Raw genomic sequence first — 249547 nt, forward strand, 5'->3', positions numbered from 1 at the left:
CGTCTGACCTCAATAAAATACTTCGAGACATAATTAAAAACAAACAAACTGGATAACAGTGTTGAATTGGAAAACTGCAAGAAATCAGCGTTAATATGTAAACACAGTCAAAAGTAGGTTTACAGTTAAGTAGGTACAATAGAGATATGTAAACACAGTCAAAAGTAGGTTTACAGTTAAGTAGGTACAATAGTAATATGTAAACACAATCAAAAGTAGGTTTACAGTTAAGTAGGTACCATAGAAATATGTAAACACAGTCAAAAGTAGGTTTACAGTTAAGTAGGTACAATAGAAATATGTAAACACAGTCAAAAGTAGGTTTACAGTTAAGTAGGTACAATAGTAATATGTAAACACAATCAAAAGTAGGTTTACAGTTAAGTAGGTACCATAGAAATATGTAAACACAGTCAAAAGTAGGTTTACAGTTAAGTAGGTACAATAGAAATATGTAAACACAGTCAAAAGTAGGTTTACAGTTAAGTAGGTACAATAGAAATATGTAAACACAGTCAAAAGTAGGTTTGCAGTTAAGTAGGTACAATAGAAATACTTTTAATATATCTTATGTTTAAAACGTACTTTCAAAGAATATATTTTATAATAGATATGAATAGCATTAAGTAATTAATTTTCAAAATGTATGTATGTCAGCTGTTCTAATAACATCGAAGGCGGATATGTCAATACTTTTTTTATGGTGCTTTGTAAACTAATAACATAGGTTTCTTCAAATTAACTTTTCATGGCATCATTGTGATTGTGGTTCTTTCTTTCTTTTAATGAGAAATATTTTAACTTAGGATTTAGCAGATTAGCGTGCCTTTCGGACCGGTAACTTTAGATTATCTCGCTCTACGATATATATTTAGCAGACACAATAAATGTTCGGGATGGACTACAGAATTGTAACACAAGGCCTAGCTTCGCTTTGATAATGAACAGTGGGTGGGAGATATTAAATAGGATAAAAGAGCTAAGACGAATAATACACTAAGTTGATTAGATCTTCAGCGAGTATATGTGTTTCTTACCACGCACGATTTGATTAAAAAGTCAAATTATATTCCTCGGAGTTATAAATTATAAGCCAAGAAGGAAATGTGTATTAATTCAATATATAAGCGATTGAAGCGCTTCCTATAAGAACTACATGAGGTCTTTAGTAAACACTAAATGGTTTGTGAACTGGAATTAAAATGAGAAATTAATGAAGAACGTGAAAAAACGTTGTTTTTGAAGAAAGCTGGATCAACATTGAAAGTATAATTATTAGGAGTAGTAATAGAGCGATTTCACGTTTAAAGATAGCTATAGAAATGAATATACGTATACGCGGGTACGCGCGCGCGCGTGTGTGTATATATATATGGATTTTGCTTTAATTTAGTTTGAAAGTATTAACAAAATGCTTTGTACAAAATAAAGAAACAGTACACACGATCATGCACTATTTTTCTCTTCGTGTTATTCTATTTTGGCTTTAAAATTAACCTAAATATTAACTAATATGTATATGAATTCTGAGGTAAAAATATTAATAGCATACTGTGTTAATATATAATAAATAATAAATGAAATTGCTACTCCTTTTAACTTGTTCCAATTAAGCTTCAAACGTTATTCGAAAATAATTTATTCTTTATAAACATTCTAAGGTACAGCGCAAGAGATAGCTCTATCTGGGTGTACGGCCAGGTGAGTTAAGGCGTTCCACTCGTAATCTGAGGGTCGCAGGTTCGAATATCGGTCGCACCACACATGCTCGCCCTTTCAGCCGTGGGAGCGTTATACAGTAACGGCCAATCCCACTATTCGTTGGTAAAAGAGTAGCCCAAGCGTTGGCGGTGGGTGGTGATGACTAGCTGCCTTCTCTCTAGTCTTACACTGCTAAATTAGAAACGGCTAGCGCAGATAGCCCTCGAGTAGTTTTGCGCAAAATTCCAAAAAAACAAAGTAATTATCAATAACTCCAAAACAGAACTAGTTTATACAAACAGCCAGGCGTAATGTGTTGTTTTCAACAAATTTTTTAAATAAGTAGTCTTTGTTCGGCGAAAACGACTAATTAACCCCAAATTGTTATTTTGTGATAATAGCGTAAAATTAGTTTTGCGCATGATGAGAATATAGCATATTCAACACATCTTTATCAGCGACATCTAGTGGTGATACTAATTTATCTTGCTTAATACAATTGACAGATCTATTTATAAACAATTAGTGATAAAAAACAAATTCCTCCTAGAAAAATTAGAACCTGCTTTTGAAGACACAACTCAATATAAAATACTTTACTGAAAAGCTGAATTACTCTGCATTGAATAATTTCTCTGATGTTGGAAAGCTCTGGGTTGAAGATAGTTGCTGACAAGATGAAAGTTTCAATTGAAATCGCAGAGTAAAACTTAAAGAAAACGCTGATTCTCCAGTTTAGGTTTTGTTACTGAAACTTCGAACTTCAAAATAGGCCTCTTTATGTCGAATACAAGTGTTATTACTGAAGCATTCGACTCCAATATGACCCTCAATATATTAAATACAAGTGTTCTTACGAAAACGTCGAACATCGAAATCAACTTCGTTACGTTGAATACAAGTGTTCCTACGGAAACATTCAATAGCAAGACCAGCTTCCTTAAGTTGAATACAAGTGTTCCTTTGGATATATCCAACTTCGAAATCAGCGCAGAAAAGTCGAAGTGCAAGACGACTTGCAACTTGTACAATAATGTTTAAGTTATCGCTTTGTTCAAGACAATCCAAAATTCACTTTGTATTTGTTGACTGAGACGAAAACGATAAGGTACGATGTATAATGTACATCGAACTAATATCTAACAGAGAAAAATAGGACAGTTAATGAAAAACGTGTTTGGTTTATATTGAATTTCGCACAAATCTACAAGTTTGTCTGCTCTAACTCTCTTCAATTTAATAATGATAGATTAGAGGAAAAACAGTTAAAACCATCCATCATCAACTCTTGGGCTACTGTTTTGCCCCCGAAAAGTTGGGATGGATTATCATATTTAACACCATTAGAGTCGAAAGGGGGTGCGAACTCGCCAGACTAAAATTGTGAATCGAGCGCCTTAACTACCAGGTTGTGTAAGACTACATATTTACCGTGTATTGTACGTCTTTCTATATTTCTCTTTTATCTTAGATTTTTGAAATATTAACAATATTAGTAATACACACACACACACACACGCATATATAAAAATGTTTATACAAAATAAACAGAGGAAATAACTGTAAATTTTGTTTTTTCTCCTATGAATATATATATATTATGACAATTTTTTGTCCTTACGATTGTTTGTCTTAAATTTGTTTTGAGTTTCGCGCAAAGCTACACGAGAACTATCTGCGCTAGCCGTCCCTAATTCATGAGCTTAAGACTAAAGGGAAGGCAGTTATCACCACCCACCGTCAACTCTTGGGCTACTCTTTTACCAACTAATAATGGGATTAACCGTCACATTATAAGGTCCTCACGGATGAGAGTACGAGCATGTTTGGTGTGACTGGGATTCGAACCCGCTGATCTGCCGATCCTAAGTGTCAATTTATAGTCTGTACTCACTGATTGCGAATTTTAACCATTACGTTGGTTATCTTGTTACTGTATTTCTTATAATTCCTAATCCGTTTTTTAAATTAACAATTTTTAATAGTCTAGTATAAATCTAATTTCTACATTAATAGAAATCTTTAGACATGTTTAATAAACATTGAGAATAAATTAAGTTTTAACTTATATTTATGTCAACATAAGAAAGTCACACATTGAGTAAATGTAATAAGAACAGTTCATTCACCAGCTATTGTAAGAAATCTGACTCAGTTCTGTAATATTAATATTCTACAATGTAATATGTGAGAAAGTTAACAATTAGCCCATTGACTGCCCAGTATTTCAGCTGCTACAATACAACTCTAATGCTTCTTTATTTTGTAATTATTTTCGTGACGCCATTTTGGATCTAAAGTGAAACAATTTGTAAGTAGGTCAAATGTATGTATGGTGCTGACATCTAGCGTTGAAGTTAGGTATTATTGAGAACGAATTAACTCGTCCGTGGCACTGTGTTATCGATCGGTTTGGAAGAGTTATCTCGTCTACGACATTGAACAGGTTAAACAATGGAAAGTATGGAAACCTGAAAATGTTTACTTGAACGATAATATTGAAACTACAACTAGTACGGTTGATTTAATAAAAACCTTGCATAACTTTTACACATTTCTATCTAACGATTAGAATAATTCATAGAACATAAATATTGAACTGTAAATATTAGAAAAAACTTAAATCTAAAGTGATTTTAAGACTAATTTATATTGTAGTCTTATTTTAATTTAGTTTTTGTGTATTATACTAATGTTGAATTTGTCTTAAAGCAAATCTATACAAACTGCGCCACATTCGCAGTGGGATCGATTGTTTGTTTGTTTGTTTGTTTTGGAATTTCGCACAAAGCTACTCGAGGGCTATCTGTGCTAGCCGTCCCTAATTTAGCAATGTAAGACTAGAGAGAAGGCAGCTAGTCATCACCACCCACCGCCAACTCTTGGGCTACTCTTTTACCAACGAATAGTGGGATTGGCTGTTATATTATAACGTCCCCACTGGCTGAAAGGGTGAGCATGTTTGGTGTGACGAGGATTCGAACCCGCGACCCTCGGATTACGAGTCGCACGCCTTACGCGCTCGGCCATGCCAGGCCTAGTGGGATCGAACCTGAAATTTTCTAAGGAAAAAAAAACCAAGCTGCGTACTGCGAACTCTTAAAATAACATCCCAGGGCCCGAATGTTCTAAAAATTTTTGTGAGATTTGAAATAGGAGTCGAATAACTCTGATGTAATTCAGCAACTAACATGAATGTCCTGTAATTGTATTCTAGTGCCAATTTGTTGTTTATACACTGAAGATAATTTAAAAAAAAACGCGAAATATATACAGTTTAATTTGTTCATATGGACAAACACACACACACATATGTGTTTCAAGAATTTTCTTAATGACATTACATCTGTTGAAACCGAAAAAAAACGTTTTTTATAGAAACTTTTGTGTTGCAGTGAAATTAACATTTGAAACTTCACCATGTGTTATGAAATACATGAAACTTCACCATGTGTTATGAAATACATGAAACTTATCATGTGTTATTAAATACTTGAAACTTATCATGTGTTATGAAATATATGAAACTTATCATGTGTTATGAAATATATGAAACTTCACCATGTGTTATGAAATACATGAAACTTATCATGTGTTATGAAATATATGAAACTTCACCATGTGTTATGAAATATATGAAACTTCACCATGTGTTATGAAATACATGAAACTTATCATGTGTTATGAAATATATGAAACTTCACCATGTGTTATGAAATATATGAAACTTATCATGTGTTATGAAATATATGAAACTTCACCATGTGTTATGAAAAAATACATGAAACTTATCATGTGTTATGAAATATATGAAACTTATCATGTGTTATGAAATATATGAAACTTATCATGTGTTATGAAATATATGAAACTTCACCATGTGTTATGAAATATATGAAACTTATCATGTGTTATGAAATATATGAAACTTCACCATGTGTTATGAAATATATGAAACTTATCATGTGTTATGAAATATATGAAACTTCACCATGTGTTATGAAATATATGAAACTTATCATGTGTTATGAAATATATGAAACTTATCATGTGTTATGAAATATATGAAACTTCACCATGTGTTATGAAATATATGAAACTTATCATGTGTTATGAAATATATGAAACTTATCATGTGTTATGAAATATATGAAACTTCACCATGTGTTATGAAATATATGAAACTTATCATGTGTTATGAAATATATGAAACTTATCATGTGTTATGAAATATATGAAACTTATCATGTGTTATGAAATTTATGAAACTTATCATGTGTTATGAAATATGAAATATGAAACTTATCATGTGTTATGAAATATATGAAACTTATCATGTGTTATGAAATATATGAAACTTCACCATGTGTTATGAAATATATGAAACTTATCATGTGTTATGAAATATATGAAACTTCACCATGTGTTATGAAATATATGAAACTTATCATGTGTTATGAAATATATGAAACTTATCATGTGTTATGAAATACATGAAACTTATCATGTGTTATGAAATTTATGAAACTTATCATGTGTTATGAAATACATGAAACTTATCATGTGTTATGAAATATATGAAACTTATCATGTGTTATGAAATATATGAAACTTATCATGTGTTATGAAATATATGAAACTTATCATGTGTTATGAAATACATGAAACTCCCTGAAGTTGCAACTCAGTTAATTTATTTTTTTCAACAGCAACCACAAAATCGTAAGGCTTTCTCATATGGAAAAGTAATAACGTTCTAAACACATCAACGTATTCAGTATTATATAAACCTTATTGTACAATAATAACGTTCTAAACACATCAATGTATTCAGTATTATATAAACCTTATTGTACAAATTTATAACTGACTTTCACACACCATTGAAAAACAGTGAAAATATGGATAAGATAATATCGAGCTACAAAACAGCCAATTAACTTTTTTTTGTATTTTTTTACAAATATTCAACAGGTAAACTTACACGACAAAAATTTTACGTAAGCTCAAATACAATATAGCTGTTTTACACTAAGGTTAGTTAGTAAAAGGTCTATTGTTATTGTTTGACATTTAACATATCTGCTCTTTGTTCATATAGAAAATATGTATTAACAACAATTACTTTCAAGTTTATAACACTTATAGTATTCGAAAATTTTGAAGATTTTACAAGGATTTCGAAATAACGCGAACGTTTGAATTTGAAATAGTAAGTTATATATTACAACATGTACAGTTTGAACGAAACGAGGCGCGTTTCCAATCGTCTTCTTTAACGTGAAGTTTATACATTTTACGAGACTTTCTGTTAGTTATTTGTAATATAATACATACTGCAGTATTATTCACAATAGATTAAACTACCCTAACTTTTCAAACACATAACAGAACTTTATTGTAGCAATCTAACATTCTGTCTCGTTTTACAAACTAGGACCTTCTTCAAGTAACATTTATAGCAAGTATTGGTAGGAATGATATTACGTAAAAAGACACTCTAGGTCGTGGAAAGACATTAGAAAATATGGTTTAAAGGTTTACTCAAGAAGCAAAACAGACAGAATACGATTAGAGAAAATTCATGTAAGAGGAAAACAAAGTACGGAATTTCCACGCATGTTATCTTGTCGTACTGGTATTGATACGGTATTCATGTTATTTACCACATGAATAATATTTTTTACGGTGAGCGACAATTCTTACTGGTGTATTCGAATAAGAAACACCAACAGATAGAGGGAAGGACTTAGAATTATCACAGTTACTCGTGTTTTCAGGTCAGCAGGTCTCAGTTTGAAGAAATGGATTAATTTTGAGGATAAAAAATCGTAACGTCGTCATTTCCGGTTTATTTAAAAGTATGATTTCGAACATATAGAACATTCTTCATAGAGCATATAGGACATTCTTCATAGAACATATAGAACATTCTTCATAGAAAATACTGGAAAAAATGAAATCAGATTAGAGACCAGACATTTCCTTGAATTACCGGTAACACAGTTTGCGTTAGAGGGTTCTTCATTTCTAAATAAAAAAAGCTTTCACTGATGTCTTCAGAAATACCTTGTCCACGTAATATCGATACATAATATTAGCAGGGCAACCTGACGCATACGTTTCTCATTATGTTCTTTTTAAGTTTTTGTCTTAATAATAAAGGAAAAATGGAAAGAAAAAGTAAGACTTTACGACGTCACTTTGTAATACTGGATAAGACGACTTCGGATCACTCCATTTTACTTCTTCAAAAGGTTATACTTAAGATAATTATTTTGATAAATAGTACAGGGAATAAATATTTATCTTCTCAACTTGCTACCACAGCACCTATAACTTCCTATAACAGCTTTACAGCACCTATAACTTCCTGTAACAGCTTTTCCAGCTCATTAAAAGAAATGCCACAAAACTGTGGAGAGAAGAAAGATGGATTTCCAAAGGTGTTTATGTAATCCACTACTGCCACTTATCCCTGAAATAGTGATGGCAAATAGTTTTCATTAATTTTCCTTTTGCAACTGAACAAAGTATTGTCACGAATTTCAAATCTTACTTTATGAAAGGTAAAATAGAAAATAAAAACAATTTATAAAAACATAACCATGCATTGAATCTACAAAAATACTAGATATCTCGAAGTTTTTAAATTAACTGTAACATAATTAACCATGCACTGAATCTACAAAAAATACTAGATATCTCGAAGTTTTTAAATTAACTGTAACATAATTAACCATGCACTGAATCTACAAAAAATACTAGATATCTCGAAGTTTTTAAATTAACTGTAACATAATTAACCATGCACTGAATCTACAAAAATACTAGATATCTCGAAGTTTTTAAATTAACTGTAACATAATTAACCATGCACTGAATCTACAAAAAATACTAGATATCTCGAAGTTTTTAAATTAACTGTAACATAATTTATTGTAGTAAATTATTCACGGTTTTCCACCATTCTAGTCTAGTTCATGATGACGAAATACAAATTTATCTGACGTAATGATGGCGGTATTTCGTCATTTTTAACTAGAATGGTGGAAAAACCGTAAATAATTTACTAAGTAAATATTATTACAGCTAATTTAAAAACTCAGCGATGTCTCACATGTTTCTTGTTTTTGTGTATGGTTATCGATACAGTATCACAAGTTTCCTATGACCATCTTAAGTATATCAGTCTAAATTTGTTTAGTACGTATTATTTGTGTTTGTGTACGCTGCTACCAATGAACTTCTTTCAATAACAGGATCTAGTGTGGTAGATTAGCGACTTTCAATAACAGGATCTAGTGTGGTAGATTAGCGACTTTCAATAACAGGATCTAGTGTGGTAGATTAGCGACTTTCAATGACAGGATCTAGTGTGGTAGATTAGCGACAACGTCCTAAGCTTTAGTTAGTCAGAAAACAAAATGATTTGTGATGTACAACCACCACAGCTTAGTTGAAAATGCTGTATATATCCTTCTTGTTTGTAACTTAAGTAAGAATTCAACTTACAAAAATATTGGTTTAATTTTTAGTTCATATTATTATATTATTTTTTATACTTCATGTGATAACGTCGACAAGCGTTTCGTCAGTAAATATCTTAAGTCTTATATGGTCATGTGAACAATGTTTCCACTAATGTTCGTGGTGTTTACTGTCATTAGAAAGTTTCTTTTAGGACAATGGGATCAAAACGGGTATCTTCCACGCTTGTCATTTGTTTAAAGAGGTGAATAACAGTCAAACTCGTGCGTTTTGTGTGTGTGGGTTTTCTTATACCAAAGCCACATCGAGCTAACTGGTGCATCCACCGAGGGGAATCGAACCTCTGATTTTAGCGTTGTAAATCCAAAGACTTACTGCTGTTTCAGCGGGAAACTGAAGATAGTGGCTAAGAAGAAAGTGTAGTCTACATTCGGACTTTATTTTCATAACTAAGGACGTTGACAGTGATGTAATACATCTTAAAGCTATAATATGTATAATTTCTGAAGATTAAACAAATATTTAATTATTCAACATTGTAAATTTTTGTTTCTGAATATTTAATGTGCTCTAGCTGTGAATTACGTGAATTACGACCGATGTCGTAGTGATTGGCTGTCTGTATCACCTTCGAGATTTTTCTGTCTGAAATGGTTTGTTCATTTGTCGTCAAACTCAGAGATACACAATAGGCCGTTTTTGTTTTGACCACCGCGTACATAGAAACTAGAATTTTGCGCATGCGCTATGAGCTCAGTGATTTACCGCTGAGTCACCGGAGACTGGGAATTTAACTGTGAAAGAAAATAAAAATAAATTGTGTTAGCTGATATTTCATAACGTAAATGGAATCGTTAAGAGTCACAATTGTATCATAACAAAACTCTTGCGTTTTACAGCTTTAAAATAAAGGCAGTAAATGATGTAATATTTGTTGAGGGCCTGTCATGGCCAAGCGCGTTAAGGCGTTCGACTCGTAATTCGAGGGTAGCGGGTTCGAATCCCAAGCGCACCAAACAGGCTCGTCCTTTCAGCCGTGGAGGCGTTATAATGTGACGGTCAATCCCACTATTCGTTGGTAAAAGAGTAGCCTAAGAGTTGGCGGTGGGTGGTGATGACTAGCTGCCTTCCCTCTAGTCTTACCACTGCTAAACTAGGGACGGTTAGCGCAGATAGACCTCGAGTAGCTTTGCGCGAAATTTAAAACAAACAAACAATATTTGTTGTGTACGTGAATGATAAATGTTTAGAACAGTAAAATTTTCTTTTCTCCTGTATTTGAATCATTTAACGATTAAAGACTTGGCGATGTCTTGTTACTGAATATAAAAACTTATTGTTGGAAAAAATGACTTGTATTATCAAAGTAGCCAAGTAAAATAATATAGAAACTAAGGCTTTAAACATATATATTATTGCTGTCTATTGAGTTTTTCTTCATTTCCACGTAAAGTGTTTCTTACTAAACAGGTCACACATTTTTCAACATTCTCAATCTATCGTTAACATATTTACAGGTAATCAGCAATGTTCTCACAAAAATTAATTTTGTATTCTTTGTTAACCACAGAGGACCTTTTCTGCTAACTAACCCTAACCATTTATTTCTTTCAGTTGCATATATGTTTTTATTGTGTTTTTTTTTATTGAAGTATCTTTTGTAATTTACTTTTGCTGTCCAATGCTAGCTACAAACCAAGAATCTTACAATAATTTTTGTGTATCTGTTACGTATTTGCGTTTTGTGTAACCAGGTGCTCTGGCAAACCAAACAGCAAGTCGTACTAACAGGCGTATCACACGAGTTGGCGATGGGTGTTGTTGACCAGCTGCCTTCGTTCTGGCCTGTCACTTCAGCATTAGGAATTGTTAGAGCTTATAGCCCTTGACTAGCTTTATCCAGACTTAAACAAGTAAACTCTCTGCAAACATCTGCTGTATTTTTACCAAAGATTAAGGTGCTTTCTTTCAGATTCGGGCAATATATAGAGGAATTCTCTGGCAACCAATCACCTCCTCTCTCTCAGCTATTACTGATGTCTTGTGTTCTCTTACTAATGAACGTGCTAACGCGAACTGTCAGATGTGAACGGCTGCTGTGTCGTCTATTAATTTGTTATATGGTAGATACTGTTGTGTTCTGTGTTAAGAGTGTAGTTGTTCTTTATCAGCTGTTTATCGATTTCCTCTCTAAAAGTATTTATTTCTGTCAATTACTGTTGTATTATGTTGAATTACTGTTGTGTTCTGACGAATGAACGAGGCTGTTTGTTTTGAATTTCGAGTAAAGCTACGTGTGGGTTCTTTTTACGAGCTGTACCTAATATAACAGTGTAAGTCTAGAGAGAAGGCAGCTAGTTATCACCACCTACCGTTAACTCTTGTGTTACTCTTTTACCAACGAATAGTGGGATTGACCATTACAACGTCCCCACGGCTGAAAGGGCAATGATGTTTGGTGGGACGGGGATTCCAACCCGCGACCCTCAGATTGCGAGTAGAGCGCTATAACCAGCTGACCATCGCTACTTGTGAGCTATTATTTCATTTGTACCATCACTGCTATTTCTCCTGTAATACAATGTTATACTTTTCCTATACTATTTATATATGCTTTCAAGCTATTTCTCCTGTAATACAATGTTATACTTTTCGTTAGCTGTTTATGTCAAGCTATTTTTCCTGTAGTACAATGTTATACTTTTCCTTAGCTGTTTATGTCAAGCTATTTCTCCTGTAATACAATGTTATAATTTTCCTATGTTGTTTATGTATGCTGTCAATACATTTATGTTATTACGTTCTTAATTTATGACTAATTTCCTGACATCTACAAAAGCGTCTATAGAAATTATTTAACATTCTCCTATCGTCAGTTAGCGTCTCTTTATGTTTCCTACTGATTGTCTCTTGGTACAACAACGGTAAGTGTATGAGCGTAAAATGATAAAATCCAGGGTTCGAGTTCGACCCTCCACGTCGGACACAACAGATTGCCAAATGTGGCTTTCATATAAAACTAATTGTAGTTCTTTCATCTATTGTTCAGTTAATTAACATAATTATCTTTGTTTTCTCTACCAAATGATCAGCTATTAACGTTTTTGCCTGATTTCTCCAAGCCCGTTCCCTTGGCTGTGGTTTCGCTAGATAGTATATACGTACGGCTCTACTCCTGATTAATTAATATTGTGTTTCTTCTGATTTCTAACTCATTTCTTTCACATCTTGGTGCGTATCTGTCAAACACTTGAACGTTATTTTTATCTCCAAATTAAAGTGTTCCTATAAAGTGCTTATGCAGTATCTTTCTTTTTTTATTAAGTTCTAGTTTATAGTCTAAAAATATCCTGGTATTTCTAACCGTTCTTTTTGTTCTCTGATAATTGTAGTCCCGAAGATTGCTGGCCGAGTCCTATTAACGTCTCCGCATCTCTTCTGTCAATGATCACAGAAAACGTAGCTGTACAATTTATTCGCATTTGTTCTTTGCGAAAATGACTTTCCTGAACTGTGAAACGTAGTCCTAACACAGCAGTTTTATATCCGTCCTTATAATCAGCGATTGGATAGAAGAGAAGCTGTTTAGACATGACCTGGAAATAGGGAACATGAAAATTACTCTTATGAGGGTTGTTGAAAGCAATAAAAATAACGGAAAAACACACACCCAACTTTTGTAAGTTTTATAGATCGATAGAAATGGATTACTGGGTGAAGCTATATTGTCTAGCCGTTTCGGGCGATAACTTTCGTCTCCCCTGAAACGTTAATTTATTGAAAGCTCAACATTTTATGTCGCTTTGTGAGCGTAAAAATAAGGTAGCGAATATTAAAGTTCAAAACTGTACACCCTTATTGGCACAGCGTTAACAGCTGAGAGTTAAGGTGTTCTTTCACTAGTGGTTTGTCTACGGTTTTGGGAACAAGGTTATGTTTCATCCTTTAACTCTTTTAAATATGAAACTTATGTCCTTATGTTACATACATAAGTTAAAAGGAAAACAATCGTTGGCAAATACTTTAAAATGTTATAATCATTAGTTCGTTTAAGTGAAAGGTATTCTTAGCTATTAAACTATATGAACGATCAGCTACATGCAGTTTTAATTAAACAAAAGTAGAATCTTTTTTGCTTAAATGTTGCGTTCAAACCTAGAGGTTGTACAAAATAATATCTCCAACCTGCTCTCCGTTTAGGTACCATCTGAGGACAGGAGGACTGGTAAATGTCGAAGAAGAACAGTTGACGTCAACGTTTTCACCAAGTTCGTAACTTGACTTTAAGCCAGATATGTGTATCTCTCCTTTCGCTACGAAACGAAAGAATGTAAGGTATTATCGCGATAAAAATTAACTTCTGATAATTATAGTCAACTAATAATTCCATGTCATCACCTGCCTTATGCAGTATATTACTGTTTTGTAAAATAATTAAACCTGAAAGACACGCAGAAGGGAATTCTTTGCTATTATAGTGGTTGTATCTAATTGTAAAGAATTGTTTTCTTTGTTTGAAAATAACAAATATTCTAAAAGCAATAGAGAAGACAGCTCTATCATGATGACAGCAAATATTTTCTGGACAGAAAGTACAAGTGAAGTAAAGTCTTTCATAAATTTTTGATTCATGTTAAGTGACGTTATAACAAGAAAATAACAAAACAAACCATAAATGTTTGAATTTTGGTTTATAAAAAAAATATAAAATACTCAACCATAAATATTTATATATCAGTAAAAGCATGCTAGGCTCTCTTTCTTACTAAATGCTTTTGTTAGGATCATCTCATGTTTTTTCAACATTTAACTTAGGACTAAAGATTTTTAACAATTCTAAGTTTATTAGAGTAAGGGTTAAACCACAACTTTAGCATCATATATCTACGTATACGGAGTGAACGTTCTCAAACGAGAGTGAAACAAATTAGCTACATCTAGTGTGTGAATTACGAAATACAAATACAAAGTTATTTCCAGCACAACATTGCTTATATACAGATATGAAGGCCCAGCATGGCCAGCTGAGTTAAGGCGTTCGACTCGTAATCTGAGAGTTGCGGGTTCAAATCTTCGTTGCACCAAACATGCTCGCCCTCCCAGCCGTGGGGACGTTATAATGTCACAGTCAATCCCACTATTCGTTGGTAAAAGTGTAGCCCAAGAGTTGGCGGTGGGTGGTGATGACTAGCTGCCTTCCCTCTAGTCTTACACTGCTAAATTAGGGACGGCTATCACAGATAGCCCTCGAGTAATTTTGCGCGAAATTCAAAAACAACAAAATAGTAACCCAAGCGTTGGCGATGGGTGGTGATGACTAGCTGTCTTCCCTCTTTTCTTACACTGCTAAATTAGGGACGGCTAGCGCAGATAGCCCTCGAGTAGCTTTGCTCGAAATTCAAACACAAACAAAGAATACACAAATGAATCTCTTATTCGTTTCTTAGAAGGAATTACATCCATGTTTTTCGATGTCGAAGATTTACCTGATAAACCTTTGAAAACATAAACTGAGACAAAACTTTATTGTAGACATTGATTAACAACAGACTGAAAACGCAGAATTATTGTAAAATATTGATCGCTTTCGATGTCATGTTAGGGAAGGTTAGACACTAAGTACTATGTCGGTTACGTTTTATATAAAACCTTGTTTTTAATGTTCAAATATATCAAGGTTACAATGGAGAATAAAGAAAAATGAAGTGGTTTATATTACTTAACGTAACAGAAAATAGCAACACGTGTAAAATATATTAACAACTTAACTTTAAAATAACGTCTTTTATCTATTTTAACAATTGATATTTAGCCTAAGTGAATTTTGAAGGACGTTCTTTAACCAATGCAAATAAGCTTAAAACAGAAGTAAAGTGAATAATAAAAAAAATTTAAAAACAAAATCAAATAATTGGTTTGTTTGAATTTCGCGCAAAGCTACACGAGGACTATCTGTGCTAGCCGTCCCTAATTTAGCAGTGTAAGACTAGAGGGAAGACAGCTAGTCATCACCACCCACTGCTAATTCTTGAGCTACTTTTTTACCAACGAATAGTGGGATTAACCGTAACATTATAACGTAATGAAGGAACGTATATATTCAACATCATTATATACCTGTGAGAAAATGTTTACAGGTACATTACTAGTAATAGTCACCCCAGTGATACAGCTGTACGTCTGTGAACTTGTACTGCTAAAAGCCGGGTTTCGAGACCCGTGGTGGGCAATGCACAGACAGTCCTTTGTGTAGGTTTGTGCTGAATAACAAAACGTTACAAAAACAAAATAAAGAGAAAAGGCACACACATATTTGTTTGTGAACCATCTGGTCAAAGTATTTAAAAACACCATGACATTACCATGAACACTTTGTTAGGATTTGAACCATAAATAAGTTAAAAACTATAGAATATTTATATTAACACTATGTGAAATTATTATAAATACCCTGAATAACTTTTTTATTGCTTATTAGACAACTATCAGGTTTTACATGAATCTTCACTTGAATAGACAGCATGGATTGGAAAATGATCATAACTTTCAGACCAACAGTTTCTATCTGCAATTTTTATCGATGTATTCCTATCTATACTTTGCTGTTATTGTCATTTATTCCTACAGATAAAGGCTAAACATTATTATGAAAATTATAAGTCTTCATTTTAAAGCACAAAAGAAATCTCTGTATTTCTCGTCAAAATAACACTATGTAACAAAATTTTTACTTTTTCTTGTTCCTGGACAGAAAGTGTTATTTCCCAATTGCTTATGCCTAAAGTAAATGGAAAAAAACCTATTTTTCTCTTCAAACTTTGCTTTTGTGACCAGGGAGTGTATAACAAAAACATGATGGGAGACTATATTTGGGGGCTGATACGTGAAAGTGATTTACATTACAGTCGCAAATCTTGAAAAACTACTCACTTCTAAACATTTTGTATAACTTTAGTATAAATACGTGTAAATCTTGATTCATATGTTGTTTTATTCAAACCTTATGTAAATGAAAATGTGCAAATTTGCCCGTTTTTACACAGAAAATAGGTTAATTTCTAAATTTCATTATCCAGGTCACAAAAGTAACGTTTGAAGGGGATAATAGCCATTTTCTGTACTTTTACAACATAAGCAATTAAAAAATAACACACACTATCCAGTAACAAAATTTGTGTTACATAGTGTAATCTTGGTTCCATTTTATTGGACAGTTATTTAAATTGTATACAACAATTTACAAAAATATCCAGCGTGTTTTTACAATCAATAACATAGCAGTTGTCATCACTGTATAGTATTGAAATTAAACAATAATACACTAATTGTCTTCACTATATTGTATTTAAATTAAACAATAATACACTAATTGTCTTCACTATATTGTATTTAAATTAAACAATAATACGCTAGTTGTCTTCACTATATTGAAGTTAAACAATAATACGCTAGTTGTCTTCACTATATTGTATTAAAGTTAAACAATAATACGCTAGTTGTCTTCACTATATTCTATTGAAGTTAAACAATAATACGCTAGTTGTCATCACTATATTCTATTGAAGTTCTCACGTATTGCTTTATAACTTTATTTTGAATTATAATAAATTTTACAAACCAATTAACAGCCTGGCTAGCGCTGTACGAACATAGAGATGAAAGTTTGAAATGTGGACTGCAGTTTCTTTTGGAATTAGTAAAAATTATAAGTAAGATTCAAAGATCAAACATTTATGTGTAAATAATGTTCTGATGTGTATTTTGTACATTAATACGAATATTCTTTGTAGCATGACTTTGTAGCATGACTGAAAGTTTACTGTTGAATGGCTTGTTCCGCCAAGTTACGTGAAATGTCATTGGCCGCATTTTGCAACATTATTAATCCACACTGCAGATAGCCCTCGTGTAGCTTTGCGCGAAATTGAAAACAAACCAACAAATCGTTATTAAAGGACTTAATCTAACTGTTAGTGTAATAGCATAGAAAACTTATGACCCCTCGTGGTTCACCGGTACCTGTGATTGCTTGTAACGTTAAAAATCAGGTTTTAAGTTTTTTAAATAAAGAACATGAAGCTCATTAGTCCAGTTGCTAGAAAAAAAATTCGGAAAGTTCCTACTTTGACAAATTATCCCGACAACTAAGTTTCTAAGGCGTTTCATCCACTGGATTTTAAATAAATAAAACGTATTTGAGGGATTTACTTTAGAGAAACGCTGTTGCTTGAAGTGTTTATGAACATTCAGCCATCTCCCTATCGTGTAACGACGTTTCAGTTCTATCTCTAATCCTTCTTTTATGTCAGTAGCTAAGGAACGGCGAGTGTGTGAAGCAATCAACGTGTGGAAAACTGGACAACTCTGACTGTGCTGGGATTTCATTTATGTCCAAACGTCGTGCTGGAATGCTAACTTCAGGGGCAGGTTTGTTGTCTTTACTTTGATGTATTCTATTCTATTTTGTTCTTGCTGATGTCTATCATTATTATTTTCGGTAAAGATACGCTAGACCACCCACATCTGCCCAAACTTCTGCCAGTACCTCTTAAACCTGGGAATATTACATAATGACCCACTTATGTTCCACTGTTGGGTGTTATTATTGTGGCTGCAATTTATTGATTTATTTTTGTTTGTTCATTAATTTACATTTAATTATATTATATATATTCAAGAGAATATTAAGTGAAAATATTCAATAATTCCCTTAAGAGAAATCGTTCCAATGCTTGATGCAATTTTTAAGTGTGTTTAACTTAAAATGATTAGAATGTCCAAATTTTGTGAAAATGTCAGATGTATATATATAAAAAGAGATATGCTAGAATGTCTTAGTGAGGCTTACGGATCGTTAACGAGCAATTAATTACCCATTTGTAATAAAGATACAAAACGAGCATCTAAGTGGACTTCATTAGGTACAGTTTATTTGTGAAGTTACGCCTATTGGTAACGCCTATTTTTCTTGTGAGTTTTAGTCTCTTAGATTTTACTGTTGCAGCTACTTCCAATCCTTTTATGTCACAAGCATGTGGCTTGAACAATCACAGGCTCAGAAGTCGCTCCAAAGGAAGTTTAAAAGCCATTAGTTTCAAAGGCTCAGAAGTCGCTCCAGGGGAAGTTTAAAAGCCATTAGTTTCACAGGCTCAGAAGTCGCTCCAGGGGAAGTTTAAAAGCCATTAGTTTCACAGGCTCAGAAGTCGCTCCAAAGGAAGTTTAAAGCCATTAGTTTTACAGGCTCAGAAGTCGCTCCAGGGGAAGTTTAAAAGCCATTAGTTTCACAGGCTCAGAAGTCGCTCCAAAGGAAGTTTAAAAGCCATTAGTTTCACAGGCTCAGAAGTCGCTCCAAAGGAAGTTTAAAAGCCATTAGTTTTACAGGCTCAGAAGTCGCTCCAGGGGAAGTTTAAAAGCCATTAGTTTCACAGGCTCAGAAGTCGCTCCAAAGGAAGTTTAAAGCCATTAGTTCACAGGCTCAGAAGTCGCTCCAGGGGAAGTTTAAAAGCCATTAGTTTCACAGGCTCAGAAGTCGCTCCAAAGGAAGTTTAAAAGCCATTAGTTTCACAGGCTCAGAAGTCGCTCCAGGAGAAGTTTAAAAGCCATTAGTTTCACAGGCTCAGAAGTCGCTCCAGGGGAAGTTTAAAAGCCATTAGTTTCACAGGCTCAGAAGTCGCTCCAGGGGAAGTTTAAAAGCCATTAGTTTCACAGGCTCAGAGTCGCCCAGGGGAAGTTTAAAGCCATTAGTTCACAGGCTCAGAAGTCGCTCCAGGGGAAGTTTAAAAGCCATTAGTTTCACAGGCTCAGAAGTCGCTCCAGGGGAAGTTTAAAAGCCATTAGTTTCACAGGCTCAGAAGTCGCTCCAGGGGAAGTTTAAAAGCCATTAGTTTCACTGGCTCAGAAGTCGCTCCAGGGAAAGTTTAAAAGCCATTAGTTTCACAGGCTCAGAAGTCGCTCCAGGGGAAGTTTAAAAGCCATTCGTTAGATCCGATTATAAACTGCTTGTGTCAATTTAGAGTAAATAAACTATGAGAATAACAACATTTGGTTTCGTGAGAATGTGATTGCATGGTCAGAAATGAACTGAATAATCTAATGAGAAGTTCGCAGAATTTAGGTGAAAACTACGATCCACGAAAGGTTTTACTGTCTTTAAGCTTTCTTTTCGTACCTAAAAATATTTTTGTGTTAAATTATATTTTTGTAAGTTTAAACAGACTTTATCCTTTGCAAATATACCATAAATGTGTGTATTGATTTAATGAATATGATAAAATGTGACAAAATATTCTCATGAGGTAAAATAAACGTGCTAAGATAAAAATAAAATTGAAACTAATTAGATATATGAAATAATTCTTTCTGGCAACAATAACAACCAATAGTAAGAATTTCAAGACAAAAGTAACAACCAATAGTAAGACAAAAGGAAGATTGTTTTGAAACATTATTTCATGTTTGCCCATGAATTTCGCGCAAAGCTGCACGAGACCTATCTACACTAACCGTCCCTAATTTAGCATTTTAAGATGACAGGAAAAGCAGCAAGCTATCACCACCCACCGCCAACTCTGGTGCTACTCTTTTACCAACGAATAGTGGGATTGACCGTCACATTAAAACGTCCTCACAGCAGAAATGGCGAGTATGCTTGGTGTGACGGGGATTCGAACCTGTGACCATCAGATTACGAGTTGTGCGCCTTAGTAATATTTTGGAAAGCTCTTAACGCATAAATAAGAGAAAAAAGCAAACTATATACATTTTTATGTATATATAATGTACATATAATTTTTATGTTTAAAGTATCTGCTATTCAGTAAGTTTGTACTAAGTTGTCGAAGTTTAATAATCTAATCGTACTTGCATTCTACTAGAATATGAACTCTGGAAAAATTCACCAGAGGAAAGAAAGATATTAAATATATTATTTTATTATTATAAAGAAGTATTACTCTCCATTTCTAGGTATAAAGGAAACGGTGATTACAATATTCATATTAGCTGTGAAATACTGAAAAAACAATTTCCTGAACAGAAAATTCTATGCCATTAGGTGATTGTTTTTGAATTTCGCGCAAAGCTACTCGAGAGCTATTGAATCCCCGTCACACCAAACATGCTTGCCCTTTCAGCCATTGGGGACATTAAAATGTTACGACCAATCCCACTATTCGTTGGTAAAAGAGTAGCTCAAGAGTTGGCGGTGGGTGGTGATGACTAGCTGTATTTCCTCTAGTCTTACACTGCTAAATTAGGGACGGCTAGCGCAGATAGCCCTCGATTAGCTTTGCCCGAAATGCAAAAACAAATAAACAGTCTTTAACTTTATAGTTTGTTAAATGTATAAATGTCGGTATTTGATTCATCAGTTCCGAATACAAAATATAGTTAACATAATCAACCAGTACTAATCAAATAGTTAACAGAATCCACCAGTATTAATCAAATAGTTAACAGAATCCACCAGTACTAATCAAATAGTTAACAGAATCCACCAGTATTAATCAAATAGTTAACAGAATCCACCAGTACTAATCAAATAGTTAACAGAATCCACCAGTACAAATCTAATAGTTAACATAATCAACCAGTATTAATCAAATACTTAACAGAATCCACCAGTATTAATCAAATACTTAACAGAATCCACCAGTATTAATCAAATAGTTAACAGAATCCACCAGTACTAATCAAATAGTTAACAGAATCCACCAGTATTAATCAAATAGTTAACATAATCAACCAGTATTAATCAAATAGTTAACAGAATCCACCAGTACTAATCAAATAGTTAACAGAATCTACCAGTACTAATCAAATAGTTAACAGAATCCACCGGTATTAATCAAATAGTTAACAGAATCCACCAGTATTAATCAAATAGTTAACAAAATCCACCAGTACTAATCAAATAGTTAACAGAATCTACCAGTACTAATCAAATAGTTAACAGAATCCACCGGTATTAATCAAATAGTTAACAGAATCCACCAGTATTAATCAAATAGTTAACAGAATCTACCAGTACTAATCAAATAGTTAACAGAATCCACCGGTATTAATCAAATAGTTAACAGAATCTACCAGTACTAATCAAATAGTTAACATAATCCACCAGTATTAATCAAATAGTTAACAGAATCCACCAGTATTAATCAAATAGTTAACATAATCCACCAGTATTAATCAAATAGTTAACAAAATCCACCAGTATTAATCAAATAGTTAACATAATCCACCAGTATTAATCAAATAATTAACAGAATCCACCAGTATTAATCAAATAGTTAACATAATCAACCAGTATTAATCAAATAGTTAACATAATCAACCAGTATTAATCAAATAGTTAACAAAATCCACCAGTATTAATCAAATAATTAACAGAATCTACCAGTATTAATCAAATAGTTAACATAATCCACCAGTATTAATCAAATAGTTAACAGAATCCACCAGTATTAATCAAATAGTTAACATAATCCACCAGTATTAATCAAATAGTTAACAAAATCCACCAGTATTAATCAAATAGTTAACATAATCCACCAGTATTAATCAAATAGTTAACAGAATCCACCAGTACTAATCAAATAGTTAACATAATCAACCAGTATTAATCAAATAGTTAACATAATCAACCAGTATTAATCAAATAGTTAACAAAATCCACCAGTATTAATCAAATAGTTAACATAATCCACCAGTATTAATCAAATAGTTAACAAAATCCACCAGTATTAATCAAATAGTTAACAGAATCCACCAGTATTAATCAAATAGTTAACAGAATCCACCAGTAATAATCAAATAGTTAACAGAATCCACCAGTATTAATCAAATAGTTAACAGAATCCACCAGTAATAATCAAATAGTTAACAGAATCCACCAGTATTAATCAAATAGTTAACAGAATCCACCAGTAATAATCAAATAGTTAACAGAATCCACCAGTACTAATCAAATAGTTAACATAATCCACCAGTATTAATCAAATAGTTAACAAAATCCACCAGTATTAATCAAATAGTTAACAGAATCCACCAGTATTAATCAAATAGTTAACAGAATCCACCAGTAATAATCAAATAGTTAACAGAATCCACCAGTATTAATCAAATAGTTAACAAAATCCACCAGTAATAATCAAATAGTTAACAGAATCCACCAGTACTAATCAAATAGTTAACATAATCCACCAGTATTAATCAAATAGTTAACAAAATTCACCAGTATTAATCAAATAGTTAACAGAATCTACCAGTACTAATTAAATAGTTAACAGAATCCACCAGTATTAATCAAATAGTTAACATAATCCACCAGTATTAATCAAATAGTTAACATAATCAACCAGTATTAATCAAATAGTTAACAGAATCCACCAGTATTAATCAAATAGTTAACAAAATCCACCAGTACTAATCAAATAGTTAACATAATCCACCAGTATTAATCAAATAGTTAACATAATCCACCAGTATTAATCAAATAGTTAACAGAATCCACCAGTATTAATCAAATAGTTAACAAAATCCACCAGTATTAATCAAATAGTTAACATAATCCACCAGTATTAATCAAATAGTTAACAAAATCCACCAGTATTAATCAAATAGTTAACATAATCCACCAGTATTAATCAAATAGTTAACAGAATCCACCAGTACTAATCAAATAGTTAACATAATCAACCAGTATTAATCAAATAGTTAACAGAATCCACCAGTATTAATCAAAGGTATATAGTTATTTTTTAATAATTTCCTGTCTTCTCGTTAGCTTATTATTGTTGCTTAAATGAATCACCTGGATAGAGATTAATTAACTTCACTCCCTTAAGGAAAACTTTCTCCACACTCCTTGAATACTCCTGGATAATCATTGAAGTACAACGAAGACGGGTAGGGCTGTGCCATCCCAGAGTTGGTTTAACAACGAAGTTAAGGACTAGCCTGGACAAAAACAGTCTTCCTTTTTTCAAAGGAGGGATAATCTTTTGATGAGACGTTTGTACCTAGAATAATTAGAAAATTTAGATAATGTACTGAATTCAAGTATATTCTTACCCTAGTATAATTTTACTATACAACAATTATAGATTTGCTCTTGACAAAACTTCTCAAAACTCTAATAATAAAGACTTGAAAATCAAAAATCATCATGTTTATGAGTAAATAAATGAATACTTAAGTCTGAAGTGAGCCACCAAAATGGCTCTGATTTCAGTTATATAAAAACTGGATTCAGTGATGTCGAGGAAACCCACTTGTAGAGAAATATATATGTAAAAACGGCTCGTTTTGGTTGAGAAAAAAATTTACGTAGAGCAGCGAACAACGTTTCGACCTTCTTCGGTCATCGTCAGGTTCACAAAGAAAGGAAGAGGTAACTGACCGGAAGCTGACCACATGTTTGAAAGGGGTTGTGTAACCGAGTGTCGGAATGTAGAGGGCGTGATTAGATGTTTGAATATATAATTTTATATTATTTATTTTATTATTATTATTTATTATATTATTTTTAATGTAGGTATAAAGGTGTTCCTTTGTATTGGTTTATTTTGGGATGAGAAACTGGATTCGTTTAATCTCAATAAAACAAAGCTAAAATTTCCAAGTATTTTGTAAACAAACACGAACTTTCAGCCCTTCTTACAATACTTTTGTCAATATTAGAAAAAAGGAAGTCGAAGTATCAGTTGATCATTTTACGATGGAAATCTGATCACTTAACTAATAAGAATTATCATACATATTGTAATACTTTCAGTGAACAAGCTCTGAGTTTTGAAACGTTTTCCTTTTAAAGATTACTTGAAAACACATTTAAAGTGTTTGATGTTATTAAATAATAGAATACGTAAATAGAATTCAGTAATTTAAACCTGTAACATAAGACAAAGGAATTACAAATAATGAATTATTTTATGTTCTTTGCTGATCTTCAAACATCACTTAACAAGTCTGTACTTTTATTGACATTTCCAACGTGAAACACAGTTTATTTGGAACATGGATTAAAAGAATTCTACCTCTTATCAGATAAATGGTAAATATACCCATCTTTTATCAGATAGATAGCAACTATACCCAGCTCTGTAAGATAGATGGTAAAAAGTCAGTGGTATTAGAAGTTACTCTTAATAATATTGTATATTAAAAGTAAAGAAAAATTTCAAAACAAAGTAGATGCAGGATGGCTAACATCAGTCCTTCCAAAACAAAGAAAACAAGACAGTGTGGATGTCAGTTGACCATCCCTAGGTAACAGCAGAGACACACAGCGAAGCAAAATAATATTAATAAACAAAAACAGGATAAAGTTAGTTGTGATTGAATAGTTATATATATTATTACAAGTTGATTCTTGCTTGTGCTATTATGTACTATTATGTGAGGATGATACAAATGCCATCCCCTCTGTTTTGTTTGCATTGTTTTTGATAGATTGATATTCGCCACCTCTACGTTTACTCCCTTTTTTGAAAACCTTTACTCATTTGCTTGTATTTTTAAGGCAATGTTTCGATAGACGTAGCAGGATTGTTTTTGTATACATATTCCAAATGTAATGTTTAATACCTTCTGTTTTTGGCTGTGATTCTTGTTTCACCGTGAATTTAAGCTTTAAAATGAAAACTAAATTTCTGTAAGAAAACCAACTATAAAGGGTAATGATAACATCGTTTACATTAGGATTATGATATCTTAAAAATATTATTAGTTATCAATAGTACTTATAAACGTGGATACTCTGTTTGAAACTACGTCATCTCAGTGTAATGGTTGACAGCATTGTTTTAGTTTTTGAGTTATCATATAATAACAAAGAAGCAGAACAAAAAGTTAAAACTTGTTGACACTCTCAGAACTTATGACTCAGTCATCACTTAGATAGTGTTGTGAAAAGGAACACTCTATAGGCTTATACATTTCTCATGATGTTTCCAGGAGGTATTTAAAATACCATTTCAATGAACAATCCGAGCCATCTCTACATAGGCAGTGCTGCCACCTGCCAGATAACATCCTCACAGATGAAAGGATGTAACGTGTTCAAGAGCGTATTACACCTCAGGTTTTTGATATTCAGAACAGTTTACTGGTATGCCAAAAACCCGAGGTTCGTCCAGTCTCTCATAATCTTGCAGCTTATCTATTTTCAATTTCATAGCATGCTATTTAATAATCGTAATGTATGTGATTTTCAGTTCAACAACGTAAAACAGTGGATTATCATAGCCTTTGGACTAGGCATTCCCCAATGACTAGCTTGCTCAGAATATGAATTTGAGGGTTAAGGATTAGCTTCCCATGCTCCGTGCTCCGGGGCTCTGAGTATATAACGCGAATGATCACGAAATTCTTCTTTTCAGCGATGTTGAATAACTGTCTTATTCCAGGTGTATCAGTTCAACATTATTGACCATTATATGAAGATAGTTCTTATGTAGCTTTGTGTGAAAATGTCAACATTCTTTCGAATTTATTTTAATTCATAGTTTTATAGAGTTGATATAGGCTCATAATATTAACTTTTGTTAAACATCCTTTTCACTGGATATATCAAATAAATAACTGAACCGAGAGTAGTTGAACTTGGAAAAAAACCCCACTAGGAACATTTTTGAAATACTCTACCTTACACGAAATTAGCCCCCCCCAGTGGCACAGTGGTATGTCTGCGGACTTACACACTAAAAACCGGGTTTCGATACCCGTGGTGGGCAAAGCACAGATAGCCCATTGAGTAGCTTTGTGCTTAATTCTAAAAAAAACATATAAAACATACACGAAATTAACTTTAAACATTATATACAAAAGCATATAAGCATTAGAAGTACGTTAAGATCTTATCTATGTTCAGATATCGCGTACTAATTGTAATTGTGTTTTACGTGCACGTGGTTACGAATATATTCTGAATTGTCGAGCTTTGCAGTTTCTGATTTTAAGTATAACTAAACCATAAAGCAGAAATTGTAGTTTTATAGAAGATTACTTAAACAAAATTGATTACATATGTTAAGAAGTGTACAGATCACAAATTATGTTAAATATATATATATATATATATACACATAAAAAAAATTGTAATATTTTCCTTTATCCAAACTTTATTTAGTATCACATACGAATATTCACGAAGTAGGATATAACAAAAACTTATAATCTATCCTGTTAGACATTTCAAAATTCGAAATGAACTAGGAAATTTCCATATAAGGATAAAATTGGACAACAAAACGAGAAAGTACTAGATATTAAACATTATAAATTAATAAAGCCAACACGAGTTTATTGCAAAGTAAGATTAAAGACTTTTAAATGTAAATAAGGGCCTATACTATACTGAGATAAAGTTAACTTTATGGTTCTGATATGATTTTATGTTTTTAAAGTAATGATAAACAGTATAAGGAAATAACTGTTCTCGATGTCAGTTCTTATATAAAAGGAAAATATAAAAGTTTATATATATATTAGTTTGTTATAACTCAAAAGCAAGCCGAAACAAAAACAAATTAAACAAAGAACGCTACATTTACTGAAAAGATCCCACGGTATAAGCTGTAATGTAAGATTACACATATTAAATTTTGGAAGAAATTAATCCATTTTGAGTCTACATAAGGTGACACATTTTTATGTGATACAACAATAAGAGATATTATCGGATAATTACTTAGAAACAGTAAATCAGAATATATCTTCTTGCTAAAGCTTATATATTTATAAAGTCACAGTATTGTTGAAGTCAAATTATCAAACCACTGAAACATTTATTGGATGTGGTTTCGAAACCTAATATTTCGAGGGAAGGAACAGCAAAGATGTTGCTGTAAGTTAGTTATAAAGTGCACCATTTTAGCCCCCTAGTGGCTCAGCGGTATGTCTGTGGACTTACAACGCTAAAAACCGGGTTTCGATTCCCGTGGTGGGCAGAGCAGAGATAACACATTGTGTATCTTTGTGCTTAATTCGAAACAACAATAAACATTTTATTTTGCTGCTTTTTATCAAAGAATTACACGGGATTTTGGACTGAACCAGTTTTATTCTATGGATTATGGACTATATGGATAAAATAGAGTTAGTAAGATTTTAGTTTAATAGGACTAGACGTGCTTTATTATCTAATTCTGGGTTCATTTCCCTCTCTGTGGACTCAGCAGATAGCCCTATGTAGCTTTGCTATAAGAAAACACATACCTAGTTGTTACGCAACTTTGCAACTTGAGAATCTGATGATCTGTTTCAGAATAATAGTATATCTAATGATACAATGTGAGAAACCAATATCATGTTTCTAATTACAGTGAGAGGAAGTGATAAGCGTTTACGTGAGGGTGGTCAGTTTCACTTCTGTTCTCTCCTTTAAAGAGGCTAAGCTCTTTTAATACTGTCTCTTTGCATGAACTTATTGTTTTTGGTTCATAAAAAAATCGTTTTTTTATCTGCACAACTGAAAGAGAACACTCTTACGTTTTTATGTGAAGCAGGTTTATTTATAGCTTCTGACTGTATAAAAATGTGTGAGGTATTTAATAACATACTATTTCTTGACAACTTGGATTATTTGAAACCTACTTACGTTTCTGCTACGTCTAAAATCATACTTGAATAAGTCTTCAGCAAAACTCCTCCTGGTCATTGAATCGTACTAGCACAAAATACACTAGATATGAAACCTAAATGTGTACACATCTTGAAACTCTAGAAACTGAGTTAAAGTAACAACAACAAATGCATCTTTGGGCTGTTGTGATTTTCATCACACTTGTTAGGGCTAATGAACCATCTTGTGTCCACAACGTAATCGTTTTTAACTTCAATAATGTCTTTTATAACTTTAATCCGATGGTCGTGGGTTCGAATCCCCATCACATCAAACATGCTCGCCCTTTTAGCTGTGGGGTGTTATAATGTGACGATCAATCCCACTATTATGTGGTAAAAGAATAGCCCAAGAGTTGGCCCTCTTGCTTTACATTGCTAAATTAGGGACGGCCAGCGCAGATAGCCCTCGTGTAGCTTTACGTAAATAAAAAACACAACAGAAACAAAATTTCATTATTTACAAAAATAATAAAAAAGAAAATTCTGGCTACCTTATCTTAACGTACGATATTACATTGTTGCATTCAAACGGTAGGTGGCAAGTTTTTATTTTTGTTTACAGAATGATGATTTTATTAACTAACAAACTATTTTTGGTGAGTTTGACAAAAGCATCTATTGCAAAAGGCAATTTTTAGGACATTTATTTCGAGTAAAGAGCAAAGAGTTATATTTATACAAGTTCTACAAATTGCATCTACTAATAAAAGTTAAGATTCTGATACGAAGAGAGCTCATGTCTGTGTGTATTTTGTTTGATTCTGTATTACATGAAACGTGAAATTGTATTGTATCGTATTGTATTGTGTTCTCGGGAAAAACAATAGTTATTTGAAATGAAATACCATTGGATTCAAATTTAATGTTGTTTAGTCGTTTACTTCTCAAATCAATACGTCTTACAGTGCAACAATATTTGAGGAAGGTTTAATATTACCCTTATACAACATTTGAAGAAGGTTTAATATTACCCTTATACAACCAGAGCACGCAAACAATTGTACAAAACGTATGGCATGAAGAAAAATATTAAAACACATGTTAGACGCAGACGTGGAAAAATACACTTGAAAAGAGAAATGATTATGTTATGATATTTTCGTTGGGCGGTCTCCGGTTTCATTAATTTACTAACATATATAGATGTTATCGAAATACATTTATAAGTTTTTTATGAAACAACGTGTGTTTGTGACGATCAAATGTAAATTATACGTTGTGTAAACAAACTCGTGTATATATTAGAGAAAATTAATACTGATAAAGTTAAGTAAACTATAACTATAACTTCATACCAGTATAATTCGTTTACTGGGGCCCCCGCTGTTACAGCGGTAAGTCTACGGACTTACAACGTTAACATCAGGGGTTCGATTCCCCTCGATGGACTCAGTATATAGCCCCATGAGGCCTTACTATAACACAAAAAACAAACAAACACACATTCGTTTAGTGGGCTACCAGGTAATGCCTTTCTACTATAATGGGGGCTGGAATGCTGACTTCAAGAGGTAAGTTTTAATTTCCTTACCCCCAAATGGTAGTATTTGGGAGAGCAGTCACCTTCACACAACTGTTTGTAGACAGTGAAGGGTGATATAGATGTGGGATGCTGTGAGCTTGAACACCCACATTTCGCTCTCTTAATTTCTATTTCTATATCTATTTCTACTCCTTTATTCTTATCTGAGACTGACGAATGTTGGTTAAGACTGATAGACAATGTATCCCCACCGCAAGCGGGTCCTACTTCCACAGTCACCTCCAAAACCTAGGGTACATTTAATACCCAACATTGTGCAAAAACATTTCGAAATATACGTTAAAGTAAGCACGTTATGAAACTGACGTTCATTGTATATGATTAAGAACATCGGTCTGTTTTTAACAACGGATTTTCCATAATTCAGTTTCGCAAATTTCGAAAATAATTTTAGTATTTCCTACCAAGTAAGGTCTTTTCATAAATCGTAAAAAAAATTTTTAGTTTTTCACAAATTAACATTTTTTTTAAACTCATGTTTGTCATGTTTGGGTTCTAGAACGAATCATACGACTTACGTTTTGATTGGTCTATAGAAATCTATAACTAGTGGTTGTCAACAAATTGTAGCATAACAACACGTAAAAAGATTTTGATGTAAAAGTACGTATAACATCTTGCGAAAAATCTATACGTGATAGAAAAAGTGGATATCATTCTCGGATTAAGTGTACAGAATTTACTGTAGAACATTTACAAATTTTAAGACAATAAAACCATTGCAGATTTGCGGTGAAATATATTTATGTATTTAAAGACGAATTTATATTTTAAGTCCACTATATTTGAAAGTTCCTAAGAAATTTAAATGTGTTTTTTTTTATATTTAAGTCTATTTAATAAAATAAAACAACAATTGTTTATACCAAACAAAACGTGTAAGTCAAACATACTAACTAATTTTGAGTGATGTTTTTTTACAATGGTGATATATTTGTATTCCTAGCGAAATTAGGTTAGTAGACACTCTGATTTATTTGCGCCAAACTTATGAATGGAATGATCGTGTACTTTTACGAGGGATCAGTATGACCAGTTGGTTAAGGCGCTCTACTAACAATCTGAGGATTGCAGGTTTGAAACTATGTCACACAAAACATGCTAGCCCTTTCAGCCATGAGGGCGTAATGTGACGGTCAATCCCACTATTAGTTCCTAAAAGAGTAGCCCAAGTGGTAATCAGGCACTTTTTCTCTAGTCTTAACACTGTTAAATTTTGGATGGCAGGCACAAAGAGCCCCTATTTAGCATTGCGCGAAATTAAAAATATGAGCTGAAATCGAATATTTGATCTGTTCTTATGATTTTATCAACATAAAGTAATATTACGATTGTTGTGAAACATTAGATATGAAATAAAACATTAATTAAAAAAAATGTTTTACCATAATGAATTTACAAGGAACAAATCAGTGTTACAGGAAGTAAAGTGTTCTTAGAAAGAACGGACATACAGACATAAATACAATGACTGATAAATGTATTTGTATATCCAAAATGGCGTACTCATGTGATGCATCAGGTCATCACAGAGTTCTAAAATTGTGGATCTTAATTCATACTATGATTCATCTGCGGGGGGGGGGATAATAACAAAGAGTTTGGAGCCTAGTAGTTTTATGTACATCACGACCAAAACTGTCAAAATACATTTTTTCATGGCAGGCTGTTCCAAATACTCTGAAAGTATATTCTCTTAAGAGAATAGTCTTAATTAAAATTATTAATATTTAAATGTGGTTAGTAACCAAGAAACAAATTACGGAAGAAGTGTTTGTAAACGGTGGCAGACGTCAGATCTTTTACCAAGTGGACCGATTTCTTTAACAGTGATGAAAATTTAGCTATTTTGATTGTACAATAAGTTAGGACTTAGAGCTCGAACTCTAGACAATGAATCAATGAATTATTGATACTATTCTACGAGTTACCCATTTTTTAAGGGTATTGGTTTAAAAGTATAGACAATAGGATGTTCATATGAGGTTCCTAATCTTGCATTTGTTTTGTCAGACAAAATATAAGAGCTGGTACAATGGTGTGAAAATAGTTTCATTCATTTAGTTCATTTAGATGGGTAGGTAATATTCTCTGTGTACCTGGACAATTTTGACTGTCATAGTCTTCTCCCAGTGTCTCATTTCCACCATCACCATGAAAGGTTCTTTCAAGATCGTAACAAATCACCAATATCTCGTGAAAGTGACTTTAGTCTCCTTTACAATATCATGGTGAATTTGATTATTACATTTCCCATTTTCACCCTTGGGTAAAAATTGTGAATCACGTGACAAATGTGGTTCTTTGAAGATTTATTTGCAATTAAGCAAGACACTCCACTTGCCTTTGGTTTCCTTTCTGAATTTATGTCACTCTGAGTCTAAACATCTGTTTCGCAGCAAAATATGTACTAACCCACATAAGTTAAAGGGCTGAAGTCTTATTATTGAAAATGTCTTAATGATAAAAACAGATAGTTTCTTTTACTTAAAACACGTCAATATTGGAACCTCACTGATCCTAGTAGAACATAGTAGATTAAAATGAACTAAATAACTAACCACCTCTTTATCATCGATGAACCATTTGAGTAGAGCGGGCGGTTTAGAGGGCGCTGCGGTGCACGTAACATCAACTAGATCTCCCGGACCGTAACCATCATGGATTATTCCTTTCATTACTGGATTTTTGTCGGGTAACACTATAAAAAAAACACAGCAAGTCCACGTAGTTTTAAAATGTCTTTTTAAACATTCATCAGTGATCAGAGAAAATTAAAACATGCAGATATACAACACATAAAATATGATATTAACAAATTGAGTACATTTTGTGTTTCATAAGGCTCAGAGAATGAATATGGACGTTTCACTCAATAATGTTTACTTAGAGACTTAGTAATCATTACAGTCGTAAGTTAGTAGTAAACGTTAATACTGAATTAAACACAATTGTTTATTTTAAGAATATTCCATTTTATCGTCACATAAATAGTAAAATAATTTTAAGCAGATTAGATCATTGTGAGTTGATAAAGTTTCTTGGTAGGAAGAGTTATAGCGAATTGTAGAATTTCTCGATTTTTACGTCATATAATTATTGTCCAATAATCACGCAAGAGTTTAATTCAAAGAGGTTTTACTCTCTTCATACGTCATTTGTTGACTTAAGTAGGGTACCAACAATGTGTCTTCTAGAAACACATCTTAGATATATCACTTAATCTCGAGTTCAAGGGAACGTAATTATTATTAAATTCTAAAATAATACTAATACAACTTAACTGGTTATTACCACAACATTTCGTGAGCAGGAGTTCAAACCTTACATTATTTTGTTATTCAAGTCTTTTAACCAAAGTTTGATATGTTTATTTTACAAAGTTTGTGTTACTTTTCTTTTAAATTTTATTAATAACGTTAAGAGCATAAAGTTAAATTAACACCAATTGTTATCATATAAAGTTAACTTATAGTCAAATATTACAACTGAAATAGGAAGCACCAGTCATAGTAGTGGTGTTGTCACTGGGTGTCTTGAGACGACTTTTCAGCTGTTATTGATTGAAGTAACATTTATTAAAAAAAGTATATGCTGATCTTGTGTAACAGATCTGTGTATTAACAAGTGATTCATTATACTTGGTTGTAATACAAAATAGCTACTTTAAAGGTAACCATGTTATGTAACGATAACTTTGGTTTAACTTAAACCAAATGTTTGCTGTCAGAAGCCCATACACGTTAATATAAAAGAGTAGAAACGAATTTCAATGAGCTTTACGAATCCCAACCTGTTTTGAAGAGGTTTGTTCATGTTTTGGATTTAATAGACTTATTTTTAACCCAGCAAAGAGATGTACCAGATGTTACAGTTTAATTAAATATGTAAGAAATACAGTAAAGTCTGTTCCTCTAGCCTGACCAAAACAAGCAAGACACAATTGGATGTATGGCAGGGTATGAACAGTTATTTAGTACAAAGAAACTGGTCAGTCATATCTTTACGATTGGATCTTTAGAAATGTTTGATAGGACAACATATATTGCTAGGTAGTAAGTTAAGGTTACAAGAATAGAATCCATGAACATAACATTTCTTCCCAATATCTTCAAGTGAAACGAACAGGAAAACCAAGGGTTAGTCAAAATTAAGGTTTCAGGGTACGTAGGATAGCAACAGTATACTATTTAGAAAATGAATACTTTAACAGTTTTGAACTGTATTACACATTTATTTTTAAATAATTGGCTTTTGTTAGTCGTTGATAGGTGATTTTCAAATGAGTTCTTAGAAAAGTCATTAGTGAATCCGTATTAATTTAATAAACATCGTACATTGTGTTATGTTAATTGGCTTATACAACTACAATTCACTTCTTTTACATATCGTTTAGATGTTTAAATAATCATTTCTGATATACAGATAACTTAGACGAATCGTTGTTAGGGGTTTTGCATATTTTACAGATAAAGTTAAACACCGAGAAGATGTAATATTTTCTAAAAATACGCTATAACGTGACTATCGTGAAACAAGTTCGAACATAATTTACTGAGAGAGAAACAAATTATTCAAGTTACTATTTTATATAAAAGAACTGTCGGTTCCACGAAGATTTCTCCATATACTTGTAATTTATCTTTCTTTACGAATTTAAAATCTTTGAACACAGTTTTCGTAGTTTCAGTTTTTCAAGTTGTCTTCGCACTTTGTTAAAACAAGTAATGCATGTTTATGTCGCCAGCAATGAACACAACAGATACGCTCAACACAACAGCATGGTGAAATGGACCGTGTTCTCCACTTTTATAGCTTAGCGTACGTCCTGAACGAGGGTGAATTTCGTCTTATTATATTAAATTAATTTCTTGATGGAGTTTCGCGAAATTCAATAACATATTTTACGATCTGAATGTAAAATGAAAAGCCAGCTTAAATCCTTTAATGTTAATACAGAGTTTTATCAATACCAGGGTTCAAACTTTCATTTTATGAACTGATACACCTACACACACGTACTGTTATAGATGGGAAAGGACTGTTATTGTATGTTGAACTTAGGTGGCGCTACTAGGTGACTTTCTGCGCTCGCCGTTTGTAAAATTGAAGTGATAAAGTAGAGGTTGGGTAGTTAGTTAACATAATTTACCGCTAAGATGTGGCTATTCTAATGAAATGATGAGATTTGACCGTTACTCCTATAACGCAACCACGGCTCAAAAGTGCGAAACGCAAGTTTTTTTTCTTTAGGTGGTAAAGGAACACGAGTCATGGAACTTTGGATCAACAGTCGATTACACCAATCATTGGACCGCTCTCGACTCCATATAGAATAGCCTATAGACAGCAAAGGAAAATCTGGTCCTTCAACATTACACACACATACCTGTGAAAAAGTAGACTGAAGGACCAACCATAGAATAGCCTATAGACAGCAAAGGAAAATCTGGTCCTTCAACATTACACACACATACCTGTGAAAAAGTAAACTGCAGGACCAACCATAGAATAGCCTACAGACAGCAAAGGAAAATCTGGTCCTTCAACATTACACACACATACCTGTGAAAAAGTAAGACTGCAGGACCAACCATAGAATAGCTTATAGACAGGAAGGGAAAATCTGGTCCTTCAACATTACACACACATACCTGTGAAAAAGTAAGACTGCAGGACCAACCATAGAATAGCCTATAGACAGGAAAGGAAAATCTGGTCCTTCAACATTACACACACATACCTGTGAAAAAGTAAACTGCAGGACCAACCATAGAATAGCCTACAGACAGCAATGGAAAATCTGGTCCTTCAACATTACACACACATACCTGTGAAAAAGTAAGACTGTAGGACCAACCATTACTTTACAGGAAATGTTTTATTGTCTTATTTAATTTTTTTCTAATTCATTCCATAATTCAACCACCATATTAGAAAAAAAACAAACTTTAATATGTGTCTTCTCGTTCTATGTTCTACTTAATAAATCAAATAGACCTTCACACTGTTAGTTACCCTAAGAACCACCTTATCAGTCCTCTGAACTGTTTCCTAAGAAGCCAAATAGACCTTTACACTGTTAGTTACCCTAAGAACCACCTTATCAGTCCTCTGAACTGTTTCCTAAGAAGCCAAATAGACCTTTACACTGTTAGTTACCCTAAGAAACACCTTATCAGTCCTCTGAACTGTTTCTTAAGAAGCCAAATAGACCTTTACACAGTTAGTTGCCCTAAGAACCACCTTATCAGTCCTCTGAACTGTTTCTTAAGAAGCCAAATAGACCTTTACACAGTTAGTTGCCCTAAGAACCACCTTATCAGTCCTCTGAACTGTTTCTTAAGAAGCCAAATAGACCTTTACACTGTTAGTTGCCCTAAGAACCACCTTATCAGTCCTCTGAACTGTTTCTTAAGAAGCCAAATAGACCTTTACACTGTTAGTTGCCCTAAGAAACACATTATCAGTCCTCTGAACTGTTTCTTAAGAAGCCAAATAGACCTTTACACTGTTAGTTACCCTAAGAACCATCTTATCAGTCCTCAGAACTGTTTCCTAAGAAGCCAAATCCACCTTCACACTGTTAGTTACCCTGATATCCACCTTATCAGTCCTCTGAAGTGTTTCCTAAGAAGCCAATGTTCTTTCTTAGGAAAGGGGACCAGAACTGTTACAGTATTCTAGCTGAGAAATACAACGACTTGTATAGTGGATAGTTACCTTTTTTGACTTGTGATAACCATGTTCATAAATACACATTGAAATTGTACTGGCTTTACTTCTAATAATACAGCACTGGTTTTTGATGACTCGAGTGATTTATCCACCACTGTTTCAATATTTGTTTCTTCAATCACGGTAAAGAGCAAGTTCACATTTATATTAAACCTGTGGTCCAAATTATGATAACCTATATACACTATCTTTCTTTTAATACAATCATAAGTCGTTTGTTAAACTTACCAATCTATTCAGGTCATTTCGTAATATGTCAACGTCTTCAATACAGATAGAAGAACCCAAGAGTTAGCTAACCCTATTAATTATCCTCCCATCATTATCATTAATATAAAAGAACAAGTCCTGACCCTATGAGATACTCCACCTTAATAACCACTCCTGTGTCTAATTAACCAGTTTTTTTAACCCAGGTCTTAACTTATGTTTTGTATGGTACTTTAACAAAACTCTTTACAAACATTAGTATGCAAAATCCACAATATTTCATTGTCTTTTGGATAACAAGAAGCGTTCTGGAAACGTTATAACAGATTAGCAAGGAGAGAAGATTTTAGTGACTCAACCTTGGCTATTATTTATCATATTTTACCAAAACATTTTGTAAATCATCTTTTATCATATTTTACATAAATAAAGAACTAAGACTATCTTGTCTTTAACTTCTATCAGAAGTTATCAATTTATTTAAAGATAGGAGTAACAGTGTTTTATTGGGGGTGTAAGAAAACTTTCCTGATAGTATTTGGAAATCTTTAAAAAAATGTCCCCCGCTAGTAGATCGGTAAGTCTACGGATTTACAACCCTAAAATCAGGGGTTCGATTCCCTTCAGTCTCAGCAGATAGATCGATGTGGCTTTGCTGAAACACACACACACACCTATAAAAATATTAAAAAATAAAATGAACACCACACTTCAAAACTAGACGACAGTACTAAAGTACTGGACAATATCAAAATACTTCGGTAGCTCTTAAGGCGCTAGTACTCTTCACTCATATTGGACTTATTTCTTTGACCAATCTATTTACTGATATAACATACTCATAAGTCGTTGTTGTTTTTTAACAACCTGTATACGTCAAGGGTACACCACCGGTTCAAAGCTTGAGTGTTGTTGAGAGACATAAAAAGATCAGGAAACATTGACGCAAGCAGATTTCCCATCCTCTGATATTTGAGATCCTTTAAATCTCTACGGAACACCAAACGTAACTATCTCATAAAGTTAAACTTTAATATTACTATCAACATCATGTTAATATTCAATTACCAGTAAAATGTCATGATATCGTCTTCAATAAAATGTCACGATATCGTCCCCTACCTTTGAATAATTGAATGAAGATATCCCACTTGAGTAGCAGTACGCCGTATTTATTGAGTTCTTTATCATTCTTCACCTTCATAGTGTATCATCAATCCGATGATCATACGTACGTATATTATAAATACGATATAACTTTACCTTTTACAATTTTTCATAAACGAATAGATAGGTTTAGTGTTCAATTTATGATCAAAACAATCATTATCATAAGGGACTCATCATTGATTCCTTCATGGATAACTGAACACCTTTCAGTAGAAGAGTGGACATCTGCATATCCTATTTAAAGACTTAAGATAAAATGCAAATTCTAATTTATTTTCAATATTTTACACTCAGAAGTATTTAAGAATGGATATTTTGTCATTATTTATATATTTCAAATTATCATATTGATTTGAAAGGTTTGATATTTTACTTCCCTAAATACATATCTTATAATTATTATAAGATTTAAAGAAGGGAAAGTAATGCGTGACTCACATTCTTGTTTGTATTTTCTTATAGCAAAGAGGGAATCGAACCCCCTACTTTTAGCCTTACAAATCCGTAAACTTACCGCTGTACCAGTGGGGTACTCTTATTTTCTGATATTATTATAAAGTTTATTGAATTCATGTAGCGCATTTAATTAAAAAAAACAACTTATAATCTATTAAGCATTTATATTTATTAGTCATGAATTGAATTCGACCAAGAAATCTGAAGTCATTTTGAAAGTTAAAGTCTTAAGTCAGATATAAATGACTTTAAGGTTGATGTCCATGTTAATGGAAATCAATAAAACTGCTACATACCGAATATATAAAATGAGCTTCTAATCAATAAACAAAAATTGTTTGAAAGTTACACAAGAGGTTATCTGTGCTCTGCCCAACACGGGTATCGAAACTCTGTTTTTTACGTTTTAAGTCTTCAGACATGCCGCTGTGCCACTTAGGGAGGGGAAGGCAAACAAACGAGCCAGTTATTAGACGAAAAGATGTATTTTAACTTTCTAAAACATTCAAAAAAAGGGAAGGAAATTTACGACCTAAGAAATTACAGAAAAAGTAAGTCATGTTGTGCGATTTTTATAAGCTGAAACTGTATAGTAATTAGTAATTTGTTCTACGTTTAACGCAATTTGGTTAACTATTTCTACTATGAGAAAGAAAAATCAATGGATGTCACTATCCTCTCTTGATCCGGAAAGGATTTAAGAGTGCCACTTTATATGGAAAGATTGTATCGATTACATCTAAACTAGAGCCTTTAGATAAAAGTGTAAAACACTAGAACGTTCCGAAGGAACTTAACCTGCTCGTTAAATCAAAGACAGTGTGGTCATTATATGAACTAACTTGAAATATTACATCTTGGAAGTCAAACACGACTGGAGTCTATAAGTTGTGGAAACAGATACTAATACTTAGAAACAACTTCTAAAACTTAGCATTTATGTTTTGAATGATACTTCAAGCCACATTTAGACTACAAATCATTCTCTCTCTGTCTTAGCCGCAGTTTTCATAAGCGTGGTTCACATCCATAGTAATGAAATATCCAATCAAATATCCTTTTATAATATCTTGTTTGGACAGTGGTAAGTCTTTGGTTTTACACCACTAAAATTAGTGGTTCGATTTCCATTAATGTACACAGTAGATAGCCAAATGTGATTTTCTAATAAGAAAAATACACAAACACTTTTATAAGCAGCTACAGATCACCAAAAACTGTTTTTTTCTCCTTAATTGTTAATTTTATGGCGTCAAAAAGAAATTGTTATACTCTGTTGTACAAGCAATATCAAACAACTACGTATGATTCCAACAAGCATCCTTACAAAGAATTTCTTGTATACGTTTTTCACAATTATGTTGATAACCATGTAAATAAAGAGCGTAAAACACACACACATTTATACCATATGTATTTGTTATCAGGTACTCGTGAAACTGAAGGGTAAAGACAGTAAAACACACACACATTTATACCATATGTATTTGTTATCAGGTACTCGTAAAACTGAAGGGTAAAGACAGTAAAACACACACACATTTATACCATATGTATTTGTTATCAGGTATTCGTGAAACTGAAGGGTAAAGACAGTGAATCTATTTTCTTAAAATATTCACAAGTTAGTTTGATTTCAGGTTCATATTGTGTATAATATAATCGTTTACTTCAATAACATATGTCAGTATGGAGTACATAGCAGTTAGCGACGCAAATCGTTCCTGGTTTCATTCGGGAAAGTTTTTAACTTAATTATAGGGTTGTGTTTTTTAACAGCAAAGAAAGATTTAGACATGCAGAGTTACAAAACACGTTATTCCTAACGAACGAGTTAGTCCAGTATGTATTTAACAGTGCTTTCCCTGGCCAGGCGCCTGGGATTAGGATTGTATGATTATATAACGTCGTTCCAGAATGAGCTAAACTATATTTGTAGTGTTTTCAGGTTGAACAAAAATTAACAGGTTTAGTGACGCTGAATCAAGCATTTGACTCCCGTAGTACACAATAGTAAACTCAGAAGATATACGTGTGATGTTGTGTTCTTGACTTACCATCTCAGCCTATTGGCTAAAATCAATCATAATTTGTTCTGTGTTTGGCTATTTGTTCCCGCTCATTGTTTTCAGAGTAGATACAAATGCTTTGACCTTGGCTTTAGTAAGATTATTCTTATCACCTTCATCAATGATAGTCTAACACTTTCAGTGCTGGACAGATCTTACTGTAGGTTCCAGCTGAAACCCAGACTTCAATCGACAAAAGTGCCATCTCGCTGTTTCAAAAGCTGGTTCTCCAATATTCGTTCTTTTTTCCATTTCTTTAAATGCCATCGACTGACACAACTGTGCAAGTATAACTTTTCTCTGACAACATTTATCTGATAACAATGCACAACAAAGCTTGTTGCACTTCGTTGGCAGATGAGAATAGTTTTGGATCATCAGATTTCTTACAAATGTCGGTTCCAGTTACATTCATAAAACCATTTGAATCCTCCAAAAATAACCTGATGTATATAATTCTTAAAACAGTTATGCACAACGCAAGCAACCGAGTGTTCTTGTTAAAAGCACTGAAACCTGATGCTTCTTCATTTGGAATGTTTGGTATTGGTGTGAATTCGATACTAAGGAACTGTCAAATTGAATAGACGTCGTTGCTTTTACACTTGAGTTTTTCTGTGATCTGCATCGTTTCTTCGATGTCACGAAACCCAAGTGACCCCAAAACTGTCGCTAGACATTCTATCTCTATCACTTTCCAATGAAAAAACGTAATCAATATTTATTTCTTCGTGGTTTTAATTTACTCTGTAGTTGTTTCCCACCTGCTTTTCGTTCAATTTTGACCTACGGGTCTTGTTTTGTTTGTTGTTGTTGTTCTTTTAATTTCGAACAAAGCTACTCGAGGACTATCTGTGCTAGCCGTCCATAATTTAGTAGTGTAAGACTAGAGGGAAGGCAGCTAGTTATCACCACCCACAGCCAACTCTTGGGCTACTCTTTTACCAACGAATAGTGGGATTGACCAAGCGTTATAATGTCCCCACAGCTGAAAGGGCGAGCATGTTCGGCGTGATGGGGATGCGAACCCGCGACCCTCAAATTACGAGTCGCACGCCTTAACACGCTTGGACATGTCAGGCCATCTCTGGGTCTAAACCGTTGTATTCACACTGACTTCGGGGGCATTTTTTAGAAGAACCAAACATACGCACGTGGCACTAACAGGCCATTTTTTAGAGTTTCTCTGTTAACGTTCTGTCATCAATACAAGATCAGTACGCTAATATACTGAATGTCGTTAGCATATTGATATTAATTTTGAAGTCAGCCATGAATACGATTTTTGTTTAATCAACTTTTCGTAAAAGTGTTAGCCAATAAACAAATTATCTCGAATGACTTGAAAAAATTAAGTTCTACAAAATCCCGGGTACCTGTCCCGTGGAGGCACAAATACGTAAGTTACAGATGAAGGCGGAGTATCTAGAAAGAGAAATGTGTCCTGCTTTAACGTCATTATTAAGTTCAAACTTGAGCTCGTGCAAATTGAAATATTTTATTTTTATTTGTAATATAAAAATATTTTTTAAATATATGAATATTTCTCGGGAAAACGTTTATTTGTAGTACTTTGTAAATCTGCTGATAACGGCCATACTTTATGGGGAACATCTACTACGATACAGAAAGCCAAATGTCTCCGCTTATTACACGATGATTAACTTTTTCATCATCCTAACAGGTAACATTACAATATAATACCAATTGTATTATATAAATGGTAGCGCTACTGTTACAAGTCAACAAGGGTGTTGATGCTTAGGATGCTTCCCTAAGGAATTATATCCAGGTGATGTACAATAATATCACGTGTCATGATGAGACATTCATTGAGACAAATCGATTTAGATGTAAAAAACTTAAGTTATCCAACCCTCTTATGAAAAAAATCTGTGTATAGAGTAAACATTCCACTAAATAAACATATTAGAAATCAACATGCATCGGAAAAACATTATATTATTACACATGAAAACAGTTTAATATTACAAACTCATATATATTATATTATTATACATGAAAACAGTTTAATATTACAAACTCATATATATTATATTATTATACATGAAAACAGTTTAATACTACAAACTCATATATATTATATTATTATATAGAAAAACAGTTTAATATTACAAACTCATATGTATTATATTATTATACATGAAAACAGTTTAATATTACAAACTCATATATATTATATTATTACACATGAAAACAGTTTAATATTACAAACACATATATATTATATTATTATACATGAAAACAGTTTAATATTACAAACTCATATATATTATATTATTATACATGAAAACAGTTTAATATTACAAACTGATATATATCATATTATTATACATGACAACAATTTAATATTACAAACTGATATATATTATATTATTATACATGAAAACAGTTTAATATTACAAACTCATATATATTATATTATTATACATGACAACAATTTAATATTACAAACTGATATATATTATATTATTATACATGAAAACAGTTTAATATTACAAACTCATATATATTATATTATTATACATAAAAACAGTTTAATATTACAAACTCATATATATTATATTATTATACATGAAAACAGTTTAATATTACAAACTGATATATATTATATTATTATACATGAAAACAGTTTAATATTACAAACTCATATATATTATATTATTATACATGAAAACAGTTTAATATTACAAACTCATATATATTATATTATTATACATAAAAACAGTTTAATATTACAAACTCATATATATTATACTATTATACATGAAAACAGTTTAATATTACAAACTGATATATATTATATTATTATACATGAAAACAGTTTAATATTACAAACTCATATATATTATATTATTATACATGAAAACAGTTTAATATTACAAACTCATATATATTATATTATTATACATAAAAACAGTTTAATATTACAAACTCATATATATTATATTATTATACATGAAAATAATTTGATATTACAAACTCATATATATTATATTATTATACATGAAAATAGTTTAATATTACAAACTGATATATATTATATTATTATACATGAAAATAGTTTAATATTACAAACTCATATATATTATATTATTATACATGAAAACAGTTTAATATTACAAACTCATATATATTATATTATTATACATAAAAAAAAGTTTAATATTACAAACTGATATATATTATATCATTATACATGAAAACAGTTTAATATTACAAACTCATATATATTATATTATTATACATGAAAACAGTTTAATATTACAAACTCATATATATTATATTATTATACATGAAAATAGTTAAATATTACAAACTCATATATATTATATTATTATACATGAAAACAGTTTATTATTACAAACTCATATATATTATACTATTATACATGAAAACAGTTTAATATTACAAACATATATACAAACTGATATATATTATATTATTATACATGAAAACAGTTTAATATTACAAACTGATATATATTATATTATTATACATGAAAACAGTTTAATATTACAAACTGATATATATTATATTATTATACATGAAAATAGTTTAATATTACAAACTCATATATATTATATTATTATATGTAAACAGTTTAATATTACAAACTGATATATATTATATGAACATATAAGGAAACAGTTTAATATTACAAACTGATATATATTATATGAACATATAAGGAAACAGTTTAATATTACAAACTGATATATATTATATTATTATATGTAAAAACAGTTTAATATTAGAAACTGATATATATTATATTATTATATGTAAAAACAGTTTAATATTACAAACTCATATATATTATATTATTATACATGAAAACAGTTTAATATTACAAACTCATATATATTATATTATTATACATAAAAACAGTTTAATATTACAAACTGATATATATTATATCATTATACATGAAAACAGTTTAATATTACAAACTCATATATATTATATTATTATACATGAAAATAGTTTAATATTACAAACTCATATATATTATATAATTATACATGAAAACAGTTTAATATTACAAACTCATATATATTATACTATTATACATGAAAACAGTTTAATATTACAAACTGATATATATTATATTATTATACATGAAAACAGTTTAATATTACAAACTGATATATATTATATTATTATACATGAAAACAGTTTAATATTACAAACTGATATATATTATATTATTATACATGAAAATAGTTTAATATTACAAACTCATATATATTATATTATTATACATGAAAACAGTTTAATATTACAAACTGATATATATTATATTATTATATGTAAAAACAGTTTAATATTAGAAACTGATATATATTATATTATTATATGTAAAAACAGTTTAATATTACAAACTCATATATATTATATTATTATACATGAAAACAGTTTAATATTAGAAACTGATATATATTATATTATTATACATGAAAACACTTTAATATTACCAATTGATATATATTATATAATTATATATGAAAACAGTTTAATATTACCAATTGATATATATTATATAATTATATATGAAAGCAGTTTAATATTATAAAGTGATATATATTATTTTATTATACATGAAAACAGTTTAATATTAGAAACTCATATATATTATATTATTATATATGAAAATGTTTAATATTATAAACTGATATATATTATATCATCGTATGTGAAAACAGTTTAATATTATAAACTGATATATATTATATCATCGTATGTGAAAACAGTTTAATATTAAAAACTGATATGTGTTATATTATTATATATGGAACAGTTTAATATTACAAACTGATCTATGTTATATTATTATATGTAAAACAGTTTAATATTACCAATTGATATATATTATATAATTTTATATGAAAACAGTTTAATATTACCAATTGATATATATTATATAATTATATATGAAAACAGTTTAATATTATAAAGTGATATATATTATTTTATTATACATGAAAACAGTTTAATGTTACAAACTGATGTATATTATATTATTATATATAAAACAGTTTAATAATAAAAACTGATATATATTATATTATTATATATGAAAACAGTTTAATATTACAAACTCATATATATTATATTATACATGAAAACAGTTTAATATTACAAACTCATATATATTATATTATTATACATGAAAAGAGTTTAATATTACAAACTGATATATATTATATTATTATACATGAAAACAGTTTAATAATAAAAACTGATATATATTATATTATTATATGTGAAAACAGTTTAATATTGAAAACTGATATATATTATATTATTATATGTAAACAGTTTAATATTACAAACTGATATATATTATATGAACATATAAGGAAACAGTTTAATATTACAAACTGATATATATTATATGAACATATAAGGAAACAGTTTAATATTACAAACTGATATATATTATATGAACATATAAGGAAACAGTTTAATATTACAAACTGATATATATTATATGAACATATAAAGAAACATATTAATATTACAAATGCTTATCGATACTGCTTTTGTACAGTTTTAAATTACTTGAAACTTTTTCATGTTGTCTCAGTAAGTAAAGGTACTGGCATGGTCAGGTGATTAAGGCACTGGACTCGTAATCCAAGGGTCACGGGTTAGAATCCCCGTCACATTCAAAATGCTCGCCCTTTCAGCCGTGGGGCGTTATAATGTGACGGTCAATCCAACTATTCGTTGGTAAAAGACTACCCAAGAGTTGGCGGTGAGTGGTGATAACTAGCTGCCTTCCTTCTAGTCTTACACTGCTAAATTAGGGATGGCTAGCGCAGATAGCCCTGGTGTAACTTTACGAGAAATGCAAACCAAACCGAACTTTCTTCAAAGAAAGTTATTTGGAGGGCAGGCTGCTAGTAATGTTAATAAGGAATAAAATCGAATCGGAAGCCCCAAGTTTGTTGTTGCTGGGGCACAAAAATATGAATAATTAAATAACGAAAAATAGGTTTCATATGTTAATTTACGATAATTCTGCCTAAAACGGTTTCAAGTGCCATGGCTATTGAATATTTTCTTCTGTTACTAATTATACAATACTTTCCGATAGGATACTTAGTACTAGGATAATATTTGGTGTACTAATTATTCTTTTGTTTAGATAGTTATGAACTATTCTATCAATAACAAAATTGGGTAATTTATTCTTACATAAAAACCGTATATTGTTATTGAGATATTCATGTAACACTTCATATGGACGAGATATTTCATAAACACGTTATTTTTTCTTGTTCCTGGACAGAAAGTGTTATTTCCCAGTTACTTATGCCTAAAGTTAATGGAAAAGACCTATTTTTCTCTTCAAACTTTGCTTTTGTGACCTGGGAGCGTATAATGAAAACATGGTGGGAGATTATATTTGGGGGCTGTACGTGAAAGTGACTTACATTACAGACGCAAATCTCGAAAAACTACTCACTTCTAGACATTTTTGTATAACTTTAGTATAAATACGTGTAAATCTTGATTCATATGTTGTTTTATTCAGACCTTATATAAATGAAAATGTGCATATTTGCCCGTTTTTACATAGAAAATAGGTTAATTTCTGAATTTAATTATCCAGGTCACAAAAGTAAAGTTTGAAGGGAATAATGGCAATTTTCTGTACTTTTACAACATCAGAAATTAAGAAATGACCCATACTATCCAGGAACACAATTTGTGTTACACAATGTTAAGAAATGACACATACTATCCAGGAACACAATTTGTGTTACACAGTGTTAAGAAATGACACATACTATCCAGGAACACAATTTGTGTTACACAGTGTTAAGAAATGACACATACTATCCAGGAACACAATTTGTGTTACACAGTGTTAAGAAATAACACATACTATCCAAGAATACAATTTGTGTTACATAGTGTTATAACACATACTATCCAGTAACACAATTTGTGTTACACAGTGTTATTAAACTCTTTCTTTATAAATTTTACGCAAACCACAAAACTTTCCCGGAACACTATTGGATGTTCTTATGATCAAACACTGTCTTTTATTATTTATCTTCATTTCTTCTATTCACTTTTATAAGTGGGATCATATTGTAATTTCATTAATTTAATAGAATCATTTGAGCTCAGCTGTCTTTTAGCGATCATTATTGTTATTACAAAGATATTTCCAATATCAGACTTAGAGGTTAAAATATGTTATTTTTTATAACTCTTTTTAAAGTTGTAAATTATTTACGACTTACGTTAATGAATTTTTATTATTCATGGCAGTAAAAATACAACTTATAGATTGACCAACTGACGGGGAAGTAAGTTCAAAATCTTTAATGTCTACAGTCTATGCGTCAAAAAATAGTTGGTTCATTTAAATTACTTATCACAGTTGCGAAAAACAAGTGTATAAGGTTAGAGGTAGAAGGGTTGAACCATAGAAAGACTGGGTATACATGAGCCTTCGAAACGTCTCTCTTCCACATGAAATGTGTTCGCAAGTATATATATCATAAGGAAGATATCTGTATCAGAGCTGAGCCTATTTACGAACAGTTAGTGATAGCGTAACACAATAAATTCAGGCCGTATCGACATGAACAATTTGATTAACCATATTGCACTCGTCAATACAAAGTCTCGATCATCTGATTGGGCAGTGCTTCCAATTATAGATTTATGGTTGGGCGGATGAATATGTCATAACCATTCCCGAGAGGGAACAGACTTAGAAAGTGATTGTTTGTTTGTTTGTTTTGGAATTTCGCACAAAGCTACTCAAGGGCTATCTGCGCTAGCCGTCCCTAATTTAGTAGTGTAAGACTAGAGGGAAGGCAGCTAGTCATCACCACCCACCGCCAACTCTTGGGCTACTCTTTTACCAACGAATAGTGGGATTGACCGTCACATTATACGCTCCCACGGCTGGGAGGGCGAGCATGTTTAGCGCGACGCGGGCGCGAACCCGCGACCCTCGGATTACGAGTCACACGCTATACGCACTTGGCCAAGAAAGTGATTGTTTAACAACGAAAATTTAAAAACAAGCACTACTTTCGTGTTCCCAAAGAAAAGTAAACACACACATAATAAAAAACGTAGAATAATAGCAAGAAAACCTGAAGTAAACACATAATCCTGAAGACAATAAATGTTAAATAAACCATAAATAAACACTCGAAGTTTTTGAACAGCTTAGAGAAAACAATTTCAACTTTTCAGCATAAGATCAAAGAATGATGATTTTCCAGTAAATGTGATTTATTTACAATATTTACTGTATACAGTTATTCCTTCTTTGTGAAGAACTATTTTTAGCAGCGTCGTAACACATTCTCGTAACCTTAAAATCATGTCTGTTTTCCTCTATGTTTGACCGTACCATGTGTTTTTCAGACATAAGGATTCTGTACTATCTCTGATACGGTATTATAATTTAGTTGTTTTAATTCTACAGCCACAATAGTCTCACGTAAACACAGCAACATTAAAGGTATTGAGATGACACAGATAATCAATATTTGACACTTTGACTGAATGTTTAATTCACGTTAAAATTGTTTTCTTTGAGATATAAGGTTTTTAAAAAACAAAACCAAAATACAAGTAAGCGAATGGCAACCGTTATACCAACGTGATTTTCATTTTACTTTTTTGTAAGGTAAATTTGTATCTCGTCTTATCTGTATGTTTATGTTTAAAGCGATTTGGTTGAGAGAATTTTATAACTAGTAGGAACGTAAACATAAGATGTGATCTTGTAGGAACTACAGAAGAAAAATAGAAAAAAAATGAGCTTCCTAAAGGTTTTACAACATCTGGTTTGACGAGCTAGTTTGAACTAATGTATATTATAACTTAAGTAACTCACTGAATAAAATTAGTTAATTAATGTATTCTTAAGGAAATGTAAGTAACGCCCTTTAAAACCAAACAAAAATCAGTTACACTGTCTTCTGATCAGACAGGATTATACTGTTTTTATTTATTTTGTTTTTATGTTACGTTTTGCCATTTATAAATACAAACAGTATATTTATATATAAGTACAAACAGTATATTTATATATAAGTACAAACAGTATATTTATATATAAGTACAAACAGTACATTTATATATAAGTACAAACAGTATATTTATATATAATTTTCACATAACGGTTGATTATTTTAACGATAACTGAATAACATCAACCATAATGTCGTAAAATGGTCAAATTAAAACAGATTATTTTTACATTTCTGAACATATTTGTGAAAAGAACACTGTTAACACAGGAAAGTAGCTCTGTTCCTAACAGTATGCAAGAGCAAGGCTCTTTGAAAGAGGCATGATATTTATTGTTTATCTAGCGAGATCGCTGTTCCAAAGACAGTTTACTCAGTTGGCTATTAGGCTATTACTAATTGGCTATTACTCAGTTGGCTATTAGGCTATTACTAATTGGCTATTACTCAGTTGGCTATTACTTATTGGCTATTACTCAGTTGGCTATTAAGCTATTACTAATTGGCTATTAGGCTATTGCTAATTGGCTACTACTCAGTTGGTTATTACTTATTGGCTATTACTCAGTTGGCTATTAGGCTATTACTAATTGGCTATTACTCAGTTGCCTATTAGGCCACTACTAATTGGCTATTACTCAGTTGGCTATTAGGCTATTACTAATTGGCTATTACTCAGTTGTCTATTAGGCTATTACTAATTGGCTATTACTCAGTTGGCTATTAGGCTATTACTAATTGGCTATTACTCAGTTGGCTATTAGGCTATTACTAATTGGCTATTATTCAGTTGGCTATTAGGCTATTACTAATTGGCTATTACTCAGTTAGCTACTAGGCTATGACTAATTGGCTATTACTCAGTTGGCTATTAGGCTATTACTAATTGGCCATTACTCAGTTGGCTATTAGGCTATTACTAATTGGCTACTACTCAGTTGGCTATTAGGCTATTACTAATTGGCTACTACTCAGTTGGCTATTAGGCTATTACTAATTGACTACTACTCAGTTGGCTATTAGGCAATTACTAATTGGCTATTACTCAGTTGGCTATTAGGCTATTACTAATTGGCTATTACTCAGTTGGCTATTAGGCTATTACTAATTGGCTATTAGTCAGTTGGCTATTAGGCTATTACTAATTGGCTATTAGGCTATTACTAATTGGCTATTACTCAGTTGGCTATTAGGCTATTACTAATTGGCTATTAGGCTATTAGTAATTGGTTATTACTCAGTTGGCTATTAGGCTATTACTAATTGGCTATTACTCAGTTGGCTATTAAGCTATTACTAATTGGCTATTACTCAGTTGGCTATTAGGCTATTACTAATTGGCTATTACTCAGTTGGTTATTACTTATTGGCTATTACTCAGTTGGCTATTAGGCTATTACTAATTGGCTATTACTCAGTTGCCTATTAGGCCACTACTAATTGGCTATTACTCAGTTGGCTATTAGGCTATTACTAATTGGCTATTACTCAGTTGGCTATTAGGCTATTACTAATTGGCTATTACTCAGTTGGCTATTAGCCTATTACTAATTGGCTACTACTCAGTTGGCTATTAGGCTATTATTAATTGGCTATTACTCTGTTGGCTATTAGGCTATTGCTAATTGGCTATTACTCAGTTGGCTATTAGGCTATTACTAATTGGCTATTACTCAGTTGGCTATTAGGCTATTACTAATTGACTATTACTCAGTTGGCTATTAGGCAATTACTAATTGGCTATTACTCAGTTGGCTATTAGGCTATTACTTATTGGCTATTACTCAGTTGGCTATTAGGCTATTACTAATTGGCTATTACTCAGTTGGCTATTAGGCTATTACTCAGCTGGCTATTAGTCTATTACTAATTGGCTATTACTCAGTTGGCTATTAGGCTATTACTAATTGGCTATTACTCAGTTGGCTATTAGGCTATTACTAATTGGCTATTAGTCAGTTGGCTATTAGGCTATTACTAATTGACTATTAGGCTATTACTAATTAGCTATTACTCAGTTGGCTATTAGGCTATTACTAATTGGCTATTACTCAGTTGGCTATTAGGCTATTAGTAATTGGTTATTACTCAGTTGGCTATTAGGCTATTACTAATTGGCTATTACTAATTGGCTATTACTCAGTAAGCTATTAGGCTATTACTAACTGGCTATTACTCAGTTGACTATTGGGACTCTTAACATCAACACTTATCAATAGGGTCAAATAGAAAGTGAAAACGACTTTCACTGTTATTATCAATAGGGTCAAATAGAAAGTGAAAACGACTTTCACTGTTAAAAACGGTGTCTACCATCTGCTGGTGAGTGATCGAGAGAAAAAGACGAGGGTAATCCAAGAGGCGTGAGTTCGAATCCCTGTCGCACCAAACATACTCGCCTTTCAGCCGTGGGCGCGTTATAATGTTACGGTCAATCCCAGTATTCGCTGGTGAAAGAGTAGCCCAAGAGTTGGCAGTGAGTTGTGATGACTAGTTGCTTTCCCTCTAGTGTTACACTGCTAAATTAGGGACGGGTAGCGCAGATAGCACTTGTGTAGCTTTGTGCGAAATTAAAAAACAAACAAACAAAATATTAACTTTACATAATGTCGTATTGACCTCTCGAATCATCTGTTGATATCCTTGTTGTATTGCAAACTGTACTCGTAACCGTAACCGGATGTGCTATAATAAAAAAAAGGTTTTCCAGCATCATATTTAGTCTATGTCATTCTTCGTCCAGTGTACAGTATATAATCACGAAATAGTTGTCTGGCCTGATATCAGATAAGGTTGTCTGACCGGATATTAGATAAGGTTGTAATATAGTGACGAACAGAGATAATGAATGAAGCTTCCATTTTCATCCGAAATATAAAAAAGAAACTCAGGCTGTTACATGATATATTACAAATGTTTGTTAGTTTCTAGTTCAGCACATAGTTGCATAAAAAGCTGTCTGTGCTCTGTCTACCACGGTTATCGAAACTCGGTTTCTAGTATCGTTAGTCCGTAAACATACCGCTGTGTCACTGGGGGCGTTCAAGCTGGAAAATCATATTTATATCTTATTTTGTTTATTTCAAAACAGCAAAATTAATGACATAGTATTTTATTTGAAATCGGTACAGTGTTTGTCTATAAATATGTTAAATAATAAAATAATTTTGTTTGTTTGTTTGTTTTAATTTCGCGCAAAGCTACACGAGGGCTATCTGCGCTAGCCGTTTTTCATTTAGCTATATAAGACTAGAGGGAAGGCTGCTAGTCATCACTACCCACCGCCCACTCTTGGGCTACTCTTTTACCAACGAATAGTAGGATTGGCTGTCATATTATAACGTCCCCACTGGCTGAAAGGGTGAGCATGTTTGGTGTGACGAGGATTCGAACCCGCGACCCTCAGATTACGAGTCGAACGCCTTAACCTACCTGGCTATGCAGGGCCCTAAAATATATTTTTTTTAAAGATAGAGAAACATAGCCTCGTTAAAACAACATGGTGTTTACATAACGCAGCATTACGGAATATATCAACACTAACATATCGCTATGCCACTGGAAGTCTATTGCTATTGTAGCGCTACGGATATTTTCACTGAAGCAATTTGTTTTAATTTCAATTTGTTGAACATTTCACTTTGTTATGAAAGTAGGTGTAATAAACATTGATTAGGGTTAAAAGAGGTGAGAAAGCGGCCGCCATTTGTTCAGTCTATAACAAACTAACGAATTGTAAATCTTTAAACAAGTAGAAAGCTATTAGAGGAAGCATCTAACTGTTGCTTCAGCTGCATGATAGACCATACATGACCAGGTGGTTAAGGCATTGAATTTGCATTCTAAGAGTCTCGGGTTCGAATCTCCGTCACACCAAACATATTCACCTTTTCAGCCGTGGAGGCGTTATAATGTGACGGTCAATCTCACTATTCATTGGTAAAAGAGTAGCCCAAGGGTTGGCAGTGAGTTGTGATGACTAGTTGCTTTCCCTCTAGTGTTACACTGCTAAATTATGGACGGCTAGCAAAGATAACCGTTGTGTAGTTTCACGCGAAATTAAAAAAAAAACAAAAAATTATCAGCTGCATTGATATAATAAAAACCCATGTAATTTGAAAACGTTATAATTAAAATAGGTGTAGAAAAATAGAAAGGAACAGAGTTTTACAGCAAGAATTTGGGAAAAATACACATAAGTCAAGAGTTAAACGGAAAAAAACAACAACAGGATACCTGAAGGAGAGATCGAATAAACAGATGGAAAGAGAACGAATATATACAAAATACTTTTGTTTAGAAACAAAACCTTATTCTAAATCTGTATTATATTAATATACATTATTTTAGTTTGTATAACACGATGATTTAATTTGTGATAGAAAATGTAGCACAATATTAAAAATGTGGTCTCAGAGGTGGGTGATACGCAACATCATTTGAAGAGACGCGTGCTTTAAAGACGATGTGTAAGTAACTTTTAATAGTTTTTAATTATTTATATTATCATTAGGGTATTCTGTTATTTCCAAAACGGTGTCTTACCATAAACACTTAGTTTCCTTTCAGCTCGTTCTGTTTGGAAAGATGGCGCTTCGGCTGATATTTCACAACGATAGATTCCTTCCGAGTCCAAGTCTGTGCGAGTTAATGATATGTGATTCTCCCCAGAGTTATTCAGCTGAAAGTGAAATTAATATCGTATTTTAAATGCACATGAAATTAACCCCTTTAAGCCTAAAACAACATAACCGATAGGTTCTTCTTAAAACATTATTATTATCACTACATTACGTCATAGGGACAATATTAACTGTGAACACAATATATATTGTAACATGATTTATCTCTCGCTTTCGGCTTAAGTGTATAGGATAATTTTCTTACATTTCCGTATTTCATAATAGAAAACAGTGTAACATTTAGAACATTTGAACACGAAAAACGTCAAGATAACATGATTAAAACTGCACAACATCCAAACACTGTTTAATAGATATTATTAACTGTACTTGTTATAACGTAATACACTAAATATCATCCTAAGAAAAGTGTGGGGTTTCTTATATCGGGCTATCTGCTGAGTTCATCTAGGGGAATCGACCCCCCCCAAGAACAGCTAAATTTTCAAATCATCAAAAGCTTTTACTGTTTTGCTTTTAAAGGAATTTGTAACTGGATTTTCTTATTACTGTTGATTTCGTAGTTCAAACGAACCTAATGGGCTATCTGCACTCTGTCCATCTAGGGCAGTCGAATCTCCTACTCTAGTATAAATGTCCCCCTCTAGTGCATCGGTAAGTCCACGGATTTACAATGCTAAAATTAGGGGTTTGATTCTCCTCGATGGACTTAGCAGATAGCTCGATGTGGCTTTGCTGTAAGAAAACACACAGACATACTTATTAGTATAAATCTGTAAACTTAATGCTGACCCACAGGGAAGCGCTGCTTTGGTGTGTGCGTGTGTTTTTCGTATAACAAAACCACATCAAGCTATCTGCTGAGCCCACCGAGGGGAATCGAACCCCTGATTTTAGCGTTGTAAATCCGTAGACTTACCGCTGTACTAGCTTAAAAAACAAAAACAACAAGAACAAAAAATATCTGAATCTTTGAACGTTTAGAAATAAGCTAAACGTTTCTGAAACCGGTTTGAGAGTAAGTCTGCAAACAGCTCTAACAGCGAGGGAACTCAAATAATTAAACAGCGCTAATGATTTTAAACAAAAACAGTATATTTAATTAACTATTCTGATTACAAGGTTCATGTTTAACAGTTCTGATCTGATTAGATGTTAATAATACTATTTGGTAGCACGTTTTTTAATTTACAAACAATAATTTCATTTATTTTTTTAGTGAACAAAACGTATGAAATGTTAGCTTTACTTAGTGACTAATTTAGAAATGCAAGTAATTTCATCTAATGCAGATACGTAAACTGATTAGAAGCATGATTTATGTGCACAGAAAATAACAGACGGCAATGAAATATATAGCTGTGGATGTGAAATAACCCCTGTACTACAGTAACGTAAAGTAACAGTCTAAACGTTTCTCTTTATGGAGAGAAAGAGTGTTAAACTTTAATCATGTAGGTCAACAGGTCAAAAGTCGTGAGGTGTTAATATTTTCTAACAAATATAAATAACAACATTGAAAGGTATAAATGACCGAACGGCTTAATAAATTCGAAATACACAAGGTTGTATAAAATAATAAATAACACCGTCTTCCAAGAAAATGTAGAATAATTTATATCATGAAATCCAATCTATTCGTAAAATATTGAATTAAAGTTTTTATAGTGACGTTCTGTTTTGCTTTTAAATTAATATAGCATTCTCTGCAAAGTTAAGCTTTTCGATTATTATAAATTTAGAATTACTTTAATAATATATTTGAGACATATCTTTAACTTTAGCTGATGGAAGATGACTTTAATGCCTCAGTGGTATATCTGGAAGTTTATAACACTGCATATCGGACAAGCACAGCCATCGTGTAGTTTCGCGTTTAAAAACAAACAAACAAAGCAAATACTACCGAGACTGAACGTTAGTTTTGATTTATTATCGCATAGAACACGAATTGCTGAATGATGATATTAGCTACGTTGACGTCATGCTCGCATGCTTAAACGGATGTAAGCGCAGAACTTAATACGAGTTATGCTGCCACATAAATATATGTGTAAATGTTTTAAACGCTTAGTAATTAATGTAATATGAGTTATTGAAAATGTGTAAATAGAGCTCATTTTATTAACGTAAGCAGTTACGTCAAATCAACAACAATTCACGATGAATCAGAGAAAAATCTGTTCCAATTGTCATGATAACGAGATGGAGAAAAGTGGTGGAGAATCTATTGTATGCTTAAAAACACAGTTAAAAGTGGGAAATGTATCTTAGATGTTTTCATCCACTTTCTCCGAATTCTCAAGTATTATTAACTGTTCGTGAACCAGGAATGGTTTGCCAGGAAACAAAGATTCCTAGTTACACATAAAAACAGTAAACTGTATCTTACAAAGCCGATTTTATCGTATTTTCACACAAATTTTTGTAAATAACTAGTAGTTGTATGAAATATGAGCTATATATATTTCTTTTAACGGAACGTAACTTGTATCCTTGTATAATGTACATATCCAGAATCACAGATTAGATGTTGTTCAAATCTCAGACTTCTTGTAAATCAGTCTTCAACAACATGAAAATCGTTAATAGAAATTGTTTGATGCATAAGTAGAATTATTATCTAAGAGTGTTTGTTTCGAATTTCACGCAGAGGAATACGAGGACAATATACGTGTAAGTAGTTCTTAATTTAGTAGTGTAAGACCAGACGGAAGGTAGCTAGTGATCACCACCCACCGCCAATTCTTGGGATGCTCTTTTAACAACGAAAGTGGGATTGCAGTCACATTTTACTGCCCCCACGGCAGAAAGGGCGAGCATGTTTGGTGTGACGAGGATTCGAATTCACGACCGTCAGATTACAAGTCAAGCGCCCTAACCACCTGGCCTTGCCGGTAACGTTGCTTAAGTATTAAATAAAATATTAAGATGCTTCTAAGTTTTTATGAAGATGGACATTCAGGTTTACTGCGTAGGTCAAGATCCTGTCAATAAAACCTATGAAAGCAATATTTTTTATTACAATTTATAACCCGGTAAACTCAAAACAAAACTTAGGCATAATTACCTTAATAATTTAATTAATAACTCTGAAGGATTATATTGTATACTTTTATGGTATTTATACAAGTAAAATTATTATTAAAAACATCATTTATATCTTGAGAACATTTCTCTTTGAAGGTATAACTTACTTATGACGCTGGAAAGCAGTAACTTTTCGAATAACTTATCTATTTTCAGAATTTTCTTGTTTTTTTTTTTGTTTGAATTTCGCGCAAAGCTACACGAAGGCTATCTGCGTTAGCCGTCCCTAGTTTAGCAGTGTAACTCTAAAGAGAAGGCAGCTAGTCATCACCACTCACCGCCAACTCTTGGGCTACTCTTTTATCAACGAATAAAGGGATTGACCGTCACGTTATAACGCCCACACGGCTGAAAGGGCGAGCATGTTTGGTGCAACCGGGATTCGAAGCTGCGACCCTCAGATTACGAGTCAAGTTCCGAATTTTCAGAGGGTATTTATTTTTCTATTTAAGTATACAGATTCGATGATATAAAAATTTGCTTCGACGTCCACGTTTCAATGAACACTTGTTTCAACATTAATTACATAATTTATTTATTTGTCTACCTTTTAATTCTGGTAATCTAATATTGAGTTGGTATCGAATTGAGGGAGTGTTATCCCTCTGTTTGAGCCCTGAGCGTTGGAGACAGAGCGTCAGTCCATGCTATATCACAAAATGTTCCACATACTATAATATATTAGTGGGTTATAATAGGGATAGTCAACTACTTAGGGTGGATGGTGGGTCTTGCTGGGAGTACTTTCTATTGAACAGCACACAGTAATTCACGTATATACTGAAAAATTAAAAAGAAAAAATGGTTCTTAGACTTTAAACCTCGATTTTGATATACAAGTTCACATTGCTGAGACACAACCAGAGATATTTTTGACCTACCAACATGGCTCTAATGTCAAATAACAGAACACTGTCCGACAAAATAAGCGTGACGTTGTGTCCAAACCTCCAGTTTTGTCTGCGGTTTTCTCCATTTTTTTTGGAAAAAATTCTACTTTAGAATACTAGGTCATGTTTCTATTAAATTAATAAAACTAGACTTTAACCAGAATATGAGCGTGTTACCGTTACAGGTTTAAACGTGATAATGTAAAGGAAATTAGAACATGAACTTCGGTATTATATTTTGAACGCAAGGCTACAGAAGCACAAGTGATTATGTGCATCACTGACAATACCTTCATCCTACTTGCCTTGAGCTGTGAGACATATTTTACTGCCACATGTAATGTAGTTTTAGTTTTTAATTGTCCTTAATTTTTCATTATTTAAAAAACTTGCCACGACACACTAGTGTCCACTTGAAACTATTGCAGTATAGATTTGTTACTGATCCATCTTTGTTGGAACTCAAGATTTGTGCTAAGGAAACGTTTATATTCAGAATGTTAGCACATCCGTATAAACACGTTATCTGTTAAACAAAATAATGAATTGTTTTAAAAGATTAGTAATGCATTTGTAACATAATATATGTAATTTGTAGTCAGTTATTTTGGATTTTTTTACATATACACGCGACGTAATACAATATTTCCATATACATGTGACGTAATACAATATTTCCATATACATGTGACGTAATACAATATTTCCATATGCGTCCACTAGATACTTCTACTTAGTATGAACTTTGACAAAAGCTTGAATCCATAATAATCTTTACGAAACATTCCATAAATAACAAACATGTCATAAGTGGTAGAACGGTTTGCAAGTGACTTAAATACAGTAGTAGGTAATGACATATGCAGAAGAGTGCCCCAGTCAAACTGGTATCTAGTAGTTACACTGTCTACAGAAGGTTACTGAAGACCCCAGAGATGTACAGTCAAACTGGTATCTAGTAGTTACGCTGTCTACAGAAGGTTACTGAAGACATCAGAGGTGTACAGTCAAACTGGTATCTAGTGCTTACGCTGTCTACAGAAGGTTACTGAAGACCCCAGAGGTGTACAGTCAAACTGGTATCTAGTAGTTACGCTGGCTACAGAAGGTTACTGAAGGCCCCAGAGATGTACAGTCAAACTGGTATCTAGTAGTTACGCTGTCTACAGAAGGTTACTGAAGACCCCAGAGGTGTACAGTCAAACTGGTATCTAGTAGTTACGCTGGCTACAGAAGGTTACTGAAGGCCCCACAGATGTACAGTCAAACTGGTATCTAATAGTTACACTGGCTACAGAAGGTTACTGAAGGCCCCAGAGATGTACAGTCAAACTGGTATCTAGTAGTTACGCTGGCTACAGAAGGTTACTGAAGACGTTACAATATTCTTTGCACTAATGTTGATCGAAACAAGTAACAATGACTTTTGTTTTATTGTCTCGGAAAAACCATTCTCGTCAGTTTGAGCACATATACACGTAACACTGTGAGGTGGCCTTGGTCCGCAACGTATATAAATATATTCATGTATCCTATACCTCATTTGTTTTTTATAAATAAGTCACAAGACCGCAGCTCTGCTTACGATTTTACAACTTCACACATCGGAAATAATTAACAAAAAAAAAAACTGAGTCTCCACTGTTTGTTCCTAATGTTCTCTCAGTGCAGAAAGTAGTGAAACGGAACTGAAAACCACATCACGGTTTTTCAGATTCTTTGTCCACGGTTTGTGTTCTAAGAAGCACTTAGTTTCTTGTTTGTATCTTTAGGAAGCCGTTTTTGGACTGTTTTTTAACTGACTGTTCACAGCTATTTGTATTTTGTTAATGGAATGTAAAGTTAGAAGCCACTTATGAGAGAATAGCTCAACCGAGATTCTGTCTTCTTTGCTGTGTGTTACATCGTTGTCTATCCGTCTTCTTTTTTTGTCATGTCAGTCATCAATAGTTGACGGATGTTGTTCTTTTCGATTGCAATTGTTCGTCGACTCCAACAGACGCCTTTTAAGAACTGTTTAAAGAAACCGTACTTGGAAATGACATTTTGTCCAAGAGAGATAAGAAGAGATACTTGCTGTTATTTATGGTCTTACAGATTAACCATAACATGAGTTACGTTTCTACATTTATGGGGCTCGTGCGACAACTTGAAAAAAAAATGAGGTGATTAACTCATTTTCCCGTGTAAATTATTATTGATGTTGTTTTAAAAACAAAGCTAAAAATGAGTTATTTATGTTCTGTCTTTCATGGGTAATCGACCCTATGTCTGAAAACATACAACTGATCCACCAAAGGAAATATACAAAAGATAAAAACAGAATACAAACTGGAAATTGGTGTAGAATTATTGCACAGAACGCTACGATGGATAAGGATGGATAAGGTGTGATAAGGATGGATAAGGTGTGATAAGGATGGATAAGGTATTAGTAAAGACTATCAGTTTACAAAATAACAAAGTAGTTACATTAAATAAATCATATCAAATTAAAATTCTTCTTTAAAGGACATTTTTGATAGTGAAAAAAATATTTATTGTGGTAAATCTGTAATTATAGTTAAATTAGTTATATTAATATACATTTGTAAGAGGCATTTTGAATTAACGTTAAAGGTTTTTTTATTTTAAATGTCTTCTAAAATACAGTGTAAACATAGTCAAGAATTTCTTAGTGTTGCTTTACGTGCTTTCCAAGTAAATACCAAGATATGTTTAATATTAAATGATATGTGTGACACTTAATATAATTATGTCTTGTTACTCCGAAATCAATGATCAGAGAGAGATATGAATTGAATTTACGTGACATCAGTCCTTCAATTTATTGCAAGAAACGTAGAAATCCCGTAGTTAATCCCTACACGTTGATTCCATTTTCTAACAACTTACTGGAACTAGCATTTTGTATCCAGTCTTTCAAGTACATCGAATCACTTTTGGGGCTGCGCTCTGTCATTAGAGATCTGTTAAGATGTTTGACACTTCCAAACTCTGATTTGCTGGATTTAAATTTTGGTCATTTCTTTTCCATACGGCCCGGCATGGTTGGGTGGGTTACGGCGGTCGATTCGTAATCTGATGGTCGCGAGTTCGAATCCCCGTCTCACCAAACATGCTCGCCCTTTCAGCCGTGGGGGCGTTATAATATGACGGTCAATCCCACTGTTCGTTGGTAAAAAGAGTAACCCAAGAGTTGGCGGTGGGTGGTGATGACTAGCTGTCTTCACTTTAGCCTTACACTATTAAATTAGGGACGGCTAGTGCAGATAGTCCTCGCGAAATTCAAAACAAACCAAATCAAACTATTCCAGAAATGTACGATTCTCTTATCTTTACGTCAGTTACTTTGTAAAATTATTAGACCCAGTTAAACATCTGAAATTTAAATGAAATTGGATATTGTAACTTGTTAATTATTTTCATATTTCACTGCTGCCTTGTCATTTCTTCTCACATAAAACAATTAAATTGTTCACAGTGTTTTACAGCACAGTTATCTTTTGATCTAATGTAACGACTGATTTAAAGATTCTGGACTTGTTAGATATTCTATTCATCTACTTTCCTTAGCTCAATACTTTTCAAATAAAAGCATCTCGTTAGGAAAGGCGTATTTTTCTCGAACAGAAAAGCCGATTTGACGTATGAAAACACACGATAATAGGATGAACAAAGTTCTCTCTGAAACTGTCATACATTATTTATTTCATTTCATATTAGTAAGTATAACCCCAGGAGACATTCTTGAGGAAAAATCCACAAATTTCTTAAACAGAGTTCTAAGTATGTTTTTGGATTTAAGAAAATTCTATAAGTCTCAGAAACTTCATTAAATATAAAAATCTCAGTTTTCACTACATTTTTCTATCGGCTTACTTATTTTTCGGAGGGCTCATTTCGAATAATTGGTAAAAATAACACTCGAAATTCTAATCCACTTAACTACCTAAACTAATTAATAACCTAACATATACTGCAACGCCCCCTACAATCCCGTACCCTTCTACACTCTCGTCCCTAAGACATGTTCCAGGCAACGATCAGTTGCAAACTCTCTCTGTAAACCAGAAGATGACATACGAAAATCGAAACGTTCTTCTCTACTTTAATTCAGTAAAAGTTTTAATACCCATATCAGCCGTCTTGAGATACAATCCATTTAATGTTAATAAGAAAATATTATTTCTTCGAGAACGTGTTTAACAACTAACGTGAGTACAGGGTGACAACCGGCAAACGTAATTTCCCAAATAAATGTTTCAATAGAAATTCTAATTACTAAATAATTTTCTATTCGGTACAATACTTCACGTATCTCGACAAAATTGTAAACACAAACTCATAATTTGTAGTGACATATTTTTTTTCTTCAAAAATGAATCACACATCTTTTCCAACCTCTTTTTTACTTATGTTTTGTATGGTTCAAATCGATTCTTACGCTTAAAAAAAACCTAAACCTAAGAGCTCGTGACGTAGCGTTTACTATTCTTCTCGACAAGAACTAAATATAAAAAACTGAGTGACGAAAAACATAAACGACAGGTTTCAAAAATAAATTATAATTTTGTTGAATACGTGTTTTTTTTTAATATCATTGCAGGTTTCGTTGTACAAGAAATTAAAATAAATAATTATCAAATATACTACATTGTAGTTCTCTAGGGTGCTAAGGAAACCAATATAATTCTGTATGGTGCTAAGGAAACCAATATAATTCTGTATGGTGCTAAGGAAACCAATAAAATAGTATTTCTATTATTACTTATCATGTGGCACAACACAAATAACGTTTAGATTGTCTAATAAACTTTCAAATAATTTTATTTTCTTATACATTATGAACTCATTTTACTACAGTATTAAAATAAACATCCTCAGTCTAGTGTGGAATCTAGTGTGGTTTTAATTAGCAATATTAGAAGTCTTGTGTGATTTTAATTATTTAATGTTAGGCTGATTTCGTCAGATGGAATTAGTACAATATCTGTCTATCATTGCTTAAATATTATCTAAAACAATCTCAAACTCTTAAGTAATAATCTCATCTAAAAAAGCTCTAAAACTATGTTTGGTTAATTTATCGTTGAATTACGAATTACCAGAATTTGTAATAACTTCGTTGGGTATAATTTGAGTTATTCATCATTCGATTGAATATCTCTATATCTGCATATCTCTTCTATCAATTTGTCTTATAAAATCTATAAAAATCAATAACTTCACTTCACTTTAAAGTACGTTTCCATCCCAGTAGCCCAGACGTATATCTGCAGGATTACACCTCTATAAACCAGGTTTCGATACTCATGGTCGGCAGAGCTCAGATACCCCATTGAGTAGCTTCGTGTTTAATTATAAACAACAACAAAAGTACGTGATCACGAATATAAAAAACAGATAACAACATGTGTTCGACATATATAAATAGTGAAATATTATTTCTTTCTCCTCAGGGACATTTCAAAATTTTCAGTCACTTAGCAAATAAAACTCCTATGAAACTATGTGCTCCTGTAGAGATGACCAAATAACTCAATAGACATAATGTAACTCTACACGACAAAACAACGAACAATGGCAAAGTGTTTTGAAGATGTTTCATAACAATTTTCATTCGTTTCTCTACTTGACAAGCCCAAAACAAGGCAAGAAATTATAGTTAAAATATCAAACCAGAAAGTGACGAACCCACCGTATTGTTGTTGCAGTCAAGATAGGCTATAATTATTTTGTTAATAACGTCAGTTTAAACTTAAATCCACTCTATGTGTTTCTGGGAAGTGACGTCATTTAGTCTTAATAACTAATAGCAATCTAAAAAATCATACTTTCGGTGTAAACACGATATTATTACCTCTTGACGCTAGATTTATTGGAAACATCTGATGTTCCTTTAAAAAGTTTAAGTACAGTAATTACCGGGCAATAACAGATGAACATTAGAAACCTGAGACACATAAATACTCAATGCTTTATACAGGATACAATTCGTGTCTTTATGGAGCCAATCTCTATATTATGTACGAAGTGAAGGAGTGAAAAAATTAACACATAATATTAAATTTTATTATATACATTTATACATTACACTAACTTTCAGTGTGGGAGGAAATTAAAAAAAAACATTTTGTGAATGTATAGTGATTTAGGGATGAAGTACCTAAACTAATGTAAATAAGAATCTAGGAATCATACAGCTATACATAGTGGATTTCTACATGACCTGGCCCGGCATGGCCAAGCGTGTTAAGGTGTGCGACTCGTAATCTGAGGGTCGCGGGTTTGCATCCCCGTCGCGCCAAACATGCTCGCCCTTTCAGCCGTAGGGGCGTTATAAAGTGACGATCAAACCCACTATTCGTTGGTAAAAGAATAGCCCAAGAGTTGGCGGTGGGTGATGATGACTAGCTGCCTTCCCTCTAGTCTTACACTGCTAACTTAGGGACGGCTAGCACAGATAGCCATCGAGTAGTTTGTGCGAAATTCAAAAACAAAAGCAAACAATCTACATTACTTTTAATATTAAAATTTAATGTTACTTTGTAAAATGCATATTTGAAGTTGATATTACTGTTGGTATGCAGTTTGTTTATCACACTATCGTGGTAATGTCAGGGTAGGCATTAATTTAAACGAAAAGCCTAGAACTTATGTACAAGGAAAACCAAGCCGAGTCAAGACATGTCTTTATTGTAACAGACTTACAGATTCGTGATGACGAGAAACCCTCATGAAGTAAAAATGTATCTCAAGTCAGCTGGTATTAGTATTGAAACTTTTATTAAACTAAAGTAGAGAACAACGTTTCGACCTTCTTAGGTTATCTTCAGGTTAACCTTTCTTAAAAGTTTTAATACCAATACCAGCCGTCTTGAGATTCGTTATTAGAGATTCTCGCTACGAGGTCGATCGAATTGACCAACCTAGTAATCATTTTGTACTCGTGCATTTTACAGTGTAACATGGAATTTTGATAGTAAAGTCTGAAATGGATAACCTATGTATAGCTGTATCATCCTTATATTCTTGTTTTCTTTCTTTCGACATTGCCATCAGTACATCATTTTGCATTTACAAAATATTTCTTAATACTTGTGTTACTTAGTTTTGTGCAAGTTAAAAGTTTTCCCAATAAACAGAAGTCAACAAAGAGTGAAGATTTAAAATTCAACAAAACTAACAAAATAAGTTGAAATCTCCTGTATTTACCTGAAGGGTTTGATAAAAATATTATTATATTTGGTTTCTATCGACTAGCTTTAACAAAGATAGTTGATTCTAATTTTCCTGAAAAAACCTTTAAATGAATGACGTAACATTATAAACAATTTGAATTGTGTGCACTGATTAATAGAACTCTAAATCTACATGAAGAACTCTAACAGATAAAAAAGTATTTTTGTCCGAGAGGGTAACGCATTAAAAATTAAGTAACTCTAAAACTCTAATTATAAAAGAAAAGATATAACTTTCTCAGTTTGGAAACATAAATCAGAATTCGAACATATTTAGCATGAAACATCTTTGCATTATAAATGTAATTTTCTGCAAGGGTTTCAACCCTGCATTTTAGATAAATAAAAATTACTGCATGTTTGAGTTAGGAAAGACTGACTAAAAGTACCAGGCAAACCAGTAACTGTTTTTGATCCCATGAGCCATTATATTGCGTTTAAACTAGAAGGGAACGTTATTCTGCAATTATTTTATAGTATGAAACTTCCATCGTTCTGATGTCTTGAAACACGAACCCCTCTGCTAGTACAGCGGTAAGTATACAGATTTACAACGCTAAAATCAGGGTTTCGATTCCCCTCGGTGGGCTCACCAGATAGCCCAATAAGGCTTTGCTGTAAGAAAACACACACACTAGAAACACGAAAACAGTATGCAAATACTAAAAGACGTGTACACCTGTGTGTTGCATCATGAGCACGTGCTTTCAAGCAGCGGTTGTATATGTATTTCAACGTATTGTAGCATGTTCTTTAGTTCTTGTTATCGGGAAAATAAAAATGAGTTTATATCAGGTTGCTCAACAATGACGACTTTTACTGAGTAATTGATGCACTTAAAACTATTTTGAAACTTATCTTCTTACTAAAAGCAAATAATATCACTTACGTCAACGTAAACTCCAGGTAGTTCATACTTGTGTGTCTTAGGATCTTCCTTTGGAAGGTAACGATAAAACTCAACGCTGTTTTTATACCATTTCACCGAATATAAATCCTCATTCTCCAGATCAAATGAACAGTTGAGCCATGCTGGACTGCCCCATTCTACAGCACTGGGGACGTCCAAATCCAAAATACGAAGTCCATGTAAATCTAATATGCAGATGAATGAAAAATTAGATATATGTTCAGAATGCGTACAAGTACTTTTTGTTAGAAATACATTAAAGATGCGCATAACTTATACAGTAACTAAATATTCATTTTAATTTATAATGGCTGTTTATTCTGAAATTTGCACAAAGCTACACGAGGGTTATCTGTATCAGACGTCTCTAATTTAATAGTGAAAGACTAGGAAGAAAGCAGCTAGTTATCAACACTTACAGTCAACTCTTGGACTTCTCTTTTACCAGCTAATAGTGGGATTGACCGTCACATTATAACGCCCTTTATAATACTTACAGTGTGTTTAGCTATATTAAATGCATCGGATATTAAGTTCAAATAGAGTGATATATAGGCTTAGATGGGTAAAATGTTCTGAAACTATAACTATTGAAGATACATTTTATTTAGATTTGTGTTGCGAAATACTTAAAAACACTCGTATGTACGTGCACTGTACATTGCGTATTTATATATTTCAGAGTGGATTCAGTCCTAACTACTTCATAAATAATAGAAATAAGGATCTTTAATTCATTATTGAAAATTGCCAAATTAGAAGCCCCCTCTTCCTTCTCCAATCACAAAAACAGTTTAATACTCAAAGAAAGTATATGGTATACCCCCCGTCACAATAGGCGAGCTACGACTACCTAAACATTATTTACACTGTTCAACCCACCATCTCCAAGAATAACAGAGGATTTTGTTTTGTTAACCTGAAGATGACTAAGGAAGGTCGAAACGTTATTCTCTGCTTATCAATAAAAGTGTAAATATTCATACCAACCATTCTGAGATATAAACAGCGAATTTTGATACCTGTGGTGGGCAAGGCACACATCTACCCCTTGTGTAGCTTTGCGTTTTACAATAAACAAACAAACAATTTTTAACACGAGTCTTATATAATAGTAATAGCTAGTTGTCACCTTCTTGGTTTCTAATTCCTAACAAAAAAATCGTATTAAAAACTGGATGCTATGTAATAAAAGGTACTTAATGAGATATTCACATTGTGCGTCACATCGCTCATTTTTGTATATCATATATATATATATCTAGAAGGATACTCTATGATTGAGATTCATGGTCCCCAAAGTGAATATGGTTTATTTTAAATTAGATTTATAGCAGCTAATGATAAATATAATAACGTACTTTCCCACATGTATGATAGATATGTATATATTATGGTGTGGTACTGTAGTTATGGCCTGGTTAAGTGGTTAGTATTTATCGCGACTCTTGAGAGATTGACGTATTTTTGTTTCTTTTCCCTATATGGATGTGGATTAATAATAAAGACAAAAGTCACTCGACTTGTAATCTGAGGGTCGTGGGTTTGAATCCACTTCGAACTCAAAATGTTTATCTGTTTAGTCGTGGGAGCGTTATAATGTGACGGTCAATCCCACTGTTCATTGATAATAGAGTAGGTGGTGATGACTATACTTATATAACACTATTTTAAGTAATTCGGTTCGTTTTGAAATTTATTTCAAGATTACTCTAGGGCCAACTGCTCTAGCTGTATGCAATTTAACAGTGATAGACTAGAGGAAATACAGCTAGTCAACGCCATCTACCAGATTATTTTCAGTAGAAACTTTAAAAGCTATAATGTGTAATTATAACAATTTGCAAAAAAATATTTTACAGAAGTACATGTGTTATAATATATATAATCTTGCCCTTTAAATAAAACTCACAAATACAAGTAAAATCTAGTTGAGAAACAGAAAATAATACCTGCACAATACCACATTGTATAATTAACTATAAAAAAACATCTATTTTTATAACTCTTTCTGTTCATCTGTTTCCTATGTCAGTCGCTGCTGAAACCGCAGGTCACGGAAAACAATATTAGTAAAGGAGTTATACATGAGTTTATCTGGTTCACTTACAGACACAGGTTTCATTCAAAGAACCTGCAGAGACAATTATTGCTTCTTATAGTTTATCCCATATTAACCAACATTATAACTTTGTATGTATGTTTTAGAGCTTCTAAAACATATACCCTGGGCCATATCTGTCCAGGGTATATCTTTATCTGTATCAAGTATTTATCTTATTGGGGAATTTCCAGGATGGGGGTGGAGTTAGTGTGTCTGATTTTAAAAACATGATACAGTGATGATAGTTGAAGAAAATCCGTGTAGATGCCGCTTATTGTGGATAGAAGACAGAAGGTTTGGCTTGTGTAGAATTTCACGACAAGCTACTCGAGAGCTATTTGCGCTAGCTGTTCCTAATTTAGCAGTGTAAGCCTAGAGGAAAGGCAGTTAGTCATCACTACCTACCGCCAACTTTGGGCTACTCTTTTATTAATGACTACTGGGAATTACCTTCACATCATAACGTCTCCAGGGTTGAAACGACGAGCATGTTTCGTGTGACAGGATTCGAACCCGCGACCCTCGGATTACGAGTCAAGTACTTTAACTACCTGGCCACGTCGGGCCGAAGACAGAAGGAAAAATTGTATATTATATTGAAGAGTTAGGTAATTTCAATAGCTCATAAATTATGACCATCACTGGGAAACACTTGTAGAGTTTCTCAGAAACACTGATTGGAATGGAAAGATAACACCCACTCTGCGCCAGCGCCGCTCATATTCTCTGCATATATTAAGATTAATCGGTCAAAATTTCGTGGAACGTTCATGGATTCACCAATACAATCAATTGTAGGAATATCATTTGTAACATTTCACGGATAAATTTTCAAAATATCTAAAGAAAACTGACAGTACAGTATTGACTAATTTTGTGATTGTATCACAAGACGGAATATTAAGTTAAAGGGTTTTTCATGTTTAGTGGGTAACTTACTGAATTTAATATAAAATATTAGCAGCTATTTTAATGGTTACGGCGTTTCGATGTATGGTGTCAATAGTCATCCGATATCATCGGACGAAACGTAATAATGAATCGAATACAGACAATGTCTCACCCAAATACTTTTCTTGTAATCTAACTTTGTATTTATCATTTATTACTTTTAAAAAACGTCTTAAAAGTTTGTTTGTTTGCAAATTTAGGTTTGGTTGTTTCAAAGAGAGAATCTAATTAGGCAGGGTACTTGATAATTTTAGCTTATATTCTTTCAAGATGGTTTGGTTTGAATTTCGCTCAAAGCTATATGAGGGCTATCTGTGCTAGTCGTCCCTAATTTAGCAGCGCAAGACTAGATGGGAGGCAGCTAGTCGTCACAACCCACCACCAACTCTTGAGCTGCTCTTTTACCAACGAATAGTGGGATTGTCCGCTTGACTATAACGCTCCCACAGCTGAAATGGCAATTATGCTTGATGTGACGGAGATTCGAACCCACGGCCATCAGATTATGAGTCAAGTGCCTTAACCATCTGGCCACGCCAGGCCTTATCAAAATGAGAAATTACACATTGTTGCATAAAACTGGCGTCTTATTAGAAAGAAATGATTCTATTTCAGTAAAACAATTATCAAACACGTTTTTTAAACATACTGAGATTTTTATTTTAACAAATAAACACGGAACGATGGAAGAAATATACTTAAGTAGTAACAAACAAGGAAATAAGAAGAGAGAAATCGAAAAGATAAAATAATTCGATAAGTAAAAACGTTGTATATTGTTCATAATTTCAAGGTTATTCTTTCAACCATTACTGATGGTATTGGCGAATACTTATAGAATCAATATTTTTAAAAGCTGTTGTGTTAAACATTGGAATATTAGTTCAACTTACGTACACGTTAAAACGAAATGAAAGGACCCGGCATGGCCAGGTGGGTTAAGGCGTTCGACTCGTCATCCGAGGGTCGCGGGTTCGAATCTCAGTCGCACCAAACATGCTTGCCCTTTCAGCCGTGGGGGCGTTATAATGTGACGCTCAATCCGACTATTTGTTGGTAAAAGAGTAGCCCAAGAGTTGGTGGTGGGTGGTGATGACTAGCTGCCTTTCCACTGGTGTTACATTGCTAAATTAAACACGGCTAGCGCAGATAGCCCTCGTGTAGCTTTGCGCGAAATTCAAAACAAACAAACGAAATCAAAATGTTAGCACTATAATGTGTAAAAGTGATATAAGGACATAAAATGTAACAGATTCCATATTTCAGTTACACTTTAATTTACTGATGTAATAAGTTCTGATGACACATGTTTTTGTGTTTAAGTGTGTTCGCACATTAGAATAAAAAAAATTCGGTGTATAAGAAAACCTGTACATAATCGGTATAACGTATTAATTATTTATGATTACGAATAATTATTGCATAATTTTTAGGAAACTTTCCACACTATTAAATAACTAACACATGTGATAATATAATTATTTTTTTTAAGTGTTAATGATTATATTTTTACTAAATATCACGTATATTAACACACAATTATGACAAAACGGATCCCTTAATAGCCTCTTATCAGTGGTTCAGCAGCATGTCCACGAATCTACAACGCCAAAAACCAGTTTTCGATACCCGTGATATATAGAACATAAATAGCCCATTGTGTGGCTTTGTGCTAAGTTCTAAGGAAACCAACCAAGCCAAACCATTAAATATAACTGAATGAACATGTTAAGCAGTGGTGTTTTAGGATAAAAAAATTAAAACATTCAATATGTTATTCTTCTTAGTCAGTTTTAATAAAGACGTTTTTGTAATAATTCTTAATAATAGATTTGTACTATTTACTAATTTGTTTTTCACAGAAGTATTTTGGCTTTTCTATTCAAATCCTACGTAGCTTGACGTTATAATGATCTGATGTTATATTACACACGTAAAACCGTATGTGATCTAGTTGCGAAATTTAGGAGCTATTTACGTCTCTGTTAGCGATTAAATCCACGTACAATGTAGAGGGACAATAAAAAATGTTGTATGAGATAAAGGGAAAACTGGTCTAATGTACCTCACTAAATTCGAGCGTGACCGACACTTGGATTATATACATATTGATTTTGGGTACCAGCAACACCAAGCGTAGGGCGCACGTGCACTCGATTCTGTTTTATTATTCACCAGAATATATACCAACCTACTCTCAAATTAAATTCCTTAGAGACATTACTGAAGTAAACTAATCTATGATAATTTGTTTGCGCATAAGTAAATTTTCTTAGCTAACAACATTAAATGATTTATCATAGACAAGACTATTTGTGATGATAGCTAAATAAAGCTTATAGTTGCACGTGTGTTGTTGCTTCGCACAGTTAGAACATATTACCAGGTCTGATTTTAGGTCTGATCATTTTTTCTAATCTCTTCAGTTTTGGTTATTGTTTTCGATTATTGTACAAGATAAAGTTTTGAAAGAAGTTAGGACTACAAGAAATGTCGGAGACAAGAAGAAACAAACTTGGCAGCATGTGGTGACTCATACTGGGTGCACTGGTCTGTACTGTAAACAGGATAGTTTTGTGGGGTTAACATTCCGAAATAACTAAACAAACTTGGCAGCATGTGGTGACTCATACTGGGTGCACTGGTCTGTACTGTAAACAGGATAGTTTTGTGGGGTTAACATTCCGAAATAACTAAACAAACTTGGCAGCATGTGGTGACTCATATTCGGTGCACTGGTCTGTACTGTAAACAGGATAGTTTTGTGGGGTTAACATTCCGAAATAACTATCTACTCAGATGTGGTGACTCATATTCGGTGCACTGGTCTGTACTGTAAACAGGATAGTTTTGTGGGGTTAACATTCCGAAATAACTATCTACTCAGATGTGGTGACTCATATTCGGTGCACTGGTCTGTACTGTAAACAGGATAGTTTTGTGGGGTTAACATTCCGAAATAACTAAACAAACTTGGCAGCATGTGGTGACTCATATTGGGTGCACTGGTCTGTACTGTAAACAGGATAGTTTTGTGGGGTTAACATTCCGAAATAACTAAACAAACTTGGCAGCATGTGGTGACTCATACTGGGTGCATGGTCTGTACTGTAAACAGGATAGTTTTGTGGGGTTAACATTCCGAAATAACTAAACAAACTTGGCAGCATGTGGTGACTCATACTGGGTGCACTGGTCTGTACTGTAAACAGGATAGTTTTGTGGGGTTAACATTCCGAAATAACTAAACAAACTTGGCAGCATGTGGTGACTCATATTCGGTGCACTGGTCTGTACTGTAAACAGGATAGTTTTGTGGGGTTAACATTCCGAAATAACTAAACAAACTTGGCAGCATGTGGTGACTCATATTCGGTGCACTGGTCTGTACTGTAAACAGGATAGTTTTGTGGGGTTAACATTCCGAAATAACTAAACAAACTTGGCAGCATGTGGTGACTCATATTCGGTGCACTGGTCTGTACTGTAAACAGGATAGTTTTGTGGGGTTAACATTCCGAAATAACTAAACAAACTTGGCAGCATGTGGTGACTCATATTGGGTGCACTGGTCTGTACTGTAAACAGGATAGTTTTGTGGGGTTAACATTCCGAAATAACTATCTACTCAGATGTGCAACTAACTACTTGCTATAAATCGCAACTTCATTCACTCAATAATTCAGAATGTAGTCTAACAAACATATGAAGAGATGATAATGTTTAATGATCAGAAAGAGATACCACCAACCCAGTTTTTAATACAAAAATGCCCCAGCCTGCACAATAAATCTCTATGTAATATTTTACGAAATCACAAGGTTTGATGGTCCCAGCATGGCTAGGTGGTTAGGTCGCTTGACTCGCAATTTGAAAGTTGCGTGTTCGAATCCCCGTCTCACGAAAGATGCTCAACCTATCAGCCGTAAGGGCATTATAGTAGTAAAGCCAATCTCACTATTTGTTGGTAAAAAGAGTAGCCTAAGAGTTGGAGGTGAGTGGTGATGACTAGCTGTCTTCCCTCTGGTGTTAAACTGGTAAATTGGGGACAGCTAGCGTAGATAGCCCTCGTGCATCTTTGCGCAAACTTCAAATCAAACCAAACCACAAGGTCTGACATCCAATCCGTTATACCTCTGAACATTTAACCAAGTTCATTACCATGAATACAATTAACTGGATCGTTGTGCCGAGTACAACATGACTGACTGTGATAATTTCGGTGATGGTTTAGTAATATACTGAGGGTTATCATAATGAATGAATGTATGCCTGATATTGTGTATCAGAGATGTAGACTAAGTCGTTCTGTTGTGATGGACTACTTTCATGAAGATACTGTATGAGTCACTGATTGCCCGGAGAAAAGTTCTTATTTGGAACATACAAAACAATACTCTGATTTCATTGGGTGGTTTGAATATCTTGACTTAATTCAACACGAGCCACCATAATGACTGACGTTAGAATAAGCGAGAAGTAAGACATTATAACTCATAAACTCATCAACCGAATAATCGGAAATATGCTTTGCTGATTGTTGTAGTTATTATAACATCGAGATAGAAGCAGATGGCTGCTAAACATTTTACGTTTCTAAATATGATTTTTAATGACGAGATGAAGTCAGTCGTGTCTTAAACCTTACAATATTCAACTCTTATTGTGGTATGTTAAATGTAAAATATTCAACACTTATAACGATGGAAAACAGAACACTTGTTCACCCGCACATAAATATATATTATCGAAACACAAAAGAAGTATATTTATATTAGCTAAAACATGATGTTGAACATTATTTCCAATGCAAAAATATATATCAGTACTTAAGACAGAAATTTCAATATTGAAATCACATAAAATTTTAACTTGATAAAAACGAAAACATGAAACACCTATGGGATGGGTGCAAGTTGGCCCTGTAGTGGAACTCTGAGTTCGAATCCATGCAGTATGACAAAACATTACCCACACGTGTATTATAAGAGTGACAATCAATTCCTTCGCGTGGACAGTGGGCAGAGGCGTATTTAAGTAGCTGTTAGAGGAGGCTCAACCCCAGGGCCCATGGTCTTAATAGGGGCCCATTGATAATTTTAATCTATATAAAATTACATGGGGTGTAAGACACAAAAATTATTAGCCCCTGGACCCACACAACTTTAAATCTGCCCCTGGTATTGGGTGGTAGGCTGTTGCTAACTGGCTGCCTTTCCTCTGGTTAGTTGTTAAAAATTGTAGATAGAAGCAAACTGTTTTATTATTTTTGTCATAAATACAAAATAAAAATAAATTTTAAGATAAAAAAGTCTATGCATCAAACTGCTATCGAGGTTAGGCCCGGCATGGCCAGGTGTGTCAAGGAGTTCGATTCGTAATCCGAGGGTCGCGGGTTCGAATCCCCGTCGCACCAAACATGCTCGTCCTTTTAGTCGTGGGGGTGTTATAATGTGACGCTCAATCCCATTATTCGTTGGTAAAAGAGTAACCCAAGAGCTGGCGGTGGGCGGTGATGATTAGCTGCCTCCCCTCTAGTTTTACACTGCTAAATTAGGGACGAATAGTACACATAACCCTTGAGTATCTTTGCGTGAAATTCAAAATAAACAAACAAAGCTATCGAGGCTAGATAAGATTTGCCTTTCTACGTAAAATAAATCGCAAGAGCAGGAAAATCTCTGTAAAACAATTTAACATCTGCAGATTACCGGTTCCTTCCACAAAAATAAGTCGCCGAAAATGCCTAAATTAGCGAAATGGCATGCACGAGTGCTTCTGAGTGTGTAAGTGTCATGGCCCATTTCACTCGTTTCTCAAATATACCACACTTCTACACATCCACAGCCTGTAATTTCTTTAATCACCATACATAGACAAAAACAAAATCTTTTATCACTAAACGTTGACCCAAGCAAATGTCTACATAAACTAACCTGCACGAAGAAGTCGAATTATGAAGCATATTTGAAACTATAAAAGCAGCAGTGTAGAATGCAAGTTTTAGTTTTGACGACGTAAACGTTATGAGGAAATTAATGGGGTGGAAAACAGAACACAACGAGATATTTGTAAGTAAACGCTCGCGTATAGTTCTGCAATGTATGGTGTAGGTCTGTTCACATCATTACTATTATAATTCACACAAAACACCAACGTTGGGATCTTTTCTAACTGCTCACAGGTACTGATAACTAAAATTCATGATGACCTGTGGAAATGCTAGTACATGTATTATATAACTAAATTTAGGAAAGTTATTTGCAAAAATTGAATAAACACAAAATTATAATTTTGGAGCTGAGCATATGGTTCAAGATGTCACTTTGGTTTTCAGTTGTATTGTCTTGAAAAGATTATAATAATGCAAGATGTATTTCATTCGTGTTTTAGGCTAGACAGTCAGTATGAACTTTCTCATGTCTAATAATGAATTTTAGGCCAGTTTATTCAAGAGTTTTAATGATAATGCTTTAGCCAGTGTATTGAAAATAGTTGTGACCATGATATTATTAAGACATACCCTATATAAAACGAATCGTCTAATAACAAATGTATCTTACATTTTATTTTAACCAGTAGCAGATGTAATGTTGCTCTGAGTATATTGGGTTGTATAAAAAAGAAGTAATTATTATGGTCTAAACGCTGGTGAAACATTAGAATTTGATAGACTTAACCTTTCTTTCCCACCGTCCAGCATAGTTGGTGAGTATTGTTATTAAACGTGAGATGTCTCATGAAGTGTCTCGGTCTGTGTCAAAAGACTGACCTAAAATACTATTTTTAAACACTTCAGATTTTAAACCAAATGGAGAACTTGAGTAGAATCTGGAATACTGGCAGCTAACGTGGTGTTTATCACGCATGTTAAATCTCTTAACCGTATTGGTTGATACACAACTGTCTGTCTACTCTAATCAATTTACAAGCGAATTACCACATTCGTATCTTTAAGTCCGTTTGAAATGCTTGCGTGATTAAACAAAATTAGACCGATAAAAGATACTTACAATGAAATTGAATCAAAATGTAAATATCGTAAACTCAGTTTTGTAAACTAATAATTATGGTGGAAAACTGTTGGATACTACCAAGTGAAATAAGCTACGAGTATCTAGGGCAAAATAAAACATAAATTAATGCTCTAATATTGATAGAGTGATGTTCTTAAGCAGAATGCACTCACGGTTTCAATAATTCCCATCGTGTAACATACAATATTTTTAAAGTTAACTCATCATTCTCAGGTCACTAAAATCTACAGTTTCTTTAACCACACTGACAATATTTTGGTTTAAATACAAAACCTGCAACGTTTCAGTGCAGTAATTTTCTATGTAAAATTACAAAACTTTCAAAAAATAATTTTAAAAATCCTCAAAAACTTATATTGAAGATATTTTAATAGAATGACAAAAACAAGATAAGCTGTTAAAAACCTAAATCAGTTTAACTGTTTTAAACAGTTAATTAATATTTATTCCTATTCTTAATTATTATGGCATGCATTTTTAACAGAAACGGTTATTATTTTATAATTCTCTAAACATTGTATTTGTATTAGAAATCTTATATATAGAGAGAATAGAATATTAAGACGCCAGCACAAGGTTAGTAATGCCAAAATGACTATTAATTCGTAAATGACATTTCTAACGTTTCAAATTATAATACTAGACTTGTGCTAAAATCCGCTAGATAGCAGCGTGTGTTATTTTATCTTGAATGTTGAAAAAAAATCAGTTTTTAAAAAAAGATTTCACACAGATATTCAGTCAATATCATTTTATTTTTAATGGTTTACCTCGGATACTTAGGACACCTAGTGTTCTATTTTATATCATTCGAACCGTTCTTTCAATCCACAGTTTTTATTGATCCAATCTGATTAAACTATTCCAAAGAAATAGGTGTGATTGGTTATTGTGAGAAAGAATCACGATTTTCGTAAATTTTATAAGACATTAACTCACTCAATTTTTTAGAAACTTCTAAATCCTTAGAATATATCCTCCGATATAAAATATCATTTTTAGCACGTATAAAAAGTATCGTTATGTAACTATCTCAAGTTACGTTTTATCATTTATCATCGAAGTATTATGTTACGTATTACGATTTCAAATAGCCTGAAATTGAAATAAGTTCTATTTGAACTTAGAAGGCAAGTAAGTCTCAGTATGTGTGAAATGTATTATATTTTTCAAGAAGACTTATAGACACACAATTTTCATCCTTATCACTCAGTAAGTCTCAGTATGTGTGAAATGTATTATATTTTTCAAGAAGACTTATAGACACACAATTTTCATCCTTATCATTCAGTAAGTCTCAGTATGTGTGAAATGTATTATATTTTTCAAGAAGACTTATAGACACACAATTTTCATCCTTATCACTCAGTAAGTCTCAGTATGTGTGAAACGTATTATATTTTTCAAGAAGACTTATAGACACACAATTTTCATCCTTATCACTCAGTAAGTCTCAGCATGTGTGAAATGTATTATATTTTTCAAGAAGACTTATAGACACACAATTTTTATCCTTATCACTCAGTAAGTCTCAGTATGTGTGAAATGTATTATATTTTTCAAGAAGACTTATAGACACACAAATTTCATCCTTATCACTCAGTAAGTCTCAGTATGTGTGAAAAGTATTATATTTTTCAAGAAGACTTATAGACACACAATTTTCATCCTTATCACTCAGTAAGTCTCAGTATGTGTGAAATGTATTATATTTTTCAAGAAGACTTATAGACACACAATTTTCATCCTTATCACTCAGTAAGTCTCAGTATGTGTGAAATGTATTATATTTTCAAGAAGACTTATAGACACACAAATTTCATCCTTATCACTCAGTAAGTCTCAGTATGTGTGAAACGTATTATATTTTTCAAGAAGACTTATAGACACACAAATTTCATCCTTATCACTCAGTAAGTCTCAGTATGTGTGAAACGTATTATATTTTTCAAGAAGACTTATAGACACACAATTTTCATCCTTATCACTCAGTAAGTCTCAGTATGTGTGAAATGTATTATATTTTTCAAGAAGACTTATAGACACACAATTTTCATCCTTATCACTCAGTAAGTCTCAGTATGTGTGAAATGTATTATATTTTTCAAGAAGACTTATAGACACACAAATTTCATCCTTATCACTCAGTAAGTCTCAGTATGTGTGAAACGTATTATATTTTTCAAGAAGACTTATAGACACACAATTTTCATCCTTATCACTCAGTAAGTCTCAGTATGTGTGAAATGTATTATATTTTTCAAGAAGACTTATAGACACACAATTTTCATCCTTATCACTCAGTAAGTCTCAGTATGTGTGAAACGTATTATATTTTTCAAGAAGACTTATAGACACACAATTTTCATCCTTATCACTCAGTAAGTCTCAGTATGTGTGAAACGTATTATATTTTTCAAGAAGACTTATAGACACACAATTTTCATCCTTATCACTCAGTAAGTCTCAGTATGTGTGAAACGTATTATATTTTTCAAGAAGACTTATAGACACACAATTTTCATCCTTATCACTCAGTAAGTCTCAGTATGTGTGAAATGTATTATATTTTTCAAGAAGACTTATAGACACACAATTTTCATCTTTATCACTCAGTAAGTCTCAGTATGTGTGAAATGTATTATATTTTTCAAGAAGACTTATAGACACACAATTTTCATCCTTATCACTCAGTAAGTCTCAGTATGTGTGAAACGTATTATATTTTTCAAGAAGACTTATAGACACACAATTTTCATCCTTATCACTCAGTAAGTCTCAGTATGTGTGAAATGTATTATATTTTTCAAGAAGACTTATAGACACACAATTTTCATCCTTATCACTCAGTAAGTCTCAGTATGTGTGAAACGTATTATATTTTTCAAGAAGACTTATAGACACACAATTTTCATCCTTATCACTCAGTAAGTCTCAGTATGTGTGAAACGTATTATATTTTTCAAGAAGACTTATAGACACACAATTTTCATCCTTATCACTCAGTAAGTCTCAGTATGTGTGAAATGTATTATATTTTTCAAGAAGACTTATAGACACACAATTTTCATCCTTATCACTCAGTAAGTCTCAGTATGTGTGAAATGTATTATATTTTTCAAGAAGACTTATAGACACACAATTTTCATCCTTATCACTCAGTAAGTCTCAGCATGTGTGAAATGTATTATATTTTTCAAGAAGACTTATAGACACACAAATTTCATCCTTATCACTCAGTAAGTCTCAGTATGTGTGAAAAGTATTATATTTTTCAAGAAGACTTATAGACACACAATTTTCATCCTTATCACTCAGTAAGTCTCAGTATGTGTGAAATGTATTATATTTTTCAAGAAGACTTATAGACACACAATTTTCATCCTTATCACTCAGTAAGTCTCAGTATGTGTGAAACGTATTATATTTTTCAAGAAGACTTATAGACACACAATTTTCATCCTTATCACTCAGTAAGTCTCAGTATGTGTGAAACGTATTATATTTTTCAAGAAGACTTATAGACACACAATTTTCATCCTTATCACTGAGTAAGTCTCAGTATGTGTGAAACGTATTATATTTTTCAAGAAGACTTATAGACACACAATTTTCATCCTTATCACTCAGTAAGTCTCAGTATGTGTGAAATGTATTATATTTTTCAAGAAGACTTATAGACACACAATTTTCATCCTTATCACAAATATATTTTAATATATAAAATAGCACTATAATTTTTAGTAACGGTTATTACAATTAATAATCTATATACAAACGTTTTACAAGTTACAAGCAATACTAAGTCTTCTATGTCGTCTGGAACTGAATATTTTATCGACGGTTCACGATGAGCAAAGTAATTCTATGTTGATACACAAGTACATTTACTTTACAGGAAGCTAGCTATTCCTATTCTTGGTTGGCCTCATGCGGTTTACAAGCTAAATTTTCATCGAAGAAGATATCTAATGTCCTCATAGAAATAGTAACTTTCAAAGTTAATTCTCTGAAGTTGAATGGTTTCTAATGATCGGAATCTATAAACGTTCCACGTCAAATATCTGTAGTTTTCCGATTAATAAGCATTTATCACAGTTATAGCTTTTGAGCTTTATAAAATACTAATTGTAGCAAACAAATAATGTTATGAAAGTGTATTTTGGCGCATAGACTTTAGGCGAGGTTCTCAAAAGTTCGGTGAGGAACAATATTTTTACTTTCGCACATAGTACACCGTTAGTTCTTATACTCGAGAATATTCTGCAAATTTTGAGAGTAGGAGGCAATTTCGTAATACGTATAAGTTACATGCATTTCTAAATATACATTAAAGTGAAACGAATGTAGATGATAAAATAAATAAATAACATTAAACCTGTTACACTCGTTGAATTAATTATTGCTGTTTCGTCATGTTAATAAATTTGTTGGTACACTTTTCTCTAAAATTCGAATTGATAATAAAGCAACATAGCACATAAATTGGCGTATTATGTGCTTAATATAACACCGACTTTTGCACAAAGAAATAGCTTTTTATAATATTTTTATGATTCAACTTTCTCATCAGTTTTATGTTGTCATATACTTCAGTTTCCACCATATTTCACTGTACGCATGAAAGTTAAAACATTGTATACTTGAATTATACAACAAATACATTCTAACTGTACAATAATTATTCGAGTTTTGGGCCTTTTAAAAAATTAATTTCATGATTATTTAATAGCTGTAAGTCAATTAAAAGTATTGTTTGTGGAAATGAAACGCATGATCCAATAAACGTGCAAAACAAAAATATATAAACTTTATGGACTATTTTTCTTCCTTAACATATTTTACGGGAAATAAACACAGTGTTTTTTTTATTATTGTGCTTATAATTGTTAAACTATGAGTGAAGTAAGATCTGATTATCTTAATGTTTTTTCTCCATATGCACATAACGAGGGAGATTTTAGCAAGATATTGTTTTACTTCTTTAACGTATTTCAATTAGGAAAACGATTGGCTTTATCAAATTAAAGTGGATATTGTCAGCCCTAACCCTTTATACATACCCCTATGAAATATTAATATGCTTATTCTAATTATATAAGTTCGTATTTAATCAGTATATTACTAATAACTACCGTAACATTCTAACATATTTAAAATTGTAATATTTTCCTGCATTTTTGTTGTCTTTCTTCACATAACAGTTTAAATACCAGCTATTCTAACAGTTTAAATACCAGCTATTCAGACATCAGTTGTTAATAAACTGACTATACAATCTCTTCTTGACTTTGTGAACTTTTCGGTCAGATAATTGGAATTTTTGTTTTCATTTTTTACATTTTTTTTTCCAAAAATAACAAAACATGTTTGAGATTCTCTTAAGTCTGGAAAGGGAATCAGTGGCTGTTGTTTTTATTGTTCTTCACTTTGGATTTTCTTCAGTATATTTCAAATATTTTTTTTTCCTCACAGAATGAAAATCCATCTAATATTCCTTTTATATTTTGGTTCGTAGTCTAAAGGATGAAGTCTGAAGATGGTAGTAAAATCGTTCACCAAGAATGAATATTTTGGACTCAGAGTTCATTTTCTTTAGCCGTATTATCTTATCGGTAATAGTAATGAAAGTATACTATATATTTTAGGTAATTTAATGGACTTAAAGCTCTATACACTCCACTAGAATATACAAAATAATAAGATTTAACTTTGAAAATATTCTTTAAGTCTTCTTGCTTTATAGAACTGTACATAGCTTGGAATACGTGCATATGTCTATAAGATTTTCGGAGTAGCAGAAGAGAAATGGTTTGTTTATATTAAAGAAAAGCTTATTAGGCCATCTACTGTGTGGACCACGTACTGTGTGGACCATTTACTGTGTGGAACATCCATAGTGTGAACCATGTACTGTGTGGACCATCTACTATGTGGGCCATTAATTGTGGGCCATCTCCTGTAGGGACCATCCATAGTGTGGGCCATGTACTGTGTGGACCATCTACTATGTGGGCCATCAACTGTGCTCAGCGGATTTTAGCTTAAACTCAATGCTGTCCCATCGAGGACAAAATAAGAAATAAATGTAACTAAATCAAGTTCAGAAGGTAGCTTTATGTTATACACTTGTGTGTATATATAGGAAACAAAGTAATCAAGTTCAAAAGGTAACTTCATGTTATACACTTGTATGTATATATAGCAAACAAAGAAATCAAGTTCAGAAGGTAACTTTATGTTATACACTTGTGTGTATATATAGGAAACAAAGTAATCAAGTTCAAAAGGTAACTTCATGTTATACACTTGTATGTATATATAGGAAACAAAGTAATCAAGTTCAGAAGGTAACTTTATGTTATCCACTTGTGTGTACATATAGGAAACAAAGTAACCAAGTTCAAAAGGTAACTTTATGTTATACACTTGTATGTATATATAGAAAACAAAGTAATCAAGCTCAGAAGGTAACTTTATATTATCCACTTGTGTGTATCTATAGGAAACAAAGTAATAAAGTTCAAAAGGTAACTTTATGTTAACCACTTGTGTTTATCTATAGGAAACAAAGTAATCAAGTTCAGAAGGTAACTTTATGTTATCCACTTGTGTTTATCTATAGGAAACAAAGTAATCAAGTTCAGAAGGTAACTTTATGTTATCCACTTGTGTGTATTTATAGGAAACAAAGTAATCAAGTTCAGAAGATAACTTTATGTTAGCCACTTGTATATGTTTATATTTATAGGAAACAAAGTAATAAAGTTCAGAAGATAACTTTATGTTATCCACTTGTGTGTATTTATAGGAAACAAAGTAATCAAGTTCAAAAGATAACATTATGTTATCCACTTGTGTGTATTTATAGGAAACAAAGTAATCAAGTTCAGAAGGTAACTTTATGTTATCCAGTTGTATGTATATATAGGAAACAAAGTAATCAAGTTCAGAAGAGGGTTTTCTCGGGGCACTCCCGTTTCCCCCCCCACATCAAATTCTTCAGGCATTGGATTTCTATATCCCAGCCTAGGCAACCTTTTTGCCAGACCCAGAATCGGGCCGTTTGATTTGATCTGAATTTGAATGAATTACATTCATGTTCACATCTGCCCAACTTTTTCATTTCGGGGCAGGTCCCGGCCTTTCTTTCCTCTGCTGCCTTTGCCTCCACCCAAAAGAACATTTAGTGAGACATTCTCCACCCAAAAAGTCAAGAATAATAACGATAATTAATTTACTAAAATAATAATAATAATAATAAAAACACCACTTAATCTTAATAACAATCCACGAAAGGGGACGAAGAGGAACTACAAAGTTCCTGAACACCCCAGTTGGAGAGAGAACTCTTCTGATTTCTCTCTCTCTAAACTGAACCCCTGCCACGTTAGTTTAGTTTTAGTTAAGTTCAGAAGGTAACTTTATGTTATCCACTTGTGTGTATCTATAGGAAACAAAGTAATGAAGTTTAGAAGGTAACATTATGTTATCCACTTGTGTGTACATATAGGAAACAAAGTAATAAAGTTCAAAAGGTAACTTTATGTTATACACTTGTATGTATGTATAGGAAACAAAGTAATCAAATTCAGAAGGTAACTTTATGTTAACCACTTGTGTTTATCTATAGGAAACAAAGTAATCAAGTTCAGAAGGTAACTTTATGTTATCCACTTGTGTGTATCTGTAGGAAACAAAGTAATCAAGTTCAGAAGGTAACTTTATGTTATCCACTTGTGTTTATCTATAGGAAACAAAGTAATCAAGTTCAGAAGGTAACTTTATGTTATCCACTTGTGTGTATCTATAGGAAACAAAGTAATCAAGTTCAGAAGGTAACTTTATGTTATCCACTTGTGTGTATTTATAGGAAACAAAGTAATAAAGTTCAAAAGGTAACTTTATGTTATCCACTTGTTTTTATCTATAGGAAACAAAGTAATCAAGTTCAGAAGGTAACTTTATGTTATCCACTTGTGTTTATCTATAGGAAACAAAGTAATCAAGTTCAGAAGATAACTTTATGTTATCCACTTGTGTGTATCTATAGGAAACAAAGTAATCAAGTTCAGAAGGTAACTTTATGTTATCCACTTGTGTCTATCTGTAGGAAACAAAGTAATCAAGTTCAGAAGGTAACTTTATGTTATCCAGTTGTATGTATATATAGGAAACAAAGTAATCAAGTTCAGAAGGGGGTTTTCTCGGGGCACTCCCGTTTCCCCCCACATCAAATTCTTCAGGCATTGGATTTCTAGATCCCAACCTAGGCAACCTTTTTGCCAGACCCAGAATCGGGCCGTTTGATTTGATCTGAATTTGAATGAATTACATTCATGTTCACATCTGCCCAACTTTTTCATTTCGGGACAGGTCCCGGCCTTTCTTACCTCTGCTGCCTTTGCCTCCACCCAAAAGAACATTTAGTGAGACATTCTCCACCCAAAAAGTCAAGAATAATAACGATAATTAATTTACTAAAATAATAATAATAAAAAAAACCACCACTTAATCTTAATAACAATCCACGAAAGGGGACGAAGAGGAACTACAAAGTTCCTGAACACCCCAGTTGGAGAGAGAACTCTTCTGATTTCTCTCTCTAAACTGAACCCCTGCCACGTTAGTTTAGTTTTAGTTAAGTTCAGAAGGTAACTTTATGTTATCCACTTGTGTGTATCTATAGGAAACAAAGTAATGAAGTTTAGAAGGTAACATTATGTTATCCACTTGTGTGTACATATAGGAAACAAAGTAATAAAGTTCAAAAGGTAACTTTATGTTATACACTTGTATGTATGTATAGGAAACAAAGTAATCAAATTCAGAAGGTAACTTTATGTTAACCACTTGTGTTTATCTATAGGAAACAAAGTAATCAAGTTCAGAAGGTAACTTTATGTTATCCACTTGTGTGTATCTGTAGGAAACAAAGTAATCAAGTTCAGAAGGTAACTTTATGTTATCCACTTGTGTTTATCTATAGGAAACAAAGTAATCAAGTTCAGAAGGTAACTTTATGTTATCCACTTGTGTGTATCTATAGGAAACAAAGTAATCAAGTTCAGAAGGTAACTTTATGTTATCCACTTGTGTGTATTTATAGGAAACAAAGTAATAAAGTTCAAAAGGTAACTTTATGTTATCCACTTGTTTTTATCTATAGGAAACAAAGTAATCAAGTTCAGAAGGTAACTTTATGTTATCCACTTGTGTTTATCTATAGGAAACAAAGTAATCAAGTTCAGAAGGTAACTTTATGTTATCCACTTGTGTGTATCTATAGGAAACAAAGTAATCAAGTTCAGAAGGTAACTTTATGTTATCCACTTGTGTGTATTTATAGGAAACAAAGTAATCAAGTTCAGAAGGTAACTTTATGTTAACCACTTGTGTTTATCTATAGGAAACAAAGTAATCAAGTTCAGAAGGTAACTTTATGTTATCCACTTGTGTGTATCTGTAGGAAACAAAGTAATCAAGTTCAGAAGGTAACTTTATGTTATCCAGTTGTATGTATATATAGGAAACAAAGTAATCAAGTTCAGAAGGGGGTTTTCTCGGGGCACTCCCGTTTCCCCCCACATCAAATTCTTCAGGCATTGGATTTCTAGATCCCAACCTAGGCAACCTTTTTGCCAGACCCAGAATCGGGCCGTTTGATTTGATCTGAATTTGAATGAATTACATTCATGTTCACATCTGCCCAACTTTTTCATTTCGGGACAGGTCCCGGCCTTTCTTACCTCTGCTGCCTTTGCCTCCACCCAAAAGAACATTTAGTGAGACATTCTCCACCCAAAAAGTCAAGAATAATAACGATAATTAATTTACTAAAATAATAATAATAAAAAAAACCACCACTTAATCTTAATAACAATCCACGAAAGGGGACGAAGAGGAACTACAAAGTTCCTGAACACCCCAGTTGGAGCGAGAACTCTTCTGATTTCTCTCTCTCTAAACTGAACCCCTGCCACGTTAGTTTAGTTTTAGTTAAGTTCAGAAGGTAACTTTATGTTATCCACTTGTGTGTATCTATAGGAAACAAAGTAATGAAGTTTAGAAGGTAACTTTATGTTATCCACTTGTGTGTACATATAGGAAACAAAGTAATAAAGTTCAAAAGGTAACTTTATGTTATACACTTGTATGTATGTATAGGAAACAAAGTAATCAAGTTCAGAAGATAACTTTATGTTATCCACTTGTGTTTATCTATAGGAAACAAAGTAATCAAGTTCAGAAGGTAACTTTATGTTATCCACTTGTGTGTATTTATAGGAAACAAAGTAATCAAGTTCAGAAGATAACTTTATGTTATCCACTTGTGTGTATTTATAGGAAACAAAGTAATCAAGTTCAGAAGATAACTTTATGTTATCCACTTGTGTTTATCTATAGGAAACAAAGTAATCAAGTTCAGAAGGTAACTTTATGTTATCCACTTGTGTTTATCTATAGGAAACAAAGTAATCAAGTTCAGAAGGTAACTTTATGTTATCCAATTGTGTTTATCTATAGGAAACAAAGTAATCAAGTTCAGAAGGTAACATTATGTTATCCACTTGTGTGTATTTATAGGAAACAAAGTAATCAAGTTCAGAAGATAACATTATGTTATCCACTTGTGTGTATTTATAGGAAACAAAGTAATCAAGTTCAGAAGATAACTTTATGTTATCCACTTGTGTGTATTTATAGGAAACAAAGTAAGCAAGTTCAGAAGATAACATTATGTTATCCACTTGTGTGTATTTATAGGAAACAAAGTAATCAAGTTCAGAAGGTAACTTTATGTTATCCACTTGTTTGTATTTATAGGAAACAAAGTAATCAAGTTCAAAAGATAACATTATGTTATCCACTTGTGTGTATTTATAGGAAACAAAGTAATCAAGTTCAGAAGGTAACTTTATGTTATCCAGTTGTATGTATATATAGGAAACAAAGTAATCAAGTTCAGAAGGGGGTTTTCTCGGGGCACTCCCGTTTCCCCCCACATCAAATTCTTCAGGCATTGGATTTCTAGATCCCAGCCTAGGCAACCTTTTTGCCAGACCCAGAATCGGGCCGTTTGATTTGATCTGAATTTGAATGAATTACATTCATGTTCACATCTGCCCAACTTTTTCATTTCGGGACAGGTCCCGGCCTTTCTTACCTCTGCTGCCTTTGCCTCCACCCAAAAGAACATTTAGTGAGACATTCTCCACCCAAAAAGTCAAGAATAATAACGATAATTAATTTACTAAAATAATAATAATAAAAAAAACCACCACTTAATCTTAATAACAATCCACGAAAGGGGACGAAGAGGAACTACAAAGTTCCTGAACACCCCAGTTGGAGAGAGAACTCTTCTGATTTCTCTCTCTCTAAACTGAACCCCTGCCACGTTAGTTTAGTTTTAGTTAAGTTCAGAAGGTAACTTTATGTTATCCACTTGTGTGTATCTATAGGAAACAAAGTAATGAAGTTTAGAAGGTAACTTTATGTTATCCACTTGTGTGTACATATAGGAAACAAAGTAATAAAGTTCAAAAGGTAACTTTATGTTATACACTTGTATGTATGTATAGGAAACAAAGTAATCAAGTTCAGAAGGTAACTTTATGTTATCCACTTGTGTGTATTTATAGGAAACAAAGTAATCAAGTTCAGAAGATAACTTTATGTTATCCACTTGTGTGTATTTATAGGAAACAAAGTAATCAAGTTCAGAAGATAACTTTATGTTATCCACTTGTGTTTATCTATAGGAAACAAAGTAATCAAGTTCAGAAGGTAACTTTATGTTATCCACTTGTGTTTATCTATAGGAAACAAAGTAATCAAGTTCAGAAGGTAACTTTATGTTATCCAATTGTGTTTATCTATAGGAAACAAAGTAATCAAGTTCAGAAGGTAACATTATGTTATCCACTTGTGTGTATTTATAGGAAACAAAGTAATCAAGTTCAGAAGATAACTTTATGTTATCCACTTGTGTTTATCTATAGGAAACAAAGTAATCAAGTTCAGAAGGTAACTTTATGTTATCCAATTGTGTTTATCTATAGGAAACAAAGTAATCAAGTTCAGAAGGTAACATTATGTTATCCACTTGTGTGTATTTATAGGAAACAAAGTAATCAAGTTCAGAAGATAACATTATGTTATCCACTTGTGTGTATTTATAGGAAACAAAGTAATCAAGTTCAGAAGATAACTTTATGTTATCCACTTGTGTGTATTTATAGGAAACAAAGTAAGCAAGTTCAGAAGATAACATTATGTTATCCACTTGTGTGTATTTATAGGAAACAAAGTAATCAAGTTCAGAAGGTAACTTTATGTTATCCACTTGTTTGTATTTATAGGAAACAAAGTAATCAAGTTCAAAAGATAACATTATGTTATCCACTTGTGTGTATTTATAGGAAACAAAGTAATCAAGTTCAGAAGGTAACTTTATGTTATCCAGTTGTATGTATATATAGGAAACAAAGTAATCAAGTTCAGAAGGGGGTTTTCTCGGGGCACTCCCGTTTCCCCCCACATCAAATTCTTCAGGCATTGGATTTCTAGATCCCAGCCTAGGCAACCTTTTTGCCAGACCCAGAATCGGGCCGTTTGATTTGATCTGAATTTGAATGAATTACATTCATGTTCACATCTGCCCAACTTTTTCATTTCGGGACAGGTCCCGGCCTTTCTTTCCTCTGCTGCCTTTGTTTCCACCCAAAAGAACATTTAGTGAGACATTCTTCACCCAAAAAGTCAAGAATAATAACGATAATTAATTTACTAAAATAATAATAATAAAAAAACACACCACTTAATCTTAATAACAATCCACGAAAGGGGACGAAGAGGAACTACAAAGTTCCTGAACACCCCAGTTGGAGAGAGAACTCTTCTGATTTCTCTCTCTCTAAACTGAACCCCTGCCACGTTAGTTTAGTTTTAGTTAAGTTCAGAAGGTAACTTTATGTTATCCACTTGTGTGTATCTATAGGAAACAAAGTAATGAAGTTTAGAAGGTAACATTATGTTATCCACTTGTGTGTACATATAGGAAACAAAGTAATAAAGTTCAAAAGGTAACTTTATGTTATACACTTGTATGTATGTATAGGAAACAAAGTAATCAAGTTCAGAAGGTAACTTTATGTTAACCACTTGTGTTTATCTATAGGAAACAAAGTAATCAAGTTCAGAAGGTAACTTTATGTTATCCACTTGTGTTTATCTATAGGAAACAAAGTAATCAAGTTCAGAAGGTAACTTTATGTTATCCACTTGTGTGTATCTATAGGAAACAAAGTAATCAAGTTCAGAAGATAACTTTATGTTATCCACTTGTGTGTATTTATAGGAAACAAAGTAATCAAGTTCAGAAGATAACTTTATGTTATCCACTTGTGTGTATTTATAGGAAACAAAGTAATCAAGTTCAGAAGATAACTTTATGTTATCCACTTGTGTGTATTTATAGGAAACAAAGTAATCAAGTTCAGAAGATAACTTTATGTTATCCACTTGTGTGTATTTATAGGAAACAAAGTAATCAGTTGTTTTCTTTCTATCTTCATTTTAATGTTTCTTCTATAAGTAGTATTGTCTTGATGTTTTTTTATGATCCACTCTATAGCTGAGGCAATTTGAAATGACTATATGTACATTCATTAATGTAAAGTATTTGAAATGACTATATGTCCATTCATTAATGTAAAGTATTTGAAATGACTATATGTACATTCATTAATGTAAAGTATTTCTCGGAGCAAATAGTCACTGACAACAAAAACAATCTACTTTTGTCTGTATTTTGTGTGGAGTTATATTCCATTCTTTTGTAATTAAAGATAACATAGTTAATAGGTTTGGCTGTAATGCTACCACGGTCATTACTTCATAACCATGACAATCATTTTACAAAGATAGTTTAGTACACGGATTTAGGATTAACTTAAATCTTTTAAGCTCTGTACGAAATTATAACTCTAAAATACGAGGCTTTAAACTACTCAGCAGACAAAGCGTAGATATTTCATTTTTCAGCTTTGCGCTAAAATACCGATGACACTAATGCAAGCTAGTCAAGCCTTATGAGCCATTACCGGAAACACTGTTAAAATATATTAATCAGTAGCGAAAGTACCCACGTGATATAGATGAATTGGTATTGTCCAATGAGATGAGATCTTTGTCTTGTGTTTTCCTGACTTTACATAAACAGTGTTGTAAAGGATTTAGTTATATTATTTGCTAAATTAATTTCTCTTTATAATCGACATGGCTAGCTTATTTTGTTCAGAAGTTATTGATTCTTGATATGTTTGTAATTGTAAAGTTTTGTTAGCCTTTGAAAATGTTGTTTCATTATTGAGCTGCGAGGTTTTAATTGGATTTATATTTCTATCCACCTCTTCCATTGTTAAGAAGATAGAACCTCTAACTTGGAATTTTGTGGTGTAATCCTTCATGTACTTTTATGTGACGTGCTATTCAGAACATGACTCCATGTCCTTGTTTGTGTTTCCATACTTCTGTGAACGACTTCTGTTTTATTATCGTAACAGCTTTTTTCAAAGTTCAGCCACTAATTCAGCTCTCTCGGTTTGCATTATTTGATTCAAATCAGTTACTTATAACTACACTTTTCTTCGTCATAATGAGCAGTATATTTCACTAAATATGTTATATACAAAAACATACTTAAGTTGTTTGTATGGTTTGATCTATCCATATTTAGCCCAACTAAACCTTCGACCCACAATACTGCCAGTGATTCAGCGATAAGTCTCATACCTTACAACCTTAAAATTCACGTTTTGATACTAACGATTGGCATGGTGCGGTTAGCGCATTGTGTTTAGTAATAAAGAAACGAAACTGATGCTCAGTTGTTGATGTGGTAGCTTCCTGTGAATTATTAGTACTATCCAATAATACCACATCTTATTAATATTATCTTTTCCAATTACACCAAGGTTATTACTATACACTTGCAATATATATTTTGGTTTATCCAGTTAACTAGCTAATGTACTTACATTTGCTAATTCAAGGGTTTAATCCCGTTTGGAATTTCTCAAAACTGCGCTAGTTGCATTTTTGTTGTCGCAAGTATCATTACGTGTCATTATGCATGTCAAGTCAGTTAATATACACCTTTCTGACTTTATGTTCGGGTAATGAATATTGTTCTGTTTGTGTTGTATTTTCATATGCTTATAATTTTGTCAGTAATTTAAGTTTTATTATTCTGTTTATGTACTCCTGATGTATAGATACATCATTTTCGTTTATAAGGGTGTTAAAGATAATGTTAGTGTTTTAATAGTACACAATTAGTGTTTAAAACCGAGATTGTATACAATATCCAAATACAATAAAAAGGTTTGTTTTACTTTGCCATTTTATCAATGACACAATACCGTGAAACTAAAAACTCATACATTTTAGAAGTTTCCACGTTTCGCTGCGTCATCATCATAAGTGCAGTATTTTTCACAAATTAAGCCCTATATATACGTATCCGAAAATCACATTCTGAAATTTGCATACAATTTGACAAAACAATATCGCATCATCTGTTAACAATATTTCGATCTGGTCCTTCATTCTTGTATTACAATTATATAAAATTACAATATAGTACAATATGACAAAATATTTTCATGAGCTAAACTAAATATGTTAAAATAAAAATCAAACTGAAACTAACTAGATGTATAAAATAAATCTTTGTGGCGAACAATAACAACGAATAGTAAGAATTTCAAGGCAAAAGGAAGTTTTTCGAAACATTATTTCATGTTTGCTTTTGAATTACGCTCAAAGCTACACGAGAGTTTGTTTGTTTATTTTGTTCGTGTTTTTATTTTCGCGCAAAGCTACACGAGCGCTATCTGCGCTAGTCATCCTTAATCTAGCAGTAAAGACTAGAGGGAAGGCAGCTAATCATCACCACCCACTGCCAACTTTTGGGCTTCTCTGTTACCAACGAATAGTGGGATTGACCGTCACATCATAACGCCCCCACAGCTGAAATGGCGAGCATATTTGGTGCGGCAGGGATTCGAATCCGCGAACTTCGGATTACGATTCAAACGCCTTCATCCACCTGGCCATGCCGGACCTACAAGAGAGCTATCTGTGCTAGCCGCCCCTAATTTAGCAGTGTAAGACTAGAGGGAAGGCAGCTAGTCATCACCACCCACCGATAAGTCTTGGGCTACTTTTTCACCAACCAACAAAGAGTGGTATTGACCGTCACATTGTAATACTCCCACGGCTGAAAAGGCGAGAATATTTGGTGTGACAGGGATTCGAACCCGTGACCCTCAGATAGCGAGTCAAGCGCCCTAACCATAAGCCCATGTCAGCCGTGTATTACATTTGGTTATTTCTAGATTCACGGATGTTATTACTATTCACGTGTTCACATTGTGCTACAAAACAGTTGTTGTCTTTTCCTATTAAAATATGTGTTTAATTTCATTCATGATGTGCTAAAATCACACAAGTCCAAGAAGTCTTGATAAAACTAAAATAAAAACCCTTATAACCCGAGCGCTTTCGAAAGGTGGACCTATTTTCTTCAGGGGTAATCTGAAAATTTTATGTTCAGTTATAAACTTACCCACAAATGCGAATTCGTAATATTATTTCTTAATCTGCGTTTATCCCTAATAGGTCGTAGGTCATAATTCAACTTTACGTATCAACAGCGTTTGTTGTTTTAGAGCAAAGGTTTGTACACTCGAGCCTCGGATTTTTGCGTGTTAAGTCCGTAAACCTACCCCCACCGTAGGATGGACTGGTAGTGACTCTGTTAATAATATATCTCTCAGTAATGATACACAAAACACACTAATGAATTCTATCAACCTTCATTACGCAAGCCATGTGGTCAAGACATATTTCATAAAGAAGAAAAACCTCGTTAGATTACACGCGTTAGACATATTGGATTTCGATGGTTCTCCTATTTTCGGGGTACGTATTTAATTTCGCTAGATAACCTGACAATATGATTCCATAAAACCTGGTAATGTTGTCACATTTTATAATACCACATTGTCATTCATGACTTTAACCTACGTACATCTATAGATGTATCATTATTCCAATTCACTTATAATACTAAAACATTTAGTTTAATCTAATATCTCCAATTAATCTCATGTTTTACAAATGAGAATAGTTTGAATACACGTGCAAACAAACTGTATGTATGAACAATATTATCGTTCATATAGAGTATTTAAATACTTCCATAAATTGCAATAACCTGTATAAATATATGTACTATTCATTCACATTCTCTTTTGTTCTGGGCCCGACATGGCCAGGTAGTTAACCTGTATAAATATATGTATTATTCATTCACGTTCTCTTTTGTTCTGGGCCCAACATGGCCAGGTGGGTTAAGGCATTTGACTTGTAATCTGAGGGTCGCGGGTTCGGGTCCCCGTCACACCACACATGCTCGCCTTTTCAGCTATCAGGGCGTTATAATGTGACGGTCAATCCCACTATTCGTTGGTAAAAGAGTAGTCCAAGAGTTGACTATGGGTGGTGATGACTAGCTGCCTTTTCTCTAGTTATATACACTGCTAAATTAGGGACAGCTAGCGCAGATAGCTCTTGTGTAGCTATCAAATTCAAAACAAACCAAACCTCTTTTGATGTAATTACTCACTTAAAAAGCCCTAGGTTCACACCGAGAACTTGAGGATTAAAATTTTATTGGTAAATTAAAATTTTACTGTTATTCAGAGATTTTGTCAAGTTAATAAACTGATTTTATTGATGTACCTCAGGACGGCTGATGTGGGTATTAACAGTTTTACTAATAAAGCAACGTTTGAACTTTCCTAGGTCATCTTTAGATTAACCGTTGTTCTCTGCATTATTAGTAAATATGTCATTACCCACATCAGCCGTAGTGAGATAGATTTTTACTTCAAGTGGATTTCTCGTCATTATGGATTGAATTCATTGATATACTTACTTAGGTGACTGTAGTCGACGTAGGTTAATATTAGGTTCGTCCACATAGATTGAGATGGTCGATACCAGTTCAGTCGTCACCTTCACTCGTTTGGATCATGGAGACAAAACCGTTTTAGCTTTACGTGACGAGAGAAAATTATGAAATCCTAGTGATTCCGTTTATCAGTAAACCAGTAATAAGTCCAATAACTGAAATATTCCAGTAATCCAAAATCAGAATTTTTTTCTCTCTCTCTGACTTTTCTCACTATACAGTATTTATTTTCTTATCCATTAGTATATTCTTAGGTTATATCAAAGATTGTTATAATGATATTGTTTCACAGTACATGACTAGCTAGGTTAGCTTGATTTCACTTTGATAATGTTTTACAGAACTGACGAAATTCTTACTCTTCACTTCTTTTGGTAATTTATGATAAATTCGTTTCTCGTACGTTGGCGATCGATAGAAAAACGGAAAATTTATTTTTCCAACCTATTTTCAAATCACTAAAAAAAAATAACTGTGAAATTCTTTCGGAAAATTGGTTTGAAGTATTTTTTATTTTCTTTCAGCTGTTCATTCAGATTGTTAATCTTACGTTTCCCAATCATTTTAAGTTAAATATAAGACCATTTATCGCTTTTAGTCATTTATTTCTTTTTTGTTTGTCATCAGACACAGAACTACACAATAGCCCGTTTGTGCTTCAGCCACCACAGATCATGACAAACGAATTTTATCGTTGTAAGTGAATATAGAAATTTCAACGTATCGAAACAAGTTCCTTGTATAAATAAAATGCCACCAAAGCAGCAACTGCCATTTTTAGGTTACTTTTAACAGGTATCTTGGACTGGAGTGTTAAAACATATAAAGAAATTTAACGGTTAACCATCAATTCTTATAAAAAAATACCATTTCTATCAGTTAGAATAATGGCGTCGCTACTTACATTTTTAAAGCTTACTATGTTCAAAAGGACATGACTTTTTAACATAAACTTTCTTCTATTTTACTGACATAAAGGAAAAAACAGCTCAAAGAGCTGATAATGGTCAGAATACTGTATTCCTTCCTATTTTCTACTCATGTATGATATTATTTGAGGTCGAAACACGTGCCATTGGTTAGTTAAGACTCTAATAAGAGTTTTGGAACATGAGTTCCTTGACAGCATTCATTGATCTAAAAAACACACTTAACTGAGATTAGTGACGACCAAACGCTCTAGAGACTTTATTTTGTTTGTTTTATCGTAAATCTTTTACTGGGATATTTTCCGTGTCCACCACGGGAAATCAAACTCCATATATTAGCTATTTAATTCTATAGTTGACCCACTGAGGGACCTCGGGCAATGTTACCTACTAATAAGCGACTGGAGGGAATTAAAGAATTCTAAACCCTATTTTTAGTCTTTTAAGCCTATAGAATTACCGTCGAACCACCGAAAAAGATATTAATATATATTCGGAAATACTAAATTTGTATTTCTTATCTAAAACTATATTCATTAAAACAAATTTGAAAGGATACCCGTCTCGTCACCTCATAACTTGCTGATAAATATTGTCTACTTCATGCTTGTATGTGCCAATCAGGCCGTACCAACTAAATCCGGAAAATTTGAAGAACCATTTTCCTAAATATTTACTCTTCTCATGGTTCATGTATTGGTTAATGTTAAACATTGCAGGTTTAGTACATTTGCAGGGAACAGTATACATACAACAGGATATGTAGTGGCTTTGAACAAATAAAACAACACGGATTTATTAATTTATTCGCAAAGCTGCCCCGTAGTGGCACAGTGGTATTCGCAAAGCTGCCCTCTAGTGGCAGTGTGGTATGTTTGGAGACTTAAAACACTAAAAACCGGCTTTCTATACCTGTGGTGGGAAAAGCACAGATAACCTGTTGTGTAGCTTTTGTTTGATTTAAAAACAGCAGCAACAACAACAACATATTTAAAAACATGTAAATTTTTTTATATCTTGTTGGGCAGAAAGGAATTAGATTTATAAAAACAAGCCAGCGCTTTGTATGATCAGTATTTATCTATACAAACAAGCCAGCGCTTTGTATGATCAGTATTTATTTATACAAACGAGCCAGCGCTTGAATGATCAGTATTTATTTATACAAACAAGCTTTGTATGATCAATATTTATTTATACAAACAAACCAGCGGTTGTATGATCAGTATTTATTTATACAAACAAGCCAGCGCTTGAGTGATCAGTATTTATTAATACAAACAAGCCAGCGCTTTGTGTGATCAGTATTTATTTATACAAACAAACCAGCGCTTGTATGATCAATATTTATTTATACAAACAAGCTTTGTATGATCAGTATTTATTTATACAAACAAACCAGCGGTTGTATGATCAGTATTTATTTATACAAACAAGCCAGCGCTTGTATGATTAATATTTATTTATACAAACAAGCCAGCGCTTTGTATGATCAGTATTTATTTACACAAACAAGCCAGCGCTTTGTATGATCAGTATTTATTTATACAAACAAGCCAGCGCTTGTATGATCAGTATTTATTTATACAAAAAAGCCAGCGGTTGTATGATCAGTATTTATTTATACAAACAAGCCAGCGCTTTGAGTGATCAGTATTTATTTATACAAACAAGCCAGCGCTTTGTATGATCAGTATTTATTTATACAAACAAGCCAGCGCCTGTATGATCAGTATTTATTTATACAAACGAGCCCTCGCTTTGTATGATCAGTATTTATTTATACAAACAAGCCAGCGCCTGTATGATCAGTATTTATTTATACAAACGAACCCTCGCTTTGTATGATCAGTATTTATTTATACAAACAAGCCAGCGCCTGTATGATCAGTATTTATTTATACAAACGAGCCAGCGCTTTGTATGATCAGTATTTATTTATACAAACGAGCCAGCGCTTTGTATGATCAGTATTTATTTATACAAACAAGCCAGTGCTTGTATGATCAGTATTTATTTATACAAACAAGCCAGTGCTTGTATGATCAGTATTTATTTATACAAACAAGCCAGCGCTTTGTATGATCGGTATTTATTTATACAAATGAAATTGTAAGTTATCATATCGAATAACCTCAGAAATTGTGTGAGAAAAGAAAAAAGTGAAGGATTTGTAAGAAAACAGTTTTCAGCTGAATATAAGTAATGATCTTTATTTATGAGATGCACATTCACAAAACAAATGTATTCTCAAACATAAGAAAGAACCATTTCATCTATCAGGTATTGTATTTCTATGTAATATGACATTTGTTTTAAATGCAATATTTCCCGTATAATGTGTGTTTCTCTATAACAAAGCCACTTGGGGCCAATTGTTGATTCCACTGAGTGGAATCGAACCGGAGGTTATATCGTTGAAAATCCGTAGACTTACAGCTTTAGTAGCGGGGGACTTTCCAGTATAATAAACTAAAAATACTAATAACTTGAACAGAATTTTATCAAAGCTTTTATCATAAATATTTGGAAAATAAATTGAATACTATGCAATAGACAGTATTGCGATGTTTTGAATAACGTATGACAAAAAGCATTGAGAAGAGAGGTGATTAGCTGTCAACCATTATAATCGAATATCAGAACTATGCTGGCTATGTATGATCTGTATATCATTAGTTCTTAATAAAATGTTTATGGATTAATCCTTAATCACGTTAACCATTATTATGGAATATCAGAACTATGCTGACTAAGTATGATCTGTATATCATTAGTTCTTAACAAAATATTTCTGGATTAATTCCTAATCATGTTAACCATAATTATGGAATATCAGAACTATGCTGACTAAGTATGATCTGTATATCATTAGTTCTTAATAAAATGTTTATGGATTAATCCTTAATCACGTTAACCATTATTATGGAATATCAGAACTATGCTGACTAAGTATGATCTGTATATCATTAGTTCTTAATAACATGTTTATGGATTAATCCTTAATCACGTCGAAATTGTCTGGTAATGTTTATTTAGAAAATGTTATCTTCGTTTATTTACAGTTTTATTCATATTTACTTGTATAAGATTCCCCACCTAAATTTAATTTGTTTGACTCTCCAACTTCTATAAGATTCCCCACCTAAATTTAATTTGTTTGTCTCTCCACATACGATAGTTTTTATTCTATTTTACTGATTGTTAATAAAATTCTCAAATTTATTAAGTCAACGTAAAATCGAGCACAGTTGTAGTTTACAGTTATTCAGGTAAGGTAGAGTATTGTGGAAAAGTGTTAGAACAAAATAAAAATTGACTTTCAGGCCACTTTAAAAGAACAATGGAAGCTAAATCCTGGGTGAAACGTCAAAAATTTATTAATCTTCGTATTTAGTACGATAGACTCTTAATAGAAGTTCTAGAATTTGGCAAATAGTTATAATATTTTGTTACAAAATGATTAATAAAAGCGTTGTTTGATATATTACTCCAAATGTCTCTAATACACTCCCATAAAGTTTATTTGGAAGTAAATTGTAATTTTTCAAGTTATTGATCTGCCAAATCCCCAATTTTTTTCAATTAGGATTCGATTGGAAGCCTGTTTGTATCATGGTACATTTGAATGACTCCAGCACCTTATTTTTTGACAATGAGCGCTTCAGTTCATTACCTTCTTGGTAGTAGAATTCTTTACTAATAATATGCAAAGCACTGTATTTACCATGAAGAATCAGCATCTGATGGTATTTGCGCTGCTCCATTATTCCAACTATTTTGCAAATATCTCCTGTCGCCTTAGTATAAAAACACCTTCAAACCACCACATTGTCTCTCTCTCTCTCCACTGTATTGAGAATTGGCTATTCTGGTAGGTATCTTTCATCTTTATTTTGCTGGACGTACAACCTACGCTTTGAACGAAATATTCTAAACTTTGATTCATCCCTACATAACAAGCTTTTCCAAATGATCAACATTTCAGTTGTTGTATTTCTTTTAGAAGAAATCAGTTTCTTGACTTTATTCTTCGATTGATTGTTTAGGCAGAGTATTCATGATGAAACTTTGTAGAATTGACGACAACTGCCTGTTGTGGAGACACAAGGGTAGAGGACGATGTTTCGAAAGTCTTCTGCCTTTTGTCTTCAGGTCGCCCCCCGCTAGTACAGCGGTATGTCTCCGGATTTACAACGTTAAAATCAGGGGTTCGATTCCCCTCGGTGGGCTGAGCAGATAGCCCTTTGTGGCTTTGCTGTATGAAAAACACACAGTCTTCAAGTCAATGTGTATGTAGGTGATGACGGTCTTTTATAATAGCCTGGTGGATTGTGGAGTATGTATTTTGATTCGTTGGATTATCACTGTTTATGATTGGAGGAGAGATTTCCTGTAGATTCAACCAATGGCAGCCACAGATTACTCACCTCTAATCCAGAATCTCTGTTTAGTGAAGGTTTAATAATGTTAATATAAATGATTTTTTATTTTTCTTGTCGTCCAGAATTTATCTGTGTCGATGATTCTAGTTTTCTCCCAGTTTATTCTGTATCCAGTTGACGTTTCATGCTCTGTAATGGCTGAATTTTGCGTTTTCATGAGACTTGTACTATATTTATGTTCTTTTATTCTTGTCACAAGTTTTCTTACCATTTCTCCAATGTATGCATCATTGCAGTAACACGGAATTACATAGATGACGTTTTTGAGATTTTCTTTGGTAGGTCGCTGTTTGTGTTTTTTTACCAGAATGGACCTTAAGGTATTGTAGGATTTCCACCGTACTTCTATGTTGAATTTTTTGGTTATGCATTTCAGTGTTTCACTGAAATGTTGTAGTTATGGAAGGTAAATGTTGGTAGTGATGGTAAATTTCTGATCTTTTGTGTCCTGGTCTTCTTCAAGGTGTATTTGATGAAGGAGAAGGTGTAACCATTCTGTTAATAACTCTCTACGATCTTTTGTGTCCTGGTCTTCTTCAAGGTGTTTTTGATGAAGGAAGAGGTGTAACCATTCTGTTAATAACTCTCTACGATCTTTTGGTGTTTTGCTTTGATGGATGTCCTATCGTAAATTTTTTCTGCTCTCTTAATTAGACATTGGATTTATCACACCTTTTATCAAGGTTGGATGATAGGACTGGAAGTGTAGGTATCTGTCCGTGTGGGTGGGTTTTCTGTATACAGTTATGGTTATTTGTGTTGCTTGTTTGCTAATGTCAAGAAACGATAGACTGTTTTGTTCCTCTATTTCCATAGTAAAGTGGATTCTTTTGTCTACGGAATTGGGATGTTCTAAGAAGGTTGGTAAGTTTTCATGGCCATGGGGTCACATAACAAAGGTGTTGTCGACATAACATCTGTAGAAACTTGGTTTTATTGGTGTGGATAAAAGGCTCTTTCTTCAAAGTCTTCCATGAAAATGTCTGCCAGGATTGAAGAGAGTGGTGATCCCATGGCTAGACCATCTGTTTGTTTTAAAATTCCTCGTTGTATTGGAAATAGGTTGATTGTAAACAAATGATTGTTAGTTCCATTATGGCGTCTATTTTCATATCTGTTCTGTGTGGTAGAGAGTTGTCATTCAGCAGTTGTTGTCTGGCTATGTGAAGGGTTTCTGAGGTTGGAACGTTGGTAAATAGACCTGTGACGTCAGAAATGGCCATAATATGCTGGGATTTGATTGTAGCTTTCTGAGTCGTCCTATAAAATCTGTGGAGTTTTGAATGTGATGTTTAGCATTTCCTCGTAGTGGAGATAAGATAGGTACTAGAAAAGTATCCAGTTGATGATAAGGCGAGTTTTGAGCACTGACGAGGTCCTTAGAGTTATATTAGTCAGGCAGTCTATAGAACTGTTATGTTTGGTACATTTGGTACATGGTTGTTCATCTCACGCTTGAGATCAGCGTCAGTCTTCCTTCTATCCTGAAGGCTACTTATTTATATCTCGATCTTACAATCTAGGATGTACTTGACAGTGTTTGTGGAGCATTTTTGTCTGCAGTCATTTGTTGGAGAGTCCAACCAACATTACGTAAACTCTTATGTAAGCTCTCTGTTCTACTGACAATATTCTACGCTTTTCTGGACCGTGGCAATTTGAACCGTGGAAAAACAACAAATCTTAACATGTAATGTTAAACACTGTTTTTATCAAGGTTTATCTCTGGAGTGCTACTAAATTAATTTCTTCTAGTATATAGCAGTACCATATGCTAGCTTCTTGAAAGCTTACTTTGCATAGTTGAGACACCACCTGGTTACCATGACATATAAATTTGATCAGTATGTTCACTTAAGGACGACCCTAATGATTGTTTGTTTGTTTGTTTGTTTTGAGTTTCACGCAAAGCTACTCGATAACTATTTGTGCTAGCAGTCCCTAATTTAGCAGTGTAAGGCTAGAGGGAAGGCAGCTAGTCATCACCACCCACCGCCAACGTTTGGGCTACTCTTTTACCAACGAATAGTGGGATTGACCCTCACATTATAACGCCCCCACGGCTGAAAGGGCGAGCATGTTTGGTGCGGCATGGATACGAACCCGCCACCCTCAGATTACGGGTCGAACGCCTTAACCGACTTGGCCATGCCGGGCTGACCCTAATGATATACCTTTGGTACAAAAGTTCTAGAGAATGATAGTATTCTTACCCTATCTCATTCACTTGTTAACAGGAATCAGTGAAGTGTCACTACAATGTTGAAATCTACATTTGTACCCCACTGGTACAGCGGTAAATCTACAGATTTACAACGCTGTAAACAGGGGTTCGATTCCCGTCGGTGGACTCAGCAGATAGCCCGATGAGGCTTTACTATAAGAAAACAAAGATACATCTACATTGTGTAATGTCGTGGAAGAATCAGCCCCAAAATGTAAAAACGACAAAATATTCTCTTGTCCTAACACCCTTACACATTACTGAAAGATAATCCAGAATATTGCGGTGACGTATTGGGAAGAATTGAACATTGGCTGTGCAAAAAAGTCATCCGTTAAGGGGCATACTGACATCCTGGTTACAGCTTTATAAAGTGGGCAGAATTTTCCATTCAAAATCTTACATTTTGTCTAATACATCCGCTGGAAAAAAAACATGTTTTGTCCCTTTTATTTCTTTTAAATAAATTTACTTTTTTATAGTTGAAGCTTTTTATAAAATGGAAGAACTGTTAACAAGAAATGTATAGTAAGAACTGTTAATAACTGTTAATGTACAGTTTATTCAAATATACAGTTTTGTTAACGTTTGTATTCAGAATAATGTTTTGTATTTTTAGCCACCATTTCCTTCAGAAAACATGGGTAACAATACAGGTTTTCACACTTTTAAAAATCTTTGAAATTTACTTTGATCCCACCACGTTTACTGTGCAATAAAAATCTTTGAAATTTACTTTGATCCCACCACGTTTACTGTGCAATAAAAATCTTTGAAATTTACTTTGATCCCACCACGTTTACTGTGCAATAAAAATCTTTGAAATTTACTTTGATCCCACCACGTTTACTGTGCAATAAAAATCTTTGAAATTTACTTTGATCCCACCACGTTTACTGTGCAATAAAAATCTTTGAAATTTACTTTGATCCCACCACGTTTACTGTGCAATAAAAATCTTTGAAATTTACTTTGATCCCACCACGTTTACTGTGCAATAAAAATCTTTGAAATTTACTTTGATCCCACCACGTTTACTGTGCAATAAAAATCTTTGAAATTTACTTTGATCCCACCACGTTTACTGTGCAATAAAAATTCAAATTTTACCAGAAAAAACCCTTTGAGCTACACATAACTTTGTTTATGTAATTTGTAAAACGGCGTTTTTCTGGTTTAATGTAAAGAAAGATAACATAAAAACAAAGAAAGTATAGAACGAGATACTCAGATAGCCAATGATTTTCTCTTACTTCAACTAACAGCTAATAGTGGAATCATTCATGAGTTATGTGAGCATGCGCTATGGAATATAAAACAGTTTTTACTTTTATTAGACTTTGTATTTCTAAACCTCAGACCTGTGCTCTAGTGCATACGTAAGAGTAAATGTTGTTGTTTTGAATTAAGCACAAAGCTACTCAGTGGGCTATCTGTGCTCTGCCCACCACGGGTATCGAAACCCGTTTTTTAGTGTTGTAAGTCCGCAGACATACCGCTGAGCCACTGGGGGGGCGTAAGGGTAAAGCAATTTCACATAATAAAATGGAAAATATCATTTGATGATTTCAGAGTTGTTGCAAAGCGATTTATAGTTTTTGAAATTACATGGATTGTCAAGTACACGATACGTTTTTTTTTGTTTTATTGAAACTGAAGATGTTACTGGTGTTATGGTTTTAGTATTCAAACTTTAAACCTACAATTTTCTTCAGAACACTTTCAACGTTCAGCTATGGTCGTATTATAAATTGATAGTTAACCTCGCTAATTGGTTTAGAGTATAATTATAGGTGGTAGGTGCTACTGACTTGCTGTACTCTCTCTATTCAGAATACTGAATTGAGGGTTAGCTAGACAGAAATTGAGATTTCTAACGATACTTTTAAACCCACATACTACGTTAAGTGTTACTCATGTCCAAAATACGGCAGAGTCACCATTATTTTCATATGTAAAATACGGAATACTGACCATTATTTTTATATATATAAGATACGGAATACTGACAATTATTTTTATATATATATAAGATACAGAATACTGACCATTATTTATATATATATAAGATACGGAATACTGACCATTATTTTTATATATATAAGATACGAAATATCAACCATTATTTATATATATATAAGATACGGAATAGTGACCGTTATTTATATATATATATATAAGATACAGAATACTGACCATTATTTATATATATATATATATATAAAATACGGAATACTAACCATTATTTATATATATATAAGATACAGAATACTGACCATTATTTTTATATATATATAAGATACAGAATACTGACCATTATATATATATATATATATATAAAATACGGAATGTATATTCGGTTATTTATATATATATTAGATACGGAATACTGACCGTTATTTATATATATATATAAGATACGGAATACTGACTATTATTTTTATATATATAAAATACGGAATACTGACCATTATTTTTATATATATAAGATATGGAATACTGACCATTATTTTTATATATATAAAATACGGAATACTGACTATTATTTTCATATATATATAAGATATGGAATACTGAGTATTATTTTCATATATTTCACATTCAACAATTAAAGTTTGAACTTTGTTTTCTTCTTATCAGTTAAAATTTTACATAAAAGTACATACAATGAGTACAATTGGAACTTGAATAGTAGGATAAATTTACAGCGGAGAATCGTAAATTTCAACATATATTGTTAACATTGCTTTATAAAGCTTACAAAACGTCTTTTTGTAGTATTCCTGAATCATGTGTTTAATTTTAATAAAAATGGCCTCGCGCGGTTGAATGATATACATTCTACTCGAACTTGAAGACTATATCCAATATTTTCAGAAATACCTTCTTTGCATTTGTTATGACTTTACATGGTCTAATGGTTAGGGCGATCGACTCGCAATCTGCGGGATGTGGAATCGAATCCCACATCAAATATGCATACCCTTTTATCCCTGGGGGTGTTAAACACAACAACCAATCCGATTAGAGCAGACCAAGAGTTAGCGGTGAGTGGTTACAACTACAGAATTCCTTCTTGTCTCTTACATCTAGATTATGGAAAATGAACACACATAACTTACAAGCAGCGTTGCGTAAAAACACAGGAAATAAACAACATCGTATATTAAAAAATATTCTAATACCTGTTTTATCCATTGAGCGACAGATAAAGAATGTGACTACTGGTACACGTACATATCTAGGCTTGAAAACAATAAAAATGGTAAATATTTAATATGGAAACAAAGTGATATAATACATAATATAAAGAATAACTTATTTTCGAATCGTCAACAACTAAGATAAACTAACCTGATATCGGTTCTTATATTTTAAGTCTGAGTAAATCAATATCTGACAGTAAGATTATTTTAGCGCAATTCTTTAGACTAATTGAAAGAGAGAATATGGACTGATATTTGTTGTTTATCTTAGTGCAGAAGTGAGAACACACTAAAGGTTTATTGTAAACCATTTTTATATTAGGTGTCGCACTACTTTAGTTTTAACCATAGTTTTTGTTTTAATTTTATGAACTGAATCGCTATTAAGATATACAATATTGGGCTTAAATAATTCTCGGAATATTTTGACAAGTGAAATATATTTTGTTCTTTTATTTTAAACAATTTTTTTTTTAATTTCGTTCAAAGCTACTCGAGTGCTATCTGCGCTAGCCGTTCCTAATTTAGCAGTGTAAGACTGCAGCTAGTCATTACCACACACCGCCAACTTTTACGCTACTCTTTTACCAACGAATAGTGGGATTGACGGACACATTATAACTTCCCAAGGCTGAAAACATATGTTCATACTTATATTTAAAAGTACTTGTGTAAAACCTCCACTATATTTTTGCTTTAGTTATAAAGTTTTTCATTGGACTGGTGCAATATAGATGGGTTTTCACATGCAAACTGCGTGTTAATACGAAATATAGCAATTAAAAACTACACGGAGACCAATCAGCAATCAATGTTTTTAAACATCGAAGTATCATTAATCATGCAAGAGCTCAATACATTCGCCATTTTGGTGTCACAATACACCAATAAAATTAAAGCGACGGTACTGAATGTACCACTAGTCAGTCACAAAGGAAACAGTATAGTATTATACAGTCAGCTGACGGTAAACTATTTTCAGAGATGACTCGGCTGAGAATGCGAATGCCATGATATTCAAAACATTTTCTCAACCCAAACGAGCCGTTTTTGCATATATATTTCTCTACAAGTGGGTTTTCTCGACATCACTGATTATGATATTCACAGTTCGAATCCGTGATGTCATTTACTGAAACGTAAGATATCGTTCTACTTGTTGACGTCGATTCAGTGAAAACAAAGGTCATTCGGTCTGGGTGAGAAAAGACGTGCCAAACGTTCACATGATGAACTTTACAAACATGCACCAACATTTACAAGGAAGAGCCTGGAGCCCGAATCTGGACTTTGTGATCGGTGCCTATCCACAAGCTGCCCTATTTTTTGTCAAATGGTTAATTGGTTCATTCCAAAACGACATAAGAACGTTAGAATACATGGTTCGAAACCCATACTGCAGATAAGTCAATAGCGAAATTTATTATTACTGTTATTATTATATATATATGTAAAGTACAGGGTGTTGGGAAAGTCACTGTGCACTTATATATTTATTAACAGACATGTTTCAATATAGAATACAGGAGGTAAATATGAATGACAATTACAAACAATGTTGAAAGTGATCCCCGTTGGCATCAATACAGGCCTGGATCCTTCTTATTTTGTTTCTAAACACCGCTATCAGTTGCCAGCTTGAAACAGACTGAATAGACACATGATTACAAAACTGCACATTGACTTTCCGAACACCCTGTACCTTGCCATATTATACCGTACAGTTAGCTCGACTAACTCGTCGCCCGCTGGAACAACGTTAACTCTTAGAATTAACAACGCTAAAATCATTCGTTTCATCTTGGTGGACACAGCAGGAAGCCCGATGGGGCGTTGCTACAATAAAAACACACAAATACACATTTAAAACTTGGGATGGCATAAATAGAAGCGATGTATTGAAAGTTAAATCAAATAATAAAATTGGTACAAATGTACGTTTCAAAAGAATTAGACAATATGATGAAATTCGTTAAATTTTATATTTCACATGAACAGACACACATAAGTACATAGCTCTTAAAGCTTAAAATAAGTCATGTGGAATCAGTCTACGTAGAATGTGATCAGCTTATCTGTAAATTTTAAAAGAATAAAACAAAATTTAAAAAGTCCAAATGTTAGTAAAGCTGGTCCGTACTTCAAAGTCACACGAAATATGCTCGCCCTATCAGCCGTGGGGACGTTATACGTGACAGTCAATCCCACCATTCGTTGGTAAAAGAGTAACCCAAGAGTTGGCGGTGGGTGTTGATAACTAGCTGTCTTTCCCTAGTCTTTCACTCTTAAATTAGGGATGTCTAACGCAGATAATCCTCGTGTAGCTTTGAACGAAATTCAAAAACAAATAAACAGAGCGTTCGTACTATTAGATAATATTATTTTACTGTGTTCATTTCGTTATGGAATATTTATTTAATATCATTTTTAAACCTGATTAACGTCACCCGGATTTTAAATCAACCTAAACAAATTGCTGAGTTTAAAACCAACACAGTAACATGTTTATCTTTATTTTACTGGTTTTTAATTTAGAAAAAAAATAATAAAAAGAAAAATACAGATAGTAAAATTCTATGATATGTAGCTTTAGATATTCGCAACCACTAAGTTTCTTACCAGTGTATTTACTATTATAGATATTACAGACCTGGAATAAAACAGTGACATATGTGAAAGCAATGATCAAAATTTAATTATTTTCAATTTTCAGTGATTGGTTTGTTTCGAATTTTGCACAAAGCTACACGAGGGCTATCTGCACTAGCCGTCCCTAATTTAGCAGGGTAAAACTAGAGGAAAGATAGCTAGTCATCACCACCCGCCGCCAACCCTTGGGCTACTCTTTTACCAACGAATAGAGGAATTGACCGTCACTTACAACACTCCCACGGCTGAAAGGGCGAGCAGTTTTGGTGCGAGGGGGATTCGAACCTGCGACCCTCAGATTACAGGTAACAGCTGCATAAACGTTAAAGCTCTAAGCGTGTAAACTGCTCCTCAGATGACGTAACCTCCCTGAAAAGTGTAGTGAATGTTATTAATATAGATCTCTGACAGCTTATATTGTATAGAATGAAACGTCGTATTTGAGTTCCTTGTTTTATTTTAAAATTACACTAGTGCCGTCGCTCATGTTTATAATTGAAGTAACTTTAATGTTCTCGACGTTCTAAGTAATATAATTTTATTTATTAATATATATTATTTATATCCACTAGGTTGCAAATACACGAAAACAGTTATGAGCCATTGGATAAATTTAGAAAACCAGCAAAACTGAGTAAAAAGTTACGACTGAGAGATATAGTTCAGTCATATTACTTAGAGCGTTAGACATTACAATCCAGAAACCTGTGGCGTTATGCAAAATGTCTTTGAACGTTACGTGGTTTTGACTCAGCATTAAACTTTTATTAATCAATACCGAGACATCGGACATCTTGCAAAATCATTTAGAAATTTAGAAAATGACATACGAGTTACAAATACAAAATTTTTAAATAACTGTTGATATTAATTGTTTCATAATTTTAAGAAAAAAAGTAAAGACAGATGTGATAGCTTATTCTTATTGTAGTGTATTGGTAATCCAAACATTTTCGTATGAATTACTTCTCGTTTCGTAATTTAGTAAAAACGTAAGTTCTTAACCAAGTATCCTGAAACTTTTTAGCAACGGTTACGTATTTCGCATTGTTCCATTAGTCACTAGTCAATGAAGCATGATTCGGCTCTCTAGGTAATTACTACATTCTAATGGATATCGAGTGTTAGCGTCTTACTGTCTATTTGACGAAAGACAAGTATAACAATTTAGATTGCACTATGTAGTGTAGAAGATTCTGTGTAAAATTGTAATGAAAAATATAAATTGTCTAAACTAATTCAAGGTTGAATTGGAAAATATAAATTGTTTAGAAATAGATTAAGGTTGTAATGAAAAATATAAATTGACTAAACTAATTCAAGGTTGAAATGGAAAATATAAATTGTTTAGAAATAGATTAAGGTTGTAATGAAAAATATAAATTGACTAAACTAATTCAAGGTTGAAATGGAAAATATAAATTGTTTAGATATAGATTAAGGTTGTAATGAAAAACATAAATTGTCTAAACTAATTCAAGGTTGAAATGGAAAATATAAATTGTTTAGAAATAGATTAAGGTTGTAATGGAAAATGTAAATTGTCTAAACTAATTCAAGGTTGAAATGGAAAATATAAATTGTTTAGAAATAGATTAAGGTTGTAATGAAAAATATAAATTGTCTAAACTAATTCAAGGTTGAAATGGAAAATATAAATTGTTTAGAAATAGATTAAGGTTGTAATGGAAAATGTAAGTTGTTTAAAAATAGTTGAAGGTTGTGATGGAAAATGTAAGTTGTCTAATATAGATGAAGGTTGAAATGGAAAATATAAATTGTCTATAAATATATGAAGTTTATTATAGGAAATATAAATTGTCTAAAAATAGTTGAAGGTTATAATGGAAAATATAAATTGTCAGGGAAAACTCAAGTCCAAGGAAATGCAGCAAGTATTCTTTTCCTTTGTTAAATCCGTAGATTTTTAATGTTATATTGTAATGTAGTAATCGGTACAAAATAAACTGCATGCTCTGCGAGCATCGAAACCTGCATTTTTATCATTATAAACTTATAGACTTACTGTTTAGCCACGTGGAGGTATGTAAACAGCAGGTAGAGAAATGTTAAGAATTATACTATAACTATTAGTTAAAAAGTAAAGTTTTTACTGTTATCTGTGATCACAACACCTTATGTTTTATAGTATTTTGTGTTTTGAGTTAGAGCAAGGGTTATACATGTGTTTTGCCCTATGTGTGTACATCACGCTCTAAGGTAACAAAAAGGTTTTAATAACAAAAATAAACTGCAGTGTTTTGTGTTTTGAGTTAGAGCAAGGGTTATACATGTGTTTTGCCCTATGTGTGTACATCACGCTCTAAGGTAACAAAAAAGTTTTAATAACAAAATAAACTGCAGTGTTTTGTGTTTTGAGTTAGAGCAAGGGTTATACATGTGTTTTGTCCCTATGTGTACATCACGCTCTAAGGTAACAAAAGGTTTTAATAACAAAATAAACTGCAGTGTTTTGTGTTTTGAGTTAGAGCAAGGGTTATACATGTGTTTTGTCCTATGTGTGTACATCACGCTCTAAGGTAACAAAAAAAGTTTTAATAACAAAAATAAACTGCAGTGTTTTGTGTTTTGAGTTAGAGCAAGGGTTATACATGTGTTTTGTCCTATGTGTGTACATCACGCTCTAAGGTAACAAAAGGTTTTAATAACAAAATAAACTGCAGTATTTTGTGTTTTGAGTTAGAGCAAGGGTTATACATGTGTTTTGCCCTATGTGTGTACATCACGCTCTAAGGTAACAAAAGGTTTTAATAACAAAAATAAACTGCAGTGTTTTGTGTTTTGAGTTAGAACAAGGGTTATACATGTGTTTTGTCCTATGTGTGTACATCACGCTCTAAGGTAACAAAAAAGTTTTAATAACAAAATAAACTGCAGTGTTTTGTGTTTTAAGTTAGAGCAAGGGTTATACATGTGTTTTGCCCTATGTGTGTACATCACGCTCTAAGGTAACAAAAGGTTTTAATAACAAAAAATAAACTGCAGTGTTTTGTGTTTTGAGTTAGAGCAAGGGTTATACATGTGTTTTGCCCTATGTGTGTACATCACGCTCTAAGGTAACAAAAGTTTTAATAACAAAATAAACTGCAGTGTTTTGTGTTTTGAGTTAGAGCAAGGGTTATACATGTGTTTTGCCCTATGTGTGTACATCACGCTCTAAGGTAACAAAAAAGTTTTAATAACAAAAATAAACTGCAGTGTTTTGTGTTTTGAGTTAGAGCAAGGGTTATACATGTGTTTTGCCCTATGTGTGTACATCACGCTCTAAGGTAACAAAAAAGTTTTAATAACAAAAATAAACTGCAGTGTTTTGTGTTTTGAGTTAGAGCAAGGGTTATACATGTGTTTTGTCCTATGTGTGTACATCACGCTCTAAGGTAACAAAAAAGTTTTAATAACAAAATAAACTGCAGTGTTTTGTGTTTTGAGTTAGAGCAAGGGTTATACATGTGTTTTGCCCTATGTGTGTACATCACGCTCTAAGGTAACAAAAAGGTTTTAATAACAAAAATAAACTGCAGTGTTTTGTGTTTTGAGTTAGAGCAAGGGTTATACATGTGTTTTGTCCTATGTGTGTACATCACGCTCTAAGGTAACAAAAGGTTTTAATAACAAAATAAACTGCAGTGTTTTGTGTTTTGAGTTAGAGCAAGGGTTATACATGTGTTTTGCCCTATGTGTGTACATCACGCTCTAAGGTAACAAAAAAGTTTTAATAACAAAAATAAACTGCAGTGTTTTGTGTTTTGAGTTAGAGCAAGGGTTATACATGTGTTTTGCCCTATGTGTGTACATCACGCTCTAAGGTAACAAAAAAGTTTTAATAACAAAAATAAACTGCAGTGTTTTGTGTTTTGAGTTAGAGCAAGGGTTATACATGTGTTTTGCCCTATGTGTGTACATCACGCTCTAAGGTAACAAAAAGGTTTTAATAACAAAAATAAACTGCAGTATTTTGTGTTTTGAGTTAGAGCAAGGGTTATACATGTGTTTTGAGTTAGAGCAAGGGTTATACATGTGTTTTGCCCTATGTGTGTACATCACGCTCTAAGGTAACAAAAAGGTTTTAATAACAAAAATAAACTGCAGTGGTGTATTTATGAAGTAGCTTATTATTTATTTATTTTCCGTGAAAAGTATTCTAAAAGAGTTATGTACATATAGTAAGGTGTCGTACTACATTTATAAAATTAAATTGATGCCAATAAATACACACACACATATATATATATATAGTTTTAAATACACACACACTTATATATATATAGTTTTAAATACACACACACTTATATATATATAGTTTTAAATACACACACACTTATATATATATAGTTTTTAAATACACACACATATATATATATATAGTTTTAAATACACACACATATATATATATATAGTTTTAAATACACACACACTATATATATATATAGTTTTTAAACACACACACATATATATATATAGTTTTTAAATACACACACATATATATATATAGTTTTAAATAACACACACACATATATATAGGTTTTAAATACACACACACACACACATATATATAGTTTTAAATACACACACACACATATATAGTTTTGCCGTTAAAACTTCTTTCTATTTTTTATTTTAATTTTAACAACAAGTGGTGATGTGGATTATCACATACACTAGTCTCTTCTCAGTCACTATATATTAAGAATTATATCTGTCTGTGTGAAAGTCGTTTTTTTCCAAAGATTCATTCACGTACATGTGTTTGGCCTAAATATCTGTTTATAGCAAAAACCCAAGACAACGTTTTAGAATCGTTTCAGTATCAATGCACCATTTCTTATGTTGTCTCCATAAAGTACTTTTCTCACATAAGCGGAAGAATTATTCTATTTTATTTCAAATTTCCAACTCTTAATAATTTAAGCAAGCGTTTTTTTTTACACCTAGAATTATTTCACGGATGGGTTGAACTAATAATTCTACAAACTCCCTGATGCTGGCGTTGTAAATCCGCAGACTTACCTCTGCACTAGCGGGGTACATTTACCAATCAGTTTGTATTTCCTATTGCTTTTAATATTATAATTAAAGATCACACAACACGTATTACGTTTAGTTTTATTTTTGCTCTAAAGCTTTTAGTGAGTCGGTCAGTAAAATATTTGGCTTTTCAAAGGGTTATCAGTTTGTTTGTTTGAAATTCCGTTGTTTTCGTAAATATTTTGTGAGCTCGAATACGACCGTTTACTTTCTAAGCAGAATATACTAAAATCCATTAAACTTTCTAACTCCAGTCACAGTAAATCACCAGCTTCTTAATATAAACTTAATGTTAACAAACAGCTGAACAGATTTCACATGTCACTATAAAATGCACGTCTTGTTTCTTAACTTGACACATCCTACAATACAATCTAAAAACAAAGTTTCCAACTGTTACTTAAAGGAATGACGAACACTGAAAGGGATTTTTTTATTCTCAGCTGAATTTGATTTTTTTTTGTTTTAAATGGTAACTAATATAAGAAGTCTTTTTTTTTTCTTTTCCAGCGCATTAGAAACTGCAGAATAAATTAAGTATATGGTAGAGGAAAGCATAACGTACTGAACGTAATGTTTAAACTTTAATCTAATGACAAGAAAAGACAGAAGTTAACTTATCTGTATCTTAGAGAAATAAGCAAGTAACTCACAGAAATTGTTGAGTTTCTTTTGATATGCGCCTCCAGTGGCTCAGTGGTATGTCTGCGGACTTTCAACGCCAAAAACCGGGTTTCGATATCTGTGGTGGGCAGAGCACCGATAGCCCATTGTGTAGCTTTGTGCTTAATTCAAAACGACAACATTCTTTGATATGCTTTTCTTGTATAACATTAAGGTTTGACCCGGCGTGGCCAGGTGGGTTAAGGTACTCGAATCGTAATCTGAAGGTCGCGCCAAACATCTCGTCCTTTCAGCCATGAGGGCGTTATAATTTGACGGTCAATCCCACTATTCTTTGGTAAAAGAGTAGCCCAAGAGTTGGCGGTGAGTGGTGATGACTAGCTGCTTTGCCTCTAGTCTTACACTGCTAAATTAGGGACGGCTAGCACAGATAGCCCTCGTGTAGCTTTGCGCAAAATTCCAAAACAAACAAACGTTTCATGTAAAGAGGACAACAAGTAATCTATATTTCATGTTTTTACACGCTTTTGATGATAACAACCATTTGTTTAGAAAATAAAGTACGTGAAACATAAACAGCAGCTAATAGATGAATATTTGGTGTATTATTGAAAACAATTGTATTTACACAATCTCAGAGGAACAAACCTCAGTTGCACAGTTAACGCCATATATCCATGTAAAAGCGCTTTTCAACTGACTAATTACTTCCGAGTGATTAGCCTAATTAGCTGCTATTGTGCGGTTTGACCTAGAATTTAATTTCATTGGTTAAAATATACCATATGTTCATTGGGAGATGCTACTTGAAACTAAACAAGTCAAATGATTAGTCATAGAGAGAATTATTACTACATTACCCCTCACTTTGCGCGAAATTCAAAACAAACCAAACCAAACATTTTACCCTAACGTAATTCAGAAATTATTACTAGAGATGGATGAATCATACCATTAGAAGTTGGTCGATTTTCATGAGAGATGTTTCAGTAAAATATTTTCCTCTCTTGAAATTCATCTTCTTACGATTTATGTTTAGTAACCGAAGACATCTAAACTAACTGTTGAAATAAGTAACTAGCAGTTATTATTAACAGTTGTGCACGTGATGTTTCGATCTGTAAGTGTTATGCATCAGCTTTCCGAGAGTTACAATTTTACAGACAGCTACGGATTAAGCATAACACGTTATATATATAAGTGGTGTTTCAGAAAACCGTTTTTTTTAATCTACCACTGACACTTTCTAGTATTGTACGAAAAACCTCTTGGAAAGGGATTTTGTGGGAGACAGGAGATATATCTTAAATTATATTCACGAATACTTCTAATATGACATCGATAAATTATTAAGAACGTGGAGATAAAACGTCTGCAGTTTTAAAATGTTGTAAACATTATCATCTTAAGTAAGACATCAGTAATATAAGATATTACTCTAATGATATCTTAACGGAGTGTGCAGGACTAGTAATGATATCTTAATGAAGTGTGCAGGGCTAGTAATGATATCTTAACGAAGTATGCAGGACTAGTAATGATATCCTAGTGAAGTGTACAGGACTAGTAATCATATCTTAACGAAGTGTGCAGGACAAGTAATGATATCTTAGTGAAGTGTACAGGACTAGTAATGATATCTTAACGGAGTGTGCAGGACTAGTAATGATATCTTAATGAAGTGTGCAGGACTAGTAATGATATCTTAGTGAAGTGTGCAGGACGAGTAACGATATCTTAACGATGTATTCAGGGCTAGTAATTGTATCTTAACGAAGTGTGCAGGACTAGTAATGATATCTTAACGAAGTATTCAGGACTAGTAATGATATATTAACGGAGTGTGCAGGACTGGTAATGATATATTAACGGAGTATGCAGGAATAGTAATGATATATGAACGGAGTGTGCAGGACTAGTAATGATATATTAACGGAGTGTGCAGGACTAGTAATGATATATTAACGGAGTGTGCAGGACTAGTAATGATATCGAGGAAAGTAATGATATATTAACAGAGTGTGCAGGAATAGTAATGATATCTTAATGAAGTGTGCAGGACTAGTAATGATATCTTAGTGAAGTGTGCAGGACTAGTAATGATATCTTAGTGAAGTGTGCAGGACTAGTAACGATATCTTAACGAAGTATTCAGGGCTAGTAATTGTATCTTAACGAAGTATTCAGGACTAGTAATGATATATTAACGGAGTGTGCAGGACTGGTAATGATATATTAACGGAGTGTGCAGGAATAGTAATTATATATGAACGGAGTGTGCAGGACTAGTAATGATATATTAACGGAGTGTGCAGGACTAGTAATGATATATTAACGGAGTGTGCAGGACTAGTAATGATATCTTAAAGGAGTGCGAGGAACTAGTAATGATATATTAACAGAGTGTGCAGGAATAGTAATGATATCTTAACGAAGTGTGCAGGACTAGTCTGAATATAATTAACATCGTTCCTGGCCACACTCATTGGACCTTGAGTGCTTTAGTCCGACTAGGTTAATCATCAACCACTGCTTATGGTTACCTGATAGGATTTGTCATAAGAACGATGTAACTACATTATTTATCGGTCTTACATAATGAGTGTTAACGTTTTTGTTCTCTTTTTGTAAAAACGAATTAAACGCCTTGTTCTCAAGAGTTCTTTTCTTATTGTGTTATTAAAAAAATATTGTCCACTTGTGGACACTTTCATAACACTAACAAAAATACCGATAAGTTGTGGTCAAGACCTGAATTTCGCAAATAATCACGAAAATAAAAAAACCAACCAAATAACCTTGTTGAATTATTGGTTATAACACAGGAATTTTAGAAATACGTTACACAATCGTAACATGAGAACAAGATGTTATGTTCTGTGGAAAGTTAATAGATAATATAAAAAATACTGAAAAATTGTGCTGATTATTAGTGTGTTTTTTTGTATATTCTGTGATCATATTTTTTATTGTTAATAAATGCTCGTTTAATTGTCACTTGTTATTTGAGACTGCTGTATAAGTATAGATATCAGGCTTACACAGTTATGGTCATAAACACTTTTATAAAAATATATGAATAACCATTATTGTAAATTTAATATTAAATGAGATTTAGCTATCATATTTAAGCTTGTTTATGTATCCATTGTGTAAAATATTTAATATGAAAAGCATCAATGAACTTGCAAAAGAAACATTATTCTAAACTTAGGTAGTGTTATTCAATATTATTTAAAGTTTTAATAACCTGCTAAAAGTTTATCACTAAAATAATAATTTAAGATTAAGGTTAACATAATTAAACATTTTTTGATCTAATGAAGACCACTTAATCGGTTACTTATTTTTTTGTGTTAAAACACAATAACAATATTTATTAGATACAAAGAAAAAATGCAAACAGTTCCGTTTCTCTTTGTCAAGCGATGTTCGTTTGACAAATCCTCTCAGGCCGGCATGGCCAGGCGGGTTAAGGCGTTCGACTTATAATCCTAGGGTCACGGGTTCGAATCCCCGTCACACCAAACATGCTCGCCCTTTCAGCCGTGGGGGCATTATTATGTGACGGTCAGTCCCACTATTCGTTGGTAAAAGAGTAGCCCAAGAGTCGGCGGTGGGTGGTGATGACTAGCTGCTTTCCCTCTAGTCTTGCACTGCAAAATTAGGGACGGCTAGCGCAGATAACCCATGAGTAGCTTTGCACGAATTTCAAAAACAAACAAAGAAATGCTGTCACATTAGTGCTGTTTGTCGTATCAGTGATAATATATTTTCATGTTATGTTTCACACATTACTCGCTTACAAAAGTAGATTGTACTATCTTTTAAGTTACACTTCAACACATGTTAAAAATAAAACCAAAACCATGTTACCTATGCGTCAGTCTTATGCCATTTTCTAAGGTGTGCTCAAACCTATGTCATTAATTTTAAACAGTTCATTAAAAATATTGTATATTAAATGTTTTTGCTTAATCGTAACTTGAGCTCTGTGATAGTAATTGAATTTTCATGTCTTACTGTCGCTTAAAGATTCCATGAGGTGATGGTTAAAATACTCGTCGTATTCTCTTACAGACGATATAACATGATACTTACCAATGTCATATGTCAAGCTTTTTAGTTAATTTTAATGTTTTGCTCTATTTAGACTTTTCTCTCCAAGTCGCTGTACTTTAGTATTATGTAATAATATTAATGTTTATTATTAGATGTACGTTTAATTGACTTCATGCAATGCTATTGGTCAGATTCTTGTGATGTATTTTCTGTTAAATATTGTGTCATTCTGTTGATTTATTTACCTTCATTTTGTTCTCTTATTTCAATTTATTGTGATATTATTGGAGACAATACAATATTTTTAGTTAGATTTACATTTCTGTCTACAGATTAGACCTCGTGCCATTGTTTAGAATGCTTATTGCCATGTTGTTACGTAAACATCATGTGACTCTATCGCAGTTGAAATGACGTTTTCGGTTAAACTGCTATACAATGCGCATAAGCAAAATAAAGTTCTCTCTTGGTTAAACAACGTAAATTACGCTTTGATAGACATTATGAAGTGTATTCATATAGCCTTGACGAGCGCTTAAGAGACGTTGTGAGTTAAACTTAGTAATTATTAAAACTTTATGTAATGTTTTCGCCTACAGTAATCCGCCATGGTAATATTCAGAAGACATATTTATGTTTTCCACTAAACTATATCCTAGGCTCCGTGTTCTTATGTTGATTGGTACTATGTTGTATTACGTATCACACTTTGTATGATCATATCATGTAAACTTTGTGATACTGTTAATAAACTTAAATCCAGGTCCGGTCTTTAAAACCATGTGTAGCTTGCAATTTTCGTCATGTGGCTATTATTCACATCAAACGTCATGCTATGTTGTTGTTTATACCATTTTCTCTTGTTCGTTAAATACCATACCGTTAAAGCTCTGTGTTGTACATATAGTGTTATATTTTTAGCTAGACGTAATTTTGGTTTCTTGGTGATGCCCGAAGTTGTTGCTGTGTTATCGTCACACTTTGCGACAGATCGTATATTAAACTATAGGATGTGTTGTTATTAAACTGAATTTAATACTGTAATGTGATTCTCGTCTTGTACCTCCTGGGACAGCGGTAAGTCTTTGGATTTACAACGCTAAAATCATGGATTCGATTCCCTTCGGTGAATACAGCTTATAGCCCGATGTGGCTTTGCTATAATGAAACACGCACACACACACTAATTCTCGTTTTACGGTGAGTGTTAAACTCTAGTTAAAATCATAATTCAAACCATACAGTCGGTTAGACTGCTAAAGGGTTGGATTCCATTGTATGCCCTATTCTAACTTAATTGTTACTCAATCATTTCAACAGTACACTTTATATTAGTTGTATGTTATAAACCATGATATGATACACTTAGTAGCACATTATGTTGTCAAACAAACTGCATGTTATGATTTATGTTAAAGTTTTTGTTTTGTATGTCTCTTTGTTGTTTGACCTTTATGTTATGATGAACTTTGTTGCTGCTCTACATGCTAAACCTCACACTACTGGTCAGTAGTTACTATCAAAATCATTCTGTTGGTTGACCTTCATATTATAATGTTATTTTATGTAAAAGTCATTCTGTTGGTTAGATTGTCTGAGATTTCTTACTTTTCAAAGTTGTTTTAAACGTGGTGCACTTATTGAGATTTACTGTCGTATGCGAATGTTTTAGTTACAATTTATGTGATGTTGGTATTTCAGATCCGAGTCATTAAGGCGACATGTCACGCTGTTGTCTTAATTAAATATATTTCTTTATCTGTATATCAGGTATTCGATACTGCTGGTTAAAAGGCAATACAAATCATGCGATCTTGGGTATGGCATATTCTTTGTATGCTATAATTTTACGCCGACATCATGTTTTATCACTGACTTTCTAAGATCTCTTTAATTTGGTTACATTTATTTATGGTGCCTGTTAGATTATGTCATGATGTAAACTTTTTTAGAACGGCTGGTATGGGTGTTAACACTTTTAATGATAATAAGTGAAAAACGTTTTGACCTTCCTAGGTCATCTTGAGGTTAAAAAAGAGAGTTTTTAACTGACTGTTGCCGGACACATGCCTTAAGCACGAGAGTATAAACGGGTACGAGATTGTAGGGGGCGTTGCAGGTGGATGTTAGGTTATTAATTAGTACGCCCCCCCTGTAGTACATCGGTAAGTCTCCGGATTTACAACGCTAAAATCAGGGGTTCGATTTCCCTCAGTGGGCTCAACAGATAGCCCGATGTGGCTGTGCTATAGGAAAACACAATTAATTAGTATAGGTATAGGAAGGTGTTCCTTTATATTGGTTTAATTCTAGTTTTAGTTGCTGTATAAGTAAGGCTTCTTTAATTTTACGTTTGTTTATGTTTGTTTTTTTATTTAGTATTTGAGTGTTTTCTATGGTTATGTTGTGTTTATTTGACTTGCAGTGTTCGAAAACGTGTGAAAGTGTTTTTTCTTTGTTTTTTGAATCTAGTTTTTATTTTCTCTGCTTGTTTCTCCAATATTAAAGTCGTGGCAGTTGTTGCATTGTATTTTATAAATAATGTTGGTGTTGTGCTTGTCAGTGTAGTTTTTACATAGTAAGGACTTTAGTTTTGTTTATGGTTTTGGAATAAATTTGGTATTAACTGGAATGTTGTGTTTTGTCATAAGTTTTTTTCAAATATTGGTTATTTTTTCGCTGATGTCAGGAACATATGGTATAAGGTTTGTAGTTTGTTGTTTTTTGGGATTTAATGTTGTTTATTTGTTGTTGGTCTAGGTGTGTACATATAATTTTTTCCACGGTCTTTTGTGAAAATTTGTTGATGTTGGTGAAGTGTTGTTTTATTTTGTTGATTTCATCATTAATTTTAAATAAACAAACACAAAATTAAAGAGCTCTACTTATGCAGCAACTAAAACCAAAATTAATCAATATAAAGAACACCTTTATACCAATACTAATTAATAACCTAACATCCAGCTGCAACGCCCCCTACAATCCCGTATACATTTATACTCTCGTCCCTAAGACTTGTGTCCGGCAACGGTCAATTGCAAACTTTTTTTTTTACCTGAAGATGACCTAGGAAGGTCGAAACGTTGTTCTCTGCTTATCAGTAAAAGTTGTTACTACCCATATCAGCCGTTCTGAGATACACTTTTAATTCAAGAGGGTTTTCTCGTTGTCAAGAATTCATTACTTTACATGTCCAGTTGTCAAGGAAAGACCATAACATGACAGTAAGTGTCCGTGTATTTACTCTCAGTGCTATGCTAATAGTCAGGTTGTTTACTAAGTGTTTATTAAAGTGTGTACGCATACATTTTATGTTCTTGCTGTAGAGAATTCTCGTTTATGCCCTTATCAAGGTCCTGACATATGAACCATTGACACTGATGACATATGTTATTTTTAAGTATTAGAAATTTGTTTAAAATTAAATCGTAAATACTTTTGTATAGATAAATAACAATATATTTATTAAGTGTATCCAATCATATAACATAGTATGAAGTCATAGCCCTTCATTGCGATATTAGAAGGGAGTTGCTAATATATTGTATAGATGTTGAGCATGTTACATTAAAACTGTTTTTGAGCCTCATTAAGTCGTCACGGTCCATATTGTCACGTTTGGTCACGTTTTATCTGATGAATGTAAATCTTGAGAGTAACATTGTAACGTAGTTCTGTTTGCTCTAGCCTCCAACTTAAGGCTGGCATGTATAAAGCATACCATACTTCCCTCCATACCCTCCATAAGCCATCTAATGTAGGAGAGCAATAGTTTCCCAAACGTTACTTGACCAATCAGGCTTTGTATGGATTAGCATTAATAACCATTTTATTTTTCAGTTGTGAAGTATGCCATTGTCATGCAAATATGTTGTGTAAGTAACGTGTGTGGACTTGACCTGTGTCATTTTCATACAGGGATATTTCTTAATTTTGTTATTGAACATTGTATTTATGGATCCTTTTTTGGTACAAGACACCTCATGTTGTTCAGGAAGTCACGACTTGCTGTAGGTTTGTTTCTGAACTTTCCTGATATCCCAAAGTAACCATTATTTCTTTAGTTTTCAACATGTAAGCTGAAATCCTGGCTTGAAAATTACACTCAATCTGAACACGTTCTTATCGGCTGTGTGTACGTCTATATGTTTCTTTAGGAAGGTATTCGCTTACCAAAATTTATTAATATTGAAGACATTCCACTACCTATGAATGCTAAATAATGTAAAAATGTAGTTGTGATACAATCTGTTTGATCACGACTTTCTATCAGCTGTAGTTGTTACGTTACTTGTTCATTTGTATATTGAAAAAAACGTGTTAATATAATGTGGTAAGCTCTATTTATATATTACACTTACAATCACCTGTCATTAAACATTTGACTTGTAATAGCTACGGTTGTATTAGAAATATCTTTAGTTCTTTCTCAGCTATTAGATATCACCATTGACCTTAACATTGGATATTTATAATTAATATCATTCACGAACAACAGAAAAATATTATGGTCTGAAGAACAAATCAGTGTTGAAATAGTTTTAACTGATAATCATTTATAACTTAACAATTAAAAAAAATAGTTATCTCATTTGTTGTTTTTCGTACGCAAAATAAAAGTTTATTTGTTTAATAATTTCGCACAAACTACACGATGGTTATTTGCTCTAGCTGTCCCTACTTTAGAAGTGTAACACTAGAGGAAAGGCAGCTAGTTATCCCACCCACCGCCAACTCTTGGGCTACTATTTTCCCAACGAATAGTGGGATGGACCGTCACATTATAACGGGAGAAAGGGAGAGCACGTTTAGTGTGACGGGAATTCGAACCTGCGTCCCTCAGATTGCCAGTCGAGTGCCTTAATCTACTGGCCATGCCGCTCCTCAAAATAAAAGTCGACTAGCAATAATGTCATTAAAGGTACGCTACATCAACTGTGGTTTAAAAATCTGTGTTCGTCTAGTCCGGGGGTCAAATTTTTTTATGGTCAAATAAGTGACATTTGTTTGAAAAAAAATTAAGGTTTAACATGATGGGCTGACGAGTGCTAAACAACTTCTAGATAAAGATATGAAGTCTTAACTGATGTCAACTGCTGGATAATTAAAGCACAATATGTAAACCTTTACACATGAAGATATAAAACGTTAATGAGTGGAATTATCCAAGTAATAAAGAGTGAACAGGTTGTACTTTCATAAAGCTTCGATAGCGGCAACCCACCAGACTGTTACTTGTTTTACTGGTTTACTACATTGACTGATGGGTGATATGCTAACTTTACGTATTATAAAACCTGTAAATTGTTATAAAATATACTTTATCAGTAAGTCAACTCGAAACTGAAATTAAAGGTCGTTATGTTGGACATTTATCTCAATTATCATATTTAAGAAATAAAACTAATTATTAGCTATCATGCCAATTATCCATTTAAACATGAAATTATTTCCTTTAGTAAACCATTTGTACTGAATTAACACGCTATGCATACATAAGTACTGAGATCTTACCAAGATGAAAGCTACCGTTACAGGGAGCTTACCGGTGTATGTAATTTGATTGAGTGTATTATGTATCATCCTAGCTTTGTCTTCCAAGATATTTAAAACACGTATTACTGGGCCCTAAAATAAAAACCCTAAATTTAAAATTTCTGAAAAATTTACATTTTTTTAAAGACAAGATCGGACATTTAAAAAGTTTTTTTTTTTTAATTTCGCGTAAAACTACACGAGGGCTATCTGCGTTAGTCGTCCCTAATTTAGCAGTGTAAGACTAGACGGAAGGCAGCTAGTTATCACCACCCACCAATAACACTTTTACCAACGAATAGTGGAATTGATTGATATTATAACGCCCCCACGGGTATGTTTGGTGGGACCGGGATTCGAACGCGCGACCATCGAATTACGACTCGAACGCCTTAACGCTTGGCTATGGCGGGCCCAACCGTATCTTACTCAAACGATATTAGTGTCGGTAGTTAATATTGGAATCTCTGACAATTTTTATCTACTCCAATAATTTGTATAAAAATATTTATTCTAAATTTACTGTACTACCACGAATAATGGCAACATTGAATGGTTGGACTAAACTTACAATACGCTCGATTTATTTTCTATTATAACATGTTTAGACAATGGCATTACTGCTTAGTTGTAAGAAAATATTCCTTTTAAGATCTACCGGGTAAAAGTAGTTATGAAAAATGAATTCGATAAATGGGAAATCTTATGTAACATGAGCTGTTTAGCTTTAACAACTCATAAAAATATATAAAGTGATATACTGATAACTGAAGAGTTTCTAGAGATCTATAACAATAATTTATTATTATCACTCCAATAATTAGATATTTAAGTTAACTTAGTAGAATATCGTCTAGAAGTTTTCGTAGATAAAAGACGGTTTGCGTGATTCTTTATTCAAAACTATCTATTGTATTATATGTATAATGTCACAAATACGAGTCTTAATTTAAAATCATCTTTGGATCCACTGCCCACACTCCTTTCGGGATCTACTAATTTATCTGTATAAAGCTACCCTATCCATACGATTCCTAAGGTAAGCCTGCGTTGTTTTATAATGTCTAAGTATCATTAATATATTCTAAATACAACACTCAATAATATTATCTGTGTAAACAACACAGTATTTTTATATAATCGACTGTTTGTTTCCAGCTCCAAACAACTGTTTCCTGGAAAACACAACATAAACATTCCTCATTATTACATCACACAAAACAATACAGAATAAATCATGGTTCAATAATTTAGTTATTAGTTCAGCACAAAACTCAGACAGTGGCTGTTCGAATAAGCATAACCTTCTTGCATAAAACTCGTTTGATTTAAATTTTCTATGAAATGAAACATGTGTGAGAGGATCACACATAATTATTAAGCATTATTTTAAAATAAACGTGTCTGTAATATATTTTATGATATTTAACAGACAGTTCGATTGTGGAGTTTCTGAGCTGAAATTCGTTATTCTTCTGAGATATTCTCTTAAACGCATGTTATGAGCTGACAACCAAGTGTATAAATGAATTTACGGAGCATATATATATGTAAGTTTAAAATAACGCTTTTCTCTTTTAAAACTCGAAACTTTACACTGAATTACTTGTATTTTTGGGTGTATAATACTTGTATTTTTGAGTGTATAATACTTGTATTTTTGAGTGTATAATACTTGTATTTTTGAGCGTATAATACTTGTATTTTTGGGTGTATAATACTTGTATTTTTGGGTGTATAATACTTGTATATTTGAGTGTATAATACTTGTATTTTTGAGTGTATAATACTTGTATTTTTGGGTGTATAATACTTGTATTTTTGAGTGTATAATACTTGTATTTTTGAGTGTATAATACTTGTATTTTTGAGCGTATAATACTTGTATATTTGAGTGTATAATACTTGTATTTTTGAGTGTATAATACTTGTATTTTTGAGTGTATAATACTTGTATTTTTGGGTGTATAATACTTGTATATTTGAGTGTATAATACTTGTATTTTTGAGTGTATAATACTTGTATTTTTGGGTGTATAATACTTGTATTTTTGAGTGTATAATACTTGTATTTTTGAGTGTATAATACTTGTATTTTTGGGTGTATAATACTTGTATATTTGAGTGTATAATACTTGTATTTTGGAGTGTATAATACTTGTATTTTTGGGTGTATAATACTTGTATTTTTGAGTGTATAATACTTGTATTTTTGGGTGTATAATACTTGTATTTTTGAGTGTATAATACTTGTATTTTTGGGTGTATAATACTAGTATTTTTTAGTGTATAATACTTGTATTTTTGAGTGTATAATACTTGTATTTTTGGGTGTATAATACTTGTATTTTTTAGTGTATAATACTTGTATTTTTGAGTGTATAATAGAGTGTAATAATATTAAAAGATAATTAAAAACTTCTTAACGTACAACTCGATTTGTTTTTAAATGTCAGTCCAAACCAGGGATGCATACTTTCAACATGAACTCATATCAGTGTGAGGAAAGTCTATTAAAATCATTTTGGATATGTGCTACAAACTACTTTCTGACACAGTCGACCCGAGGAAACTGTTTATTGTTTACATCTTGATGAAAGCTATGAGCATGACATTTAAAAACAGCAAAGAATATTAATTATATAATAACGTTTCAATCTGTGAGTTTCTAAATCTTCTATAAATACGTGTGTTTGTAGCTCACTGCTCTACCTTTCATTTACAATGGTAATGGTATGGTTTTGTTTGTTTTGAATTTCGCGCAAAACTACTCAAGGGCTATCTGTGCTAGCCGTCCCTAATTTAGCAGTGTAATCCTAGAGGGAAGGCAGCTAATCGCCATCATACGCTTCCAACTCTTGGGCTACTCTTTTATCAATGAATAGTGGGATTGACAGTCACATGATAATAGCCCCCCACGGCTGAAAGGGCAAGCACGTTTGGTGCGACGGGGATTCGAACTCGCGACCCTCAGATTACGAGTCGAACGCCTTACCCATTCTTCCCATGCCGAGCTTAATGGTAAGAAATACAAAATAAACTGGTTCATAGCACTTGCTTCTAGAGTACATCGGTTCATAGCACTTGCTTCTAGGGTACATCGGTTCATAGCACTTGCTTCTAGAGTACATCACGCAGTTGGAAATAGCATTTGTAAGTAACATAAGATTCACGTACATTTCAACACCAGTGTTGAAATGGCTTCTATTAGTACATGTAAACCAACTGCTGTAACTAAAAAAATGAAGTGTTGTTCCAGTGATTGCTACTCTAACTAGAGCTGTCAGTTTGATAATTAAACTCCATTCGTAACCCTTGGCTTGATGTATAATCGTATTTAATAAGATAAATAGAAAGAGAGGTTATAACAAAAGCCTTTAATAAGGTAAATCTTGTTCTAGTTTAGAGATCACGTTAATTGATATTGGTGAAGCCATACATTAATGACATCAAATAACAATTTCTTGCATGCGCTTGTGTATATTCAACTTTATATATCTAGTACACGAAGTAAGTTCACAACGAGTTTGCTTGACTAGCTAAGTATGTATAATAAAGCGTGAGACAGGTGGCATTAATTTAATTGTGTATGAGTGGATATTGTGAACCAATGTATTTATTGAAACATTTACACTGTAATGCTAAGAAATATTTTAGAACAAAACGACTGAAAAGGTTTAACTAGACGCCATCGTTGAGGTAGACTGAACGTTATGGAAAGATTTGTTAATTCTATGTGTTATCTAAAGAGTTATAAGTGAATGATCTATGGAAATCGTTCTCACGAGTATTGTACGTTTCTATTTACAAACTTTCTTTGAGTACGGAAACAATAATATAAAATCTTTAAAATACACCATGATAGCCGGCATCTTTAATTCGCCATTGAACAGAGATAACCTGACTAAAATTAAAAGAAAAAGGCCATAGGTACCAATGATTAGATTCAAACAACAGTAATCATGATTGTGTTACTTGATATATCTTTTCAATGTGATTTCCGGCCATAGGTACCAATGATTAGATTTAAACAACAGTAATCATGATTGTGTTACTTGATATATCTTTTCAATGTGATTTCCCCAGAAACTCTATCGTTTCACACCTGCACACTGTTCTCTCGGTGTTGATGTTTCGTATCTTAATGTTCAACAGAAGAGGCAGCTGTTGTTATTGTTGCTACAAACAATGAAAGGCAACATAAGGAATTGTGATGAAGACTGAGGACACAGTGAAGGTACCCATCTGATCAATTTTTTTTGTCTGCTCACTGCTGTGGTTGTAAATGTTTTTATTTATATATCTCATGAATGTTTATATATATAGATACTTACTTCATGAATGTTTATATATATAGATACTTACTTCCTGTCTACAAATAACGTTGTTCTGTGAACTTCTCTGATACAAACTGTCACGAACAGCCTATTACGTCATTACACGAGCTTCTGCATATTTTCCTTTTCGAATGCGACATGGTATATTTAAATAATGTTAGCTGGAACTGAAGTGTACTATTCATTATGACGTTTGTATCGCCTAATTTCCTAATACTAAGAAGTTAAGACGTAACATACGATAAAATGTCTGACAACCTCATTTAGCCGAACAGTTAATAGAGCCATTAGTACTAATGAGTTATATTTACTATTTTAAACGAATCATAATGCAAGTAGCATAAAACGTATCTCTTCGTATTATAGAGTTATTTTGTTAGGTAACGCTAACTTATAGTTAATTAAATATCGTACTTAATGTTATTAACATGCATAATGCAATATTAACTTACGTTTTCAAATCCCAGCTGTAAAGGTAATAACAATACAAATTCTTCGCAGCCATAAAGATGAACATAATATGAGTTTTATACAGCAAGTGTATCAAATATTTTATTTGTTAAGTATATATATAATATGATACTTTTCTTTGTATACCAGCTCAAGACATTGGTTGTCGTATTATTATCTGAGCAGTTAGAAGATATTCGTTTACAGTTTCCCGTGTTTCGGTAAGATATAAGCATACACTAGATGCGGCTTAGTTGAATATTTTCATTTCGTAATATCTACGTTTCTTGTGGTTAAGTCGTTTCTAAATGGGTATTATTGTTAGCTGTTACGAATACCGACTTTCGCTCTGTTTAAAAATGTTTGTATATAATTTTTGTCTCATCAAAATACATTCTAAGCTTGAATATGTTTTGTATCTGAGGTTGTTTATAGGGAATATACACTGAAAATAAGTCAAGGTGTAAACCTAATATATAATCTTTATCAATGGTCATAAATTGGTCTAAAGAAAATGAAAAAAAAAAAGCCTAGCAAAGTTGCTACTGTTGTTCGGTTGTCTGTGTTTAAGTCTGAAGGCTTATAAAGCTAAAATTCATGTTTCTGTGCCAGATAGCCCATTATGTAACTTTGAACTTCACAAAAAAGATGTTTTATATTGTCACAAATGTTTGTATTTCTAATCTCGTTTTGTTAAGTAAACAAGAGAGACTTTCAAACATTCTTAATGTTTGTACTTAAATAAATATACATTAATTATTTTAGTTTTGGTGTCGGTAAAGGAGAATTTGTATTTCTTGTTACAATAAATTATTCAGAGAATACTGATTGAATAAAGTCCTAAGATTAAACTGTGAACGAAATTCATCAACACAGGTGGCGTTTTCAATTTCAGTTTTAAATGAGTTGAAACGGCTTTGATAAATAAAAGTTGCATTAAGTTGCGCTTTCTAATGTTTGTAAGTGTCTCTTCAAATGGTATGTTCCGAATTACACCTGAAAAATTACAAAGAAAAATAATAGAATGTTGTTCCCTTAACTAGTACTTCGAGTGCAACGGAAAACGCATTGCTACTACGTAATTGTAAGCCAAAATTGTTAAAACGCAATTTAAAATTGTAAATACATTTTTCTTTAACTGGTATGTTATTTTACGCGTGCACATCAGATATCGTCAGGGAGAATAGTTTGTAATTCTCTTTTATGATTTCTTCTCGGAAAATAAATATTTCTAACTGCGTCCAACTGAGGATAAGAAAATCTTTCGCCAAACAAATTAGGATTCATAGCTTTTAGTTAGATCACAGTTGGCGAAAAGAATTTTGTTTACTAAGGTATTTTGTAGGGGTGAAGAACATTAAATAGATTGCTCTGGTGAGTGTTGGTTGACTTAGTTCGAGTCCGTCTTACAAAGGCTTAAGAATACAACAAGACATACGTGTCAAGCAAAAACACAAATTAAATTCCAGGGTTATAGTAAGTGCAAACTGTTTCATGCCAGAACATTATTAGGTAATAACTTTTGGTAAATTTTCATTATCTAAAGAAGAGAACATTTGCTTTTCAACCCAACACTCGTTTACTAATAAGTTACTTTAACAACACTTGTATTAATTTGTTAGAAGTATGTCCAGAAATGTTTACCACACATGTTTTTTACCGAAATATATGTCATTGTATATATATCATTGTATATATGTCATTGTATATTTCGTTGAGACTTACTAATTAACAATTAAGGTTTAATTGTATCAAAAGTACAAACTTAAAAGACGTTTTTTAGGCACAATAATAGATACCATTGTCATAATATATTTCAGATGACTAGTTTCTGTAGTCACAATAATAGATACAATTGTTATAAGATAATTCAGATGACTAGTTTCTGTAGACACAATAATAGATACCATTGTCATATTTCAGATGACTAGTTTCTGTAATCACAATAATAGATACCATTGTCATATTTCAGATGACTAGTTTCTTTAGTCACGAGTCTGGATGGTGACAGTTGCGTGACCCAAACTAGTCAGTTGAAATATATAATAATAAATTTTGTCTGTTGTTGTGCCAATAAAAATACCAAAAAAACGCTATTTGTGATTTTTTTTGTTTCGTTCCTTGTTACAATAACACAATGTGCAAGAACAATGAATTATGATTGAATATTTCTAGAAATTTAGCTTAAAAAAAACAAAATTTTCATTTAAATGAGCTTGGTCATTTTACTTTATACATTTTACTGCTACAGTACTTGGTCTAAGATAAAAATGAATATTAAATAAAATCCCTAAATTCGAACAAAAGGTATTATCATCTTATTACTAGACCATATTTAAATCTGGTAACATTAAATGGAGAAGATATTTGCTTCAACCGGATTAGCATAATAATTGGTAGGAATATAGACAGCTTCAGACAAAGTTACAACAGAGAAATATTGAACTTATAATGATATATTCTGAAGATATAGGTGATTAGTTTCGCTACCTTAATAGATATGTCTCGTAATATACTTCAGTTTGCGTTAAACAAAGTTAAGAATAATATATAATAGATCGAGATTATTTTAAAACTATTAATCGTTAGGTTATGTGTTGAATATCACGCATGGTCTTTTGAAATGTATGTTTCTTTTCTCTTTCGTTATCCACGACAGTAAAAACTTTCGAGTGTTAGTAATAACAACTAAAGGTCACTCCCATAATGCATCGGGTGTATGTTCATCTTGTAACATTTTACAAGCTAATTAACATGTATGTATGCAGTTGGTGGGCATTGCATAAGCTTTTATTTACAGTTCTATGTGCCAGGTGGTTAGGGCGCTCGACTCGCAATATGAGGGCCGCGAAATAAATTCCCCGTCACACTAAACATGCTCACCCTTTCAGCCGTGGGGGGCATTATAATTTGACGGTGAATCATCCTATTCGCTGGTAAAAGAGTAGCCGAACAGTTGACGGTGAGTGGTGATGACTATCTGCCTTTCCTCTAGTCCTACATTGCTAAATTATGGACGCAGGGTCCTCGTGTTGCTTTGCGCGAAATTAAAAAAACAAACAAAACTATATGCCATAGCACAAAAGCATAACACTTTTCACAAGCAAATTTATAAGCAAATTCTGTAAAAAAATTTACATTAAGTTAGTATAACTCTCGCGTGTCTTTTTTATAATTATGAAACAGGCCACCTCTTTTAGTCACACTTTCTCTGTTTCTAGTGTACTCTAAACGAAAGAGGGTCTCAGCTCTTCTATTATCAGTTCAAACATACTTTGTACCCAATGAAACGAACAACTAAAGATCATTTAGACAAATTAGCCCCTGTATAATGGTTTATGGTTCAAGACACGATAGTGCGAGACCAAAGTTCACAACTGTTGTCATTTGTAGTGTGCGTAATAAAATGAATTAAACTAACTCATTGGCTTACCTGTAGCAAAGAGCAATGTTAGCCAAAGCCACACCATGTTCTTGAGTGTAATCCGGGAATTAGCAGGGTATTATGTCCACACACTCAAGGAGTTGCTTGTCCACTGTGCTATAGAGGTCTATGCTTACTGACAATCGCGGCAGAACCACTCGAGTACAATTGGCCTGGAAATGGTGGCGCCATCTAATTGTAAAGTATCTTATAATATATATGTAAAAACGTCTCGTTTGGGTTGAGAAAATTTTTTATGTAGAGGAGTGAACAACGTTTCGACCTTCTTGTTCACTCCTCTACGTAAAAAAATTTCTCAACCCAAACGAGACGTTTTTACATATATATTTTTCTCTACAAGTGGGTTTTCTCAACATCAAAGTATCTTACAACAGTAAGGGTGAATGTTGCGCCTGTTTGTTGAAAATGATTACGTTCGGACATCACGCAGATTGTAAATGACCAGAAGCGTAGAATCTTGTCAGTGGTCAGTGTAAAAAACAAAGAACGTTAACAAACAACACTTTTCTTTCTATGTCTTTCAAACATGTTATTAATTACAAATTGTTCTATTCTGTTTAATTCTGTGTTACATAAAAACTTCAAGTAACAAAACGAAGAAATATACAAAAAGTTCTAGAAGAATTTTAAGTCTCGTTTTGTAATTCATCTAAATTATTGGCATATTTTACACCTTAAGAACTAGTAAGGTATAGAGAATACTTTACATTATTTAACATTACGCTTTGTTTGTTTATCAAAACCAGGTTTTTAACATTAAAAGTCTTCATAATTTTATACTTTTACTGTTATAACACTTCGGGTAAAACTTTTATCAAAAATAAGTTATCATTGAAATTACGATTGTAATTACGGCAACCTAAGTTGTAAACTTACAAATTACAGACAGAGATATTAAAGTATAGAAAAATGAATGGTATAGTTAAGACACAACAATATTGTCGTCACTGAAAATAATGCTAACAATAAATTTTATAATAGTTTGTTTGTTTGTAATTAAGCACAAAGCTCTACAATGGGCTATCTGTGCTTTGCTCGAAACCCGGTTTTTAGCGTTGTAGGTCCAAAGATATATTACTGTGCTACTAGGGGCCATTCCATAATAGACTAAAGGGGTAAAATTTTAATGAAAATATTTATTTGAGCCCTGCTGTTAACTTATGAATAAATTAATTAAACATTATTATTACATTCATTATACATAAAATAGTTTTAATTATTACACATACATGTTACAGATTTTTTGTTCAGTTTCACTGAAGGTAAACAAGTGACAGGTGAATTTGTGACGTAAAGTCCTAATGTCTCTTTGATTGGCTGTACCCTCTGCCGTTAATAGAAGTTTCATCAATTGGAGGCTTACGAGAGGTATTTTTACGTCATTTTCAATCACCAATAAAGTAACCTAAAACAAATTAAGTATATGAATAATTTTAGGGCCCGTGGCGAAATCATTATTTCACATTAATTATAGGACCTAATATTTAATGATACGACACAGCTTTCTCTTCAGTTTTACTAAAGGTTCCTTTGCAGATATTTGAAAATGACTTAAAAACCCCCCCATCAACGTTTATACAAATTGTAGTTAAAGGAGGCCTATTTTCATTTCTCTGATTTGCCAAGTTGTACTGCTGAGCCTTCAATAGACAAAACTACAGTCCGTAGCAGAAGCTAAAATTAATAATAAATAAAATAAATAGGTTTCTACGTCATAGATTCTCCTTTGGTGAAGAAATGTGATGAAACTTCTATTGTATAATGGACGGCAACTGCCTGTTTTGGAGACACAAGTGTAGAGGACAACGTTTCGAAAGGTGCAATCACGTGCTCTATCTACCAATCTCTTTCGTTCTATTTGTTGTTCGATTAGCCACAAAAAGACCTCTAAAGTCTATGAGTTTATGCAAGCCTCGTTTGTAATGTGTGTTAACATTGGTAAGCATTAATATATGATTGCAAAATCTATGATGGTATTTTTTACTTAATTGACGGCAAGCACAGATAGCCCTCGAGTAGCTTTGCACGAAATACAAAAACAAACAAACAAGCTAGAACATGTTTAGTTACTTGAATAATTAGTTTAGAGTACAAATAATTTAGTTAATTATATTACAAATTATTGTATATTTTTTTTTCTGGTATTAATTCAAGATGGCTCCCAAGACTGAAAAATTGGTTTTTAATAATATGAAAAGCTTGATTAATGACTTGATTTAAAAGCTTGATTATTGGATCCATCAGTTATTAATAACTAAATTGTTATGTTTGCTGTAGTGTTTGTTCAGTATGTCTATTAATACCACAGAACTATTAACCTTAATGAAGAATAATTGTCTTTTCTAGATACCTATATTACGGTTTACATTTAGGTATGATCAATACCACAGTTATATGTTCATATCATCAGAGCTCACTCAACCACATCTGGAGCGAACTACGGTAAACAAAGACTAGTGGGGTTAATTTATTATAAAAGATATTTCAAATTGATTTTAATTTTATGAAAATATTGATCAACGTTCTTTAAAACAACCTATTCCTTACAGTTGTGTTATCGTTACTTAGAAGAATATAATTTTAAAACTAGAAGACAAAATGTTGAGCCAGTGTTAACATGTTAGTTCTTCATAAGCACTCTTATCGAACAGGTTTAGTTTTTACTTTCGTCTTAAGAACTTCTTTGCAATGAAAGACCCCACCTCCATTGCAGCGGCACAAGGGAATGTTTCCAGATTTACAACGACAGAAATCGGGTTTCGATACCACTGGTAAACAAAAGACAGATAACCTTGGTTCAGGCACAGGTATATATTTGGCTCTGTGCGGCCAGGTGATTAAGGTGTTCGACTCGTAATATGAAGGTCGCTGGTTCGAATAACCGTTACATCAAACATGCTCGCCCTTTCAGCGGCGTTATAAAGTGACGGTTAATCACACTATTCGTCGGTAAAAGAGTAGCCCAAGAGTTGGCGATGGATGGTGAAGACTAGCTGTCTTTCCTCTAGTCTTACACTGTTAAATTAGGGACGGCTAGCGCAGATAGCCCTCGTGTAGCTTTGCACAAAGTTCATAATCAAAGAAACAAACAAACTCCTAACTCATATGCGCTGTTATACACTAATTGCTGTAGGTATATAATATATAATAAGATCTATGAAATATTAAACGTTTAATAATTAAAGTGTAGCTTTATAATATCGAAGCTACAAACATTAAGTACGTTTTATGACGCGTGTTATTTGCCTGTAGGGTAGTAACTTAAAGCGTCACCACTCCAGCCAAAATCTTTTCGAAACTATTCCAAGATTTACTAACATAACTAACGATGTAGGGAACCAGTGCAATAGACTTAATTTAAACTCATTGCCAGTATTTCTGATGAATGGTTAAGGTCGGTGATGTGAATCAGCAAAGAATGACAGTCGATTGTGTGTTTACTAAAGGTAGACAAGTAATCGATTCAACTGATTCACTATACTCCAAAAACATAATAAACATTTAGTGCTTTAATCTTTAAGAATAACAGTTGAAATGTCGTTGGCAGAGAGAAATAATTTAATTATCTAATAAGTATAATTTTAACCAGTTTCGATTATGAAAGGTACATTAAAAGTTGAAGTGGAGAAGAAGAGAAACAGGAACTCCGAAGGTAATCAATTAAAATTATCGAGACATTGATTTGGTTTCTTATGAATTTCGCGCAAAGCTACTCGAGGGTTGTCTGCGTTAGCTGTCCCTAATTTAGCAGTGTAAGGCTAGAGGGAAGGCAGCTAGTCATCACCACCCACCGCCAACTCTTGGGCTACTCTTTTATCAACGAATAGTGGGACTGACTGTAACTTATAACGTCCCCACGCCTGAAAAGGCCATCAAGTTTGGTGTGGCGGGGATTCAAACCCTCGACCCTTAGATTACGAGTTGATTGACTTAACCATCTGGCCATGCCGGGCCAGTATCAAGAGAAAGAGTATTTAAGTAATTTATAATTATAGAATAGAAATGTATTGTTTCATAAAAGCTAGAATCCTATTATTGATTAAGAATTTAAGGGTAAAAATTTATGATGGTTAATACAAAAAAAAAAACAGTTAAATATATATACTTATATATATATATTAAAATTTTCTTCTAAAAATGTAATATTACGAAGATATTACAAATTCAACTGAAAATCGTTTGATAATTTTCAAAACCGAATATAGAATATAGAATAGATGATATTTATTGTTTAATAGTATCCCTTGTCACGTCCGTCATAAAATACGGAATTCCAACATAAGAAACGGTAAATAATACCTTAGTGGTATAAATACGTATTTAAAATGTACGAATTACCAAATGAAATGCGAACAATTTAAAAGTAGCATTTATCGCATGCTCCGAGCAGACATAAACATAGGTTATCAGAGCATCGCCGACCCTAATTGATTGATTAGAGGTAAGACAGTTAATTAGTGGCACCCACCTCTAACTTTTGAGCTATTCTTGTACTGTCAAATATAGTTGGATATGGTTTTAACTCCTATACCTCAAGGAAGAAAACATTTTTTCTGGCAATAAGCTGCGGCCTATTTGCCATTCGTTTCGCAGTCCTAGCACGCTAACCTAAAAAGTACTTCCCGTCAAATATCAATAGAAAACTAACTGGGGATTGAAGCCAGGACAGTCAGTTATAAGGACCAATGTCTTTTATCGGGTTTTTCACATACAATAACGAATGTTGGAAAGTGTATTGTCATTGATTTTCAATGTGAATTATGTGTGATCTTTTAAAAACATATTTTACAAATACGTCTGAAACATTTAGTCCATGATTTGTTCACATTCCTGTTAATATATCGTACGAGAACATTATTCAGTTTCCCATTCGTATTGCTAAATTCTTTACAGTGATTTTCATTCGATTAAGTCTAATTCGATTAAGTGGTTCGTGCGATGATGAACTTTAACCTGTAGTAGCTACTTTACAACTATATTTCAGCAATTATTTTATAAGTGGCATTCATGTACTATAAACATCGTTTAGTATGATTTGATTTTAACTAAGTAATTTATCATGGAATGTAATTAGTTAAAGCAAGTAAACTGATAGACATGTTTTCACTATATCATAACAAAACTATTTTAACCAAAACTAAACCTTTTGGTAAACTAAACGTTTTACAATTTTCCTTAAGCGACTATATGGTTACATATTGACTCATAGATAAAGTTAGAAATACAGACAATATACATAGAGTTAGAGCTGTTTATGCAGAAATACAGACAATATACATAGAGTTAGAGCTGTTTATGCAGAAATACAGACAATACACATAAAGTTAGAGCTGTTTATGCAAGGACATTCATTATGATATCTGACAACTCTGGAGTTAAAATATTCGATTTTAGTTTAGTTTCATTAGACTGGTTAGTTTTCTTAAACTACATATTTGCATAGTTTTAAAAAAAATTAATACATGCATTTAGAGCTGATTGGGTTTTGTACTACAGGGTGTTTGGAAAGTCACTGTGCACTTATATATTTATTAACACACATGTTTCATACAGAATACAGAAGGTAAATATGAATGACAATTATAAACAATGTTGAAAGTGACCCCCGTTGGCATCAATACAGGCTTGGATCCTTCTTATATTGTTTCTAAACACCGCTATCAGTTGCTGGCTTGAAATAGACTGAATGGATGTTGTTATCGCTGCTTTCAAAACTGCACAGTGACTTTCCGAACACCCTGTATTTTTAAATATATTATTATATATTAGTAGGCGTAACAAGAACAATATTCATAATACTTACGGGAAACTAAGAAGTGAAATAAAAATAATGAAACATGAGCTCGACCGATGAAAACTGCTAAACAGACCAATATTTTAATAGATAAAACTGACTATTAGTACCCGAAACGTTCAATGTAAACTAATTACTAATCAACATTTAACAAAAAATAGTAAATAGCCCTTTCGCTTAGACTGTGAAATACAATAATACAAAAAAGCGTAGATTTTCTAAGTCTGCATAATAAAGAGAAATAGACCTCAGTTCTATTTTGATGTGAACTTCAAATACTTGTTTATGTAACAAAATAGTTTGTACTTATATTACATGTCCGACTCAGGTACGTCCACTTAATTTTCTGTACTTTAGTTTTATCATTCGAAAGAACTTCGTAAAGTCCGTCGTTTTATAGACAAAATTAATACCATACAAGAAACTCGGAAGGATGCTACTTAGTTTTATTATAATTGATACTGTGCAATGGAACACCTGGGACCGATTTTTACGAATTAATTTTAAAACGAAGTGAAGGAACTTCTATGAGTTTTCCACATGAATCGATTTGGTGAACTTGTGAAAATGATTCTGCTACTCGAAGTTCTCTATAAAGATCGTATCTTCAAATATGCAAAGCAAATAAATTAGCTGCGTTATCACAAACAAGAGTGTTTTTTTAGCTCCATTGTCACAGACAAGGGAGTGTTTTTTTAAGTAATTAGCTTAAAAGCAATCTAAATTCTTTCGCAATAAAAATACTTGAATAATAATGCCGATGTACTCATGAGTATGGTTTATCTTAATAATGTGTGGTTATAGAGTTTACGCAAAGCTGATGTTCCACACAAATAGAAGAAAACCATTTACATATTCCAAATGCTAAAAGAGTCACAACAGGTACATATTTCAGCTAATGAGGTACAATTAGATTATTCCACAAGAGTAACAGAAGATTGAAAGCAAGTAACATAATACAATAATAATTGTGATTATTTATTCTATACGGTAGCTATTTCTGCGCCTGTTAAAGTGTAAATCTTCAAAGAGATATCCAAAGTAAGTTTTATCACTGTATCAGGAAGAGAAATTGGAACGTAGTACGCATGCACGTGACTGTAATATTATCATATCGCGATACTTTACGGACGTTTTAAAGTCTGCTTAGTGTCGTTAACATAAATATACATTTTTACGTTTTTAACAAAGAATGTTGCGTTCAGTAACGACATACGTTATGAAGAAACGCGCGTTCCTGCACTCTGATTGAAACTCGGCTCACTTCAATGTGCCACGTTTCTTGAGAATATATATGTCTGCACTTTACTTGATGTGAGCTTTTTAACAGAAGCTATTAGATCTACGTATCTTATACGCTTACTTTCCAACATTAAGCCCGTAGATATGTAAGCTAAAGTAGTCAACGTATTTCTTCGGTGTACCGCACCGTACAAGTTAGAACAAAAACGATTCGCCTCGTTTCTCAAATGAGAACAAAAGAAACGACAGGACTATAAACAGTGAATAATTTACAAACATTTTTTTTTGCGTCAAATTATATGTCATCTGGATTCTCCGCTAATACAGCGGTAAGTTTATGGATTTACAACGCTAAAATCAGGGGTTCGATTCCTGTCAGTGGATTCAGCAGATAGCCTGATATAGCTTTGCTAAAAGAAAACACACACACATATGTCATCTGGCTTTATTATACTTTTGAACACCCATATACACCAACAACAAAAAATGTGGTTTTGTAAGCTTCTGTGTTCTCTTTCAAATGAAATAAATTAAACATAATTAGGCCATAAACACCTTGAAAAAATATCACTTCGATGGTTTCCTTTTCTTACGATAAATTATATAAAAGTATGTAATGAGTTATTTTTAAAAATTCTATATTTAATGTCACGTCGACGTTCTTTAAGTATTCATACACTAAAGTAGAGATATTTTACGTGTTTCGTACTTTACTCAAGGAAACGAATTATAATGTGACTTATTTCTTTTGTATGATTTAATTGCGCACTAAAGCAGAGGTTTCACTTTGTAGGCTGTTGTTTGCTGCGTTGAACTTTAATAAACGAAAACAGTATACAACTAGGACAAGATTCAGTTAACAATGTGGTAGTTTATAAATGGAATTTATTGTCTTATCATAGGTCATCTTCTTTGTTAACCTGAAGATGACCTAAGAAGGTCGGAACGTTATTCTCTAGTTTATTTTAATAAAAGTTTTAATACCCATACCAGCCGTCATGAGATACATTTTTACTTCAAGTAGATTTCTTGTCATCACGAAGTGCCTTATTTTATTATTGGCTAATTATAAATAAATAGAATGACTTTACTTCAACAGGTTTCTGATTATTATATTATTTTATTACAAATAAAAATAAATACCGTAAGGTTTGTTTTAGGTTCTACTGCGTTTCAAGTTAAAGTGGATTCAGTTATCGCAAATATACATATAACTCATAACTTTATTTACCGTTGTGTTAAAACAAGGACATATTGGTTCATGAACCTGTTTTAGAGACTTTCTTCTGGTGCATAGGAGTTATCAAACTTGACTTTATCCGAAATTAACGAAAACTTAAGTATATCGAGAAATTTTTACACATTTTTCCTAAGTTATTGGAGGCAAAGTATTCTGGGATAGTTTTGGTTGTTATTGTTATATTGCTAGTGTGATTGGTCGTCTTTTCTCGCCTTTAAAGAAATCAATTAATGTACAACAACAGGAACTCATTTATGTTACGAATGTTTTTGCCTTTTTACTAGTGCTATTTATTTTGTTGGCTTAACATGGCCTGGTGGTTAGGGTGCTCGACCAGCAGTCTGAGGGTTCCGTGTTCGAAACATTGTCACTGAATATGCTCGTTCAGTATTGTTTCCTATTAGGCCAGCCAGTCGGGTGTAACAATTTTAGGCTACAGTATACCGTCCAACCCTAAATAAAGTGAGATAAAGGTTGTACATGAAAAACATAACAACAAACCAACTTGTTTGTGTTCAGTTTGAAGTCCAACCCTAAATAAAGTGAGATTAAGGTTGTACATGAAAAACATAACAACAAACCAACTTGTTTGTGTTCAGTTTGAAGTCCAACCCTAAATAAAGTGAGATTAAGGTTGCACATGAAAAACATAACAACAAACCAACTTGTTTGTGTTCAGTTTGAAGTCCAACCCTAAATAAAATGAGATTAAGGTTGTACATGAAAAACATAACAATAAACCAACTTGTTTGTGTTCAGTTTGAAGTCCAACCCTAAATAAAGTGAGATTAAGGTTGCACATGAAAAACATAACAATAAACCAACTTGTTTGTGTTCATCTCGAGGTCCAACCCTAAATAAAGTGAGTTTAAGGTTGTACATGGAAAACATAACAACAAACATCTTGTTTATGTTCAGTTCTAGGTCTAACCTCAAATAAAGTGAGATTAAGGTTGTACATGAAAAAGATAACAACAAACACTCTTGTTTGTGTTCAGTTCTAGGTCTAACCTCAAATAAAGTGAGATTAAGGTTGTACATGAAAAACATAACAACAAACAATCTTGTTTGTGTTCATTTCGAGCAGCTACTAAGCCTAGCAAAATACACTTGTATATTTTCAATCGAATGCCACGTGTCGTAGCTCAAGTCTAGTATTAGCTAATGCAACCAAGATATGCATTTCGACCGTTTAGCCAACCCCACAGACTGTTGTTCTCTCTCTATAAACGTTGCAAATAAATCCTTCTTTAACTGGCTTTTAAAATGAATTTTTTAAAGAAAGAAAACACTTAAATTTCAATATGTTTGAAAGAGAAAAAATTAGAATATATTAAAGAAAACATAAACATTTAGGTTTAACTGTTAATGAATCTTCGTGATTACTTTGTTAGATACGTATAAAAACTCACTTCCAAATCTCTATTAGGATTTTATCGGAAGAAAATTTTAAGACTTAACTGTATTTCCAACAGGAAATGAAGACAAATTACTCAACCTCATTGTTAATTAATAAAACAAAGAAACAAAGAGGAAAAAAGGGAGAATTAGAAAACCTGATTCGATAACTTGAACAGTCATGATAAAAACAAATGTTTGGATGATACTGGCCACTAGGGTTAAGTTCCATAAAACTTAAACAGAGCTGTAAATAGAATTTACACGTGAAAATCTTTAAGATTATAAAATATACATTTTGTTTAAATATTGTATAAACGTTCCATTAACTATTGAAAACAACAACAACACTTATTTAATATTTATCTTATCAAAAGTTAACTTTTGAAACAAGAAAGATGCGAGAAACTTCTTTTCAGATATTGCATTCATATCAACGGGCCTTTTGCACAGTACATTCGTTCTTTTAGTTGTAAAATATTTATAATATAACGAAAAGTCCAACTGTTCGTTGGTAATAGAGTAGCCCAAGAGCTGGCGGGGGTTGGTAGGTGATGACTAGCTGCTTTCCCTCTAGTCTTACACTGCTAAATTAGGAAAGACTAGCGCAGATAGCCCTCGTGTAGCTTTGGCGAAATTCAATAGCACAAAACAATCTACTGAACGATAAGTGAAGTCAACTGAACTAAACGAGTTTCGTCTGGTTACACTCCCCGGGGTCATCAGCTCAAAATGGGGCGTCGACTGTTGTACCGTATTTTTTTCCATAAAAACGAAATAGGCAACTTTTAACAGAAAATGCAAAATTGTTACAAGTGTATTCTCCTCATTCAAACAGTTGTATAAATATAAGTAAACATTCACCAAGGATAATCTAATATGAGAATATCTCCGGTAGTTCAGACATCAGACTTTGATCATCTCTTGTCACTGTATATTTCACTGTTATATTAATGAATGGACAATTAACAAATGTTGCTGTTCTCCGGTTGGTCAGTAGTAAATCCACAGATTTATAACGCAAGTTCGAGGCTCGGCTAACCACGGTGGACAGAGCACAACTAGCTCATTCTGTAGCTTAAAGATAAAACAAAACAAAGCTGTTATATAACTGTGCGTGACCAGTGCTTTATGTCCCTGTTTTGTTTTGTTTTTGGAATTTTGCACAAAGCTACTCGAGAGCTATCTGTGCTAGCCGTCCCTAATTTAGCAGTGTAAGACTAGAGGGAAGGCAGCTAGTCATCACCACCCACCGCCAACTCTTAGGCTACTCTTTTACCAACGAATAGTGGGATTGACCGTCACATTATACGCCCCAACGGCTGGGAGGGCGAAAATGTTTAGCGCGACGCGGGCGCGAACGCGAACCCGGGACCCTCGGATTACGAGTCGCACGCCTTACGCGCTTGGCCATGCCAGGCCTCTTTATGTCCCTACATCTTGAATTTGAGATCTCATGGACTGCGACCCATTAACACAAAAATGCGCCTCGCACATTAAGGCAGTGGTCAGTTTTCACTATTCAGGTTGATAAAAGAAGTCCAAAATCTATCTGCGGATCCAATGTTGTGTCTACTGGTTGTCTTCCCTCAACTGCATCAGTTCAAAATCAAGGTAGTTTTAAAGAAAAACAACTGTGACAGAAACATAATTTTTGTTGAGCGTACGTTGATGGGTTTTTAAATGCTTTTTAATAATAATATGTTTATGTATTATTATTATTAACGCTTAAAGACGTCTTCATTATTTTACATAATTCATCGTGTTTATGGATTTGGAAGAAATCTGAATTTTCGTAATTACTTGAAATTCACAAGACGTTATATGTGCTCGGGGATTAGCAGCGAGAGTACCACGTGGCGAATCAATACGTTCTGATGATTTATATGCTTTAGATTTATGTGCATTAATTGCTGATAGTGTGCTCTTTAAGTCGGCTCGTTTTATACAGTAGACTTCATGAGTGTATACATTACTGAATTTTTCTAGTTTGAACAACTTAATTGTATAAATCTGACTCTTCGTGTTCGAAGGTTTGACCTAAAATTATACACAGTATCTCGGAAATGATTTGTATTGTTTAATTTACTTTCATTTATATAATAAAAAAATGTAATCATTTTTTATACTTTTCTGTGTTTTTATGATGAGATTATTTATCTTGAATTTCTCGCAAAGCTACACGAGGGCTATCTGCGCTGGGAGTCCCTAATTTAGTAGTGTAAGACTAGAAAAAAGTAGCTAGTCATCACCACCCACCGCCAAATTTTGGGCTACTCTTTTACCAACGAATAGTGGGATTGACCGTACCATTATAACGCCCCCACGGCTGAAATGGCAAACATTTGTGGTGTGACGGAGATTCAAACCCGCGACCCTCGGATTACGAGTCGAACGCCTTAACCCACCTGGCCATGCTGGGGCCCTATAGTATACTAACCGCTAAACTTTAACAACATTTTTTCCTTGACAATATTCTTTCCTTCTGAATAAAATACGTTATATAACTACATAATTCAGAGCTTAGGAATAATAATTAATAAAAACACGTCAATTTGTTTATGTAATTCACATATTTGCTTAAACAAGTAAAAATGTTCCATTAGGTGTTTCTTTAATATAAATGAGGCTTTTCTGACAACACTGTTAAATTCTAATGGTTGAATCAGCATGGGTTAATATATGTATTCTTCTAACACTATTTTCATGTTTTGTTGAATAAGTGTATTTCAAAACGATTGAATTTTGTAAAATATAAAGTTTTGTTTTGCCACCTTTTTTATCTGTAAGGCCCCGGCATGGCCAGGTGGGTTAAGGCGTTCAACTTGTAATCTGAGGGTCGCGGGTTCGAATCCCGGTCGCACCAAACATGCTAGCCCTTTCAGCTGTGGGGGCGTTATGATGTTACGGTCAATCCCACTATTTGTTGGTAAAAGAGTAGCTCAAAATTTGGCGGTGGGTGGTGATGACTAGCTGCCTTCCCTCTAGTCTTACACTGCTAAATTAATGACTTCTAGCGCAGATAGCCCTCGGGTAGCTTTGCGCGAAATTCCAAAAAATAAACAAACTTTATCTGTATCATTAGTAAATGTGTCACTTGTATACAAAGAAATAAGAAAGTGGTCGTTCTGCTGTTTTTCACCAAACATGATAACAAGTTTTTTGTGATAACAATATTTTAAACGCTGCTGTTTTGTTGTTTTGAATTAAGCCCAAATCTACACAATGGGCTGTCTGTGCTCTGCCCACCACGGGTATCGAAACCCTGTTTTTAACGTTGCAAGTCCACAGACTGAGCCACTGGGGGGCGATTCTAAAAGAATTACAGTTTCATGTCTGATTACCTCTAACGTGTTATTACTGTTTTATCATAATCAAAGTAGGTTCTACAGAGGGTACTGGAATCATGATGAAGTGCATATGGATCATAACATTGTTTGTTTGGTTTCTTTTGAATTTCGCGAAAAGATACACGACGGCTATCTGCTCTAGCCGTCCCTAATTTAGCAGTGTAAGACTAGAGAAAAGGTAACTAGTTATCATCACTCACCGCCAACTATTGGGCTAACTTTTTTACCAACGAATAGTGGGATTGACCATCACATTGTAACGCCCTCATGGCGGAAAGGGCGAACATGTTTGGTGTGACGGGGGATTAGAACTCGAGACCCTTGGATTACGAGTAGAGTATATTAACCACATGGTCATGCCAGATCATACCCTCATAAGTATATTAACCACCTGGTCATGCCAGATCATACCCTCATAAGTATATTAACCACCTGGTCATGCCAGATCATACCCTCATAAGTATATTAACCACCTGGTCATGCCAGATCATACCATCATGAGTATATTAACCACCTGGTCATGCCAGATCATACCCTCATGAGTATATTAACCACCTGGTCATGCCAGATCATACCCTCATAAGTATATTAACCACCTGGTCATGCCAGATCATACCCTCATAAGTATATTAACCACCTGGTCATGCCAGATCATACCCTCATAAGTATATTAACCACCTGGTCATGCCAGATCATACCCTCATAAGTACATTAACCACCTGGTCATGCCAGATCATACCCTCATATACTCTGTTTTTCAGTACTTTTCGTAAATGTTCTGACCTGAGGCTCATCTACGACAATAATTTATTAAGCACGTAAAATAACTTTAAATAAAACGGAAGATTTGGATCTGGTATTAGGTAACCTGAACTGTTTACTAATGGAAACTTTATATTGTTGCTACAACTTATGTTAAGTATTTTCAAGTTTCTTGCTGAAACTAAAATATAAAGACAAAAACTTATGTGTTGAATCATAAAATGGATAAACCCTTTTCTGTCTCCAGCTAGTACAGCGATAAGTGTCCTGATTTAGAACGCTAAATCAGGGGTTCGAGTTTCCTCGGTGGACTCAGCAGATAGCATTATGTGGTTTTGCTATAAGAAAGCATACCCAAACTCTGAAAGAAAATTAAATGAAATTGATTTGTACTTAAGCTATTTAGTTAGAAAATAGTTTTCAGTTCAGAATGGGTAAAAAAGTACAACAGGAATGACTTTCACGTTTGATAATAAAATGTTTTGTAACCCTAATGTTCCTCCTGTAGAATAAACCATTCTGAATGAGTTACTAGCAGTTTTGAACGTCTGACACCAGAAATGCACTTGTGGTCTAAGCTGTTGTAAATATTAATTTTACAGACTATTTATGTATGGCTAAAAAAATAATACAAAGACGAACAAAAACTATGAAATATTTTATATAAAATGTATGGATCAGCTTTGGAATGAGTGTGGAATATTGACAAAGTTATTGAGTTGTTCCTGGGAATTTATCAATCATGGAATTGTTACGTTTTATTCACAAAGCTTCTCTGATTTTTCTTCTATTGGTGTAAGGCTTATGTTTGAGTAGAGTGACGTTCTGTTAAAACAAATTGTGTTTGTTTTTAGTCAATACGCTCATTGGTCTTGGGAGAGCCTTTTTTTTCGGAGTTCTCTTAACCTGATCTTTAAGCTTCGTCCTGTTTCAATTATATAAAAAGGTGATGACTGTTACAATGTATTTTGTAAATGTTTCCTGGTGAGTCAAATCACTCGACTCGTAATCCGAAGGTCGAAGGTTCAAATCCCCGTCACACCAAACATGCTCACCCTTTCAGCCTTAGAGGCGTTATAATGTGATGGTCAATCCCACTATTCGTTGGTAAAAGAGAAGCCCAAGAGTTGGCGGTGGTTGGTGATGACTAGCTGCCTTCCCTCTAGTGTCACATTGCTAAATTAGCCTTAACCACCTGGTTATGCCGGTACACTTTACTTGTGAACCCATCTCTTTGTTGAATCGAACGAATAGTTTTTCTTTTGTCGACAGCTACATTAATTCAAGTAATGCCTCCATTGGGAGGGGGTCATGGTTACCCCTAATTTATTATTTTTGCTAGTTGACAAGCGTAGCATAGACTGATAATTAGGGCGTTGGACTCGTAATATGGGGGTCGCAGAATCGAATCCCCACATTTTCACACTTTTAGCCGTGCGAGCATTAGCCCAAATAACGCTCGAGTAGCTTTGTGCAAAATTCGAAACAAACAAAGTTATTTATCGGTAGTATACGGTATGTTCTCAAAGTAATCTGAATTTTAAATTTTTTTTATAAATAAAATTCCATTAAAATTCAATCATAAAAATTAACCCTTTGTTACCATAAATAAATAATAATTTGCATGAAAAACGTTCTATTAATGTTTGCGTTTTTCAGAGCCAGATAGATTTGGCAATATCTGTTATTAACGTTTCACTTTTCATCAGGTAATATGGGTTCCAGGATACATCACTGTGTTGTTCAGGTTTTTCTATTTTATCAGAACCCATTTTGGTTTGATTTGATTGAAATTTCGCGCAAAGCTACAATTTGGCAGTGTGTTGTGCTTACTAGTGGCCTTCCCTCTAGTCTTACACTAGACTACAGACAAGAGACGTTTAACATACTCAAATACTTTACACAACAGAGAAAAACCTAATTATTTGCTACATCTCATTAACAAAAAATATTGGTGTACCGCGATTAGAAATAAATAACTTCAATATAACAACTAGATTCATCCTGGAATAAAAAGTACGTATTAAAAAAATCGTGAAACGAACCCACCTCACCAGGTTTGGTCTGGCTTATTTAAAATTTCGCGCACAGCTACACGATGGCTATCTGCGCTAGCTGTCCCTAATTAAGCAGTGTGAGACTAGAGGGAAGGCAACTAGTCGTCACCACCCACCGCCAACTCTTGGGCTACTCTTTTACCAACGAATAGTGGGATTGACCGTCACCTTATAACGCCCCCACGGCGGAAAGGACGAGCATGTTTGATGTGACGGGGATTTGAACCCGCGACCTTCAAATTACGAGTCAAGTACGTTAACCACCTGGCCATGCCGGGCCGAATCTCGAGTTAGTACCTCATAAAAGATGTGTTTTTGTCAAAACGGAATCAATGTATCTGTAAGTACCACGCACACACAATAATGTAAAAATGATCTAATATCTGTGGGTCAAAAATAATATTGTGGATAGACTATCAATTTTTTTCTTTTCTTTCTTTATGAATTGACAAAATTATCCAAAGTTTACATAAAATAAGAAATAAATTGTTTGTTTTTAAATTTGAGAAAAAAGACTGAAATATAATTCGGTCTGATACAAATGGAGTTATTATTTATCTTAAACAGAAAAACATTTTCATAAACCCTCCAGAAAAGATTTTCCTCAAAACTCGCTAGATGCGACATAAGGATTTTCAATCTGGTAATGTTCTAAGTTTGTGTAGAGCTAGATTATACCTTAAGTAATCTTTGCTTGTAGTTCCCAAAAGGCCTCACCACACATGTATGCGGGTACGAGTATCAGATGAAACTCTAACTAAAAGAATAAAACATTCCTTCTGTGCTTCTGTTTCTGTCTATAACGTCAAATGTTATAACAAACGAGTTAATATTTATCTAATCAATTCTAACTCATAGTTGAAATAACTATTAAAATATATTTAATTCAGACGTAATTATTTCTTTTTGTTTTTTATCGTGCCTTTTCCGCATTTGGCTGGTCATATCTGTTCAGCCCGGCATGGCCAGGTGGATAAGGCATGGTTAGTCATATCTGTTCAGTTCGGCATGGCCAGGTGGATAAGGCATGGCTAGTCATATCTGTTCAGTTCGGCATGGCCAGGTGGATAAGGCATGGCTAGTCATATCTGTTCAGCCCGGCATGGCCAGGTGGATAAGGCATGGCTTGTCATATCTGTTCAGCCCGGCATGGCCAGGTGGATAAGGCAATCGACTCATAATCTGAGGGTCGTGAGTTAGAATCCCGATCGCACCAAACATGCTCGCCCTTTCAGCTATGGGAACGTTATAATGTGACGGTCAATCCACTATTCGTTGGTAAAAGAGTAGCCCAAGAGTGTCAAGAGGGTGGTGACGACTAGTTGCCTTCCCTCTAGTCTCACACTGCTTAATTAGGGACAGCTAGCGCAGATAGCCATCGTGTAGCTTTGCGCGAAATTTTAAATAAGCCAGACCAAACCTGGTGAGGTGGGTTCGTTTCACGATTTTCTTAATACGTACTTAATTTTCATTCCAGGATGAATCTAGTTGTTATATTGAGGCCTTTTATTTCTAATAGCGGTACACCAATATTTTTTGTTAATGAGATATTGCAAATAATTCGGTTTTTCTCTGTTGTGTAAAGTATTTGAGAATATTAAACGTCTCTTGTCTGTAGTTGGGAAACTATTAACAGTTTCTGTAACTATTTCAGTAGAAAACTGTTTAATGTTACCGAATCATTCAGCTAAAACGTACGTACTTTATAATGATCGAAACGTTGTACCTGCTCTAAAAACTAACCTAACTTACTATAAAGCTGCAAATATTACTCATGTTTACTTGCAGGTAACATATTATGCATTAGGCTGAAATGTTTTTCCTTCCTGAAGTATATAGACCAAGGCTGACACAACCTTGTTGCTTCTACTAGATAGTGAATAAAAAAACACTTGTTCTTTTCACCTGTAGATAACATAACACTTTTTTGATTTCTTCTTCATTTCTTGTCAGTTTACGTCATGATTTGTACATTTCTCAGCTGGGGGTTGATTGTTCTATTTCACCACAGAAGAAGTGAAGCTTGAAGAAACGCTGAAGTGAATCAGTGCTAAGTTTACAGGCTTATTGTGCGAAGCTTAGGCCTAATACAAAAAACAAAGGTAAAAAAGAAACAGGTTAGTCTTCTAAGATAATCTTAGTTACCTAATGCATTCATGTTTGTGGAAGATTGTATTTGTGTTTTATTTTCTTATAGCAAAGCCACATCGGGCTATCTGCTGAGTCTACCGAAGGGAATCGAACTCCTGATTTTAGCGTTGTAACTCCGTTGACTTATCGCTGTACTAGCGGAAGGACGTTAGTGGAATATTCAATTTGTTTACGGCGCGGCATGGCCAGGTGGGTTAAGGCGTTCGACTTGTAATATGAGGATCGCGGGTTCGAATCCTCGTCGCACCAAACATGCTCGCCCTTTCAGCCATGGGGGTGCTATAATGTGACGGAAAATCTCACTATTCGTTGGTAAAAGAGCAGCCCAAGAGTTGGCGGTGAATGATGATGACTAGCTGCTTTCCCTCTAATCTTACATTGCTAAATAGGGACAACTAACGCAGATAGCCCTCGAGTAGCTTTGTGAGACATTAAAAAAAACAAGACAAAAAAACAACAATTTGTTTAAAATAAAAGAACAAAATACATTTCACTTGTAAAATATTCCGAGAATTATTTAAGGCCAATATTGTACATCATAATGGAAATTCAGTTCTAAAACCATTTCAACAAACAAACAAAGGATACTTTTTACATTATGCTTCTTGGCATAAAGAAACACGTGGAGAAAGTAAACGTCTCTGTATTACTTCCATCCAGCTCTATACGATACCACCAATCTTCCACAACAAGTCATCCAGTCATTTGAGCGTTCCTGCTAAGAGTACCTCCGGATGACGATCCGGAGCACTTATGTTTCATTAGCCACCGAAGCGCAAATAGAATATACTTCTACTTGCGGAGTTTGGTTTGTTTTGTTTTGCATTTCGCGCAAAACTACACGTGCGCTATTTGCGATAGCCGTCCCTAATTTAGCAGTGTAAGATTAAGGGGCGGCTTCTTGGGCTACTCTTTTACCAAAAAATGGTGGAATTGACTGTCACTTTATAACGCCCCCGCGGCTGGAAGGGCGAGCGTGTTTGGTGTGACGAGGATTCGAACCCCCGACCCTCAGATTACGAGTCGAGTGCCTTAACCACCTGGCCATGCCGGGGCTCTACGTGCTCATTCAGATAATTAAATAACCAAATGAAAGTTGAGAAAAACTGCCCATATTTAAATAGCGTTTATATGTCTTAAATAAGAACTAGAAATTTTAGGAAATGTTTGAAAATGTTTCTACTGTGACGCTATAGGAAATTAACCCTAATTATGGAAGAAAAGACGTTACTATTTATTGTGATTTGTTTAAGCTGTTTTGTTTCTGTGTTATTTATTGAGTTAGTTTAAACTTTAAGGTGTATTTTTAAATGCTTATCTACAGCACTGGTGAAAAAAGCATGAATGACTAGAAATGATTTCCAGATATGAACACGGATAAATTAGTAATCGCCTCCCACTGGGACAGAGGCTCGTCTTTAGACTCACACCGCTAAAACCCGGATTTCGATACCTCTGTTGGGAAGACCGCAGATAGCCCATTGTGTAGCTTTGTGCTTAATTCTAAAGACAAAAAACATAGAAAATTAGTAATCGCGTTTGGGAAACAACGCTTGTTTAAGAGTAAGATTGTTTGTTTGTTTTGAATTTCGCGCAAGGCCACAATAGGGCTATTTGCACTAGCCGTCTCTAATTAGCAATGTAAGACGAAAGATTTAGGCAACTAATGATCACCATCCACCATTAACTTTTGGGCTACTCTTTAGACCAACAAATAGTGGGATTGACGGTCCCATTATAACACCACCATGGTTGAAAGGGCGAGCGTGTTTTGTGTGACGGGAATTCGAACCCATGACCCTCAAATTAGGAGTCGAGTGCCTTAACCACCTCACTATGCCTGGCTTCAAAATAAGAATGCAATAAATGTTTATTTAATTATTTGTGTTAATTACCAACTCAGTTTTTAGTTTCGCTCTAAGTAGAGAGTTTGATTTGAACGAAAGTTAAAATTCGATTATGAATACAATTTTAACTGGAAAGAAAACAACAATATTTGGTGAAGAGTACAGAAATATTTCAACATGAACTGATATACATGTATATTTATTTGAAAAATGTATATACATATATGTAACATTAAAATAATTAAGATGTGTGAAGACACGTAACGCTCTAATGTGCTTTAATAATCGCTCTGAGCAGAACACAAATAACCTATTGTGTAAAATCGTTCTTAAGAATTAAGTTTCAGCCTAAACTTTCGTCCTTAAAGTGGCACAGCCGAATACTCATGGACATACCATGTTGGAAACTGGGTTTCGATACCTGTAGTGGGTAGAGTACAGATAGCCTTTAGTTTCTCACTCGCCCCATCTATTAGCACAACCTGCACTTACATAATACTTGGAATATAAGCCTTTAATTTCAAATTGGATATTTTTGTTTTGTTATAACAAATTTTAATATTGAACAAATGTATTGTATTTATAATAAATAGCAGTACAGCCCGTAGTATTTTGATAGATAACATATGCAAGCTATCCCAGACTTGTTTACTGGTTTTTGTGTTTAATTATTGTAATGAGTTTGAGAGCAATGATTTATAATTTTACTCACCAACCTTTTGTACAGACTATTCGATATGGAATATCAAATGATTTGTATCCAAATATATTTGATTATTAATTTTTATCGTTTATAAAATCTCTAAAAATGATTTGGCAAGGATATGAGTATATGATGAAATAACTGATTTAAACAAATCACAGTTATTTATTGGTCTGGTTTTTGAATTTAGCGCAAAGCTACTCGAAGACTATCAGCGTTATCCGTCCTTAATTTAGTAGTGTAAGACTAGAGGGAAGGCAACTAGTCATTACCGTCTACCGCCAACTCTTGGGCTACTCTTTTACCAACGAATAGTGGGATTGATCGTCACATTATACCGCCCCCTCGGCTGAAAGGGCGAGCATATTTGGTGCAACGGTGATTCAAACCAGCGACCCTCGGAGTACGAGTCGAACGCTTTAACCCACCTGGCCTTGTTGGGCCGAGTTATTTATACGACGTAAATAACTGTATTGGTGTTTTCAACTCGAACAACATAATAAATGACATGTGAACTAATCAACTGTGCCAGATACTAACGATTCATTCTCCAAAATATTTCACATGTGTTTCTAATTATTATTTTTTTCAAACTGTTTGTGTCTAATTTTCTGGACAAACGTCTGAAATCTGCGTTTTAAATAATGATCACATAAATATCTTACTAATGCTTAAAATTACAAATGTATTTTGTAATGAAATGAATATTAAACAGATAGAATAGTCCTAAAATATCTCCTGTCGTAACGTAACATCGGAAAAACTTGAAATGACAGACAGAATTGTAGCGCCATCTAATGGGAATAAGCATAATCAAATACATTATTGTGACATTACATTGTTTGATGTGGTTTTCTTTCACTAAATCAACATCTGGCTATCTGCTGTGTCCACCGAGGGGAATCGAGCCCCTAAGTTTAGTGTTGTAAATCTGTAGACTTATCTCTGTCCCAGAGGGGGACATTAGTTTGTAAATAAACTTTTCCTAATTTCAGTCCCCCGCTCGTACATCGATAAGTCTACGGATTTATAGCCCTAAAATTAGGGAGTCAGTTCCCATCAGTAGACTCAGCAGATAGTTCGATGTGGCTTAGTTATAAGAAAACACACACATATAATTTTAATTCAAGATTAGTATAATACACAAAAATAAGGCCAAAGTATAAATTAGACTTAAAATCACTTTAGATTTAAGTTTTTTCTAATATTTACAGTTCAATATTTATGTTCTATGAATTATTCTAATCGTTAGATAGAAATGTGTAAAAGTTATGCGAGATTTTTATCAAATCAACAGTACTAGTTGTAGTATCAATATTATCGTTCAAGTAAACATTTTCAGGTTTCCATACTTTCCATTGTTTAACCTGTTCAGTGCTGTAGACGAGATAATTCGTCCAAGCCAATCGGTAACACAGTGCCACGGACGAATTAATTCGTTCTCAATAATACCTAACTTCAACGCTAGATGTCAGCACCATACATACATTTGACCAACTTACAAATTGTTTCACTTTAGATCCAAAATGGCGTCACGAAAATAGTTACAAAATAAAGAAGCATTAGAGTTGTATTGTAGCAGCTGAAATACTTGGCAGTCAATAGGCTAATTGTTAACTTTCTCACATATTACATTGTAGAATATTAATATTACAGAACTGAGTCAGATTTCTTACAATAGCTGGTGAATGAACTGTTCTTATTACATTTACTCAATGTGTGACTTTCTTATGTTGACATAAATATAAGTTAAAACATAATTTATTCTCAATGTTTATTAAACATGTCTAAAGATTTCTATTAATGTAGAAATTAGATTTATACTAGACTATTAAAAATTGTTAATTTAAAAAAACGGATTAGGAATTATAAGAAATACAGTAACAAGATAACCAACGTAATGGTTAAAATTCGCAATAAGTTAGTACAGACTATAAATTGACACTTAGGATCGGCAGATCAGCGGGTTCGAATCCCAGTCACACCAAACATGCTCGTACTTTTATCCGTGAGGACCTTATAATGTGACGGTTAATCCAACTATTTGTTGGTAAAAGAGTACTTCAAGAGTCGACGGTGGGCGGTGATGACTAGCTGCCTTCCTACTAGTCTTACACTGCTAAATTAGGGACGGCTAGCGCAGATAGCCCTCGAGTAGCTTTGTCCGAAATTAAGAAAAAAGATATTTGTTGTGAAGAGTAGCTTAAGTGAACCATGATGATTTACTGCAGCTAATGACAATTTGATCACTTTAGTTTGAGATTTGAGCTACAGCTGAAGATTACTGTGAAGATTTGCTAGAGAATGGTGTGCGTGTAACAACATTTTTATGTTGTTGTTTTGAATTAAGCACAAAGCTACACAATGGGCTATCTGTGCTTTGCTCACCACGGGTATTGAACCTGGATTTTACCGTTGTAAGTCCGCAGACATATCGCTGAACCACTGGGGCTTAAAGATGTTTTTTTTTTAATTAAGCACAAAGCTACACAATGAGCTATCTGTGCTCTGCCCACCACGGGTATCGAAACCCGGTTTTTAGCGTTGTAAGTCCACAGACATACTGCTGAGCTACTAGGGGGCGATTTTCTATGTATAATAACCTCAATTTGGATGTATATGAATAGACAGTAGACGCAGCCCCCACTAAGCGGTTATAAAATTTTACCAGTACAAAAGCAGCATTTTCAAGTAAAACATAACCACCTAAAATGAGTCAGTGACCACCAATAATATACACTATTACACTTTGTGTTGTCTCTAGGACGTGTTGTTCAGTAAGCACATATAATATACACTATTACACTTTGTGTTGTCTCTGGGACGTGTTGTTCAGTAAGCACATATAATATACACTATTACACTTTCTGTTATCTCTAGGACGTGTTGTTCAGTAAGCACATATAATATACACTATTACACTTTCTGTTATCTCTAGGACGTGTTGTTCAGTAAACACAAATAATATACACTATTACACTTTCTCTTATCTCTAGGACGTGTTGTTCAGTAAGCACCAATAATATACACTATTACACTTTCTGTTATCTCTAGGACGTGTTGTTCAGTAAGCACATATAATATACACTATTACACTTTCTGTTATCTCTAGGACGTGTTGTTCAGTGAGCACCAATAATATACACTATTACACTTTCTGTTATCTCTCGGACGTGTTGTTCAGTAAGCACATATAATATACACTATTACACTTTGTGTTGTCTCTGGGACGTGTTGTTCAGTAAGCACCAATAATATACACTATTACACTTTCTGTTATCTCTAGGACGTGTTGTTCAGTAAGCACATATAATATACACTATTACACTTTGTGTTGTCTCTGGGACGTGTTGTTCAGTAAGCACATATAATATACACTATTACACTTTCTGTTATCTCTAGGACGTGTTGTTCAGTGACCACCAATAATATACACTATTACACTTTCTGTTATCTCTAGGACGTGTTGTTCAGTAAGCACATATAATATACACTATTACACTTTCTGTTGTCTCTAGGACGTGTTGTTCAGTGAGCACATATAATATACACTATTACACTTTCTGTTATCTCTAGGACGTGTTGTTCAGTAAGCACCAATAATATACACTATTACACTTTCTGTTATCTCTAGGACGTGTTGTTCAGTAAGCACATATAATATACACTATTACACTTTCTGTTATCTCTAGGACGTGTTGTTCAGTAAGCACAAATAATATACACTATTACACTTTCTGTTATCTCTAGGACGTGTTGTTCAGTAAGCACATATAATATACACTATTACACTTTCTGTTATCTCTAGGACGTGTTGTTCAGTAAGCACAAATAATATACACTATTACACTTTGTGTTATCTCTAGGACGTGTTGTTCAGTAAGCACCAATAATATACACTATTACACTTTCTGTTATCTCTAGGACGTGTTGTTCAGTAAGCACATATAATATACACTATTACACTTTCTGTTATCTCTAGGACGTGTTGTTCAGTGCACATATAATATACACATATAATATACACTATTACACTTTCTGTTATCTCTAGGACGTGTTGTTCAGTAAGCACATATAATATACACTATTACACTTTCTGTTATCTCTAGGACGTGTTGTTCAGTAAGCACATATAATATACACTATTACACTTTCTGTTATCTCTAGGACGTGTTGTTCAGTAAGCACATATAATATACACTATTACACTTTCTGTTATCTCTAGGACGTGTTGTTCAGTAAGCACATATAATATACACTATTACACTTTCTGTTATCTCTAGGACGTGTTGTTCAGTAAGCACATATAATATACACTATTACACTTTCTGTTATCTCTAGGACGTGTTGTTCAGTAAGCACATATAATATACACTATTACACTTTCTGTTATCTCTAGGACGTGTTGTTCAGTAAGCACATATAATATACACTATTACACTTTCTGTTATCTCTAGGACGTGTTGTTCAGTAAGCACATATAATATACACTATTACACTTTCTGTTATCTCTAGGACGTGTTGTTCAGTAAGCACATATAATATACACTATTACACTTTCTGTTATCTCTAGGACGTGTTGTTCAGTAAGCACATATAATATACACTATTACACTTTCTGTTATCTCTAGGACGTGTTGTTCAGTAAGCACATATAATATACACTATTACACTTTCTGTTATCTCTAGGACGTGTTGTTCAGTAAGCACATATAATATACACTATTACACTTTCTGTTATCTCTAGGACGTGTTGTTCAGTAAGCACATATAATATACACTATTACACTTTCTGTTATCTCTAGGACGTGTTGTTCAGTAAGCACATATAATATACACTATTACACTTTCTGTTATCTCTAGGACGTGTTGTTCAGTAAGCACATATAATATACACTATTACACTTTCTGTTATCTCTAGGACGTGTTGTTCAGTAAGCACATATAATATACACTATTACACTTTCTGTTATCTCTAGGACGTGTTGTTCAGTAAGCACATATAATATACACTATTACACTTTCTGTTATCTCTAGGACGTGTTGTTCAGTAAGCACATATAATATACACTATTACACTTTCTGTTATCTCTAGGACGTGTTGTTCAGTAAGCACATATAATATACACTATTACACTTTCTGTTATCTCTAGGACGTGTTGTTCAGTAAGCACATATAATATACACTATTACACTTTCTGTTATCTCTAGGACGTGTTGTTCAGTAAGCACATATAATATACACTATTACACTTTCTGTTATCTCTAGGACGTGTTGTTCAGTAAGCACATATAATATACACTATTACACTTTCTGTTATCTCTAGGACGTGTTGTTCAGTAAGCACATATAATATACACTATTACACTTTCTGTTATCTCTAGGACGTGTTGTTCAGTAAGCACATATAATATACACTATTACACTTTCTGTTATCTCTAGGACGTGTTGTTCAGTAAGCACATATAATATACACTATTACACTTTCTGTTATCTCTAGGACGTGTTGTTCAGTAAGCACATATAATATACACTATTACACTTTCTGTTATCTCTAGGACGTGTTGTTCAGTAAGCACATATAATATACACTATTACACTTTCTGTTATCTCTAGGACGTGTTGTTCAGTAAGCACGTGTTGTTCAGTATAATATACACTATTACACTTTCTGTTATCTCTAGGACGTGTTGTTCAGTAAGCACCAATAATATACACTATTACACTTTCTGTTATCTCTAGGACGTGTTGTTCAGTAAGCACATATAATATACACTATTACACTTTCTGTTATCTCTAGGACGTGTTGTTCAGTAAGCACATATAATATACACTATTACACTTTCTGTTATCTCTAGGACGTGTTGTTCAGTAAGCACATATAATATACACTATTACACTTTCTGTTATCTCTAGGACGTGTTGTTCAGTAAGCACATATAATATACACTATTACACTTTCTGTTATCTCTAGGACGTGTTGTTCAGTAAGCACCAATAATATACACTATTACACTTTCTGTTATCTCTAGGACGTGTTGTTCAGTAAGCACATATAATATACACTATTACACTTTCTGTTATCTCTAGGACGTGTTGTTCAGTAAGCACATATAATATACACTATTACACTTTCTGTTATCTCTAGGACGTGTTGTTCAGTAAGCACATATAATATACACTATTACACTTTCTGTTATCTCTAGGACGTGTTGTTCAGTAAGCACATATAATATACACTATTACACTTTCTGTTATCTCTAGGACGTGTTGTTCAGTAAGCACATATAATATACACTATTACACTTTCTGTTATCTCTAGGACGTGTTGTTCAGTAAGCACATATAATATACACTATTACACTTTCTGTTATCTCTAGGACGTGTTGTTCAGTAAGCACATATAATATACACTATTACACTTTCTGTTATCTCTAGGACGTGTTGTTCAGTAAGCACATATAATATACACTATTACACTTTCTGTTATCTCTAGGACGTGTTGTTCAGTAAGCACATATAATATACACTATTACACTTTCTGTTATCTCTAGGACGTGTTGTTCAGTAAGCACATATAATATACACTATTACACTTTCTGTTATCTCTAGGACGTGTTGTTCAGTAAGCACATATAATATACACTATTACACTTTCTGTTATCTCTAGGACGTGTTGTTCAGTAAGCACACTTTCTGTTATAATATACACTATTACACTTTCTGTTATCTCTAGGACGTGTTGTTCAGTAAGCACATATAATATACACTATTACACTTTCTGTTATCTCTAGGACGTGTTGTTCAGTAAGCACATATAATATACACTATTACACTTTCTGTTATCTCTAGGACGTGTTGTTCAGTAAGCACATATAATATACACTATTACACTTTCTGTTATCTCTAGGACGTGTTGTTCAGTAAGCACATATAATATACACTATTACACTTTCTGTTATCTCTAGGACGTGTTGTTCAGTAAGCACATATAATATACACTATTACACTTTCTGTTATCTCTAGGACGTGTTGTTCAGTAAGCACATATAATATACACTATTACACTTTCTGTTATCTCTAGGACGTGTTGTTCAGTAAGCACATATAATATACACTATTACACTTTCTGTTATCTCTAGGACGTGTTGTTCAGTAAGCACATATAATATACACTATTACACTTTCTGTTATCTCTAGGACGTGTTGTTCAGTAAGCACATATAATATACACTATTACACTTTCTGTTATCTCTAGGACGTGTTGTTCAGTAAGCACATATAATATACACTATTACACTTTCTGTTATCTCTAGGACGTGTTGTTCAGTAAGCACATATAATATACACTATTACACTTTCTGTTATCTCTAGGACGTGTTGTTCAGTAAGCACATATAATATACACTATTACACTTTCTGTTATCTCTAGGACGTGTTGTTCAGTAAGCACATATAATATACACTATTACACTTTCTGTTATCTCTAGGACGTGTTGTTCAGTAAGCACATATAATATACACTATTACACTTTCTGTTATCTCTAGGACGTGTTGTTCAGTAAGCACATATAATATACACTATTACACTTTCTGTTATCTCTAGGACGTGTTGTTCAGTAAGCACATATAATATACACTATTACACTTTCTGTTATCTCTAGGACGTGTTGTTCAGTAAGCACATATAATATACACTATTACACTTTCTGTTATCTCTAGGACGTGTTGTTCAGTAAGTTGTTACACTTTCTGTTATCTCTAGGACGTGTTGTTCAGTAAGCACATATAATATACACTATTACACTTTCTGTTATCTCTAGGACGTGTTGTTCAGTAAGCACATATAATATACACTATTACACTTTCTGTTATCTCTAGGACGTGTTGTTCAGTAAGCACATATAATATACACTATTACACTTTCTGTTATCTCTAGGACGTGTTGTTCAGTAAGCACATATAATATACACTATTACACGTGTTTTCTGTTATCTCTAGGACGTGTTGTTCAGTAAGCACATATAATATACACTATTACACTTTCTGTTATCTCTAGGACGTGTTGTTCAGTAAGCACATATAATATACACTATTACACTTTCTGTTATCTCTAGGACGTGTTGTTCAGTAAGCACATATAATATACACTATTACACTTTCTGTTATCTCTAGGACGTGTTGTTCAGTAAGCACATATAATATACACTATTACACTTTCTGTTATCTCTAGGACGTGTTGTTCAGTAAGCACATATAATATACACTATTACACTTTCTGTTATCTCTAGGACGTGTTGTTCAGTAAGCACATATAATATACACTATTACACTTTCTGTTATCTCTAGGACGTGTTGTTCAGTAAGCACATATAATATACACTATTACACTTTCTGTTATCTCTAGGACGTGTTGTTCAGTAAGCACATATAATATACACTATTACACTTTCTGTTATCTCTAGGACGTGTTGTTCAGTAAGCACATATAATATACACTATTACACTTTCTGTTATCTCTAGGACGTGTTGTTCAGTAAGCACATATAATATACACTATTACACTTTCTGTTATCTCTAGGACGTGTTGTTCAGTAAGCACATATAATATACACTATTACACTTTCTGTTATCTCTAGGACGTGTTGTTCAGTAAGCACATATAATATACACTATTACACTTTCTGTTATCTCTAGGACGTGTTGTTCAGTAAGCACATATAATATACACTATTACACTTTCTGTTATCTCTAGGACGTGTTGTTCAGTAAGCACATATAATATACACTATTACACTTTCTGTTATCTCTAGGACGTGTTGTTCAGTAAGCACATATAATATACACTATTACACTTTCTGTTATCTCTAGGACGTGTTGTTCAGTAAGCACATATAATATACACTATTACACTTTCTGTTATCTCTAGGACGTGTTGTTCAGTAAGCACATATAATATACACTATTACACTTTCTGTTATCTCTAGGACGTGTTGTTCAGTAAGCACATATAATATACACTATTACACTTTCTGTTATCTCTAGGACGTGTTGTTCAGTAAGCACATATAATATACACTATTACACTTTCTGTTATCTCTAGGACGTGTTGTTCAGTAAGCACATATAATATACACTATTACACTTTCTGTTATCTCTAGGACGTGTTGTTCAGTAAGCACATATAATATACACTATTACACTTTCTGTTATCTCTAGGACGTGTTGTTCAGTAAGCACATATAATATACACTATTACACTTTCTGTTATCTCTAGGACGTGTTGTTCAGTAAGCACATATAATATACACTATTACACTTTCTGTTATCTCTAGGACGTGTTGTTCAGTAAGCACATATAATATACACTATTACACTTTCTGTTATCTCTAGGACGTGTTGTTCAGTAAGCACAAATAATATACACTATTACACTTTCTGTTATCTCTAGGACGTGTTGTTCAGTAAGCACCAATAATATACACTATTACAGCTAGGACGTGTTGTTCAGTAAGCACCAATAATATACACTATTACACTTTCTGTTATCTCTAGGACGTGTTGTTCAGTAAGCACATATAATATACACTATTACACTTTCTGTTATCTCTAGGACGTGTTGTTCAGTAAGCACATATAATATACACTATTACACTTTCTGTTATCTCTAGGACGTGTTGTTCAGTAAGCACATATAATATACACTATTACACTTTCTGTTATCTCTAGGACGTGTTGTTCAGTAAGCACATATAATATACACTATTACACTTTCTGTTATCTCTAGGACGTGTTGTTCAGTAAGCACATATAATATACACTATTACACTTTCTGTTATCTCTAGGACGTGTTGTTCAGTAAGCACATATAATATACACTATTACACTTTCTGTTATCTCTAGGACGTGTTGTTCAGTAAGCACATATAATATACACTATTACACTTTCTGTTATCTCTAGGACGTGTTGTTCAGTAAGCACATATAATATACACTATTACACTTTCTGTTATCTCTAGGACGTGTTGTTCAGTAAGCACATATAATATACACTATTACACTTTCTGTTATCTCTAGGACGTGTTGTTCAGTAAGCACATATAATATACACTATTACACTTTCTGTTATCTCTAGGACGTGTTGTTCAGTAAGCACATATAATATACACTATTACACTTTCTGTTATCTCTAGGACGTGTTGTTCAGTAAGCACATATAATATACACTATTACACTTTCTGTTATCTCTAGGACGTGTTGTTCAGTAAGCACATATAATATACACTATTACACTTTCTGTTATCTCTAGGACGTGTTGTTCAGTAAGCACATATAATATACACTATTACACTTTCTGTTATCTCTAGGACGTGTTGTTCAGTAAGCACATATAATATACACTATTACACTTTCTGTTATCTCTAGGACGTGTTGTTCAGTAAGCACATATAATATACACTATTACACTTTCTGTTATCTCTAGGACGTGTTGTTCAGTAAGCACATATAATATACACTATTACACTTTCTGTTATCTCTAGGACGTGTTGTTCAGTAAGCACATATAATATACACTATTACACTTTCTGTTATCTCTAGGACGTGTTGTTCAGTAAGCACATATAATATACACTATTACACTTTCTGTTATCTCTAGGACGTGTTGTTCAGTAAGCACATATAATATACACTATTACACTTTCTGTTATCTCTCAGGACGTGTTGTTCAGTAAGTTCACATATAATATACACTATTACACTTTCTGTTATCTCTAGGACGTGTTGTTCAGTAAGCACATATAATATACACTATTACACTTTCTGTTATCTCTAGGACGTGTTGTTCAGTAAGCACATATAATATACACTATTACACTTTCTGTTATCTCTAGGACGTGTTGTTCAGTAAGCACATATAATATACACTATTACACTTTCTGTTATCTCTAGGACGTGTTGTTCAGTAAGCACATATAATATACACTATTACACTTTCTGTTATCTCTAGGACGTGTTGTTCAGTAAGCACATATAATATACACTATTACACTTTCTGTTATCTCTAGGACGTGTTGTTCAGTAAGCACATATAATATACACTATTACACTTTCTGTTATCTCTAGGACGTGTTGTTCAGTAAGCACATATAATATACACTATTACACTTTCTGTTATCTCTAGGACGTGTTGTTCAGTAAGCACATATAATATACACTATTACACTTTCTGTTATCTCTAGGACGTGTTGTTCAGTAAGCACATATAATATACACTATTACACTTTCTGTTATCTCTAGGACGTGTTGTTCAGTAAGCACATATAATATACACTATTACACTTTCTGTTATCTCTCTGGACGTGTTGTTCAGTAAGCACATATAATATACACTATTACACTTTCTGTTATCTCTAGGACGTGTTGTTCAGTAAGCACATATAATATACACTATTACACTTTCTGTTATCTCTAGGACGTGTTGTTCAGTAAGCACATATAATATACACTATTACACTTTCTGTTATCTCTAGGACGTGTTGTTCAGTAAGCACATATAATATACACTATTACACTTTCTGTTATCTCTAGGACGTGTTGTTCAGTAAGCACATATAATATACACTATTACACTTTCTGTTATCTCTAGGACGTGTTGTTCAGTAAGCACATATAATATACACTATTACACTTTCTGTTATCTCTAGGACGTGTTGTTCAGTAGGAGCACATATAATATACACTATTACACTTTCTGTTATCTCTAGGACGTGTTGTTCAGTAAGCACATATAATATACACTATTACACTTTCTGTTATCTCTAGGACGTGTTGTTCAGTAAGCACATATAATATACACTATTACACTTTCTGTTATCTCTAGGACGTGTTGTTCAGTAAGCACATATAATATACACTATTACACTTTCTGTTATCTCTAGGACGTGTTGTTCAGTAAGCACATATAATATACACTATTACACTTTCTGTTATCTCTAGGACGTGTTGTTCAGTAAGCACATATAATATACACTATTACACTTTCTGTTACTCAGTTACTGTTATATCTCTGGACGTGTTGTTCAGTAGCACATATAATATACACTATTACACTTTCTGTTATCTCTAGGACGTGTTGTTCAGTAAGCACATATAATATACACTATTACACTTTCTGTTATCTCTAGGACGTGTTGTTCAGTAAGCACATATAATATACACTATTACACTTTCTGTTATCTCTAGGACGTGTTGTTCAGTAAGCACATATAATATACACTATTACACTTTCTGTTATCTCTAGGACGTGTTGTTCAGTAAGCACATATAATATACACTATTACACTTTCTGTTATCTCTACTTTCTGGACGTGTTGTTCAGTAAGCACATATAATATACACTATTACACTTTCTGTTATCTCTAGGACGTGTTGTTCAGTAAGCACATATAATATACACTATTACACTTTCTGTTATCTCTAGGACGTGTTGTTCAGTAAGCACATATAATATACACTATTACACTTTCTGTTATCTCTAGGACGTGTTGTTCAGTAAGCACATATAATATACACTATTACACTTTCTGTTATCTCTAGGACGTGTTGTTCAGTAAGCACATATAATATACACTATTACACTTTCTGTTATCTCTAGGACGTGTTGTTCAGTAAGCACATATAATATACACTATTACACTTTCTGTTATCTCTAGGACGTGTTGTTCAGTAAGCACATATAATATACACTATTACACTTTCTGTTATCTCTAGGACGTGTTGTTCAGTAAGCACATATAATATACACTATTACACTTTCTGTTATCTCTAGGACGTGTTGTTCAGTAAGCACATATAATATACACTATTACACTTTCTGTTATCTCTAGGACGTGTTGTTCAGTAAGCACATATAATATACACTATTACACTTTCTGTTATCTCTAGGACGTGTTGTTCAGTAAGCACATATAATATACACTATATACACTATTATCTCTTGGACGTGTTGTTCAGTGCACATATAATATACACTATTACACTTTCTGTTATCTCTAGGACGTGTTGTTCAGTAAGCACATATAATATACACTATTACACTTTCTGTTATCTCTAGGACGTGTTGTTCAGTAAGCACATATAATATACACTATTACACTTTCTGTTATCTCTAGGACGTGTTGTTCAGTAAGCACATATAATATACACTATTACACTTTCTGTTATCTCTAGGACGTGTTGTTCAGTAAGCACATATAATATACACTATTACACTTTCTGTTATCTCTAGGACGTGTTGTTCAGTAAGCACATATAATATACACTATTACACTTTCTGTTATCTCTAGGACGTGTTGTTCAGTAAGCACATATAATATACACTATTACACTTTCTGTTATCTCTAGGACGTGTTGTTCAGTAAGCACATATAATATACACTATTACACTTTCTGTTATCTCTAGGACGTGTTGTTCAGTAAGCACATATAATATACACTATTACACTTTCTGTTATCTCTTGGACGTGTTGTTCAGTAAGCACATATAATATACACTATTACACTTTCTGTTATCTCTAGGACGTGTTGTTCAGTAAGCACATATAATATACACTATTACACTTTCTGTTATCTCTAGGACGTGTTGTTCAGTAAGCACATATAATATACACTATTACACTTTCTGTTATCTCTAGGACGTGTTGTTCAGTAAGCACATATAATATACACTATTACACTTTCTGTTATCTCTAGGACGTGTTGTTCAGTAAGCACATATAATATACACTATTACACTTTCTGTTATCTCTAGGACGTGTTGTTCAGTACACTTTCTGTTATCTCTTGGACGTGTTGTTCAGTATAATATACACTATTACACTTTCTGTTATCTCTAGGACGTGTTGTTCAGTAAGCACATATAATATACACTATTACACTTTCTGTTATCTCTAGGACGTGTTGTTCAGTAAGCACATATAATATACACTATTACACTTTCTGTTATCTCTAGGACGTGTTGTTCAGTAAGCACATATAATATACACTATTACACTTTCTGTTATCTCTCTGGACGTGTTGTTCAGTAAGCACATATAATATACACTATTACACTTTCTGTTATCTCTAGGACGTGTTGTTCAGTAAGCACATATAATATACACTATTACACTTTCTGTTATCTCTAGGACGTGTTGTTCAGTAAGCACATATAATATACACTATTACACTTTCTGTTATCTCTCTGGACGTGTTGTTCAGTAAGCACATATAATATACACTATTACACTTTCTGTTATCTCTAGGACGTGTTGTTCAGTAAGCACATATAATATACACTATTACACTTTCTGTTATCTCTAGGACGTGTTGTTCAGTAAGCACATATAATATACACTATTACACTTTCTGTTATCTCTAGGACGTGTTGTTCAGTAAGCACATATAATATACACTATTACACTTTCTGTTATCTCTAGGACGTGTTGTTCAGTAAGCACATATAATATACACTATTACACTTTCTGTTATCTCTAGGACGTGTTGTTCAGTAAGCACATATAATATACACTATTACACTTTCTGTTATCTCTAGGACGTGTTGTTCAGTGAGCACTATATAATATACACTATTACACTTTCTGTTATCTCTAGGACGTGTTGTTCTGTTACACTTTCTCTCTAGGACGTGTTGTTCAGTAAGCACATATAATATACACTATTACACTTTCTGTTATCTCTAGGACGTGTTGACGTGTTGTTCAGTATCTCTAGGAGCACATATAATATACACTATTACACTTTCTGTTATCTCTAGGACGTGTTGTTCAGTAAGCACATATAATATACACTATTACACTTTCTGTTATCTCTAGGACGTGTTGTTCAGTAAGCACATATAATATACACTATTACACTTTCTGTTATCTCTAGGACGTGTTGTTCAGTGAGCACATATAATATACACTATTACACTTTCTGTTATCTCTTGGACGTGTTGTTCAGTAAGCACATATAATATACACTATTACACTTTCTGTTATCTCTAGGACGTGTTGTTCAGTAAGCACATATAATATACACTATTACACTTTCTGTTATCTCTTGGACGTGTTGTTCAGTAAGCACATATAATATACACTATTACACTTTCTGTTATCTCTTGGACGTGTTGTTCAGTAAGCACATATAATATACACTATTACACTTTCTGTTATCTCTAGGACGTGTTGTTCAGTAAGCACATATAATATACACTATTACACTTTCTGTTATCTCTTGGACGTGTTGTTCAGTAAGCACATATAATATACACTATTACACTTTCTGTTATCTCTTGGACGTGTTGTTCAGTAAGCACATATAATATACACTATTACACTTTCTGTTATCTCTAGGACGTGTTGTTCAGTAAGCACATATAATATACACTATTACACTTTCTGTTATCTCTAGGACGTGTTGTTCAGTAAGCACATATAATATACACTATTACACTTTCTGTTATCTCTTGGACGTGTTGTTCAGTAAGCACATATAATATACACTATTACACTTTCTGTTATCTCTTGGACGTGTTGTTCAGTAAGCACATATAATATACACTATTACACTTTCTGTTATCTCTAGGACGTGTTGTTCAGTAAGCACATAATAATATACACTATTACACTTTCTGTTATCTCTAGGACGTGTTGTTCAGTAAGCACATATAATATACACTATTACACTTTCTGTTATCTCTTGGACGTGTTGTTCAGTAAGCACATATAATATACACTATTACACTTTCTGTTATCTCTAGGACGTGTTGTTCAGTAAGCACATATAATATACACTATTACACTTTCTGTTATCTCTAGGACGTGTTGTTCAGTAAGCACATATAATATACACTATTACACTTTCTGTTATCTCTAGGACGTGTTGTTCAGTAAGCACATATAATATACACTATTACACTTTCTGTTATCTCTAGGACGTGTTGTTCAGTAAGCACATATAATATACACTATTACACTTTCTGTTATCTCTAGGACGTGTTGTTCAGTAAGCACATATAATATACACTATTACACTTTCTGTTATCTCTAGGACGTGTTGTTCAGTAAGCACATATAATATACACTATTACACTTTCTGTTATCTCTAGGACGTGTTGTTCAGTAAGCACATATAATATACACTATTACACTTTCTGTTATCTCTTGGACGTGTTGTTCAGTAAGCACATATAATATACACTATTACACTTTCTGTTATCTCTTGGACGTGTTGTTCAGTAAGCACATATAATATACACTATTACACTTTCTGTTATCTCTTGGACGTGTTGTTCAGTAAGCACATATAATATACACTATTACACTTTCTGTTATCTCTAGGACGTGTTGTTCAGTAAGCACATATAATATACACTATTACACTTTCTGTTATCTCTAGGACGTGTTGTTCAGTAAGCACATATAATATACACTATTACACTTTCTGTTATCTCTTGGACGTGTTGTTCAGTGAGCACCAATAATATACACTATTACACTTTCTGTTATCTCTAGGACGTGTTGTTCAGTGAGCACCAATAATATACACTATTACACTTTCTGTTATCTCTAGGACGTGTTGTTCAGTGAGCACCAATAATATACACTATTACACTTTCTGTTATCTCTAGGACGTGTTGTTCAGTAAGCACATATAATATACACTATTACACTTTCTGTTATCTCTAGGACGTGTTGTTCAGTAAGCACATATAATATACACTATTACACTTTCTGTTATCTCTAGGACGTGTTGTTCAGTGAGCACCAATAATATACACTATTACACTTTCTGTTATCTCTTGGACGTGTTGTTCAGTGAGCACCAATAATATACACTATTACACTTTCTGTTATCTCTAGGACGTGTTGTTCAGTGAGCACATATAATATACACTATTACACTTTCTGTTATCTCTAGGACGTGTTGTTCAGTAAGCACATATAATATACACTATTACACTTTCTGTTATCTCTAGGACGTGTTGTTCAGTGACCACCAATAATATACACTATTACACTTTCTGTTATCTCTTGGACGTGTTGTTCAGTGAGCACCAATAATATACACTATTACACTTTCTGTTATCTCTCGGACGTGTTGTTCAGTAAGCACCAATAATATACACTATTACACTTTCTGTTATCTCTAGGACGTGTTGTTCAGTGAGCACCAATAATATACACTATTACACTTTCTGTTATCTCTAGGACGTGTTGTTCAGTGAGCACCAATAATATACACTATTACACTTTCTGTTATCTCTAGGACGTGTTGTTCAGTGAGCACCAATAATATACACTATTACACTTTCTGTTATCTCTAGGACGTGTTGTTCAGTGAGCACCAATAATATACACTATTACACTTTCTGTTATCTCTAGGACGTGTTGTTCAGTAAGCACCAATAATATACACTATTACACTTTCTGTTATCTCTAGGACGTGTTGTTCAGTGAGCACCAATAATATACACTATTACACTTTCTGTTATCTCTAGGACGTGTTGTTCAGTAAGCACATATAATATACACTATTACACTTTCTGTTATCTCTTGGACGTGTTGTTCAGTGAGCACATATAATATACACTATTACACTTTCTGTTATCTCTTGGACGTGTTGTTCAGTAAGCACATATAATATACACTATTACACTTTCTGTTATCTCTTGGACGTGTTGTTCAGTGAGCACATATAATATACACTATTACACTTTCTGTTATCTCTTGGACGTGTTGTTCAGTAAGCACATATAATATACACTATTACACTTTCTGTTATCTCTTGGACGTGTTGTTCAGTGAGCACATATAATATACACTATTACACTTTCTGTTATCTCTAGGACGTGTTGTTCAGTAAGCACATATAATATACACTATTACACTTTCTGTTGTCTCTAGGACGTGTTGTTCAGTAAGCACATATAATATACACTATTACACTTTGTGTTGTCTCTTGGACGTGTTGTTCAGTAAGCACATATAATATACACTATTACACTTTCTGTTATCTCTAGGACGTGTTGTTCAGTAAGCACATATAATATACACTATTACACTTTCTGTTATCTCTTGGACGTGTTGTTCAGTAAGCACATATAATATACACTATTACACTTTCTGTTATCTCTTGGACGTGTTGTTCAGTGAGCACATATACATATACACTGTTATTACACGTGTTGTTCAGTGTTGTTATCTCTTGGACGTGTTGTTCAGTAAGCACATATAATATACACTATTACACTTTCTGTTATCTCTAGGACGTGTTGTTCAGTAAGCACATATAATATACACTATTACACTTTCTGTTATCTCTTGGACGTGTTGTTCAGTAAGCACATATAATATACACTATTACACTTTCTGTTATCTCTAGGACGTGTTGTTCAGTAAGCACATATAATATACACTATTACACTTTCTGTTATCTCTAGGACGTGTTGTTCAGTAAGCACATATAATATACACTATTACACTTTCTGTTATCTCTAGGACGTGTTGTTCAGTAAGCACATATAATATACACTATTACACTTTCTGTTATCTCTAGGACGTGTTGTTCAGTAAGCACATATAATATACACTATTACACTTTCTGTTATCTCTAGGACGTGTTGTTCAGTAAGCACATATAATATACACTATTACACTTTCTGTTATCTCTTGGACGTGTTGTTCAGTAAGCACATATAATATACACTATTACACTTTCTGTTATCTCTTGGACGTGTTGTTCAGTGAGCACATATAATATACACTATTACACTTTCTGTTGTCTCTTGGACGTGTTGTTCAGTAAGCACATATAATATACACTATTACACTTTCTGTTATCTCTTGGACGTGTTGTTCAGTAAGCACATATAATATACACTATTACACTTTCTGTTATCTCTTGGACGTGTTGTTCAGTAAGCACATATAATATACACTATTACACTTTCTGTTATCTCTAGGACGTGTTGTTCAGTAAGCACATATAATATACACTATTACACTTTCTGTTATCTCTAGGACGTGTTGTTCAGTAAGCACATATAATATACACTATTACACTTTCTGTTGTCTCTTGGACGTGTTGTTCAGTGAGCACCAATAATATACACTATTACACTTTCTGTTATCTCTCGGACGTGTTGTTCAGTGAGCACCAATAATATACACTATTACACTTTCTGTTATCTCTTGGACGTGTTGTTCAGTGAGCACCAATAATATACACTATTACACTTTCTGTTATCTCTGGGACGTGTTGTTCAGTGAGCACATATAATATACACTATTACACTTTCTGTTATCTCTAGGACGTGTTGTTCAGTAAGCACATATAATATACACTATTACACTTTCTGTTATCTCTAGGACGTGTTGTTCAGTGAGCACCAATAATATACACTATTACACTTTCTGTTATCTCTTGGACGTGTTGTTCAGTGAGCACCAATAATATACACTATTACACTTTCTGTTATCTCTGGGACGTGTTGTTCAGTGAGCACATATAATATACACTATTACACTTTCTGTTATCTCTAGGACGTGTTGTTCAGTAAGCACATATAATATACACTATTACACTTTCTGTTATCTCTCGGACGTGTTGTTCAGTGACCACCAATAATATACACTATTACACTTTCTGTTATCTCTTGGACGTGTTGTTCAGTGAGCACCAATAATATACACTATTACACTTTCTGTTATCTCTTGGACGTGTTGTTCAGTAAGCACCAATAATATACACTATTACACTTTCTGTTATCTCTAGGACGTGTTGTTCAGTGAGCACCAATAATATACACTATTACATTTTCTGTTATCTCTAGGACGTGTTGTTCAGTGACCACCAATAATATACACTATTACACTTTCTGTTATCTCTAGGTCGTGTTGTTCAGTGAGCACCAATAATATACACTATTACACTTTCTGTTATCTCTCGGACGTGTTGTTCAGTGACCACCAATAATATACACTATTACACTTTGTGTTATCTCTAAGACGTGTTGTTCAGTAAGCTCCAATAATATACACTATTACACTTTCTGTTATCTCTAGGACGTGTTGTTCAGTGAGCACCAATAATATACACTATTACATTTTCTGTTATCTCTTGGACGTGTTGTTCAGTAAGCACATATAATATACACTATTACACTTTCTGTTGTCTCTTGGACGTGTTGTTCAGTGAGCACATATAATATACACTATTACACTTTGTGTTGTCTCTTGGACGTGTTGTTCAGTAAGCACATATAATATACACTATTACACTTTCTGTTATCTCTTGGACGTGTTGTTCAGTGAGCACATATAATATACACTATTACACTTTCTGTTATCTCTTGGACGTGTTGTTCAGTGAGCACATATAATATACACTATTACACTTTCTGTTATCTCTTGGACGTGTTGTTCAGTAAGCACATATAATATACACTATTACACTTTCTGTTGTCTCTTGGACGTGTTGTTCAGTGAGCACATATAATATACACTATTACACTTTGTGTTGTCTCTAGGACGTGTTGTTCAGTAAGCACATATAATATACACTATTACACTTTGTGTTGTCTCTAGGACGTGTTGTTCAGTAAGCACATATAATATACACTATTACACTTTCTGTTATCTCTTGGACGTGTTGTTCAGTGAGCACATATAATATACACTATTACACTTTCTGTTATCTCTTGGACGTGTTGTTCAGTAAGCACATATAATATACACTATTACACTTTCTGTTGTCTCTTGGACGTGTTGTTCAGTGAGCACATATAATATACACTATTACACTTTGTGTTGTCTCTTGGACGTGTTGTTCAGTAAGCACATATAATATACACTATTACACTTTCTGTTATCTCTTGGACGTGTTGTTCAGTGAGCACATATAATATACACTATTACACTTTCTGTTATCTCTTGGACGTGTTGTTCAGTAAGCACATATAATATACACTATTACACTTTCTGTTGTCTCTTGGACGTGTTGTTCAGTGAGCACATATAATATACACTATTACACTTTCTGTTGTCTCTAGGACGTGTTGTTCAGTGAGCACATATAATATACACTATTACACTTTCTGTTATCTCTTGGACGTGTTGTTCAGTAAGCACATATAATATACACTATTACACTTTCTGTTATCTCTTGGACGTGTTGTTCAGTGAGCACATATAATATACACTATTACACTTTGTGTTGTCTCTTGGACGTGTTGTTCAGTAAGCACATATAATATACACTATTACACTTTCTGTTGTCTCTAGGACGTGTTGTTCAGTAAGCACATATAATATACACTATTACACTTTGTGTTGTCTCTTGGACGTGTTGTTCAGTAAGCACATATAATATACACTATTACACTTTCTGTTGTCTCTAGGACGTGTTGTTCAGTAAGCACATATAATATACACTATTACACTTTCTGTTATCTCTAGGACGTGTTGTTCAGTAAGCACATATAATATACACTATTACACTTTCTGTTATCTCTAGGACGTGTTGTTCAGTAAGCACATATAATATACACTATTACACTTTCTGTTATCTCTAGGACGTGTTGTTCAGTAAACACATATAATATACACTATTACACTTTCTGTTATCTCTAGGACGTGTTGTTCAGTAAGCACATATAATATACACTATTACACTTTCTGTTATCTCTTGGACGTGTTGTTCAGTAAGCACATATAATATACACTATTACACTTTCTGTTGTCTCTTGGACGTGTTGTTCAGTGAGCACATATAATATACACTATTACACTTTGTGTTGTCTCTTGGACGTGTTGTTCAGTAAGCACATATAATATACACTATTACACTTTCTGTTGTCTCTAGGACGTGTTGTTCAGTAAGCACATATAATATACACTATTACACTTTCTGTTATCTCTGGACGTGTTGTTCAGTAAGCACATATAATATACACTATTACACTTTCTGTTGTCTCTAGGACGTGTTGTTCAGTAAGCACATATAATATACACTATTACACTTTCTGTTATCTCTAGGACGTGTTGTTCAGTAAGCACATATAATATACACTATTACACTTTCTGTTGTCTCTTGGACGTGTTGTTCAGTGAGCACCAATAATATACACTATTACATTTTCTGTTATCTCTCGGACGTGTTGTTCAGTGACCACCAATAATATACACTATTACACTTTCTGTTATCTCTTGGACGTGTTGTTCAGTGAGCACCAATAATATACACTATTACACTTTCTGTTATCTCTGGGACGTGTTGTTCAGTGAGCACATATAATATACACTATTACACTTTCTGTTATCTCTAGGACGTGTTGTTCAGTAAGCACATATAATATACACTATTACACTTTCTGTTATCTCTAGGACGTGTTGTTCAGTGAGCACCAATAATATACACTATTACACTTTCTGTTATCTCTTGGACGTGTTGTTCAGTGAGCACCAATAATATACACTATTACACTTTCTGTTATCTCTGGGACGTGTTGTTCAGTGAGCACATATAATATACACTATTACACTTTCTGTTATCTCTAGGACGTGTTTTTCAGTAAGCACATATAATATACACTATTACACTTTCTGTTATCTCTCGGACGTGTTGTTCAGTGACCACCAATAATATACACTATTACACTTTCTGTTATCTCTTGGACGTGTTGTTCAGTGAGCACCAATAATATACACTATTACACTTTCTGTTATCTCTGGGACGTGTTGTTTAGTAAGCTCCAATAATATACACTATTACACTTTCTGTTATCTCTAGGACGTGTTGTTCAGTGAGCACCAATAATATACACTATTACATTTTCTGTTATCTCTAGGACGTGTTGTTCAGTGACCACCAATAATATACACTATTACACTTTCTGTTATCTCTAGGACGTGTTGTTCAGTGAGCACCAATAATATACACTATTACACTTTCTGTTATCTTTCGGACGTGTTGTTCAGTGACCACCAATAATATACACTATTACACTTTCTGTTATCTCTAAGACGTGTTGTTCAGTAAGCACATATAATATACACTATTACACTTTCTGTTATCTCTTGGACGTGTTGTTCAGTGAGCACCAATAATATACACTATTACACTTTCTGTTATTTCTAGGACGTGTTGTTCAGTGAGCACCAATAATATACACTATTACACTTTCTGTTATCTCTGGGACGTGTTGTTTAGTAAGCTCCAATAATATACACTATTACACTTTCTGTTTTCTCTAGGACGTGTTGTTCAGTGAGCACCAATAATATACACTATTACACTTTCTGTTATCTCTCGGACGTGTTGTTCAGTGACCACCAATAATATACACTATTACACTTTCTGTTTTCTCTAGGACGTGTTGTTCAGTGACCACCAATAATATACACTATTACACTTTCTGTTATCTCTGGAACGTGTTGTTCAGTGAGCACATATAATATACACTATTACACTTTCTGTTATCTCTAGGACGTGTTGTTCAGTAAGCACATATAATATACACTATTACACTTTCTGTTATCTCTCGGACGTGTTGTTCAGTGACCACCAATAATATACACTATTACACTTTCTGTTATCTCTTGGACGTGTTGTTCAGTGAGCACCAATAATATACACTATTACACTTTCTGTTATCTCTGGGACGTGTTGTTTAGTAAGCTCCAATAATATACACTATTACACTTTCTGTTATCTCTAGGACGTGTTGTTCAGTGAGCACCAATAATATACACTATTACATTTTCTGTTATCTCTAGGACGTGTTGTTCAGTGACCACCAATAATATACACTATTACACTTTCTGTTATCTCTAGGACGTGTTGTTCAGTGAGCACCAATAATATACACTATTACACTTTCTGTTATCTCTCGGACGTGTTGTTCAGTGACCACCAATAATATACACTATTACACTTTCTGTTATCTCTAAGACGTGTTGTTCAGTAAGCACATATAATATACACTATTACACTTTCTGTTATCTCTTGGACGTGTTGTTCAGTGAGCACCAATAATATACACTATTACACTTTCTGTTATTTCTAGGACGTGTTGTTCAGTGAGCACCAATAATATACACTATTACACTTTCTGTTATCTCTGGGACGTGTTGTTTAGTAAGCTCCAATAATATACACTATTACACTTTCTGTTATCTCTAGGACGTGTTGTTCAGTGAGCACCAATAATATACACTATTACACTTTCTGTTATCTCTCGGACGTGTTGTTCAGTGACCACCAATAATATACACTATTACACTTTCTGTTATCTCTAGGACGTGTTGTTCAGTGACCACCAATAATATACACTATTACACTTTCTGTTATCTCTAGGACGTGTTGTTCAGTAAGCACCAATAATATACACTATTACACTTTCTGTTATCTCTAGGACGTGTTGTTCAGGAAGCATCAATAATATACACTATTACACTTTCTGTTATCTCTGGGACGTGTTGTTTAGTAAGCTCCAATAATATACACTATTACACTTTCTGTTATCTCTAGGACGTGTTGTTCAGTAAGCACCAATAATATACACTATTACACTTTCTGTTGTCTCTAGGACGTGTTGTTCAGTAAGCACCAATAATATACACTATTACACTTTCTGTTATCTCTAGGACGTGTTGTTCAGTGAGCACATATAATATACACTATTACACTTTCTGTTATCTCTAGGACGTGTTGTTCAGTAAGCACCAATAATATACACTATTACACTTTCTGTTATCTCTAGGACGTGTTGTTCAGTGAGCACCAATAATATACACTATTACACTTTCTGTTATCTCTTGGACGTGTTGTTCAGTGAGCACTAATAATATACACTATTACACTTTCTGTTATTTCTAGGACGTGTTGTTTAGGAAGCATCAATAATATACACTATTACACTTTCTGTTATCTCTGGGACGTGTTGTTTAGTAAGGTCCAATAATATACACTATTACACTTTCTGTTATCTCTAGGACGTGTTGTTCAGTGAGCACCAATAATATACACTATTACACTTTCTGTTATCTCTCGGACGTGTTGTTCAGTGAGCACCAATAATATACACTATTACACTTTCTGTTATCTCTAGGACGTGTTGTTCAGTAAGCACCAATAATATACACTATTACACTTTCTGTTGTCTCTAGGACGTGTTGTTCAGTAAGCACCAATAATATACACTATTACACTTTCTGTTATCTCTAGGACGTGTTGTTCAGTGAGCACCAATAATATACACTATTACACTTTCTGTTGTCTCTGGGACGTGTTGTTCAGTGAGCACCAATAATATACACTATTACACTTTCTGTTATCTCTCGGACGTGTTGTTCAGTAAGCACCAATAATATACACTATTACACTTTCTGTTATCTCTCGGACGTGTTGTTCAGTAAGCACCAATAATATACACTATTACACTTTCTGTTATCTCTAGGACGTGTTGTTCAGTAAGCACCAATAATATACACTATTACACTTTCTGTTGTCTCTAGGACGTGTTGTTCAGTAAGCACCAATAATATACACTATTACACTTTCTGTTTTCTCTCGGACGTGTTGTTCAGTAAGCACCAATGATATACACTATTACACTTTCTGTTATCTCTTGGACGTGTTGTTCAGTGAGCACCAATAATATACACTATTACACTTTCTGTTATCTCTTGGACGTGTTGTTCAGTGAGCACCAATAATATACACTATTACATTTTCTGTTATCTCTAAGACGTGTTGTTCAGTAAGCACCAATAATATACACTATTACACTTTCTGTTATCTCTTGGACGTGTTGTTCAGTAAGCACCAATAATATACACTATTACACTTTCTGTTATCTCTAGGACGTGTTGTTCAGTAAGCACCAATAATATACACTATTACACTTTCTGTTATCTCTAGGACGTGTTGTTCAGTAAGCACCAATAATATACACTATTACACTTTCTGTTATCTCTAGGACGTGTTGTTCAGTGAGCACCAATAATATACACTATTACACTTTCTGTTATCTCTGGGACGTGTTGTTCAGTGAGCACCAATAATATACACTATTACACTTTCTGTTATCTCTCGGACGTGTTGTTCAGTAAGCACCAATAATATACACTATTACACTTTCTGTTATCTCTCGGACGTGTTGTTCAGTAAGCACCAATAATATACACTATTACACTTTCTGTTATCTCTAGGACGTGTTGTTCAGTAAGCACCAATAATATACACTATTACACTTTCTGTTGTCTCTAGGACGTGTTGTTCAGTAAGCACCAATAATATACACTATTACACTTTCTGTTATCTCTCGGACGTGTTGTTCAGTAAGCACCAATGATATACACTATTACACTTTCTGTTATCTCTTGGACGTGTTGTTCAGTGAGCACCAATAATATACACTATTACACTTTCTGTTATCTCTTGGACGTGTTGTTCAGTGAGCACCAATAATATACACTATTACATTTTCTGTTATCTCTAAGACGTGTTGTTCAGTAAGCACCAATAATATACACTATTACACTTTCTGTTATCTCTTGGACGTGTTGTTCAGTGTGCACCAATAATATACACTATTACACTTTCTGTTATCTCTAGGACGTGTTGTTCAGTGAGCACCAATAATATACACTATTACATTTTCTGTTATCTCTAAGACGTGTTGTTATGTTAGTTCATGCAGAAACGCATGAACTTCATGTAATGTATAAGTAAAAAGCATATATTCATTTTCTAAATCCAAACTGCTTTCAAATTAAAGTTATATTCTAAATTTTCCAACACACTATTTGAAACTCTCACATGATATTACATAAAAGTACATTATTGAAAAAAGTCCTTTAATAAGTAACAAAAACAATGAAAAAGATATCATCAGATCCAGTTGGAGTGGGTTATATAGTATGTGATGGTAGAAATATACAGTTGCAAATGTAAGGTTTAAATCTATGTATTTAATTGTACTATATGCAAATTTTTATTTAAAAAAAAAACAACAACTCACCAATCTAATAATATACGGAGTTGAAATTTTAACCCACTGTTATTTTTTCTTTTCAACTCTTCAGTATTATTAAAGTATTCAAAAAAGAAAAAAACATTTCAGGATTTTTTCTCCATTAATTATGTCTCTCGAGTATTTCTTGTTTAGTTACTGTTGTATTAAATCATCTATGTATAGCTTTCGTGAAATTATACCGGTATTAGTGTTGAAACTAGATATAAAAAGTGAACCAAAAATGGAGTGTTCTTAATAACTGGAATATTACTTTACTAAATTAGTTATTCTATCAAACAATAGTGTGCTCAATTTGTTTATTATTCCTCATAGTTTAGGCTTCCCTTGGTGTTGATAGCTTATTCTGTATATTTGACGTGGTTTAATATACGTCATCACAGATACTCTGACTTCTGTTTTTAGTTGCTGTGTGACTGAACGGCTTGAATATCAAATAAATATTCACCGATGATCGCAGGTTAGTTTTTCTAACTTTATCTAGTTTGAGTGACGTCAAATTGAATAACTATTCTGTCTAATCAACTAAATCGATTTTTTTTCTATACTGTTGTCCCACCTTAGCCTAAAGTTTAGACGGCATTACGTTATTTTCTGAGTTTTGCAGTTTGTACACGTAAATGCAGTAAGAACTGCGTAGTGAAAATATTGAATATGCTTGAGTTAGTTGTATCAGTTATAGGGAAAAGTATCATTACTTATATAACATTTAATAATATACACTGCTGGCCAAAATCTTAAGGCCAATGAACGTATAAAAAAATATGCATATTGCGTTATCAGACTCAACCACTTATTTGAGCAGAGCTTCGAAAGGTGAAAACTCATTGTTTGTTTGTTTATGAATTTCGCACAAAGCTACAGGAGGACATACTATCTAATAAGATTTTGTGTTAATCATTTTCACTGACAGGAGTGAGAAACTTTGCTGACGAAAAAAATAAAATGAAACAAATAATAATGCCACTCGACTCGTAATTCGAGGGTCGCAGGTTCGAATCTCCGTCACACCAAATACGCTCGCCCTTTCAGCCGTGGGAGCATTATAAGTTACGGCCAACCCCACTATTCGTTGGTAAAAGAGTAGCCCAAGAATTGACGGTGGGTGGTGACGACTAGCTGCCTTCCCTCTAGTCTTACACTGCTAAATTAGGAACGACTAGCGCAGATAACCCTCGTGTAGCTTTGCGTGAAATTCAAAAACAAACAAAGAAACAAATAAAAAAATATTACTATTAATACTATTTTAATAATAGTAATAAAATTATTACTATTAATACTATTTTACTCTTTAAGTTCTCGTTGTTTGGAATTTCTTCTTTAAAATATGTGTAATTTCTCTTAACTTGCTGGTTTTAAACGACTGTTTTGTTATTATTATTATAAATACTTAAAAGGTGAAAAGCAAAATGCGACGCCTATACCATAGTAAATAAAGTTATAATCCTGACAAATAAAATGTGTAGTTGGCTGAAAGAGATCCGTACATACGTTATTTCGTTTGAAAAATTTTGTTGATGGGTTATCTATCGAAGTGACATGAATTAGAATGCATCATATGCTAAATGTTTTGTAACTCTTCGCCCGTAAAGTTCACACTATTTCTATGTAAATGAATTTAGTTTTATTAAGATTGAACAATGTTACTTCATACAAAGAGTGTGTGTCACTCCAGATAGAAATGTTTCTCACAGGTCTTATCGCATGAAATGCTGAATTGACTTACTGAAAAGATATTTCTATTTTTATTCTTCGCTATATGTACAGCGTAAATATTTGCACGAATGAATTAAAGATAAGGCTTTTCTCTCGCCAACTGACACTTTTCAACATCATTTATTATGTTTTTAAAAATCAGGGAAACCACTGTGCTATTGTTTAAGTAGACAAACGATTATCCCGTCCAAGTAGAAGTTATCAAACTTTATTTGAGAAATTAAAAGACAAAAATTATTTTTGAACTAAATAAATTTTTTTGGAAAAGATTTTGAAACCAAGAAAGAAAATTAAAACCTAAACGATTTAAAAAAAAAAACACTCTTTGATACAAAATTATTATTTAAATATTATTTAAATAGTCATATAGATTATGCTTGTTTTACATCGTTTACTTTGCAGGTTATTGTTTTCTACACGTGCATCTGGTGCACACCAGATAAATAAGTTACAATACATTTAAAAACGCTTAATAATTATATAGATTACACTTGCCTTACAGGGTATACTGGCCTGATATGCCCAGGTGGATAAGGCAGTTCACTCGTAATCTTAGGGTACCGGGTTCGAATTCCTGTTACACCAAACATGTTCGCCTTTTCAGTTATAAAGTGATGGTCAATCCCACTCTTCGTTGGTAAAAGAGTAGCCCAAGAGTTGGTGGTGAGTATTGATGACTATACAACAGTTCACTCGTAACCCTAGGGTCCTGGGTTCGAATTCTTGTTACACCAAACATGTTCGCCTTTTCAGTTATAAAGTGATGGTCAATCCCACTCTTCGTTGGTAAAAGAGTAGCCCAAGAGTTGGTGGTGAGTAATGATGACTATACGGCTGTTCACTCGTAACCCTAGGGTCCCGGGTTCGAATTCCTGTTACACCAAACATGTTCGCCTTTTCAATTATAAAGTTATGGTCAATCCTACTCTTCGTTGGTAAAAGAGTAGCCCAAGAGTTGGTGGTGAGTAATGATGACTATACGGCTGTTCACTCGTAACCCTAGGGTCCCGGGTTCGAATTCCTGTTACACCAAACATGTTCGCCTTTTCAATTATAAAGTTATGGTCAATCCTACTCTTCGTTGGTAAAAGAGTAGCCCAAGAGTTGGTGGTGAGTAATGATGACTATACGGCTGTTCACTCGTAACCCTAGGGTCCCGGGTTCGAATTCCTGTTACACCAAACATGTTCGCCTTTTCAGTTATAAAGTGATGGTCAATCCCACTCTTCGTTGGTAAAAGAGAAGCCCAAGAGTTGATGGTGAGTAATGATGACTATCTGTCTTCCCTTTAGTCTTACATTGGTAAATTAGGGACAGATAGCGTAAATAGCCCTTGTGTAGCTTTGCGCAAAATCCAAAAAGCAAACAAACAAAGTATACTTAAAGTCCTTTGCAGATTATTGTTTTATACACGTACATCTGATGCATACCGAATGAATAAGTTACAATACATTTCAAAACACTTCATGGTTTATCATTTGTTTTTAGTTTAAACCAGTTGATTGAATTAGATTGCAGACAAAATACAACAAAAATATTACTGCAAAAACTAGAACACTACATATATATTACTTAAGGATAACGAATAGTGCCTTCATGTTTTATTCAGTTTTCGTGTAAATAATTGGAAAAAGCTTATAGTATTAATTTTTATGAGAGCAGGTTTCGTTGGGATCATTACTGACGATAGTTTGTACATTTTAATGTCCACAGTAATAAAGGGCAATAAACATGCTAATAAATATACATATTTAGTGCATACATTACTAATGTTCTATGTTTCTTTGATGGGCAAACAACTCTTACTTTTGCCTGAAGGCAAATCGATGAATTATATTTTACATCATTCTCAAGAGATGGCGGTGATAAACTTTATACTCGAGTAGAAGAGTGCTGACACCTGTAATGGTTAGACGAGTACAAAAATACTGAAACGCATGTAACGGTCTAATATTTTTATAATTCTATTTATGTTTCTCGTCGTAGCCATAAATACGACAACATTAATTATTGTATAAAATATTTAAAAAATATGTAGTTGGGACTGTTTTAATACTGAGTGCGGTAAAATCATTTGAATTGTAAAATCATGTGAGCAGAATTGGGCAGGTGTTACTTTCAAGTGGTTCACTTTTAACGCGTTAAAGTATTTGTTTCTACAACAACACAATTAATTTTATCTTTCGCCTTTATTTGAAATATTGACCGCGAAGACTAGCTGATTCCTAGTCTACGGTAACAAACTTACTGTTATTTATGTAACGTACTCACACCTTAAAGAGTGGAGAAAGTTTAAGATAGCGCAGGGATTGGAACCAGGATTTTTAGCTCCCCAAAAAAATTACCCAGGAATTGAACATAAGGTTATTAATTTTAAATGTGAGTGGTAGTGAAAGAAAATATTTAATAAATCTTTCATTAATCACGAAATAATGCGTTATAATCCTTGATTCTTAAGGCTGGCCTATCAAAGCTATCGAGCCCTTACATGGGTTTCTTTTGTTGTTTTTTTTATACCAAAGACACATCGGGCCATCTCCGGAGCTCATGGAGGGAACTCGAACGCCTGACTTTAGGCATTGGAAATCCGTAGACTTACCGCTGTACTAGCGGGATGCAGCTGGTGATGGCTTGTTTCTGAAATATGCGTATAAAGTATAATAGTAATTTTTTCTAAGGTACCTTAGCTTAGAACGTAGTAAATAAATCTTGTAGATTACTGAACTTACATTATAAATAGGTAATATTAACGTCTGTTAAAGTAAAGTACTTATAGACATTAGAAAAACATACCAGCCAAATACTGAATATACCTATTTAATACAGTGTTCTTAGATTCTTACTTTTAATGACAAAGGTGATTTTTTTCAGTTCAGTACCCTCTAACTATCGATCTAAATCAATATAACAATCTAACGATACAAAATAATCACCATATTAACGTGTATAATAACGAAACATAAATCGTTGAACATTTGAATCAATGAAACAACGTTAAGCGATTTGTTTGTTTTTTTGAATTTCGCGCAAAGCTACACAAGCGTTATCTGCGGTAGCCGTCCCTAATTTAATAGTGTAAGACGAGAGGGAAGGCAGTTAATCATCACCATTCACCGCCAACTCTTGGACTACTCTTTTATTAAGGAATAGTGGGATTGACTGTCACGTTATAACGCTCCCTCGGCTGAAAGGGCGAACATGTTTGGTGTGACGAGGATTCGAACTCGCGACCCTCAGGTTACGAGTCGAATGCCTTAACCACCTGGCCATGCCGGGCCTCGTTAAACAAAATCGACTTAATTACAAAACAGATAAACGTTAGTGATTTGTTTGGTTCACTATCGTGGGTTTCATTTTTCACGAGAACTCGATATGAGTATCCACTAAACACAATCTCAACCTCTCCATGTCTTAATCCGCACCTATTAATTCCAAAGCCCAATTCTTTTTGCAATATTCAGATTATTTGAAATCTGGTAACCACGAAAGACATAATCTTCAATTCTCACTCGATTTCTAAATTCAAATGAAGAATTGTGAGTATAGATGTTAGGTCTTCATCTAATAACATTCTCTTTGAACAAGTTTAGCGCGTAATCTATGTAAATCTCATTGACTAAACTTTGTGGTTTGTAGGCGAAAGTGTTAAAAATTGTATTCCCAGGTTAAAATGCTAATAACGAAACTGTAAACATTTATTTCTTCTCTCTAAAATCTATAATAAAATAAACTTTTAATTTTCTAAAATGTTTACACTTACACACACCAAACTACTGTGATTTATAATATCCCAGATTTTACGTGTAATAAATATTTGACCACCAGATAAATTTTAATGGCTTGAAAAAGGATATTGTAAAATGTACCGTAAATATTCGTATGAATGTGTAAAAGAATGTAATAATCTTAAAATCAGAAATGAAATTTATTACTGTCCAAAGTGGCCAGAATATGTTTTAATAGTATTAACCGATGTATATATATAAATATATTAGTTTTCAGGATATGCTACATTGCGAGCTTAACCGAAACAGAATATTATTGTTGACTTTATTAAATACATCATCGCTAGATCCAAAGCTCTTAAAGCTAAACAAGCATATAGTTTTGAGGAAAAATGAATATCATTAGTTACGAGGTTTAACTTCCCTCTAATCCTCTTTCCTGCTTGTTCAGAGCCGTTTCCGCGACTGTCAAGTTCGGAGATTAATTTGATAAAAGAGATGTGACGTGAACTTTATATGTGCCTTGTTTGTGTGCATGGCATGCGCTCTGTTAATTATATAGAAATTATGGTGTGTTTTATCTATTTTTTGTTTTATTTATGTTTTAATGTTCATGCTTTCATGTGCGATATAATGGTATTATGCTCTTAAGTATTTTTTTCTTCCTAACATGTCACTTTGTATTGCTCAGAAAACGAATTCTAGACCAAAGTTTATTGCACAAGTCAGGTTGTTTTTCTAAGAAAACTGCATTTCGTATAACATTTTCATTTAGAAACTATTCGTAGTTCTTGAGCCCCAAAAGTATTTATACGGAAAACGTCTCATAAAAGAACAAATCTGCTTATTTAATCAGAAAATATCTCTTCATGCGAAGACAAAATATCGCGTTTGGTTTTTGATAATAAAGTATGTTATATATATATATTGTTATTAACAAAAACAAGCCGAAACAAAAATAGAAAAATAAACCCTGCACAAGCTGACAAGTGTGCGGGTTTCAATGAGGGATGTGAAATGTACTTTAGGTTTTGGAGGTGGTTGTATATAAATACAGATTAAATAAATTGTTCTGAAAAGTTTATAGACACTGAGTTGAAAAACAAAACCATGTATGTTTTACTTTCATTCAAATTGCTAGAAATCAACCAAATCATTTTCAGAATATAACCAAATGACTTTAAATTATTGATGATGAAGTCAAATTAAGTCAAAATACAGTTGTTAATTTTTTCTTCTGTCACTTACAAAATATTAGGTTGAGGAATAATTCGTGAGCGTTTTTAAATCATTTCATTCAAGCATTACATGCAAGACTATACAATACTTCAATGCATGAACACATTACACCCAAAACATTTATTATGATACTTTATTTCATGTAATACCTAGGTATATAGTATGCATTGTTTGAAACGAAATTGCAAGAAATTAAATGCGAAAAGCAGATGGTGTCGAAAATGCTCGATTTTGTCCACTTGACATTCCATTTAATGAGCTGAAAATGAAAGTAAAAACTAAAGACATATGAAAATCAAACACACCATCTATTAGAGCAAAAAATTATCTACCAAATGACATGAAATATTTTGCGAAAGCGTTTCATTTATGAATATATTTTGTTAACTTGAAAAAACGCTCACGAATTATTCCTCAACCCAATATATTATGAATTCGTTGTCTCTACCGACCTGAATCTAGAAATCTAATTGAAGTTTTTCTGTCAGTTTTAGATTACCAGAGACTAAACATTTAGTATTCTATGTAGAAAGTCACTTGTTTTGGATGTGACGATTATATTAAAACCGAATTACAAATAAAAGAAGACAGCTGTAACATGAAAGAGCACCCCTCTAGCACAGGGTAAGTCTATGGATTTACAACGCTAAAATTAGGGGTTGGATTCCCTTCGGTAGGCTCAGCAGATAGCTCAATGTGGCTTTGCTATAAGAAAAACACAAACACGAAAAAAATCAACACCAAACAAAGCAGTCTGCCATTAAATTTATTTTTAAAGTGCACAGCGAAACATATATATATATATACACTGCTGGCCAAAATCTTAAGGCCAATGAACATAAAGAAAAAAATATGCATTTTGCGTTGTTAGACTCAACCACTTATTTTAGTAGAGCTTCGAAAGATAAAAATAAGAAAAGGGGAAAAAAAAATTAGCATTTAATAGAAAAAATGTGAACACTATGAAATTAGCCTAAATACTAACTGATCAAATGCTCAAGACCCTACCAAAAAGAAATCCTAAACAGTGTAGGAAATGCCCAACGAGAGGTCTCAGTAGTGAGTTGCACGGCCGTCATTGCGAATAACTTCAAACATTTGCATTGGCATAGTCGAAATAAGCGATAAAAGAAGGCTGGCTGGAATGTTATTCCAAGTGGTGAAGATGGCTTTACGAAGATCATTTACTGTTTGAAATTGACGTCCATTTCTATAGACTTTTCTCGCCATCCACCCCTAAACATTTTCAATGGGGCTCAGTTCGGGCGAACACGCTGGATGGTCCAAAAGAATCACATTATTCGTCATGAAAAAAATGTCCTTTGTTCTGCCGGCATAGTGAATTGCAGCATTGTCCTGCTGAAAGATCCAGTCATTTCTACACAAGCGTGGGCTTTCAGTCAATAAGGATGCTCTCTTCAACATACAAATATTGTCATCTGCTGTTTGACGCCCCTGTATAACCTGAAGCTCCATTGTTCCATGGAAGGAGAAAGCACCCCATATCATGATGTAACCTCCTTCACTGTGTCGTGTAGAAAATGTCTCCAGTGGAATATCCTTATCGTGCCAGTAACGTTGGAAGCCATCTGGACCATCCAGATTAAATTTCTTTTCATCAGAGAACAAAACGAAAGAATTCTTTCGCTTTTCTACGTCCCATGTTTGGTGCTTCTCAGCAAAGTTTAACCGAGCTGTTTCGTGGTGTGGAAGGAGGCGTGACCTTTGAAGACGTTTACGGTTTTTAAAGCCTTTCTGTCTCGTCTTATTGTTCTTGAGTTGCATTCTGCGTCGTAAGGGCCTTAATCTGGTTCGACGATCGGCTGGTGTCTTGCCGGAAAACCCGTCGAATCCTTCTGCTCAAGGCTGGCGAAATTTTCTTGGGCCGACTACTTGAAATTCTCGTTCCGTATCCATCAGGGTCTTTTAAGACATTTACAACAATAGTTTTACTACGTCCAATCTCACCAGCGATGACACGTTGAGAGAGACCTTGCTTTTACAGCTCGACAATTCTGCCACGTTCAAACTCTGTCAACTTTTAACCTTTGCCATGTTTTTCCCCAATGCAACACATGAGATGTCAGTGAGAGATGTTGACAACGCTAATGCTTGAACACAAATGACTAAATTTTGTTACGTGTTTACCAATTAAAGCTTCGTTTCACTATTGTCTTAAACTTTTGACCAGCTAGTATTTAGGCTAATTTCATAGTGTTCACATTTTCCCTATTAAATGGTAAAAAAGTTTGTTTTTTTATTTTCCCTTTCCTCATTTTCATATTTCGAAGCTCTACTCAAATAAGTGGTTGAGTCTAACAACGCAAAATGCATTTGTTTTCTTTATGTTCACTGGCCTTAAGATTTTGGCCAGCAATGTATAATGGGAAAAGGTACTGTAGATAAAACAACTGAAAATTATAATTTTCTTTCAACATCCTGTATATTCATACAGGACATTTCACGGGTTGAAAAAAAATCATAAAATTTAATTTGCCATATCGTTAGTTTGTTCTTTTAATTTCGCGCAAAACTACACAAGGGATAACTGCGCTAGCCGTCCCTAATTTAGCAGTGTAAGACTAGAGGGGCTAGTCATCACCACCCACCGCCAGCTCTTTGGTTACTCTTTTACTAACGAATAGTAGGATTGACCGTCACATTATAACGCTCCCACTTGAAAGGGTGAGCATGTTTGGTGCGATGGGGATTCAAACCCGCGACCTTCAGGTTAGGAGTTGAACGCGTCAACCCTTCTGGCCATGCCGGACCTGACGGTTGTTTGCTAAATAGGTTTATAAGGCAATATAAGAATTGTAATTTATATGGCCTAATTAAAAGGGTAACACGTTCGTGTTGTATTTACTCATTATAATGAGTTCTGATGAAAATAAACTTCTTTAGTGTTTGATTTTCAATATACTGTTAACCCTTTTGATTCCAAACCCTATAAAAGATAATAATAGATAACATTTATTGAAGTTGTACATTTTTCATTGAAAATAACGTAAACTGTAATTGCTTATAGTACCTGAAACATTTGTCTCTATGATTCAATGCCACACTTACAAGAAAACTTAGTACTTCCAAAGTAATATCTCAAACCACAGGTTGATTTTACTACGAAATTAGAAGTGGAAAAGTAGCTTCATGTTAAAGAAGGGGTTTAAGTTTGAAAGAGATGCTATATATTGATAACTTTGGATCAGACAAAACATAAATATATTGTTCTGATGATATTAAAATACTTTTATGTTTTTCGAAACAGTTCAAATACGTGGAATAAAGTTTAATGTAAATGTACGTGTTGGAGTTTCTAAAACATTATATGAATAATTTGGATACTTTAAAGAAAATTCACTGACAAAAAATATTTAAAACTGTTTTATTGTGATATTTGCTAATCACGTGATTAGCATGTTCAGATGTTAAACAGTGACGAGCATGTGCGAGAAGGTTTTGGATAAATTGAGTGGAAACAGCGATTTATCCTGTTCTATAATCCACGTGCGGTCCTGCGGTTACTGTGCCTGGACTGTCAGTCTGATGGTTTATAATTCTCGGTCAGTTGTTGCATAAAAACCTTCCGAACTCCAAGGTTGTGGATGCATTATAATAGTGTTGTCGTATCTCATTATTTTTTCAGTTAAGAGTAGTTCACAAATAGCTTTGTGCGAAGGTTATAGAACATAAATAAACGAACCATTTGTCTGTGGGTAGGGAATTTGCTTTTAAATGTTAGAAAGTCCTCCGAACTCGGAATATAGATAAAACTGGTCATTGTGTTGCGTCTTTCTTATGTTAGAAACTTTTTTAATGTCTCGCGTTTTTCTGAAAAAAATATTTTATCTCTCATTTAATGAAAAGGAAATTTCAAGAAAGTTTTCATGTGTAGTAAGCATTTTTATACAAGTTTAAAATACCATTAGAATAGAGTGGTCGAATGAGTTTACAAACAAACACTCACGCCATAGTGAAAAAAAAAAGTATACTTTGATAATATACTACAGCGACATTTTGCTACACGATAGACGTTTGATTTCAAAGTAGCTAGTTGAAGTTTTCACATTCTTATTACACATTTTATGTTCAGTTGACAATGGGATCACAAAATGATTACTTTTAACACTCCTACGAAAAGACGTTTCTAGTCCTGATTTCTCCAAGCCCGTTCCCCTGGCTGTGGTTTCGCTAGATAGTAGATAGGGACAGTGGGAATCTCGTTAATCCATTCATTAATGGATTTAAATGGCAATTTCATTTAAGTACAAAATTATTAGCCTAATATTAATAACCTTTCAAGTTGCTCTGGGGCCTATTAGGCCCCACTTTTCGTAGGAGTGTTAAAATGATAAAAACCAATATCCCTTCATAAGTCTGAATTTGGTTTTTGTGTTTTAAATCTCTGTAGCTTATAATAATGTTTCTTCATTAAATAATGTCGAACATTGATATGCTTAAATAATTACATGTTTAGTGTCCAAGCATTTATGTTTGTTGTACATAAATTCTGTGTTTAGAATATGATTTTATTTTCTGTACTTGTCCCCACCCCTCGTGGGCCATGGATTCAAATTCCCGTCACACCAAACATGCTCGCCTTTTCAGCCGTGGAAACGTTATAATGTCACGGTTAACCTGACTATTTGTTGGTTAACGAGTAGCCCAAGTGTTGGCGGTGGGTGATGATGACTAGCTGCCTTTTCTCTAGTCTTACACTGCTAAATTAGGGACTGCTAGCGGAGATAGCTCTCGTGTAGATTTCTATGTGTGTTTTCTTATAGCAAAGCCAAATCGGGCTATCTGCTGTATCCACCGAGGGGAATGAAATCTCCGATTTTAGAGTTGTAAATCCGAATAGTTACCTCTATTCCAGCGGGGAACACCTTAAAAGAAATAATCGAATATAAGGTCAGTGGTATGAGGGTTTGAGACATTTTGATCACCCAGAACATCAAGAAAAAGTAAATTATTTCTCAATTTTGGAACTTTGAAACGTAACATGCAACGCGATTGTACACCTGACAGTTCTTCACTGGCTCAGCAGAAATTCTGAAAGCTCCAACTTTAGAAATTTGATTTCAGTACCTGTAGTGGTCACAGCAGAGATAGCTTATTGTGTATCTTTTCGCTTAAAAATATAAAAGCAAATACATCATGCACCGAATATATAATTGATGAACTTAATGACAAGCTAGTTCTATGGAGCAACACATTTTAAACTTTCACAGATGTGCCATTGACCTCAGAATATCAGCATATTTTAAGCTGTTGAAGGAAACTGGTAGTACACTTTAACCACATGTTTACCAACAGTCAATGTGAAGTATGGACGGTAAGCAGCATCTTTTAATGTTGTTAATGTTTTTTAATTAAGTACAAAGCTATACAAGGGGCTATCTGTGCTTTGCTCACAACGGGTATCGAAACCCGGATTTTAGCGTTGTAAGTCCGCAGACATACCGCTGAGCCACTTGGGGGCGTTTTAATGTCAAAGGTGGTAAATTCCTTTCAAAAATCAACCATTTCCTGTTTACTATTCTATTAATTTTTAATATGTTCAGTTTGGTATTTTGGTGTTCTTACGATTTCTCAACTCTTTTTAATAAGCAATGTACAGCCATTGTAAAATTACTTATGATGAAATAAACAATAGTTCTACTTTGTCCTACGTTCCATTTTACAATATCACCATATGTGTGTGTGTTTCTCTCTACAACAATAAGACACTACTGATTCTGGTTTAATAATCATATCTTGAGTTTATTTATGACCTAATATAATAATTAGCTATCAATGAAATAGGTAACTATGACCTAATATAATAGATAGCTATCAATGAAATAGGTGACTATGACCTAATATAATAGATAGCTATCAATGAAATAGGTAACTATGACCTTATATAATATATAGCTATCAATGAAATAGATAACTATGACCTAATATAATAGATAGCTATCAAAGAAATTGATAACTATGACCTAATATGATAGATAGCTATCAATGAAATAGATAACTATGAGGATATAAAATAATTATTAGTTATTTACAAAGGCTAATGTAATGTTTACTTCGTCAATAATGTTATCCAAACATGTGTTAGGGATGATTATTCCAACTGTGACTATTATTAATTAATGAGATTTTAGATATAACAAAATATAGATATGTTACATATAAATATAAAAAGACAACAAAAGGCCAGCTGTAGAATTTTTAACATTTCCTGTCACTAATAAATTAGGCCGATTTATTAGAATTCCACCGTTCTCTGTAGTATCTTGATTATGTTCATCTTACGTAATCCATCAGGATAAATGTTAGCACAATGCTTGGTGTCTTTGAAAACCTTCAAAACCAGACTTACAAATAACTGTAGTTAGTTGTTTTTCATATAAAGTAAAACTACTGCAGTTCTTGTTGTATCTTTATATTATTTATTGTAACCTCACTCAGACCGACAAATTCATGAAAATTCTAACGTTATTTTTATTGGTTCTCATGTTCATTTGACCTTTACTTCTATTGAATTTCGATCTTTCAGGCTGGAAGTGACACATGTTGGCAAACTTTACAAAGTTGCATCACTCTGTTTTTGTTACACTTTAAACTAGCTCCAAGTATTCTTCAATCAAAAGGTGTGAAAAAACACGTTCATTTCAAGACATTTCCCACATCTTCAGAAAAACGAACAACATCGTAAATAATTATAGTTACAAATTTAACTACAAAATAATGTTTTACACATCGTTTAGTTACATGTAATTTTTTTTCATTAGTTTCTTGTTGACTGCAAATAGTTCCAAGTTTCAAATAACGCCTATTGTATGTTACTACGTACATGTTACTTGAATGTCAAATAAATGTCTGAATGTGACGCGAAACGTGAGATAATATAATGTTCGAACTCAAGACGTTAGTTTTTTTTTATTTTCCTTTAGTGACAAGTGTGACTTCCAGGAATTTTTAATTCGTACATTCAACGTCGAAGGAAGTTATAGAAAAACCCGAAGGTGTTGTTTATAGCTGCCACGTGTTTGGAAAAATGAGACAACGAAGTGTTCAGTATTGAATTTATATTTTCATTATGTTGTTCGAGATAGCGAAATGGATTGGGTTTGTTTTGAACTATGAGCAAAGCTACTCGAGGACTATCTGCATTAGCCGTCCCTAATTTAGCAGTGGAAGACTAGAGGGAAGGCAGCTAGTCATCATCCACTACAAAGTCTTGGGCTACTCTTTTACCAACGAATAGTGGAATTGATTGTCATATTATAACAACCACACGGCTGAACGGGCGAGCAATTTGGTGTGACGGGGATTCAAACCCGCGACTCTCAGATTAGGAATCAAGTGCTTTAATCACCTGTCCATGCCGGGCCGAGCCGTTTGTAATAGGAATTTCACAAAACTTTAACACAACATGTTGTAAAAAACCAGTAACAAAAGTCAAGGCTCCCTATCTTAAGGCTGCTGTAATATTAATAATGATAATAATGTTAATTTTCCGATTGTTAGACAAATTAATTGTTTTTTCTACTTTCATATTATAATTATAATTCATATTATTCTTGTCTTGGTGGTTATCTAATGTGCATTAATTGGAAAATAACTTGTGCAATAATAGCACATTAATTGCACACTCACGTGTGCACGATTTGCTGCTACTTATTCAGTGATTTTTAACAGTATATAATTACCATAGTAGATTTATCATCCCTTGTGAGTGACGATTTATACCACTGATTGCTATACTTCGCTTTTTAACTGCGTGTTTACACGAAACCACTGACACAAAACAACCTAACTGAGGAAATAATGGTTGTGTGGAAAAAAGTAAATGCAGTAGAAAATTGTTGGAAAACATGTAACTTTTATACACGTCTCCAGCTTAAAACTTGTTCTCCATAAACGGACATAAAACTTGAGAAACAAGAATAGTAGAAACTGAAATAACAATTGTAGAAACTGAAACAAGAATAGTAGAAACTGAAAAAAGAATAGTAGAAACTGAAACAAGAAGAGTAGAAACTGAAACAAGAATAGTAGAAACTGAAAAAAGAATAGTAGAAACTGAAACAAGAAGAGTAGAAACTGAAAAAAGAATAGTAGAAACTGAAACAAGAATACTAGAAACTGAAACAAGAATAGTAGAAACTGCTATTTCATAAAGGGAAATAAAGATCTTCAAAAACATGTAGAATGAAGTGGAATCAAATTGCTAGTCATATTTTGTAAGCCTAAGAAATACTGAGTCTAAAAACACTGAACAAACTAGGCTGGAAATAATGTATACACTAGATGGAAAACATGTAGTCAACACCACCCACCGCTATTCTTAAACTAACCTTGACCAACAAATAGTGGAATTCGCCATCATATTATAATATTTCCAGAATAAAAGAGAAAGAATGTTCAGTAACAGATATGAGCCCATAATCCGTTGATTGATTGTCGAGTGCCCTAACCGCCCGGCCATGCAAGGTTCCTAAGATCGTGGAAAGTTCTACTCACCCTCTGTTATACTGATATTACATTGTTCAGTCAACATTGAATCTATTCTATTATTTCATTATTGAAATTTTCGTTACACTATTTATTATAATTTTGTGATATTTGTAATTTTATTATTTGTAATTTTGGTATCAAATGTTTTGTATTGTTGTTTTTGTATTGTTGTTTTTGTATTGTTGTTTTTTGTATTGTTTTTTGTATTGTTGTTTTTTGTATTGTTGTTTTTTGTATTGTTTTTTGTATTGTTGTTTTTTGTATTGTTGTTTTTGTATTGTTTTTTGCAATGTAGTTTTTGTATTGTTGTTTTTTTATTGTTGTTTTTGTATTGTTTTTGTATTGTTGTTTTTTGTATTGTTTTTGCAATGTTGTTTTTGTATTGTTGTTTTTTGTATTGTTGTTTTTTGTATTGTTTTTGCAATGTTGTTTTTGTATTGTTGTTTTTTGTATTGTTTTTGCATTGTTGTTTTTGTATTGTTTTTTGTATTGTTGTTTTTGTATTGTTATTTTTTGTATTGTTTTTTTTGTATTGTTGCTTTTTGTATTGTTTTTGCATTGTTGTTTTTGTATTGTTGTTTTTTGTATTGTTTTTTGCATTGTTGTTTTATTCGATTTATTTCAAACTGAGTTACTAAGTTGATCGAACCTTTTCATATCTTTGAGGCCTAAGTCTGAAAATAACAGCGAGGATACCCACCTGATTGAACAATACATTATAACCTGTATACGTAAGACTTAAGAAAAGTGTATTCAACATGTTATATTTTTTATTATGCTGATTCTCAGCTTTACTCTAAGTAAATATTTTTCTGTTATCGAGAGTTAAATTTAATTCAAAGAAGGTTTTTCTTTGAAAGATCAACTGTATAGCCAAACACAACCTTTTGTTTGACACAGACCAGAAGAAATATAGTACTGCATATTGTCTTTCAACGTCACTTAATAATGATGTCATTACGCACACCGTGTTAACAGAACGTTCCTAAACCTTCAAAGTTCCTTCAACACACTTTTGTGGATTTGTTAGTTATTTATACTCTGCGGTTCAGTCATTAACATGTCTTAGTCCAATAAACATAAAAATGACCTAAGCAACATAATTTGGGAAACTTTGAAATATACAAATAATGTAATATTATTATGTCGCCTTTGAAGTTTACTTTTCATTTTTGCAAACTATATAATATTTATATTGTTCCTGTTGGATTTGTTATTGTAAACCCTGGAATAAAAATATATAACGAAAAATATCAAAATCTAAAGACAAACCAAATGTCAGTATATAACAAGACAACAAGAGAAATATAAAACCTTAACAACAAATGAAGTGAAACAGATCTAACAAATATATCACCAACAAAAATTAACAGATCGATTCGTAATACACGTGTTTTAGCGTGTCTTAGACAAACTGTCTGTGGTAATAATAGTAATTTGATTACATCCGCGTGGCATTATATTAAGTGTAAAAGTAGGTTCATTTTACTCCTGTAGGAGGAAACGATTTTAAAAAAATACCGATAATATTTTAAAGGTCACCATTATAAGAAGTCTAACGCACGATACCTTGTGTTATTAATTGATGATTCCAAGCAGTACATGATCTAATGATGTCAATATTAACATGAACACATGTATATTTAAACTTCATGGCCTTGAACTGTGTATTGAAATATATCAATGAAATATAAACTACACGTTATTATTTGTAATTGATTAACAAAGGAAAATGTGGAACCAATCATAAGGCTTGTTTATGTTTTCGGAATTTCGCGCAAAACTATACAAGGGAAACCCGGTATCAAGCTGAATACGTCCTCAGACAAGCCACTGTGACACTGGGAGGCAAGATATAAATTCATGTAACAATTAAATTTGTCGTAATTGGTTTTGGTTTTCACTGAGATCGTGGTTTAGAATGGCATGAGTTAGAATATGTTCGTGCAACCCATATTTATTTCGTTATTTAATACGTGGACATGTACATGAATCAGTACACCTTATGAAACCAGTAGTTGTTTAGTTATATAATACATGAATATATGCATGAACTAGCACACCTTACGAAGCCTATTAGTTGTTCAGTTATTTTATACATAGATTGTTTGTTTGTTTTTGAATTTCGTGCAAAGCTACTCAAGAGCTATCTGCGCTAGCCGTCACTAATTTAGCAGTGTAAGACTAGAGGGAAGGCAGGTAGTCATCACCACCCACCGCCAATGCTTAGGTTGCTATTTTACCAACGAATAATGGGAATGACTGTAACATTATAATGCCCCCACGGCTGAAAGTGCGAGCAGGTTTGGTGTGACGGGGAATCGAACCCGTGATCCTTACATTACGAGTCACGAGCTTTAACCACCTAGCCATGCTTGTCCGAAGTGGCCAATAAATACAGTTATTTGTACAATCAGATTTACTAAAACAATAGGTCTTTAGACATAGATTACTAACAGATATTATGATACAAATTAAGATATCATGTTCGCCAGTAAGTCCTAAAACTTCTTAAGATAGACGCTCAATACCACTTGAGAAACTTATGAAATGGGTGTTACTTGTAAGCCTTAATCCTAGGTGACAGTACATGCATGTATATAAATAATATGCTTCCATTTGTCCGTCTGGAACCTTTCTCTCAAATCTCTCGATCAAACACTACAAATCTCATATTGTTTGAAAAGTCTCTGCTCTAGCAATCTAGATTGTGTATTGATTTTGTGTGTCAGAGTTACATTATTCGTTACTTTAGTAAATCTCTTCAGTACGGTATACCATAGCACGACATTGTTGTCTTCACGTTACGCCTGGCTGGTATTTCAACTTTAGTTGTTTTTTTTTTTTATTTGCAAAATCTCTCGCACAAATAACACTTAACCTCGTTTAATTTCCTGAAACAGTTCGACTTATATAAGTCTAAAATACGCATGCGCAGTTCGTTCGAAATCATATGCTTATTATTTTGTGAACACTGATTTAGACGTTTCTGCATATTTAGCTACATTTGCCTTCATTAGAACTTTACGTTTACTTTAATTTAGCTTCGGTTTGTTTCTTAAACTTCTATGTACACCTTTAAGCTTGTTTGTTTTTCTAAAGGTTTTTTTATTCTACAGTTTTATGAATGTTTTATTTCAAGTTGCAAATTCATGTCACACAGGAAACTCTCATAACAGTTTCTTACTATTAAACAATATTATAAACATTATTACTTTTTTATTGTTTACGTATAGTTTCATTAACTAAAGTTACGTCTAGGTGAGTTAGGCTGTCTAACCGTATAAAGTGTTTTCAAATAGAACAGGATTTATTGCTCTGAAACGCAACACTTGAAAGAAAGCGTTGCTTAAAGGGATAAAAATACCGCAAATATTTTGCGTGTCGCAGTTAGTCTATAGACAGATTTTTTTCTTATGGTTAGGTATAACCACAAAAATCTAAGTAAAGTTAATCTATTTATTTCCGCAGATGTAAAGATATACAACACGATAATATGCGAATTTTTAAACAAAAAAGTTCTGCATGAAACACATTAAATTAATTTGAGTGAATCAAAATGTTTTGTTTGATTTGATACACGAAGATTTTATGACAATAATAGGAAAAACAATGAACAAATATCGGATTATTAAAATGCACAATATTAGATTCCTGTTGTATAGAATCAATCTCTAACATACGAATCAATAGTTTCTAACTTTGTATTGTCCGTTGTTATTTAGCGACAAGTATCCGAAATGTATACAATCTGAGCCATTTCAGGTAATGTTAATCTAATGAACATACATTTATATTAAGTAACAATGCTCATTAACTAATAAGAAATGCGATAAACCGTAATTAAATGCGTTCTGTTTTGTATGAACTCCAATGAATGAAGTTCATGTCTTATGGAAATGCTTCTCTTATTTCGCATAATATTACGGCACCAATTCTTTTGGCATCATGATTCCGTGTGTTATTTTATTATTAAGAAAATCCTGTTGTATTTTAATCAAATTTAGCTAGGCTTATCTCGACTATATATTTTTATAACCAACAGCAAGCAGTATTAACTACCTTTCTTTGAAGTTACGGATATAATTAAAAAAAATTCTTATCCTTACTGCGTGTAGTTGTTTTAAAGAAAATCTACCTCAATTTCTCTTTTGACAATAATATTTTTAAGTAAAACCCACGATTTGAGAGATTGAAAAGATCTCCCAGTTAAAATCTACCACGTAAATGGATTAAGATTTTTCTTAACACCGCCCTGCATGCCATTAAGACACTAAATGGTATTTACAACAAAACGAAATTATATCGTAAGCAAGAAAGTCGTTCCTACTAGAGCCACGTAAAACCGAACTTTTCTTATCAGGTTCAACATATATCAAAACAGCTGGAAGAAATCACGACAACTAAAGTTACGAATCTACAGAATATTCCAACAAATAATAATGAATATGATACAAAATATTTAGATGATGTAAAACCAGGACTGTCAAATATGTAAGGTTGATTAAAACGCTTTAAAGCCGTACAATATAATGTTCTTTTTTTCTTATAATGTTGGTCTCTAACATTTTCAATTATAATAAAAAAAGTATACGTAGACTGGTAGCAAATGCTTTAAACCTAGTTTATTAATGAGAATAATTTTAATATATACGGCCACTCATTGTGAGATTTATCTATTTCATTGTGTTTTATTTAATAACAGAAAATTAGTTTGGCTTGTTGTGAATTTCGCGCAAAGTTAGTCAAGGTTATCTGTGCTAGCCGTCCCTAATTTCGAAGTGTAAGACTAGAGGGAAGGCAGCTAGTCATCACCGCCCACCATCAACTTTTGGGCTGCTCTTTTGCCAACAAATAGTGGGATTGACCGTTACATAATAAAGCCCCAACGGCTGAAAGGACGAGCATGTTTAGTGTGACGGGGATATAACACGAGATGAACGATATAGGCATGCACAAACAAATAACAATCGTGCAAAGTTAACCTGTTCTTTTAAGATTTTGAACTTAATAATTCATCGATTATCTACAAGAAGCGTGTGTTATTCTAACTTGTTTACATATGTTTACTATAACAATCCAAACATTTAGTATTTTGTATTTCCAAAGGATGTAAATTTATTGTGTATCAGTTTATATTTTCTTTCTTCAATTCTTCTATAAGACAGGGTCAATGAAGATAATGAACTTTACTCTATGATAAACTATCTGTACATGACAATTCCTCTTTAATTTATGACTTCAGAGAGCAACTGAAGAGTCAAATTGTGTAAAACCTGATTTCGGTTTTCTGGTACCAAAGACGATCGTTTACAAGTAGTTCGAATGTATATGATCGGTTTTTTTTTTTTTCTGGAGACGATATATAGTTGTTGGCTGTAACTTTCACTCGTAGCGAAGTTGTTTCACAACCAAGACTGAATGATGAGATGTCATTTTATTGACCTACAAATCTGTCTTCCAAGGAAAGTAGATGGAATTGTTTTTTGTTCTTTTTTGCCAAAGTGCTACAGTAGCAATCAGTAAAATGTCATATAAACTGAGGATTAGGATATTTACAAGAACAGAAATCATTTTACAAAAACTAAAGCTGTGCACTTTTTGACTTATTTATATTATTCTATAAAGAGTCGTGAGTTGGAAACAAAATAACAATACCACGTGTTAATTGTTTAAATTATTTTATAAAGCGTCGTCACTTGGAAACAAGATAACAACGTCATGTATTAATTGTTTATGTTATTTTATAAAGTCGTAACTTGGAAACAAAATAACAACGCCACGTGTTAATTGTTTATATTATTTTATAAAGCGTCGTCACATGGAAACAAGATAACAACGTCACGTGTTAATTGTTTATATTATTTTATAAAGAGTCGTCACTTGTAAACAAGATAACCACGTCATGTATTAATTGTTTATTTATTTTATAAAGTAGTCACTTGAAAACAAGATAATAATGTCATGTGTTAATTGTTGATGTTATTTTATAAAGTCGTAACTTGGAAACAAAATAACAACGTTACGTGTTAATTGTTTATATTATTTTATAAAGCGTCGTCATTTGGAAACAAAATAACAACGTCACGTGTTAATTGTTTATGTTATTTTATAAAGTCGTAACTTGGAAACAAAATAACAACGTCACGTGTTAATTGTTTATATTATTTTATAAAGCGTCGTCACTTGGAAACAAGATAACAACGTCACGTGTTAATTGTTTATGTTATTTTATAAAGTCGTCACTTGGAAACAAGATAACAACGTCATGTATTAATTGTTTATATTATTTTATAAAGTCGTCACTTGGAAACAAGATAACAACGTCATGTGTTAATTGTTTATATTATTTTATAAAGTCGTCACTTGGAAACAAGATAATAACGTCATGTGTTAATTGTTTATATTGTTCTACAATGAATGCTTGTAAGTATTAGTCTGTAAACATTGTATTTAAATAAATGGTGGTAACGTTAAGAAAATGTAATGCAGAAAAAGTGAAAGGTTTTATTTTGTAAAAAGAAAATTCTGTAAAAATGTAAACTCTTCTTATCTGAAGTTTTATCTAGAAATTTATTACAATTTCTTATGGCTTATTTAGTTATAGAGTGCATAGAAATATGCATTTCTACAAAGAAAGTATTCAAATATCTATAAAGTTCTAAAACCACACTTGAAAAAACAATATCTGTTTATTAAAGTTATATTTCGTTTAACAAATTCCACATATTGTTCCACACATCACGCTTGTCTCGGCCTGGCCAGGTGGGTTAAGGCGTTCGACTCGGAGTATGAGGGTCGCGAGTTCGAATCCCCGTTACAACAAACATGCTCGCCCTTTCAGCCGTGGGGGCGTTATAATGTGACGGTCAGTCCCACTATTCTTTGGTAAAAGAGTAGCCCAAGAGTTGGCGGTGGGTGGTGATGACTAGTTGCCTTCCCTCTAGTCTTGCACTGCTAATTACGGACGGTTAGCCCAATACCTTTACGCGAAATTCAAAGTGAAAAACAATTATCACGATTATTAGAAACATGTATAGTTTTACAGAATTTAATAGTGACTGTATAAAAATCAACAGTTTAGTTTATTATAAATAATATAGGAATATTTTAATCAATTGACCTAAAAGAATTCATAGTGTCTTCTTAACAGTTGGAATTTATTGAAGATGTTGGAAACAACAGACACGAACACAAAGTGTCACTGAAATGGTAATATCACATATATGTTTATCTTTTTGATTGATTCTTTATATTTCTGTCCAGTTAGTATGAAGTGGACATTGAAACATTCAGTAAAATAAATAAATGTGGTAAATTGCATCACAAAATATTTTATGTAAGACACATAACAGAGATTAAAGAATGTGCATTTAAGTTTAAGACAAACATTATTTATTTCATAGGTGATTAACTCCATTTTGCTTGGTTTGTTCAAATTTGTTTTTAACTTCATTGTGCTTGGTTTGTTCAAATTTGTTATTCACTCCATTGTGCTTGGTTTGTTCAAATTTGTTATTCACTTCATTGTGCTTGGTTTGTTCAAATTTGTTATTAACTCCATTGTGCTTGGTTTGTTCAAATTTGTTATTCACTTCATTGTGCTTGGTTTGTTCCAATTTGTTATTCACTTCATTGTGCTTGGTTTGTTCAAATTTGTTATTAACTCCATTGTGCTTGGTTTGTTCCACCTTGTTATTAACTCCATTGTGCTTGGTTTGTTACAATTTGTACAGGTGTGACTTCGGAATTCTTTTACGGCGGATGTCTTAAAGCATAGAGAAATATATATAATTGTGTAGAATATTATTTCTAATTATGCCCTTCGCTAGTACAGTGGTAAGTCTACGGATTTACAATGCTAAAATCAGGGGTTCGATTCCCCTCGGTGTGCTCAGCAGCTAGCCTGATGTGGCTTTCTGTAAGAAAACACATATTTTCAGTTATAGTATTCTATTGAAAATATAATGGGCTCATAATACGAATTAATATTATTTTAAGGTATTAGTTACAAAGCGTGTGCTACAGTACACGTTGAAAATACGCATTGTTCCATTCACGAAACAGTCAAGTAACGTGTGTTATTCTTTTCTGTGAAAGCTACAATATACAAAATATAACATTTATATTTTTCCCATATCATACATTTAACAAATATCCCACTTGCCTGATTCAAAACTTCAGTCCGCCCTTGTTACCATAATTATTTCTAGAAAGATTTTCCTAACTTTAAAACCCTAAGTAAATTTATTCAACTCAGTGACATTTTAAACATTTTTGCAACTTTACCAAATCAATAAACCATCAACTGGTGTTCTAGTTATGGTGAAAGATTGTTAAAACTTTCACACTGACGTACATCAGTAAACGACATAAGAACAGAGTAACCCCGAGATGTGAGGACGACACACTGAAGAATCACGTTTTCCTAGTTTCCACTTCTTGTCTTCTTTTTCCAAGTTCTTAACTTGTTTAGGGTTTGTAACAGTCATAAAAGATTTTTAGCTGTGTGTATAAATTAAAAATGGATTCGAGAGTAAGTGTTTTACAATTTAACTTCGTGGCCTAGAAATACGTTAGTAATAATTGTTTATTACTTCTTAGCTAGTTATCACCATTAGATTCCATCAAGGAACATAGGGCCGCAATCGCTTGCGGATTCTTCAACAGGTATTTAAGTGAGTAGGTTGTTAGCCCACTGCACCGAGCCGTTCCTAATTTAGTAGTGTAAGACCAGAAGGAAGGCAGCTTTGTTTGTTTGTTTGTTTTGGAGTTTCGCACAAAGCTACTCGAGGGCTATCTGTGCTAGCCGTCCCTAATTTAGCAGTGTAAGACTAGAGGGAAGGCAGCTAGTTGTCACCACCCACCGCAAAATCTTGGGCTACTCTTTTACCAAAGAATAGTGGGACTGACCGTCACATTATAACGCCCCACGGCTGAAAGGGCGAGCATGTTTGGCGCGACGCGGACGCGAACCCGCGACCCTCGGATTACGAGTCGCACGCCTTATTCGCTTGACCATGCCAGGCCCATTACTTCTTAGTGGTTTCTACTAATTGCAGATCAGCTCAATTAGTCGTATAGAAAAGTTTTCTTAATTATAACGTACAAATTTGATTTTCAAAACTTTTTTAAGTAAAAAACGTTATAGACAATATAGTAATCTTACAAATTCCTGGTATCACATAGTGATTGAGGCACTCGACTCCCAACCTGATAGTCCCGGGTTCGAATCTCCATCACCAATCATGTTTTTGTTTCAGCCGTGGATATTTTATAAATGACGACTAGTTTCAATATTTGTTGGTTACAAATAGCCCAAGACCTCATAGCTTATGGTGTTCAGTGTTGACTAGCTGCCTTTCTTCTAACGCTGATTTGTGTTGCGAGAAATTGAAATACAGAAAACAATTCCTTATAGCAAAGCTCAAACATAGAAAAATATTACATTTTCATTTGGTTATTTATCATTTATGAGATTACTGTTTTTTTTTTCAAATCAAGTCCCTCTTTGGAAAGAAAATTCTGTGTGCCTACGTTTTTTGTTATCATGCTTTATCTGTTCACATCAGCCAGTTTGAAGTTTGCCAAGAACAAACTTTTAACAAAAACCTTGGCATCTTCTTTACAGGTTTTGGAAAGTGGAAAGCTTTTTTTTGCCATGAGTACAAAGTCTTTAAAATATTGTTAAATTATTAAAATTTACAACCATAACTGTTCAATAAACATCCCAGGTTTGATCTTGAAAGAAAAAAAAACTGGTTTTAAAAGTAACTTTCCAGTGATTAAATCTATGTAAACATAAAAGTATTGTTTGTTGTAGGTCGATACAACTACTTCGCAGGGTGTGGATGGATCTTCATTAAATTTATATGGAAGTTCGTTAGGTCCATGGGGAGTTATATACAAACGTTTCAGTTTTGCATTCTGTGGTTTTTACCATTACTTCTTCCCCAGTAAATAAATATTCACAAATTTGGTGTAGACGTTCAGTTCGCCCACGAAGAAATGGAAGGTTTTGCATTTTGCTGTTTCTTATGGATACGTTCGTATTTTTTACCACTGCCTTACCTCCTTTGAATGAGCCTTATGTTTAACAGTTTTTATAAGCCTTTTTTTTACAATTATATATAAGGGAAGCATTTTTTTATGTCCCGAGATAACTTTTCATGAAGCATGAATATAGAGATATTTCGTCCAGATAATGGGTACTCCAGCTGTTAAGTAATACTGTACAAATACTTGTACCAGACACGACAGACTACAATGAAATGTATGGAAGTATTCATACTTATCTGTAAATACTTGGATATTGCTTTGGTTATCTGTCGTACTCAGATTTAATATTTAGAACTACTGAATTTTAATAACTTCGGGCCAGGAATGGCCAAGCGCGTAAGGCGTGCGACTCGTAATCTGAGGGTCACGGGTTCGCATCCCCGTCGCGCTAAACATGCTCGCCCTCCCAGCCGTGGGGGCGTATAATGTGACGGTCAATCCCACTATTCGTTGGTAAAAGAGTAGCCCAAGAGTTGGCGGTGGGTGGTGACGACTAACTGCCTTCCCTCTAGTCTTACACTGCTAAATTAGGGACGGCTAGCACAGATAGCCCTCGAGTAGCTTTGTGCGACATTCAAAAACAAACAAACAGATTTGGTATCGTTACTAGAAGTGGTTAGTATATTTAATATGTTTATTTTACTAATTGCACTAACAAAACTCATTACAAATATTATGCTAGTTTTATAACTAATCTATTTCACCGTTATGGCTTCTACATAAATTGAGAACACGACGAATTATATGATCCACACATAAACTGTTCTTTTCCGTAGCTCTCTTTGACAATGTAGGTAAGAATAGTTAATATATGTATTGTTGTTACTTTTGATTCATTATTGTACTTTTGCTATTGAGGTACTTTTGCATTGTTAGCCTACTATGTAGATTTAGAACTAACGTAAATCCCCAAAGCTAGATGAACCTCGTATGTTATTATTGATAGTGCAGCCTAAAATACCGTAAAAAGCGAAGTAAACCTAATGATCAAATAATACATTATTATACTTATAAACGGGAAAGGGACAGCTATCCTTGTAATTAGTTTGGTTTTGTAAGTCAAACCGTTCTACAATTATACCTTTGCATTTATAATTAGTGACTACTGAATGCACCTAGAAGTTATCGTGACGGATTACGGCGCTGAAGTTCCGTGGTTTTCTCTCTCCACTCTTTGCTGCTCTAGGTGCATTATAAGAGTAGCAGTCAAATGTTACTGTTTGTTGTGAAATATGTACTCTAGGAAGTTAGTGGTGAAGGATGTTAACGGACTTTTCTCTTCTTTCACCGTGTGTGTTATTTTATAGCGAAGTCATATGGGCTACTGGGTGTGTCCTCCAATGGGAATCGAACCGCTGATTTTAGTGTTGTGAATCTAAAGATTTATCGTCGTTCCTATAGGCTACCACTTAAACATTAGGAACGGCGAGTGTAGATAATCTTTGTTTAACTTTGCACGAATTCCAAACAAATAATTAGATATTTGTCAATCTTTAATAGTCCTAGACTTTAGTTATTTAGTCCTAGACTTTATTTATTAAGCAGTTACTTCAGATACTTAACTATTTTTATAGTCTGGACAGGTAAAACTTTTCTTCTTTGACCAACACCACATTTGTTATTAGGCCTACCATATCAGTTAAACAGTCTTATATTTTTGTAACTTGACATTTGAGAGACAGCTGCTAGATCCATTACACCAACTGTGAGAAGTAGGTCCGATACTTGGGTGTAGGAAGTTTTAGACATGTGATATTTATTGTAACTTTAAACATGTTTTATGACCTAAAGTCGTGAAAATTCGATTGTTTTGACAGTTTGATAGTATTCATCCGCTAAAAATCAAATAAAAGTATATCCATAACAAACAGGAATATAAATGATTAAATATTTTATGTTTTTAGTGGCTGACTGCGTACAAAATTACAGTCTACTGGCTTCCGCGTAGGTTGTGGCAATTGTGTGCCTACATTTATTCTCGTATGGTAACACCAGCTAAGGATGTAACGTATACTACAAGCTGTATTAGTTTTCTATACGTTGTAAATTACCTAGCCATTTCAAATCGATCAAATAAAATTTCAAGATGATTTTTGTATACACATTAATGGAAACTTATGGAAACAAGACATTTCACACAAACTATAGCTGACACGTTAACAAACTAAATATAGCTTGTCTGAAGAGATACGTCAAATGACATGTTAACGAACAACTATAGCTAGTCTGACACAGATAGGTCAAGTGACGTGTAAACAAACTAACTATTACTAGACTGACACAGATACGTCAAATGACGTGTTAACTAACTATAGCTAGACTGACACAGATACGACAAATGACGTGTTAACTAACTGTAGCTAGACTGACACAGATACGTCAAATGACGTGTTAACTAACTGTAGCTAGACTGACACAGATACGACAAATAACGTGTTAATAAACTATAAATAAAAAAAATAATTGTTAGTTTTGAAAACATGATTGTTCAAACTATGTTCATAATTCACTCATTTATGAAACATAGTCTCAAATAACAGCTCATTCAGATTTGGTGCAGAGATGGAAAACAGATGAACAGAATTACAATGACTTAGTCTTGTTGTAATTTTATACTAATAAGAGACTTTATGTATTCAAATTTTTCATCATAAAAAGTTATTATTTTTTTGTATAATTACAAAAGTATAGGATAATTTACTTAGTCACGTGGAATCAGTTGTGTCATTGATCTTATTCATAGTTTCAAAGGAAAACTATTATTTGGTGGTTTTATTTCGGGTATGATAATTTCTTCTATGATGCAACACAGCTGATCAAGCTATTTTACTTATCTTTACCCATATTCTATGATGCAACACAGCTGATCAAGCTATTTTACTTATCTTTACCCATATTCTATGATGCAACACAGATGATCAAGCTATTTTACTTATCTTTACCCATATTCTATGATGCAACACAGCTGATCAAGCTATTTTACTTATCTTTACCCATATTCTATGATATAACACAGTTGATCAAGCTATTTTACTTATCTTTACCCATATTCTATGATGCAACACAGCTGATCAAGCTATTTTACTTATCTTTACCCATATTCTATGATGCAACACAGCTGATCAAGCTATTTTACTTATCTTTACCCATATTCTATGATGCAACACAGCTGATCAAGCTATTTTACTTATCTTTACCCATATTCTATGATGCAACACAGTTGATCTTGTATTTTACTTATCTTTACCCATATTCTATGATGCAACACAGTTGATCTTGTATTTTACTTATCTTTACCCATATTCTATGATGCAACACAGTTGATCAAGCTATTTTACTTATCTTTACCCACATTCTATGATGCAACACAGTTGATCAAACTATTTTACTTATCTTTACCCATATTCTATGATGCAACACAGTTGATCAAGCTATTTTACTTATCTTTACCCATATTCTATGATGCAACACAGATGATCAAGCTATTTTACTTATCTTTACCCATATTCTATGATGCAACACAGCTGATCAAGCTATTTTACTTATCTTTACCCATATTCTATGATGCAACACAGTTGATCAAGCTATTTTACTTATCTTTACCCATATTCTATGATGCAACACAGCTGATCAAGCTATTTTACTTATCTTTACCCATATTCTATGATGCAACACAGCTGATCAAGCTATTTTACTTATCTTTACCCATATTCTATGATGCAACACAGTTGATCAAGCTATTTTACTTATCTTTACCCATATTCTATGATGCAACACAGTTGATCAAGCTATTTTACTTATCTTTACCCATATTCTATGATGCAACACAGTTGATCAAGCTATTTTACTTATCTTTTCCCATATTCTATGATGCAACACAGCTGATCAAGCTATCTTACTTATCTTTACCCATATTCTATGATGCAACACAGCTGATCAAGCTATTTTACTTATCTTTACCCATATTCTATGATGCAACACAGCTGATCAAGCTATTTTACTTATCTTTTCCCATATTCTATGATGCAACACAGTTGATCTTGTATTTTACTTATCTTTACCCATATTCTATGATGCAACACAGTTGATCTTGTATTTTACTTATCTTTACCCATATTCTATGATGCAACACAGTTGATCAAGCTATTTTACTTATCTTTACCCATATTCTATGATGCAACACAGTTGATCAAACTATTTTACTTATCTTTACCCATATTCTATGATGCAACACAGTTGATCAAGCTATTTTACTTATCTTTACCCATATTCTATGATGCAACACAGATGATCAAGCTATTTTACTTATCTTTACCCATATTCTATGATGCAACACAGCTGATCAAGCTATTTTACTTATCTTTACCCATATTCTATGATGCAACACAGTTGATCAAGCTATTTTACTTATCTTTACCCATATTCTATGATGCAACACAGCTGATCAAGCTATTTTACTTATCTTTACCCATATTCTATGATGCAACACAGCTGATCAAGCTATTTTACTTATCTTTACCCATATTCTATGATGCAACACAGTTGATCAAGCTATTTTACTTATCTTTACCCATATTCTATGATGCAACACAGTTGATCAAGCTATTTTACTTATCTTTACCCATATTCTATGATGCAACACAGTTGATCAAGCTATTTTACTTATCTTTACCCATATTCTATGATGCAACACAGTTGATCAAGCTATTTTACTTATCTTTACCCATATTCTATGATGCAACACAGTTGATCAAGCTATTTTACTTATCTTTACCCATATTCTATGATGCAACACAGTTGATCAAGCTATTTTACTTATCTTTACCCATATTCTATGATGCAACACAGTTGATCAAGCTATTTTACTTATCTTTACCCATATTCTATGATGCAACACAGTTGATCAAGCTATTTTACTTATCTTTACCCATATTCTATGATGCAACACAGTTGATCAAGCTATTTTACTTATCTTTACCCATATTCTATGATGCAACACAGTTGATCAAGCTATTTTACTTATCTTTACCCATATTCTATGATGCAACACAGTTGATCAAGCTATTTTACTTATCTTTACCCATATTCTATGATGCAACACAGTTGATCAAGCTATTTTACTTATCTTTACCCATATTCTATGATGCAACACAGTTGATCAAGCTATTTTACTTATCTTTACCCATATTCTATGATGCAACACAGTTGATCAAGCTATTTTACTTATCTTTACCCATATTCTATGATGCAACACAGTTGATCAAGCTATTTTACTTATCTTTACCCATATTCTATGATGCAACACAGTTGATCAAGCTATTTTACTTATCTTTACCCATATTCTATGATGCAACACAGTTGATCAAGCTATTTTACTTATCTTTACCCATATTCTATGATGCAACACAGTTGATCAAGCTATTTTACTTATCTTTACCCATATTCTATGATGCAACACAGCTGATCAAGCTATTTTACTTATCTTTACCCATATTCTATGATGCAACACAGCTGATCAAGCTATTTTACTTATCTTTACCCATATTCTATGATGCAACACAGCTGATCAAGCTATTTTACTTATCTTTACCCATATTCTATGATGCAACACAGCTGATCAAGCTATTTTACTTATCTTTACCCATATTCTATGATGCAACACAGCTGATCAAGCTATTTTACTTATCTTTACCCATATTCTATGATGCAACACAGCTGATCAAGCTATTTTACTTATCTTTACCCATATTCTATGATGCAACACAGCTGATCAAGCTATTTTACTTATCTTTACCCATATTCTATGATGCAACACAGCTGATCAAGCTATTTTACTTATCTTTACCCATATTCTATGATGCAACACAGTTGATCAAGCTATTTTACTTATCTTTACCCATATTCTATGATGCAACACAGTTGATCAAGCTATTTTACTTATCTTTACCCATATTCTATGATGCAACACAGTTGATCAAGCTATTTTACTTATCTTTACCCATATTCTATGATGCAACACAGTTGATCAAGCTATTTTACTTATCTTTACCCATATTCTATGATGCAACACAGTTGATCAAGCTATTTTACTTATCTTTACCCATATTCTATGATGCAACACAGTTGATCAAGCTATTTTACTTATCTTTACCCATATTCTATGATGCAACACAGTTGATCAAGCTATTTTACTTATCTTTACCCATATTCTATGATGCAACACAGTTGATCAAGCTATTTTACTTATCTTTACCCATATTCTATGATGCAACACAGTTGATCAAGCTATTTTACTTATCTTTACCCATATTCTATGATGCAACACAGTTGATCAAGCTATTTTACTTATCTTTACCCATATTCTATGATGCAACACAGTTGATCAAGCTATTTTACTTATCTTTACCCATATTCTATGATGCAACACAGTTGATCAAGCTATTTTACTTATCTTTACCCATATTCTATGATGCAACACAGTTGATCAAGCTATTTTACTTATCTTTACCCATATTCTATGATGCAACACAGCTGATCAAGCTATTTTACTTATCTTTACCCATATTCTATGATGCAACACAGTTGATCAAGCTATTTTACTTATCTTTACCCATATTCTATGATGCAACACAGTTGATCAAGCTATTTTACTTATCTTTACCCATATTCTATGATGCAACACAGTTGATCAAGCTATTTTACTTATCTTTACCCATATTCTATGATGCAACACAGCTGATCAAGCTATTTTACTTATCTTTACCCATATTCTATGATGCAACACAGTTGATCAAGCTATTTTACTTATCTTTACCCATATTCTATGATGCAACACAGTTGATCAAGCTATTTTACTTATCTTTACCCATATTCTATGATGCAACACAGCTGATCAAGCTATTTTACTTATCTTTACCCATATTCTATGATGCAACACAGTTGATCAAGCTATTTTACTTATCTTTACCCATATTCTATGATGCAACACAGTTGATCAAGCTATTTTACTTATCTTTACCCATATTCTATGATGCAACACAGCTGATCAAGCTATTTTACTTATCTTTACCCATATTCTATGATGCAACACAGCTGATCAAGCTATTTTACTTATCTTTACCCATATTCTATGATGCAACACAGCTGATCAAGCTATTTTACTTATCTTTACCCATATTCTATGATGCAACACAGCTGATCAAGCTATTTTACTTATCTTTACCCATATTCTATGATGCAACACAGCTGATCAAGCTATTTTACTTATCTTTACCCATATTCTATGATGCAACACAGTTGATCAAGCTATTTTACTTATCTTTACCCATATTCTATGATGCAACACAGCTGATCAAGCTATTTTACTTATCTTTACCCATATTCTATGATGCAACACAGCTGATCAAGCTATTTTACTTATCTTTACCCATATTCTATGATGCAACACAGCTGATCAAGCTATTTTACTTATCTTTACCCATATTCTATGATGCAACACAGCTGATCAAGCTATTTTACTTATCTTTACCCATATTCTATGATGCAACACAGTTGATCAAGCTATTTTACTTATCTTTTCCCATATTCTATGATGCAACACAGCTGATCAAGCTATTTTACTTATCTTTACCCATATTCTATGATGCAACACAGATGATCAAGCTATTTTACTTATCTTTACCCATATTCTATGATGCAACACAGCTGATCAAGCTATTTTACTTATCTTTACCCATATTCTATGATGCAACACAGTTGATCAAGCTATTTTACTTATCTTTACCCATATTCTATGATGCAACACAGCTGATCAAGCTATTTTACTTATCTTTACCCATATTCTATGATGCAACACAGTTGATCAAGCTATTTTACTTATCTTTACCCATATTCTATGATGCAACACAGCTGATCAAGCTATTTTACTTATCTTTACCCATATTCTATGATGCAACACAGTTGATCAAGCTATTTTACTTATCTTTACCCATATTCTATGATGCAACACAGCTGATCAAGCTATTTTACTTATCTTTACCCATATTCTAAACAAAGAAGGATCTTTGTTTCACTTATTTTGCTATAAAATATTCGAAAACTGTCTCTTGGCACGGGCCCTGCATGGCCAGGTGAGTTAAGGCTTGCGACTCGTAATGTGAGGGTCGTGGGTTCGCATCCCCGTCGCACCAAACATTCTCGTCTTTTTAGCCGTGGGGGCGTTATAATGTTACGGTCAATTCCACTATTCATTGGTAAAAAAAGTAACCCAAGAGTTGGCAGTGGGTGGTGAAGACTAGCTGCCTTCCTTCTAGTCTTACACTGCTAAATTATGGACTACCAGCGCAGATAGTCTTCGAGTAGCTTTGTGGGAAAACAAACAAACTCTTGGCGCGTCGATTTATAAACTTTAGGCGAGGCTTTCGAAAGTTCTGTTGGCAGAAATATAAACGATATATTGTTGATTCTTACATTCGAGGATCTTCTACAAATTTAAAGAAGATAAGAATATAAGTTACATGTATTTTTAAATATATAAACGCCAATGTTTAAATTAGTATATAATAATAAATCCCTTGCAAGTTTTGAACTCTCATTATATAAATTGATATTTCTCTATATTAAAGTAGAGTAGCGTCAGACAACTCTTAACATAACGACCATATTACTCAAAGGCTTTTTATACACGTGTGGCATTATTCTTTGTGATTGACCTCGCAGAGATGAAAAAAATAGTACTGGTCAAGTCTCTACTGTCCAGATGGTCTTGACATAGTAATTTGAGAAACAAAAAATAATGCAAGACGGTTCCTATTGGAGCTATTGAAGCGTCTTCCCTCGTATGAAATTCCTCGTGATCTAATGGCAGAAATAGGTCATAAAATATTATATCTTATAACGCCTATTTACTTGTTATATTCAATGAGTGCCACTTTAAAGTTCGAAATTTACTATTTTCATGACAACCTAGCAAGATACATGGGATAATTGGTTCGAAAAGTGATGTTCATAAGGAATAATTATCAGTACTACATCAGAAGTGTACATATGAAAGCTATTCTGTGGCAAGAACAAGTGTAAAATAGTTCTTATAGAAGTACAAAAACACAAGCCACTAGCTACAGTAGGGCAGTGTTTCTGTTTCAGATTTTAATTTTCTGTGGTTATGTGCCTAACTTGGTATAATATGTTAAATAACCGAATAATCATACGGTATTAGAAATAAAGGCTGCTGGCAGGTCGTGTGCGTCGTGGTTTTTTTCTTGGTTATATTGAAATACTCTTCTAGAGAACTTATAACTTCAATTATAAACTGTCTTATTAATCTACTGCAATAGACACTTGATTTTTTTTGGAGATACGAAATTTTATCTGCAAGAGAACAACCTTATAATATTAAAGTGCAATACCCGTTTTTTTCAATACTCTTAAGATATGAGTCGGTGATGAGCTTATATTAAGAACACTTCGAATTCTTCTAGTTGGTCGAAGTCCTTAACTTACGTATAAAAAAGGAAAGTAGTCGTTTTACTTCTACGTTGGAGGAAGCCAACATTGTGTAAAAATTGTTTTTAAAGAGACTGTTAATCGAGAGGACAAGAAATTGGTGATCAGTAATTTTAGAAAGGTTTATAATCTTTAATTAAGCAGTAATATCTCATTGAAGACGAAATATTTCAAGTAATGAAAGATCAAGTAATTAAAGTTTAATTTTAATTACGACTGTATAATAGAAAGTCAAACACAAAATTAGCGTTCCTATTTTAAACTAATCCAATTTTTCTAACGAGATAAGTATTTAAAAAAAAAACTAACTATTCCACTCATAATTTAGGAAAAGTTTAATCAAAGATGTCTGAGTATGAATAGCAAAAAAAATGCACCTTGATTTAAAAGCTTTTTTTCTTTACGATACGTAATAAGTTTTTTCTTTATTTTTAACTATAAACTTTCAAACTTTACCAAGAGATCATCATCTGGTTTGGGTTTTGAAAGGATCGTTTTCTATTGATTCATAAAATGAACGCTGCTCTTGTATAAAGCGAAGCTACTGTAGGTTGTTAGCACTGTGACAAAGTAATTAAAACGATCTACTGCTAATTACAAAATATAATTCTAAAACGTGTTTCATACTAAAACAAACACACAATAACTGAAGTTTATTTATGTATAACATTATAAATACAGGTTTACTTATTTGAAAATAGAGATGAATAGACGATTTATTAGTGGACGTTTTTCTCTTCTCACAATGTAGTTTTTCTGGTGTTTTCTACACTTTTAGCCTTGTTATTTGCATATATGTGTTTGTGTTTGTGTAATTTAATCTAAGAATGTTGTGGATTGGATTGTAGGCTTTTGGTGATGAAACTTGACTCGCTCTGCCATTGGTCAGTTCTTAGCCGATCAGGTTAACAACATTTATCTGGTTTAGAACTTATTTGTAACTCTCATGTTATTTCAAGGAAACATAAAAAAAACTCAGCTTCAGATTTCCAAAATAAACTTGGAAAGTCCACTAGATTTCAAGCGTGGGTGAGTGTATGTACATCGTAACCACGTGTTTCTTTCCCTTCCAAGTCTAATATTTATATTTCTCTCTTATTTTTTTTCCACTATGTAACCTTTTAGTTACTTTTATAATAAGTTATTGAACATAGTAGTTGTCACTTGAGCTCGGTGCAGTGAAAAGGAAAGATACTGTTAGATGACATAATCCCGACTTGTCATTTTCCGTTAGGAGTTTTTGATTTTTTTTTTTTATGTTTGCTTGGTTGTACGTTGTTTCATTAATACTTTACCACAGTTTCATCAACATTTCATCGAGTCTACAGAAAATATGTTTTTTTAGTAAGCCTCTTTTTTCTTTAATCTTTAAACTTACATCAACTCTTTTATTTCATGTATAAATGTATGGGTGTAATACATAATACGTATTTAAGTACATACTATTTGTTTATCGTATAGATCAAACTTTGAAGAATACTTATATAATACTAAGCTACGTCTGTTTTATTTTTATCTGTGTACAATTCGCACAGTTATTACTATATCAGTGAATGTTATTATGAGTTACAATACTGGAAATTTCAGAGGTCTTGATTTGGTAAACGTATGATTTTCTCTTTTTTATTGAAAACTATGCATTAAAATTAGAAGATCCAACCAAAAGTTCTGGTTCTTTATAAATCAAGCTATATATATACTAACACATTTGTTTTTGATATGATTATATGTAGCAAGCAGAAATCATTTATCGTGTATAAGATACAAAGCGTGCTAACGCTTAGTTATCAGCTGTTGAAACAAAAGTAAAACCTTTGCCTTGTCTTCCAAATATCTGATAAGTTACGTAGACTTTTATAAAGTATATACATTTTTTTTATCTTCAAGAAAACCAAAGGCTTTCGAACTCTGTACTTAGACTCCGAAACGTTGTCTTTCAACTTCACTTTTGTCGTTCTTAAAGGCAAATTATCTCATAAATTATACACCATGAAACCATTATGTTTGTTATTTCGGGTTCTAGAATGATTGATAAAACTCTCAAGTCACGGTTGGTCTAGAGACATGTATAAGTAGTGGTTGTCAACATTATAAAACATAACAAAATGTGACCTGATTTCAATGAAAATGATTCACTTATTTGAAAGTACATATGAAAGTTCCTCAAAAATCTGTATGTGATGGAGAAAAAAAATGAATATATTTTCGGATTCAGTGTACAAGAATTACTGAAGAACACGTAAAGGTTTCAAGACAATAAAACCATCGTCGTCCTGTATTATTAAGTTATGGGTGCGACATTTTGAGGTGGTCAATGAATTAAAACTGAAAAAAAAAAAATGATATACTTCTTTAAAATTCTCTGAACATTAAATAGTTCTCACAGAAGGTGAGAATTTTAGTGTTGGTAAATTAGATGCTATAAATTAGGCTTCAGATATGTTTAAAGGGTAATTCTAATCAGTTATCACATTCCTATCAAGTAACTGTTGCCATAAGTCAACAACTATTTCATCTGAACAGAACGTTTCTAATTTTTAAAGTGTTTTTTGGACAGTGGGTTACACTCGACTAAGTATTGTCATTAATTCACTTATCGACTTTCTACAGTCTTAGTAATACGTAATATTCCGTCCATTATATTACGTAGCTCAATGCACTTGTATATAACTAATTTAACAAGTTAGTTTTTATTTATAACCCTTTGGCCCAATGGCAGTGTGGCTCTTTAGCACTAGTACAAGGGTTTTTTTGAACACTTTCAGTAGAATTTTATAATTTTATTCGAAACCCAAATGTTAAAAATCTGTTTAAAAAGAGCTTACAATTGATAACACTATATATCATTTAATGGTAATAAATTTATTTTACTAAGTCGTTGTAGGTCAGAAAAGGTTGGGTAGGTGGGTTTGGCGTTTCGTGGCGTAAAGTAACTAGACTATCTGCGCCATGCCACAAAAGAAGAAAACGTTTCAAAGTAGCTCATGTAATATTACGTTATTTCATTTTACGTAATATTGGAAGAGTGGCAGATCTGCGGTTCGGATTCTTTTGTTACACATCACACAAATAAAATGGAGTATTAATTACGTAAGCATATTAAGGAATATTTTTTAGCATTCCAATCCAGCTGGCTTGGGTTTTTCATACCGATAAAAGGCACCATCGGAAGTGACTTACAGCAAAAAAACAACTAAAAATTAAATTAATAGCTGTCGAAATACTAAATAGGGATTATATGTTTCGTTTTTTCTTATTACATATAAAAATACTATTTAATTTAAAGTTTCAGTAATAGGATAATTTTTCAACAGTATTAGAAAAAAAAAATAACCATTGTCTCTACTACTAGCACTGGCGAACCTGCAACAATTAAACGTTAGCTGAAATAGATAGTGTTTTTGTTAATGTTATCTGGGACGTATATGATGTTTTTCTTCTAGATTTACTATTGTTGTTAAAATATCTAAATCCCTCATGTATGCACTACAAGTTCTGAGATAAACCACAGTGATAAAATGATAAAACAAAATTAGTGTAAGTTAACTTACCATCCAGTTTTCACATAAATTCATCCCAGTGGTACAACGGCATGTCAGGATTTGCAACGCTAGAAATCGTGATACTCGTGGTAGGCAAAGCACAGATAGCCCATTGTGTAGCTTTGTACGTAACCCTAGACAAACGAAGAATGATACATACACGTAAATATTTACTTATATATATATAAAGGAAATAAATAATAGTTTGGAACTCAGATTTTTATTTTTATTATTGAACAAGAACTATTATAATGGAAGTTTTTGTCATTTTTAATGTGTATTCTTTTAATGAAAACGATACTTAAACATAGGATCTTGTACTAACTTATACATAATTGGATCAGTCTTTAGAAGAGTTGAGTTGTTTACCTGAGACGAGTTTACCACCAGTTGATAAAGTGTTATTCATGTTGTTATGGAGAATCTTTGATGAAACTGAAAGTTCATTACTTAGCCAGGTGACGCTTTCTCATAAACTTAACAAAAATGACGTTAAGTTTTCATGTTCTTTACAAATTGTTAGCTAAGCCTGACGGAAGACTTGGAAAAAAAAAATTCATTTAAGCAGCAACAGCACAAGAGAATGGACCATAGGTCGATTTCCCTGGAGAAAAAATAATAACCACATCATCAGAGTAATTTGCTTACGAAAATTATAATAAATACCTATTAGTCTCTCAATAGTTCAGATTTACGTCTGAGAACTTACATAAACCGAGAAATTTGGGTTCCGATACTCATAACTGGCACAACACAAATAGCCATTCTGCAGTTTTTATGTTGAACAGAACAAATAAACAAAACACATGTCTCCCAATGAAACAGCGGAGTTACATATAATGCCAGAAACAGGATTTTGATATCCGTGGTAGGCAGAGCACAGTTAGACCAGTGTGTAATTCCGTGCTGCCCTCCAGTGGTTCAGCGGTATGTCTGCGGACCTACAACGCTAAAAACCGGGTTTCGATACCCATGGTGGGCAGTTTGTTTGTTTTGTTTGTGTGTTTTTTGAATTTCGCACAAAGCTACTCGAGGGCTATCTGCGCTAGCCGTCCCTAATTTTGCAGTGTAAGACTAGAGGGAAGGCAGCTAGTCATCACCACCCACCGCCAACTTTTGGGCTACTCTTTTACCAACTAATAGTGGGATTGATCGTCACATTATAATGCTCCCACGGCTGAAAGGGCGAGCATGTTTGGCGCGACGGGGATGCGAACCCGCGACCCTCGGATTATGTACATATTGTGTACATACACCAGTATTATTATGTACATATTGTGTACATACATCAGTATTATTATGTACATACACCAGTATTATTATGTACATATTGTGTACATACATCAGTATTATTATGTACATACACCAGTATTATTAGGTACGTATTGTGTACATGCATCAGAATTATTATGTACATATTGTGTACATACATCAGTATTATTATGTACATAATATGTACATACACCAGTATTATTATGTACGTGTACATACATCAGTATTATTATGTACATATTATTATGTACGTATTATGTACATACATCAGTATTATTATGTACATTTATGTATTATGTATTATTATGTACATTTATGTATTATGTATTATCATGTACATATTGTGTACATACATCAGTATTATTATGTACATATTATGTACATACATCAGTATTTATATACCATTATTTTCAAAGTAATTTATTCCAGTTCTAATGTTCCTGCCATTTTCAGAAGTAATACTGGAATTACATCAATTGTCATGTAACTAAGTTCTGCTTTCACATTATTATGGATGGTTGGAATGACATCAAATCTCTTTCCTTCCAAGTTAATATTGATTTTTTGGAACAGAGAAAATTACATAGGACAAGATTGGGGGAATACTGGGGATGTGGTATGACAGGAATGTCTTTTCTTCCAAAAATTCTTGAACAGACACAACAGTGTGTGAAGGCGCGTTCTCATGATGAAGAAACCAGTGACACGATCCAGAGGAATTGTTCTGTTCATCAGCAGTTTCGTCGACGACTTCAAATTTTTTCTTTCACCTTAGCGATTGTTTCATCAGTGGACGATGCCAACGGCCGCCCAGAACGTGGGTCATCTTTGACCGATTCCCGGCCATCTTGGAAGCGTTTTATCCACTGAAAAACGACAGCCTCACTAAACCAGTCATCACCAAAGGCGGTTTTAACAGTTCAATGATTTCTCTTCCTGCTTTAATATTTTTCACACTAAAATTGATGTAAACACGTTGTTATTCTTTTCTGTCCATTTTTATTACGGTTCCCGGCATGGCCACGTGGTTAAGGTGTTCGACTCGTAATCCGAGGGTCGTGGGGTCGAATCTCGGTCGCACCAAACATGCTCGCCCTTTCATCCGTGAGGACGTGATAGTGTAACGGTCAATCCCACTATTCGTTGGTAAAAGAGTAGTCCAAGAGTTGGCGGAGGGTGGTGATGACTAACTGCTTTCCCTCTAGTCTTACACTGCTAAATTAGAGACGGCTAGCGCAGATAGCCCTCGAGTAGCTTTTCGCAACATACAAACAAAGAAACAAAACAATTTTTATCACCACAGGGGCAAGAGATACGTCTGTCTTTGAACACGTTTTTCGCAGCACGGGTTTAAGTTCTGGAGTAATGGCTTGTTCGTGGGGTAGATTACTATATGTACTTTATTGACACCTCAGTGAAGCTCACTGCCTCTGTAGTGACACCCGTAACAGAAGAAGTGTTATAACTTTTTGATCAGACCTCGTGTGTATATACATATATATATATATATATTATAACTCTAAATTTTTTAAGCCATAAACAAAACACATTTTAATTAAAGAAAATACGCTGCATATTTTTTGAAAAAAGATTCTAGTGTACAAGCTACAACGTGGGATTATAAAATGTATCCTAGGTTTTGGAGGTAACTGCGAAAGTAGAATCTCCATTGCGGTGGGAATACATCGTCTATCAGTCTTAATCTTTAATTCGCTAGTCTCACATAAGAATATTACAAATTTAAAAATTAGAAGAGCGAGATGTAGGTACTCAAGCCCACAACGTCCCACATCTATATCATCCTTCACTGCCTGTAGACAGCTGTGGGAAGGTGACTGTTCTCCCAAGTTAAATTTAGAATAAGAAAAAGATAAACATAAAAAGTTGAAAAAATAAATAAAAAATAAGATACTACCATTTGGGGGTAGGTAAGATAAAACTTACTTTTTGAAGTTAGCATCGCTACCCTCGATGTGGTAGAGAAACTAATTAACACGACATCTTTAAATTGATAGTTCAACTTGATTGTTATGCTTTTATATGCAGCTTAAGGTGTACATGCGCATAAACTAGTGCCAAGTTCTTAAATGACCTTATTTTTAACTAAAAATAATTTTTAGTAAAATTTCTCTTATTTTACTTTATTTGTATTTATTACAGAATAATTTTATCTATTTTAATAAAGAAATATAATAAGTAACAATTTAAGAGTTCAAGTGCGGAATTTGCACGTGACAAATGTAATGCGCAAGTGCTGTAAATTCAGGTGCATTTATAGGGGAGAAACGACCAATTTTGTAACCTGATTTGAATAAAAAGATAACTAAACATGTAATATGTTTAGTAAAACTTCACAAATCTAATATTTATTTAGTAGCAGATGTTGCTTTCTTTGTGCAAGGCGACGAATTATCTATAATCTGTCCATCGCAGGGAATCGAAACCCTAATTTTAACGTTGTAATTCAATAAACGTACCGTTGACTCACAAACGGAAAATTAAGTAATAAATACAGTGACTGAATTACATGTCGTTAGGCACATAATTTACTTGTAAGTTTTGATTCAGATTACAGTGTTTCATAGAATCTTTCACTCAAACACTTGTAAGTTTTGATTCAGACTACAGTGTTTCATAGAATCTTGCACTCAAACACTTGTCAGGTTTGATTCAGACCACAGTGTTTCATAGAATCTTGCACTCAAACACTTGTAAATTTTGATTCAGACTACAGTGTTTCATAGAATCTTGCACTCAAACACTTGTAAGTTTTGATTCAGACTACAGTGTTTCATAAAATCTTGCACTCAAACTTTTCTAAGTTTTGATTCAGACTACAGTGTTTCATAGAATCTTGCACTCAAACAATTGTAAGTTTTGATTCAGACTACAGTGTTTCATAGAATCTTGCACTCAAACACTTGTCAGTTTTGATTCAGACTACAGTGTTTCATAGAATCTTGCACTCAAACACTTGTAAGTTTGATTTTACAGCATTGTTTACTTTTCTTTAATAAGAAAACTGTGTAGTAAATTAGGAATAATAACTGAATTACCATCTATTACCACCTATTCATATATTATCTAAAAATATTTCGTTTTTCACTTTGCTTATTTAAAATAAATATTATTATGTGTAGTGTTGAGAGAGTTTATGAATTCTTAATAAGCTCTAGTTTAAGTTATATATTTGAGATGTGTATGAACTTCGCACATTGATGTGTCATCCACACATTAGAAGGATATTTGTTTACGTATATTAAAGGCAGGGTATTGTGATTGTAAAAAAAAAAAAAAAAATACTTGGCTGCCTTTGTACATATGTGACGAGCTACCCTAACCAACACTACATAGCCGGGGGTGCGTAATTGTTCAAACATGTATATATATATATATACAGAAAGGTTAAATCGTAGTTAAACCACGTAACTATTATACATATAGCTAACAACTAGGTCCTGTTGTCTTTTTAATTACCAAATCCTAAAAGTTTAAAATATTATTTTGAAGAAAATTTAAGTCAATATGTCCTGTGTGTGTTGAAATAGACAAAAACTGCTATTTGAAGAAATATGTCCACTGATGAGACAGGGCAGTTTACGGATTTACAATATTAAAATTAGAAATTCGATTCCTCTCGGTGGAGACAACAGATAGCCCGATGTGGCTTTGCTATAAAATACACATTCTACGTAAATATATATATTGAGCTACGTTTTACTGTATTCAAATTCAAGTGGTGAAGTAAACTTCACTTCTAATGGACAGGTTTTCACTTTACCACGTGGAATTTATCTGATGTCAATACAAGATATTAAGGAAACAGACTTTTCTTTTTTGTCGTAATCGAATTCAATAAGAAACTGTCGGAGACTCAAAGATTAACAATGCACCTTGTTGGATTTGCAAGAATTGGAAAAGTAAAATTGGCGGGAGTCACTGTCTCTAAAATCATTTAATCAGTGTCATGAGTGGCGAAGAAAATAAATGTTGTGAGAGTTCAAAGCAAATAATTGAGCTTTTGTGCTGCCGCGGTCGGTACAAGCTAACCAGTTACATTTATAAATTACTTTTTACTGAGTTAATCAAGTGTTCCCAGAAGTTACAAGCTGATAAATATAAGAGAAAACAAACAAACATTTGATTTATATCTGGAGCACGGACGGAAAAGATTTACTAAGTAAATGAAAGAAACATATCTTGCGATATTTGAAATTTCACATTTGTTATAAAAAGTTGAATTTTAATTAGCAACACCGTAGCCGACTTACATTCGTCATAATCCAAAGCTATACAGAAATGCATTGCCAAAAAAATTACTTACCCCTTGTATAAATTAAGGCTAGAATTTATTAATTTATCAACACAATAAACTATTCTGAAAATCACCTGAACTACGGATTAGAAGTGTCTGTGGAAATACCAGTGATTATTTTTGCATAGCGTTTATTTTTCTCGATTTGGTCCACTCGTATTTCGACTGGAGACGTTTCTGATTGGTTAAAATTTTATTAAATTTCAACCAATGTTTTTGGTTCTCGAGCAGGTGTCGAAGCGACTAATTCGTTTAACATAAACGATCCAGTCCTAACTTTTCAGTTAAGGATGCCAATGTCGTTTTACCAATAGAGTTTTGACTCATCTGAAAAGAACTAGAAACACAACATTAGAACATCAACAGGGAAAAAAAAGCCACTCCAAATTACTGCAGAAACTAGGAGATATTACATGGATGTATGAGCAACGTAATAAACTCCTCACCTTTTTATGCAACATACAATTGAGGAATGGCCCAAATATGTGCACATATGTATTTGACTACTGATTCGAAAAATGTGAAGCTAAGTCGGTCCTCTCAACTTTCCTAGTTTGTTCTACTGATATGTCGTTCTATATTTGTTCATATATTTTTTTTTGCTTGTATTATAAGCACAAAACTACACAATGACCTATCTGTGATTTGCCGACCATGGTATCGAAACCCGGTTTCTATCGCTGCAAGTTCGCAGATATATTGCTGTGTCACTCGGGGGGGAGGGGTCATGTTGTACTAATTACTTACATTATGCCTTTAATTTGACCATTAGAACAATACAGTTAGATAACAATAGTAATGATTACCATCACAGAAAGTAGTTCATGGATTGATAATCTATGTGCTTTTGAAAGTTCCTCTAACTGTAAATATTTCGTTCTCTAATGCAAATCGAACGTGTATCAGTTTGTTTGTTTAGAATTGAGCACAAAGCTACACAATTGGCTATCTGTGCTCTGCTCACCACGGGTATCGAAACCCGGTTTTTAGTGTGTAAGTCCGCAGCCATACCGCTGCGCTATTGGGGGGCACGTGTATTAGTGAAATAAGAATTTGTATGTGATCTGAAAGCTTGCATAACTTTGATATTTAATAATTAAATTTATTACTAAGCTTCATTAAAACACGCGATATTGTTGAGGTTGCTTGCTATTAGGGACAAAGATACACAATGGGCTATCTGTTCTGTACCTACTACTGGTATTTAAACCCGAGTTTTATGGTTATATGCTCCCTCAGGCTTTCCACTGGATTACTGTGAGATGGGATGTTTGCATAGAATGAGGATATTACATAATAATACGTAAAAGACTGATTAACTAATATAAACAATTATTCGCAAAAATTGGTTTTGTTTTGTCTTTTTGACGCATAAAACAAACAGATTACGTTGATTTTGTACTATGATAATTTACCCAAAAGATGGTCGAAAAACCTGGAGGGATCACCTGTTTTAACTACTTGCATCACAGTAGTGTTTCCGTCAGTCAGTCGGTAGACACTCAAATGACGTCACGTAAGAGACGCTAATGTTGTGCTGTCGTCACGTCAGTAAAATATGCGCATACCATGAATAACGATAAGAATTATGCACTCTATAGGCTACACACTGTATGACAAATCAGCTCCAAAAGAAATAAATACAAACTATTTTTACTCTTAACTCTGGTTTTATTTACTTTTGAAAAAGGACACTTTCGGGAACCCTGAGGAAGTACTTCCAATTCTAAAAAAATGTTATGAAGATTTTATCTGGACGACGTTACTTTGTTTTTTTTCAGTTGTAAATATTAAAATTGACCTCACAAGTTTCCTTGTATGATGTTTTAGTTTGTTTGAATTAAATTAGATAAGTATGTTTTATCATCTTCCAGTAAGCAATTTAACTCAGTTGAGGTTATTTGAAATTGTAATATAGATTTAGCAGTTAAAGAAATCTCGATTATGTATCATTTTATGACACTTACCAACAAAACTGATACACCAATTTTTTTTTAATACAAATACATTTATTATACCAAAAATAATAAAATATAAAATAGCGATTATTACAAATAAAAGTTTATGAAGGAAAGTTTTATAAACTTATAAATAATATCGAGTCTTCGTTCTGGTCTCGAACTTCCTTGATGTTTCATCGAGTGTCACGATGAGCGAGTTAATTTCGAGCTGATGTAGGTAAAATTCACTTTATAGGAAACTAGCATGCTCTGCATTCTTAGTTGATCACACGTCGAGTTTATCGCCGCTGAAATGTATAATGTGTTTGTAAAAATACTAAAGTCTGATATGAATCCGCTGAAGTTATATGGTTTGACATGTTTGAAATTTATAAATGTTTCTGGTCCAATATCTGAAGTTATGGATTATTAAGCGTTAATAATAATTATAGCTATCCAGGGTTATAGTCAACTAACTAAGAATATATACTGTTCTTTGGCGCTTCGCGTTGGTTACATTTATATGCTTGAGAAGAGTTTCTAAAAATTTTAGCCTACACAATAATATAGACGAAACACTAGTGTTCACCTACGCATAAATATTGTTCATTATTACACTAGAGCATTTTCTACATTTGTAGAGAACGGGCAAAAATTTCGCAATACCGATTTAAAAGTATATGTTACGTACGTTTCTAAATATAGATTTAACTTAATCAAGTACCAACATTAAACACTATATTCAATAGTGAATCAGTCACAGGATGTAGTTGCGTAGAGAATCCACTGAGTAAGTAAAACATTCAACCTTCCAGTGCCAAACACTAGTGAGGTGATTAATTGGAGAGTGCACTAGTGCTCACTATTTAAGGATGGCACGACGCCCTTATTAAAGCAGTACAAAAGCCATCCGGATTTTCTTCTCTATAGGCCTGCCTCCCAGTGGCTCAGCAGTATGTCTGCGGACCTACAACGCTAAAAAGAGGGTTTCGATACCCGTGGTGGGCAGGGGACAGATAGCCCATTCTGTAGCTTTGTGCTTAATTCAAAACAACAACAATTTTACAAGCCATCGAAACTAGACATGAACATCTACCTGGCTTTATCCATGGTGTATATGCCGCTTGTCAGCTATTCAAAGCGTCCGAAAGTTATAATACGAACTGTAATTTCATCGTTATTTGATAGAGCAAAAGAGCATTCACGACCTTTGATTACCTACTTTATTATTATATGCAGATTTATAAGGCTTTATAATACACTGTATAACCTAGTAGCCCACATACGCCATCTTATTAAAAACAAAAAAACAAACATGAAAAAAATATTGTCGCTAAATAAAAAAAACTCTGCAGAGCTGACTACTTAATTTGGAGAAAGGAATCAAGGATGGGAGCGGACATCACTTGATCCTGTGGTGACCACAGTCTGCCGGATCATTAGCCGGATCAGATGATATGTCCATCCTTACCTCGTATGATCCAATTCCCTTTCTTTTCTTTCATCAATTTCAGTTGCCAGCTGTACGTAATTATTTGTATAGAGATGATTTGTTTGTTTTGTATACTTAAATCAGTTTAATATTTGTTTCTATTGATGGCTCCCTGTTTTCGAGTAAAACAATTTAATGTATATAAAGTAACATATTTATGGACTATATTAGCCGATCTTAAAAACGCTCAACCTAATAGATATATGATGGCTGTGTTGACTAAGGAAGAAACTGTTGGGTTCTAACAGTGACATGATGAATAATTACACTTTTACCATGAAAAATATCTTGCACATTCGAGAGTGAAAATATAACATTGTGGAATGTATCTGACAGTAACATTACGGATGGCATGTGGCATCTCTAAGTTTAACACCCCAGCATTTGCCACGAAAACGATTCCCATAATGCTACATCATCTACAATGACTTAAATCTTCTGAACAACGCATGTGGAGTCATATATTCCGTGTATTTTTTCTCATATGCTTTCACACTAGTCTCACTACAAGAAAACGGTTTTAAACTCGTCAGAATGCCGGATCACACACTCTATCTGCATTGGGTTTCGTGTTTACAGGTGAGATAAGTGAATTTCGGTGTAGTTTCCGACTGCCACAAGGCACTCTTTGACGTTATTTATACAATATTGTGAAACGTAGTCGAATCTTCTGCACTATTAAAGGAATCCGTCGAGATATAACGTACGTTGAACCATATTTAGACACTCTATACCCCAGATTACTTTTGAGTGTTTGGACGCCATGTTGTTTCCTACAACAATAGCATCTCTTTTCGATCGACACGGTTATCAAGCCTTACTATGAGTTGTATCTCAGGACGGCTAATATGGATATTAACACTTTTACTAATAAAGCAGAGAACAATGTTTCGACCTTCTTCGGTACTGCTGTAACACCGATGAACCCCATCCATCCTCATTGTAAAAAAATCAGTGAAATCTTTGATCGAGCCAAATGTATTTTATATTGGACATAACAATATCTAGAAGATACTAAAATATAGTTTTATTCTAGTATCTGTAAAATCATTAGTCATAGGCTTAGTACAAACAACCGAACCGTGTAGTAGAATGGTAGATTCTACTTTTAATACTTTACTTATTATACAATGTCTGACAAACCTACCTCTTAAAAAGTTACATCTTGCATATTTAAAGAATATATAGTTCAACCAATTGTTTTCAATAGCATACTCGTACGTATAATTTATTCTTTATCTGGTAAACTGCCACTTGAGATTAGTTGTTGGCAGTGAACGGAGTAAAAGAAAATAGATTATTTATGGCTTGCGATCGAAGAAAGCTAACTACTCAGAATGAACTTCATTAAACATACTTTTCTTATGGAATCTATTATATAGAACAAAGTGTGTGTCCAGGGAAAAATCGACATGGTCGTCTATCCGTCATTTCATATCTGTTCCTTATACGTTTCCACACTTCTTGATCAATTAGCACCAGACTTGACCTGGTATAGGATGATATAAGGAAGGTCATGAGAGGGATGGGTCCCCATCTGATTTCACTTTCATAAAGTTCTTGAAAATTGTACGTCTTTCTTTTCAATGCTAGTACATTTACGTACATTGATATCACTTTTGAGCCAAGCATGGCCAGGTGGGTTGAGGCGTTCAACTCGTAATCTGAGGGTCGCGAGTTCGAATCCCCTCCGCACCAAACATGCTCGCTCTCTCAGCCGTGGGGGCGTTATAATTTTACGGTCAATCTTACTATTCGTTGGTAAAAGAGTAGCCTAAGAGTTGGTGATGACTAGGTGCCTTTCCTCTATTCTTACAATGCTAAATTAGGGACAGCTAGCGCAGATAGCCCTCGTGTAGCTTTGCACGAAATTCAAAACAAACAGTCATTGCACTTATAAAGTTTGTTATGCTAAGGAATAAGTTAGTTGTTGTTGTTTTTTTTAAGCACAAAACTACACAATGGGCTATCTGTGATCTGCCCAACACGGGTATCGAAACCCGGTTTTTAGCGTTGCAAATCCACAGATATACCGCTGAGCCACTGGAGGGGAGCGGAATAAATTAAAGGTACAATTTTCCATTTTTGTTATAAAAATGAGTTTTTATTTTACCCAGCTGGTTAATCATGAATATTAGAATGCACCGTTTCATCAGTTGAGTGTTCTAGCTATTAAGGATATTTTTGGCTGCAATGTTATACAATTGCCATGTTATATAATACGTCGTTGATCCAGCAACACCTGAAGATTTTAATTTGTGGCAGGAAAATTAGATTTATGTATATATATATATATAGTTAACTATTATTTTCTACGTTATATAAAAGCACAATGAAATTATATATTGTTTGTCTAAGCCTTTACGTTTCTTCCAAACAATGATAAGATTCTGATTGAGCATAGTTCATTAGCATGAAGTAAAAGGTAACAAATTTGTCTTACAACGCATTGAAATCAATCAATATTCAAAACCAGTAGAGTAAAACAGTAAAAGTAAATATCGCATCTCACGGCGTGGAGTTATTATATCAATATACTTGATTGTTGTTGTTTTCTGTAATTTTCTATTTTTCCTCATAATCAAATACTTACTGTATCGAGCGTAACTGAGTACCTGTTTCCTGGTGGAACAGCAATAAGCCTACGGGTTTACAACACTAAAATTCGGGTTTCAAATTTCTGCGGTGGATAAAGCAATGTGGCTTCGCTCTAAAAAAACAAACAAAGCTGGATATTATTATTTTGTAAGGATTGTTTGTTTGTGTTTGTATTTCGCACAAAGCTACTTGAGGGCTATCTGCTCTAGCCGTCCCTAATTTAGCAGTGTAAGACTAGAGGGAAGGCAGCTAGTTATCACTACCCAACGCCACCTCTTGGGCTACTCTTTTACCAACGAATAGTGGGATTGACTGTCACATTATAACACCTCCACAGCGAGCATGTTTGGTGCGACGGGGATTCAAACCCGCAACCCTCGGATTACGAGTCGAGTGCCTTAACCACCTGGCCATGCCGGGCCTGTTTTGTAAGGAACATATCACTATATCTTTCAGTGACATCTAATTAAAAATATATATTATGTATATGATTATACATTAATGATCTGAGTAGAAAACAATGTGTTATTAAAGTACATAATGAACTTACAGCTCATATAAACTACTGTATAAAAGTCTATTTAAGACATTCAAAGTGACGGGTCTGTTGTTCAATACTTTTCTCGGCCTGGAACAGTCAGGTGGTTTGCGCACATGACTCGAATCCTCGTCACACCTAACATGCTTGCCATTTCAGCCGTAGATTATACAATTTAGTTCCTGGGTACATAATAATTCAGCCCAGCATGGTTGAGGTACTCGACTCGTAATGCAAGGGTAGCGGGTTGAGATCCCTGTCGCACCAAACATGCTCGCTGTGGAGGTGTTATAATGTGACAGCAGTCTCATTATTCGTTGGTAAAAGAGTAGCCCAAGAGTTGGCGTTGAATGGTGATGACTAGCTGCCTTTCTTTTAGTCTTACACTGCTAAAATAGGAATCGCTAGCACAGATAGCTCTCGAGCAGTTTTGTGGCGTTTCGTTGTTTTCTTCTTCAATTGTGAGTCACAATATCTTTAATAACGTCAACATATAATTACCCCCAGTGGCGCAGTCGTATATCTAGGGACTTATAGTGCTAGAAACTGGGTTTCAATACTCGTGATGCTAGCCCTTTGTGTAGTTTTGTGTTAATAACAAACAACAACAACTCCTTGCATGATTAGAGACATTAAATTAAGTCCCCCAAAAACGGTGTGTTTTTATGCGGTTTTTCATGTGTCATACTTTATTAGTTGTAATTTCACACCATCAGCACCTGTTGTGTAAGATGATAATTACTAGAATGATTGCGCTTACCTGGCTGTAAAAGGGAATCGAGTAACCTATCAGATGAACCACTTAATAATGGAAATACAAGTTCCAGAATAATACTGGGAAATCAAATTAATAATTACAATCATCAGTAGAAAGTTAAATTTAAGATGCGCGAATAAGTAACACGATGTTTCAAAATACTGGAGATGCAAAGTGACATAGCGAATTTAGATTTTATTCAATATAGACTTTGACACTAATTAAACTAACCTTCATCTTTAATAATGGGAAGCGACAGTTCCTTGTCTTGGTATAAATGTAATAGAATTAGCACATTCCTAAAGTGTTTGATAAGCACTGCTAATTAAACTGTCGTGGTTAGGCTAACATTATCGGTAAGCACTGCTAATTAAACTGTCGTGGTTAGGCTAACATTATCGGTAAGCACTGCTAATTAAACTGTCGTGGTTAGGCTAACATTATCGGTAGTTAGAACCGTTATGTATATCAAACTTGTCTTAACACAACGAATACAATACAGTATCTTGTCTATGTGGTTATTATTAGTTAATATCACATATGTGACTCTAAGAAACATATCTAATGTGTTGAATATAATATTCATTGATAATAGTTGTTGAAGAAACGGGCATGATAAATGTCAAAGTGATTGAATTAACAAGTTGAATTATTAATTTGCTTAAGAATGGAAGTTAGTAACGGAATTATTATCGTATTAATTATCGTATATTATTGTATTAATAACTACTGAACTGTTCAAATTTCTTCTGTTTTGTTTTCAGACAAGAAACTCTAGATTTAAAAGAAACACAAAATATATAAAAGAAGTCCGTTTTTTTTTTTTATAAATGCAAAACCCAATAAAGAAAAGTTTAAGTCTCTAAAAAAAATCATTATTCTAAAATCGATATCAGTTGGAAACTATTTTTACTCAATCTATAAAGAAGCGAAGCTGAGCTTATGGTTGAAAAATCTTAGAAAGAGCAGATATAGAGGTTGAACAACAAAAATTACATAATACTTACTGCGAAGAATTAAATTATTTCCTAGGTTGTCGCAAATAAACCGAATACAAAATAATAATAAAGAATATTGTTCACAAAAAAAGATGATAACTGAATTTATCGAAACTCTAGCTACACAAAAAATCAATGCATAAAAAGACATGATCGTTTGTGACTTTATTTAGGTAGGTACTTCCAATATTGTTAAAATAATAAGATATCTGAAATCAGTTAAAATTAGTTATATGAAATTTCATAATAAAAACATAGTACTTTACTGTAGTATTGTAGCTTGTTACGTATTATAATTTATTCTGGACGAGCCCTCTATTTATTATTATTATGTAATACAACCTATCTCGAGGAGTCTCTGATTTATCGTGTTACGTATTACGATTTCATGTATACGAAATTTGAATATGAATTTAGAAATTAAATGAATATTGACATTTATCAAATTTATGATAGTTACCAACTAGATTGAAACGCACAATTATCTATCTTAAAAGTATTTTAATATGCAAACAACAATAAAATGTATAATAACTGTTATTACAAATAGTTATAACAAAAATATATCTACATACACAAATTTTACAAACTTACAAACAATACCCAGTCTTCTATCTGGTCTGAAACTGAATATTTTATCGACTATTCACAATGAGCTAATTAATTTTATGTTGATACACAGGCACACTTCACTTGATGGGAAACTAGCTAGCTTCTTCCCACGTGAGGTTGTGAGTTTTTCCGACGAAAGTATCTAATGTCCTTGTAAAAATTCTAACGTCCGAATAATACACTGAAGATAAATGGTTTGTAATCCTCGAAATATATAAGCGTTACTCATCAAATATCTGTAGTTTTTTCCGATTAAAAAGCGTTTATCACAGTTATAACTTCCAAGTTTTAAAGTATACCATCTGTAGAAACCATCAATATAAAACTGTCTCTTGGCGTGTCGATTTATAAGCTTCTAGGGTGAGGTGCTCGAAAATTTAGTTGGCAACAATATTCGAAGATACACTAGAATTTTCGTAAAATATATTTTATTGATTCTTACATTAGAGAATATTCTAGAAATTTAGACAATAGGCAGGACTTTTGCTATACACGTTTAATAATATAAGTTACATCCATTTCTAAATATGCATTAAATTAAAACCAACACAAACGTGCAACCAATCGTATTCGATAATCAAGTTCTTAAAAAAAAAACCTTTAATTTTAATATACATTTCACTTGCTGAAATTTTTCTGATTACTGTTTTGTTTTGCGGCTTATTCGAGTAAACGAAATTTAAACCCAATAATTATTACTTACAAAATAAACTATAATGTTATATTTGCTTGTTTGTTTTTTGTGGTTATTGTAAGGTTAATAAGGGATTGCTTTCTCATGTTTCTTAGCTTTTACACTTGAAAGGTTGTAGTTATTTTATGACTCTACTTTTGATACGACTCAGGTGAAGATCATTCATTGTGTGACAATTTATATGCCAAAACGGCTCGTTTGGGTTGAGAAAAAATTTTACATAGAAGAGCGAACAACGTTTCGACCTTCTTCGGTCATCGTCAGGTTCACAAAGAAAGAGATAACTGACCGGAAGCTGACCACATGTTTGAAAGGGGTTGTGTAACTGAGTGTCGGAATGTAGAGGGCGGTATTAGATGTTTGAATATATAATTTTATTTATTTTATCATATTAATATAGGTATAAAGGCGTTCCTTTATATTGGTTTCTTTTGGGTTTAAGTTGTTGTATAAGTAAGGCTTCTTTAAATTTGCGTTTGTTTATGTTTGTTTCTTTATTTAGTATTTGAGTGTTTTTTATGGTTATGTTGTGTTTATTTGACTTGCAGTGTTCGAAAACGTGTGAAGGTGACTTTTTATGTTCTTTGAATCTGGTTTCCATTTTTCCACTTGTTTCTCCAATATAGAAGTCGTGGCAGTTATCACATTGTATTTTATTAATAATGTTGGTGTGGTGTTTGTCAGTGTAGTTTTTATATAGTATAGACCTCAGTTTTGTGCCTGTTTTTTGAATAAATTTGGTATTAACTGGAATGTCATAATTTGTTACTAGTTTTTGCCAAATGTTGTTGTTTGTTATTTGTTTGCTGATGTCAGGAATATATGGTATACAGCAGTATATGGTTTCGTGATTTTTTGATTCGTGAGATATATTTACTTTTGTTGGTTGATTTTGCTTTCTGTCTAGGTGTGTGCGTATAATGTTTTCTACGGTTTGTGGAGGAAACTTATTGATGTTGATGAAGTATTGTGTTATTTTGTCTAATTCATCGTTAATTTTATCTGGTGAGCATAGTTTTATGGCTGTATTTATTTGGTTTCTTAGTTTGTTGAGTTTTTGTTTTGTTTCATGTGCTGAGTCCCAAGGAATGTATAGTCCAGTATGGGTGATTTTTCGGTGGATTTCTGTTTTGGATTGTGTGTCAGTTTTTGTAATTTTGAGGTTAAGAAATGATATTTGATTGCTTTCTTCCTGTTCACATGTGAATTTAATGTTGGGATGTATAGAGTTAATGTGATTGAAAAAATTAAGTATGTGTTCTGTAGATTTGAATCCCGCAACCGTGTCATCTACATATCTGTACCAGTATAGTGGTGGATGTAATGCTGTGTTAATTGCTTGGGTTTCAACTTGTGTCATAAAAATATTGGCTAGGACTGGTGATACTGGGTTGCCCATGCTTAGGCCATTTGTTTGTATATAGTTTTGGTTGTTGAACATGAAGTTTGTCTTTATCGTGGTGAATTCTTTGAGGGTTGTTAACTGGTCACTGGGAATGTTTATTGTTGGGTTAGGGTCTCGGATATAGAGTTCTAAGGCTATCTTGCAGGCTTCAGTGGTTGGAACTTCTGTAAAGAGGGATATAACATCGAAACTGGCCATTAAGGCTTTATGATTAAGTTGATTTAGATTAGACTTGAAATTAAAAGAGTCTTTGATGAATGAGCTGGCTGATGTTACATATTTGGAGAATGCACATGCTATGTATTTACCAAGATTGTAATTAAACGATTCATATATGGACATTATTGGTCGTAATGGACAATCTGGTTTATGAGGTTTGGGGATGCCGTATATTTGCGGTGTGCGTGAGTCGGTTTTACGTAGGTAGGAATAAAGTGTTTGTGAAATTGTGTTGGCTTGTTTCATTTGTAGTAGCAATTTGTTCAGTTGCATCTCGTGTGTCTTTGTTAGATTTGTGTGTATTGGTTTAAATTTGTTCGTGTCTGATAGGATGTTATTCATTTTTTGGATGTATTCATTCGTGTTCATTATGACTATAGCGTTATCTTTATCTGCTTTTAGAATTTTTATGTTTTTGTCTTGTTTTAGGTTTTTAATGGAATTAATGTCTCTTTTTGTAAGGTTGTTTTTTAGTTTTCTGTTTTGTGAAATTATGTTGATGGTTTTGTGAGAAAATTCTTTGAAAAAATCGTTTAAAATGTTATTTTTAGGTGTTTCTAGAAAATATAAATTTGTAATTTTACCTGGGAAGTTTGGCTGTTGGATGTCGCTAAAATTATCTAAGTTGTCGTCTTTCTGTTGGTTGTTTCCTTGTTTTTGTTCTCTGTAGAAAGTATCACAAGTCTCCTGGCTAGGTCTTCTAAACATGTTTTGATTTCTATGGTTGGAATGTACCTAGGTGCTATTGCGAAGTTGAGTTCTTTGTTAAGTAGATGTATCTCGTCTGTGTTTAATTGTCGGTCGGATCTGTTAATTACGAGGTTACTCAACGGTTTGTCGTTTTGGTGTCTTTTCTGTTGTTTGCATCTTAGTTTTTCTAGTTTTTTGTTGTGGCAGATTTTTTTGTCTCTGTCGTTCTTAGTATTGATTTTTATGGGAAATTAAACTCTTTATAAAGATAATGATGTGGAGAATCGTTTATTTTTTGGCCATCATTAGCATTAAGTTATAAGAAACCTTTTCCATTACCGTGATCATAATAATAATGTTAACAATAGAAGAGGACTTTGTGTTCCGTCAACTTAACAATAAACAATTAACGACAGTAACAGGGGGGTTTTCCTTTTATTGCAGTAATCACAGGCATCAAAACGTGAGCAAGCAAGAAACGTCATTTTAATATTGCTTTTGTTATTAGATTAGAAAATAGAATAAATGCCCCAAACGTTTATATGCAGAAGTTGATAGAGTTTGTTCATTAAAAGCTAAGAAACTGTTAATTTCAATTTTAAATTATCGTGTTTATTACAAATTATAGATTTAAAAATACTGGTCAATAATTTTAATAATAATTTAATTTTTTTCTTCCTAGATAACCATAGACAAGCAGACTGGATGTAACATTTGTTTTCAGTATTTTTATGCGATGAGACCTGGGTGTCATAAGAAGACATATGTACCTTTGTTTTTGTTTTTATTTCGCGTAAAGCTACACTAGAGTTATTTGCGTTAGCCGTCCTTAATTTAGCAGTGTAAGACTAGAGGGAAGGCAGTCAGTCATCGCTACCTATCGCCAGTTCTTGGACTACTCTTTTATCAACGAATAGTGGGATTGATTATCACTTATAATGACCCCACGAATGAAAATGCGAGCATATTCTATGTAAAGGGGAATCGAACCCGCGACCTTCGAATGGCGAGTCGAGCTCCCTACATATCTGGCCATGCTGGTATGCCGTCACGAAGTTAACAAAGTGAGAAATAGGAGATATTAGGATGTCCAGAAATAAAGTCGAAATTCTCAGATGACATTTAGAAGCTCAATATAGAGTAACTTATCGTTGGTTGGTTGGTTGTTTCTTATTTGTCTGTTCCAATTTTACTCAGAGTAAGCTGTGCAACACCCAAGGCAGCATGGACAAGAAGGGTTTTTGTCTGATTTTCCATTACGACTTCAAACTTGGACGAAAAGCTACTTAAACTATACGGAACGTCAATCAGGCATTCGGCCATGGATCTGTTACTAAATGTACAGTTCAGCGTTGGTTCCAAAGGTTTGACATGAAAATGAAAGTCTTGAAGACCACAAAGGTCTTGGAAGTAAGCCATTATTAGATGAAAACACATAAGAAAAGCAGCTGGGACATGCCCTTGCACAACAGTAAGTGAGCTTGCACAAAAGCTAAGAACAAACAAATCAAGTATTGCCAACCACTTGAGGTGATTGGAAAGACAAAAAAGTTAGATAAGGGGGTTCCACATGAACTGACTGAAGATCAACAAAACTGGCTTTACAAGACCTGTGAAATATGATGCTCCAAAAATTGGACAAATTGAGAATCGAGGTTCTGCCTCATCCACCTTATTATACTCCAGACATTTCACCCACAGATTTTCATTACTTCAAGCCTTTTGACAACCTTTTGAACAATAAACATTTTGACAACCAGGTAGCTGCAGAACAAGCTTTCAAGGAGTTCACTGACCACAGAAACTCTGATGTCTACAACATAAACAGCATCGTTACATGTTGGCAAAAGTGTGTTGAAGCAAATGGTGCTTACTTTGATTAAAGCATGTTTTACAACACTGGTTTATACTTTTTCAAACTTTGCAGTTCAAAAATGACATTTGTTTCTGAACATCCTAATAACTAAGTGAGTGTGCTTCTTGTGTGTGAGTAAAGTTTCTGATAAACGTCGACTGCACTACACAATGAGAATTTGGATAAATAAGGATAGAGCCTTATTACTTTACAAACTTTGCAATATGTTTTAAACAGTCTCGCTACTGGACAACCCTAAAATCGTGGGTTTGATACCCTTTCTGTGGACACTGGTAATGGCCTGAAGTGGCTTTACTATAACAAAACATACGCACGGATTAAACCGAACAAAAAGAGACCTACCTTTTGCTTAGACAGGCACCAGTTTTTCGTTATTGTTCTGCACGTGCAACCCGAACTAGATTACATAGTAGATGTCACTCAGGATATCTTCTGGCCTATTTAAGAGTTACGTTATATAGTACAAGTACATCTTACTCAAGGTATCTTCTGGTCTATTCCAGAGTTATGTTATATAGCACATCTTACTCAGGATATATTTTGGTCTATTAAAAATAAAAAAAAAGATTGGGTGTTTGCTTATTTTAGAAACTTCACACAAAGCTATGTAAGAACTGTTTGCAAATAGCTGTCTATACGTTTGAAACGACAGACTACAAAAAGAGAACAAGCCAACAACATTTACTGAAACATCACAAGCTACTCTTGCATGACTACGCATTAGGATTTAACCCTTACGTTTAGAATACATCCATAGTCAACGGTGGTTAACCCCCAATCCTTGTCATAATTTTCATATAGTATGCGTTAACCTTCGTGTTTATAAATTAGTTTCAAAATTGCATTGTGTAACTAGCTAAAGTATCCGTCTTTTGGACGAAAGTTATGTAAATTCATGATTAATGAAAGTTGAACAATTCCTTCCCTTATATGTAATTGTAAAGAAACAGCCATACAAACTGCAAACTACAAGATGTGTAACCTGCGAAATAGTTACAAGGCCATACAACAGACAGCACTGTTATATTTATATACATGTATGTATGCAGAATATTTTTATATCTCCAGAAACATATTACAGTAACATATTTAAAATATTGTGTTTCATTACCAAAAACTACATAATAAATAGTCTATATTCCCTCTCTGTCTTTCACGGGGAAATGATCTTAGATTTTAATGTGTAAATCTTTAAACTTGCCTCTGACACACTAGAGATATCAAACATATTCTGTTAATACAGTTGTGTGGAAGCTGACTCTAACGTCACTGTAAATTAACATGGTTGATAAAGGACGATATTTGCTTTTTTTTTAATGAGTTTAACATGGAAAATGCCTTATTGTTTTCTTACAGTATTAAAAACGTTAGAGATAAGTTTTTTTTTTCATTTATAACCATATCTATCTAAGGCTCATTATTAGTATTTACCATGAAGAAAAAATAATAGGAATACCTACTTTACTAAATCTAGACATCGGGGAGTAAGAAGGAAGGTGTTCTCACAATATTATTGTCATCAAATGAAAGATGAAGTAAATCTCCCATCTTCCATTACTGTAGTATTACAAAAGGAAGAATACATATCTTTATGTTACCTTAGTCGTAAAGTTAAGGTAGAAATTGGGGTTATATTGCTGTAATCATTCGATTAAAGAGAAAAGGAGTTATTATTACATTTTTGCACAACACTATACAATATTACAGCTAGCAGTAAAATTACGGTTTCTCTATGTAATTAGCAGTACTGGAAGAATATAATATACTATCTGATTGTCCAGTAATAGTCCTGATAAAAGAATTGACTGCTCAGTGCTTCTATTTATCTGATATATTAGACTTTAGGCCAAGAGAAGTAGTTCTCTACTAATACTAGTATCAAATATAAATAACATGAATGCAATAATATAAAAAAAAAACTTTCTTTTCTTGATTTATTGATTTTCTACTTTAAGTTCTTTTGTAGCTCATATCAGATTTACTTTTTAATATATAATATATTTTGGTATCAGAATAAATGCTTTTTGCATGATTAACATGAGCAACCCCGCCTATGTTAGTCATAACTTTGAATATGTATCACCAATACGCATGTATTGTCTTTTTTATATTCTCTTTCTGAACCTCACTTATTTTTTACCTTAACAATACATTAATGAACCCACAGGCCTTTTCTCCTCTGAGATGCAAAATAAGTAGTGATTAAGTTGGGTTTACATCATTTTTTTCTTCAATGAAGTTTATTTCCATCAAACCGTTGGTAATCTGCTCAAGCTATTTTTCTCTTCTTCAAAGCTACATGTATTTCAGTTACTGACATAAAGTACTTTGGCTTCGCTGCGTGGTTCAAAGACCTCTTTATGATTCACAGAGACCTCCTTATACCATTCAAACTCCTCTATAATATTGCAATCCCTTCTATTGTCTCTCCAAGAGTGGATTTTTTTACTCAAACATAAAACGGCATATCTAACAGTGCACGTGCCGAGTTTGGTCCCACTATCCAGTGAGAGAAGGTATAAGCACAATTTCAAAACTGAAGTTCCGTGACTCCATTATACCAAATGGCCTTTCAAGTGCCTTTGAGTTTCCTCCCCAGTTGATAATTTAATAAACAAGGGTGGCAGGCCAAGTATTAAAGGTGAGGACTCCTTTCGTACCACCTCAGTCTATTTCCAAAAGTAGAGAAGGATTTTGCGGACAAAGAAATTCACCAACCCTAAGCGTGAATCACTTTTAAAATAAAACTATATTGTGCCATTTCTAATACATCAAATTCTCTTAAAAACCATAATGAACATAAGATCCATCAACATGTGATACACTAGATTCAGTGATCTAAAAATATTGGCTATAACTTTAAAACCCTACGATTTGATGTCAAAAAACATATACAAAGAAAGCAAAAATTGTTGCCCAGGGCTTAATAAAAGTCATCTTAGATAGTAAGATCATATAATAAGCAGTAAAGTAGATTTGATGAAAGCTAATAGTAGTTTTCAATTTTGTGTAGGCCTGGTATGACCTAATGGTTAAGGGTTCTCTACGTATGATATGCAAATTACGGAATCGAGGCGTATTATTGCGACGGTCAATGTAGCTCAGAAGTCGAAATTACCTTGAAGATCAACCATTTTATTTGTAATGCTAGTAAGCTGAGATTTACTTTATTCTGAATTTCAGAATAACAATGATAACTGCTTTCTTCAGTCTGTTAATATGGAATACCTGGTCGAACACATTCGGTAGAAAATTATGAATCACAATAATTATTCTATAGGAGATAAAACAGTATAGAATATATTTCTGTGCTTATTAGGATAAAATGTCAGATTTTGATGGTGTAATTATTATCATGTTAAGCCTCCAGCTGTCTTTTTGCTCATTCATCATAAAGTTAATAATAAAATAGGGTTTCTGGATAGGTCAAAAAAAGAAATTTTACTATATTATGGCGTATTGTTAACATCATAATGTTCATAAAGGTAAGGATAGCAATAGATTGCCCTGTTTCTCGTTTAGCAAATTACTCGTTTTATCTATTGTTTGCTATAGATTTATGCATGAACATGCAGCCAGCAATCGATATTCTAATGTTTAATATTAGAGAATCAAATCATATAAAGTTCTTGTTCCAATGAGTTCATGAATTATGTATATGATATGTCGTTATTAAAAATATAAACTATTGCAAAATTAAAGTATATGTTCGTCTCGATAATTTGAAACCAAGTTTATCAAAGATTCATAACAAAAATAAAAATCTAACCTTCCCTTTCTAATTAGACTGAAACCGTTAATTATTCGCGAGCCTCTAAAGTCTGAATATAATAAAGTTAATTCAATACGATAATCTATGTAAAAAAATAGGCATGCCAGACGCAAGGTTCACGCAATCCACACATTAATGACACAAATGAAGCACAAGCAGTGAATAATGTACTACTAATGAAGTGTTAAAATAAGAATTTTTACCAATAGCTTACCGAGTAGGCCATTGTTGATACTCTATATAATATCTTATATTCAAGATACTCCGCTTTATAGCCGTAATCAATCTTTAAACACACATGCTGGATATGATGGCTTTCAAAAAAGCGTTATCCGAGCACAGACAGAGATATTTAGTAAAGAAAGTTGGAGGTTTATTGTCGCCGCTTAACCGTTTCATCTACAAACCGTCCGTCCATGTGTAAATCGTCATGAATGAATAATATATGGAATACTTGTCATATAACTGTTGAAATTACTTGTGAGTAATTGTGTGATGTGTGATTACAATTTAGCCTACCGTAGAGCCAATAGTGCTCATATAACAAGAAAAATACTAACATCACCGTAACTATATATTCTCTAGGCAAATTCATGCGAAACACAAATTATTAGACTCGTGTATTTTGTTAATAAAATATATAGCTGTTATGTACATATAAATTAATTTGTTTTATTCAATGTAATTATCTATTACATTTCTGTTTCCTTCCATGATGGGCGGTTATACAAATAACTTTTCTTTTATATACATTACAATTTTATTTCCATACAATAAGTAAAATGTGTATCTACACGTTTAAATATATTATTACATAAGTAGTAAAAAGAATACACGAAAATATGACATATAAGACCAAGTGTGGGCTAGTGGTTTACATGCGTCGATTCTGAATCCGAGAGTTCATGGTTCACAAAAAGCGCTTTGCATTTTATGGCCGTTTACTCACTTAAGGAGTGACGTTCATATCAGACTCCTGTGTGAGAGAAAAGAAACCTAAACGTTAACAATGACTGCTGTTGACTGGCTACCTTTTACTAGTTTGCTAGTTATGAACGTCTACGTGCAGGTAACTTTAGAATAGTTTTACTCTTAAGAATTTAAAACAACAACAATAAAACATAAAGACTCAAACTATATGTTTAACAGACAGTTTATTTACTAACAAACGATCAGTATACACAACATGTTTTAACATAGTTTAAACAAACACAAATATCAAATAATATTATCATTTCTTATATATATATAAATTATAAAACAAATGTATTGTAATAAATATTGTTATAAAGTTCTTGAATTCTGTCCACATTTAAACACAAGGAAAGAGATTTATAGCAAAAATTAAAGGGTACATACTCTAGTAAGTTTAATATTAAAACTAGTATTCTTATCCTCATGGAGTTGTACGTGAAGTTTGTATGGAAAAATCCTGTTATACAGAGTATATATTTTACGTACATGGCTACTAGATGAGTTATTTTCAAAAGTTTTTTATGAAATGATAAAAATAGAAGTATGTTTAGTGTAACACATGCGGGCCAGCTGTAGGTTTATAGTCAATAATAAGATCCAGAAATTCCTATAGTTATAAAGTCTCACTGAACTAATATAAGTTCTGGAAGTTATTACAAATTACTTGTTGAAATTAGCCGTTGTTTACAAAACAATCCATCAGAAAATTGAAATAGAGAACGTTCTTATCGTTGTAAATGAAATGGAATCTGAGAATGTCAAATGAAACTAGAGGAAATCATAATTATGTTTAATTTGGATGTAACCAGGAAGGACCTAATCACTAGAAAGTCTAATAGAACCATCAGATATCCCAAATGCAATGTAGTCTGCTGAACTCCATGTTGTCAGAAAGACAAGCTTATTGTACAAGAACACCAATATGATAGAAGCACATTTATAATAAAATTAGCAAATCCAGATCTAACATGGCACTAGCAAGTCACTTTCAGAATTTTTTTTTTTATTTTAAAAGTTGATATATTTGAAAATAAATTAACAAGAAATATAACAATACAAAAGTGTAATAAAACAACTACAGATATATATATATATCATTCAATTGATATGAATTACTTTTATTCTGACAAAAAAGGGCAACTAGAAGACGTTTCATATAGATTGTGAGTATACGTAAATATACAACTGTTACACCTCTTTACGTTGTGGATATATCAATGCTTCCTAATACTATCTCTTCTATAACTTTTTCGATTCATGACCTGACTAAGTTCATCACTACCGTGTAGACATCATCATTTTCTACACTGAAGAAGACTTTAAGATCCAAGATGATAAAAAAGGGAAGACATATGTATGAGGTCATCATCCAGTACATCTGACTATTAAAGATAAATATGAAGGATGAGAAGAAATGAAAATTGCAGACTGAAGACATTTATTTGGTTCATTTGATGAAAGTCATAATTAGAGAAGACTCAGTCATGTTAGTATTAGCATATCGAGGACGTTTAACATCGGATCTCAAGAACTACAACTACAGAAAAATGATTCTAAGCACTTCTAGGAAGATGGTAATAGTTTTACTTAGATCATTCCACAATTTTGTTTGTAATTAAGCACAAAGTTGCACGATGGCTCTGTGCTCTGCATACCATGGGTATCGAAACCCGGATTCTAGCTTTTTACTACTGGGGGACCATTCCACAAGAGTCTCGTTCTTGAAATTACATCAGTGTATTGATACCTTCCCTTGATAATAATATATGCTCCATTATGATTAACGTACTCAGCATGGTTACAGAGTACTTCTATGAGCAGAAAATAGAAAGCAACAAGCCTTATCGATTAACTTGGAGATTTATAACTCTCTTAAAAATTGAGTTTCGAGACTCGCGGTAGTCAGAGCGTAGTTAATCTATCGCTTTTCTCTATGCGTAACGACAAACGAACGAAGATAAAATTCAGACTGTTCCATTTAAACCATAACGTCGTCTATTGTTTGTCTGTTTTTGAATTTTGCGTAAAGCTACACGATGGCTATCTGCGCTAGCCGTTCCTAATTTAGCAGAGTAAGACTAGAGGGAATGCAGCTAGTCATCACCATCAACCGCCAACGCTTAGACTACTATTTTACCAACGAATAGTGGGATTGACGGTCACATTATAATGCCCTCACGGCCGAAATGGCGAGCATGTTTGGTGTGACCGGGATTCCAACCTGCGACCCTCGCATTACGAGTCGAGTGCCTCAACTACCTGGCCATGCTGGGCTGAATAATTATGTACCCAGGAACTAAATTGTATAATCTAACAATAAGTGATATATATATATATATATAAATATCTTATAATGTTTCACAAGACTTAGAAAGTGTTGAGAAATGTTGAGTTATTCCGTTGATCGAAACTGCTGCCTTTGTCTCAACGTCATATAAATTGAAACTAAACATTTTAATTCTATATAAGCGCTTGTTTCACGCTGTTATCCAAATTGCAAGACTATATACTGTTTTTCCTTTCGCACGTTCTTGTTTGTCCAACACTTCAAGTGTTTTTCTCATTTTTTTTTCTTGTTGGATAAAAAAAATACACCATTCAACTCACGTAGTTACAAAATAGATTAGATTTTTGGAACACAAACTATTGTCCTTACACATCTACCATCTACCTTTGAGCATCAACTTTCTACTCAGGCTGAGAAGCTTTACTTTAGATTCTCAATCGCCTTAAATCTTGAAGCAGTCGAGAATAAAAAAAGAATTTTTTGGAGAAGCAAACTTCATCTTAAAATGTTTTATTATGTTACGCGTAGCTTGATATAAACATACTTAACACATATTGTTTGGCTTGTACGCAAAGCTCGACCCGAGTTCGCGAAAAAGCAACCATCCCCACTTGACCTGGAGTGTTGTTTTTTTTACGTGAACGTGTGCGTCACGTTGCAAGCCGTAACGCCATAATACCTACAGTGCTTTCAACATATATATAAAATAACAAGTGGAGATCGTATATTTTTACAAATAATTTGAAGAGAAATGTAACGAACATCTTGGGTCGATCATTTTGAGTGAGATCGTGTTATTTTATTTAACATTTAAAAAAGTTTAGCATGCTTACAGATGGCGCTTAACTCTCTCATTTTGGATAAAACACAATAATATTAAACTTTATGTAAGTTCTAATACTTAGCTTTATGACTTGAAGCGAATCAAAGAAAATATTTTAATCAACTTGGTATTCGCCAGCCATTTATAACTACTTTTTTATTACCTTTTCAAAAATTCTTTGAGCTTCCATGACATTAAATATGATTTGGTTGAGGTCCTAACTCACCAAAGTATTTTTATATCATAAGATTTATTTTCGTTGCATTGCTGTTAAGTTTCCCTCCCTCGTTTTATTAATATCAACTCTTCACTGATATAGTGTCTTACATTAATATAGTGGCAATTTGATGAACAACTCTGTTCCTAGGGAGTATTCATATCCTTCTATAAAATTATATCCACGATATTTCACATAACTTTTGTTACTTTCACTCATACATACAAATGCTGGCTCAGTCTAGACATTTTATATTATTATTTCATAACTGTTACGTACTATAACACATAGATGCTTGGTTTAAATTCAGTATTTATTTCAATATAGTTTAAAACTGATTTATATTTCATCTTCATTTCGTAATATCAGTACGTTTCAACATATCTCCTCTTTAGTTCTTCCTTTCATTGTCGCGTGCACATATACCACAGATCAGTTTGATCTAGTAATGGATACTCTGTAATTATTCGCATTAGCTTCAATGAAAAATTTCCCTGAAAGCATTTTATAAAATTACCAGTTTAGATACCTTCTAGTCAGACAACGGATCAGTTAGATATAGTCATGGAATCTCCATTTAAACGTGAAATGTGTTGGGATCTATTTTATATAATTAGTACTTTAGATACAAATTAAGTAGACATGCAAAGCTTGAGTGAGATTTATACTTAGTGCAGGAAGTTTACGTACTGCTTTACTAAAACTAAAGAAACGGAAACAGTCTAGCTACGTGTTCCACGCTTTAATATGAGTGTTAATTAACATAAGTGTTTCACGTCAATGTGACAACAGAATGTTTAATATACTTGCTGTTAACTGGAGTTGTTTTCTCACAACGCTTAGCACTAGATATCAACACTATATCTGAGTTTCGGTTAAGCGTATGTGCTAAATTTATCATTGAAACTGAATATATTTTCATTAAAACCTTTTCGGTCAGAAACGATACCAGTAATTGTTATCGTGTAAATATTCAATAAGACACTTTTTTAATCTTTTCAAATGTGTTATAATTGTGCTTATGCATTTACACATTAAATATATAATCTCCTACTTATAAGTTTATTTTAACATGTTGTAAGTTAACAAACTGATTCAGTAGACTACAGGGGCACAGCTAAGTTTCAATTGCTAGTGATAATTTAATGTTTGAACATAAGCAGCAGTAGGTAGCCATTCAATTACAAATTAAACTAAAATTAACTTTCCAAAAACATCGGTATTTGTTACGGGTTCACACTTTAACATGACTGTGTCTAATGTGCAAAGTTTGTAAAAACACAAATTAGTTGGTTTCGTGCAAGTGTACGTTAATTGGACACAAACACTGTAGTCCTGAAATTAAAAATGGAATCTTATTTTAAGGGGTTTTAATTTATTTTTTATTAACCGGCCCGGCATGACGAGGTGATTAAGGCGCTCGAGTCCTAATCTGAGGGTCGCAGGATCCAATACCCATCACACCAAACATACTCGCCCTTTCAGCTGTGGCGCGTTATAATGTGCGTTCAATTCCAATATTCCTTGGCAAAAGAGTAGCCCAAGAGTTTACTGTGAGTGGTGATGACTAGCTGCCTTCCCTCTAATCTTACACTGCTAAATTAGGGACGGTTAACACAGACAACCTTGTTGCCTTGCGCAATATTCAAAAATAAACAAACATTTCCACTAATGTGAAATTAAATAAAAGATATAAGTATGAAATTGAATATGTTCTAATTCAGAAACTAAATGTGTTTTCAAACATTTCACAGTATGCATTTCTATTTGGAGAAAATGTTTTATATTTAAGCACAAACTTAAATATTTATGCCAAGCTAAGGAAACACGATATGACGCATGTTAATTCTTACAAAAGTTGTCTGTGCTACTAAATTATTTACACAGCTTTCACGCCTTGAAACAAAAGTTCTATTAAAGAAAGCAATTATCGTATATCTCAGACAAACAGAGAAGTGACCTGTAGAAGCAACAATTTTCTTACACCTCGTGTTACTAAGTTAAGTGAAGAAAACAACACACATTATCAGTGTGACCGTTCCTAGGTTCACTGTACGTTTATTTAAAATTTCATTTCCAACTAACTCAGTATTATTGAGTTAAAATATTCAGTATTGTAAATATTTAAAATATTTTTCAAAATTAGAATTCCACAAGTAAAATATAGATAACCGATAAACAACAGACAATTTTTGTGTACAGTAAAATACTTATAAAAGGAAAAACAAACAAACAGTATTTCAAAGTGTCATTTGGTCATGAATGGTCACCTGAAGCTACTTTGAAAATAGAAACAAAAATAATGGCGTATTAAGATTTGAATCTTGGTACCAGTACAACGTTGAAAATACTCAAATAGATTCAACAGTTCTTGAAGGTAAATCATTGTTTGTTTGCTTGTTTTTGAATTTCGCGACGAGGGCTATCTGTGCTAGCCGTACCTAATTTAGCAGTGTAGGACTAGAGGTAACGCAGCTAGGCATCACTACCCACCGCTAACTCTTGGGCTACTCTTTTACCAACGAATAGTGAGATTGACCGTCACATTATAACGCGCCCACAGCTGAAAGGGTGAGCATATTTGGCAAATCACTGTCTCTTGATAGTTTGCATTAAGAAGTTACTTATGATGTTTAAGGATTCGAGATAGGCGATTACAAACACCTCTGCATTTGTTTTAGTAGTCTCAGTGGATTCTCGAGAAAAATAAAAAATAACAGAGGTTTAACATAAGATTAATGATTCGGTTAAAGGATAAGTTGGCCAGTAGCTTTCCATTTATAACTGGAACACTTCACAAGGCTAATAAAAAAAGAATTAGAATTTACATTAATTGAACTTACACGGTTATAACTTAGAGGCATTAGCCTCTATAGCTCACTTTTATGAAAATAAGGTATCTTATGATATGTTTCATTCAAGCAACGTTCGCATTTCCATCCTTACTGTTCATGACACTTCTCTTCTACATGGAGTGTGGTCATTACGAAACGTTTGGATAGTGTGACATGGATGCCGCTTGTTAAATCAAAGTGTTGATAGGTTCCTGGGATATTACCACTAGCTCATGTACAAGAGCTGTTTCCGTGACATCAGATGTCTTTGTTTGGACTCTTAAGATGGAATGTGACGCTTCATCAGAGAACATACAATACACGTTCGATGCAATTGAAGTCTGGTGAACATGGAGTCCATCTTAATCCTTTGCACATCATACCACGTTCATTTGTGGCTACGAACACTTGATCCAGTTTTGAAAGATGAATTATACGATTATTGAAAGAGAGAATAAACACTTAGCGGTGGCCTATTTGTGTTGTGAATGATGGTCTGGTTGCTTCAGGACGTTTTTCATTCCGCTAACGACATTTTAAAGTATTTGTAGTGAATACACGACTGTTCTTTATGTTTGTTTATCTTTCATTTACATAAAGCTTATTCATATGAATATCAGATTTAGATGTATTTTGTGTTTAGATCTAATCATGTTTTTATACGACTTACTTCCTAACTGAAACACTTATCTTTGACACAAAAGGTTGAATGGAATTCATTTACACTGCGTGACTAATTACCAGATACTTAGCTTACAACAAACGGATGGAGGATATGAACTGATATTATAACAGTCATTTTGGTTACTCGTAGCTATAATTTTGTAATTTGAATTTTTATTAATATTTGATGGTTTTTACGGAGGACAAGTTTTATTTGAATTCAAATGCGTAAGAACGTTTATTAATATTAACTGACGTTCATGTGAAAAATAATTATTACGGGCCAGGCAAGGACAGATGGGTCGCGGGTTCGAATCCCCGTCGCACCAAATATTCTCACTCTTTCAGCCGTGGGGTCGCTATAATGTTAAGGTCAATCCCACTATTCTTTGGTAAAAGAGCATTACAAGAGTTGGCGGTGGGTGGTGATGACTAGCTGCCTTCCCTCTAGTCTTACACTGCTAAATTAGGGACGGCTAGCACAGATAGCCCTCTTGTAGCTTTGCGCGAAGTTCCAAAAAACAAACAAATAAACGCATCAACTGATAAACATTGAAACAACAGTTGTAAGCAGATAGCATATTGTGTAACTTAGCAGACAAACAATTATTCAAACAAAATTACGTTATAAATAAATTTCTGTGTGATCGAATATTTGAAACTAATTATTAAATTATCACCTCAAAGTTAGGCTTACAACCTGAAGATAAAGGGTTCGAAACATGGCTTGCCGTTTCAGCCGTGGGGGCGTTATATTGTGACTGTCAATACCACTATATTGTTTTCTACAGTTAAATTAGGAACGGCTAGATAACCCTTATATAGATTTACTCGAATTACAAACCGTAAAACGTACCGAGGTGGTTAAAAAAGTTTCAGTTATCAGAAACTAACATAAACTCTCTCTATATATATATATATATATATGCCATTTCGCAAAACAACTAATGTACGAAAAGTTTATAGATTTAGGATATTTTACCTACGCATGTCATGTTCGTGTTAACTCATTCCTTCCTTGTACAGAGCAATTTATTGACTTCCATTTACTACTTCACGGTTATTAGTAAAGAAAACGTTCTAGTTTTAAAGATTTAAATAATATTTATAGTTTGCTTTTTTTTTCACTTTCGCGCAGATTTATACGAGGGCTATCTGCGTTAGACGTTCCTAATTCAGCAGTGAAGGACTAGAGGAAAAGCAGCTGATAATTACACTGGTCAACAAAATTTTTGTTGCATTTATATCAAACAATTGGTATTACATAATTTCTTGCCCTGATTTCAGATCTGAAGTTAGTTTTTTCCTCAGTGCTCTACTTTTTTTTTGCAATCAAGGTATTTGAAAATCTCAAAATTTCGTCATCATCACATTGACGTCGTAGTCTATCATGAAAAATATGTGATAAAATATGTTATAAAACTCTTTAATATAGCTGGGCAATAAAAAAGAAAATGCAAGATAGTATAAATGTATTCAAGTTATTTATATTAATTCAATTTATTTATATAAAACTGATTAGTAGATAAGACATTTGCTACTATGAGGAGGGAAAGCTCAATTGCAGTCTACTCAGGCATGAATTTCCGCTTGTAGCTCTTGCGTTTGTGGACTGTCTCAGGGCATTCTCGTTTAATGCTCCAGCAGTAATCTGCCATCATATGTTTGTCCCATCTCCTTGGTAACGCTCTTCCATGGTCTTGAGGTCCTGATGGAACCGCTTGCCTTGCTCGTCACTTA

At 33.2% G+C, this 249547-nt stretch overlaps 1 protein-coding gene across 1 annotated transcript; it reads right to left on the reverse strand.

The window, feature by feature from the left end:
* Positions 1–7395: 7395 nt before the first annotated feature.
* LOC143235141 (synaptogenesis protein syg-2-like) lies at positions 7396–131015 on the reverse strand. Its single transcript, XM_076473001.1, has 8 exons — positions 130899–131015; positions 65800–66005; positions 53589–53724; positions 31924–32060; positions 23003–23210; positions 13378–13505; positions 12557–12788; positions 7396–8179 (listed from the first exon to the last, which is right to left on the reverse strand). Exons 1-8 carry the CDS (start codon positions 130933–130935, stop codon positions 8097–8099), a joined length of 1167 nt encoding a protein of 388 aa, XP_076329116.1. The 5' UTR covers positions 130936–131015; the 3' UTR covers positions 7396–8096.
* Positions 131016–249547: the final 118532 nt, after the last annotated feature.

This window comes from Tachypleus tridentatus, chromosome 12 (genome assembly GCF_004210375.1).
Source record: "Tachypleus tridentatus isolate NWPU-2018 chromosome 12, ASM421037v1, whole genome shotgun sequence".
NCBI lineage: Eukaryota > Metazoa > Arthropoda > Merostomata > Xiphosura > Limulidae > Tachypleus > Tachypleus tridentatus.

What these genes read in the sequence shown, in the direction of transcription:
- LOC143235141 (XM_076473001.1), bottom strand. Translation starts at nt 130,935, where the DNA reads ATGGTGTGGCTTTGGCTAACATTGCTCTTTGCTACAG. An exon ending in TACCTGGAGTTTACGTTGAC is followed by an intron (nt 53,725 to 65,799) that starts GTAAGTGATATT and finishes TTTCACTTTCAG; the next exon opens with CTGAATAACTCTGGGGAGAA. An exon ending in GGTTCATCGATGATAAAGAG is followed by an intron (nt 23,211 to 31,923) that starts GTGGTTAGTTAT and finishes TAATTATTCTAG; the next exon opens with GTACAAACGTCTCATCAAAA.